General features: G+C 35.8%; 46 protein-coding genes, 4 long non-coding RNA genes and 3 other non-coding genes across 84 annotated transcripts; 27 read left to right on the top strand and 26 right to left on the bottom strand.

The window, feature by feature from the left end:
• The first annotated feature begins 2,781 nt into the window (after positions 1–2,781).
• On the top strand, positions 2,782–4,366 carry LOC109188112 (acid phosphatase 1-like). The gene is made up of 4 exons (XM_019338636.1): positions 2,782–2,837; positions 3,277–3,665; positions 3,788–3,997; positions 4,085–4,366. The coding sequence occupies exons 1-4, from the start codon at positions 2,793–2,795 to the stop codon at positions 4,260–4,262; spliced, it is 822 nt and encodes a 273-aa protein (XP_019194181.1). The 5' UTR covers positions 2,782–2,792; the 3' UTR covers positions 4,263–4,366.
• Positions 4,367–5,236: 870 nt separating this feature from the next.
• On the top strand, positions 5,237–6,304 carry LOC109188113 (profilin-3-like). Its single transcript, XM_019338637.1, has 3 exons — positions 5,237–5,418; positions 5,597–5,734; positions 5,877–6,304. Exons 1-3 carry the CDS (start codon positions 5,287–5,289, stop codon positions 6,009–6,011), a joined length of 405 nt encoding a protein of 134 aa, XP_019194182.1. The 5' UTR covers positions 5,237–5,286; the 3' UTR covers positions 6,012–6,304.
• A 5,471-nt stretch (positions 6,305–11,775) lies between these two features.
• LOC109188110 lies at positions 11,776–15,192 on the bottom strand. Of its 7 annotated transcripts, XM_019338633.1 has the most exons (7): positions 14,968–15,192; positions 14,640–14,658; positions 14,479–14,534; positions 13,918–14,001; positions 13,275–13,705; positions 12,606–12,797; positions 11,776–12,523 (listed from the first exon to the last, which is right to left on the bottom strand). In XM_019338633.1, the coding sequence occupies exons 5-7, from the start codon at positions 13,680–13,682 to the stop codon at positions 11,939–11,941; spliced, it is 1,185 nt and encodes a 394-aa protein (XP_019194178.1). In that variant the 5' UTR covers positions 13,683–13,705; positions 13,918–14,001; positions 14,479–14,534; positions 14,640–14,658; positions 14,968–15,192; the 3' UTR covers positions 11,776–11,938. The 7 variants fall into 7 exon arrangements, with proteins under 7 accessions (XP_019194178.1, XP_019194177.1, XP_019194173.1 ...); XM_019338632.1 differs by lacking the exon at positions 14,640–14,658; XM_019338628.1 differs by lacking the exon at positions 13,918–14,001.
• A 5,343-nt stretch (positions 15,193–20,535) lies between these two features.
• LOC109187204 (hexokinase-2-like) lies at positions 20,536–23,683 on the top strand. Its single transcript, XM_019337332.1, has 9 exons — positions 20,536–21,037; positions 21,387–21,537; positions 21,616–21,798; positions 21,952–22,026; positions 22,112–22,267; positions 22,368–22,466; positions 22,733–22,863; positions 22,955–23,036; positions 23,115–23,683. The coding sequence occupies exons 1-9, from the start codon at positions 20,766–20,768 to the stop codon at positions 23,460–23,462; spliced, it is 1,497 nt and encodes a 498-aa protein (XP_019192877.1). The 5' UTR covers positions 20,536–20,765; the 3' UTR covers positions 23,463–23,683.
• On the bottom strand, positions 23,523–25,229 carry LOC109187462 (auxin-responsive protein IAA26-like). Its single transcript, XM_019337649.1, has 5 exons — positions 24,886–25,229; positions 24,556–24,791; positions 24,266–24,401; positions 23,994–24,065; positions 23,523–23,897 (listed from the first exon to the last, which is right to left on the bottom strand). Exons 1-5 carry the CDS (start codon positions 25,227–25,229, stop codon positions 23,894–23,896), a joined length of 792 nt encoding a protein of 263 aa, XP_019193194.1. The 3' UTR covers positions 23,523–23,893.
• Positions 25,230–26,744: 1,515 nt separating this feature from the next.
• On the top strand, positions 26,745–29,079 carry LOC109188281. The gene is made up of 4 exons (XM_019338889.1): positions 26,745–27,049; positions 27,418–27,516; positions 27,609–28,581; positions 28,673–29,079. The coding sequence occupies exons 1-4, from the start codon at positions 26,822–26,824 to the stop codon at positions 28,900–28,902; spliced, it is 1,530 nt and encodes a 509-aa protein (XP_019194434.1). The 5' UTR covers positions 26,745–26,821; the 3' UTR covers positions 28,903–29,079.
• Positions 29,080–29,194: 115 nt separating this feature from the next.
• Positions 29,195–34,146, bottom strand: LOC109188280 (protein PAF1 homolog). Its single transcript, XM_019338888.1, has 12 exons — positions 32,778–34,146; positions 32,220–32,288; positions 31,797–31,904; positions 31,528–31,711; positions 31,365–31,441; positions 31,146–31,265; positions 30,588–30,693; positions 30,166–30,252; positions 29,997–30,065; positions 29,849–29,920; positions 29,630–29,773; positions 29,195–29,530 (listed from the first exon to the last, which is right to left on the bottom strand). Exons 1-12 carry the CDS (start codon positions 33,671–33,673, stop codon positions 29,390–29,392), a joined length of 2,073 nt encoding a protein of 690 aa, XP_019194433.1. The 5' UTR covers positions 33,674–34,146; the 3' UTR covers positions 29,195–29,389.
• Positions 34,147–35,434: 1,288 nt separating this feature from the next.
• On the top strand, positions 35,435–38,010 carry LOC109188284 (transcription factor MYB1R1). 2 transcript variants are annotated; one of them, XM_019338895.1, is made up of 4 exons: positions 35,435–36,204; positions 36,918–37,126; positions 37,284–37,871; positions 37,905–38,010. In XM_019338895.1, exons 1-3 carry the CDS (start codon positions 35,871–35,873, stop codon positions 37,854–37,856), a joined length of 1,116 nt encoding a protein of 371 aa, XP_019194440.1. In that variant the 5' UTR covers positions 35,435–35,870; the 3' UTR covers positions 37,857–37,871; positions 37,905–38,010. The 2 variants fall into 2 exon arrangements, with proteins under 2 accessions (XP_019194440.1, XP_019194439.1); XM_019338894.1 differs by having other exon boundaries at positions 37,284–38,010.
• A 108-nt stretch (positions 38,011–38,118) lies between these two features.
• Positions 38,119–42,742, bottom strand: LOC109188283 (NADP-dependent malic enzyme). 2 transcript variants are annotated; one of them, XM_019338893.1, is made up of 21 exons: positions 42,515–42,742; positions 42,313–42,384; positions 42,107–42,282; positions 41,618–41,738; positions 41,468–41,542; positions 41,114–41,265; positions 40,901–41,006; positions 40,714–40,779; positions 40,459–40,554; positions 40,279–40,350; positions 40,115–40,198; positions 39,922–40,020; positions 39,800–39,847; positions 39,651–39,704; positions 39,465–39,563; positions 39,296–39,385; positions 39,132–39,209; positions 38,983–39,057; positions 38,810–38,900; positions 38,610–38,738; positions 38,119–38,506 (listed from the first exon to the last, which is right to left on the bottom strand). In XM_019338893.1, exons 1-21 carry the CDS (start codon positions 42,542–42,544, stop codon positions 38,418–38,420), a joined length of 1,902 nt encoding a protein of 633 aa, XP_019194438.1. In that variant the 5' UTR covers positions 42,545–42,742; the 3' UTR covers positions 38,119–38,417. The 2 variants fall into 2 exon arrangements, with proteins under 2 accessions (XP_019194438.1, XP_019194437.1); XM_019338892.1 differs by having other exon boundaries at positions 42,107–42,384.
• A 447-nt stretch (positions 42,743–43,189) lies between these two features.
• Positions 43,190–51,416, bottom strand: LOC109188327 (ABC transporter G family member 35). The gene is made up of 22 exons (XM_019338954.1): positions 50,908–51,416; positions 50,126–50,335; positions 49,951–50,035; positions 49,672–49,831; positions 49,491–49,567; positions 49,328–49,381; positions 48,768–48,858; positions 47,895–48,196; positions 47,075–47,673; positions 46,827–46,987; positions 46,625–46,734; positions 46,387–46,540; positions 46,131–46,286; positions 45,878–46,053; positions 45,454–45,786; positions 45,075–45,365; positions 44,902–44,985; positions 44,688–44,821; positions 44,387–44,614; positions 44,123–44,294; positions 43,702–43,956; positions 43,190–43,622 (listed from the first exon to the last, which is right to left on the bottom strand). The coding sequence occupies exons 1-22, from the start codon at positions 51,264–51,266 to the stop codon at positions 43,341–43,343; spliced, it is 4,473 nt and encodes a 1,490-aa protein (XP_019194499.1). The 5' UTR covers positions 51,267–51,416; the 3' UTR covers positions 43,190–43,340.
• TRNAS-GCU lies at positions 51,374–51,455 on the top strand. Its single transcript has one exon. It is a non-coding gene; the product is annotated as a tRNA-Ser (tRNA).
• A 7,666-nt stretch (positions 51,456–59,121) lies between these two features.
• On the top strand, positions 59,122–61,656 carry LOC109187233 (flavonol synthase/flavanone 3-hydroxylase). Its single transcript, XM_019337384.1, has 3 exons — positions 59,122–59,882; positions 60,019–60,385; positions 61,308–61,656. The coding sequence occupies exons 1-3, from the start codon at positions 59,338–59,340 to the stop codon at positions 61,521–61,523; spliced, it is 1,128 nt and encodes a 375-aa protein (XP_019192929.1). The 5' UTR covers positions 59,122–59,337; the 3' UTR covers positions 61,524–61,656.
• A 1,349-nt stretch (positions 61,657–63,005) lies between these two features.
• Positions 63,006–65,934, top strand: LOC109187234 (protein SAWADEE HOMEODOMAIN HOMOLOG 1). The gene is made up of 10 exons (XM_019337385.1): positions 63,006–63,209; positions 63,829–63,914; positions 64,016–64,061; positions 64,157–64,346; positions 64,599–64,662; positions 64,811–64,862; positions 64,997–65,140; positions 65,481–65,600; positions 65,707–65,767; positions 65,815–65,934. The coding sequence occupies exons 1-9, from the start codon at positions 63,144–63,146 to the stop codon at positions 65,755–65,757; spliced, it is 819 nt and encodes a 272-aa protein (XP_019192930.1). The 5' UTR covers positions 63,006–63,143; the 3' UTR covers positions 65,758–65,767; positions 65,815–65,934.
• A 452-nt stretch (positions 65,935–66,386) lies between these two features.
• On the bottom strand, positions 66,387–71,130 carry LOC109188414 (casein kinase 1-like protein HD16). 2 transcript variants are annotated; one of them, XM_019339080.1, is made up of 16 exons: positions 70,319–71,130; positions 69,584–69,715; positions 69,419–69,492; positions 69,262–69,331; positions 69,101–69,156; positions 68,946–69,017; positions 68,750–68,844; positions 68,587–68,653; positions 68,347–68,476; positions 68,037–68,255; positions 67,799–67,941; positions 67,492–67,666; positions 67,297–67,387; positions 67,060–67,217; positions 66,806–66,988; positions 66,387–66,715 (listed from the first exon to the last, which is right to left on the bottom strand). In XM_019339080.1, the coding sequence occupies exons 1-16, from the start codon at positions 70,721–70,723 to the stop codon at positions 66,656–66,658; spliced, it is 2,130 nt and encodes a 709-aa protein (XP_019194625.1). In that variant the 5' UTR covers positions 70,724–71,130; the 3' UTR covers positions 66,387–66,655. The 2 variants fall into 2 exon arrangements, with proteins under 2 accessions (XP_019194625.1, XP_019194624.1); XM_019339079.1 differs by having other exon boundaries at positions 66,800–66,988; positions 70,319–71,128.
• Positions 71,131–76,174: 5,044 nt separating this feature from the next.
• On the bottom strand, positions 76,175–76,744 carry LOC109187463. The gene has a single exon (XM_019337651.1). It carries the CDS (start codon positions 76,742–76,744, stop codon positions 76,175–76,177), a length of 570 nt encoding a protein of 189 aa, XP_019193196.1.
• A 3,727-nt stretch (positions 76,745–80,471) lies between these two features.
• LOC109188268 (homeobox-leucine zipper protein ATHB-15-like) lies at positions 80,472–86,391 on the bottom strand. Its single transcript, XM_019338867.1, has 17 exons — positions 85,271–86,391; positions 84,808–84,967; positions 84,572–84,672; positions 84,349–84,439; positions 83,859–83,954; positions 83,657–83,770; positions 83,475–83,558; positions 83,231–83,386; positions 83,065–83,139; positions 82,876–82,982; positions 82,422–82,800; positions 82,233–82,313; positions 81,959–82,093; positions 81,419–81,744; positions 81,224–81,329; positions 80,949–81,098; positions 80,472–80,870 (listed from the first exon to the last, which is right to left on the bottom strand). Exons 1-17 carry the CDS (start codon positions 85,471–85,473, stop codon positions 80,724–80,726), a joined length of 2,511 nt encoding a protein of 836 aa, XP_019194412.1. The 5' UTR covers positions 85,474–86,391; the 3' UTR covers positions 80,472–80,723.
• Positions 86,392–93,005: 6,614 nt separating this feature from the next.
• Positions 93,006–94,538, top strand: LOC109187309 (GATA transcription factor 9-like). Its single transcript, XM_019337489.1, has 2 exons — positions 93,006–93,483; positions 93,567–94,538. Exons 1-2 carry the CDS (start codon positions 93,157–93,159, stop codon positions 94,263–94,265), a joined length of 1,026 nt encoding a protein of 341 aa, XP_019193034.1. The 5' UTR covers positions 93,006–93,156; the 3' UTR covers positions 94,266–94,538.
• A 5,541-nt stretch (positions 94,539–100,079) lies between these two features.
• LOC109188432 (nuclear pore complex protein NUP35) lies at positions 100,080–103,161 on the top strand. Its single transcript, XM_019339112.1, has 4 exons — positions 100,080–100,239; positions 100,525–101,135; positions 101,757–101,868; positions 102,604–103,161. Exons 2-4 carry the CDS (start codon positions 100,540–100,542, stop codon positions 102,910–102,912), a joined length of 1,017 nt encoding a protein of 338 aa, XP_019194657.1. The 5' UTR covers positions 100,080–100,239; positions 100,525–100,539; the 3' UTR covers positions 102,913–103,161.
• A 366-nt stretch (positions 103,162–103,527) lies between these two features.
• On the top strand, positions 103,528–109,504 carry LOC109187840 (probable inactive ATP-dependent zinc metalloprotease FTSHI 2, chloroplastic). Its single transcript, XM_019338195.1, has 11 exons — positions 103,528–105,073; positions 105,730–105,902; positions 106,190–106,291; positions 106,377–106,541; positions 106,633–106,773; positions 107,618–107,776; positions 107,878–107,963; positions 108,076–108,154; positions 108,255–108,377; positions 108,750–108,806; positions 108,898–109,504. Exons 1-11 carry the CDS (start codon positions 103,762–103,764, stop codon positions 109,087–109,089), a joined length of 2,589 nt encoding a protein of 862 aa, XP_019193740.1. The 5' UTR covers positions 103,528–103,761; the 3' UTR covers positions 109,090–109,504.
• A 3,485-nt stretch (positions 109,505–112,989) lies between these two features.
• On the top strand, positions 112,990–122,279 carry LOC109187848. The gene is made up of 2 exons (XR_002055315.1): positions 112,990–113,024; positions 122,151–122,279. It is a non-coding gene; the product is annotated as an uncharacterized LOC109187848 (long non-coding RNA).
• Positions 114,170–115,319, bottom strand: LOC109187847 (ethylene-responsive transcription factor ERF039-like). The gene has a single exon (XM_019338207.1). The coding sequence runs from the start codon at positions 115,109–115,111 to the stop codon at positions 114,431–114,433; it is 681 nt and encodes a 226-aa protein (XP_019193752.1). The 5' UTR covers positions 115,112–115,319; the 3' UTR covers positions 114,170–114,430.
• On the top strand, positions 119,722–121,118 carry LOC109187845 (aquaporin TIP2-1-like). Of its 2 annotated transcripts, XM_019338205.1 has the most exons (4): positions 119,722–119,929; positions 120,092–120,342; positions 120,461–120,833; positions 120,871–121,118. In XM_019338205.1, exons 1-3 carry the CDS (start codon positions 119,803–119,805, stop codon positions 120,827–120,829), a joined length of 747 nt encoding a protein of 248 aa, XP_019193750.1. In that variant the 5' UTR covers positions 119,722–119,802; the 3' UTR covers positions 120,830–120,833; positions 120,871–121,118. The 2 variants fall into 2 exon arrangements, with proteins under 2 accessions (XP_019193750.1, XP_019193749.1); XM_019338204.1 differs by having other exon boundaries at positions 119,723–119,929; positions 120,461–121,118.
• LOC109187841 lies at positions 122,043–126,079 on the bottom strand. 3 transcript variants are annotated; one of them, XM_019338196.1, is made up of 14 exons: positions 125,809–126,079; positions 125,039–125,450; positions 124,766–124,854; positions 124,511–124,669; positions 124,091–124,427; positions 123,899–124,017; positions 123,733–123,805; positions 123,411–123,631; positions 123,280–123,336; positions 123,043–123,202; positions 122,789–122,920; positions 122,538–122,708; positions 122,376–122,435; positions 122,043–122,278 (listed from the first exon to the last, which is right to left on the bottom strand). In XM_019338196.1, the coding sequence occupies exons 1-14, from the start codon at positions 125,850–125,852 to the stop codon at positions 122,159–122,161; spliced, it is 2,154 nt and encodes a 717-aa protein (XP_019193741.1). In that variant the 5' UTR covers positions 125,853–126,079; the 3' UTR covers positions 122,043–122,158. The 3 variants fall into 3 exon arrangements, with proteins under 3 accessions (XP_019193741.1, XP_019193742.1, XP_019193743.1); XM_019338197.1 differs by lacking the exon at positions 125,809–126,079 and having other exon boundaries at positions 122,044–122,278; positions 124,766–124,867; positions 125,039–125,162; XM_019338198.1 differs by lacking the exons at positions 124,766–124,854; positions 125,809–126,079 and having other exon boundaries at positions 122,044–122,278; positions 125,039–125,162.
• A 96-nt stretch (positions 126,080–126,175) lies between these two features.
• LOC109187844 (auxin-responsive protein IAA27-like) lies at positions 126,176–128,352 on the bottom strand. 2 transcript variants are annotated; one of them, XM_019338203.1, is made up of 5 exons: positions 127,596–128,346; positions 126,881–127,107; positions 126,709–126,850; positions 126,561–126,622; positions 126,176–126,467 (listed from the first exon to the last, which is right to left on the bottom strand). In XM_019338203.1, exons 1-5 carry the CDS (start codon positions 128,132–128,134, stop codon positions 126,430–126,432), a joined length of 1,008 nt encoding a protein of 335 aa, XP_019193748.1. In that variant the 5' UTR covers positions 128,135–128,346; the 3' UTR covers positions 126,176–126,429. The 2 variants fall into 2 exon arrangements, with proteins under 2 accessions (XP_019193748.1, XP_019193747.1); XM_019338202.1 differs by having other exon boundaries at positions 126,709–127,107; positions 127,596–128,352.
• Positions 128,353–132,039: 3,687 nt separating this feature from the next.
• On the bottom strand, positions 132,040–132,121 carry TRNAS-CGA. The gene has a single exon. It is a non-coding gene; the product is annotated as a tRNA-Ser (tRNA).
• A 124-nt stretch (positions 132,122–132,245) lies between these two features.
• Positions 132,246–132,327, top strand: TRNAS-CGA. Its single transcript has one exon. It is a non-coding gene; the product is annotated as a tRNA-Ser (tRNA).
• Positions 132,328–132,409: 82 nt separating this feature from the next.
• On the top strand, positions 132,410–135,615 carry LOC109187846. Its single transcript, XM_019338206.1, has 2 exons — positions 132,410–133,405; positions 133,489–135,615. The coding sequence occupies exon 1, from the start codon at positions 132,457–132,459 to the stop codon at positions 133,165–133,167; it is 711 nt and encodes a 236-aa protein (XP_019193751.1). The 5' UTR covers positions 132,410–132,456; the 3' UTR covers positions 133,168–133,405; positions 133,489–135,615.
• Positions 135,616–136,437: 822 nt separating this feature from the next.
• Positions 136,438–141,603, top strand: LOC109187843 (transcription factor bHLH68-like). 2 transcript variants are annotated; one of them, XM_019338200.1, is made up of 7 exons: positions 136,438–136,969; positions 137,390–137,888; positions 137,983–138,063; positions 138,368–138,433; positions 139,566–139,631; positions 139,807–139,876; positions 141,150–141,603. In XM_019338200.1, exons 1-7 carry the CDS (start codon positions 136,761–136,763, stop codon positions 141,287–141,289), a joined length of 1,131 nt encoding a protein of 376 aa, XP_019193745.1. In that variant the 5' UTR covers positions 136,438–136,760; the 3' UTR covers positions 141,290–141,603. The 2 variants fall into 2 exon arrangements, with proteins under 2 accessions (XP_019193745.1, XP_019193744.1); XM_019338199.1 differs by having other exon boundaries at positions 139,807–139,872; positions 141,140–141,603.
• A 6,380-nt stretch (positions 141,604–147,983) lies between these two features.
• Positions 147,984–152,771, bottom strand: LOC109188086 (malonate--CoA ligase-like). Of its 4 annotated transcripts, none has more exons than XM_019338591.1 (17): positions 152,376–152,761; positions 151,369–151,538; positions 150,922–151,095; positions 150,648–150,813; positions 150,457–150,545; positions 150,259–150,328; positions 150,105–150,157; positions 149,917–150,024; positions 149,718–149,816; positions 149,544–149,636; positions 149,390–149,467; positions 149,218–149,322; positions 149,031–149,121; positions 148,847–148,920; positions 148,548–148,730; positions 148,408–148,461; positions 147,984–148,307 (listed from the first exon to the last, which is right to left on the bottom strand). In XM_019338591.1, exons 1-17 carry the CDS (start codon positions 152,503–152,505, stop codon positions 148,248–148,250), a joined length of 1,797 nt encoding a protein of 598 aa, XP_019194136.1. In that variant the 5' UTR covers positions 152,506–152,761; the 3' UTR covers positions 147,984–148,247. The 4 variants fall into 4 exon arrangements, with proteins under 4 accessions (XP_019194136.1, XP_019194137.1, XP_019194138.1 ...); XM_019338592.1 differs by having other exon boundaries at positions 152,296–152,757; XM_019338593.1 differs by having other exon boundaries at positions 151,369–151,575; positions 152,296–152,757.
• A 415-nt stretch (positions 152,772–153,186) lies between these two features.
• LOC109188089 (protein PLANT CADMIUM RESISTANCE 8) lies at positions 153,187–154,609 on the bottom strand. Its single transcript, XM_019338599.1, has 4 exons — positions 154,357–154,609; positions 153,860–153,931; positions 153,557–153,769; positions 153,187–153,457 (listed from the first exon to the last, which is right to left on the bottom strand). The coding sequence occupies exons 1-4, from the start codon at positions 154,532–154,534 to the stop codon at positions 153,366–153,368; spliced, it is 555 nt and encodes a 184-aa protein (XP_019194144.1). The 5' UTR covers positions 154,535–154,609; the 3' UTR covers positions 153,187–153,365.
• Positions 154,610–155,171: 562 nt separating this feature from the next.
• Positions 155,172–158,376, bottom strand: LOC109188090 (cytochrome c-type biogenesis CcmH-like mitochondrial protein). Of its 2 annotated transcripts, none has more exons than XM_019338600.1 (4): positions 158,199–158,376; positions 156,672–156,890; positions 155,626–155,757; positions 155,172–155,534 (listed from the first exon to the last, which is right to left on the bottom strand). In XM_019338600.1, exons 2-4 carry the CDS (start codon positions 156,813–156,815, stop codon positions 155,334–155,336), a joined length of 477 nt encoding a protein of 158 aa, XP_019194145.1. In that variant the 5' UTR covers positions 156,816–156,890; positions 158,199–158,376; the 3' UTR covers positions 155,172–155,333. The 2 variants fall into 2 exon arrangements, with proteins under 2 accessions (XP_019194145.1, XP_019194146.1); XM_019338601.1 differs by having other exon boundaries at positions 156,672–156,871; positions 158,199–158,370.
• Positions 158,377–159,130: 754 nt separating this feature from the next.
• On the bottom strand, positions 159,131–163,776 carry LOC109188087 (probable plastidic glucose transporter 2). 4 transcript variants are annotated; one of them, XM_019338598.1, is made up of 15 exons: positions 163,299–163,501; positions 163,012–163,113; positions 162,531–162,645; positions 162,372–162,439; positions 162,132–162,264; positions 161,718–161,817; positions 161,509–161,621; positions 161,176–161,269; positions 160,694–160,847; positions 160,470–160,613; positions 160,292–160,365; positions 160,094–160,182; positions 159,852–159,966; positions 159,509–159,696; positions 159,131–159,406 (listed from the first exon to the last, which is right to left on the bottom strand). In XM_019338598.1, the coding sequence occupies exons 2-14, from the start codon at positions 163,103–163,105 to the stop codon at positions 159,514–159,516; spliced, it is 1,476 nt and encodes a 491-aa protein (XP_019194143.1). In that variant the 5' UTR covers positions 163,106–163,113; positions 163,299–163,501; the 3' UTR covers positions 159,131–159,406; positions 159,509–159,513. The 4 variants fall into 4 exon arrangements, with proteins under 4 accessions (XP_019194143.1, XP_019194142.1, XP_019194141.1 ...); XM_019338597.1 differs by having other exon boundaries at positions 159,495–159,696; XM_019338596.1 differs by lacking the exon at positions 163,299–163,501 and adding an exon at positions 163,524–163,776 and having other exon boundaries at positions 159,131–159,696.
• Positions 163,777–164,378: 602 nt separating this feature from the next.
• On the bottom strand, positions 164,379–172,594 carry LOC109188206 (golgin candidate 5). The gene is made up of 20 exons (XM_019338778.1): positions 172,399–172,594; positions 172,039–172,232; positions 170,483–171,597; positions 169,826–169,897; positions 169,317–169,391; positions 168,765–168,879; positions 168,302–168,363; positions 168,168–168,215; positions 167,563–167,847; positions 167,430–167,489; positions 167,262–167,345; positions 167,110–167,175; positions 166,933–167,031; positions 166,636–166,854; positions 166,163–166,277; positions 165,624–165,844; positions 165,398–165,457; positions 165,176–165,289; positions 164,810–164,884; positions 164,379–164,723 (listed from the first exon to the last, which is right to left on the bottom strand). Exons 2-20 carry the CDS (start codon positions 172,184–172,186, stop codon positions 164,688–164,690), a joined length of 3,069 nt encoding a protein of 1,022 aa, XP_019194323.1. The 5' UTR covers positions 172,187–172,232; positions 172,399–172,594; the 3' UTR covers positions 164,379–164,687.
• Positions 172,595–174,093: 1,499 nt separating this feature from the next.
• Positions 174,094–176,153, top strand: LOC109188277 (hydroxyphenylpyruvate reductase-like). Its single transcript, XM_019338885.1, has 2 exons — positions 174,094–174,653; positions 175,422–176,153. The coding sequence occupies exons 1-2, from the start codon at positions 174,231–174,233 to the stop codon at positions 175,938–175,940; spliced, it is 942 nt and encodes a 313-aa protein (XP_019194430.1). The 5' UTR covers positions 174,094–174,230; the 3' UTR covers positions 175,941–176,153.
• Positions 176,154–176,339: 186 nt separating this feature from the next.
• On the bottom strand, positions 176,340–177,113 carry LOC109188278 (dynein light chain LC6, flagellar outer arm). Its single transcript, XM_019338886.1, has 2 exons — positions 176,828–177,113; positions 176,340–176,748 (listed from the first exon to the last, which is right to left on the bottom strand). Exons 1-2 carry the CDS (start codon positions 176,963–176,965, stop codon positions 176,590–176,592), a joined length of 297 nt encoding a protein of 98 aa, XP_019194431.1. The 5' UTR covers positions 176,966–177,113; the 3' UTR covers positions 176,340–176,589.
• A 2,819-nt stretch (positions 177,114–179,932) lies between these two features.
• On the top strand, positions 179,933–181,448 carry LOC109188107. The gene is made up of 3 exons (XM_019338622.1): positions 179,933–180,568; positions 180,684–180,869; positions 181,005–181,448. Exons 1-3 carry the CDS (start codon positions 180,098–180,100, stop codon positions 181,296–181,298), a joined length of 951 nt encoding a protein of 316 aa, XP_019194167.1. The 5' UTR covers positions 179,933–180,097; the 3' UTR covers positions 181,299–181,448.
• Positions 181,449–182,147: 699 nt separating this feature from the next.
• On the top strand, positions 182,148–188,782 carry LOC109188105 (protein disulfide isomerase-like 1-6). Of its 2 annotated transcripts, none has more exons than XM_019338618.1 (12): positions 182,148–182,599; positions 185,968–186,027; positions 186,581–186,746; positions 187,015–187,133; positions 187,321–187,401; positions 187,490–187,579; positions 187,676–187,747; positions 187,831–187,899; positions 188,019–188,099; positions 188,208–188,342; positions 188,474–188,527; positions 188,606–188,782. In XM_019338618.1, exons 1-12 carry the CDS (start codon positions 182,228–182,230, stop codon positions 188,699–188,701), a joined length of 1,395 nt encoding a protein of 464 aa, XP_019194163.1. In that variant the 5' UTR covers positions 182,148–182,227; the 3' UTR covers positions 188,702–188,782. The 2 variants fall into 2 exon arrangements, with proteins under 2 accessions (XP_019194163.1, XP_019194162.1); XM_019338617.1 differs by lacking the exon at positions 182,148–182,599 and adding an exon at positions 184,987–185,623 and having other exon boundaries at positions 185,898–186,027.
• Positions 188,783–189,152: 370 nt separating this feature from the next.
• On the bottom strand, positions 189,153–192,857 carry LOC109188106. 3 transcript variants are annotated; one of them, XM_019338621.1, is made up of 14 exons: positions 192,563–192,575; positions 192,520–192,530; positions 192,165–192,420; positions 191,825–191,984; positions 191,549–191,749; positions 191,259–191,323; positions 191,129–191,156; positions 190,961–191,052; positions 190,576–190,662; positions 190,430–190,480; positions 190,071–190,292; positions 189,899–189,992; positions 189,655–189,795; positions 189,153–189,557 (listed from the first exon to the last, which is right to left on the bottom strand). In XM_019338621.1, the coding sequence occupies exons 3-14, from the start codon at positions 192,399–192,401 to the stop codon at positions 189,472–189,474; spliced, it is 1,464 nt and encodes a 487-aa protein (XP_019194166.1). In that variant the 5' UTR covers positions 192,402–192,420; positions 192,520–192,530; positions 192,563–192,575; the 3' UTR covers positions 189,153–189,471. The 3 variants fall into 3 exon arrangements, with proteins under 3 accessions (XP_019194166.1, XP_019194165.1, XP_019194164.1); XM_019338620.1 differs by having other exon boundaries at positions 192,165–192,444; positions 192,520–192,857; XM_019338619.1 differs by having other exon boundaries at positions 192,520–192,855.
• A 1,621-nt stretch (positions 192,858–194,478) lies between these two features.
• Positions 194,479–195,443, bottom strand: LOC109187231. The gene has a single exon (XM_019337380.1). The coding sequence runs from the start codon at positions 195,219–195,221 to the stop codon at positions 194,700–194,702; it is 522 nt and encodes a 173-aa protein (XP_019192925.1). The 5' UTR covers positions 195,222–195,443; the 3' UTR covers positions 194,479–194,699.
• A 957-nt stretch (positions 195,444–196,400) lies between these two features.
• LOC109187279 (ras-related protein Rab7-like) lies at positions 196,401–199,040 on the bottom strand. The gene is made up of 7 exons (XM_019337454.1): positions 198,808–199,040; positions 198,427–198,453; positions 198,226–198,325; positions 197,190–197,336; positions 197,019–197,099; positions 196,803–196,948; positions 196,401–196,682 (listed from the first exon to the last, which is right to left on the bottom strand). The coding sequence occupies exons 1-7, from the start codon at positions 198,858–198,860 to the stop codon at positions 196,613–196,615; spliced, it is 624 nt and encodes a 207-aa protein (XP_019192999.1). The 5' UTR covers positions 198,861–199,040; the 3' UTR covers positions 196,401–196,612.
• Positions 197,770–198,215, bottom strand: LOC109187280. The gene is made up of 2 exons (XR_002055261.1): positions 197,988–198,215; positions 197,770–197,908 (listed from the first exon to the last, which is right to left on the bottom strand). It is a non-coding gene; the product is annotated as an uncharacterized LOC109187280 (long non-coding RNA).
• Positions 199,041–199,467: 427 nt separating the features above from the next.
• On the bottom strand, positions 199,468–204,191 carry LOC109187192 (proline-rich receptor-like protein kinase PERK15). The gene is made up of 8 exons (XM_019337316.1): positions 203,545–204,191; positions 202,514–203,005; positions 202,202–202,288; positions 202,046–202,116; positions 200,703–200,779; positions 200,374–200,521; positions 200,082–200,243; positions 199,468–199,998 (listed from the first exon to the last, which is right to left on the bottom strand). The coding sequence occupies exons 1-8, from the start codon at positions 203,888–203,890 to the stop codon at positions 199,672–199,674; spliced, it is 1,710 nt and encodes a 569-aa protein (XP_019192861.1). The 5' UTR covers positions 203,891–204,191; the 3' UTR covers positions 199,468–199,671.
• A 12,769-nt stretch (positions 204,192–216,960) lies between these two features.
• LOC109188019 lies at positions 216,961–223,602 on the top strand. 5 transcript variants are annotated; one of them, XM_019338480.1, is made up of 16 exons: positions 216,972–217,446; positions 217,836–218,232; positions 218,329–218,506; positions 218,623–218,762; positions 218,852–220,040; positions 220,148–220,248; positions 220,346–220,490; positions 220,677–220,745; positions 220,865–220,910; positions 220,987–221,363; positions 221,599–221,678; positions 221,844–221,979; positions 222,472–222,676; positions 222,761–222,843; positions 223,046–223,228; positions 223,280–223,602. In XM_019338480.1, exons 1-15 carry the CDS (start codon positions 217,338–217,340, stop codon positions 223,178–223,180), a joined length of 3,390 nt encoding a protein of 1,129 aa, XP_019194025.1. In that variant the 5' UTR covers positions 216,972–217,337; the 3' UTR covers positions 223,181–223,228; positions 223,280–223,602. The 5 variants fall into 5 exon arrangements, with proteins under 5 accessions (XP_019194029.1, XP_019194025.1, XP_019194026.1 ...); XM_019338481.1 differs by having other exon boundaries at positions 223,046–223,226; positions 223,283–223,602; XM_019338482.1 differs by lacking the exon at positions 223,280–223,602 and having other exon boundaries at positions 218,852–219,425; positions 219,507–220,040; positions 223,046–223,218.
• Positions 223,603–227,039: 3,437 nt separating this feature from the next.
• On the top strand, positions 227,040–228,021 carry LOC109188021 (60S ribosomal protein L37-3). Its single transcript, XM_019338487.1, has 4 exons — positions 227,040–227,144; positions 227,291–227,426; positions 227,543–227,644; positions 227,770–228,021. Exons 1-4 carry the CDS (start codon positions 227,142–227,144, stop codon positions 227,814–227,816), a joined length of 288 nt encoding a protein of 95 aa, XP_019194032.1. The 5' UTR covers positions 227,040–227,141; the 3' UTR covers positions 227,817–228,021.
• Positions 228,022–228,734: 713 nt separating this feature from the next.
• LOC109188020 (kinesin-like protein KIN-13B) lies at positions 228,735–233,662 on the bottom strand. Its single transcript, XM_019338486.1, has 12 exons — positions 233,314–233,662; positions 232,987–233,205; positions 232,646–232,837; positions 232,303–232,404; positions 231,807–231,884; positions 231,624–231,705; positions 230,952–231,111; positions 230,563–230,865; positions 230,116–230,334; positions 229,670–230,018; positions 229,522–229,587; positions 228,735–229,236 (listed from the first exon to the last, which is right to left on the bottom strand). Exons 1-12 carry the CDS (start codon positions 233,470–233,472, stop codon positions 229,060–229,062), a joined length of 2,106 nt encoding a protein of 701 aa, XP_019194031.1. The 5' UTR covers positions 233,473–233,662; the 3' UTR covers positions 228,735–229,059.
• A 3,089-nt stretch (positions 233,663–236,751) lies between these two features.
• Positions 236,752–237,999, top strand: LOC109188292 (pyridoxal 5'-phosphate synthase-like subunit PDX1.2). Its single transcript, XM_019338911.1, has one exon. It carries the CDS (start codon positions 236,986–236,988, stop codon positions 237,880–237,882), a length of 897 nt encoding a protein of 298 aa, XP_019194456.1. The 5' UTR covers positions 236,752–236,985; the 3' UTR covers positions 237,883–237,999.
• A 147-nt stretch (positions 238,000–238,146) lies between these two features.
• LOC109188291 (mitochondrial arginine transporter BAC2) lies at positions 238,147–239,800 on the bottom strand. Its single transcript, XM_019338910.1, has 2 exons — positions 239,474–239,800; positions 238,147–239,058 (listed from the first exon to the last, which is right to left on the bottom strand). The coding sequence occupies exons 1-2, from the start codon at positions 239,708–239,710 to the stop codon at positions 238,357–238,359; spliced, it is 939 nt and encodes a 312-aa protein (XP_019194455.1). The 5' UTR covers positions 239,711–239,800; the 3' UTR covers positions 238,147–238,356.
• On the top strand, positions 239,010–239,841 carry LOC109188293. The gene is made up of 2 exons (XR_002055376.1): positions 239,010–239,091; positions 239,416–239,841. It is a non-coding gene; the product is annotated as an uncharacterized LOC109188293 (long non-coding RNA).
• A 5,558-nt stretch (positions 239,842–245,399) lies between these two features.
• On the top strand, positions 245,400–246,021 carry LOC109188209. The gene is made up of 2 exons (XR_002055368.1): positions 245,400–245,491; positions 245,619–246,021. It is a non-coding gene; the product is annotated as an uncharacterized LOC109188209 (long non-coding RNA).
• A 4,078-nt stretch (positions 246,022–250,099) lies between these two features.
• Positions 250,100–252,647, top strand: LOC109188208. 4 transcript variants are annotated; one of them, XM_019338781.1, is made up of 7 exons: positions 250,100–250,336; positions 250,448–250,516; positions 250,625–250,757; positions 251,036–251,139; positions 251,367–251,511; positions 251,604–251,744; positions 251,838–252,647. In XM_019338781.1, exons 2-7 carry the CDS (start codon positions 250,476–250,478, stop codon positions 252,504–252,506), a joined length of 1,233 nt encoding a protein of 410 aa, XP_019194326.1. In that variant the 5' UTR covers positions 250,100–250,336; positions 250,448–250,475; the 3' UTR covers positions 252,507–252,647. The 4 variants fall into 4 exon arrangements, with proteins under 4 accessions (XP_019194326.1, XP_019194325.1, XP_019194327.1 ...); XM_019338780.1 differs by having other exon boundaries at positions 250,100–250,315; XM_019338782.1 differs by having other exon boundaries at positions 250,100–250,247.
• A 647-nt stretch (positions 252,648–253,294) lies between these two features.
• On the top strand, positions 253,295–257,144 carry LOC109188207. The gene is made up of 4 exons (XM_019338779.1): positions 253,295–254,534; positions 254,804–254,979; positions 255,371–255,594; positions 256,156–257,144. Exons 1-4 carry the CDS (start codon positions 253,511–253,513, stop codon positions 256,943–256,945), a joined length of 2,214 nt encoding a protein of 737 aa, XP_019194324.1. The 5' UTR covers positions 253,295–253,510; the 3' UTR covers positions 256,946–257,144.
• Positions 257,145–257,695: 551 nt separating this feature from the next.
• Positions 257,696–260,162, top strand: LOC109187258. Its single transcript, XM_019337424.1, has 3 exons — positions 257,696–258,386; positions 259,496–259,567; positions 259,860–260,162. The coding sequence occupies exons 1-3, from the start codon at positions 257,793–257,795 to the stop codon at positions 259,860–259,862; spliced, it is 669 nt and encodes a 222-aa protein (XP_019192969.1). The 5' UTR covers positions 257,696–257,792; the 3' UTR covers positions 259,863–260,162.
• A 3,027-nt stretch (positions 260,163–263,189) lies between these two features.
• On the bottom strand, positions 263,190–270,830 carry LOC109187250 (regulator of telomere elongation helicase 1). Its single transcript, XM_019337412.1, has 24 exons — positions 270,629–270,830; positions 269,741–270,003; positions 269,320–269,468; positions 268,945–269,026; positions 268,717–268,864; positions 268,259–268,415; positions 267,972–268,148; positions 267,580–267,707; positions 267,418–267,463; positions 266,772–266,913; positions 266,525–266,679; positions 266,235–266,326; positions 266,046–266,153; positions 265,888–265,956; positions 265,592–265,678; positions 265,387–265,446; positions 265,168–265,283; positions 265,016–265,073; positions 264,815–264,920; positions 264,666–264,727; positions 264,034–264,570; positions 263,750–263,895; positions 263,520–263,667; positions 263,190–263,418 (listed from the first exon to the last, which is right to left on the bottom strand). Exons 1-23 carry the CDS (start codon positions 270,728–270,730, stop codon positions 263,604–263,606), a joined length of 3,054 nt encoding a protein of 1,017 aa, XP_019192957.1. The 5' UTR covers positions 270,731–270,830; the 3' UTR covers positions 263,190–263,418; positions 263,520–263,603.
• Between the last annotated feature and the right edge of the window lie 49 nt (positions 270,831–270,879).

Consider the following 270,879-nt stretch of genomic DNA (forward strand, 5'->3'; position numbering starts at 1 on the left):
TTAATTATTGGAATAAGCTTTCAAAAAAAAAAAATTATTGGAATAAGGTTCAAATTGGCCACTGAACGTAACCTGAAAATGCAATTAGGCCACTGAACGAAAAAAAAAAGTGCAATTAGGCCATTGAACACTCAAAAAATGTGCAATTAGGCCACTGAACTCTCCAAACGTATGCAATTTTACCGGATAGCAGGTTACCATCAATTTTAGTAGGTTACCTGCTTACGTGGCAGCTTAGTTGGCATTTTTAATAATTTTTAAATAATTTTTAATAATTAATTTTAATAATAAATTTTATAAAAAATAAAATAAAGTCGTTTTTATTTTTTAAAAATTTTTTTTTAATAAAAAGTTATTATTAAAATTTATTAAAAATTAATTAAAATTTATTAAAAATGCCAACTCAGCTGCCACGTAAGCAGATAACCTGCTAAAATTGAAGGTAACCTGCTATCGGGTGAAATTGCACATTTTTTGAGTGTTCAGTGGCCTAATTGCACTTTTTTTTCGTTCAGTGGCCTAATTGCATTTTCAGGTTACGTTCAGTGGCCAATTTGAACCTTATTCCTTAATTATTTGATTCGATTGCTTAAAGTAAGTATTTGGTAACCATTTTTTTTTCAACACTAAAATTGTTAAAGATTTAGGTATAGTAACAAGGGTGAATTGAGTGATGGGAGCCTAGTTGTTGTACTTTAATTTGGTAAGTTTAATGTGTCTGATAGGGATCATGCATTAAGTTTACGAGACTGTTATTAGAATGAATAAAATAGTTACAAATAAAAATGATCATTGTCTCAATTCAAATTAGGATAGTCATCTTAAACTAGCTTGGGATTAACTATATATTATAAGGCCATCGAGATAGATTTTCTTTGAGTGGCCAGTTGATTTATGGAGAAATTCACTGTCGTTACTCGAAAGTGCTCTTTAAATGGTTCATAGTAGGATCACTAGGGAGCTAAGTCTCAAAGATTGGTGAGGAAGCATTGGAAAGTAACAACACAAAGCGATAGACAAGTAAAGGAATAAGGTTCAAATTGGCCACTGAACGTAACCTGAAAATGCAATTAGGCCACTGAACGAAAAAAGTGCAATTAGGCCATTGAACACTCCAAAAATGTGCAATTAGGCCACTGAACTCTCCAAACGTATGCAATTTCACCCGATAGCAAGTTACCATCAAATTTAGCAGGTTACCTGCTTACGTGGCAGCTTAGTTGGTATTTTTAATAATTTTTAAATAATTTTTAATAATTAATTTTATAAAAATTGGAAAAAATTAAATAAAAAATAAAATAAAGTCGTTTTTTTTTTAAAAAAAAAAAATTAATAAAAAGTTATTATTAAAATTTATTGAAAATTAATTAAAATTTATTAAAAATGCCAACTCAGCTGCCACGTAAGCAGATAACCTGCTAAAATTGAGGGTAACCTGCTATCAGGTGAAATTGCACATTTTTGGAGTATTCAGTGGTCTAATTACACTTTTTTTTTTCGTTCAGTGGCCTAACTGCATTTCCAGATTACGTTCAGTGGCCAATTTGAACCTTATTCCACAAGTAAATGCAAGCAATTGTAAACTACCAACACAAAACAATTGGTAATTAAGAAGTAAGAATGGAACTTGGACTAGATCGTCCTTACTTGGATACAAAATAGACATAAAATACCTTCCAAATACTCTTTAAAATATAGCATCTTTAGCACTTTTTACACTTTAATAATATAGGTCAAATATAGATACGTATATAGGTAACATACTAACATATGCATAATTGATTACTAAATTAAATTAAACAAAATAAATACATGGAATTGAAGAATAGCTATGGCTGAACAACTGTTACGTACTGAAATTTAGTACGCAACTAAAGAAACCTTTCGAGCAGACTTCTGGCTCCTAACCGTATTCGAGTCACGGTAAACTTCAATTTCACACTTCGAGCGTGTGTGGGCTTCAAGAAGAATATCTAAAAGACTATATAATATCAATATATTTTCTCTGAGTGGTTCCCCGTATTCATATACAATGGACATATTTATACTAAATTAATAACACATAATAATTAAGTTACTACAATTATTCTAACTATACAAGGTAATAATATATTCTAATATACATAATTTCCTTATACTAATATTTAGTCAATTATCCTCTAATTACATATATTCATTCCTTGTAGACCATCCCCTAATTAAACCACCAATTATTTCTTTCCTTTGTTGCGTATCAACGACACATTTATATACACCACGATCAATATAATTAATCATCATAATCTTAAAACTCTGGCATCCTAAATCATAAACAATTAATTATTTAAACAATTTCGAAAGAGGTAACTGATTCAGTGAACATAATTCTTGAACCAAAAATTTATTTTAGTATATTGAGTGCGTTATTTCATAAGAATCTTAGGTGTGCAATTTGATTTAATTTGTTGAAAAGTTAAGAAATTTGGTTTGGTAAACAAGTTTTAAAGTTAGTATTTAGTTAATTAGTTCACTTAAAGTAAGTGTTCCGTAAAACACTATTATTTCTTCTTAAAACACTAAAATTGTTAGAGATTTGGGTAGAGTAACTTGGGTGAATTGATTGATTTAATATGGTGAATTTCTTAAGGAAGAAATTCATATGTCATTTGTCTACTTATATGATATGATAGATTAGAGTTGAGATTCAAAATTTGACCCAACTCATAATTTTTTCATATTTGAATTGGGTTCGGCTCTGATTTATGATAAAATTTGCAATTGATACTTGGGAGGAGGGTTGTCGTCCACCGAGAATGAAGGTCATCTGTTCTCACAAGAAGTTAAACTTGAAATTTAAGGTTAGTAAGTTAATTATTTAAGTAACTCATCAGTTTAAGTTGTTCTAACTTAGATAAGACTTACTTAATATCATATGAGATTAATATATACATCATTGACACTCCAATATAGGTCAAATATAGATACAAATATAGGTAACATGCATAATTCATTAGTGAAATTAAACAAAAGAAATACATGGAATTAAATGTGATCAAGATTAACTAACTTACACACATGACGACACAACTATATACAAGTTAGGGTCAGAAGCCATTGAAGAACGGCTGCACATTTCTATATTATCACTCAAGAGTTGTGCAAAAAGAAGGTTAGTTTGTCGAATCTTTATATAAGCATTAAGCAACCTAAGAAATATGAAACGCCTCGCTCCGATCCCCCCATTCAACAACGTACGACGACATGCCGACCACGCTCGCGCTTCTCTTATTACTGCAGGTTTCAGTCGCGATCGCCGCCGATGCATATTATCCCTTAGCTTACAACGACCACCTCCTCCGCCACCGCACCAGGGCCGCCGGCGGGCACCGCACCAGGGGGGGCAGCCGCCACATCCCCTACCTGAACTGCCTGAGCTGGCGGCTGGGAGTGGAGGCCAACAACATACGCGACTGGGCCAGGGTGCCCCGCTTATGCGAAGGCTACATCGGCCACTATATGCTGGGGCGGCAGTACCGCGACGACTGCACCGCCGTGGCCGCCTCCGCCATACGGTACGCGACCGCCGTGGAACTTGTGCACGACGGCAAGGACGTTTGGGTGTTTGATATCGACGAGACCGCTCTCTCCAATCTCCCTTACTACGCCCGAGTAGAAGTTGGATTCGGGTACTACGTAATATATACATACAATCATAGAAACAACTTAAATTAATTAACAGAATTGAACAATTAATCTTCAATTCCATCCTTAATTAATTAACCAATTATATATTGTTGTGACTTGTCAGAATACGACGATGCAACGCGACGAAATTTGAAGAGTGGATCAGAGACGGAAAAGCGCCGGCGATGCAGGAAACTCTCCGGCTGTATAACAGTGTACTCGCTCTGGGGATGAAGCCTGTGTTCATTTCAGAAACCAAAGAACAATTCCGATCAGCCAGGATTTCCAATCTGCGTAAAGCTGGTTTTAGAGCCTGGGAGATGCTCATCCTAAGGTACATACCTAGGTTACTTATAATTGATAGTAATAAGGTAGAGATTTATGAACCGTGTGAAGCTTAGGTTGTAATGATTTTTTGTAGGGGAGCAAACGACACGGAGCGGCCGATGATGGATTACAAGTCGGAGAAGAGGACGGAGTTGGTGGCGCGAGGGTACAGAATCGTCGGAAACGTTGGAGATCAATGGAGTGATTTGCTTGGGGAAAACGTTGGATTGCGTACTTTCAAGATGCCGGATCCCATGTACTACGTTAGTTGAATCATATGAGGCTATGAGGGTTAACCTTTTTTAGAAAATGAATTTAGAGTTAGTGACCATCCAAAATTGTCTATTCAACTGAAATTATTAATTTCCTTCTCGAATATCATTCAATTCATTTCTAATTTAATACTCAATTATAATTTTTTTTTTTTTGTCAATTTCATCCTTCCTTAGATAAAGTATTAATTCTAATCTCCATTTAAATCGAGAACAATACTGTAATTTCACAAGGTCTTTGTTTATAGTGGACATCTCCACCGCTTCATCTTTCTCTTTCTCAACCATCTCTTCATTCATGTGCAAGAATAATTAAAAAAGGCAAAGATTTAAACAATAAGTCTATATAATATGTAATAGAGCTAGTAGCATTCAAAAAAAAGTCTATATAATATGTGTCAAGTGTGTATTTTTTTTTTTTAACTTTTAATAAGACGAATAATAACGTCTTGTGAATAAATATAGGTGGACATTACTATATGTATTATACTATCATAATACATCTTCATCATTTGTAGTATTGTAATTATACTAAACTTTGTACATTTATTTCTGAGATGTAAATGATATACTAATCACAGCGATGATTCATCTAGTTTTGCAACAAATTAAGTACATATTTTTTTTAAAAAATCACTATTATTAAAATTTATGAGAATAATAAAAAAAAATATTATGTAAAAATGTAAATTTTATTTTCAATTGCTAAATATAATCCTATGATATATGATGGGATCAATTTTAAAATTTGAATATATAAAAAGCAAAATATTGGTGTGAATTGAGGCATAAGATTGATTGAATTGGTGCATGGTAGCATTTGGCGCCACATTATGAGGTGATTGAATGGCAGGGATTCGATGGTTTTGAATCCATAGGCCATGGGCGAAGACATTTTCCAGACAAAGTGATTGTGGAACCTATATATACCGGATCTCATCTTTCTTGCATTTGAAAAGTAACCAAACCGGAGAGATATCTAACAGCGCAGCTGCAACCATCACCGGAGAGATCGATCGATCAAATGAGCAAAATGTCAGTGCAGGCGTACGTGGACGAACAATTGATGGCCAACATTGAGGGAAACCACCTCACCGCCGCCGCCATCATCGGCCATGACGGCACCATTTGGGCTCAGAGCCCTACCTTTCCCACTGTTTGTTCTCTCTCCACCATTTCCAATCTCTTCTCTTCTATTCCTTTCTCCTTCCATTATAACCGATCGGATCGGATCGGATATTCAATTTATCTCTAATTTGTTACGTTGCATTTAATCGACGTAACTGATTTTCCGATGAATTGAAACTTAAACTTGTTCTTCAATTCAATTCCAGGTGAAGACGGAGGAGGTCACTGATATAATGAAAGACTTTGATGAGCCTGGACATCTCGCCCCTACCGGACTCCACCTTGCCGGCCAAAAATACATGGTGATCCAAGGAGAACCAGGCGCTGTGATCCGTGGCAAAAAAGTACGTACTCTTTCTATACCTATATATATATGTCTTTGCTTGGCAATTCGTCGAGCACATAATATGCAAAACTTAAACACCTAGTTTCAGTATGATTATAACATTTTAGTTTTAATTGATCATATCTGATCTCGTTCTATAGGGGCCTGGTGGGCTTACCATCAAGAAAACTGGGCAGGCATTGATAGTTGGTGTGTATGATGAGCCAGTGACTCCAAGTCAGTGCAACATAGTGGTGGAGAAGATTGGTGACCACCTTATTGATCAAGGCATGTAGTCAAACAAACATCATAGTTTTATTTTTGTGTTCATTGAATCCTGTCCTGGGTGACTATTTCAGAAAAATAACTACCCAGATAGAGGGAGTTCGATAGTTTGTGTTTATGTTTGTCTTTCGATTTCTTATGGAGCTATTTGGGCCCGCTATGGAGCCCAACACCTTCTACCATTTTTTCCTGCCTTGTATGTTTGGGAGCCCGACTGAGGCCCAATTAAACGCTTTTGGTTCATTTCAAAATTTTATCATCTTTTGGTTCTCGGAAATGTAAAATTAGTGAGAATTGTTTTGTAGCCTTTTCTTTTATTGCGTTTCTCTACATTTTTATGTAATGTGAGCTTTCATTTAATGCGATACAAGAAATACAAAGGAATGAGCTGAGTTTCCCGGTGCTGAGGCAACCAACTAAGTTACTCAGACAATTAGTTTGGTAATTACAATCTTTTCCTCGTAAAGATTGTTTTCACTAGACAGTTTAAACTGATTTACCTTTTTATAGTGCAGTTCTTTTTTGAATTAGGATCACAATTTAAGTTTTTTAAAAGTATAGATTTGAGTAGCAATTATGGATTTTACTGTAAATCAAAGGAATGGGTTCATCGGCCCATACCACAAAATGCATCTTAGAGAAACCAGGTGCTTCATCTGGGATGGTTGCTACTTTATTTGAGTTGAAGTAAAAACTTGGGATACTGAGATTATGAATCTAATAGATACAAAGAGTACATTCATCAGTCGCTTTCAGTGCATTAACTAGAGATATACTAACAACAAAAAGCTCGACATTCAGTAGTGATTTGCACCAGATTCATCGTCAGCGATAAAAACTGAACGTAATATATCAATCAGTTATAACAACCTAGACTGATTTACGGTTTATATTAGTCGCACTTTTAGGTGCATGTAAATCAAATAACACAAAAAGTTCAAAATCAACAATACATTTTGAATTAAATTTACTTGCTATCTCAAATATAATGGTCATCATTCAAATTTTATTGAACTATCTAATTTAAGTAATAAGTCCAATTCATTTCAGAAGTTCAAACCTATTTATTGGACACCTTTAGTCACCCTGGAAAGATATTTATTAAAGTTCCATGTTTTCCCAGTTGGTCAAACTTTTCATACGTAGTAGTAATAATAATTGTATAAATTATCAAACGTGGTACTTGGGATGATTCAAAGTTTAAACCATTAATTGTAGTATACTTCTATTACAATGGAGGATGTGTGTAAATTGGATAAATCTCGCTTTTATGAAGATGAAAGTCCTAAAGCTTTCGCTGTTACGAGTCAAGTCGATCCAGAATCATTGTTTTCAAACTTCACCCATGTGACCAACTGAACTGCTCATGTGAATAGGACAAAATTTAAAAAATAATAATAATAATAATCTTAACCATGGTTGGCAACACTTACTCATACTCCTTAAATGACCAAACCCCAAAGCCTCTTGAACCTTTATTACCACCTTTCCAATAATATCCATCTTCTCAAGACGCAAAGCCACATTCCAAGAAGGTCAATGTTGGGCTTTTAGGCTTGAGATTCATTCCAAACCTCACCAACATTCATTGATTAATGCTAGATTTGACTAAAAACCAGCCGTTACGTTCAAATTTTTACCCTCCAGTCCTCCACCGCCCCTTACAATCACATGCACGCTTTTCAAAATTCAAACTTTCAAATTACATTGGAAAATAAAATAAACATTAATCTCCTCGATTTCCTTAATCCTACTTTGTGTTTTGTGCTAATTAATGCTTAACAAACTTCGGCAGATCTTTTAGATAAGATTTATATATTTTTATTTTTATTTTTAAATGTGTAATGCAGAGTGTGACGATAGCAAAGCGCAATCCACCAATCACATTACAAGATTTCATATTCTCTCGTAAGAAGAGACTTTATGACAAAACAGTAAAAATGTTTTTAAAATTGAAAAAAATAATATTTTAAGTTTATATAAATTATAGCCCATGATATAAACCTAATCCTTAAATAATTTATGGGACCAGGGAGTATGATTGTTATTGATAAAAAATCACATTTTGTGTCACTCACGTAAAGATTTGTTATTAATTGCAAATAAAAATAGCAAAAATATTGAATTTTATATAGGTGCATCATGTTAAAGAATTATGGCTTAAATGTTTTTGGGATAATAGTTTAGATGAGATTTTCATTTAAAAAGGTCGAGGATTTCTGGATAGGTCGAATAGCACTACGAAAAATCTTTATGACTCAAAATCTCTTTTTATATAAGAAAAGTTTACTTTTATAATGATAGGTTAGAAGATATTTGCGCAAAGCTTACATGACTGGGGTACGTGGCACCTACCTAGAGGCTAGTCAGGTAAGTTACGCCACGTGTTAGCACTGAAGATACATGAATAAATATAATTATTAAGATGATAGGTTACATGTTGTTTGTTTCACTCGGGTGGGGTCTACTTTCCGAACCTAAAGACAAGATACATGCCACCCAGTTAGATATGATCATAAACGTACTATGTATACTCCCATTATTTATACAAATATAACAAAATGCAAGAAATATGACGATGAAGTTTGTAACAAAGTATTGTATGTTCTATATAAAATAAATAAAAAGTTCAAAATATTTTTTTACTTTTGAAGCAGCTAGTGCAGTATGCATGCCCATTAAGAAATTTTCAATTAAAATATTAATAGTGTTTAGTGTTTGAATCAAGAGAGACATGCCAACTAATAAGGGTTAATGTTTGTTTAATCTTTGGTTTCAAGTAACTTTAGTTCATCTTTCAACGGTCCAACGTAGGTTTTGCCCCATGAGAAGAAATAAACTAAGTAAATGTGACAAAATTACATTTTTAATTGCTAATAATTACAAAAGAATAACCCATGACGTCTCACTAGCCCATCCACTGCACCCTTACATTTATTTTTAAATTAAAAAAAAATACAAGTATATTAGTTGTATTTGAGCACTTATTTCATAGTTGTTTTTTTTTTAAAAATATAATTATTATTACTCCGTATTATGGAAGAAAATGGATGGGGGCATTTTGGAGAATACAGTATTGTTGAAGGCAGAGCGAAGATGGCACGCTATATCAGTCTCCCACATAAAAGTCCGCACGAAACGTCCATGATGACGCATGCTTAGGGGTGTGATGATGCAGTCAAATAGGGTGCAATTTACAAATAAACCCTCATAATGATGTCCTTTTCCAAAAATGTGAACTTTGATGTTGCAAAGCTACAATTTTCAAGAGATACACATCAATCGGTCAAATCAAAGACTAATCATTGTTACAAGTAAATTTTGAGATAAAAAAAAATTGAGTATTTCCCGATTAGGGGTGAGAAAGTTATGGTAAAGTTAATTTTTTTTTTCTATTATTATTTCATTTTTGTTATCAATTATGTTAATTTTGGTGGTTGAGAATTTAGTAAGCATTTAAACATAGCGTGTAAAATGATACGTTATCAATTATGAAGTTTTAAAATGTCATTATTTAAATTTGTGATTAATTACAAATATCTTTTTTATAAAATTGATTATCAAACATAAACCCCTAACTCTATATGCCCCATATTGTTTGTCAGCTTCATAATGTATCATCATCGTAATTAATAAAAAAAATTGTTTCGCTCTTATATATACGTACATTGCCGAAACACTTAAATTTTGTGTTTTTTTTTTTTTTTTTTTGGATATTGATTTCTTGATCTTGTTTTTTTTTAACCGTAAAAGATTAGGAAAACAAAAAGGAAAAGAACAATGTGGGATCAGGATTTTATATATATACATAAAGTGACAGAGGGGAGCTGAGGAGTCTAGTATTTGAAATTTGAAGTGGCAGAGGATGAAGTAATTTGTACAGTGGTTGAAATAATAATAATGCAGTCGAATATTCTGAACACCCAGCAGCATCATCAACATTTTCGAACTATAAACCCCTCTTCCTCTGCACTATACTCATTATCATGACTATTTTATTATTATTTTTTGTTTGCATTTGAGAAAATAGCACCAAATAGATTTCTTGAAATGACATCAATGGTCTGTTGGGTATCAGTTAATTTTGATTTATTTAACTTGGTTAAACAATTAATATGAGTATTTGATTAATTAATTTTTTGTAACAACTTATTGCTTCAAAAGGCTAAAATTCAAAAAAGTTGTTTAATATAGTTTTTTGATTAACTTTTTGAAAAATAAAGTCATTTTGTATGTAATCAACTAACAACAAACATCTAATTTATCAAACACTTTTCTACAATCAGCTAAGCTATCAACTAGTCAAACCCACTAACCCAAACAGTTAATAGTCATTTACCAAACACCTCATTGTTTTTAATTTATTAGTCTATAAATTATTTTGAAGTTTATGAGCAATTAGTCATTTTATAATTCTTAGAAACTGTCAACTACTATGTAGTGTCATAACATTTCAGTTACCCTTCCAATGAGGTGGTCATAGATTGCTGAAAATGTTTAAGAAAGTATAGAATAGATACTACATTGTAAAGAATCATTAGTATTTTAAAATAATAATAGTAATTCTGGGAAACTTCTCACAAAGTCACAACTTGTTACAATTGTGGTATTTTATATAGTTAGATGACACATGCGGCCTACTATATTTGTATCATTGTATGTACATAAGCATGTTTATGCATTATGCTGGCATCTTATAATGTGAATGAATAATATAATTTATTCTCATCACCCGTGTTTTAACTACTTGCCTTGATCAATCATGCTCTGTCTAGACGTTTAGAATTATACTTGTATTAACGATTTAAGCTCAAACAGACATACTCGTCAAGTCACCATATCTCAATTGCAAAAAAACGCAACCACCCCAAAGTGCCTCAAAATGTCACACTCTACTCCTCGATCACGCCAAGTTTTGTGCGATTGCTCACACCTTGCCCATCCAACTTGGTCCCTTTTAATCTTTGTGAGTCATAATCAATTTTTTTTTTTTTTTTTGCCACATTCAATTATTCACCAAAATCTTAACCAACAAATTTATCCTATCAAAAAACAAAGTGGACCTTCTAATACTTGATTCAACTAGCCACATCATGAAGTATTAAAGATTGAACAAAAATTGTGAAGATCTCTATTATTATTCATTTTAGAATATTGGTCAAAGTACTTGGGGGTAGTGGGAAACAATGAAAAATGAAAGTACCATGAAGTTGAGAGGGAACAATAGGGAGCACTTCAATGCAAAATTTGTCAAAAAGTTTGTACAATTTCCTAAGTAGGAACCTAAACTATCTTTCCCAAAAACATAGATAATGTTACTCCACTTTATAAAAAGTGAACACTTCTTACAAAAAAGATAATGTTACTAAAACGAACACAAACCCTTTTTGGCCATTAAATTATTGTCAATCTTATTTATTAGAGTATAAAATCCAATTTATCCAAAAGTATATTAACATTTCAAGATAATATCTATTTGTGACATATTTCTTATAAATTATCCATCCATTTATAATATACTATTTTTTATAACGTATTATTGAATACTCATTATCTTTTTCTTGACTTGCACATCCTTAAAAATCTTTTTTTTTTACCTAGAATTTCCACAGTCAGACACGGGTATCGTTAAGAATCTCTAAAACAGTAAAATCTGTTACTTTTTGTTAACACGTATATTCCATCACGTACGATTGATTAATTAGGATTCACATGGCTATGGGTATCCTACCATCTTTGGCATTTGCTCCAATGGGGAAAGAAAAAGCATAGAACTGAGAGAACAAGAAGGCCTGTTTTCATAGATGAATCTTCTCTATACACAAAATGGCCATTTCTATGCAACAATCAGATTGTTAAGTCTTGACCACAATGCTAAGGTAGCAGCAACAAGAAAGAGAGCAGAGAGAAAGCTAAAAAACAATGAAAAATTTAGTTATCAGAAGCCATATTCTTCTTGAACTTGAGAACAACAAGGGGGGGTTTGCATTCTAACACCAGTAAAGCTACTTCTTGATGCCATTATGTCATTCAGTGACAGCCTCTTCTTCGGCCCAGCCTCGGGCCTTTGTTTCGGGGCACTGTGAGACCTCAGCTTCGCGCGAAACGACTGTGTGTTGGCCATGTAGCTCGGGAAGTTGGAGTAGGGGCGGAAGAAGGCGTCCCCGCACACGCTCTTGGCTGGGGTGGGTGGGGCGTTCGTCCTGCCAGAGCCCCCGAAGCGGGGGGTGTTTTGAGCAGTGGCGTACTTGCAGTCGTCGCCAAGGAAACTCCAGTCGAAATCATGGAAGTGGCGGCTGTCGGGGATGGATAGTCTCCCGGGAGCTGGAAACGGGAGAGGCGAGGAGACCGCCTGGTAGTAATGCTGGTCATCCCCGCCACAATCAGACATGCAGGCGTTTCGCGACTTCGATTTCAGCTTGTATGTGTCGATCTCAACGATCTTCGGGCTCTCGTCCAATCCATCATACGATGTCGAGAGCCTCTTACTATGAAACGCGCTTCTGCACTCATCAAACCTCTCCTGCAAGCACAAAAACCATCAGAGCAGAATTCTTGATTTCCTTACGATTTATGAACCTCAAACACGAATCCCACGTTCTTACAATGGACTTCCTAGCTCGCGTTTCAGCCTGGTTCATTGAACGACGGGCTCTTTGAGACCGGACAGCAGCCTGAGCTCTAATCAGAGCCTGCATACTATGAAGCGTGGCAGCTGCTCGTTTTCTAACCAGATATCCCCTAACCAGAGCCTGTATTTTCACCAGTCCTTTTAGAGCTTTCAGAGCTTTCCTCGCCTGCAAATGGACCAAAAATCAGAGAAAAAGCGAGTTTCAAGAACTTTGCTTGGAACACTAGCAAACACATAAATAATATGTAACAGTAACAGGGAACATCCAGGAAAGTAAACGGGGGACATGGTTAGACAATGAAGCGTAAAAAACACTCCAATTGAGCATGTTGGAAGTTCAAAATATCGAATAGCAATTAATGGAGGGATGTTTGAAGGGGTAATGAGGATTATCATTGGCCATTTAAAAACATTGGTAATGTTTGATTAAGAATGTCTGGGAAGTAAACAGTAAAAAGCAGATTCAAACTAGGATGAATCATTGTTCAACATGTTTTTTAAATACCAAGGCCCCACACATTTCAAAACATAGTTAATTCATCATAATTCACAAACAACAATACAACATCACCAGTACTACAATGTACACAATTAAATGTATTTTTGCACAGAGAAATTAATAATAGTAAAGCAAATGACTTACCAAAAAAGCCCTGAAAAAAGATTGAATTTTGACAGCAGCCCACTTCTCCCTTCCTACATTGAACACAGCACCACCACCTCTCCCTTGGCTGGTAAGCCTCACCACTGCAACAGCAGCCTGTGCAGCCGCCACCGCTGCATCAGCGGCGGCTGCAGTGGCGGCAGCCACCGCAATTGCATGCCTGTTGCGGTCCTTCTCTGACTCGGCCATGTAAGCTCCCAACCAAGATCTCTCAGCGGCGAAACTGGCCGGAATCTGGGACCCCACATCCCCTAAATCTTTACTTGGCCTGCCAAAGCTCCATCTCTTCTTCTCCTTCTTGTCTGCATAATTCGAAAAGTTATCCACATTTTCCTTGTCTTTCTTCATGCCCAGCAAGCCCTTCAACCACCTTGTAGCCTTCCCCATCTTCTCTCCCTCTCTTTCCAAACCTTAGGAATGAAAGAAAATTATGGAGAGAGAAAGAGAGAAATAAACAATGCAGAGAAAAGAGAGAGAGAGAGAGAGAGAGATAAGTGTAAAGATCTTTCTAACAGAGTACAGTAAGAAACTGGACACTTAGAATCTTTACATGTTGCAAGCAGAGAAGTGATGAGAACAGAACAGTGTGTGAAGGGAAAAGGCTTATAAAAGACATCAGAACCTTAAAATAATGCTCAGTTGAGATAAAAGATTGGCTTTTTCTTTTTGAAATTTCTTTTGTGCACTGACACAACCTCGTGAAGAACTGTATTACAAGACAAAAAGGCATCACAGAAGGGAACAGGTTCCAGATAATTTAATTGCAAAATATATGAATTAAAGATTGAAACTTTTGAAGAATTCCAGCTAAAGGTACAAAAAATTTGCAGAGAAAATGCCACTACGTATCACTCAAAAGTTTGAAACAAAAAGAGGGTAATAATCACAAATGGGAAAGAATGGAATTCAAATATAGCAATTCAAACCTTCCTATGTTTCACCAATAAGAAACTGAACTACCTCACAAAACCCATAATCACCCCCCCCCCTCCCTTCCCACCCCCACCCCAACCCCAACCCCAACCCACCACTCCACACCTTTTCTGCAGAATCTCACTCCCTTTTTCCATTCAAAAGAACAAGGATTAAAGACAAAAACCCATTGACTAAAATACACTTTGAAAAGTTGTAATAATCCCAGAAACAAGAATGCTAAAGACTCAAACTTTAGCAAAAAACAAACCTTCTTGAATTCAAAAAAAGCACTCAATCAATCTCAGCTTCTTCCAATGCATATACCTGCAAACACACAAAGAAAGGAAGAGTTACAACCCTTTTTCCCCCTCACTTTACCTCAAAGCCACCAACTTTCTCTCACTACAAACACCCCCTTTCTCTGTCTACCTTTCTGGAGCAGCGTGTACTGAAACATTAGAGATATATTAGTATCCATACACAATATAGATTACAGTGCACCACCCCACCCATACCCACAGCCCCACCAGGGCACTACCTCAGCTCGGTTTTTCAGAGCCTTTTTCTTGTTTTAATAATACAGCCTCTGGGCTCAGACCACAGAAGAATCATTATGAGTCCTTTTTCCATACAATGCTATAACAGTGGCGGTGCCATGCTTTTCCAACTCTTATACAATACCTCCAAAATGGGATTTCTGAGAACCCAAAAAATAAAAATAAAAGATTTCAACTAGGACCGCCATTAAAGCACTTACCAGATTAGTGAGCTTGATTTTTGTTGGCTTCTCTTTGTACTTCCCCAAACGCGACGATTATAGAAAGATTTTCCGATTCGGGTTTCCGTATTCTCATTGACTCCCGCGGATTTTCTGCTCAGAAATCTTTGCCATTTTCTCCGCTGCAAAATCTCTCTGACGGTGAGATGTGTGTGTGTGCGCGTTGGGAAAATTTCAAACTTTGCGTGGTGTATAAGTGCGGATCTTGGCTGTGATGTATTATGTATAGTTTGGAGAGGGAAGGACGATAGTGCAATTATGAAAGTCCTGGAGGGGTTGTTCTTGAATTTTCTGAAATTCCGGGGTGTGTAAATTAACTTTCGTCGTAGTGGCAGAAGTATTCGGTGTAGTAAAAAATGGAAATGGTATAAAGTCGTGTTTGGTTGGTAGCTCAAGAAGGAAGAGAATTTGCAAAAATTTAAATTTTAAAATCTCTATCTCTTTAATTGGCATCATTAACTAACATTTTAAATTTGGGGACAACGAATAAGTGTGTAATTTATTACTTTTTGAATGTTACTGGCCCTATTACATTGTAGTATCTGTTCATATACTTTCTCAACCTACTGAAACACAAAGAGACTTGAAGTCATAACCTTCCAAATGGAAGTCCAACCCGAGTACCATTAGACCACATAGTCCTGGTAAGTGTGTAATTTATTACTATTCGTTATCAATTTTAATAAGTCAATAATAAAATAACATATTACGAGTATGAAATTAGTAATACATGACTTATATTGGGAAACTAACGGTCTTTGTACAACTCATAATAATTACACACGACGAAACTCTTTTTTCATAATTTACCATCTGAATATCATTTGAGTTGCTCGTGCACTTAAACCCTCGATTAAGCCTCATGTGTACATGGATGCATATGATTTAAAGGGAAATGTTTTTTTCTCTTCCTAAAATTTCGTCTCCTAATGTAACGTATATTCATTGGGAATTTATGAATGGGCTCATTAACTGCTACACCTCCTTGTAATTAAAACTATAACTTATAATCAAATAGTGATGCTGTAGCATTGATCATATTGAAATAGTTACACTTCAAAATGATGGTATTAGATACTCTGGCATCCACATTTGTGGTCTTTGTTGGGTTTGAAAAAATTGATTGCATAAGAAGAAAACTGATGGAACAATGGTTTTTCGTGATCTTTTTCTCCTACAAAAAATGTTTTTTGCGGGAGAAGAAGAGAGAGAGAGAAAGAGAGAAAGACAAACGCGCGTTTGGAGTGCGTTGCGCGCCATGTTCCCCACGCGTCTGCTGTGGCGCGTTATAGTGGCCCCCAGTTGGCGGTCACTCTAACATTTGACCGGTGATTTCCTTTTTTTTTTTTTTTAATAAGTGCCCATTTGCTTTTTTTTTTTTATTTTCTTTTTCTTCCATTTTTCTCTCTCATTAGTTGAATTTCTAAAATATTGTGCAAAAACCAATTTGATGTAGATGCTAATATTGAGTTGGTTTTAAAAAATATTAAAAAAAAAAAGAAAAAAAAAAGAGAGAGAAGAAGATCTCGGGTTAGGCCGCAAATTATGCCGTGGAATCGTGTTCACCGAGAATGGTGAACACAAGTCAAAACGACGTCGTTTTTAGGCAAAAAAAAAAAAAAAAAAATCGCGGATGTGGAATTAACGGCGCGTTACTGATCAAATTATGAATTTTCTGTTATGAGATTATGAATTTTATGAAAATTCATAATCTCATAACAGAAAATTCATAATCGCATAACAGAAAATTCATAATCTCACAACTGAAAATTCATAATCTCATAACAGAAAATTCATAATCTTATAACAGAAAATTCATAATCTCATGGTTCCAAAGTGAATGTGTAGGCATGGTTCCAAAGTGAATGTGCAGGCATGGATTCATAATTTATGAATGTCCGTGATTTCGGACGGGAATATGTAGGCATGGTTCCAAAGTGAATGTGCATGCATGAATTCATAATTTATGAATGTCCGAAACTCCGAAATTATGAATGTAATGAAAATTCATAATCTCATAACAGAAAATTCATAATCGCATAACAGAAAATTCATAATCTCATAACTGAAAATTCATAATCTCATAACAGAAAATTCATAATCTCATAACAGAAAATTCATAATCTCATGGTTCTAAAGTGAATGTGTAGGCAGTCACGTAATTAATTAAAAGAAAAAAAAAAGATAACGGTGCACTAACACCGTTGGAACCGTGTTCACCATGAATGGTGAACACGGTTCCATGGCATAACGTCTGGGGTTAGGCGGAGTGGGTTAGTGATTTGGGCCATGGCAGGAGATTCAGTTAGTTGAGAACGCTAGTGAGATGAGCGCAAATTTTGGTGCAGAATATTAATAAAAGGTATATTTTAAATATATTAAAGATACATTATTTATGTACTGAATATCTATTATTTGAAATAATATATTTTTAATAGTTAAATAATCTATCTTCAAATAATGTATTTTCAGTACATAAATAATGTACATTTAATATATTAAAAATGTATATTTTATTCATAATCCACATAATTGTGTGGATAATGGTCCATGGAAAAATGATTGTGAAATGAATGAGTTGCCCCAGTCGTTATATTATAGACCGCGGTGCATGTGCACCGCGGTCAAAAACGACGCCGTTTCTTTAAGTAAAGAAACGGTCCGCCGTTAGTGTTAACGGAGTCCGTTTGTTTGGTGTATTAAACATCAACTGACACTACAGTATATCCAATCCGACACTGCAGTTATATCAAAATGATACTATAGTTATAGTGAAATGAAACTGCAGTGTATATAAACTGAAACTGAATAACATTTCACATATTTGAGTGTATATTGTACAATGAAGCTGTAATTATATCAAAATAATCATGTAGTTGTGTTTTAATGAAACTATAGTGTATATAAAATAAAATTAAATAACATTTTCACATATTTGAGTCTATAAATATCGAATGAAACTATAGTTATATCGAACTGAAACTGTAGTTGTGTTCAACTGAAACTGCAGTGTATACAAAATGACACTGAATAATAGAGTTACTTTTTGCAAAAGGGTGCGAAACGACGAAAATAAACACTGTTAATTTTCATTTAAGAAAAAGACGCGCAGTGCATAATCGATTATGCACCGCGGTGCATAATATAATTTGCCGAGTTGCCCAAGTCCAGTTGTGTACTCCTGTCAAATGAAGGCTTGGAAAGAGCTGTAATTGGATTGTATTGGAATTAAGAGTTTATTGAGCTTCAAAATTAAACGATTTACCTATTGGGCCTACGCATGCAAATTTGTGCATAGTAATTAAACAACAGCCCAATTTTAAGTTCATTATTTTACTATTGGGCCGTATATGGTAAACTTTGTTTCAACAAAATGGAATATGTCGTAATAACATTCATAGAAATAGATTTATTTCATTCTTTATTTTAACCACTTTTTTTGTGAATAGTATTTATAGACTGAGCTATTCTCTTTGGAGTCCGGGTTATTATAATGGGCTTATTTTGACTTGTATGCTTTCAACCTTTAACTTTTGAGTCCAGGTTATTATAATGGGCTTAATTTAGCAATATTACTAAGGTGTGTTTGGTTTATAGGTTTATACACATCATGAATGGAAATTAAAATTAAAGTTATTGCTCGGATGACAACTTTTTTAAACATAGCTATGAGATTTGATTACCCCTTCAATTAAAAACATAATTTCCTACTTAAAAGCGGGTATCACTCCATCTCATCCCTCTTCATTTGTCACCTCTCGATTTGTCGCCTCATCACTACATTCCTCGGATCTTTATTCATATTGGTGTTTTGGATGTCATTATATTGATATCAATTGCCTTAAATTTTTATTTTTGTATTTTTAAAAATCTTTAATCTCATTATAGAGGTATACATAACCAAACATCAATATTAGTAATTCACCAAGCATGCAAAATACTTTCACTAAAACTCATTATTATTATTAAATATTTAATTTACATTTCAGTTCTGATTTGTATGTGCGAACCAAACACACCCTAAACTTGACGTATTAAATTATGCCTATAATCCAATATATTTTATCGCATTTTAATATTTTGCTTTTTGATTTTGCATTAAGTGGGCGCATGTTGGAAATGTTGATGGGTTCCACGTGTGGGATTCATTAGTTCAAAGGTTGGGGTCAATACCAACCCTTTATAATGCTTTAAGTCAGCCTTGTATTTTGGTGTGTATGTGGTCAAATAATGGTGTCTAAACCTACCACTTTATTTTGCTTTACAATGAGTTTGTAGTTGTAACATTATATTTGCAATATTATCTCATTAAAATACATATCAACATTTAAGTTACTTTTCATGCAAACATCATAGTATTTAACCGGTCAATAAATTTAATCCAAAGTTTAATACAATCATAAATTTGAATCCATAATACAACATACCCAACAATTATTTAATAATTGTCATATCCTTCTTCTCCCACACCGACAGACAGTGCGCACAAGGAATCTGCCCACTTTGGATATAATTCTTACACTGTAGCAGCCAAGGTTTAAACCTTGGTCTATTCTCTCTAATACTGCCCATTGAACCATTGAACTAGACCCGTACGGGCATAATTGCCATATCTTAATGAGTAATACTATATGTACTCTCACTTTTTACTCATTTTGTACTCCCTGCTGGAGTGTCATGATTTGATTGATTTAAATAATAAAGTGGACTACTATTTTCTTCACTCACTTAAATTTATTGGTACATGTGACGGGAGTTTATACTCCATGGGAGTACATATATCATTTTCCTATTCGAGTTGAGCTCAATTGAAGTTTCGTGTGGATTAGTAGCCATATTCTAATTTCTAAATAAATTAGATTTTAAATATACTAAATTAAAACGTTATTGAATTAGTAATTGTATACTAAATAGGTTAAATTAAAACTCTGTTGGATTAGTCCTATCCCATCCACAAATCCTATCCTAAATAGATCGAATTGAAACATAATTAGATTAGTTTTATTTGTACGTTTAGTTAGTCTTATACTATCAAACTTTTTGTCTACAAAGAAATACAATTTAAAAGATTTATATCCAACCCCTTATTCTTACTCGCACAAAATAAAGATTCGGACCATCCTATTTCGAAAGGATTCTAATTCATAGGATCCACTCACAATCCCACAAACATTAGTATAATTGTTATTGAAAAAATATATGAGTTGAACAATAAATCAAGATTATTATAGTTTGATTTCGTAGATAATCTTGATCTCTATCACATGACAAATTGGATTGGTACTTGTAAATGGTATCGGATTGGGAGTATTTGATAATCTCCATTTGGGATTTGGGATTTGGGTATTTGATTGCATGGATATCGATAATCCCAGTTAAGTGTGGATGTTGGAATATTACAGTTGGAAAAGCAAATAAAAAGCAGTGTCATTCATCGTACGTAGCAGTACTAGCCACTTAACAACCTTTGAACTAACGACTGAAAACGTCAACTAAAATCCACCGATTCTCTTTCGACCATTTCTTTGTTGTTATATACATAATATATACAATAAATATATATAAAGTCAAAGTTGATGAACGTTTTGTTAGCTGCCCCTTCAATTTCTCCATATTTTTCTTCTTCAGTGTACTTCTGATCGGATCTCAGTTTAACAGTTTTGTTCTAAGCTACAAGATTCGATCTTTTTGTTATTTTTGTTGAGAGGGTACGGTTGCGAGATTGTGTGGAGTGGGGAGTTTTTATTTTTGGCTGATTCGCGAAGAGAAAGGAGAGAATGAGGAAGGCGGTAGTCGGAGCGGCGGTGGTGGGGGCGGCGGCGGCCTGCGCCGTGGCGGCTCTGGTGGTGCGCCACCGCATGAAGAAATCTAACAAGTGGGCACGGGCCATGGCCATTCTCCGCGAATTCGGGGAGAAGTGCGCCACCCCCAACGCGAAGCTCAGGCAGCTGGCCGACGCCATGACGGTGGAGATGCACGCCGGACTCGCCTCCGAGGGCGGCAGCAAGCTCAAGATGCTCATTAGCTACGTCGACAATCTCCCCACTGGGTAACTTTTTCTACCTTTTTCCCGTTTGATCTTTTTGTTTTTGCTGCTGTTCTTCAATTTGTATATTATCATGACTCAAATCTGGGAAATTTCGGATTCAGAATTCTTGAAAATCCGTGAAAAAAAAAATCCCAATTTGCTGGAAAAAAAAAAAAATTCTTTCTGTCAATGATGATAGCAGATTAGATATGGAATGATTTCCTTGTTAGGATCACTGTTTATCTGTATTTTGTTATTGGTTAATGATTCTTGATCCATGAAAACTGTTTGCAAAATTGTTGTTGGATGTATATGTGAAAAGAAGCATCCTTAAATTGTCTGTCTTTTGTTGTTATTCTTGATAATAAAGTGATGAGGAAGGAGTGTTCTATGCCTTGGATCTTGGTGGGACGAATTTCCGCGTGTTGCGAGTGCAGTTGGGAGGGAAAAATGGTGGCATTACTAGTCAAGAATTCGCTGAAGCATCTATACCCCCTAATCTTATGGTTGGCAGTGGAGAGGTGTGTGCTTATTCGTACAAGATTATTGTTTTTGTCATATGTTGTTTCGTTATACGCCTGAAATTGATGTGATTCTAGGCCCTCTTTGACTTCATTGCGGAAAAGCTTACAAAGTTTATAGCTGAAGAAGAACAGAAGTTCCACCAACCTTCCGGAAAGCAGAGGGAGCTAGGTTTTACTTTCTCGTTCCCTGTAATGCAGACTTCAATTAATAGTGGGGATCTTATTAGGTGGACGAAAGGGTTCTCTATTGATGATACGGTATGTGCTCGTCTTATTCCTCGTGGTTCTTCTCATACTTCTGACGAGAGTATGTATGCTGAATTGGTCTAGAACTGAAACATGTTTAAGAAATCATATTCTGTTAACACCAAACCTAGGATCGAACATTATTTCTTATTTGCTCGGGTATAGGTTGGCAAAGATGTGGTTGCGGAACTAACAAAAGCCATTAAGAGAAAAGGTGTTTTTCTGCGGGTGGCAGCTCTGGTAAGTCGGATTATTTGCTAATGCCATTCGTTTTTTTTTTCGTTTTTCGATAGCAACATCACTGACTTCAATCTCGTGGTGGAAGGTTAACGATACTATTGGGACATTAGCCGGGGGTAGATATTCGAACAAGGATGTATCTGTTGCGGTGATCTTGGGTACTGGAACTAATGCTGCATACGTAGAGCGGGCCCAGGCAATCCCGAAGTGGCATGGTCCTCTTCCTAAATCGGGAGAGATGGTTAGGATGTTTATAATGGGTTTTGGATTTTCGTATAAAGATTATCTTTTAGTATATGCCCTGTTACTAGTTGGTTAATATGTTGCACGTTACACCACAGGTTATCAACATGGAGTGGGGTAATTTTAGGGCATCACATCTGCCTTTTACCGAGTACGATCAAGCACTGGATTCTGAAAGTTTAAATCCCGGGGAACAGGTGAGTACTTTTGTATGTGTTATTGAATATATATTTGATATATAGAATCTCTATATATTAGGCAGTTTAGGGTTAGTCTTCTATCTCCTATTTATAGGGCTTTGTATTCTCTATTCTATATGACAGTTTGAGGCAATATATGACAGCACATTTGAAACCCTCTCTCTCTTTACTATCGTAACAGTATGCATCATATGTTTCGGCCTTTCGGGCAGCTTGTTTTTGCATTTGAAGTAACATGTATGTATTGTTGTTTTTTCTTGTAGATATTCGAAAAGATGACATCTGGCATGTATTTGGGTGATATTCTAAGGAGAGTTCTGCTTAAAATGGCTGAAGAAGCTGCCTTCTTCGGTGATGAGGTCCCTTCAAAATTAAAGACTCCATTCGTATTGAGGTACCGTATTTGATTCTTTTATCGATGGAAATACATAACTTGACTGTTACGGTTTCTATAAACGAGATGTTTATAAAATATATAAATGCAGGACACCTGAAATGTCAGCTATGCATCACGACACATCGCCTGATCTGAAGGTGGTTGGTGAGAAACTGAAAGATATTTTAGAGGTATAGTTTCTTGGTTGCGTTTGTTGTATCGTCCTGTTTCACCTACATACATTTTTACGCCATAAATTTTCACTTCAGATACCGAATACCTCCTTTAAAATAAGGAGAGTAGTGGTTGAGCTGTGCAACATCATTGCGATACGCGGGGCACGGCTTGCAGCTTCGGGGATTCTGGGCATCCTGAAAAAGATGGGACGAGATGCGCCGAGAGAAGGCGGGCCCGTGAAGACCGTGATCGCGATGGATGGCGGGCTATACGAGCACTACACCGAATACAGCAGGTGTTTGGAGAACTCTTTGTATGATTTGGTGGGAGAGGAAATGGCACCACACATTGTGTTTGAGCTCTCAAATGATGGTTCTGGGATTGGTGCTGCTCTCCTCGCGGCCTCCCATTCCTACTATGCTGATGAGCAGATTGCCTAAAATAAAAGAAGTTTGATGCACAACTGTTTTCGCCATTGCCAATTTTCGATTCTTTTAAACTTTTCTTGTCTGTTAGTTTAGGAAAAATGTTGGAAACCCAACATATGTATTCAAGAACTTTAGGTTTCATTGTAGATTACTGCCATTTTTATGAGCTCCATAACTCTCTTTCTGCTGAAAAACCTTTCATCAGGATATAATAAAGTGGAAAGTTTTGAATCTTTGGTAAATTGATGTACAGAAATCCATAATGTACATGGTACCTAGAATGAATTTGTTTTGTTTCTGATAAAATTGTCCCAAAAACAGTCACTTATTGCAGAAACAATGCCACTGATGATCTCTGCAAAAAGAAAAAAAAAAAAAAAAAAAGATTCTTCATTGTACTATGCCTGTTTCATCACAGCAAAGCTCACAGCTTCATCTGCTTTCTACCTGGAAAAATAAACACCCGGGAAAATTCTAAGGTGCCGATTATAGTTGGTACTGATGTTGATCGGTACTATGAAACGAGGATGAAATCTAACTCACGGTTTGGACTTTGGAGTAGATAGTTCTGAGGTTTTCGACACGCGCAACCTCTTCACAGTGGATACAAATACACTGCAAACAACATGTGAAGATCCTTGAGAATTCAGAACAAACAAACATCCTTATTCTTGGATTGTTAAGAACAGACTAACATGCAATTTATGGTTATAAAAAACAAAAACAGGATTATTGGTGAAGAGGATAGAAATATTCTGTCTAGGCATCAGAATAATGCAGAGAATAAAGTAAATAAAAGAGCATCAGATCAATACTGCCATTGGACATCCTTAACAAGCTTCCTGTCTCCTTCATTATCCTCAAAAACTAGGGCATATTCTCCTCTTCCATCTAACAAGCTAGCAAACACCTTCCCTCCTTCCTTGTACCCATTTTCAGTTCCATTTTGAGCTGAATAAAAAGTACATTAGATATACCATTACTAGAGTCGAACTCTACTGGCTCGACCCGAGCTGAATCTGGATTAGTCTTACTGTGGTGGAAAAACACCCGACTATTATAATAACAATGGAAGTATTGCATAATGAAATATAAAAAAAAAAACCTGCGAGAAGTCCTGTAAAAAGTTGATCAACAGCAGAAGAAAGTTTTTTGTAGGTGTCACAGGCTTTAAGGTCCACTTTCCTTCCAATGGGCACCCCATCCATGTTGATCTTGACAAACAGTCCTTTCTGGCTACTTTCAACCAGATTTTGTGGTTTTAGGAAGCTGCTGCTGCTAGCGCGATTCTTTCTTAACGAACGAATTGGCGGCCACCCCACAACTGAACAAGGAGCAGATCTGTTCCATTGTTCCAAACAATATATGCATTTTTACACAAACAGAATTAACAGATTATCCAGGACAAACATATATAAAACAAAAGATGAAGCACCTTTTCTGAATGCAACCAGGCTGCACTGATTGAAACAACGAGAATTCCTTCGCCCGGCCTCCATTAATACACTCCAAGAACCTTCTCTCTGCTGCAACACTGGATGAGCCAAAAGAGACAACTGAGATGTCTCCACCTGGAGGACCAAGTCTGAGCTCAAGCTCTTCCTCTTCTGAAACACCATAGCCTTTTCCTTCCCTCTTCTCTACACAATCTGTCTTGCTTCGAATCAAATCTAACAGCTGAAGACATTTCTCATCCTTTCCCAGATATCCCTCCATCCCCCTTTTACTCAACAAGATCTGCACACCAAAACTAAGCAAAAACAGAAGTAAAGGCATCATCTTTAGGAAGAGAATCCCAAGAACCAGAAAGGAGCAATCTTTAGATAAGCTGGAAAATCCCAAACCTTCAAAAACCTGCAAGAATGAACAAAAACATCTACCCAGAAGTAGAAGACTTAAGACAACAGAGAATCCCAAGAACCAGAGACAAAAACAGTGGCTTTAATGATGGACTGTGATCCAAGCTTTAAACTTTCCTCTCAAAACCCCACTGTTTTTTTGTCTTTTTGTTGGCAGATTTAGAGGCTAGGACTTTAGCCGCAGATGTAAACTGCAAGGGAGCAAAAAGACATTGAATGGGAGATGGATTATTCATGTGATGACTTTATACGCAAAACATAATGTCTGCCATAAACCACAATGTACTGATTGCAAGCGAAGCAACACGAGGGTTGAAGATTTGCACTTTTTACCATAAATTCTGCACTGCTGGATTGACTATTGTGATAAGTGATGGAAGAGTGGCGCCAAATACATTCAAGGCTGCCATAACTGTGCTTCAAAGTCCAATTAGTAGGTTTTGTTGTTTCCTTAAAGTCAAGGACGAACCTTAAAGAACCTTGATTTGATAGTGCATGTGTTCCAAGTTGTCAACGACACAGATTTATAACCTAATGAATTTAATTATATTGGGAACTCAACGTGGTGGACCTTTGAATTTCAACGTTAAGCTTTGCCTAATTTATGAATGGATTGGGAAGACTATGGTTGCCTGCTCACGTGTGGGATGTCATGCATCATGTCTATGTATATTTGAAAGCATTTTTCTATTAAAAAAATGTTGTTCTTTTGTTTTTTTTTTTGTTGAAACACTCATAATTCTTTATGATGTAGTATATGTTCTATACTTTCTTAATCTTCTCCAGCCTAAAAAATCAATACCCCAATCACCAAGATTCGATCGTGTGACCACCTATTTGAAATGGTAATAGAGATGTCATCACACTCTTGTATCTGTCTCTAGAATCATAGCACTCAATTGGTAGCAAGACTTGGGGCCTATTTGGTAAATCGTTGTTAGCTGATTGGGTTAATTAGAGGGTATAACTAATTGATAACATTAGCCAATTGTAGAAATGTGTTTGGTAAATTAGCTGTTAACTGATAGTTGTTTAGTATAATTTCTTTTTTAAAAAAGCCAATTGAAAAAGTTGCTTTGAATAGTTTTTTGAGTTTTAACATTTTGAAGTACAAAAAGTTAACTAACCAAATACTTATATTAATTTTTAAGTTAATAGTAGTCAAATAAATTAAAATTGTTTTATAGACTAACTATTTTACCAAGTTGTTATTCTTGATAGGGTATCTAATGACGCTGCGCTAGAGGTTAAAAAGGTCATTCTTGAAATATTGATGTGTTGCATCGTATAATATTTTTGAAACAATAAATTTTGATAGTAAACAATATTTAAAATATATTATTCAATTAATGTATTAATTATGGTGTTTTAATTTTTTTAGGAAAAAAAATAATATTTATTATGCTGGGATGGAGTATTTAAGAAAAGGATAATTCCAGAAGTTTAAGTCACGCCAGAATTCAAATCGAGTAACGGTCACCGGTGAGGGAAAGATAGATAGAGAGATAGACGATGCTGAAGAACGTCGACGACAGCAAATCGACGGCGAGGCCGAGATCAAATAGAATGCCGTTACGAAGCATTCCGAACTCCAACAATGGCGTTAGACATTTGTCCAGGTCGACCAAAACCAAGAAGAAGCTGCCGGGAAAGAAAGAACAAGAAAAAGCCGTCCCCGGCGATAGCTCGCTTGACCGTCTCCTTCTTGTTCACTCCGACCTCTCCTCTCTCGTTCACCAGGTATATGAGTATATCTCACTCTCATCATAGTCGGTCAGTGGGACTGAACTTAGATTTTGAGTTCGATTCGCTTGAGATGCACAGCAAGGGTTCCTGATTTTGGTGTTGAGGTTTTAAATTTAGGCGCTTTGATTCTGCTTCATATAATCTATCATAATGTTCTAGGTTTCATTTCATTTTTAATCAAAATCCCTAATTTTCAATCATGACGGTTTAACTTTAGTCATTTGCTATGTTCTGGTGAATTTGTCTAGAAGGAATCACTTTATTTACTTTGCAATTGTGATTATATGTTTAGACATGGAAAATTAGAAACACAAGATTATGTTTCCTGTGAGTCAGTGACAGGCATTTCTTAATTAATCCAGATTGATGAACTTGTTGTGCAAGCACTAACTAGCAAGAAGGAAATTAAGGAAATCAAATCTTTTGCAGATTTCCTGTCTGAAATGCAAGTGTCTTTGAAGGTTGGTTCTTAAATTTATTCATCTAAATTTTAATGCATCATAGTTACTTGTTTTGGCATGGGCTCTTTATATAGTGTATTCAAAATTTGCAGCCATGGGTTTCTACATTTCAGAAAGCTCTTTCTGATACATCCACAAGGCCTGAAAATACAGTGGAACAGCCACTGGAAAGTAAGGTAGTCCTAGTCCCTGCTGTTAAAGAGGATATGAGAAATGTTGTTGACAGCCCTGAACAGTGTAAATGGGATTCTCTGGTTTGTTCATCACCCCTGGTGTCTTGGCCTGCAGACTGCACTTCTGGATGTGACAGGCAACTTTTTCTCCTCACTCCTTTGCCCCAATCTAAGGGTCTTTTATCCAAGTTCAGGGAGTCTTCTAAATCAATAGTTGAGAAGATTAAACCTGACCAAATTCCTCAGCTGCCATCGGTTTTTGATGTAATGGGTGACAATCTGCTTGATAGTGCAAAACCAGAGACTACATCTAAAAGAACTGGTCAGCCTTTATATCACCTTGATGTTACAGGAAATGTGAATGACCAGAAGCTTGGGAGTATTGCAGTAACAGCCATTCCAAAGGAAGTTTCTGATATTGCCATGAAGAAGCCGGAGGGCACTCTAGATAGCAAGCTTGTTTCCCCTGAGAAAGTTTTGTGTAGACAGAACTCCATACTCATGACCCCGTGCTTGAAAGTTTCACCACCCAAGTCATGTGTAGTGCTTGAACCTGTGTCAGAATATCATTATAAGGGCAATCTTAAGGTTCATAAGTTAACTCCATATCCTAGTGTACTGCAGTTTTCAAGTGAATCTCAGGATTCAGAATCATCCACCAGTCAATCTTCAGAACAGCTTAATGTGAAGTATCCGGAACTCTTTGGGATTAAACTAGGCAATCAGTTTGATAACAGATGGAAGGTGGCAGACGAATCACCAAAATGGTCACCCCCCAAAACATGCGTTCTATTGGAGCCGCCTGAAGATGCAGCCGGACAGTGCTTGATTCCTGAAACTGCTCCAAATCCTAATCAGAAAAACTTCTTACCAAAGAGAAGTAGTACTCAAGGTATGTTACATACCTGAAGAAAACTTGCAAGCAATATGCACCTTTTAACTTTATTTATAAACATTTTAAATTCTTCCTCTCTGAATGACAGAACTTGGTAGCAAATATGAACTCGTCGAAAGCACTCCCATGATGAAAGAACCTGAGAGCTGTATCAAAATCGGAAAACATCCAGGTGAGAACACCTTGAAGAGAGAACTATGGACCAAGTTTGAAGCAGCATCCACACATGCAATGTGCTTCAATCCACCCACTACACAGAAGATGGCTCTGCAGAAAGGGTTTCTTGACAGATTGGATGAGGTTTCTTCTGATGAATGAAGTTCTGCAATAGTGTGGAAGAGATGATCAAATGCTTTCTGTGCTGCCATGACTCAAACCAGAATATGGTGCTAATTTTGCATTCTATGCTACTCATGAAATCCATTTTTTGAAAATTTGCAAGAACAAGTTTCTTCTTACAATAATGAAATATGTGAAGCCTACTTTTTAAGCTTATATGGCCATTTTTTTTCCTGTGTAAAACAACATTTAAGCTTTTCTGCTTGTATAGAGAATGGTTGCAGACCACACACTACACAACTGCTAAGGAAGGCAATGGGGCTAAAAGAAGTTAAACTGTTAAAGCAAATGACAACACACAAGGCTGGCAACAAATGAGAATCATCTAATAAAATGTTGAAACTTTCAAAAAACAAAATTTTTACTAGTTACAAAGAAAAACTCTTGTCAGTAATCTCTTGTACTTGAGAATCTACTCTACTTTCAACTTTCTTATTACCCTATTGTACTTGAAAATTTTTTGCAATCAATCAGATAACTCGTATTCACCGCCGCTAGATTGGTCTTCATCCGTGTCATGCATACCCTTCTCTGAATGTAAACCATCTTCTAAGCTCATTCTTGATCTCTTAGAATCTGAACCACTCCCCTTGAAACTTGAATAACCCTGCAATAGCCAGGAAAGCGAGATGAGATCAAATTATAATTACCCTTATCGGGGAGGGGGGCAAAGGATGAGGCCAAATGAATTTTACAAGCATAATACCCCTTCATCTTTCAATTCAATGACATCTACTGTTTGTCTATTCCTTACTGTCACTCTTGCAGGTATGGGAAACTGTTCTACTTCTTCGTTTGATTTTCCTTCTCTGGCCCTCTTTTTTCTCAATGAGAGTTTTGTTGGAACAGGCTGTATTGCACAACAAAATTAGTACTGGATTTGATAGCGGAAGAGCCTATAGATCCTATAAATAAAAGAATTTACCATGTAGCGTGCATCTGATTTGCCACTGGCCACAAGGAATGTGGTTAGATCATCTGTGTCATCACCACGTACCTGTTGATACATTGAAAAAACATATTTCAGAGAAGTTAGAAATTAACTTGAAGTTAACACTCTGAGCACTACATACATCCCAGTGATACTCGCGAACCCATGCATACGAGATATCCTCATTTTCATCAAACATATCCTTCTCCAGCTGTCAAATAAAAGTAAGTTTGTTAGTCAAATATAAGTTTATGAGTGAATAACAGAAAATATAAGGTAAGCAAACATAGCAAATATACAGTGCAGTCTACCTCATTGGGTGAAGGGACCATATATGCCAGAAATTTATCAGATTTAGCAGCATCTGAATTTCTAACGACATAGCTTTTCATAATTGCCTGCAGAGAATGAAGAGATATGGACTCTATAAGGTACAAGAAAGAGGACAGCACCCCCATTAACTAATGGGGCTATATGTTACATACATTCTACACATACAAGCATATGAAGAATAGCCAAATGCTGAAGCAAAACAAGTGGTTCTTCCAGTAAGGAAGCCAAATGTGTCTAGCCTCAAAGCATACAAGATACTCTAAATGTGCCCAATATGGAAGCCGTCATATCCAAATTTTGGTAAAGCGGCAACTTCTTTTTTTGCAAAAGGAAAAAAGATTTTTTTTTCCTTGCTTTGCTGAAATAAGGACAAACGCATACAGCACCAGTAGCATATTACCCGAGATTCATGTTTATCTCGAATAGCCTTGTCTAACTTGCTATAGTTTTCTGCATCAGCAGTAGGAGCACTATCAAATGTAGCAACCACGAACTGGTCTTTGTACCTGGACAAGGGGAAATTAATTTTTATTACAATAAAATCAATGACAAAAAATTTAAAAAGTATGGTGGTTCTCAATACACAAATGAATGAGATGTGGGTCAATCTTCTACACCCATGAAAGCTCCAAAGAAACTATACTAACAAGCGAAACTTTTCAGATACAAGTTACAGTCAAAACAAAATCAGAACTCTACAATCTTGATATAAGAGTTCTATGTTTTCCTTAGTGTGTATGTGGGGGGGAGGGGGGGGTGTGGGGGTAATGCATTTCTAAGTTCTAATGTTCAATGCAAACTGTTTTAACGCAGCTGATAATTAATTGCTCCTTATGTTTTAACTTGTCAATCTATCTATCTCTCAGTAAACCTAACATGATTGCATAATAGAATGAGACTTACTAAAGGGCAGTAGAGGCAAGCAAATACAAATTTTAATAGAACAAAGGAAACTTACCGATCAAAGTCTGGGAAAAGGGGTAAAACTTTAAGAGGCTGCAATCTTGGATTGGTTGCATGAACAGGTCGTGACTTGCATGCCTCAAAAGAAGCCTTAATTTCTTGTATTTGTCTATCCCTGAAAACATATAGTGGGTATTTGGTTAAAAAAAAAATGTTAAGGTCTGTTTATCTCTTTTGCCATATTGACACAGAAAACAAAATTATTGGAAGCAACCTGTTATTAAGGTTCTCTAAAATGTTGTGGCCTCCTTTATTTTCTCGTAATTCCTTCGCTTGCTTTTCAGTCAGAGACTACATATAGCATTGAAAACCAAATAAGTAAAAGTTTTGGCACTATTTATGGAGAACTGCCCAATAACAGCAGAATTTGCAGAAACCTGTTTTGTTGAATCCAAGCTTAGAGAAGATATATATTGTGTTTTGACTAGCCAAGAAACACCCTTGTCAGTTGGCCTCTCTTTCCTTTTAATGCCATCTTTCTTGATAGGGGTTACAGGATCATCATCACGCAACAAGGCCTCATCCTCGAGATCCAGGGGAGTCCTTTCACCCTTGGGGGGGCTACCAAAATAGCAATTAGTGGAAATTAGATTTATTTTACTTCAAAAACAAGCTGTTTGAGAAGTATGAAGGAGAAGAAACATACTTATATACACTGAGATCAAGCAGGTCAAGAGGGATTCCGAGATCTGGTTCAACATATAGTTGAGGCTTGTGCATTTTCTCTAATGAAGTGATCGTGTATTTGGTAAATCTGCAAACATAAATTTCTTACCTAAAAGAGCAGATGAAAAGAATGCAACTACAGCCTGTAGTTATGAAAAGCTAAAGCATTCAGGGAGAAGACAACTAAAGATCACATCACTAAGATCCACACTAGGATGAAAATGCAGAGTATAAGCATAGTAGTATTTTCAGATACCTCACAGCACTATAGATACGAGTCAAGACAAAAATATGGACAGATAGATGAAAATATTGTAGCATACAATGTCCAATAGAGGCAATATCCCATATCTAAAGAACACAAGCAAACCTGCAGTATGAAGAGACACCAAAAATTGCTTACCTATCTTTGTCTCTTCTTAAAGACATAAGCTTTGGCTGTGCTGTTGGATCTGGCAATTCATTTCGGAACCTGCAGACAAAAATACAGATTGTGTTAGGCACCATCAACAACAAATAATGAGAGCAGTTAATAGTATTCAGATGCCTATTCAAAAACAAGTTTCAAACCGTTTAGCACACATGTCAAACATGCTACTCTATCATTCTTTCTTTTTTTCTGATTTACCTCAATTCCAGATCAGTCACCAGTGCTACCACAGAAAGTATTTAACACTAATTGAAGTATGAACATAAGATTGGAATGAAAGATACAATAGTTCCTTCAACAGAACATGAATTAGTAACTGAGCATCAGAGGAAAGATAAAATTGATTGTCCGAACCCAAGCCTAATTATTTGCTAGAGAACAGTTATATTCATATGCTTAAAGTATATTAATATGGCAACAGAACAATCTCCAGGAGACAAATTATGATGATGTGCTAAGACTGGCTTGCATTTAAAACACCAAGCAACATTGAAATGAAATATCTGAAATTTAACATATCAACATACTCACTTCAGCTTGCAAAGAAATGTTGTTGGCTTCTTCAACCGATTTTCAGTTCTCTCCCCACTTAACAAAGGAGCAGTTCTCCTGTCGGCCATGTGTGATGCACTAATGGAACCATGACCCTTCACTCCAGAAGTTAACATTTGGGTCTTCTGCAGCACCTTGTTCTGGGATTCTTTTAAATGATGCCTATGTTTCTCTTCATGCCTTTGTTTCTCATACTCTCTCTTCTTCCGCAACCTCCTCTCTTCCTCTGTCTCAACTCTTCCAGAAGGAGCATTCGGTTTCTTCACTGGCATGGGAGGAACAGGAGGTTTCTGCTTAGAGGGTATCCCGTGATTCCCATGCCCTGATTCTCGCCACCCAGAATCCCTTCCATCCTTGGGAGCTGCTTTCTCAGCGGCAGGCCTGCTTTCATTACTTGGATGCGCTGGGGGGGCTGATGAAGGGGGTGGTGGGGGTGAAGAAGGTGGCGGAGGAGGAGGAATTGCTGAATTTGGGGGAGGAGAAGAAGGTGGAGGAGGTGGGGGTGGCGGTTGTAAATGCTGGTGTTGGTTGTATTGCGAGTATTGAGAAGAAGGATAATACACTGGAGCTGGGGGAGCAGCTTGCGGTGGCGGTGGTGGAGGAGGGTACGAAGAATCCGGCGGAGGCGGGGGTGGCGGATACTGATGAGACTGGGGTGGCGGCAGCGGAACATGATTCCTCGGCGGAAGAGGGCCGCTAAAATGCGGCGGTGCATGTTGATAATTACCGTATCCCCAATTCTGAGATGGCTGATTCCCTCGCGGCTGCCCTGCGGTGGATGCTGGCGGGGGAGGTTGCAGAGGATTCTGATTCGGCGGTGGGGGAGGAGCAAACGCGGGTTGCGACGGGGGCTGGAATGGCCTATAAGAATCCATCACCACCGCCAGCCCTAGCTATACACTAATCCACCAAAGTTTCCCACAAAGCACACACTAATACCCTAGGAGAGAGAAAACCATCAAATTTACCTTCTATTCAACTTGCAATCCCAATCTTTCACCTCACCACTTCCCTTCCCTACACGAACATCTGCACTGCATCAACGAGCAAACCCTCGACAAATCTGGAAGCGAAATCGGAGCTTTAGCTAGATCAACACCGCGAAAGCAATCGAAAATTTCAAATACTTTGAGATTCAGAGCAGAAAACACAAATGAAACCTCAAGTCGGAAAAGACGAAATTCACGAGATATACATATATCGTCTGTATACGTATATATATGCAGGTGTAGTATTAAATATGAGACTGAGACGACTTTTTACAGTTTACGGCTGGGAAAAGCGAGCAGATAGTTTAAGCAGCGGATAACGACGACGATGAAGAGATGCCCTCATAAGTAAAGCAGCAGCCATAGATTTCCCTTTTTTCTTCCCTTAAATTATAAATTTATATATATTTTTTAATGACCAGGGAAATCTTTGAGTAATTATAGATAAATTCTCATTTTTGTATAATAACTCAAAACTAAATTAAGGTATTGACATTATAAATTTATATTTATTTTAAGTCTCATTATATAAACCCCACGATAAATTAAATATAGTCGGAATAATCAAGTGATTTGTAGTCCACTGGTATTGGGTTGTTCCCTTAAGTGGGAGGTGTAAGGTTCAAAGCTTATTTATTATTGTCACACTAAGATAATTTTAAAAATAGATATAACAAGACTCAGTTTGTTAGGTTTTGGACCTACGATGAGAGTAGTATTATTTAATAATACTTCGTACTCCGTGTTATTATTATTAAAGTGTAACATTATATTAGTTTAGTTAGACTTTGATTTAGTCAGTAACTGCTAGGTAATGTATAGGGATAGTTATGCTAGTCATCTAAGTCTATTGTATCTCTGTGTAACAATCAATTCATTCAATCAATGCAAACTATTCTCTAATCTGGTATCAAAGATATTTAAGCTTGAGAATCTAAGGGTCCGAAGAGTAAATGAAAAATAAAATATGTACTCAATAATGATGCTTAAAGCCTAAGCATATTCTAGTATAGTTAGTATTTTGAGATAGTTTTATTATATTTGATAATGATTACATGTATGGAGAATGTGCAAATCTCACTATTTATACACCGTTAACGTTGAGCTGACACTGCATGATTATAATGTTGTAAGTTTATCCCTACACACAATATTCGTGTATTATACATTTTTTCCTTAGATGATGCAAAGCGTGTCCGGTCATTGTTTATCTTTATCTTTGATGAATTAAACGAATAAGTTCTTGACCCTTCTTAAGATATTAGACAAATGATTTATAATATTGGATTATCAATCATACTCAAATACTATAGTCTCCATACAATTAATAATTATCTATTGTTATATTTATACACTATGAACCAATACACACAAACAAATAAAAATACATTTTTTAGCCCCCAAAAAAAGAGCCAAGAAAATGGAACAAAATTATCATGTTAAAAAATCACAAATTTAATTTTTACTATTACCAAAACACCATCTCAAGCATTTAAACTCATCACATAAAACCTTGTTAATATAATTTACCTTTTTACTTGAGTTATGGGCTTATGGCTACAAGTATTTTCCGTCATAAAAACAAAATTGATAATATATATATAGGGAATGGGAAATAGTGTGAAAGTGAAGAAAGAGACAGCGGCAAATTACAAAAGGCCGACAAACAAAAAAGCAGGAGCTATCTGATTAGGGCGAGAACAGTGAATTGAGGTGGATGGGCGAATCCAACAAACAAGACAACCTTGTTCTCCGAATTCTCGTAATTATGCTAAAAATAAAAATGCAGACCTCAATCTGGAAATCTATATCCAAATTCACTGTTCTCCTACTGCACACTGCACATATCTTTACATTTATCCGAATTCAATATGCACCTTGCTTGCAATTTCTCAATAGTCTTTAGTCTTTTCCCCTCCACAAACTCCGCAGTCCACCCCCACTTCCCCGGCAAAGCGACCTACGCAAACAAATTTGTCCACACATATACTATCCGATAATACCACCCGTCGTAGGTTGTAACTTGTAACTACGAAAGTAGGAATCTTTTCTTGAAAATCGGCTGATTTGGATATCTGGGTCGATGCCTCGACGCTGCTCTCATTGCAGCAACAACGGTCACAACTCAAGGACGTGCCCGGCGAGGGGTGGCGCCGCCGCTGGCGGCGGCGGCGGCGTAGGAGTGAAGCTCTTCGGGGTGAGACTTACGGATGGGGGGTCGATCATGAAGAAGAGTGCTAGCATGGGGAACCTCTCCGCCCTCTACCATTCGTCCTCGTCCGCCGCCGCGTCTCCCAACCCGGGCTCGCCGTCCTCGGATGCTTTCCGTGAACCGGTGCACTTGTCCGACGGGTATGCCTCCGATGATCCAACCCACGCTTCTTGTTCCACCAATCGTCGAGCTGAAAGAAAGAAAGGTTTTTTAGTCTTTACTTCTCTAGTGATTTTCCCTATCCTATCGGGTAGTTTCTTCGTATCATATCATTGCAGACTTCCCATTAAATCTGATTTCTGCAAACAATTGGATGTTCTATTTTCATCTCTATAATTTAAGGTGGTCTTGGCGTTTCTTAGCTTCAGTTCTTGCTGCTTCTATGTTGGCTACTGTCATTTACTTGACTGTGTATGTATTCTTGATTTTGCAATTGATCATAGATGGGTTCATTCTGTTACTGTATTAGGTAAGTACAGGCTGTTCATTTCTTCTTCTTCTCATTCCTACACACAACACATTTAGGTCAAAATATGGTAAATGAATAGCACGGGTGGCTCGGTTGGTTTATAGTGTCAAATTATGGACAAAAATGAAGGATCGAGCCCTCACAGTTGCCGTGTGGGAGTTTCACCTTCTTTTGGGGTGGCTTTTTCTGGGCACCAGACACTGGTTCTTCCACATAATGGGCCGCCTCCACAATCCTGTCGGCCTGAGTGTTTAGTGCAAGTGGAGAGTAGTTTAAGGAGCTTGTAGTTGATCTCGAGGGTTCTGTTTTTAGCCATTGACAACCTTGGCTTGTTATAAACAGTGTATAGTAAAAGCATCAAACACAAAAGATTCAATGAACATGTTACCTTAAACCACTGGTTGGAGAGCTCGGGGTAATTACTTGTGGATGTATGGTTTTATTTGCAGGTGTTCCGTGGACAGAGGAAGAGCACCGGCTTTTCCTACTTGGTCTGCAGAAGCTGGGCAAAGGGGATTGGCGGGGTATATCAAGGAACTATGTAACTTCAAGAACGCCCACTCAGGTAGCAAGCCATGCCCAAAAGTATTTTATCCGCCAGAGTAACGTTACCAGGAGAAAGAGAAGGTCTAGCCTCTTTGACATGGTTGCGGATATGGTTAGTCTTCTCAAAATAAGGTCTTTGTAGTTGTCATATATGTCAAAGATTGGAGTCTGCCTCTCCTTAACACCAAATATGTTGTCCCGTTTTCTGTTGTGTAAGGAATCAGTTTTGTTTGATGATTTTGTCCTGGTTTTTAATGATGTCTGTACAGGCTACAGAATCCCGACCATTTCCAGAAGAACAGTTTATGCTCCCCCCTCGAGCGTTAGAAACTGACGAGGCAGAGGCAGAGGCAGAGACAGAGGCGGTGGAAACTGATCGTGCACATTCGTTACCTTCTTTACAGCTCTCTCTCAAGCCAGGATTTGAATCGATGGAAACCACCCCAAGTGAGCCTGTCGAAAACACAGAAGAAAACGTGACACCCTCATTGGAAGCTCCTCGGGTGTTCCCCACATTCATCCCGACTTACATCCCCATTTCATTTCCATTATGGTCATCAAACGCTGTTCCTCTGGATGAAGATACAGGAGGAGATACCTCCCACCATCAGATCCTGAAACCTATACCAGTAGTCCCTAAAGAACTGGTCAACGTAGATGAACTAGTGGGAATGTCCCAGCTGAGCCTAGGCGAAAGCATTTCTTGCCAAATAGAACCCTCCCCGCTTTCTCTTAAGCTGACCGGAGAACCATCAAGACAGTCGGCATTTCATGCCAGCACCCCAGTTCATAGCAGCTCAGAAATTGTCAAGGGTGAAGCTTCTCCACTCAAAGCAGTTTAAGTGTACCTGGTAGGTCTCATATTCACTTTTCCCTGTTATCCTTTCTTGTTCTGGTGTAATTACCTCTGCTCTAATGTAGCTTAGGGTCTGTGAAAAGGGCAATATTGTATATAGTGTTCTCCATCTTGATGAACAGCTAGGGTCTTTACATGAATTTGTAATGATAATTCTCAAAAAAGAAAACTATGATTCCAAATCATCATACAGAACTCAAGAAAGGAATCAAGAATTCCAAAATGTACCAAACCTGCTAAAAAGAATGTTTTTCAAGAAAGATGAAATTTCATTCCAATGGCAGATAAGAACACAAAGGTTATTTGATTGACATGACATTTCGGAGAATATTTACAACAAATGAGGTTTACAAAACCTATGTTCTTGAGAAACTTTAGTTGAATTTGATAGTGTCAAATCATTGAACATTTTGCAGTCTTACTGATCCTCCTCCTTGTGGTTTGTGTTGCCAATAAGGATTGAACATTCAAAAAAATTTCCTCAAACAAAAAAGACACCATTTTGACTAAATAGACGCCAAAAAGGCTTGACAAATCTTCCTTCAAATCAGCGATAGCTATGATAAGAGGGGCTGTACATGCAGCTCTCAGCAAACGCTTCCAGGTTTTCTGGCTGTGGTCGATGAGTAGCCAAGCCTTCGATAAAAACAAATAAACCACATTCAATTACACACATATTGGCATGAATCTAGCAAGGGGAGTCGGGGAGATATCATTTTAAAAAGATAAAGGGTAGTACCAAGTTCGTATGCTTTGGCTGCTACTTTGGCAGCAATTCGGGCAGAAATCTTTCTTATGTTGGAAAACGGTGGGTACATGAGCCCTTTCTCAAAGTCCTCCCACGTAACCTCTGCAGCTAGAGCTTCAGCTGTTTAAAGCGACAAAAGAGGCGTTAGTAGATTAAGACAAGTTCGTTCCTAGTAAACATCAGAAACTTACAAGCAGCAAGAAGCATATCATCATGGACACGAATTGCACCAGAAATTATCAGGCCCAAACCAAATCCAGGGAAAATATACGCATTATTTGACTACATGATGATAAAGCAACGAAATTTAGTCCAAGATCTGTGTAATCATTAATAATGGAAAGAATATCGTTTCATTTGTTACCTGTCCAGACACAAAGACCGTTCCCTTGTATTCAAATGGCGGGAATGGGCTACCACTGGCAAAAATTGCTCGACCCTGAAAGAAAAACATACTCCGTAATAACACTATGTAACAAAAATCGAAAAAGAAGATCCTAATAAAAATGCAACCTCACTCCAGGTATAAGCCTCTTCTGCAGTACACTCTGACTGTGATGTTGGGTTTGAGAGGGCGAAAATAACGGGTTGCTGCAAAGCAGACCAATTGTAAAATTGGAAATTTAGTAATTTACTCAACCGGGAATTATTTTTTAAAAATGAATACAAGAATAAACCTCGTTGATCGATGCCATTGCTCCAACAACTTCTTTTGTAAATGTTCTTCCAACTCCAGAAGATCCAATCAAGACCGTTGGCTTGATAACCTAGAGAAGTAAACCTAATTAGAATAATGATACCATGTGTCGAGAAAGAGGTTATAGGGGAAAGGACTCTCGAACTAACATTAACCGCATTTACTAGGTCCTTTACAGGTTCATGTTCATGGGCCCAAGGCCTTTTAAACTGCTGAAGTATCTCCATCCGAGACCTAACAATCAATCCCTAGAACATCGATGAATAGGATTCAGCTTCATGGAAGACAATTAATTTGAATAGAAACCCAAAAATTTATACCAAGAAATGAACTACCTTGGAGTCCACCAACCAAATTTTCTTCCTCGTTTCATCTAGTGGAGCTCCAGTCTACAAGTAACAAGCCAAACATAAAGACATTATATTTATTCATAATTTCAAGGTTGTTTTTTTTTAAAAAATCCAAAACGTACTTAGGTTTCTACCTGTTTTGACATTTCAAGAGCTATAAGTTCTGCTATGCCAGTGCCAGCCTGGATTATTAACACGACAAAAACAGTATTAAATCAAAGAAGAAGAGAACATGTAAAAGAGGCGATAGAAAAACCTCTCCGGCACCAAGGAACAAGAATGTTTGTTCGGCTAAGGTTCCCCCGAGTTTCTTAAGTGCAGCCAATAGCCCTGCAAGGACGACAGATGCAGTTCCCTGAAACAGAATCAAGAATGACGGGTTATAACACATCGATACTAGTAAGTCAAAACTATACCTAACCTCTCACTAAAAGAACACCTCGGGTTACCTGTATATCATCATTGAAAACAAGGTGACTAGGGCTGTACTTATCGAGTAGATCAAATGCATTATGGTTTGCAAAATCTTCGAACTACGTAAAGGAAGCAAAAGTTAGTACAAATAATATGGAATATATTCACATTTATTACAACAATTAGTAAACCAAAATACCTGAACGAGCACTTTCTCCCCATAAATTTGTTTGACAGCAGTCATGAATTCATCAAGAAGTTCAGCATATTCCTGCATTCACAAAAGATAAACATCTAGTCCAAGTATGTGGAAGAAAGACAAACTTTTCGAAACTTTGAGTAAAACGAGAATAAGGACATAAAAGTTCAGACTGTTAACCTGTCCAGTTGCTCTCCTTTGCCTGAGCCCAATATAAAATTCATCTTTCAACAACTTCTCATTGTTGGTTCCGACATCAATGGTTACAGGCAAACACTAAAAAATGCAGGCAAATAAATGAATGAATCTACAGGTTTACTGCTTTTATCTCAACAAGAAAAAGTACATATTAACAATCTAGAAAAGAAAGTAACTTTAAGTGTTTGTAAGAGAAGGAAAGAATATGACATAAATGTTTGTCTTAGAGAAACTTACAGCTGAAGGATGAACACCACCAAGAGCAGTATACAATGAGAGTTTCCCGACAGGTATCCCCATTCCCTAGGGTAAATGGATGTAACTATAAGAATCTTATCATTTGAGTCTTTAAAATAACACATAGTAGAAGATAGTTGGAGTAATTATTAGATTCAAGAAACAAATAAGCTCATATACAACATACCTGGCAACCGAGGTCACCAAGGCCCAAAATTCTTTCCCCATCGGTCACAACAATAACCTGAACCTTCTTCTCAGGCCAGTTCTTCAGTACCTCAAGAACCCTTCCCCTGCAAAATACTCCCACCATTAGCAGTCAGGTTCGACATAATTATTAAAAAAAAAAAAAAAAAAAAAAAACTATGTACTGCTAATTTGCAAGATACGTAGTACGTACTTGTCTTTCAAGCTAATGAAAAGACCCTGAGGGTGCCTAAAGATGCTTCCATACTTTTGGCATGCTTCACCCACAGTTGGAGTATAGATGATAGGAAGCAGCTCCTCAACATTGTCGATAACAACCTTGTAAAATAGATTTTCATTCCTCTCCTGAAAACAATTAATACCAATAAATATTTATACACTCGAGAGTAGCAAATGGGAAGTAGGGACTTGTAATAATGGAACTGTTATAAGAATCATTTGCAAAATGTAAAAGTATATTCCTCATACTTAAAAACCACAAATTATTACCACATATTAAATATTATAAAGTGATATATTTGGAGATAAAACTTAACATTGCCACCACCTGGAGATCAGTAATGGCCATGTACTTCTGCAATGGTACTTCATACTGCCGGAGATTGTGCATAACATTTTTTACCTGGAGAGATAGAAAAAGTTCTAAAGAACATAGGCAAGGGTACGATCTAAGAGAGAAGTGACAAGTTCAAATAACCTGAAGCTCCTGATCAACAACCACGGGAGGAAGAAGACCGCATAAATAGTGTGCATCCCTTTCTTTCTCATTGAAAGCAAGACCTTTATTGTAGCGTGGATCACGCAACAATGAATATCCACTGCAGCAGAAAAAGAAAAAGAAACAATCATTACTGTTTAGTGTTGAGGCAGAAAACATTTATTTGTTTAATGTTGGATAACTTGCAGAAAATCTAACCACTTTGACCAGAACCTTTGAAATTGAGGACAGAGAAAGTCATTAGTTTTCCAAGGTACTAGATCAAATTTAGTTGCAAGGTTCAAAGGTCATCCATTTATAAACAACATAGTACTTTGATAAAAGTGGTACTAATAACAAATCAGTCATAACGCAAATGAAGAACAGTTGTTTACTAACAAAAATTGGACATAACAACAAAACATTTGTGATCAAAGACTAATCATCGAAGCATTAAAAAAAAAAAAAAAAAAGACTACATACTCTTACCTAGCAACAGAGAAGGCCGAGGGGGTGATGGTATGCTCCTCATTGACATTTTCCTCGCAGTAGAGATCCCCAACTCCACCAATGACGGTGGATTTGGGCTCCTTTACAGCCGGAGCAATCTCCACCGTCTCTTTCAGAGCAGTCCCGGCAATAAAGCTGGCATTTCGGTCACTGGGTTTGGCGTTTGATCTGGCGGCAGCCACCACCACTGGAGCAAAAACTATTCTCTGTGGTTTTGACTGAGCCAAGCATCTCGACACCCCAGAAAAGGAATTGTTCTGCAGGGAAGAAACAAAGAAAACTTCAAAATAATCAAACTTTCTTCCCAAAGAACAGTTCTTTTTTAAAAGGCCAGGAAATGGATGTTATGCAAGCTTGAGCATACAAAAGGGGTTGGTTCAAGATTACCGTAAAATTGGTTCCACACAACGCAAACATTGCGGCAGAGATTGTAGAAAGACGGAATCTTTTGGTGTTGAAACTTGAAAGAAAGGATAAAGAGAGGAGCTTTTACTTAGAACTGTTTTCCGTGTGTATGTCTCTCCAACTCCCTCTCTCTCTCTCTTTCTTTCTCTCCCTCTTGATCCTCGATCTGCCTTTTATCAGTTTCAATGCTGCCATGGAAGTAGGAAGCTTCACTTGCTCCAAACATTAGTAATTTTTAGTCGGTACAAACTATTTTGTAACGCTTCGTTTTCCCATATCAGTTTCTTAACTCTTTCGCCATATTTCTTAAATTATACGTTTAAACAAAAATTAAACACCTTTCGTCAAATTTTAAACTTTGATATCTTCTCTCAAATACTGTCTACAACTAAATTTATAGGTCAAATTAACCTTTTTTTTTTAAAAAAAAAAACATTATATTTACAGATCCGATCGCGGCAATTATCTACTGTCTAAGTTCAATGATGCTATGATGTCAGTAGCACATTATGCTAATATTGTTTTTATCACTTTACAGAATATCATCACCAAAAGAATATATGGAATCATTTTTTAAATTTTATTTTATTTCTAATTTATTATGTGAGTTTTATATGTTTGGCAAATAGCCATTAGAGCTTTGGAGCCACAAGAAGAATCAAAACAATATTAAATTCCAATACTTTACAAAATACATTTATAGATGTGATTACTTTGCAAAATTTCTTATAAAACTATATATAAGATGGTGTCCTCATCATGATGCTATTAAGTATAAGCCATTTGAGCTAAAGCTACAATCTATTATCTATCTAAGCTGGAAGTTCAATGTTTTGATGCAGTAGGCATACATGAATGCAAAGAACACTGCAAAACCAACAAGAACTGCAGCAACAGGTCCCATGAAATCTGGATCATACCCAAAATGATCTTTGATGTAATCTTTGATCTTAGGATTGATGTTGCCAGTAGAATTCCCTGGATCTCGAATCGTGGTTTCTACATCACCGTATTGAGACACAATGCAGCCATATACGGTCCATGCCACGGGGCAAATCCAGTAGTACCATATCCACCATTTAGGAATCCTCTGAAAAAATAAAGCAGGGAAAATGTCAGAAAGCTAGGTGGGTTAATGTTTGTGAGGAGATTAAGGTTAAGTAACTTACTGGTCTGGGGATAAAGAAGCCGGAGAAGAGATTGAAGAGGGCGTAGAATGCTGCAGCGAAAATGGCTGCAACTTGGTGGTTTGGAGTGATGGAAACAGTCATCATTCCATAGTATGTGAAGTAGAGGAAGGAGAAGAAGGTGACGAAGAAGAACCAGAAGAACTTGGCTGCTGTCCATTCGAAGCCTATCATGGCATACACTAAGAGTGTGTAGTATGTAGTTTGGAAAAATACATATGGGATTTCACAGATAACCTGAAAAAAATAAAACCAGACAGACAGGCTTCAGGTTTGGTTTCTGAGTTAAGGTTAATTGAAGATTTGAAGCATGTGCTCCATCTCAACTAAAAGCTTAAGCTGATAGTTGGATTGCACATTAATGGCTATATGCTCAACAAGGTTTAAGGTTTGTTTTGGTTACCTGTGCCATTGCATATGGCAATGCTGAGTACATTCCAGCAGCTTTTTCGCGATAAAAAACTGTTCTTTCGGTGGCCACAACAGGCTGCACAGTTGAGCAGTTGCAGATGCCGACAAACAGGACAGCTGCATACATAGATCCTATGATTGTCATGAGATCTCCACTGCTGTTTCTGAAATATAATGCACAAACAGAACTGTGAGTTCGTTCGTTCGTTCATTCCTGAAGCTAGTGATCGTTGTTGTGTCGAGATTAAAGACAAACCTTTTGCTTCCAACGTCCCAGAAGATGGTGCCAATCATGAGTGCTGCAGCTAAAGTAAAGAAGTATCTTACAAGATTGTAATCTGGACTCCTCCAATATGTCCACCATTGCTTCCATAAGCATGACTTGAATTGGCCCCAACTCGACTGAGAATGTTGAGTATCAAAATATAAGTCGTTTGCCCCGGGAGGAGGCGTGCTCAGTTCCTTAACCAACGCCTTATTTCGCCTGCAAATGCAAATCGTTACATTTCCCACATCAAATGCCTAACTATTTCTAGTTTTATATATATACTACTCACTGGTATAAAGCTGTTGTTTTGTAGTGTTCCGCGAAATCCAATCCAAGTCTGATCTCTGTGGAAACTGAGCTCACTTCTAACATCCAAGTTGCTGGATTGTATTTCTCTTTAATTTTTGGGACTCCTTGAATGGCCTGCATTATATCTCAAAATATGATTAGAAAGTGCTCGAGAAGCTGGTAAGCGGGCTGCTAATGCAACTACAACTAAGTACCTCAAAGTACTCGACAATTTTATGAGAATGGCGCCCTAATGGTCCTGCATAGATCACTTGACCTCCTCTCTTCATTAGAAGCAGCTGGTGCACAAAACAAAACACATATGAAGAAGGGTTGAAGTTATGGGAATGGTATTTTGATTGATTGGGGAAATGAAATGTTTGTTTACCTCATCGAATGCTTCAAAGATGTCGATGCTAGGCTGGTGAATTGTGCAGACAACAGTTCTTCCTGTGTCAACTGTGTTTCTGACAGTTCTCATGACAATAGCTGCAGCTCTTGCATCCAGCCCAGAAGTTGGCTCATCCATGAATATGATTGAAGGATTGGCAACAAGCTCAACTGCTATTGTCAGTCGTTTTCGTTGCTCTGTTGACAAACCCGAGACTCCTGGCATCCCCACAATCGCGTCTTTAAGGTTGTCTAGCTCAACCAGATCCATCACTTCCTCTACAAAAACCTGCAACAGACATCATTAATTGTCTGATAAATATGTCCTACATTGTCCTAGTTTGTTTGATGCATGAGTACTAGATTCGTTCTCGTACCATCTTGTCGTCTTTGTTGACTTCCTTAGGCAGGCGGAGGAAAGCTGAGTATATCAAAGATTCACGAACAGTGACCTGAGGCGAGTGGATATCGTTCTGTTCACAGTAACCAGACACTCTAGCAAAAGTTTCTTGCTTCTTTGGGAATCCTGATATTCTGATGTCCCCTTCAATGTAGCCCCCGGTTTTTCGCCCAGCTAGAACATCCATTAAGGTTGTCTTTCCTGCTCCACTCACTCCCATCAGTGCTGTCAGCACACCAGGCCTAAATGCACCTGTTACTCCGCGCAGTAATTGCAGCCTATCTTCTGTCACACCTTGCTCTCTCATTTCCTGATGTTAAAATTGGTAAATTTCACAAAATCTAAACTCTGAAAAACAGCAATGAATTGAAACTAAGTAAGGGTATTGAATTGATTCTTACTGGAGGCATGTCGACGAAATATTTCACTTCATCAAAGGACATGGCCAGGGGTGTGAATGGAAGAATCATCCCTCTTTTTGGAGCAACACCATTTGTGGAATCCAGGATGGCGTCGTCATTTCTATTGAGGCCATTTTTATTGCTCCGACTGCTCATCCTCCGAAACTCCAATTCTCCTAAAAACCATTGTATAATGGTAAGAAACCAAACCATAATACTCTGAGCAGACTGGAGATAAATTCAAGAATGTTACTTGTGTTGTTTCCATCATGTGCAGACAGTGATCGCGGGAGTGCATCTCGCTTAGACCTTGTTGTTTTAAGCCTTGGAGATTGAGAAGATTCTTCCTGCTCAGATTCCATATCCTTAGCCTGATCTTTGGATATTATAGCTTGCTTCTGTCCAGGAGCTGTTGTCAGAAAACACAAGTTCAGTTCAATCAATTAATGTGATGAAAACATGTCTGCACATGTTATGTTCAACCTAGCTAGCTCAGACTTAGTACTCACGGCTGAGATACATGAGGGCCAAGGTGAAGAGAATGTTAAAGAGAAAAATGAACCCCAAAAGCGCAGCGGCTCCTATCCAGAACCATCTCTTTTCAACAAAGACATCAAAATTCTGCATCACTTTGATTCCCAGTTTTGTTTGTCCGTCTGAAGCCTGTTAACAGGTAGCATTTTTATTGGTCGGTCAACAATTTTCCTGGTTTCATTATGTTAAAGAGTAAACAGAAAGCATTTATACCGTTTGGTTCATCCACCTGGGAGCGAACATCTCATTCACAGTGAAAGCATTGAAGCCATAGGACAGTGGAGAAACCCAGTAGCCCCAACCCCACCAATCTGGTATTGAGCCTGCAAGTCATCCAAAACTTAGTGATGAATCTGACAAAGAAACAGAAACTACATATTACGATGATGTTCTTTAATTTTGTTGTTGGACTGACTTTTAGGACGGATGAAACCTCCCAGAAGGAACACAAGCAGCAGACTTAAAGCTCCACCAGTGTTTGCTATGATCATTGTCCTGCACACTGCAGCAGTGAGCCTAAAGATTCCGGCAGCCATTTGTTGGATCAGAAACACCAACAACGTTTGCTTAAAGAACCTGCACAAATAATAGCAAAGATCGTCACTTTAATTCATAAAACAACACACTGTAAGGTAAAAATGCATGGCAGTAAATTAAAAGAACCTGCTAGCTTCTGGGGCAAATCCAATTGTGTAATATGTTATGACCATCCAAACAATGGTTTCAAACACAGAAATTGGGATCTTCAAGAGAAAAGTTGGGAGAGTGAAAGCCCAAGGTGGGTGGAAGAGGAGATCCCTCTGCTTGTAAAACACAGGCAGCCTCTGAATAATCATAGACAGTTCAGAAAAGCCATTGAACATGTTAATGATCATGCCGAACAACAGCGCTCCAATGTACACACTCCCGTCGTCTTCGGTCTTGGTATGCATCTTGGTCCTCAAGAACACGGTCGAGGCGATGACGGCGACGATGATGATCTGAACAGTCTTGAATATGTACACAAAAGAGTTCCGCTTGATCAACAGCCACTCCTTGTCGAAATTTGCTCTCATCAGCTCCATCAATGGGACTGTGTATTTCTTGAACACCAGTGCTGCTCTGTGACATCTTGATCTGTCGTATGGAACAGACAGCTCGTTTTCTAGGCGCAAACCCACGTGGAAACGTTTGAATCTTCTCGCGAATTCCGAGACTGATATGTATCTGTATGCCTTGCTCCTGTCTGCCCAGTATTGTTCTTGATCCTTTCTTGATGTAACCTGCAGTTAATTACACCATGCAAGCATGCATGCAGATTAGGACAATCTAACCAAGTTGATCAGACCTATTAAGTCGGGTCACAAGACGATTTAATTTTACTGGCACAATTGTTTTACGTTATTATGTTCATTTGTCAATTAAGGTCGATCAGGAATGGAGTTTATTCAATGCACACTCTCGGTAGTAGCTATTATACACTTTTTGTTTTTGTTTGTGTTACCTCTTGTAGAAAGTCAGCAGTGCCCTTTCGGTCTGGGCATTTGAAGCCACAGGTCTCAAAGAATTCAATGACATGTGCTCTTGGGCCTTGGTAGACGATCTGGCCTTCAGACAAGAGGATGATGTCATCGAAGAGATCGAACGTCTCAGGGGCGGGCTGGAGGAGGGACATCAAGATCGTACCCTCCGTTAGATGCACAATTTGTTGGAGGCATTTTACGATTTGGAAGGTGGTGGAGCTGTCCAGGCCCGTAGAAATCTCGTCCATGAATAGAGTTTTGGTCGGCCCAACAATCATCTCTCCTGCACCATGCCCAAATACTTTTAGCCCACTTCACAAATCAAGTATAATTATAATTAATTTGAAAATTACAAGGTTTCAAGTCTCACCGTTTATATGAGTTATCTATTGATCTTTTCGATTTTAACTAGTCAATTTTAAACAATTAAGATTGTCAATTTTAAACAATTAAGATTGAGACAATTAGTTTGGAGATGAATCATTTCTACTCAACTACACATCCAAGTTATGATTTATAACATAATGCTTTCACTTTTTGCAAACTTGTCACCTTCCAATGAAGGTGGGGTTTGGTATTAACATTTGATTGGGTCAACAGAAACATTACTTATTTTCAAATTCTTTATTAAGATTATTTGTGTATTATATATATATATAGTGAGTGACGAGAGAAATTCAAAATTAATATTTAAAAGTATACACTAAATCTTACATATATAATCACTCACAAATTAAATCTTAAAAGAAATATAAATCATAATATACGTAAAAGAAATTTTATGTGACAATGTGATTATTATTTATAATATACTTGAATTTTGATGTTTTTAATAAAATAAAAATCAAGAAAACCTGTTGTAACACGCTTCTTTTGACCGCCGGAAATCCCACGTATCATTTCGTCCCCAACAATTGTGTCTCTACACACATCAAGTCCCAAAATCTGCATACAATTTACATTTTCTTTTTCATTATATAAATCATAATAATTCATATATATTTCATAAAATTAAAGGTTGTACACCAACACCAGAATAATTATAATTATAATCATAATTAATAGTGTATAAGTTTTTTGAAAACAATAGTTATAAGTTAATTGCAAATTAGAGGTTGTTCGGCAAGACACCAACGTCCAAAAAGGCACATACCAATTACCTACCCGGCGGCAACCCCTCAGGCCCTCACCACTATAAACATTTTTATATTTATCATGTTATAAAAAAATAAAGAAATTAAAAAATATATAAATGGGAAAGTGATTGCTGTTGACATGTTACCCCTTACAGCTACACAATACAGGATGAAGTCAAACTTTTTTAATTTAAGGGCCACAATTATTTTTAATATTTTATTTTATGAAATAATTTTTTAAAAATTAAAAAATCAAAGAAAATATGGATATTAATTACCCTTAGTGTGTAATCAGTGATAAGACTGCTCTTGACCCCTTCAACTGCAGTTGCCTAATGGGAACACAAGCCAAACATTAAAAAAAAAAAATCAGAATATTTTAAGGATAATTAAGGTAATTATTATTTATTAATTTAATATAATTTGATTTGAATTTTTTACCTTCATATAAAGGTCAATTTCGGCATCAGGAAAAATTCCAGCATCTCTTTCCCTCCTAGCAAGCTCAGTTAGAAGTTCTACATACAAGATTATTTTTTTAGTTTATTTATTATTTTATCCAAATTAATGAACAATTTTCTCTATACCAAAAAAAAAAAGGGAAAATAAAATAATTGTGTACCATATCGTGTGCCAACCCCTTGGCATCTAGCAGAGAAATCTAGAGTTTCTTTGACTGTCATTTCTCCAACATGAACATCGTTTTGGCTAATGTAAGCTGAAGTCTTTTGTGGCACAAACTCGCTAAGTTGGTGACCATTGTAAGTGATTTCTCCTTTCACCTGTCCCACATACACATTCCCAACACTTTCAGTTGGTACATGAAAGTATACAAAGTGCTATGACTTTGAATTGAAGTAGAAGATATAAGATTGAGTATTAGAGTGTGATAAAAACTTACTCTAAGAGTGGGGTCTAATTTTCCAGCTAGGGCTAACAAAAGGGTGGTTTTTCCTGACGAAGGTGGCCCTAACAAAAGCGTCATCCTACATGTGCAATATAATTAAGTTCATCATAACACTACTTACGTTTTTTTTTTTTAATGTGCCGATTGACATCAATATCATATATCATACCTAGAGGGTTTTATGATCCCCGAAGCATCTTTAAGGATAGTGAGCTTCGTCTTCTCGGCCAATCTAATACCTACAATGCCCAAAATTGATTCGAAAAGATTCCTCATCGCATTAGGCAACGTGGGGAGAGCTCTATCGCCGATGTAACAATCGGCCTCCACAGTTAAATGCTCGTATCGAACTTCAACCGTCGGAAGATTAATCCCAACCCTACAACAATAATTAAACCTAATTAACAAACATGTAATCAACCTGCTAGACATATATAATTAATTCACTCTAGTCTCAGTTGTCTAAGTCATAGTTAATTATTTCTTAACCTCCAAATTAACCAGCCAATAATATATCTTTCATAAAAACAATCTTCATTATTTTTTTAATGAGTCAACTAAGTATATATATATATTGCCGTATCTGCTGATGAAATTAAATGTATTAGTCGATCAACTACTCATGCATGACTACCAACCCACACTTGAATAAGTCATGGAAGAATGATGATCTGTATACATCTTTCAGTTGGTGAGAAGTTGATAGCTATTCCCAAGTCAAACTTACAACCCAACCATTCCCTTTATAATTAAGGGAATCAATTTAAAAACAAAAAACAAACCATCATATCATAGCTATAATAATAATAATAAATTTTTCTTAAAGTGATGATTAATTAGTGGGTGAAATATAATTTTTGTACGTAACAAAAAGTGAAACTGTACATAACACATGATCTGAGTTTATCTTTTGTTTGTGATTTCTGAGAATGTATGTATGGATTGACTTACTTATCTATACGGTTTCGGAGTTTTCTCAAGAAGCGTTCATTGTCTTCCTCGGCGACTTTGAAGAGGCGATCAATGAACTCTTGTCGGACGTTGACGTCGAGGTTCCGTACATCCACCTCCTGGTGGACAACCTTACTGTCCCGATCATTATTTTCCACGAAAGATTTCAGCACGGTTTTCCTCAGACGGTCGTACGTCGGAAGCTTCTCCAGCGCCGCCCATCGCAGCGCCTCCTCGTCTTCCTCGCCCCGCACGCTCCGCCGCGCCTGCACCGGAGTAAACACGTCCTCCATGTTCCACGCCGCCCTGCTCCCACTTCGGCTCATGCTCCGGCTCGCCTGCCGCCTCGGACCCTCCATCTTTTCCGATCCCCTTCCCTTCCAATAATCTCTGGGATTTCTAACTCCTTCTTCTGAAACGCAGGACCCTGGAAATTATGAACTAGCAGAGGTTAAAGAATTGTTAAGACGCTTTGGCCGAGTGGTTAAGGCGTGTGCCTGCTAAGTACATGGGGTTTCCCCGCGAGAGTTCGAATCTCTCAGGCGTCGAAATAATTTTTTGTTTGCAGGCAGGCCTATATATATATATATGTATTATGTAATGTCGGAAGGGAATTGAAGGCAGTGTTTGGTGAGTTAACAACGTTAGTTGCTGAATGTTTCTTTCGGATTAGCCGCGTTGATGGATTCTTAGTTAACCACTTCTGATGAAATGGTCATTGTTGTCTTCTTCGACATCTTACATTGAGAAGAGAGAGAGAGAGAAGAGAAGAAGTGGTTTAATAATTATTGAAGAGTTTATAATTTGCAAGAAAGCTTATTGGCCATATATATAAGAAGAGAGGATAATATGTTTTCGATGAGTTAGTTGGCCCAGGAACTTGGATACTATTAATTTAATGCAGGTAAAAATATATACTTTCATTTAATGTCATATAATCGTTTATCGGGATAAGGTTCAAATAAGTCATTCAACTTTGTATCAGTAATCAAACTCTAAAAAGTTTCAAATTAAATAAGCCATTGAACTTGAAAGAATGATGTAATTAAGTCTTTTTTTTTTTTAACCTTCTATAGCATGTTAACAACATATTATAAGATTATTATAACTGACTTAGGGTAACCATGGTTCTGGTTCCTAACTGACGATTCCCGATTGTGAAAAATGAGGAATCGACAATTCAAGTTTGAACTACTGGTTCAAACTGTTATAATTTTTAAATTTTTTTTTTTTGGGTAAATTCTATTTTCTATTCTTAAAATACTCCAAATTCAATAATTAAATTTTTAAAGAATTTTTTCATTCTGATTTTTTTAAATAGTTATATAAGATATTTAAATTTAAAAATAAAAATAATTTTGGACTTGCATTTAATTTAATTATCAAATTACCATGATTAAGTTGTCTACGTATCTTGATAAAGTTAAGTTCTTTAACATTAATTTGTTGACAATCATGATCATAACCTATCTTCCTACTAGAAGAAGATAGAAATCATAATCCATAAAATGTGATAGATGACATACAACCATATTATTAATGGCTAAAAAATAATACATGAGACGATCTATAAGTGATGACGTTTATTTAATGTAGTAATTACGTGTTTTTTCATTATCAGAAAAACATAACATCTTAAATTAATATCCAAAAAAGGGAAATTCAGACATGATAATATATATAGTATATAGGCTGCAGATCAGAATCCACTTGCAAGTTGCAAATGATTTGTGGAAGAAATTAATAAAAATATGGGTTGGTGAGGATGGGGTTCCACCAAGGTCAATATAGTTCATTTGTGTGTCTATCTCATTTGAAAAAATGGTATCACCTATTGTAACATATTTATTGGTGGTTGTATGATATGATATGGATGGCTAGCTATTTGAATGGGAAGCTTGAGAATTTGCAACTGCAACGTTTATAACAACTTTTGTCTGGTTTTCAAAAAAAAAAAAAAAAACAACTTTTGTCTGTTGTTTTCTGTGATTTGTCAATTAATGGAAAGGAAAATCTTATATATGGTTGAAATATTATTTCAATGTCGAAACATCATTGCAATTGTTTTGATAAGTAAAAGTAGAATGGATTACATTTTTTTTTTGAATGACGAAAAATATACGTAATTACTATTTAAAGGTGTATGTTAACAAACATTGTTCATGTGTAATAATCGGCCCACAAACAACGCAAATAAAGTAAATTGCACTTAAAAAAGACCATGTATAACAAACTTGATCAAAAATATATATATTAACATACAATAGTCGAACTTATGACTTTCTAAAATGAGAATTATGTTATAAGAAAAGGGTCGCCTGGACCGGTGCATTACTCTTCTTAAATCATATGACAGTAACAAATATATATATATATATATATATATATATATATATATATATATATATGATCCCTTTCAAAGAGTAAGTCTTCGTTAGGGTAGGTGAGTAATGCATTTACTCATTCCCACGATAATTACCAATGCTCGAACCTATATTATAGGTCGGTAAATGATTGTTAGTTGATAGCGATTAGCTAATTGTAGAAAGGTGTTTAGTAAATTAGCTGTTAGCTGATAGTTGTTCGGTATAATTTCTTTTCTCAAAAAGCTAATTGAAAAGATTGATTTGAACAGCTTTTTAAATTTTAACATTTCGAAGTTACAAAAAGTTAATTTATCAAACACTTATATTTTGGTGCAGACATTTTGAAACACATACTCCTACACAAATTTATTTTACTTATTAGTATTTGATATATATATATAGTAATACGACGACGGACCATCTGGGTCATATTGGTTTGAAACAATGGCCAAATCTGTATTGTTAAATTGGTCCACCGGTCCACCCCTCTTTTTTTACTATTATTTTAATCTAAATTTCCTATGGATTTCAAAGCAAAAACATTAGGATTAGACAAATTAGTTTAATCTTGGTTCACCAACTTTTCACCTCTTGTTGCACGCCAAATACTAATGATCGAGTAGGTAAATGCTTTACAAAATTTCATATACACAAGCTTATGCAGACCAATACGATTTTACAATTTTCATTTGTTTTCAGTCACAAAAAAAAAAAAAAAAAAAAAATATATATATATATATATATATATATATATATATATATATATATATATATCACTATGACAATTACAACAAATTAACTAATCGCAAAAGAAATTATAAGATCAATTAGAGTTTCAAAATTGAAGTAAGAATGGATCTAGGTTTAAAACTCTTATCTAAGTAAGGTAATCCAATCACTTTAAATTAATCTAATTGTTCTTTTATTATCCTAGCTCATCATCTTCATTATTATATTCTAAATCAAGGATAATATAAATCCCATCATTGTAGGGACGTTATGCCATGGAACCGTGTTCACCATTCATGGTGAACACGGATCCAACGGTGTTAGTACACCGTTATCTTTTCTTTTTTTTTTTCTTAATTAATTGCGTGACTTTTCTTCTTTATTTTCACATTTTGCGGTTTCACTTTAATTTGAGGTGAACAAAGATTTCGGACATTCATAAATTATGAATTCATGCCTGCACATTCACTTTAGAACCATGCCTACATATTCCCGTCCGAAATCACGGACATTCATAAATTATGAATCCATGCCTGCACATTCACTTTGGAACCATGCCTACACATTCACTTTGGAACCATGAGATTATGAATTTTCTGTTATAAGATTATGAATTTTCTGTTATGAGATTATGAATTTTCAGTTGTCAAGATTATAAATTTTCTGTTATGCGATTATGAATTTTCTGTTATGAGATTATGAATTTTCATAAAATTCATAATCTCATAACAGAAAATTCATAATTTGGTCAAACGCGCGCCGTTAACTCCACATCCACGATTTTTTTTTTTTTTTTGCCTAAAAATGACGTCGTTTTGCCTTGTGTTCACCATTCTCGGTGAACACGATTCCATGGCATAATTTGCGATCATTGTACGTTCCATATATAACACTTGGCTCATCACTTCAATCTATAAATTTATTACACGCGCAATTAATAAAAATCTAAAATGACAATATTTTTCATGGGTGAGGATTGCTTTGGCCCAAATTCGTAAGGCTTTTTGTTGCTTTTGAGGCTCGGATTTGAAGGGGTTGAGTTTCAGTCAACAGTAGCCACAAGTTAGAAGTCAAACAAGAAGGAAATTTAGACATGGTTTGTTGAGATCCTTTGACTTTTAGACCACATCGAATCACTATAAGGACGGAAAAGTGGGCCTCAGTCGACGCTCGACTCACCCCCAAGAAAACGACATCGCTTATGTCCAATCATTATTTCATGGACCATGATCTACATATTTGTGTAAATCACAAATAAAAAGTATATTATTAATATAATAAAAATACATAATTTGAAAGTATATGATTTTTTTTATATTATCAAATAATATACATTCAGTACATAAATAATATATTTTTAGTATATTAAAAATATATATTGCATTCATGGTCTACACTGCTAGATGGATCATAGTCCACACAATACGATGATTATTAGTTGGTTGTGTTGGGTGACCTGTATAGTTTTTAGTGTGCATGTCATTTTATTGTATAGAAAAAAAAAATTAAATGTTACGGAGTATATATTGATATTTTCATTTATTGATAATAGCGTTATGTATTGTACGTGTCACCTTGGTGTTGAATCAATCTTGAGATGATTTGATGTTTTGGGCACACTAATACGAATATAATAACCTTCTCGTGTTGGTGTCTTAAATTGTACTAACAAAATTAATATTACTATGTAATTATGACTCTCATTATATATAGATGGTAAATTATTATTATTATTTTTTTAAAGGAGATGGTAAATAATTTATAATTATCTTCAACTTGCTTATAAATTATTAGAAAGTGTTACCTAATGCATAATTTATAATTAAATTAATTTTTACCAAACACCCCATCGCAATCAAGCATTGTAGAGTTGCTTAGCTTAATTGGATACCATCTTAACCGGTTCCTAATATAGGAAAATGACAACATTATTAACCAATTAATGTTAATTCTGTTTCTTTTTTCTTTTTATTTTAACTGGTTAAATGGTTTGCATGGATATAATGAAGATATTATTATGATAGTATTTGAGTCAAATTGGGCAGTTATGTTGCTTTGTGATTATTGGTCATTAAGTTGAAAATTAAAAATAATAGTATAGAGGTAACTCGAAAGAGATCAAAATGCCCTTTCAGGCTCGCCAATTTGGGGTAGGTTAGAGAACAAAGTGTCATTTTTAACATTTTCTATCGGAGCAAATATCAATTTTGATCTCATGAGTATTAGCAAAATAACGCTTTTGGTCCACATGTTTAATTCATACCAATTTTTATCCACGACTGTTGTTTTAGTACCAATTTTCATCTATGACTATTATTTTAGTACCAAAAATCATTACGCCAGTTACCCCTCCATTTAAGACATGTCGAAATCTAAAAAAATTGTAAGGGCATTTTCGTCTTTTTCAACATAAAATTCTAATTTGAGCAAGAATAAAGGGATTTAAGCCATAGAATCGATCCCAATTCGCAGTTCTTTTCATCATCCTACCTTAATTTGTGGAGGAAAACTACGAATTTGATAGATCTTATGACTTAAATCCCTTTATTCATGCTCAAATTGAGATCTTAATTTGAAAAGGAAGAAAATACCCTCAATAATTTCATTTTTCGGCATGCCTTAACCGAACGGGTGACCAACGTGATGAATTTTTGCACTAAAACAATAATCGTGGATGAAAATTGGTACTAAAATAATAGTCGTTGATGGAAATTGGTAGAAATTAAACATGTAGACTAAAACTGTCATTTTGCTAATACTTGTGGGAGTAAATTGGTATTTGATGTTTTCTATGGCCTTCATTTATTTTAATTCTGGTTATGTATAGACTTTACGTAGATGGTATTAAAATTATAGCAAATACCAATTTTGGTCCCACGAGTATTAGTAAAATAACAATTTTGGTCCACATGTTTAATTCATACCAATTTTTATCCATGACTATTATTTTAGTACCAGTTTTCATCCACAACTATTGTTTTAGTGTCAAAATTTATCACGCCGGTCACCATTTCGTTTAAATCTTGCCGAAATATGAAGGTATTAAGGATAGTTTCATGCTTTTCAAATTAGGATCCCTATTTGAGCATGAATAAATGGATTTAAGCCATAAGATCTATCCCAATTAGCAGTTTTCCTCCTCAAATTAATGTAGGATGATGAGGAGAACTGCGAATTAGGATGGACCTTAGGGCTTAAATTTATTTATTTATGCTCAAATTGGAATCTTAAGTTGAAAAGGATGAAAATGCCCTTAAAATTTTTAGATCTCGGGATGTCTTAAATAGATGAGTGACCGACGTGATGAATTTTAGTACAAAATTAATAGTTGTGGATTAAAATTGGTACTAAAACAATAATCGTAGATGAAAATTGATAGGAATTAAATATGTGGATCAAAACCATCACAGGGCGTTTGGTTGGAATGGGGGAATTATGTGAGAAAGGAATTGTAATTCCATGGGAGTTAAATTACTGGGAATAAAGTGGGAATTTAAATTCCAGTGTTTGGTTGACAGGAATAGAATTACTGGGAATTTCAATTCCAATGTTTGGTATACATGGGAATTGAAAGGGAATAAGTAGTATAAAGTCAAAAATGTCCAATATTGTTGTTAGACATTAATTTTAGGTTAAAAAAGGAAGGGGTAATATTGACTCATCACTATTTTTTTTCCCATGAATTAAAATCCCATGAGGGGACATGGGATTTTAATTCCATGAAAATGGAGAAATTGCAATTCCATAGAATTGCAATTTCCTCCAACCAAACTACGGAATTTAATGATCTTTGAAATTAGGTGGGAATTAAGTGGAAAGAGAATTTAAAATCCCTCCAACCAAACGCCCTGTCATTTTACTAATACTCATAGGACCAAAATTGGTATTTGCTCATTAAAATTATTTGGTCCAAAATTACGGAGTAATATGTTATCCTAATTTTTCACTATTCCTTGTTTGGTTGATTGGCCCAATCCATTGGACTACAAAATTAACCCATTTACATATTTTTCTAAAAATAGCTTGACTTTCCCTTCATGTACAAGGCCCAATTAACGTTTTCAAATAACCCATTATATAGTCCACGTAAGTTAATTTAAATAAATTTAGTCCCTTAATTATTTAAAATGTTACACTTTTTGTTCATTGTGTTATATAATTGTCAAATTCTATTAACATATGTGATTATTTTTATTATTTAGAATTAATATTTACTATTACAAATAATGTTTCCTTCGAGAGAATGAAACTTTAACCATTAATATTGATTTTAAATGATAAAATTAACCTCATAAAAAAGAATTTACTAAAGAAATTTGATAATTATATAACAACAAGGACTAAAAGTACAACATAATGAACAATTAAGGGACTACATCTATTCAAATCAATTAACATAGACAACATTTTTAAAAGTAAAATAATTCAAGGATCAAAAGTGGTGTTTTCTCTTTTTATTTTTTATAACCTAAGTTTCATAGTTTTGTCAAACTATATATTTACGAAAATCATTGTTTTGGTCCCTTAATTATTTTGCAACTATCAATTTACTTTCTAATTTTAAATTTGATCGAACTGATCCTCTAATTTTTTTTAAATTTCATTAATTAAGTATTATAGTCACTATTTTGTTAGTCAGCTGTTAGTTATCCAAACCGTAGCTATATGATTTAATTGATGAAATTTAAAATAATCAAAGGGTCAATAATTTTTTTTTAAAAAAAAATTAAAGACTAAATTAAAGTTACAAAATAATTAAGAGACAAAAATAGTAATTTTTTCCATCATCCTCTTTGACGATATAATTATATTATTATATTAAAAAAGGCATAAGCATGTCAGGCTGGCCACTGTTTTAAAACACAATCAAGTACGTACCAGAGAGAATTCAACATGAAGAAGAAAAGTATAGTGAGAAAACATATCACATCTGTAAAGCAAAGACATGAAAATATAAATAGTTTCTTAGGTTAAAACCCAATTTATTTTATTGTGATATTTTGTGGGTTATAATTGCAATACAGACTTTACTGAAATACGGAGTATATATATATAGTATTTGGTGTTAAAAAAAACAGTGTTATATGATTTTTCAAAAGAATAAAACATGCAAAAATAAATTAAAGTTAACGTAGGACATGGTTGCTAGCTTCACTCTCCTAACATTGCCATCATTGCTGTTTCCCCTCACCCCCACCATGCTTTTCTTTCACTTTAATTTGTAGTTTTCCCATTTAATTTCTTACTACTCCGATCCACTCCTTAATGATTCATATATACGCACAGAGACAACTCATCGGAGAATCAAGATTCAGGCTAGCTAAGCTAGGTAGACATGGCCGCCGCCGTCACGCCCGAATCATTCCCCACGGATCCCCGCGTCCTAGATTTCCGGGCCCCGCCGCCTTCTCCGATTGCGTCCGGACGGCGTTCCTGCGTCGCCAACGACGAGGTTCTCACCCACTTCCTAGAAAGCTCCCTCAAAGTCCCCGACCTCGTTCTCCCCGACCGCGTTTTCCCTCGCCAGAAACTGGCCCAGAGCCCGCCCAAGCTCGACTTCCGGTCGTTGGAATCAATGGACACAGATTCCGCACTCCAGATTCTCGACTCGGTTGCCAGCATCGGCTGCTTCCAGGTCATCAACCACGGAATTCCCAGTGATCTGATCCAGTCCGTTCTTTCCGCCGGCGGCGCGGTTTTCAGGATCCCGCGGGAGATGAAAGCGACGGCGACCAGGTCGCCGGAGAAGCTCTGGGGTTTCGAGGAGGTTCACGCGGAGGACGACCGGGAAGCGAGCGAGGAGTTTGTATGGTGCAAAGACGATCAAATCTTCAACAAACAAATGGAGGGAATCTGGCCTCTCGGATATTCAAATTTCAGGTAATTCAATAACTGCCGGCCTGCCACCCGACAAGCCGACAACCTCAATTCGATCTATCTCTGATCTTTTCAGTTTTCACTAATCCTATCCTACGTCCTATATACATATATCTCTCCGATCCAAAAACTCATCCAGAGAAAAGATGGAAAAGCTGTCGAGTGAAGTGGGATACATTTCTGGGAAAATCCTCGAGTTCTTGGAGAAGAAGATGAGCAACAGATCAAGACTACCATTACTATTCCAAGAACATAAACATGAAGAAGAAGAAGGTGCAGGAAGCTCCAGCGTCTGCTATCTGCACAAACAATGGCGGAATGGAGATGGAAACAGCTTGAAATATGATGTCATTAGAGTACTGATCAGAGGCTGTGAATTTCCTCATGCTCTCTGCGTCCATTTCACCAATGGATCCTCCGCCTTCAATCTCTACTCCAGGAAAGATTGGGTCTCCTTTCAGCCCCATGCCGATGCCCTCATCTTCACCATTGGTGATAGATTACAGGTAATTAACTTTTTCTTTTTCCCTTTTTTTTTTTCACCATGTGAGTACAACATAATTCTGATATATTATTGTCAGTCTTATTAGTGCAATTTACCTGAAATTTATAAACTATTACACAAAAATATAATCATAAATTTTACAGTTACATACCTTTAATAATAACTGTGATTTCTCTGGTCACCAATAGTCCTATTACTATTTTCAAAAAAATTATGATATTGTATGTGTCATATAATAGTGTAAAACTTCTTTAAATTTTAAAATAATTAAATACAATGTGCTTCTATCACATTGTACATTGTCATGCTATAAAGATATATTTTAATATTATATTTTGAATTAATTATAAAAAGAATATTATTATACCTCACCGCCTAGCTATGATGACATGCAATTGCAAAAAGCATATCTTTAAATTAAAAAAAAAAATGAAAAAATCCTATAAGCTTTTACTTTTGGAATTTATTCCACTTTTAACTATATATATTGGCATTTTTAATTTTTTATTCATAACTCTTTTTTTTTTAATACTTTCAGTCGTACATTTTTAAAAGCATTGCGTGCACTTTTAATACTAAGTATCTGAAATGTTTTCGGTTTGCATGTGAAAATTCCATCAAACCTTGTTTTATTGTATTTAATAATATAACATTTCAAATACTTTGAATACTAAAAAATGAAACATTTTTAATAATCAAACCAAAAAAAAAAAAAAAAAGAAAAAAAAATCAAGAGTCAAAACTAAAAAATCATTAGAAAGTGGTGACCAGATGAATGAAAACGTGATTTTCATACATGAAGGTCACGTATTTGATTCTTGTCAATATTCTCTTGGTCAAGACTGTTATATAGGATTTTCTTGATTTGTGAACTATTATATGAGAGGAGAGTGTAATCATGATTACTGAATTTTCTTGTGCAGGCATGCAGTGGTGGAAGGTATAAGCATGTGATAGGGAGGGAAATGTTCGAAGAAGGAGAAGAAAAAGAGGACTGCATTTCAATGGCTATTTTGTATTCTCCACCGGAAATAAAAATTAAAAAAGAAAAGACAATTTCCTTTGCCCAACAAATCATTATTGCAGTATTATTTATTATTGTTTACCAATTTTTGTCCTTCATTTTTAAAAAAATATAAAATATGATCGAAGCACTGCAGGCACACACATACACGACCTTTTTTTTGTTTTGTTTTGTTTTGTTTTTTGTTGGACTTTCCATTTATAATTTCTTCGTCTTTATTTCTGGGTTGCGCACCCCCCCACCCCCCTTTTTTTTTTTTTTTGTTTTGTTTGTTTGTTTTTGTTTTAAAATTTTGGTTGGAAATATATTGTACATTTTCTGAGATTTGTTTTGCCAACATGTAATGCTTATTTTGCCAATATGATTGGATATTTGTATCCACAAATGCATTATATATCATGTCTTTCTAAATGTATTATTACAATTGCAGAAATATTATTGTATTTTTTTTTTTATTTTTAACCATTGATCATCTTAGATATATTGGTGAGACTATACCATACATTCTCATGAGGCTACTCGCACTTATATGATCTTGACTTTATATATAATGGTGAGTATTTTTTTTTTTTAAAGTTACTTATTGAGTTAATTGATAAACAGGTTGTTAATGTAAATGAAGGATTGGATGTTACACTTCGATATGCATGTCTTAAACGAGCATTGAACTAGATCTTTTATCGATAATACTTAACTTTAACAACACGAATCAAATCTGAATTAGTAATACTACTCCATATTAATAAGGGAATGTATTTATAACTCATAATAAATGCCATTTCAATGATTATTAACAAATTAATTGATATATTAATAGTGAGTATTTTTTTTTGGTTGCCCAATGGTATCTCTCTAGCCGATAGCCAGAAAACTAATCCCCCGTCTCTACAGTCAGCACACTAAGTGGGTCCTGCTTAAGCGACGAGGTGCTGAACCACCACGCTAACCATGTTGGTTCGATTAATAGTGAGTATTATCATTGAAAGAAAAATTATTAAGTATTTGAAAGATATATATGATAAAATTAAAATAAATATTAACAAAAGTAAATAATAATAAAAAGAAAATAGTTTTTAAAAAAGCAGAAATTTTATACATTTTTTTAGGACTAGTGAAAGCACATTTATTATCAAAGGACGTGCATAAATAAATTTTATTTTTGTGTAATAGCCGATAAATAATATAAGAGAAATACATTGCAATAGAAAGGTTCAACTGAAAATGTATCCGTAAAAATTGAACTCGTGACTTTTTGACAAAATTATCTTTCCACCTACTTACTATTTTTACTATTATAAAACTAGTTTATATCCGAGATAGAAACCTATAGTTTACAAAGTTTAATTCCAATACCAATTTTTTTTTAGTACTATTGATTCTATTAAAATTCAATACTTTTGTATTTTTTTCAAAAAAAAAAAGAAAAAAGAAAAAGGATTGCAAGTATTTTGAGTTGATTCTGCTAGCACTCATTCCGAAACAATAGCGTTAACATCAAGGGGTTTGACTGTGGCATTAAACACAGTATAATTTTTTTTTTTTTTTTTCTCATTTCAAGAGAAGAAAATTACTCCACTGTCAAATTTGATGCTACCCAGTTACCACTTACCTGTTTTTCATCGAATTCATATCCCCGTTTCACCCTAGGCTGAATAGCATTAACAAAGACGAGAAAAGTTTATTCTGCCACTTTCCAAAGCACAAACTCTGCGCGGTTTCTTTGTGGGAGGGAGAAATGGAGTACTTGATGGAAATGGATACACAGGAAGAAGATGATTTCCCAGAGTTCACATTAGCTGAGGTAAACTCAGATTCTATTCACTTTTCATACTGCCCTGTAGTTATGATCTTTCTTTATTGATTATGAGAATCAGATTTTCTTATATTTCGATTTTTTTTTTTTTGAATTTTATCTCCTATTTTCCATTTTCCCAGTTGTTTTTTATTTAATATTTATTATGGGGTTTGCTCAATTTTGAAGCTTTATGGCACAGATTGCAGTTCTTGAATCAAAATGCTTGAGTAATTCAGCTTATAAGCAATCTGTTTGTGCGTCTAACTTATTTTGCTTTCTATTTTTCTGGGAAAAAGGGTTGTGTTAATTGTTCATGATTGCAGATTGTAAACAATCTGTATATACAACTCCAAGTTATTACTGATTATCTGCTTACATGAGCTAAAAAGTGTTGTACAGTCTTGGCAAACATGAAAAGGGTAGCTTAATTGATCTATGATGTAAATGATCATATACAATAGGTTTGGCAAACATCCACTGAATAACAGAATAATGTTTATGCAGTAGTTTCTCAAACCATGGATTAAAGTCATATCTATATCCAAGTGCAGCCTTAGGTGCTTAGTTTGCAATGGTTAATATTTGAGCATATACATGACTTAGCCCTTTCATTTCTCTCAAACAGATTATGGAAATGGAAATCACGTTCAAGGAAAAGGGAGAAAAGACTCTTGATCAGGAGTTTTGTGAAGAGCTTGCAGCAAAATTCAGGTAACTTCAACCCAGGCATGCTTCATCCATCTGCATAGTCACTGTAGTTTAGTACTAATAGTGCGATTTTCCTCTCTTTTTTTATATTCCAAATTTTGCAGTTCTTCACCTTATCGTTCTGGGAAAACTGTCATAGCTTGGGAACAGGTTCGTTTTGTGAATTGTCACTTAAAAATTTTCTGGAGCAATGTTGTAGCTGTATTCTTTGACTAACACTAGGTCCTTACCTTACCCTCCTCTAGGTGAAAACTTGGTTCCACAATAAGCAGAATGGACTGGCAGCTAAAGATACTCTGTTATCTCTACTTAACGGAACAGATGTGACTCCTCGGCCTGTAGGAAGACCAAAGAAAATTATCCCTAAAGAGTTAAACCCTTCCATTCGTAAGATAGCCTCACAATATGCGTCTGAAAAGTATCAGAAGCCCATAGGTATTCTTCAACGTTCATAATTCTGCATTTTGTGGCTTAATTGCAGTGGATTTGCCGTCTATTTGTATTGTGAGGTGTTTTGTTAAATCCTTGGATGTATAATGAATCATAAGGGAATTCAAGTAGGTGGAAAGGATTGGTTCACAGATGAGCCTTATTATACCCTATGAGACTATAAAAGCTACCTACTTGAATTCCACCACCTATTTATTTCTGTTTTGGAACATTAAAAACTCATACCTTTCCTTACAGGTGAAAGGGCAGCACAGCTGTCAGAGTTGGCTTTTGAAGCTCTGTCATCAAAGGATTTTGCTTGGTTAGAATTTAAGGCATTCCTATATTCCTCTTAATTCTCACTCGAAACTACTCTTTTAGTGTTTGAGAAAACGGTGTTTTTTTTATATAATAATCTTCAATCGTGTCATGAAGTTGTGACAAATTGGCTTCACTCTCTTACTTTACAGGTATGATGTTGCTACTTTCCTCAACTATCGAGTCACATATTCGGGTGACCTTGTGAGATTTGTGTTCTTTGTTTCCTTTCCTTCTGGTTTATTCTCCCGACATGGCATGCTTATGAGTGGGGGTTAATGATGGTTATAATACTTGTCATTTTTGAAAAAAATTAAAATCGTCAAATTAAACGCCAGGAGGTTCGTGTGAGATTTGCTGGATTCAGGAATGATCAAGATGAGTGGGTGAGTGTTCGAAGGGGACTTCGTGAGCGTTCAATTCCACTAGATCATTCAGAATGTGATAAAGTCGAGGTTGGGGATCTTGTTCTCTGCTTCAGGGTAAACTTCCATATCTCTTGTATATTGTATCTCACACATATAGTATCTGTTGAGCATATATAATATATAAACATAAATGTGCAGTCGAACTATCATCTTAGACTTTTAGTTGAGATGGAACACATGCTTTAATTTGATATCAGAGCTAACCTCATGCCAATATATAAACATAAATGTGCAGTCCAACTATCAGCTTTTGTTTTTAGTTGAGATGGAGCACATGCTTTAATTGTATCAAGCTAATGCGGCTAACAACTTCATGTTGATCGAACAATTTCTTTTTTTTTTTTTGAGAAACCAAAACACCTTGACCCTCTTGACACGAATGTTATGTTTCCAGGAAAACGACGATCATGCTTTGTACTGCGATGCACACATTGCTGAAATCGAAAGAAGAGAACATGATATTGCAGGCTGCAGGTGCATCTTCGTTGTCCGGTATGACTACGATAACACTGAGGTAAATCCATAAACTCTCCATATATCTTCAAAATTCTTTCCGCTTGAGCATTCATCATGCTGTTTTCTGTGTTTATCACTTGTCATTCTAATCGTTGCACTGCCAGGACAAAGTCGAGATTAACAAGATCTGTCGCAGGCCAACCAGGCAGGATTAAGGCTCCATCATGGAGTAAAAGTGAGGGAGTAGAATTTGGGAGTACATGTAGTAGAACTCTTTGAACCTTTAAGAAACTGACAATTGTTTCTGTTCTAATGTATGGGTCCTGTTTGACTGTTGTAACAGTGAAGAAAACAGATTTGGCTGTACTGAGGATGACACATTCTTTTCATTACATCAAGAAATGGCCACTGAACCTCACTTTGAACTAAATTCTCATATATTATATATGTAAAACAATGTTGTCAGTTCATGTTATGTGTACAATAATCTGCAAGAATGTGAATCTTTAGGAATGAATTTGTAATTCATTTTTTTTTCTTTTTGCGAGTAATGTTAAAATTTAAGAGATTGGGATATCGTAAAATGTGATTACTTAAACTAAACACACCGTAAATGCATTATTTTTTTTAGAAAAGTTCCGGTGCCAATTGACACTGGTACTTATTATACAGGGTACAATTCTGATTCCGATTAACAATGATACCTATTATACCGAGTATAACTCTAGTGCCAATCAATGCTGATACTTTTAAAAACGCGTATATCAATTTGCACCTTAGAATTTACTTAATTCTTTAGTTTATGAATAATGAAGGGGGAAAAGCATGAAGCAAATGATGCATATTTTCAGAAGAATATATATATTTAGTAAAATCAGTTACTTCACCTGTCATCTTCACATGCTATATACGATAACAGGCTTTAAAAAAACAGACTATTCACACTGCAGAGAGACAAAAATCTCTGCTGAAAAGAGTCTCAGATAAGCAACTAAAAGCCTAAAGTTTGTACCAACCAACACTTGTTCAGTTCAGCCCGGGCATCAATCTTGTGAAATAGCCAGGCTTTCTGCTATCAATAGAACGTGTGTTCTTCGTGATGTTTGTGTGGATCTATGAAACCGTACGACCATAGCAAATGGATGCGATGTATAGGTTTTTAGCCCATTTCTCCTGCAAGGTTCAACACGAGCAATCAGCATGGAATGATAGATATATAGTTGAGAATGATATGGTGTGGAAGAATGGTCGGTGGACCTTAACATGAGCACTTGGGAAGGCAGATGTACGAAGCGTTTCTTGTGTTTCATCAGTCGGCTTTCTTCTTGGAATGCTTAGAGCAAAAGCGGCCTGGTCCCACGTTGCTGCAGTGGCTGTTATCCGGTATCCAGAATCCCACCTCCGGTGGATTCCTTCGCTGGGATAAAGAAAATCTAATTCCACGACCTAAAACGAAAGCAAAGTCAGTCAAGAACACGACAATTGCCCAGAAAAGACAAAAGACGATGAACAGAAACCTGGTGGGAAAATCCTGCACCGCGAGACATGACAATTGCCCATTGACTGCCTGCGGTGGCCATGGAGGTAATGTAAAACCCTTCTTTCCACTTCTTGTTTATCCACTTGAAAGGAAATTGATCGCTTACTTTATAAGACTGCTGGAAATACTGTGTGCCTAGCGATGAAAACGAACAAAGTCAAGCAAAGTAGAAATAAAACAGAATAACGAATCCAGAGTATAGGCCGAAAAGAACCTTTTGACATCACCACCAATGAATTCCCGTTAGTAGATCCAGCAAGTGCAGTGATGTAATAATTCTTTTCCCATTGTTCCATGATCCATTCCTATATCCCAATAAAAGATTTGTTAAGAATAGCAAGAGGAATTGCTCAAACAGCATCGATCCTCTATGAACAAACCGCTTGAAAGATATATGAGAAGAACGAACCTTGTGAAGAAAGGAAGGAGAAAGTTCGTGCACTTGATGAGTAAAGCCAGTAGCAGCATCCAAGATTAACGCCCACAAATTAGTGGCAGATGATACGCTGCTTATAAACAGGCCATCTTCGTATCCTTTATCTATGTGTTGGGGAAGTCTAGCGTCAGACACATTGTAGTGATACCTTCATGAACAAAGGCACTATCCAATCATATCTTTCGATCACAGAGAATACGAGGCAAACTAAGCAAGACTATGAAGTACCAGAGTAACATGGTACGAAATCACTAAGCCCGTTGTGAAGAATAAGGTTTACCTTTGTTTTTTAGGCCTGTGAGAATTGTAAACACTGATCCACTGTGTAGCAGGTACCCCCATGCGTACCTTCTTCTTTGGTTGCTCATCATCTTCATCTTCAAGAGTCAACCGGCCTCTCTTCTGACCAACCTGGTATATAAGCTTTGTATGGAAAAGGATGAAAATTAGTAAGCGGGAAATGGATCTTTAGTCTGTTCAAAAAAAAAAAAACTCTAACTTGATGATGTATAAGCAACCTTTTGTGCGCCATCTGTGTTTATTGGCCTGATTAGTGGATTTTGCCCAACAATTCCATCGAAAAGGGAGATATATTTTGCATAGTTGGGTTCCTCGTCAAATTTTAAATTCACGACATGTTCCACAAACAATTTGAAAGGTTGTGGGCATAAGCAGCATAAAACTTCTGGAGATGTAGCCATCTTCTTTTTGCAAACAAGAAACCCCTTGTTATCACCCTAAGAAAAACAAAATCATGTTGCTCAAACCTGAACAAGAATAACTAAAAAATAATAATCACTCTTTGTTACTGCATTAAAAAAGTCGAACCTGAAAACCTTGCCAAGGAAGACGGCCACGGAGGAGGAAAATCAGTGTGTATGCTAGAGATTCTAAATCGTCTCTCCTGCTACTCGTTCGGCCTAAATGAGCATGAACGCTAGCATATCGAACAGTTCCCCTTACAGATTAGGATAACAAAAACCCACAAAATAAGACTTTACATCAGTATATGAAGACCAAGAAATTAGATAAAATTCTCTCCATTAAATATAGCCAGAATCAGCTAACCTAAAAACATCAGGTCTCTGATCATAGTCAACATGTTGACCACTTGTGGCATCTCGCCATCTAGTTGCTGTAAAACCACAAGATAAATACTTAATAACGCACCAAAAATGCAAATAAGAGCAGAATAGGGGGTGGAAAATAGAAATTCATGATGAGGAGTTACCTAAACCAAGATCAACTAAAAACAATTTCTTCTCAGCAGGAGTCCCTGGTGGTCCTAGCAAAAAGTTCTCAGGTTTAACATCCCCATGAACATACCTATCAACATTCTTGCATATTAGATTTTCTTTAAAGATTATGACTATAGAGAAACAACTTTTGCAAATTTTGAAGTTGAAGTGATCAATAATAAATCTCACCCCCTAGAGTGCATCTTCTCCAGTATTGATATAGCTTCTATAGCAATGCAAGCTACCATTTCAATGGACATCCTGCACAACAGAAAACTCAATATTGCAACTTCTATGGCACAAGGAAGATGGAAATATTCATCCGTTAGTATAAATATACTTACGTGTGAGAGTTATTGTTCCATACATCCCACAAGCTAGGCCCAAGAATGTCCATTACCTGCAGAAATTAAAGCTCTTCCATTTATATAGACAATTCAAAAACATGAAAGTGTGTATCTTGATCACACATCATCCACATGGCTATACATCATCCACGACATACCATGATATAATAGTCAGCTTGTCGGCCTTTATAGTGCACTCGTGGTACACCATGACTGCCCCCAAGAGTGCTGTATAAATGAGAGACGAGTAAAGAGACTAGGATCATCATAAACACAACCAACTCATCACAACACATAAGTGCACATTAAACTTACTTGTAAACCTGCCATTCATGAGGCGGTCCATAGCTACATCCTTTACTGTTTACATGCTCAAATTTCAAGGCCACCTGCACAGCAACACATAAAAACACTAGCTTGTAACTCTGGAAAACAAAACCTTAAAGTCAAAGTGATCAATAAGGGAAACATGGTGGGTACTTCTGTCGCTCCAGGGCCCGATCTTTCACCTAGAACACCCCCTGAAATACGGTGACCAACATAGACCTGTCCAAAGCCTCCCTTACCAAGCTTTCTTTCTAGCCGATACAATGGAGAATCCCCAACCTGCACCTGTACCAACAAAAACATATATTTGTTTTAAGCTGTCCCAAATTTCTGAAATGCTTTGATTATATTCAAAGGTGTCATAAGTGCATCCACTGGTATGCCTCCCCAACCTGAACAATGGTTTTACTATGTATATATATATACCTGGGATGAATGAACATGAATAGTTTGCCAAATAATATACAGATTCAGTGGATGATATATCTGTGTGAACCACACCTACTCTAAAAGATAAAAAAGGAAAATATGTGTACCCTGAAATACTTTAGAATGGCAAAATGACTATAAATATGAAGTGATTCAGATTTTGCAGAAAATAGAAGTATGAAATCTGTTTATTAGAGGAAAGAGTTGTATGTAGAGATATAAAACATCAACATAAATTGCAGGTGATCGACAACAACATCGGATAGAACAAGAATACTCATGCGGAAGACCAAAAAGAAGAAGTAACGCTAGTAAATAGAATATACAAAAAATAATGTTAATCAAAGCGCAATGGAAAGTTGCCACCTGTAGTTTTTGAAATTCTTCAGGCGTTTTGTTTTAAATTAAATTAAGCAGCTATCATGGGAACAGTGATGGGAGTTGGAAGGAAAGACTTACCTTTTCTGGGAGGGGAGCGGCGTTTGCGTCATCATCGGCGGCTTGACCTTTATCGGCGCTCTTCCCGGCACCGCCACCGCCACCGCCACCTTGATCATTCATAACCATGAGCTTATCGCCAACCTCCTCTCTGTTGTTCACGGCGGGAATTGCTTCCACCTTTCCCGCGACAACTAGCTCCTCCGCCGCCGCGGCTGCCGGTGGGAGACCGCCTACGTTATCATTAATCGGCACCAACGCTGCCGCCGCCGCCGCTGCTGCCGCAGCTCTCCTCCTCCGCGTCCTGGTGGCAATCCCCGCCTCTTCAATCGGATGCTGATTATTATTATTATTATTGTTGTCGTTCACCTGCGGCTGCTGATTCACTCTCCGGCCTCTCCGCACTCCGCCGCGCTGCACTGGCATCGTTCATCGCCCGATTTCCATCCCCAACAAATTCACCGAAACTCTCTCCCTCCTCAACACTCTTCAACCGCCCGCAGACGCCACCAAAGACAGAATTTTTAACGAAAACAAATGCAAACACAAACACCCACACACACAATACGCAATGCGATATTACTATCAACAAAATTCAGAACGACAAAACGATGAAAACAGAAAAACTCTGAAATTTGGGAGTGATCTTCCCAGTAGTGACGATCAAGAATCGAGAAATATGTATATGAAACGCAATGTGTATCTGCCAGAAAATTTAGGGTTTCGTCAGTAAAGAAGATTAGAGATCGCTCAGGATTTCAAACGGAGAAGGAGAAGGAGAAGGAGAGGAGTTCACTACTTTCAGGGAACGATATATACAGGAAGGAATGCCTACGTACGGTGTATTTATGTTTTTTTTTATTATTATTTTTTATAAATTGCATTCTAGGAATATAATGATAGGAGGAAATCAGTAAAATAGTAAATTGAAACGTACAGGAAATTAAAAATGAGATTCTAAATAATTTAAAAAATAATTAAAAAAGGAATTCCAGAATGTCTGTTACTGTGAGACATCTAACGGAACGGAGATTTGATTGGTATGTTTGGGCTAAAATGGGTGGGCTTGGAAGTAAAAAAATAGTTGGGCCCACAACTTATTGGGCTTTAATTAACAGAGAAATTTAATGGGCCAGAACTATATTTTCCACGTGTTAATTGGGCTTATAGTTCATAGTAGGTTATCTACAACAAAACTTAATTGTGCCAACAAAAACATTTGACCTTTTTTTAATGAATTGGTCCACAATGTAGCAATATTTTATGTTGTCCTTATAATGATGTAAAAATAAATAAATGTGGTGGAACATTGGGTATCCAGCTAGCCCAAAAGCTCATTCTAACAAATTTATAAGTCAAGCCCAAAAACCAGTAAATATGATGGAATATTGGGTACTACTCGAATACATTTTTTTTTTGAGTACTATTAACTCTATTACAATGTAGTATCTGACCTTTCATTTAAAAAAGTCAATAACCACAATAAGTGTATATAAAATCGATTTAGGCTATTATCTATGTGTCTATAGGTTGAGGAGATTTTTATCCTTAAACGGACATTAATCGGTCAACTAGCGGCTTTAAGCGTCCAACTCGAGTCGGCCAAACTCACCTCCTTAATCAGCCAACTCGGCGGGCGCCTTATTCGGTCAACTCTGCTGAGTATTTTTTATGTGTGTGTAATGTGTATACAGCAGTGTTTTTCTTATTATTATTACTCACCCGCCTAGCGCCTAATGTCTTCTACCGCATTGAGCACAATACAGAAGTACGTATGATTCGCACGCCCTGAATCCATATATATGTTGTGAATCTCTACCTAGATCCAGCAGTTCTATCTAATTTAACAAAAGGGCTCAAGCTTTTGGTTCAATCACTTTAATACCTATCTATAGATCGATTTAATTAAATTCTCCACTTGTTCAGTGGCCATAAAAGCATGCATGCATGATGGGGCCGGACAGGGTATGCCCGCAGTCTATAAAGTTTCTTTAATAAAAGGTGGAAAATGATGTTAGAATTGTAGACTTATTGGCATTCTTATTTTCAAAAAATTCTAGAAATATATATATAATCTCAATGAGAAAAAAAAAAAAAAAAAAAAAAAAAGTCTCAAAAAATTGGTAGAGTTGGTGAAGCATGACTCCCCTATTTAAAAGTTACGAGTTTAAATCAATCAACACCCTCTTAAAATTTTCAAACTTGTCACACATGATCTTCTTAATATAATTTATTATTTTATGTGCTGTGCAGATTAACACACCGATGTAGTGTTGGTTTCCCTAGTGATTGAAAAAAAAAAAAAAAAAAAAAAAAAAAAAAAGGAAATGATTGGCCCAATGCAAGAGTTCAATAATTGAGCACCACAAAACCCTACTTTGCTCCTTTCTTTCTTTTTCTCTTCTGCTCTGTTGCTTTCTTGGCCTTTCTTTATTTTGTCTTTTTGGTTCAAATCCATCTATTTCCATATTTCCTTGATTTCTAATTAATTAATTGAAACCTAATTCCCAATTAAATTAAATAGATTTTTTTAGGGACGGTAGGTGTTCGAGGGTCCTCATATGACTATCTAACGAATTCCCATATTAGTGGATCTCGAGTATCCCTCAATCGAAGATCGAGTTAGTTGTTGTTTATAATATTTAGATATTGTATTTTGCTAGGTATTCTCATTCTCTAATTCAAAAATATATTTATTTTTACCAGCATATAATATATAAATATATACGTACCGGCCTGTTTAAAGTAAAGATTTTGTTCTCTATTTTAATTTTCTTATGTTTTTCAATAAAATAAGTGTTATTTAAATAAAAACAGAAATCAGAAAATAAATAAGCATATTTTTTCCATGCTTATTGATCAGCAATATCTCAAATACAAACTTCATAGTAATGGCTAATGGCTGCGCTCCTTGTTTAGGTGCAAAGAGAGCAAAAGTAATCATGTGCGGCAAAAGGAACTTATCAAAGAATAATATGCATGAGAATATATTTGCCTTTCTAAATTCATTGCTAAATATGGAGTAATTAATAATATAATTCACAAATAATAAAAAAAAAAAAAAACAAAAAAAAAAAAAACTTATGATATTCGATTTCTCTATCAGTACTATAGGGTTAATTTGGGTCGTCGCAGCCCACAAGAATTGAAGCTTAGACTTTTCAGTTGCATTAATCGTTGCTTACTAATAAATTGTTGGGGTCATTATTATAAATTAAAGTCACTAATATGTTTGTGTATTCTTTTTTTTTTTTTGAATGTTACTGGCTTTATTACATTGTAGGACGCCTCCACTGAGGCTCGAACTCACAACCTTCCAAATAGAAATCCAACCCGAGTACCATTGTTAGACCACATAGTCCTGGTAATATGTTTGTATATTCATTATTTAACAATTTGCATATATGTTTGGTGGCTCGTAAAAGTGACCAAATGGATGGCTACGATTCTCGTACTAAAAAGTTATGAGTTTGATTATTACCAAAACTATTTAGAAATCTTTGAGTTTGCTGCACATGGTCTTCCTAGTGCGACATCGTCACCTAAAAAATTTAAACTTATAATGTTAACTTAAACTTTAATGACTAATTAAACAAAAGATCATTGGCATAATTTAATCAAGATTTTTAAGCATATATTAAACTAAAACCATGCATTCTTGTTATTATGTTTTTATTCACATAATCTCAAATGAATTGAACAATCTAGAATTACCAATAGGGCCAATTACGATATATGGAGGTCCACCATCTTTAACTATATTGACTTTTTTAAACTCCTAAAGTTAAAGTATGTTGAAAATTTGACAAATGTCCAAAATCTTTTTATTTCAGTCATTTTCAATCTTTAACCACCAACTCACCAAGCATTATATGCCACTAAAAACATTTGTTAAAAAAAAACTTTTTTTAACTATAATTATGGATTTTATGGAGTTCTTTGACTATTCAGTTGTCATATCTTACATAAAATTAATTGATTATAAGTAGGTAAACACTAATCATTTAATCATATTCTTTCATGGTAAGTCACAACGTCCCGTCTCAAATCGTACAGGGTTTGAACTCGGCCGACTGCCAACAATAATCTAGGTAGCACAGGTAATCGGGATGCAAGACAGAGAAATATAAAATACGAAATGCAAGATAAAATATCAAAAAAAAAAAAAAAAACATGATTTAGTTTGTAGAAATGACCTAGAAATGTTTTCAGAGTTTCTATATAGATTTTGAGATCGCCATATCAAAGAATTGTATTAGAAAGGTGAAAATGCTCTAAAAAGTTTTCGTGAGTTAGATATATTTAGGGTATAAATGAGTCAAATCGTTCATGAGATACTTACAAGCTGTTTTGTCAAAACTTGATTTGAGTGCATTCAAATTTAAATTCAAACCAAATTAAACTAGTTTAACACTTTTTGAAGCGTGACTAATTGAGTCGTTACTAGTAAACCCTACACAGATATATAATTTCACTAAAGCTCAACTTGAATCAATTCAACCAAACTTATAACTCAAACTATTATAACTATTTCTAGTTTGAATTCGAACCTACCTACCTATTGGCTATTGTCAAACTCGACTTGCAGGCTCATTCTATTTAGAAATGTTTCCCTAGAAGAACAAATATTGGTATAGACAGACAAAGATATTGCGTGGCTCTTAAGGAATAATAATATTGTCAATCAATCTTAACCGCATGCATGCATTTATTTTACAAAACTAAACCCTAATGGATAATAATAATAATATTTTAGTTAAACACAATCATTCCTACTGATTTCTACCACGCTGTATTGTTGGGGTGTGTTTGGCAGATGAGATGAGACCAGGGCTCTACAGTCCAGACAGATAATCAATCCAACCTAAAAAGAAACAACCACCAATGCCCCGAAAAATGTGACTGATGAGTAGATACATATATATAATTTTTGTATTAAAAAGTCACGAGTTCGATTATTACTAATATTTTTTGAGTCAAATTCGTCATATAAATTTTTTTAATGTTATTTACTTTTTATAAATGATTTTCAGATTAGTACACAGGAACATGAGATAATAGTTGCCAATTTCACTCCTCAATAATTATTTTTGTATTAAAAAAAAAAAAAAAAAAAAAAAACAAAAACAGAGCAAGAACCACCAAAGTCGTGTTTGGTTATTTTCGTTGATTAAAAAGTCAAGAACAATTAAAGACAAAGTAAAGTTGTTGATTAAAATAGTAAAATGTTTACACTTTGTAGACAATGGAGGTCCTCCCCACTCAAGATTTTCTTGCTTTTGGGTATTAGTGGAATCACATCCCTCCATTCTTTAACTACTACATTAAAGTTCCATGTTATCATGTTCAACTAGCTACCTTGGGTTAGTTTGATTTCGTTTGAGACCTAACTTATTTGATTTCCGCCTAATATAAAATTTCGATTCAAATTCTAAAAACACATCTACTTTGGAACTTATAAAGAAAATATTTTATCGCTCTTGAGATGCACTAACAATATTAATCCCAAAATGAAAAAACGAATTTACTTCATTAATTATTATGAGCGTGTAATTGTTCTTAGTTCTTTTTTTTTTTTTTAACTGTGGACTTTAACATTTGAGCAGTAATATATATTTATTTATTTATTAACTTTGTGTTATCGGCTAGAAAAAATCAGATACATTGGACAATAATAGGCTACATACAAATATTATTGCATACAAAACTTGAAATGCCCAAAGCTTCCAATCTGCAATGTAACACGTTGTATGTTCGGGCGCAGAGACCCGACCCGACCGGTATATTGCATGCAAGTTCATGTGCATGAAAACACGTACGTACTGCTGCGACCACAAAACCAAAATCACGACCGACATGATATACGTATGATGAATTCTAGTCGGCGCTCTGCCGCCGCAAAGTTTTGTAGAATTTTGAAATGAAGGCCTCCGCCGCCTCGTCGACGTGATCGTTTTCGTCAACTTCTCTAATGGGGAACGGCGAGTCGGTGATCCTGAGCTGCCGCACCACCGGGGTCCGGCCGAATCCGGGCAGCGCCGGGGAGGCGGTTTCGCTGTGGAGGATCTCCAGGGCCTTGACGACGGCGTTGGCCGCCAGAATGTCCTCGTAGGTGGGCGGCGCGTGGTGGTGCTTGCTCTTCTTGTGGAGGGAGAAAGGGAGCTGGTAGGCGGGGCTGTCGTTGCAGCTGAACTCGTACTCGTTGGGGTGGGTGGCGGTGTATGAAGATCGGCGGAGGGCGGCGGCGGTGGAGGAGGAGGAGGAGAGGTGGAATAGCATGAGGTTGTGGATGGCGGTTTTTCCGGCGATCTTGCCGCGTTTCAGTACGAGGTTGATATCGAGCATCAGCTTCGTCTTGGAGATTATGCCCTTTCGTAACATTAACAAAGCAGTCCTCACAACGCTCCAAAATTTCTTTGCCACCACCGGAAAATTGCTTGGCTCCATCCTTCTACTTTCAAATAATTCGATTTCGATCCTTCAATTTTTGTTTTTTGGGTTTAATTTGAGAGAGATGAAGAGAGAGAGAGAGAGAGAGAGATTTATTTATTTAGTTTTTGAATAGACTGATGAGTTGTGAGGAATGGGGAAGCTTGCGAGTAGTATATATAAGGGTGTGGGTAGCTTTAGGGTTACCTATGGGTGCACCATGCATTGGTATTTTCATATATAATAATAATTATGATGAGCACAATTATTGATAAAATTCTAACTTTAAAACTTGATATCACTCCCATCCTAAAGACCGGTAGGGGAGATAGATTACGGGATGATTCGAACCCTACATCTTGTCGTAGTTACTAGAGGTATAAGCAAGTCTAGCCGAGTTTAATAAACAATAGGTAGACTCGAAGTTGACCTAACTCGAGCCAAACTTTGACCGAGTAGTTCACGAGCTGCTCAGCTCATTTACACCTCTAGTCGTCAATAAAGTAAAATTTATAAATTTATGTTGAGTTGGTTGATCAATTGGATCATGCTTGAAACATCATGAGCACAATTATTAATATGGTATGTCGTGTTGGTCATTATATTTAATTTACACCTTTGGAGCTTAAAAGCAAGGTAGGATGATGCTATATTAAAATTTCACATAACACTTACCAGATGTAAAGTCATGTAATATAAGATATTCTTCCATGTAGTATGGTTTTAACATAATTCTATAATCAATTTTATGTGTCATGCAAATCATGATATATCGGAGTACAATTATAGAAAGAAAAAAAAAAAGTATTTTTAATCAACATCGCATCCTTTAAAAATTAAGTATGTTATTTTTTGTAACATATATATAAATTAAAAGTGTCATTTTCTCGATCTATTAATTAATATTACCATATACTTTAGTATATATATTGGATGATGTGATTTGTGTGCAAAAAGTGATTTTTTTAAATAGCAACACAACTCCCTATTGGTACACGTTACATTGATACTAATTTGGCACTAAATGTCTAATTATATTAATCATTTTGAGTGCTATTATTAGTATTATTTAAAAAAAAAATAGATGAATTTGTACGTACTAAGTAAATCTCGTTTATGTACTATATATTTTAAATCATATAAGTAAATCTTAATAAAAACTCTATAGGCAAAAGACTCAACTAAATTAGTATTGACAAACATCAAACTCGTGATATTTTAGTAAAAGAATCATGTATTAAGTACTCATGTATGTAGTCATCACCCCTTTCAGAGTTATTATTATTATTATTATTATTATTATTATTATTATTATTATATAGCATGGTGGCTTAATTTGGAGCTTAATTAATAGAAAGATATGAATGGGTCATTTTCATTGTTCATTTACGTTAGTGATTCACTTGTCTACTAGCTTCCACATGATTCAGGTTTGCATGTAAAATTGCAATTTGCACTAAATTAATTGAACACTGCAAGCTAGTTAATTAATAATTTTATTATTTTCCTGTTTAATTGCATATATATGCCACGTTACGTTACAACGTTGTAGGACCAAACTCACAATTATATTACATTGTGTGTGTGTGTGTTTTTTTTTTTTTTTTTTTTTTTTTTTTTTTTTTTGTGACGAAAGAATCTCGTATTCACTATTCGATAGTGTGTATTATGCATTGGGTAAATCCAAAAAATTATATAGTAGTTGTAAATCACACTATGGAGATCAATGCGATAGGCTCAACTGAGAAAGTATTGACAAAAATCAAAGAATTAAATTCGAAAATCATATTCCACTCACTTGACCACCTCTACCGAACTATATTAACAGGTAAAGAAGTTACTTAGCAAGGGAGGTTTCATGGGAAGAAATATAAGTCAAAATTAAGAAAGGTCCAAGCTACGTTCCAAACAGCCAAACCAAGTAAACAAAACACTAACCACCGAAACCGACATCGTTTTTGTGAAAAATCACGTTGTGGGCATGCCCTACAATTTAAAGTATACATAGAGACAAAGGCTGGTTAATGTTCCGTACGTCCTTGCAAACCTAAGTTACTCACGGGCTCAATAAAGAAGATATTAGTGAGAGTTAAATTTAATTTTTTGATATAAAAATCATGTTTTATTAATTCGATCATTTCTCAGAGAGTTGTCTCACTTTTAATATTATTTCATATGGATTTATTATTTGAAAATCTCTAGTGGTGTTGGACATGCATTAAATTGCCGTGAAGTATAAATTAGCCAAATTATTCTGTGGACCTGGGTCCTCGAATTCAAAATCACACCGTTTTCATACTAAATGTTCATAATTTATTTTTTATTTTCACAATTTGTGATGACTTTATATTGTATTCATACATTTTCAAAACTTAAAAACACAATTTATATTTTAGATTGTCGCAATTCCAATACTAAAATTACACAATTTAGGACCCTGGTCCACGGTATAACAACTATATAAATTAGGGGAAGGTCTTTCTCTGTATTCTAAAGGTGGCACTACTACATTCTGGTTTTGAATACATGCATGCATTATTGATATTTTGCTACATTCTGGTTTGAATACATGCATGCATTATTGATATTTTTTGTGTTCATCGATCATCAACTTTGTTTATAATATGATTAATAGTATCCCTCAAAATTCATTTCGTGAACTGAATCGAACGTGCTGTTAATCTGACCGAGGCTCGGGTATAACTTAATTTTTCTACCAATTAACTTATTTTACTTTGTTTAGTATCATTTGAATGGTTCAATGTTGTATAGAACTACTTCAACTTTTGGCAATGTTCCACCAAGTTTCCTCTCCCCCTTTACACAGCTGTTTGCTACTAACTTTCCCTACAGAAAAAGGCTGTCAAAGTACAGTGAATACTTAATTAGAAACCAGAGGTGCAGGGTTAGAAAGCTAAGCATGTGGTTTAATAGTTTACTAATCTTGGGATATTTTGGCTGCCTCTTTTGAAGCTTGGAATGACTTTTTCTTTGATTGGGCAAAGAAACAGAAAAAGGTGTACTGCAAGCACATTGCTCAATTCAAAAACCTAATTCAAATCTTTGCATTTGGACTGGTATGGGATTGTTGGCTATCTATAAAGAAAAGCCAGCCAGCCCACTAATGCCATTTTTAGTTGTAAATTTCACGTGTTCTTATAAAACTGTGATAGCTATACACCTTGTTTGTTAACCTAGATAGCTTATCAGCGAATTTTGACTTATTTGATCACTATTAATTGTTTGACTTGGTTAAACAATCAATATGAATATTTGACTAATTCGTTTTTTGTAAAACTTATTGCTCAAAAAGCTATTCAAATCAGTTTTTTGAGAAAGTCATTTTGCATGTAATTCGCAGCTAACAATTAAATTATCAAACACTTTTATATAAACAACTAATGTTATCAACTGCTCAAACCCACCAACCCAATCAACTAACAGCTATTTACCAAGCACTACCATAATTTGTCGAGAAAATCCTAATGTGCACCTGATGGCCAGTGTAAGTAATCTCAAATATAAATTGGTAGAGCATTTGGCTTGATAACCATAAGGATTCAAGTTCGACATCTCATATGAGCTATCTATTGACCTCTTAATTTGAACCGACCAACTATAAATAACCAAAGTTGCTTTACCTCTTACACAGTAGTGGTGAAGATACCAAAAGCATAATCTTAAGACCCAAAATCGAATTCGTTTAACCCTAGTGATGTAGATACCAAATGCAGAACTTGAACAATTACTAGCAAAAGAAGATGTAACAAAGGTTCTCAAACAGATAGTTCATACTAACATTCATGCATGCATGCATGCACCAGAGAGCAAACAAAAGGTGGTTCAAGAGGTTCTTGTCCTGTTGTATCCTGATGATTCCTGGGTTACAAACTTACACAAAAGACGAGGATCGGATGGCGAAGCCATTAGAGGTTCTTAAGTCAGGGTAATATTCGTACAGATAATAGATCCCCGGGTAACAACACTAACAAACTTATTAGACGAAAGACCAGTTTATGAACATAAAGCAGATGCAATGCGCGCTTTCTTCTTCATTCAGAACCTTCCACGCCACTGCTCTCTCGTACGAAACTGGCCTGCCCATGCTCGACATGCAGATCCCGCCTTGGAGACAGGCAAATCCCTGTCAACATTCAAACCGGTTAAAGAAATGAAGATTGAAACAGTATATATTGTGCATTTCCGGGAGAGAATTTCTAACCTGTTGCATTATCTGTGGGAACTCGGAGCAGAGACTTTTTCTCCCGTGATCATCAAATATCTTCTCCAAAGTAATATCTTGAAGTGCAACCAACGTTGTTTCGAGCATGTCGAGACCAGCCTGGTTTGCAAACGTGAAAACTGGCAGTGCCTGCACCCAATCCATTACAAAGTTGAAATAGGTAAAAAATCAGTTAAAAAAGAGTTTCTTTCGAGATTTCTATAAAAGGAAAGTTAAAGAATCCAATGTGCATTTAGGACTGAAGAAAAGCAAACCTTTGCAGAGCAGCAAACAATAGCATCCGAGTGGTTCCATAGAGTTTTCAGAATCGATTCGTTTCCTTCACCGGTGGATTTAAGTAGCTCGACGCCCAAATAACACCTGTAAGAAAGAGGGACGATGAGCATATGCTATCCATTTCTCAAACAATTCGGTTAAATTAAAACTCAAGCACTTAGTATATCGCAAACCTGTAACTTTGGCAAATCCAGCGAGCAATAATATGCGCTTCAGGAGTCCCCAGGGGAAGTCGCAGTCCACCATGGGAACCCAAGTGAGAAGGAGAAAGCGCTAACGCTACCCTCTGAACAGACGAGATAATGCTTCGCACATATTGACGAGCCATCGCAGCAACGCTCTCCTGCATGTGACTTTCAAAGGCAAACTGAAAAGCAATGGTCATCACAGATCTCGCAGCACCGTTATTGGTGTTGAGGTCATTTAGCACTTTATTCTCGGCTGTCCCAGTCTCGAGAGCAGAAGTGAGATCAAGGGTGCGATTCGGGCTGGAAGACTCCTGCATATAGCATTTCAGACATTAAAATAAGAAATAGACAAAACTAGGGCAATAGAGTAAAGACAATGTTAAGAGTCCCACATTTATAAAATAAGAGAGAACTATGGGTTTATAAGGCCAGACTAGCTAATTAGTTGGATTCAATCTTTTAGTGTGATTTGACCCATATTCGTTATAGCCCAATCTTAGTTTATAACATGGGAAGCAAGCAAACCTTTCCAAAGTCGAGGGGAATGATGCGAAAACCGGAAGGAAGGAGAGGTGCATCATCGGCAAAAGATGCATCAATAGGAGCAAATATTAGCTCGGCGCAGGTGCCAACAGCATTCTCATCCATTCCACTACATAGCTGTTAGAAACAAATAAAAGGATGTCATTCTAAGTCATATTTACATTAAACAAAACTAGATTTCATTCATAAAGGACATGTTTTACGACAGGAACATTCTTATTTCCCGCAACCAAAATATTTAATAACCGTCACTTACTTGTAACAGAAACATGTCCCTTGGCATCATTGCCTCTTCAGGAGAATGGCCAATTCCTTCGAATTTAATAACCTCCAGCAACTGCTATGCAGAAAAAAAGTAACACGGTCGAATTAAAAACAGGGAGAAAAAATCAAATCATAAGGGCTCTGAAAGCACATCGGGAAAGAGACCGATCGAGTTACTTGCCTCTTCATGCTCGATGGTGTGAGCCAGCGGGAGTGTGACTTGACCCCCGAAGTTACAGATACGAGCCCCCGGTAAGCTGCAGGGACCCACTTTAACAGCGGCAGCTGAATAAGCTTCGATGTTATTGTCTGCCCATTCTGATCTATGCTCCCGAAGAAATCTGAGAAGTACTGCCGGAGGCACATTCTGCAGAAGCATTGAAGCTTTTGCACACAAGACTGCGTTGCTTATAGGCGTAAATCCATTTGTGTAGCTGAGGTTTAAGCCCATTAGTTTGTCGGGAGAAGAGTTAACGAGGATAGTGACATCATCCATGCCATCATTACCGAGCAACGACCACCCCTCATCAGTAAACCCGTTCAGAGCCTCGTTAAAACCCCTGTATATATATAACGAATGCAACTGAATATTATAATAAGCCCCAACAAAAATATCGGAGATATAAGATAAATACCTGCTCAATCTATGACTCAGTGCTCGTAAAGCTGCAGGTCGCCTTCCCCAGTTGGTAACATTAGTCTGGGAAACCTCTTGAGCTATTTGTCTCAGTTGGCGTAGAGCCTGAAATGAAATCAAAATAATTTAGAATGTGTGATTTTATTCCGGTAATCACAGTAAGAAATTCGAAGAAGAAAACCCTTACAGCCATTGTTGTCTTCTGAGCGAGCACCGCTGAGGATTCATATAGTGGGCGCAACACTTCTGGCACACTCCACGCCTAGCAATAATGAAAGAGTGTAATAATAACTAATAAGCACCAAAATGGCATACATTTTCCGAATGTAGAATCGATTGAAAGATAAGTTTACCTCTACGTTCATATGATCTACAATATGGATAATTGAACCCCCACCGTCACACGGTCTTATCAAGTACCCACTAGGCAGCATTTCTGCTCGAACAAAATTCTGCACCGGTGGCATGCTTGGACCATTTTGGACATTGCCGAGTGATCTTTCACATACCTATATGTTTTATCAAAATAACAATTAAGGGTTTATGGCGAGAGCAAGAAATATGGATAATGTCAGATAGACTAGATGAATCTCGTACCACAAGACTTCCATCTTCCATGACAGAAGTAAAGCGCAACAACCAGAAGTCACGAGCAGGTGCCAAAGTAGTTGGAGCATAAAGCTAACACATAAACAGATTTCATAAGCTCATCCGGCAATATTTATCATTCTTGATACTGAAGGGACACTAAAAAGTAAAAAGCTTCGATTTTTATCTACCTGCATGTATAGAAGTTCAATGGTTCCACCATTGGCAGTTGGCAGCACATTCACAACATCAACAGCTCGGCAGTCTCGGAACCAAGAAGGTCGATCCTTGAGGATTTCTGCAACCTGGAAAAAGCATTGGCAATCAAATATTCAAAAACCCATCATCAAGATACTAGCCCTAGAACTAGAAAAAAGTCGGGAATCATCTTACCCTCGAAGGCTCAAGACCAACTAAGCCACAAGCTCTTGCTGCCACGCCAGTGCAACCATGAGAAATAGCAATGATTCCAATGGAATCCGGACCAGGCTACTCATAAATAACAAAAAGAAATTAAATTCGCAACATGTCTTTTACATATCAACAACGATGTGAGTAAAAGACAAGAAACAAAGGGAGCTAAAGGTCCTACTCAAACAGTATGCAATAGTTAATGCACTTAAAAAATGGTCCTTTTACTCTCCCTCTCTCTTATGGTACCTTTTAATTTATCAACTCTATATACGAAAAATTATTATCACATTGTTGTACCCAACAGGTAACGGACTGTAAGATGCATAACAGTTGTCAATTGGTCTCGTAATCATGTCTAATGAGACCAAGGTAACACACAGGTCCATACACATGTTCAACCCACAACAAGAGAGACACTAATATTTTAATTTACACTGAAAAAGTTGATTATTTTAAGAGTATGATATACCTTCATTCCAGGCATTTGGACCCACTCAACAGCGGTTCCAGTGGCCTTTGAAAGAAACTCTGTTAAAGTCTCTTCTGCAATGGACAAAAGCCTGGAAAATACAAAAGCATTCATAAATCTGTAAACCACCCACAAGCCACAAACACATAAAACAAGTATAGTGGTCCAATGCACAATGTTCAAGAAAATGGCCGAATAGGCGAATAACCATAACACCACTCACCCTGCAGGACTAGCATCCCTTGGCGGATGCTGAGGTGTCAACTGGTGTTGACCACTAGTCACCACTGATTCACAACTGGTGTCCTTCGTAGCAAGTCCCGTCTGCAATGGAGGAAAAAAAAAAAAAATCACACCTACTGCTTAAAACTCCACATACCATTACCCAGGCACTATTGAGCTACCAAATTGACTAACAATTAACAATCCCCTGAGTAAACATCTGAAGAAAAGTCTTACGCTTTGTGATTGCCTACGGAAATAGCTGTTTTCATAGACCAGTTGAGAAACTTGCTTCTGCAATCTATCATTCTCCTCCATTAACAGTTTGTTCATAGCTGTCAGCTTCCTATTCACAGCTTGAAGCCTTGAGGCTTCTTTCCTCTGTTTCTCCCTGCATCTGTATTCCAGGAATGCAAAAAGTTCAACCATTTGAGACAAAGACTAAATGACCCACTCCATATCTTAACTAAAGAGGCTAAAAGGGGGTAAGGGATGGGCAACAGAAAAGATTTAAGACAAAATTCATGGAAATTTAAGGAAAATACATACAGAACCCAAAACACTGTAAATAAGGGCTGAGAAAATTGAAAGAGGAATGAAGTTGACAACAAATGCATAACTAGCAACAGGAACAAACAAGTAAAAATTCGATCTTTGCATATATAGTGAGTAAAAAATCAATCTTTGGTGTTTGGTTTACCTTCGATTTTGAAACCAAACTTTGATTTGCTTAGGCTCAATATTGCAGAGAATAGGGCATTCACGAATCAGCTGCTGACGACGCATAGAACTGGGTTTGGGGCACTCATGATAAACCCTCTCAAGGGCTTCAACCTGCTCAGGTGTGTAGCGGACATATTTGCCGTCCACGGCTGACTTACCATCCTTGCAGGAAATTGACATCTTGTTTCCTCAAAACCTCAAAAGCCCCGTTCTTTACAGAGAAATCAAAACTTCCAGTAAAGTTCACTTATTCAGAAAGAAATCAAACTCCAAATTTCCGGCTGTTTAAAAGAGACCAAGGAGAACTGAAATTGATGAAAATGTCCCTGAATCTTTTTGAGCTCAGTTTCTTGAAATAAATAACACTACAGAGATAAGGTACCACTGTATTTAATAGACATTGAAGGTGAACAAAATGCGGACAGGCAATTACTGAACCGGGACGGCGCTATCCCCAGCACCAAGCACAAGGCAACTATACTGAACCTCACGATTTCAGAGCCCCCAAACAACCATCAGATATGTACTTTTCCCAGCTTCCAAAACCACAGACAGCCCTTAATATTATATTTCAACTCCCACATAACCAACGATCATTTTCCCTAATATAATTCCACTTTCTCAACACCTACAGCGACACAGGAATCAACACCAAACCTTCGGATCTCGAAACGAAGACTGCGACATGAAACTCTGGTAAAGATCGGAGCTTTGAGCCGAATGAGAAAGGCCCAGAAATGGTTCTTCATCGTTTGATGCTATCCTCCATCATCTCTTCTCTCTCACACTTGCTTTCATGCACAGTCCATCCCGCACACATACATACATGCACAGACCTGAAAGACAGATAGGAGGGAGTGTGGTGATGGTGATGGTGATGTTGAGGAGGAGTGGATCTTGGGTTGATGCAATGAATGGGTTTTGAGTAAAATGGAGAAAGGTAATAAATTTAAGTCACCAAGAGATAAACCATGGATTCTGTGGAGAGAGAGAGAGAGAGCGAGGTAGGGGGGAAAAGAAGAGTAAAGTGAGAGGTGAATTTGGTTACTTTTGAGGTTGGGTTGTGTGAGGTGAAGTGCAGAGTAGCGCCGGATTTTGAGTGGTCAATGAGCTTTGTTTGGCTTCATAGGCTATGGAGTATTGGATACTATCTCTACTGTCAGACTGTGCTGAGCAGAAGCCAGATTTGGGTACATCTTTCATTTTTATTCTGCCCGGACCAAAATGCCCCTTTCCAATGAATGACTATAAATTATACACTCAAATATTATATCGTATAGCATAGCTCTGGCCCGTTAAATAAAAAGTTTCAAGTTCAAATCTCATATTAAAAAAAGTATGTATGAACAATAAATTGAAAGAAGATAATATATGAACATTTAGTGTTTCTTATAGTAACATGTGGGAGGTTCTAAGCCCACAAAAAACGTGACTAGTTATTTGAAATTTACCTTATTCATGAATTTCAAGATGGGTTCATGAAATTCTTGATATAGTTTTGGTAAATCAGAAAATTTTGAGTTATTGAAAAAAAAAACTAATACATTGCAATGTAATTATGCGGAAAAAGGGAGGGTAGAAATGGGAAGGGAATGAGAGAATCGGAAGCCTGCAAAAAGAAAAGCATGGGATGTTTGGCGTGGGGCAGAGAGACACCATGATTATGGTTTTTGCATGCGCCTCGATTCTACCCTTTATATTTTCATTTGCCTTTTAAATAATTTTAAACAAATACACCTCACGATGTGTATACTTTCGTCACGTCTATTTCGTTAATAAAATGAAGAAAAATAAAATGTTAACCCTTAACCATTGTCGTAATAATAGTCATTTCCCCCCGTATTAAGTTGAATTACCATAATTTATATTTTATAAAAATTTTATCGAATCAGGACGAGAGGACCACTAAAATTAGAGATTTAAGTTTTTAGGAAATAATAATCTGTACTCATGTCAAAAAGTATAATTTTAACTTAAAGACATATAAACATAAAATTAGCAATTAGCAATATGTATAATGGGGCATTTGGGTAGGAATGTTTAAGAATCGGACTTTGATTAATAATTGAAATGATTTGAAAATTTGTATTAAAATAGTCATACTGAACCATAATCATTCAAAATTTTAAATAATTGACATTTCTAAAATTTGATACCTAATAATTGATTGTTCTATCCTATAAATTTACGTGTTTATTAAATTTCCACTTATCAAAATAGTTGTAATATATCTATAATCTATGAAAAATAATTGAAAATTTACAACTTCACAACCAATAATTATAATATCTAACTAATTTAATTATCACTCCCTAATTACATCGTTGATTGTCTTTCTTTTGCATGTAGGGTTCGAATTACATGAGAAATGTACAGTTAAGTAGCCAATGAGAAAGGAGTATATTATAGAGTGAAATCTAATAAAATTGAGCGTGTATTGTCCGGATATTACGTGATATGATGTACAACGGACGATAATGATGGTGGGTAAGAAGAGTTCATACCATATCAATAATAATTCACCTTTCAATTAAGATACAACATGTGTGTTGTGTGTAAAATAGAGTTATTAGGTGTCTAATTCATGCAAGTGGACGAATCCTACAATCTTTGGCAATTGTTACTACTAACTTTAATAAATACTTATTTATTGTGTCTTGTGCCTTAAATTAGACGCAAAAGTTCTTAGAAATATTGATTTAAATATTTAGATTTTTTTTATTTCACTTTAAAAAAAATGATATTAACAATTGTGCAAAATATAAACTTTCTTAGAGCTTGAGCCCCAAACAATCCTCAAATATAACACTTTGGACTCATCTATAACGTATAATATATGAACTTTTTAAATGATTTTTTTTTTTTGCCCATAATAACATCAACAATTCTATTATACGTCTTAGATATTAATTTTTTGATTATTTTAAATATTGTTTTGTTAATACTCACAATGTGCAACTATAGACCATGAATTTAGCCTTATGTGAGCACTACTATACAAACATTTTTCTTCCACAAATCTTCAAGGCAATAACAATGAGTGATTTTTAAGTTTGTAGTTAGAAATTATATTATAATTATGGTATAATAAAAATAAAAAATCAAGGAGAATGGGATGAAAGGTGTTGGGTAGGATTGGGGCAGAGAGGGAATGATTGGGCCTTTGTCGGCCTAACGACAAGGGCCCGTCAACTACAAAGACATGGCCCACAATCTATCATCGGCTCTTTCTAGTTTCTACCCACCACCATCATCAATCATCATCAACGTCATATCCATCTGAGTATGTTTTGCCGCAGCTTCAAAATCCACACCAATCCAATCATCCATCTACCCTAAGCACGCAAAATACGTATGTATTCCCCTTTCTCTTCAACATAAGCTCCAACACTTTGAGTGCAACAGGAAACATGAAATTCCGGTAACGATCGGAGACTGAAAACATGAAATTCCGGTAAAGATCGGAGCTTCGCGCCGAATCAGAATGGCCCAGAAATCGGTCTTCATCACTTCTCTCCCTGGATTCTATGGGTAGAGAGAGAGAGATGAGTAAAGTGAGAGGTGAATTTGTTTAGTTTTCAGCTTGGGGTGAAATGCAGAGTAGTGCTGGATTTCGAGGGATGTTTAGTGGCTTAATTAATTATTTTTTTCTAATTACATTTTCAGATTACTTCTTAATTTGGATCTTATTTCTTTTTAAGTTATTGAGTTAATTGGGTTTTTTATAATCCATCAAAAATGGATATTGTAATTATGGGGAAACATGGAGGGCAGGAATGGAATCGGAAGCCTACAAAAAGAAAAAGCATGGGATGTTTGGCGTGGGGCAGAGAGACACCATGATTATGGTTTTTGCATGCGTCTCGATTCTACCCTTATTATTTATTCTCTAATATTTTCATTTGCCTTTTAAATAATTTGAAACAAATACATATGATTAGTTACAAAGTATATACTTCCATCGCCCCTCTTTCCTGTGCTCTGTTTAAACTTGTTATTGTTTTAACCCACAAATAATCAATGCTCAAGGGTGAATATAACTCTTGTGTAATAATCTATAAACAATACATGAGAGATAATTTTATTAGAAAGATTATATATGTTAAATTTGATTGAAAGAACTTTGACAATAATCAAATTTTTGATTTATTGGTACAAAATTTCTTAATACTATGAATACACATAAGAAACAAACCTTTGACCATGTAGTGCCAAAGCCCATGTTATAGAAGATGGAGCGTTATGCTATGCAACTGTGGTGCACACGGTTGCAAAAACGACGTAGTTTTAACGTCTGACTTATAAAAAAAAACAGTTTCGATTGTCGTTAACGGCGTAATGTTGTGCATAATTTGAACTATATAGTTCATTCATTCTGGATATATAATTTATTAATTCTGGATATATAATTCATTAATTCTAGATATATAGTTCAAATTATGCACAATATAACGCCGTTAACGGCAATTGAAACTGATTTTTTTAAAGTCGAACGCGTCGCTTTTAATTAAAACAACGCTGTTTTTTTCAACCGTATGCATCATGGTGCACACGGTTGCACGGCATAATTTGCGATAGAAGATGCTATAGATGTTTCAAAATAAATAAATAAATGTTGTAGCTTCTATCACTTTGACTGCCATGGGCTCCTCATACAAATGTAGGAACAAAACTATATAAATATATGTATATATATATACATACAATGTTCTTTAAGGATTAATGCAAGCCGTTGAGACCAATAGAAAGGCCCATATGAATCCTTCAATTGAGGCCCACAACATGAATTGGACCACCACCAGTGGGCTGGCATTTTTGTTACCATATTATATCAGGCAATTTACATCATGGACCAGGATTCACAGTGCACTGTGGACCATACTCCAATATGTAAAATTTGACTTCATAAAGTAAATAATTCATGTTCATAATGTACATAATTATATAGTTGATGACACATAAACACTTAACATAATACATATAACATGAACACTTAACATAATACACAGAATTTAAGTTCATAATGCATAGAATTCATGTTCATTATATTGTGTTTATGCGTATGTGTATTACGAACATGAATTTTGTACCTTATAAAGTCAAATTCTGTGTATTGGACAAGGTTTGTGGACCCTGGTCCCCCTACCTCAAGGAGTATCTCCGCCCCTGATGTGTTCTATGTCAACTAAAAGTCTAAACTGATAATTTTTTTGGTTTGAAAGAGTCTAACTGACAGTTAAATTACACATTTATGTTTACGTATAAATGTATAACATATGCTCAACATCTGATATTTGTAGTCTACTAGAATTTTCTTTCTGTCTTTCTATATAATTATTGTATAAACTTGTATTACATTGATTACTAAAATTCCAATCCTCATCAGAGTTACCTAGCAATCAAGGGTGACCTTAAATAGAAGTGGAGTCCTCATTTTCAGTCATACGGCACACCCCTACAGATAAGATTATGGGCAGTAAAAATACTTCTCCAACAATAGCTCAAATTATTATCTAGAGACATCAATAAAAGAGGAGTGATGGTAGTACCTTGCAAAATAATTCCTTTTAAATTATTTTCTTAAAAAAACAATGTAGAAGTCGGTAGAAGTGAACATGGATGATTAAAAGAGTCTCACATGATATCTGACAATACCCATTCAACTTTGTCACGTGCTAAACATCTCCCCAGCATACCCCCACTTTTACTTTATCTCATGTTAACAAAAGTTTGAATTAGTAGCGACGAAAACGGTGATAATTAATGTGGGAGTAGTATGATGGTTGTATTTGAATATTACGAGTTTAATTTTTTTAACCGTTTACATGCGGTTAGTTTTTAATAAATTATTATATATATAATACAATTTTCTCGGTCCTTCGTCTCTAACTCCGATTTGCAGTTCACCTCTCGTTGGAGACGAAGTGCGTTTGCTGTTCATCTCCGACTGGAGACAAATTTTGCACTTTGTCGTTGGTCGGGGACGAATTTTGTAATGTAGGGAGTCAATTGCAATATTTTTTAGTTAATGGCTAATTGTATTTTTGTTTTTAGTTGATGGTTATTTTAAATAATGTTCTTTCATTTCAAACTTATTTTGTGAATTAAGCATTAGGCTAATAGAGTGTAATCAAAGGTTAAAAGGTAAAACTTTTTAAGCAACACGTGGCTATCATCAGGGCCGTTAGTCTGAGATTGTCGAGCTGTAATCGTTGTTCTTAAACGTGGGTTAAGGAATATAATAACATGTGATTAGAGGGGGTAGAAAAGCACTAATAATGGAGGTTTAAACTTTAAAATGAAGGCAAAAGGAAAAATGAAAAAAGAAAGTTGGAAAAATGAACAAAGTGGCACTGAGGAAGAGTACTACTTCACGTATTCTTTCAAGTTTTCTAGCTTCCAGAGTTGCCTGCAAGAGGTGTGGGTCTCACTTTATGCTCGGAAACAAAATTAAACGTTAATTGGTTAATTATAATTTATAAAATATATATATATATATATATATATATATATATATAAGTCACTATTTTTCGAGATTTAATTTAATGGTTCAATATTTATTCATAAAGTCCTACTCCAACGATAATATAAAGGTAATACATGTAATTTTTTTTTTAATATCTGTGAGTTTATATATTATTTTCCGCAACGGAAAATGAGGAGGCATGGAATCCGGCTGGAAACTTGGTCACAAATACAACAGGCATGGCGACACTGTCTGCTAAATATCACCTGCCATGTCAGATTCATAAACAAATTTAAACATCTGTCAAAATTACAAGAAGTTTTTTTTTTTTTTTTTTTTTTTAAAGAAAACCATTCATTAACTCAAGGTCGAAGATAAAACGTTACAAATAAAAGATGAAGGGCTAGCGTGCCACTCAAAGCAATCAGGCCTAGAAACAGCGTGCCTAGTTATGGACTATGGTATATACAACATCGTTAATTGGTCGTTTTACAAACTTAAAAAGATTTACAAAAATTCGCACAAAATGTTTTAAATATCTCTAAGAATCAGATGAAAAGAAGATTCTCCATTGATCAAGGTGAGGCTTTAGACGACCTCAAGAGAATCCGTTTCCACCTGGATATTGTCAAGATCCAACTGTTTAATCCATCTCAAAGCTTCTCTAATGACAGCAGCTTCAGCTTCCTTCGGTGAAAACACGCCGTTTCATTGGATAGCTCTAACTGCAATAAAGCTCCCATTTTCGTCCCTTAGAACACTGCCAAATCCCATCTCTTACAGTAGTGAAAGTATGAAAGTATGAAATGCTTTGTCGGATCGGGGTATAGGGGCCCTTAGGATTGGGGTTCAACCTTTTGAAAGAATGAAATGCTATACAAAAAGAGTTATACTATATGGACTCCCAAATTCAACTCTCCCATTTGTACTCCCTGAGATGACAAACCAGGATGGGTTATTTTCAACATGTGGGTCCACAGAAAAGTACCTACATCAAGAACATGTGAAATTGAAAGTATAAAATGGGAGTACATCAATTATTTTTCATACAAAAAATGTTAATATATTAGAAAGTGCTAAATTGCTGATTAGCACCAATGCTTATGCTACTAATTATAACTCGATATCAATATTGTAACAATTCATAATATAATTAAAAAATAACACATAAAATTGTATTTTATATTGGACTCATAAAAATTTGAAAATTATTATTATCACTAAAATACAAAATTGGAACAACATTCATCAATCAAAGCATTAAAACCCCCCTCGCTTTCAGCTCCATGGCCATGACTCCATAAAGGTTCAGTCTCTATATCTCTCTCTCCGTCACTTACTAAAAGCAGCGGTTACTTTTTCAAATTTTGAGGCGAAATACATTCACATTTTCTGTAATGGAAGCACGAGAATTCGTCATTGGCGGCGGCTTTTTGGGGGCTGCCGCCGGGGAGTCACAATATGGTTGCGAAAACCGTTACCTAGTGGAACATAAGTCCGCGGAGCACAGCCTCAATGCTAACAATTTCACCGTCGATGAGCTTCTCGACTTCTCAAAACACGACGAGGTCACCGCCGACGATTTCTTCGACGACAGTGCTGCAGGCCGCTCCTCCACCGTCGCTGCTGTCGACAGCTGTAAATCCGGCGGCCAATTCAGCGGTAATTTTAGCTGCGGTAGCTTCACCGACACCCCTTTCAGCACTTCCGAGCTTTGCATTCCGGTAATTACTCTCATTTTTAGTTTTTATGTGAGATTTTGAATTTTGGAATAAATTGAAATCAAATTCATATATTTTTTTCACAGTATGATGATTTGGCGGAGCTGGAATGGTTGTCGAACTTCGTGGAGGACTCATTCTCGAGCGACGAGGTTCAAAATCTTCAGCTAATTTTGGCCACAAAAACTTCCGCCACCGCCGCTGATTCTTCCTCCTCCGCCTCCGCCAGCGCCAATTGCAAGGAAATCGGCAACAATTATTCACTTCCGGCATTCCCTAATTCCGACGTCTCAGTTCCCGGCAAAGCGCGCAGCAAACGTTCCCGCGCCGCGCCCTGGGACTGGTCGTCCCGCATCCTGCTCCTTTCCCCAGAGAAGTCACAGTCGGAGAGCAAGAACAACGCATCGGCTCCGAAAGCGTCGGCGGCGTCTAAAAGAAGAGAAAGCTGCAACGAGACTCAAGGGCGGAAGTGCCTGCACTGTGCGTCTGAAAAGACGCCCCAGTGGCGGACCGGGCCAATGGGGCCTAAGACGCTTTGCAACGCGTGTGGGGTCCGATACAAATCGGGGCGTCTGGTGCCCGAATACCGACCCGCGGCCAGCCCCACATTCGTCTCCACCAAACACTCCAACTCCCACCGCAAGGTCCTGGAGCTCCGCCGCCAAAACGACCTCCACCTCCACCACCAGCAACAGTTGCTCAGTCAAGCCTCCATCTTCGGCGGCGATGCCTACTTGCTTCACCGTCAACAATCATGCGGCCCTGACTATACGCACATGATCTAGCCCCCAATCAGCTTCCAGTACGTACATTTATGCTCCAAGTAACATTATTGAAAAAGCAACTCCATCAATTTTCCTAATTTACGATATTACTCCTATCCTATCTCGAGGAAGGTGCAGTGAAGAACCAAATACAACTGAATTCAGAATTCTGTAATTCTTTCGCTAATTAATAATTACGTTAAGTTTTTCTTCATGTACAACAGCGTTACTTGGATTATTTCTTGTACTGTAGCTTGCTAACATATGAATAAAACTTTTGATTATTTTAAAAAATCATCGCCCGATCAAAATTGAGGAATTGAAGGTCGAACCCATAGATATTTTAGTGCTTTCTTGTATAGTGGTGCATGTTATCCGTAGGCTATGGAGGCGGGCATGTCTTGAAAGACGGGAAATTGCACATGGTGGGCTCAGAGGCTCAGACCTGCTTTCTCTCCTCTCCTAGCTAGGCTGCAAGCGCTGTACGTGATGGAATGAAAAAATGTGTTTGCTGCCAGGGTGCAAGTACAAAATCAATGTACCAATAAATAAATATCATGACTTACCTCTTTTATTAATCAATCCACATATTATAAAGAGAACAAAATAAGATTATATTTAACTTTTTGAATGCTAGTGACTCTATTACATTATAGTATCAGTTCAAATATATTTTTTTAATTTAATGAAGCACATTAAGGTTCGATCTCATGATCTCTCATATGAAAAAGGTCACAAAATGCCATCCGAGTATAAGGTGTTTGACAAGATTATATGTAATTAATTTAATTGGAAAATGAATGGGGAGTAGCTACTAGCTAGCTATACCTAGTACTGAAGAAGCTGGTTATGGGTTTCAGCAGGTAGACATGTGATACAATTTATTGAATATCGAGGAAATTAAATATCAGCCTGCGTACAGTGTACGATGAAACGTTACGTTGCTGCCATGGACGGCGACCGGCCACTATGTCTGTAAAGGTTGTACGATGGAACGAAGAGGTATCAATAAATTGAAATATTAGGTTTGTTTATACGTATTATAAGTCTGATTAATGACATTTATTTTTTCCAAAAATTAAAATTTCAATTTTAAGGGTTCCATACATGGACTTGACACTTTGACCGTCCAAGAGTATGTTGAATGAGATAAATTAAAGTGGATAAAACACGAATGATACAATGTAACTAGTGTAATTTATCTCTTTGGTATGATTTGTTAACTATTACATATGAACAAAATTATTTAATAATGCACATATTTAAATAGTAGTTACAGTTTCTCCCATTATTACAAAAGAACTCACAAATCACTTATTAATTATTGCTATAAAATTAAAAGAAATATAAACAGTACTTGAAAGTACAATGTATGTACATACGCACATATATATAATCGGGGATGCATGGGGCAGATCGAGCTAGACGGCGGCGACGTGTGCATGTGTTTTTTGGTATGGAGTGTGGAGGAGCGGCGACGAGGGGCGGTGGACTATATCAACGTTGTTTTGATCAGCTTGGAATTGGAAGAGACTTTTATAATAAATTATTTGTTATATATAAGTATATAATGAGTAGTATACAGTGTGCATATATAATAATATTGTAATAACAAGGAACGTATATAGAAAAGCATGCATGCATGTGAAGGAGGGGAAGCAGCACATGACATGAATAATATTCACACTGCATTTTCTGCACTGCACTGCACCTTGTTTTTGGATATATAATATATTTTTGGTAACAAGATGAATGCCATTATTGGTGTTATGGTGTACTGTACTGTGCACAGCCTCCCCTAGCTTTAATTTTATGTATGTATGGCTCCTTTTACATGCAACTCTCAAGCCATTCCTCACAAATCTGGCTTGGTTTCCTTGTCTCTTCTTTCTATATGTTTCCTTTCTAATTTATTTATTTTTTAAATTAGATTCAGCAATAGAAAAACTTTTCTTTTTTTTTTTTTAATCAAAAGGAGAAGTACCCTACACGGTGTCCTTAAAATTTTCATGTCATCGATAAATCTGGATAGTACGTGGTTAGAATACACATATTTATATTAAATATAACAAGATTTTTTATAATATGGCAAGACTATGTAATTGCTTCATTGAATTCAAAGGGGGTCGGTGAAGGTTAGAGTAGAAATTTTAAAAAGTGTAGTAAGAAGTCACTTTCATCTTATGGAATCCACTCTGTCACGTTTTCATGTCACATGGCCGGTGGATTTTAAAGAAAACAAAAACAATATAATAAGGATAGTTTGGTTCACGAAATGTTATATTATCTTAGGGAATGTTAGATTGCTGAGAATCTTAAATTTTTGTGTTTGGTTTAAGATTGATGTATTATATGTAATATCAATATGTTTGGTTGAAATTTAAAAAAAATACAAATAAATAAATATTATGACGATTATTTTACTTGAATACCATTAACCTATTTTATGAATAAATTTCAAAATTAAAATAAATAAGACAATGGTAAAATATAGAAATAAATGATTTAGAATTAATTAACTAAGGGCTTGAACAATAATTAACTAAGGCATTGGATTAAAAGGACAAAATTAACAACAAGACAAGGGAATGCGATAATATATACCTAACTAAGAACGGAGAGGGTGTCTCATACACCCTTGCAATAGCTACAAATTTTATGTTGAGGTTATGTTACCATCTCGAAAAAATTTGCATAACTTGAACCAAACATTATAATCTTATATTATCAAGCAAATATAACATTGGTTATCTAATATAACTTGAATCTAATGCCCCCCTAAGTGTACTCCTAATATTAAAAATTTATGTATAATATAACCTCCAAATTATATAAGTGGTCGAGATAAAACACACAATATATGTAATATTACTATTAAATTAAAAGGTTGTGTATTAAAAAAATCGCAATAATTTAAGAATACCCATTGCAATAATAAACTCGACCAAAATAAATTAATAATAATTAAATTTATAATCTTCTAACACGATAAATATGCTTTACCCACTCAGTTACTCTTAACAAAACTTGCTTTTTAAAGCAAAGTGACAAGTAGGTATATTTAGCCAACTAGTAATGAGGATGTAGTAACCAATAAGATGATGTGAATAGGCATGCATTATTCCAAAGTTGACTGTAATTAACATGGTAGCAGCTAAAGGTTGACTTCTTTGTGACAAATGAGTAGGTTTATAGCTTTTTACTTTGTTGAAATGGATTGATGATTAAAATATTTAGTAGCTGTAACATTTTTTTTTTTTTTATATACATCATTTTGTTTAAACAATACAAATCTACTATACCTTTATTAACAAACAAAACATACAAAGAAAGATGGTGATTGATATAACCAAATACTCAAAAGATTTGATAAACGAAAATCAAACCTATCGGTACAAAAAATACAAAATGATAAGAAAATAAGACTTTACGGTCTCGAGATGTCTTTCAGCCACAAGAATATAATCCACATACCTCAAGCTCGACTATGGTGTTGTCTCATTAGTTATTTTTTTATTAGATCATGAGGTGTTCTGAGTAAGTCCTAATTGTAGGAGGCACTTTAAGTCTGTACTATACTCAGACTAATTTTTATTCGCATGAAACAGACCTAATTAAGGAACAAAATGCTGATTAGATTGATTTTTCCATCCGTTGTTGTTTCCGGGCTTCCTCCTTTCAAATGTTTTCAAACAAATACATTCAACAAAAAAAAAAAAAAAAAACTTAAAATAATGGTCCACAAATTGGTGTGTGATCAATCATAGTTGTATTTAGGTGAGTGGACCAAACATTGAGCAAGTAGGCCTGCTTTTATTGCATGCCCTGCATTTAGTCTCTTCACTCTTTAGCTAAAAAATTCTGAAAAAAAAAATAAAATAAAGGCCCACACTCCATATTTGCCCCATATTGGTCCAGTTACCACCACCGATTCAATTCATTTGTTTCATCATCTCTTATAGGGCTGAGAGCTTGTTGAATGGTGGTGTCGTTCATGACTTGCAAGCATAATGGTTTAGGGGTTAAAAGTATAGGATTGAGATTGATGCAAGTCCAACTTAGGGATGGCAATTTCAATCCGACCCGTGGATATCCACTCGAATCCATCCCGCATGGATCGGGTTTTTTTGGGTGATGGGTCGAGGGTGGGTCTTAAAAAAGAAAACCTACGGTGGGTCGGGTTGAATTCGGGTTCTATGTACAAGACCCGCCTAGAACCCCACCCGACCCACCATGTGTGTGTGTGTATATATAATAGTAAAATAAGTACTAATATGTAGTTATTTATAATAGTTTATATAACTTCGTGTATCTTTTTACTATTTTTTATATCAAAACTACTAAGTTTATTTTTAAAAATTAACAATTTAGTTATTATATTTAAATATTTCCATTATTTATGTTTTAGTATCACTAATGGATTTTATTTTTTTTATTATGTCTAAATAATTTAAATATTATTTTTTGAAAAACATAATAAGATGATAAGTGGTGGGTACCCGTAGTGGGCATCCGCACCCGGTGGGGGTGGGGTGGGTTCTGAAAAAGTCCACCCGATGCGGGTTGGAGGTGGGGGTGGGTGGAGAAAATATAAGGTGGGTCGGGTGATGGATGTAGCCCTCCCCGACCCACACCCGACCCATTGCCATCCCTAGTCCAACTACTAGTGAAGCTTTGAGTTATTTATTATGGGCTTTCAATGCGTTAGGAGAAATAGTGAAGAAAGTACGAAATTAAAGGTGGTTTATAGTTGATCATTTTTTAAGATTTGAGAAGAGGAAGACAACGACGGCTTATATTCTTAACTTGTGGGAGCAATTCCACGACTATTAAGTCGAGCTTGAGCATGTTTTTTTTTTTTTTTTTTTTTTTTTTTTAACTCAAGAAAAAACTTTCCATTACTGATTAACCAAGTGCGCAATACAAACCGGTGGAACACCAGTCCAAACCCCCGAGACAGACATAGAAACGGTTGTCTGAGCAAGCGCTTGAGCATGCATTTTGATTCATTAGGAAAGTCAATCATTTTGCAAATTGGAAGTTATATTGTTTTTAAGTAAAATATTTGAGATTTTAATATTTTGAAAATGTCAGGGTGACGTTAAAAAGAAAAAACTTTTTATCCCTCATAATTTTTTCCCTCCTAAATTCTTAAATTATAATACAAAACAATGAGAATGAAAAAGACAACATATCAATGGTAATCTACTAATCTATCAACCATTGACACCAAAATCACATTCAACTCGGACAATGTCATATTGGATGGATGACTGGACCTCAGACGGTGAAAATCAACCACCAAAGAACATGGATTTTGTATCTTATATTTAAGGGGTGCCCATGAATTAGCTGACATCACAAATATTTAATGAAAAAAAAGTATTCAATCAAATAGTGTAATGTCAGGAGAATAAATTTTAGTGGGGCGAATATCATTACTCTTTAGGCAATTATTAGTTGTAATAAAAGAGAAAAAGAAAAAGACGACTAAAGTTTGAAGCTCGGCAACGACAATGTGGGGATTGTGCATCTCTTGTACGCACTAATATTTGATAATGTCTGCTAAGCTACTAAATTATCGTAATTTACATCATCTCATATATGTCATCGTAACATTTTAGGAGAATAAGAAAAATAAAAAGAATAAGAAAAATAAAAAAGAAGAAAAATAAAAAGAAAATTGATTAGGATTCCAAAATCCAAATTAATGCATTTTGGCAAAGATTTGAAATTTTGAGTTGTCGGGGTACAAAGACGCAAACACCCCGCATATAAAGTACTGTATAGCGCAATGACATTATGACAAGGTTATCAGGAGTCATTTTATCAGAGCTTCAAAGTGGGAGCGCTTTCGAAATCCCAGATCAAAATCCTAGGGTTTTTCCATCGTCGCGTCAGTCGCGTGTCAGCAACTTAGACGAGGCAAACGCATATAATTGCCTACTGAACTCCCCGCTTTCAAGCTTTCCTTCAACTCCTTCGCCATATTCAGGTACGTTATCTCTCTCCGTCCCTTTATCAACCATCAATTTAATTGTTGATTCGAAATTGGAATATGAATTCTCAGGTAAATTCTGTGTTACTTATTTACTAGTATATGATATGATATGAGTGGCCTGAGCTATGATAGTTTGAATTGTTTTTGCATTGTTGGCTGATTTTCATTGATTTTTTGTTTTGTTTTCTGCTTTGCTTTCGTAGTAAGCACTATTGTTTGCGTTTTTGCTTCCTGTTTGTGTGGCTTTAAGCGTGTATGAGTGATCAATTTTACTTGTAGGTAGTGTATAGGGAAATGAATTCAACGGTGCAGAGAACGCCGAAATCTACAAGGCAGTCATTGTTCTTCCAGGATTTAGCGACGCCTGTTTCTTCTCGAAAATCGTCTGGTAAATTTACGACTCCAGGTCAAGCAGCAGCTGTTTCGGCTCTATGGCGAGAGAATTTTTCGAATTCTGATCTCCCGCCACCCCCTATGTTCACACTTGAAGACCGGTCTGACTTTTCTCCGGAATCTGGGATTCCAGATTATCCTATGTCCTCGGAGGGGAAATCTGATCCTAGGACACCAGTTCAAGGTGCTAGTAGGGATTTTTGGACTCCTAAGAGTAACAAGTCTGAGGCAAGCACGGCATATGCTGTAATGGGAAATAGGGACCAGCATCAGAGTCAACATAATCCTGTTGCGAGCTCAAGTTGGTGGTCACCTGCCAAGAGTGGGGGTAGTGCCGAGCCTGATGATAAGGGGAAGGGCTCACCGGTGGAAGGGGTGGTTCAGCCTGGTGCTTTAATAATGCTACCTCCACCAAGGGAAGTTGCAAGGCCAGAGATAAAGAAGAATTCAATACCCGTGGGTAACCTGGATGAGGAGGAGTGGGTCACTGTATATGGGTATGCCTTTATATCCCTTATTTGTTTAATTGTAATTCTGCTTTTGTCTGTATTGCTTTTAGAGAGACTTGATATTGTTTGACATGAGAATGCTACTATTAGTGTATTGGAAGAACTTCGTGGTGGTAAAGTTGGTATTGCCTGCAAACTTGTTTGTATGGGTTTAATTGTTTGTTGGTCACACTTCCAATTGCTATTGAATTCTACCATGCCACTTTTATTTCCTTGGTGGATGCATAAAATGACTTTACTCTTAGGGTGCTAGTTGTAAAATCTGATGCTTCTCTTCTTACTTAGAAACTGTCCATTACTCCATTATTAAATGACTAAACAAGAAAATGAATTTCAACTTGTGAAGTGTGAGCTGGTTAGCTTTGTAGGTAGATGCCATTTGCAATTTTGCAGTAAGAAAGTTGGAGTATCTAGTATCAGAAAATTTTGAAGGGAAGTGCATCAACATATTTATATTGTGATTTGGGGCCCTTTAACTTCTACTAATTTTTAGATCTGTGTATTTGTTCATAACACCGTACACTAATTTCTAGACAACAGGCTTTCTTTTCTATATTTTCTTTCTTTGGATTATTTATTGTAGTGATTTTTTTGAATCATCATTTGCAGGTTTTCTCCAGCTGAGACCAATTTAGTTTTGCGAGAATTTGAAAAGTGTGGTGTTATTCTGAAACACATTCCTGGTCCCCGGAATGCTAATTGGATGCACATTTTGTATCAGGTTTTTCTCTGTTCCACTTGCCACTGTATGTTTATTAGCTGTTAAGGTACAAATCCATGATTGTTAAGGGGAAAGATTAGCGTCCTAGCTAATGATCTTAGTAATGTTAGCTTTGCATTTGCTAAACGGTCCGCGAATAAAGCAGCCCACCTCCTAGCGAGGGATGCTTTACTCTTGGCTGACCGTAAGGATTGGGGGTCATTGCCTCCATCCTTCCTCCTTGATGTACTTCTTACTGATTTGTCTTAATATATTCCCGCGTTCTTCTAAAAAAAAAAAATAGTTTGATCCAAGCCAAAAGTACTTGAAATTATCATTGTTTGAGAAGTTATTTTGGCTTGTTAGGAGTTTGATTCGTGGATGCTATTTCTAGCTGACATACAGAATTGTCATATTTAAAATATCCATACCTTTGATCACTGAAATATTTTTAGAGAAGGGAACCACATTCTTACATGTGCACATGTTGCAAATCTGTCTCTGCATGTTTGATTTCAGCTGTGTCCTGAAAAAATGTATCCCATTTTCAACAGATATTCTATTTAGTGATGTTAGCTTTAAGTTGTTGCATAACCTTATGAATTATTTTGCTTTTACTTTGGCTTGTGCAATAGAGATACTAAATAACAAGGAATAATGTTTTAGGACTATGCTTCCTGATGGATATCCCTGTTCATCCTTAATGTTATTCTATATTTATAGCATTATTTCTCATTATATCTTTTTCTGGTACAGAATCGTGCTGATGCACATAAAGCTCTTAGCAAAAATGGGATGCAAATAAACGGAGTTCTTATTATTGGAGTGAAACCAGTGGATCCAATGCAACGTCAAGGCCTGACCGAAAGGCTTAACAATCATGGATTTGTACCTTTACCCCTTGCACCCTCGAGCAAAACCCCAGATTCTATCCCCTTCAGAACGTCTTCACAGCCACACTACCTTCAGAATGGCAGTAGCAGTGGCAGACAGTCTGCTGGAACGGTCGCAGCACCAGCCAAATCTGTAGTGTCCAAAGTCATGGACTTAATGTTTGGCGTCTAGTTGCATTCTCAGCACTATATCATGCCATGCTTCCTACATCCTATTGATCTTTTATATACATTGCTTTTCCAAGATGAATCACAATTGTAATCACATCGTGCCCTGTTGAGATTTGAATCTGTATTTTGCGGAGTCTTTTTCACTTAGGTCGGGTTACTTGAACAAAAGATGGTATGCTATATTTATATGTTGAAATTCTGTCAAAGTGACAGGTTGAAATCAACTTGTTATTTCTTGTTTCTCTGTTAATCTGAACCTTCTGCTCATCACAGTATGTTACTGAAAATTTTGGGGAAAGAGAAAAGCAACACGACAACTCTGTTCTGTCACCGGGAGCAGATTTGTTCATATGAATATAGGTGTTGGTTTACAATATTTTCAGTGTCGATGAGCATTTAACAAATATTATGAGGAATTCTACTATATAGACTTTTAATCTGTACTTCCTCGCTAGAGATGATAAATTATATTCATTATGTGAGTGACGGATTAGAACTTGGAAGTCTAAGTAGTATTATCAAATATTTAGAATGTTTAATTATATTATTATAAATTATAAATAAATAAACTTAGAAGTAATGCAAAGTGTGTTGGGCCCATAGATATATATTCTTTAAGCCCAGAATTACCTGTCTTTCTCCGCCTTCCCTCTGGCGGCCATATCCGTTTCATCCGCCAGCTGAGCTGAGCTTCTCTGGAGGTTCAAACTTCAAACCGGGCCGAGTCGATAGAATGCAGAAGAGATTATTGAGCTGCGAAGCCGAGTCGATGGAGATCGTTCTGGTTTAGACTATACGTGTACGTAATTACTCAGAACCTTCTGCTTTCAAATTTTCACTCACATTCACGATGAGCAGTCGGAGCACACTCACTTCTTCTTTCCTGCCCGCACTTCCTTCCCCCAGCAAGCCGGTGTATGGCAATATCGTAATTCCGTTAAGAATTTCCTGCAATTTTAGAAACTCGGAAGCCGACGAAGAATCTAACCTCAGTCAAAATCGATTGCATTTACTCAACCTATCAGTAACATTAACTGTTATCTCAGCTTCCCTGGCAAAACCCTCGTTAGCAGCTAGAGTCTCCGAAAGGAGGCGTTCGGGTAAAAAGTCGGAAGCTTTGACACCCCAGGAATTGGAGAAATGGTCACGAGGTCTCCCTACGGTGAGCCGTAGGCTCCCGTATACGGAAATTTTGGATTTGAGGAGGGAGGGCAAGCTTAGGCATATAATTAAGCCTCCTAGTGTAGGGCTAAAACAGCGGCCTGAGGTTGTTTTGGCTGTTTTGGAGGATTCTAGGGTTGTTAGGATCGTGTTGCCTTCAGCAGAGACTGATCCCAAGTTTTGGGCGCAATGGGACGAGTTGAAAATAGATGGACTTTGTATGAATGCCTACTCCCCACCAGTGAAGAATACGGACGTTACCTACCCTTATTTGGGGTTTTTGGGAAGAATTCCAGGTTGGATGTTTTCATTTGTGAAACCCAAACCGCAATCAAAGAAGGCATTAGAGTTGAAGAGAGTAAGGGAAGAGATTAGGAAGAGTGGAAAAGAGGAGATTGAGAGGACGAGGAAAGAAAGAGAGAGGATGGAAAATGCAATTAAGATGCAGAAGAAGATGGAAGAGAAGAAGAACAAGAGGAAACTTCAGGAGGCTAAGTATAAGGCTTCCTTGCGTCAGGCAGCAGAAAATTCTGAAAAGATGTCAATGATATGGTATGAGTTAGCTACCGACTCGAATGTTACAACAGCTCTTGGACTTGTGTTCTTCTACATATTTTATCGAATTGTTGTCTTAAATTATAGAAAGCAGAAGAGGGATTATGAGGACAGATTAAAAATACAGCAAGCAGAGGCTGATGAGAAAAAGAAGATTAGAGAACTGGAAAGAGAAATGGAAGGGATTGAGGGTGATGTTGGTGATGATGAGGAAGGACAAAAAAGTGAGGAAAATGAATACATGAAGATGGCAATGCAATTCATGAAGTCTGGTGCTCGTGTTCGAAGGGCTCGCAGTAAGAGACTTCCCCAGTATTTGGAAACAGGCGTGGATGTGAAGTTCTCTGATGTTGCTGGGCTTGGAAAAATCCGGCTGGAGCTTGAGGAGATTGTAAAGTTTTTCACCCATGGGGACATGTATCGCAGGCGGGGAATAAGAATACCAGGTTAGAGTTCTTTCAAAATATTCTTTTTTAAAAATCTTTTAGTTACTCAGATGCATTTCATTTTATTGCCTCCTTGCTTTAATCACTCATAAATGTAAAACTAGTTACCTTAATAATTGCTCTATACTCCATTATTTATTTGCTGTTTGTAAATTTTCAGTTTAGCTTCAATAATATAAACTCAAATGGTCAATTCCAATATAAGTGATTGCATTTTGGTATGTAAAGACTCACTAAAATTCTATTTTATGCAATGCATTTTCCCCCTAAATTCCTTTTTCTGAAACAATTTGAAAGGGTCAAATGCTGATTGCTGCCTAAATGCCTTCATTCTTATTGAGAATTTGCAGATTGTGTATTGAACTTTACAAAAGAGTAGGCAGTCACTAGGAGCTTAAAGAGTCCATAATTTCATCTATGCCATATTGCTATTTATAGGTTTTTCATTGTCCCAAAATCAAATTCTACTGGACTCTACTGAAGGCATTAATTTTTTAATAAGTTTGCATTCTTTATTCATAGCATACATGATGTTTGCATTCTTTATACATAGTCTATCCGTTTTTACTGTATGCACCCCCCCCCTGCATTGTTTGCCACATTAGTCTGGCATTGTTTGTACTGTCCTAATAAGCAATTACCTGATAATGCTTTAGGAGGAATACTGCTTTGTGGTCCACCTGGGGTGGGGAAGACATTGCTAGCAAAAGCAGTTGCTGGGGAGGCAGGAGTGAACTTCTTCTCAATTTCTGCATCTCAGTTTGTTGAAATATATGTTGGTGTTGGTGCCTCTCGTGTCCGAGCACTCTACCAAGAGGCTAAGGAAAATGTAGGCCTATTTTTATCTCCTTTCACTGCCTCATTTCTGTCTTCTTATGCATTTCTTTCTCATGGGATTGTTTTGTTGCTACTGCAATATTTATATCCACCTGAGTTGTTGATAATTTGTATCACGCCCCTGCTCTTTTCCTTTTCTGGTGTGGGGTTTTGAGAGGAAGGGTAACTGCGTGAGGGTGTTGTATTTCTGCTCTAATTGCATCCCTTTCTTAAATGTTACAAAACTTGGTTACCTTATTGAATCTCGATATAACATGATCCTGGTTATGCGGATCTTAGGCACCATCTGTTGTTTTCATTGATGAGCTGGATGCTGTAGGAAGAGAGCGTGGTCTGATTAAAGGTTCTGGAGGGCAAGAACGTGATGCCACTTTGAATCAGGTCTTGGACACTTGAACTTATTCCTTTCTGCTGATTAGAATATGGGCTGCCTATGTGAATTACCAATTTTTGTATTCTGCTACAGCTTCTTGTGTGCTTGGATGGGTTTGAAGGCAGAGGGGAAGTTATTACTATTGCTTCTACAAATAGACCTGACATTCTGGACCCTGCACTTGTTCGACCAGGACGGTTTGACCGGAAAATTTATATTCCTAAACCTGGTCTTATAGGTCGTGTTGAAATTCTGAAGGTGTGACACTTTTAATGTATAATTGGTATTTATACTACTATATTTACTCTTAAGCTTCTCTTCATGTATTTTTTTTAAATACTTGTAAAAGGTACATGCTCGTAAGAAACCAATGGATCCAGATGTGGACTATATGGCTGTTGCAAGTATGACAGATGGAATGGTTGGTGCGGAGTTGGCCAACATTATTGAGGTTGCTGCTATCAGCATGATGAGGGATGGACGAAAAGAGGTATTGGCTTTTGAATCCATTATCCATGAGTTGAAGATTATTATTATGAGAGCTGGCTGCGCAGCTTTGTTATTGTTTTTATGAATATAGTGCTTGTTATTACATATTTACTTGATGCCACCTTGTCATTAGTCAATTCTTAGTATCTGTGGATTTTATAGGATCTAATTTAGGAAGAGAATATTTTCTATCTATATTTATACCGCCTTTTTATTCCTCGACTTCTTTTAGCCATCTTAGGCTCTGAATATATAGAAAGGGCTAAGATAACTGCTTGTCTACTTCAACTTTCCTGGGCTATAGTGCATAGTCTTTTAGAAGCATTAGTACTTGGTTACTTACCTCAGGTGTCTTGTTCATGAGCAACTTCTGATAATGGATATTACACTGATTAGTTTTAATTGATTTACTTATTGCCTTGTAAATTATGTTGAAGATTTGATGACTAGAATGTGTCAATGTGATATAAATTAGGATAAGGTTCTAAAATGTCTTACATGTTACTTCCTATATTATAGGGGCGCACATATTGCCTCCAAGAAATTACATACACCTGAATTGAGAGTGGGGTTTAACCAAAGTTTTTCAAGTATAAAATGAATGTGTTGACATGGACTAAACAGGCTATAAATAGATTTTAATGTTGTGTCTATACTTTAATATAAGTACTGATTATTCTCACACCTAAAATTGAAGGGAAGACTGTTAGATTTTACTGATTATTCTCATACCTAAAATTGAAGGGAAGACTGTTAGATTTTTTCATGGCCTCTTGGTGGTTTGATGCTCTGCTACTTTGGGAACTTTACTTTAACCCAGGGGTTTGTCATTTATTTATTTATAGATTACTACGGATGATTTGTTACAAGCTGCACAAATAGAAGAACGGGGTATGCTGGAAAGAAAGGAGAGGAGCCCAGAAATGTGGAAGCAAGTAGCTGTGAATCAAGCAGCTACTGCTGTTGTTGCTGCAAATTTCCCTGATCTCAAGAATGTTGAGTTTGTAATGTTCTTACTTCAACTATTTCCCTTTTTATAGTTCCTGGTTATTTTTTGTTGTGTAATTACTGATACTGATGAAATATTAATACTTGCCCTGAGAAGATCACCATTGCTCCACGAGCTGGCACGGAGCTAGGCTATGTGCGAATGAAAATGGATCATGTGAAGTTTCAGGAAGGATTGCTGAGGTATATTTTTTGAGAGCCTTGTATTTTCGTTATTGACTTGCCTGTAAGATTTAGTGCTGCTTGATCTTCAACATGTATTTGGTAAATCATTCAGTATTTAAATTTTATGCAGCCGCCAATCCCTCTTGGATCACATAACTGTTGAATTAGCACCACGTGCCGCTGATGAGCTTTGGTATGGAGAAGGCAATGTAAGAAGATCTATCCTATATTCTGTATTATTAAAAGGTTCTAAATGCTTTTCTTACATGCTTTAGATGATTTTATATCTCACATGTTGGAATCTTCCAGCTGAGTACAATATGGGCAGAGAGTGCAGACGTTGCCCGGTCCGCTGCAAGGACTTTTGTTCTTGGTGGTCTATCGGATAAAAATTATGGTTTGTCCAACTTCTGGACTTCAGATCAAATAAATGTAAGGAATTTCCCTCTCTAAAAAATATTAACTAGAAGAAATGGAGACTTTTTTTTTTTTTTTTCTCTTTGGACTCCCTTGTTAAGAAAAAAGTAAAATGCTACTTTCCTCGAATATTTGTCACCGAAAATTTTCCCAAATGACGGGACATGCGATAGGTGCCAAAACCTTTCATATTTGTTGGCTACCCCCATAGGTTAGCCAACTCCATTAAGAGACGCCATTTGGGGAGTGTAGTAGCATCCCTTGAAGAAAAAAGAAGCTAAATATCTGTGGACTTAGTTCCTTGACAACAAGAGTACTAGTTTCTCTGTAGATATAGAGTAATGCTTTTGCCTGGGACCGAATTCGTTAACAAATCTTGGTTTTCAGGGCATTGATCTCGAGGCATTACAAATCTTAAACATGTGCTATGACCGAGCAAAGGAGGTATTAGCTCCATAAATCATAGTATCATCTGAATCCCAATTCCAGGAATGTTTCACTAAAATGTGTTAAACATAACCTCGTTGTCTTACAGATACTTCAGCAGAACCAAAAACTCATGGATGCTGTTGTCGATGAACTCGTTCTGAAGAAAAGTCTAAGCAAGAAAGAGTTCCTCAACTTGGTGGAAATTCATGGATCCCTCGTTCCAATGCCTCCCAGCATAGTCGATTTAAGGTTAACAAAACGGTTGGAGCTGCAGCATATATTAACAGAACAAAAGTAAGCCATCCTCGTAAAGTGGATGACTATGAGCAGAATTTAAATGGCTTCCAAGCAGACACAGTGCGGCTGAGAGATGAGCTGCAAGATGAATCGAGTTTTTTCCTTTTTCAAGATGAATTTTGCTGCGAGTATCAATCCCTGATGATGAACTGGAGATCCTAGAAGCAGGTAATGTGTGCATAGAATGAAAGATCTTGTTCCTTAATTCAATTTTTGTAGAAATCATGTTTTTGCTCTGCAGAAATTCATTCTCTTCAATTAGGTAGTAGTTTGACAACAGGAAGGGCCTCTTTTTTTTCTTTTTTTTTTTTTTGGAAATCAAGAAATGAATGTTTATGTACTGGAGAGACAATTGTTCCTCTATTCCCATATCTCATCAATCAATACATATCAGTTTCAGTGATGAGGAATAACAATTTTTTAGTGTTCAACTCAAAGTAGTCTAATCACAAATTAATCAATGGTTTTAGACAAATATTATATTTTATTATGTAATGACTTGCAGCTCATATTATGTGGGTCATTATCTCTAAACGTGTTTATTATATGAAGTATCTCTTTGAAAAGTACATGTTGGATTAGTATAATACAAGGCTTTGTGATGCCAACTCCAACCGACTTAGTAACTAAACCGTTTCAAGTTTAACTCCTTGTGAGAACTATCTAATGAGTTGAGTCGATCAATTATTATTATTATAGGTAACTTAAATTGAGTTACTTAGCTGTTGTAGAAATACGTAAGTATTTATTCCAGGTAAATCGAGGAACTTTAGGGCTATATATGTAGCAATGACAAGTGGCAACATACATACATATATGTATATATACTAACTTGGATCACGGGCGCCAAACTTCAATAATGAAGCAAAGCTAAAAACCAACCTAACTTTATGTACTTTTTGCCAACAGAGAAGGTGGCTCTTCATTGATTAACCATTAAAACCCATGTCCGATCGATCTACCAATACAACGCAATGCTGACCCTCATACCTTAAAACCCATGCATGCTATGCCTTTTTCCTAACATTAAACATGTGGTGTTTTACGTGCCTTGGGTAACGTAACTCCCCTCTTTTCTAACCAACCAACCACCTTCATTTTCCATAACTATATGCTTCTTTCCTTTCTCGATATGCATACTCACTCACTCTTCAATTCCCATCTCCATACTTAACTTTGTCCAGCACGTATACAGCTCAATTGGTCAGTTAACTAATTCAAAGTAAGGTTAACAGTTTGCTTCACTGGTAACGCAATTATAGATCTGAACCCGACTAATCGATGACACTTTGAAAAATCTGAAGCTAGATGCATCATATCTAGTGATTTACTATGAAATCTGAGATCGATCATACAGATAACGCATCCCAATGAGCAACCTACTTCGTTGGCAACTTTGGGTTTGAATCCTATATATTAAGGACACTTATAAATTGTATGATAATCAAGAGCAGGTGGGGCCTTGGGTTTTGGATGTAAACTTTAATTTTTATTTCCACACTTTGTGGACCTAAATATATATCTTATCACCAACTAGGTTAGTACTCAGCTGATATGACTAAAATTTATTATAAAATGATTTTATTTATTTGAAATTATGGTGCTAAACACTATAGAGCATTAGAGTGGCAATGGCGAGATGACATTTGTGGCGTTATAAGCATTGATCCATTGAACTCAAAGTGATTGAGACTTGGACAGCTAAGCTCCCACTAATTAATAATACTGACAATATTGTGGTACGACAAACCTCCGTAATACCTCGCCTTGTACATATTCCATTAACGTTTCATTAACCACAATTTGTACATACTAATTTTTGTTTAGCTAACACCCAACTCATTGTTCAACTGAAAAGCGCGTGTAATATTTTTATTTTTTTAATAAGAAAGGACGGAGATACCCAAACACAAACCCAGGCCTCGGGTAGAAACTATCATTGGCTATTTCACACCGATTCAATCATCTATCAAGATTCGCTAGATCCTAATTCGAATAGGAATATTACGAGAGTAATTATTAGAGTAGGAGATTACCCTAAAATGTAGAGATTAATAATGCTGTCATTATCAACCACTCCCAATAATATAAAATCTTGATTGCCCCTAAAAAGTTTAATGAATCTTTTGGTTGCAGACTGGGTTTTCCATGGAGAATGATTAGATAAGCAAGAGAAGAAGATGTCTTTACTTATTTGTCACTTAATTAGCTAGCCTGTCAAATTCTTGTCCTTCTGCCTAGGTGTAACATATATAATTAAGAGTGTTAAAGTTACTCCATATTAATATGCAAATTATTCTGTGAATCCGGGTTTAAATGTTCACAATTTACCTTTTAAAAATTTACAATTTGTATTCTATGAACACACAATGTTAAAATATATGTAATTGATTACTTTGTTTTGTATTTATAAGTTCGTTTCCATTACTGCAGTCACACAATATTAATAGATTAGAATTTGATGACCATATATTGTATTCACAAATTTCCTTCTACAGTTGTTATGTGTTTTGACTTAAAAACACAATTTTATATTCTAGAAATTCACAATTCCAATACTAAAAATACACAATTTATACGTTGTTTAGAACCAAATTCGGTATAACAACTCATATTAATATATATGGGCCGGGATTAAGTGTCCTAGGTGGTCTGTTTTCTATTCCAAGATTGTTTGTTTGCATGTGAGTTAGTTAGAAACTTCAAGCAGCTAAAATTATGGATTTATTATAGATTAAGGTTGGGGGAAATTAGTAATGACAACATTTGCATTGCTTGGTTGTACTACTTAATTAGTAATTACCAACTTAATTAACAAAGAGAGGCAGTTGGTGATTCCTTACTAATTATCCAGGGAAGTTTTGGAAGGTATGTGTTTATAGGCAATTTCACTTGTGCAATTCGGGGAATATTTTTAGTAACTTAGCTTATGGGGAACATTAAGTTAGGAGCCAAATCTTAACAATCACGCAATTATGTAATCAATTAGATATCACACGATTGTTACCTCGAAAGGTGGTGCACGATTTTTGTATTAGAATGTGACAAGTTTAATTTTGTCGAACTTATGATATAAGGCATTATTAGTGTGCCGTTTACTTTTCCTAAGTGTGGGTTATAGTGTGTTGTGACTCTAATCAGCAAAGGACCACAAGTAAGTAAATCAACCTAGATTGTGCGGCTCAATCCAATAATGTCAATAGATAGCTCCCACATGAAATTAAACTTAAAAAATAGTGTGTTTAGAGTTTTTTGCACTTTTGGTCGCACGACTATAATGACAATAACATGATTGATTCGCGACTTTCAAACCTTGCAATTTCAATCCACGATTATTTTTGTTGTTGCAATAATGATCCTTCCGACCGATGTTTACATTGACCTTGCAATCTTGGACCGATGTTGACCTCTTATTCTGACCAAAATGCGAAAAAATCAAACCCCCCAAAAAAAAAAAAATTTGCCAGAAACGAACTCTAATATGCTCTCATCTCATCAACCCATCTGCGAACAAGAGGAAAACATCGATTGCCATCTTCAACACGCCATCCATTGCTGATCTTCATCTTCTTTATTTTGAAGGAAAACATAATGGCTACATCGTTGATGAGATGAGAGCAGATTAGGGTTCGTCTTTGACAATTGAGTTTTTTTTTTTTTTTTTTTTTTGGTTTTATTTTTTCGCACTTTGGTCAAAATAAGAGGTCAACAGGAGTCCAAAATTGCAAGATCAACGTAAATGTTTATTTTATCCCTGCTTGAAATGTGGATTTTTTTTCTCGGTGAGATTTTGACGGAAAATTGGCTGGAAGGACCATTTTTGTAACAAAAAACAATAGTCGTGGACTAAAATTGTAAGGTTTGAAAGTCGCGAATCAATCCTGATAATATCACTATAATCGTGGAACCAAAAATGTAAAAAAAAAAAAACTCATTGTGTTTATTAAATCAATTGTCTAACCAACTCAATTGCAATAGAAATGTCTAGGAGGCGAGCAATTAGTAGAGGGGCAGTAGGGAGATTAATTAGAACGGTCCTACCATTTCAATTGCACTGTTTCATCGGACCATGAGCCGATGTTACCTGTTTGGCTGGCATCCAAACTCGTTAGAACTAGTAATTAAAACTTGAAGTGTCTATGTCACCAAAGGGTACAATAAAAACAAAGGCGCCAAAGGTTCCACAATAATTGCCTCATCACTTAGAACATTAATTATATGATGGTGGGAATTTAGTACAAACTCAACCAATTAACAAATTTTACTTGTTTGACATAAACTGCCCCTGTCATCACCTAATTATGCATACATTAACAGAAAACATAACATTTTACTCCCAAGTCGTCCAAGTGTTTTGTTTTTTCCCTTTGTTTAATTATGGATAATTGTGACTTGTATTTTGAAAAGAAATTTTGCAGAAAGTGACATTCCAACCTATGGTTTTGGTATCCAATGACACGTTTCTTAAGGGCATTTTTGGGTTTTTTAATATTATAGGTCCATGAACAAATATTATTGAAATGATGTGTTTTAATTGATTAATTAATATGTATATTAGGAGACAAATAATGTTGATTTTTCCTCATAATGTTCACCTTCTTACATGCTGGATGAGATGATGTGGATCTCTTTTAGTTTAACTAAGTATCTTTTGACTTTTTGAGGTCTTATCTAATATATGAACATGATTAGTCTCGGTGTGTAAAGTCTTACCATATCTTGACCGAGAAAATCAAAACTCTTTTTTACTCTGTATTTATTAGCCGATTCTATTTCACAATCATATATTGTTACGTAAAGTAGTGATGAATGTTACACGAGAGGATTGTAGTCTCATCTTGACCATTCTATTTACATCAAGATTGGCATTATTATATTTATATCATAAATATTCGTGATAAATTCATTTGTTAATTGAAGGATACACGTCATAATTAAATATATTATGAGTTAAATGTGTATGAAACTCTCTCAAAAGGGAAAAGTTCTCTACATTTTACTAATGTTGTAGGTGTTGCCCGCAAGTCTACTCGTCTAGTGTAAATATATGTCACTTTCTTATATTCAGAAAAAACAAAATATCATATTAATAATATTTTATTTCAGCTAAAGTATTTCAAACAATTTGTTTAGAAGATAACAAAACACTCCGAATTATAATATATGAATACAAATATTTATTTGTATTTATCATGCTGATAAATATTTATTAGACAGAAAGGCAGGGATATTTAATTTAACAAAAAAAAAAAAAAAGATAAACAAGATGGACCGTGGAGACTAAAACATTAAATTAATATATTTTTAAAAAGCAAATAATTAAAAGAGATTGATTGACGCGATTAGTGAGCAGTCCAGTTGAGTGTCTCAAAGCTGGGCGGATTCACAGTCTCGCCACCCGCCGGTTCATCAAGAAAGTGGGCGCAGAGATCATCGTCCGGCAACCACCACGGCGGATACACCCACCGGTCAAAGGCCGCCAACTCGGGCTTGGGCTCGGACGAGTCGAAGCTCCCCTCGTCGTCGAGATTCGGAAGCTCGATGATCTCGCCCAGGTCATCGGACGGTGCCGAAGTTGTTGTAGGCGATGCGGCGGCGGAGGAGGAGGAGCAGAGAGGGTTGAGCTCCTCCATGGCGGCGGCCTTGGCGGCCGCGGCCTGGACGTCGGCGGGCGAGGCGGAAGCCGGGCGCGGCAACGAACCTACGAGATGGGGGAAGTTGAGGAGCGTGGAGTCCCCCTTGATGGCCACCACCGCGACGTCGTGAGCCCGCGCCGCCATTTCCGGCGTCGGGTACGTCCCGAGCCAAATCCGCGACTTCTTCCGCGGCTGCCGTATCTCCGACACCCATTTTCCCCAGCTCCGCATACGCACCCCTCTGTAAACCGGATGCCTATTCCCACTCTCCTTATTCTTCTTCGTCTTCTTCTTCCTCTTCTTCTTCTCCTGCATGGACTGAAACGAAGAACCCAAAGAAGAAGACGAGTTGGTACAGCTTTCAGCCGCTAATAATTCTTCCGCCATTAACAAATGTGTGCATATATGTACATATCATACCCCCATTAACGCTCGCTCGCCATATATAGCTATCAAGAATTGAAGATATATAATTGTGAGGTGAGGTGAGAGAGAGAGAGGGGGGTAAATATAAGTGATAATTGCAGGCCAGAAATGGCAAGAAACAGACAAAGTGGAAAATACCCGTTGAAGCTAGAGAATGACAGGCTACGTGGTTTTACATATAGAGCTTTTAATTGTATAGTATAGTACGTACCAATATATAATTGTAATAAGTCATCTTCTTCGCTAAAATCCACGTATCTGTCGTTGTAAACTGGCCGTTGTGGACGGGTCGGAATTTATCTCTCTTTATTTATTTATTTATTTATTTATTTATTATTATTATTTTTTGTTTTTATTTTTTTTAGATATAATAATATTGGCGTCTGATATAAATTTAGGTAACATTGGAAACTCTTACCTTGTACATTTCCTCCATTGTCCTTTGTTGACTCATCATCTTCTCTACCAATTAACTTGAATTTGTCATATACCACCCAAAAAGATTTAAAGAGAATACCATACCGTATTAAATAATAATTTAATTACACAAAACGCCAATGTGCAATCTGTTGGATGGGTAGGGTCGAGGAGACCGCATATAATATAATTCTTATACAATTCATAATCAAAAGTTTTTTTTTTTTTTTTTAGTGCTATTAACTCACAGAGCAACATTTATTTATAACTATATTTTTAACCTACTAAAGTACAAAGAGTCAATACCGTCTCAGTACCCACAATCTCATATATAGAAGTGTAACTTGGTACCACTAGACCACAATGTCTTGACATAATCAAAAGTTATTAATCAACAAATTGAATACCACTCGAAGGGTTTGGAAACTCATGAACATTAAGCTATACCCCTAGCTCCAAATCATCAACAAAAGAGACTATCTAGATAGTTATTGATGACTTCCTTCTTAGTAATTTAAATCAAATAATATTGCAATTCTTGATTCAATAGCTCTCTTATTGCTACAATGATTGAAACACAAGAGTTTTGTGTTATTTTATCTTGTAATATAGTCTTCAATTTGCTCCAATTAATCACCAATGAATCACTACTTTCCACCATAATAGACTGAAAGTCCTCTGTCTAACTCGATAGTAGTTCATAATAAATCGTCCAAATATGATCTTATGCATTTTTAATATATATGAAACATTTAATTTTATATATGCCTTTGTTTTTTTGTGAAAAGAAAAATATGAAAACTCCACGTCTCAATTCAACCTAATATTAAGAGGAAAATACTATGTGAACTTCTATTTTCTATTCTCACACACAAAATCTTGATATAGTCATTTATATTGAGACTCACATAAAAATATTAGTTTATCCATGCCCGCCACATCATATCAGTAAGTAAAATTTATTATGAAATAAAATTTAAGAGTCAATGTAATATAACTCTATTAAGAGTGGAATAAATTCTAATTCACCAATACCATGCATTCTCGTACGGGAAGTAGGTCCATCAACTAATAATGAAACCTTGTGCCACTTGTCGAGAGAGCTGCATTTATGCGACTATCAAAGCTGTAAACTTGCTGGCACCCATGCACTTTTATCTACCTTCACTCTTCATTGTTGCTCCTCCAGTATTGCAACCGTACTTTGGTTTGTTTATACACATTTTTAGTCTTACCGTTATTATAAAACTTAAGTTTTTGTTCTTCTCTATAAGGGAGATTTGAGGCTTGTGGCGCTAGAGAAAGAGGTTGAACCTTTGACTTTGTGATTAACAGCCACACGCTCTAACTAACTGAGCTACTTCAGCGGTATATTCTTAATTTTTAATTTAATGATTTTATTGACATTACTACACATGTTACAATTTAAACATTTGGTGACATTAACCTCTTATCTCTATTGAAAAACGTTGATAAACAACATATTATGAAAAAAAGATTATTTTTCATAAAAAATCCAATTATTATATATTTATGCATAATTTTTTAGGAGTAAATTGTAAAATTATTATTAAGCCCTTGCACATATATAAATTGTTGCTTACATTTTGATGTTGTTAAGTCCACAGTTCTTGGGCCTTGGTCTAGTACAATTGGATCAGAAGAGTGGACCAATCGGCATTCCAGCCATCTTAAAATGTTGGGCTCTTCCTAGGTTTCTCGAGTAGAGATAGAATAAAGTAATGTCTTCATGTCTCTGCTCAAGTTCATAATAGGCCCATTGGGCATAGAATGAAGCTGACTATCTACCTATGTTGTTTTCTTCTTCTTCTTCTTATTATTATTATTTTGAAAACAAACAAAAACATAGGATTTCATTACCTACTATTTTATACACATTCAAATAATGACCATTACATGTAAAAATAATGTACTTTATATGCATAAAAATTATTAGATTATTATTTATTTTTTCTTAAAACATGATTACAACAAATTATAAGAATAAAATATATTATCTTTGCCTGGACAATAACTAATATATTCGCTCTACAAAGAAAAACAACTATCTTAGAAATAATGTCTACATGCAACATAACCTATCTTCGAAATAATGTCTACATGCAACATAACCTTATAGTGTGAGGTTCGGATGACATAAATTTATAACTGTACTAAGGGACAGTCTCATGCATGTCTACTTAGGCTCTTTAACTCTCATGCATGTCTTTATGTTTTTGAGGTTTTCTTTTCACTTGAAGAATAAAAATAAAGACAAAAATGGTTTGTTTTGGGTTTGGATCAACTTGAAGGGGCAAAAGAATCAAATTTGGATATCCAAACCCCTTATAGACAGACAAAATGGGGAGATCATTTGAAATAAAATAAAGTTAGATGTATATGCATATAAATATATGAGCAAAAAACCAAAACCTAACAAACATACATCTAATGAAAAACTTTTGTTTAATTAAGCACACCTAAAGATTCCTTATCCAACCCCACTCCCAAGCATTATTAATTTTTTTTTAATCCAAATTTATGAGTTCACTTACTATATTTTGAATTCTATGAACCCGCCTTATAGAGCTCATGAGCAGGTAAATTTAGTCAATTTAATTACACTTAATATCAAACTGTACACCTTTATGTACAAGAAGCCTAATCCATCCCAAATGTTCCCTAATTTTTATTTTTTTTTTAATTTTTAAATATTACTGACTCTATTATAATATAGTATATGTTCATAACTACACTCACATCCACTGAGGCTCGAACCCACAATTTGTCCAACCTTGGTGTCATTAAACCACAAGGTCTTCGCGATAAACCCTAATTAATGGTCGGTGCATTTTGGGGACTACACCCTCAGCTCCCTCCGTCTTGCATGCTTCCCTCGCCTCGCCGCTCATCCAAAATGGATTGCCATTTATGCACCTAATTTAACCCTAATTTTTTTTTACCAGATTTGGTTGTCACGGTTGACATAACACCCCCTTAATAATGATGTTTTATCAACTTTGACCGTTGAAAATGGACCCCACTGGGTCCCGGGTTCACATGCAAAGAGCTATCGTCCACAGGAAAGGCATGTTCTTGCCAGCTACGATTTGCGAGACGCAGTTTTGAATTGATTGGCTGTTCATGGATATATATATATATATATATATATATATATATATATATATATATATATATGTATATATATATATATATATATGTATATATATAGAGAGAGAGAGAGATTGATTTTTAAGTTTCAGTACGGGTGAATGCTTTTCGTGCAGTTGTATGGGTGATTAATGTGCGTGAGCCTTGTGCTTAATGTACGTGAGGTTTGTGCTTAATGTCTGTGAGTGTGTAGTGCTTAATGTGCGTGAGTTTTATACTTAAGGTGCGTGAGTCTTGTGCTTAAAGTGCGTGAGTTGTGTATTTAATGTGCGTCAATGTGTACTTAATGTGAGTTGTTGAAACTTTAAAGTGAATGAGTTTTGTGTTTAATGTGCATGAGTTTTGTGCTCAAGGTGCGTGAGTCTTGTGCTTAATGTGTATGAGTGTGTACTTAATGTGAGTTGTTAAAATTTAAGGTGCGTGTGTTTTTGTGCTTAATGTGCGTGAGTTTTGTGCTTAAGGTGCGTGAGGATTGTGCTTAAGATGCGTGAGTTTTGTGCTTAAGGCGCGTGAGTTTGTGTTCTGAATGTATTTTGTTTGTGTGTTTAATATGCATCTGTTGTGTACTTAAAGTGCGCTAGTGTAACGCTTAACGTGAGTCTAACCGCACTACTCGCACCTGATCCCTTCTATATATATATATATATATATATATATATATATATATATATTGATGAGAGATATTGGAGGCCATTATATGAGTGTGTACACTTGATAAACTCTATCATGTAATCTTGTTACCTTAGTCCCTACATAAAGAATCACGAAAAACTAAACTAACTTAAATTATGGGATCAAATTAAGAAGACTAAATATCCCTCTTCTTAAGAGTCAAACTTGTAATTTTATGATTTATTAAATTAACTGACCAACCAAGAATTTTTATAGTTCAGTGGTACTAAGTTATTCTCCTAGAGGTTGTGGGTTCGTGGCTGGAGATGGACTCTCTTCCACCTCACTTGCCCCTATATATAGGGGAGAAAAGTAATGCCCTCTTCGTGCAGTGGCTTCTTTTTCTTTCACCATCGTCAGCTCCCGTGGGTTAAGCTAGACCTCCTATCAAAATGCCGGCTATAGCTTTTGGACGGTTTGATGATTCTTTCAGCGCCAGCTCTCTGAAGGCCTACCTCGCCGAGTTCATCTCCACCTTGCTCTTCGTCTTCGCCGGCGTTGGCTCCGCCATTGCTTACAGTTAACATACATATGCTCTGCCACCTCTTTAACGTTAATCGTTGTTCTGTTGTCTTTGATAGTTTTTCATGCATGTGATATAGAAGTTTTCTTGATAAAGAACAAATGTCCGGCCATGCATGCATGTTACGGAGTATTTATTTAGTTTTGTTTTGGTTGCAGACAAGTTGACGGCGGATGCTGCACTTGATCCGGCTGGGCTTGTGGCGGTTGCGGTTTGCCATGGACTGGCTCTGTTTGTGGCGGTTGCTATCGCCGCCAACATCTCCGGCGGCCACGTCAACCCCGCTGTTACTTTCGGGTTGGCAGTCGGCGGCCAAATCACCGTCATCACCGGCCTCTTTTACTGGGTTGCTCAACTCTTGGGCTCCATTGTTGCTTGCTACCTCCTCAAAATCGTCACCGGCGGCCTGGTAAGTAAACAATGGATATAAAATGCTTATAATATAATCAGTCACACCGCAACATTTCAGACATCTGTCTACCATTATATTTTCTATAAACATAATTTTGTTGTATATAATGTTGCAGGCGGTGCCAACCCACGGTGTGGCGGCCGGCGTGGGAGCCATTGAAGGAGTTGTGATGGAAATCATTATCACTTTTGCTTTGGTGTACACGGTGTACGCCACCGCGGTTGACCCCAAGAAGGGATCTTTGGGAACAATTGCCCCCATCGCCATCGGGCTCATCGTCGGGGCCAACATTTTGGCCGCCGGCCCATTCTCCGGCGGGTCAATGAACCCAGCCCGCTCCTTCGGGCCGGCAGTGGTCAGCCTCGACTTTGCCTGCAACTGGATCTACTGGGTCGGGCCTCTCGTCGGCGGTGGCCTTGCCGGCCTCATCTACGCTAACGTCTTCATGTGCCATGAACACGCCCCGCTATCCTCCGATTTCTAAGTTTTCTGAATATGTTTGGAATTTCGCATTTGAATGCTTGATCTGAGAAGTTCACTTTCCATTTCCGTTTTGTAATAAAGCTAGGGAAGAAGATTGAAATGCAGCATTTTTGGCTCTTCTTCCCTTTTTTGCTTTCTTCTTCTATCTTCTGGTTTGGACTCTGGAGCTGTACATTATGCCTCTCATCTTCTGGTGAAAACTTGCTTTATTATGTTAAAGATGCATTCATTCCCCCATTGTATGCTTTCAATGGAAAATAAATCCTTCAAATGACATTTCCCTTTGATAATAACTCAACTTGTTATGGACTATTTTTTCCACTTATGCTCAGCTCTCACCACTGTGGGATCATTTTCACAATTCCACATTTAGTTTTTAATTATTATTATTTATTTATTTTGTATTTGGTTCTGATCTCCCAACAAAGTTTAAGAAAAATGTAATAAAAATGATAATTAAATCCTAGACCATCTTTAACGGTTTGAGTCAAACTCGCTAAAAAAGATGCTCTTTAACACTCTTTAACGGTTTGAGTCAAATCCGCTAAAGAAGATGTTTTTTAACACTTAACACTTTGAGCTAAGAAGATGTTCTTTAATGGTTTGAGTCAAACCGCTAAAGAAACTCTTTAACACTCTTTAACGGTTTGAGTCAAATCCGCTAAAGAAGATGTTCTTTAACACTTAACACTTTGAGCTAATCCGCTAAAGAAGATGTTCTTTAACACTTAACACTTTGAGCTAAGAAGATGTTCTTTAATGGTTTGAGTCAAACCGCTAAAGAAATGTTTGGTCACTGATACATCAAATAGTTTGGAGTTTTGGGGAAAACGCTAATTAACAACAATATTTTTAAAAAAAAAATTGCTTATTGAATAAATGGAGCTTTGAGGCTTCCTTTTTAATACCCATCCGATGGGTATTGAATTTATCTTCTTTTTTTTGTTATTGTTTTTTAGGAAAAATGGGTATTGAAATTTTAATAAGAGGTACTTAAAATAAATAATAATAAAACCCTCTTGGGTTTGTCTTCGATGTGGGATAAAGTCACAAAGGGGAGCGTGGGCAGCTCTCCTTTGTCTTCTTCTTCTTCTTTTTTTTTTTTCTTTTTTTTTTTTCATTATTATTATTATTATATTTATTTATTTATTTATTTATTTATTATTATTATTATACAATATCCTTATATGTCATTCCGCTAACATTCAATATCTAATTTTACCAAACATTTTTCTGCAAACCGCTAATACAATTCGTTGGTCAACCCACTAATACAATTCGTTGTCCACTAACCGTTAACCAGTATCCGCTGATTGTCAAAGGCCATAATCTAATTGACTGCATTAGAAGAAGATTCTTCAATACTGTTCCTCAGTTTGATGTCCATCTTCTTGGTTCTCTTCAGTTGTTTCACGACACCAATTCGCTTGGAGGAATAAGGAGAAGGAATCTATAGGAAAAAAGATGATTAACCAGGAAGCAGAAATTAGCAGAAAACTAAAGAACAGGAATCAAACATGGTGAGATATATCAGAAATTATGTTTACCAAACAAGGTGTGTATCTCTTCATTGCAGCAAACATGGCTGCATGACCCACAGCAGATACCTGGTAGATGAATGGAAAGTTAAAAAAAAAAAAAACAAAGTTCATCTAATAAGTTGTTGCAAGATTCACTGGAAAATGGAGATCTAGACAATTGATCCTTACAGGAAGCAGCATCAGAATGGTGACAGGAACAAGCGTGGCGATATCAGTTACTGTTTGTTTCATCTTCTTCCTCTCCCTTTTGGTCAGCAGGTGGCCTTTCAGTTGCTTAACAAGAAGCCCAAAAGCATCCGAGATGTCGATGAAGAGCAGCTGAGTACCCATCCACACATTCTATGATACATATGGTGCCACACATAAGTAGTATATATAGCCTGAAGTAAGAACTTTGAGTCTTGCAAGTATAGACTTACTTGACTTGCAGTTATAAGTTTGGCCATGGATTTTCCGATTAACTTCTGGTGCAGAGGCTCTGAGGTCGACGAGGATGACGAGCAACTCAACTCTGCTACCATATCAGCATCCACCACAGCTTCCCTTGACACCTGCAATTTCATTCTTGATAACATCTTTATCTCTGTAAATGAACTAAATTTTGCGGGTAATCATAAAAAAAGATTGCAAATTTACTGTTCTGAGTATGAATTCTTGCATCTGGTCTTTATACCTGCTGCAATCTAGGTTCAAATTGATGTTTTTCCCTCTTTACCAAATCAATTGAAGCTTGCTTCCCCTCCAAACTAAAGGGTGAACTTATCCCACTTCTTTTCAGTAAAGCTGCTGCTGGATCAGCAGATGAACCTTTTTCTGCAATTGTTTGCAGTTCCCTGCATGAGAAAATCAACACTCATCTATCTAATACAATCTTTAAATCACACCAAGAAATACCAATTAACTAGCATACCCTCTTCTGTCATAAGCAGCCCAGAAGTCTTCCAAACAGGTTGACAGCAAACTCTGACTAAAAGATTTCACACAGAATTAGTTCAGAATGAACGAAATGGCGTGTTTTGCAGAGATGTTTATGTTTATCACCTGTGAAGCAAGAAGTCTAACAAATTTGGCTCTAAGGCTTGCTGGAGGGAATTGTTGTAGTGAGCAAATCCAGATATAACATCATAGCATACTGTCAGAACAGTATACAGAATGATTTCGGTTTCTGCTTGACTTGCATGCTGTTTGGATCTTCTTTTATCACAAAACTTGCTAGCATATGCAGCATAAAAGTCGAGCCATCCAATTTCGTCGGTTATCACCTGCAACAATGAATCTTAAATCTTAATACACTGTCGTGGTGTCATCTATCTTCCTTGAATCTTTCTCTGTATGTTAAGAATATAGATAGCTAAGGACTAACCTCCATGAAGAGCTGGTACTGGGCAAGAGTTGAAAATTCTGGATATGTTTGAAGGCTACCACATTCTAAATAGCTGTTTGGAGAGCATATGAACTCCATTTATCGTCATATTTAGGTTAAACCGAGTACACTGATACAAATCCAAAGGGCAAAGGCAGTTAACTACCTGAGAAAATCCATGGTTTGTTCATCGAGATCCTTGATAGCCATTTCTGACAGGAACAACCTTGTCGCTCTTCCCAAATATGCAAAAAGTCCTAAAGTGGCCAAACTATTCTCTTGGACCTGTCAAAAAAAAAAAAAAACTCAAAATTACATTACCAATAACACATGATCTCAAGTTATGGGGTTAAATGACCTTGTCGCGAAAAGCATGCTTGTCTGCAATTGCATTTTCTCTGTGGAATGCATTGATTAGTTTCTTCTGAACTAATCCTATCCAGAATTCCACATCTTCAATGCTTCTACTTGGTAGGATCTTTCTTCCAAAATGAGACAGGAACTCCTCTTCAAACCCTGCCTCGGTTGCTAAATGATGAAATTTATCAATGGAAACCAGACTGTCTGACAAGTTCATGAGCTCTAGTACTGTATCCTCGATTTTAAGCAAAAAGAGAGGACAAGAAATTCTTCCCGAACATAACTTTTGCAGTGCAGCACAACAAGTTATAGCCACTATTATTCCTGCAATTCCACTGAACATACTTGTATGAAGCAATCCATCATAGAGAATGGAAACACGTTTTAATGTAAGTAGCAAAGGGTTTCAAGAACAGACCTCCCCGCGTATTCCATAGACCATTTCTTGAACAAGGGGATGAAAAAACCGGCTATGCGTGGCAGCTCAACCACTCTGAACCACTGAACCAGCTTAGGGTTCCTCATATTTAGCTGACTTTCTATTTGCTCTCCAAGAAAGTTTATGATTGGGGATAGGCTGATGCATAGTGTAAGAAAGAAATTAGTTTCAGTAACTACTACATTCCACAATGAACATCGGTTATGAACAAAGATTCGATTAACTAGAACTTACCTCTCATTAACAGAAGGGTTGTTGCAGCGTTTATGTGATAGAAATACTTCCACTTCTATTGCTGCTTTCAGCAGAGCATAAAATGCTACCTGTGCAGCCATTCTGATAAAATTATTATTATCTTTTTTCTGTTTATCCTGTAGGTCTAAATTTCCAAATTGTTTAACTTGAAGACAGGGAAAATAAGCATACAACATTATTAGTTGCACTTGTATTGACACCATCAGATTATAAAAGCCTTATCTGAGTTCCTTTGTTCTCATGATCTTATACCTGATATGCAATGTTCTTATGCCAAGCATGGACATCTACACCATTCCATGCCATAGCCAGCTCTGCTTCACTTTTACCCAGTTTAAGTGTCTGTGCTGCAGCAGAAAAGCTTCTTGCAGATTCGTGCAATACCCACACGAGACAGTTAACTCGATTGAACTCCATTTCTCGACTGCGACCCTTGCCTAATAAGGGCTCTTCCTGAGGAATGATTTGGTCTGAGTCTTCCATGGATACCATTGATGAGAGTGTTCCTAGAGGAATCTGTTTCAGTCTGGTTTTCTGAGAAAAAGGCCTATAAAGATCATATCTTTGTGGCAAAATGCCATACTTTTGCTCTTTGATGTTTACATTTGATGAGAAGATCTTGTCAGAACAAGATCGGGCTTTGTCCCCTGGATGGACATTTTTCCTGCAACATGAAGGTGCAACCAGTCATATCTCACACACACACATATATATGCAATCTCCTTCTTTACAAAGATTCAACCTTTATCAGATAAAGGATGAATCTTTGATGATTATATCCACAAATTGACCTAGGACACGAGGTTAATCCCATATCAGTTTAATACCCACTACCCAGACCTCCTAATCTCAACCTTAAAACGAGTCCAGAACCAAACTACAATAATCTAGAACATCATAGTACATACAAGAATCACTACATAAACTAAGAACTGGTACATAAACTTTCTTTTGGCACAAACCCAGAAAAAAAAAAAAAAAAAAAAAAAACAGGTAAGAGTATTTGGGGTGGGGGGACTTACAGGTTGCAGAAGTAGGGAGTTGGCAGAGATAAGGGAGAAGCCATTAGAGAAGAAGAGAGAAACCCAGAAAAGGAGTACAGGAGTAGGTGGACAAGGGGAAATATATTAAAAGAATTTGGAGAAGGCAACGAGGTCAAGAGATCAAGTTGGAGAGTTTAATATATAAAAATGGTGTCTTGCAAGGATCCAAGGCGGCGTGACTTAAGGTTGTTTTACAATGTCGGAATCTAGGAATTTGCTCCCTCCAGCAAACTGTTACCAAGTTTCTTATCTCTTCCAGTCTTAAGTGTACAAACAAACGCATCATGAATACAACTATGAAATATATGAAGAAAATGCTCAATTTTGACAGTAATGGATGGATGAAGATTGGAGTTAAGAATCAAACTTCATACAATCTTGGCAGTCTAGTACAAAGCAACTATTTAATTAAGTTTGCATTAACAACTTGAGTTGAAAGTTACATCTTCAGAGTACACAACTATGTTACTGCTATATCTTCTTGATCACAGTAGTTGTTCCATTCTTTGGATGTTACACCTAATCAAACCACAAAACTAGAAGGAATATCCTATACTGTGCACAGTATCTCTGGATTCTCCTTGCAGGAGATTCCCTGCATCACTTCTCGATCTTGAATTTCTGTGCAGCCCTCGGTGCTGCAAAAGGGAGACTCGATTCATTCAGATTTCACCATATTATAACAGCAACAATGCATAAGATTGTAACAAGAAAGGCAAGATTTCGAGTACCTAGACCAATGGCATCTGCACTTTTCATGATTCGTAATTTCTTGCATGACTCGGTGAACATCCTGTGAGAATGACGAAAAGATCAGAGTTGTGAGTTTTAGTGGGAGAGGCGAAATGGTTAAGTACAATTAGGTGAGAGCGGGCTTACTCCCATGGGACATCACCAACAAGCATCCAGTCACCATCCTTGTCTTCGTAAGTTAGCACATACTCTGACCCACTTGTGAGATCAATTAAGTTGGTTTCATCGAGCTTCTTTCGTCCAGGGAATCCATCAGAACTGCATTGTCCTGTTTTGTAAACGAGGGGGAGAGTCATACCAACTGTGAAACACCCGAACATCTTCTGGAGAGCTGATGAGAGCTCCGAATAATTAGCGTAGCTTTTAAGATCAACCTTTCTTAGATATGGAGCTCCTTCCAAGCTAACTTTGACAAAAATGCAACCAGGTCCCGGTTTCGCCTCAACGTCGTTGTTTTTCTTTACGTTGGAGGCAAGGGTGTTCTTGCGAAATGATCTAACAGGTGGCCATCCAACTACTTGCGCCCTGTTACAAACATAATGAATCAAATCTTACCATGAAGCATTATTGTTGAGCATATAGCCATTAATGTGCAATCCAACTATCAGCTTAGCTTTTAGTTGAAATGGAGCACATGCTTCAATTATTATAACCTCCTCCTGTAACTTGAAACAAATTGCAGAAAGTACAAGCCCAGTTCATCAATCAAATTAGGGATTCAACAAGATGGCATAATATGATTGGAAAAGAACAAGCTAGCCTACATCTCTTCTAGAGACACTAAGATGCTGTGCTATTTTCTTGATTACTAAAAGGAAAGAATAATTAGTGGGACAGTGAATTAAAAGCAAAGCTCCATTCTTTATCTTATTTTTCAGCCACAAAACTATTCAGAAGTCATAGCAAATAGTAAGAATAGTTGGAAACAGATAAACAGTAAATAGTAAAACAGAAGAACTTCATATTTAGGAAAAGAAAGACATTGCAAAAGAAGAAGAAGAAGAAAAGCTTACTTTGGGGCAGGAGCACCAACATTCTCATTTATAGGAGAGGGTTTGTTTTCCTCAGCAGGCTTTGGAGGTGGAGGAGCAACCTCTTTCATGGGAGGTCCAGCTGGCAAGCATGTTTTGGTGTCCTTTGGGCCAGGATTCCCTCCTTTGAGAGAGAAGAGAACATCTGTGTTACCCCAATCAGATTCAGATCCACCATTCATGGACAAATTCCACTTCCCAGAACCATCAATAGCATCAGAGAAACCTCTCTTAGCTCCTGACACAAAGTTCTTGAGAGGGCTAAACCCCACACTTCTATCCTCCAAATCCTTCCCAAAAAGACAAACCCCAGCCCCTGCAGCTCCAGCCTTCCTCTCAGGGGACTCTGAACCAGGCAACCCTAGCCTCAGCTCAGTCTCCTTGAGGTTAAGATCATTGCTTTCTTCAACCTCTGTACAGACAGTAGAGGAAGAACCAGAAGATGAGATCTTCTCAGAGCTTCTTTCCATGGAAGAAGCCTCTGATAGACCTATGTAATCATGTTCCAGTGGCACAGACATCAAATTGCTTCAAGAGAACAACGGGTAACAATACTCAACCCAGCTTGCAGAGAGCCAAGCAGGATGTATTTAGATGAACAACACGAGAGAGAATAAGGTAGAAAGAAAGCAGCTTTGCTTACAACTTTGAAAGAAGAGTTAGAGAGAGAGAGAGAGATAGAAAGAGCCTGATTTCTTGGTCTTATGTTCTGAGTTCTCCCAACAAAAATAGCTGGTTTTCTTGATACAAAAAAAGAATCTTCTTTGGCCTTTCTGTAGCCTTTTCTTTTGTTCAATTATTGTATTATGCAATTTGCAACAAAGGGAAGCAAATTTTTGGGAGATTAAAGAATACAAACAGGAACAAAATTATTCCTCTAACTTATCGAAAACAGTAAACAAAATATGCAAAACTTAACCACCTTAGGGGACAGACAACACGGGTAAACTCAAAATCACTGTTTGGCCTGCGGGAAATTTTCTTTTTCCTTAAAGCACAAAACTTTTCATATTCCGTATTTATTTCAATCCAAAATTTATTAAAAATACAGAAATTCGTGTCATCTCATCTATTGTGATTCAATCGAGAATTTTGTCAACTTCTATAAGTTAGTAAGTTGTGACCAACCCGGCATTATCTACCGACAAATCACTGTCGTATACTCCGGCAAAGCTTTCATTGCTGTTTTATTTGTAGAAAAATATTTTCTTTTCAGATTCTTTTTCTTTACTCGTTGTTTTGGTAGTAAAACGAGAGCTAACATGCGCCGGACCGGTCTAACGGGCACCTCAAATGGAATAAAAAATTCGCCGCACGGACTCGTAGATTGTAAGAAAATGACCGATCATGCAGCCTCAAAAATAGTTAAATGCTTCTCTCTTAAAACTAATATTAATTTGGTTTGTTTGATGAAATATCTTACGGTCTCAGATGTAAAAGTAGAATAGTTTATTGTTATAATAAATTAGATCGTAATAAGGATTTAAAATAAAATATAAGTTAAAAATTTCTTGTCAAAATATTCGGACCACAAAACATATTATTATAACTTTGTGAAATGAGACATCAAATTAAATGTTGCCACGAAAATTGATACATAACTCCATTCTAGCCACTATGCAGATTGAAATTTATGCAGGTTGCCCGACTTGTACGTGCTTCAACCAGTACATACTAGCAACCTAGCTCAATGTCTTCATCACATATTATCGCATTTGATGTATGATTAATTCAAATTCAATCTATATATGTTATACGCACAAAGTTAAAACTTTTATTTCAATAAAAATTTGATCGTAACTAAATGCTTAAAATGAGTAGCTATCTGGTTTACCGACCACGGGCGCGGGGCGGGGCAATCTGTCCGGATTCCTCTTGGATCAACGGTAGGCCCATGCATCCACCCCATTACGGCGAGTGCCTTCATCTTCATCTTCTCCAATCCTTCCTCCCAATCCAGGCATTCCACGTGGCACCAATGGATCCCACCTGCTGCCCACCATTGCTACAGTGCATATACATACCCAAGTTGCTAAGATACCCCCCACTGCCACTCATATACTACCACATGACTCATTCCTGTTTTTGGACATCCCATTCACAAATTCTTCGTGTCGTGGAATTGGGCGACATTTTATCTTCATTTTTCTTAACTTTGTTGGTCCATCTAAAGTTTATGCTTATCCACGCCTATTCAATTCAATTCGCCGCTCCAATCATTACTTCATTAGTTTAATTTGCACAAATTTTGGGATATACATACATATATGCCACCCTTTCATGCCATCTCCATTCTCCCCAAAATTTAATCCTACATAGATGCAACATATATTAGTAAGAGTTAATTCCACCAGAAGTCCATTGTCTTTGATGACAATTTCAAATTTAGTCACAGACTATTATTTTTGTCATTTAACATCTCAGATTATTTTTTTTTGACACGTTTAGTCATTTTCATGACTTTTTCTATTTTCAGTAAGGGCATTTTTGTCTCTTCATATTTTTCTTTGTTATTTTCCGATTTTAACTGGTTTAATTGATTTAGGACTTTACTAAAAATCAGTTGAAAAATATGATTACTAAAAATCAAAGGTTACCTAAAGTTCCAAATCAATTAAACCGGTTGAAATAAAAAAAAAATAACAAACGAAAAATATGAAGAGACAAAAATATCATTACTAAAAATAGGAAAAGTCATGAAAATGACTAAAAGTGTCCAAAAACAATAGTCTGGGATGTTAAAATACTTAAATGACAAACACGATAATATAGGACTAGATTTGAAATTACCACCAAAGAAAAAGAACCTTTGGTGAAATTAACTCTATTAGTAATACAGCTTAAATACCCCATCAAATTATACACAAGATTATAATTTGGTCATACAATTTTTAAAAATTATAATTGATTTATTAAACAATTTAAAAATGTGTAATTAAACTGAAATGGCATATACTTGTGGTTGACTGGCTGTACACTATCGTGACAGTTAACTTAAAAAAAAATAAAAATAAAATTTATTTTAATAATTTTAAATAAATTACAATTAAAAATTCAGCCCCGTTCGTCTTTTTCAAGAAGAAGATGGGGGAGTTTCTATTTTATTGTAATTTATTTAAAATTATTAAAACAGATTTTTTAAAACTTAACTACCATGTTAACATACAATTGAAAATACGTGTCAATTATTAAAATATATTTTTTAAAACTTAACTACCATATTAACATACAATTGAAAATACGTGTCAATTTCAGTTAAATTGCATGATTTGAATTGTTTAATGATCCAATTATATTTTCACGTGTTGTTCAGTGATCTACTTGACCCTTATTCACAACATATAAAAACTTAATCCAAATAGTTAAAGTAGTTAGTAAATGAAGTGGTAATGCAACTAGAAAGTTGGATAATCAACTCTGGTAAATATGCACTGTGTTAAAGAACAAGGTTTAATGTTTGGTATAAATTTTTGCTTAGAAATAATTATACAAAGTACTCTAAAAAAAAAAAATTGAGCTAACAATTCATATCATTCTTTTCGGTTTGAGTATATTTGGGAGTTAGTTTTTGGTATTTGAGTTGGCTTCCTATTTCATTTTGCATTGGATTTTTGTTGTTTTATTGGGCCAACTTGGCATAAAACGTTAAGCCTAATTTATAAGATGCATGCATTTGAGCAATTTGGTTCGAAATCCTAATCAAGTCATGAATAATATTGTCAGTGGCATTACAAACACAAGGTAGCAAGGTGCCGTGCAACAACCACTGCACACACTTTTGATTTCTTTGATAGCTACTAGTTGAAGGTGGATTATGGATGTTGTCCATATTAATTATAGTTACTCAAGGTTAAACATAATTGATCGGATCAAACCTAGAAGGTTAATAGTCGGTTCTCACTTCTCATATAAAGTTAAACTTATGACTTTATTTATCAAAGGCCAAATGTAATTTATGTATATTAATTAGTTAGGTGATCAAAAGCGAAACTTTTCTCTATTTTCTTAGTTAACATACACCTACAATATTATTATTACTTTTTTGTCAGAACACGAGCTGTCCTGAGTAGACCCTAACTGTAGGAGACAGACACCTTTAAGTCCGTACATACTCAGACTAATTTCCATTCGCACCCAAACATCTCTTAAAAGACAATTGGTTTTTCCATACGAGATGAGGTTTGTACATACTCAGACTAATTCTCATTCGCACCCAGACATCTCTTAAAAGACAACAGTGCTAATTCCCAAGATATTACGGGATAGGGTTCGAACTTCTGACATCTCTTAAAGGACAACAGTGCTAATTCCAATTCGCACCAAATTAAAAGACTAATTCTCATTTGCACCTAGACATCTCTTAAAAGATGAATGCACGACCACTCACGCCACCGAAATGACGACCTAAGAAATTGCAAAATCTCATCGTCGACAGCAGGATTTGAACCTATGCAGGCAAAGCCCAACAGATTTCGAGTCTGTCTCCTTAACCACTCGGACATATCGACTTTACCTGCAATATTATTAAACATAAATTGTCATAGTTGTTTGATACATTATTGCTTGGCCTGGTTAGTAATCAGGGAGTATTGTCTCAATCATTATAAATTTTCTTGGCTCTTTTGTCAACAAGTCGATATGTCCGAGTGGTTAAGGAGACAGATTCGAAATCTGTTGGGCTTTGCCTGCGCAGGTTCGAATCCTGCTGTCGACGATGAGTTTTTGCAATTTCTCATTTTCCCTGTTTTTCTCTTCTCCACACTAAAAAGGGCGTTTCAGTAAATTCAGAATATAAATACACTTTATCAGTTTATCCTCTTCTAGCGTCGATATTGCAGTGGTCATGGCAGCCTCGCTGGGCTCAAGTCTCAACTTCATCTCGTATCCACCGTCAACAACTGCCCACCCGGTGACCTCCGCCGCTTCTAGAAGCTACATTCCGGTGCGATGTGGCGCCGGATCACGGAGCAACCGAGGGCCGCTCTACAAAGGCCGAATTCTGAGCACAGAGGCGATCCAAGCCATCCAAGCTCTGAAGCGGGCGCAGAGAACCAACCCCTCGGAAATCGACTCTAGTATTTCTTCTACAATTTCCCGCCTCCTTAAGCCGGACCTACTGGCCGCCTACAAAGAGCTTCTCCGTCAAGAGCACTGCGATTTGGCTCTCAGAGTCTTCTCCGCCCTTAGACTGGAATACGACTCGCCGGACTTGAATCTGTACGCCGACATGGCTGCCACTTTGGCTAGGAACGGATTCACAGAAGAAATCGACCGTTTGATTTGCGATTTGGAAAGTGAAGGTGCGATCCAGCTTGACGGTTCCAATTCCAAGGGGCTGGTTAAGTTAGTGAAGGCGTTGATTGCAGCTGGGAGGGCGGAATCTACGGCCAGGGTTTACCGGCTGATGAAGAGGAGCGGCGCTGAAGTTGATGATTATCTGGCTATCGTGTTGAGTAAGGGATTGCGGCGGTTTGGGATGAAGGAGGAAGCTGATGAGGTTGATATGGAATTACACAGGTTGTCTCGGGGCATTCTGGACAAACAACAAGTTTAGACATTACTGCAGTTTGCTTATACCCAGGAAGAAAACCAGAAATTAGTCTAATTGTGTAAACGCTTTTATATATATCAATTAAAGAAGAACCAATTACTCTTGACTCTGAGAGTATTTTTTTCTAAGTCTTACGTTGGTGCACAATGTTCCAATTATTATTCTATAAGTGAAAGATGCTTGGGTTACTCCATACCCAGCATTACTCCATCTCTGGCAATCTCTCACTCCACCTCACCAGGTACTATTCCTCCTCTTCCATTTCTTCTGTTAATCTTTTTGTTCTCAGGTTTATTTATCATGTTTTTTTTTGTCCGTATTAAGGTAAGATTGACTATAAAGAATCGGGATGTGCTTTTGAAGGACTAAAACAAAAACTAGGCATCAAGGAATTCAATTGTAGTTGTATCTTTTTCATTATGTTTGGACTGTGTGCAGAGTTCAATAATATTTTGGATTGGATGAAGCAGCAAAATGTAAAAGAGCCAATTACTAGACTTTGTTATAGTACAAAGGTTGTCTGATAGCAAAATGTGCCGAACTTAATGCAATCTTCTTGACCAGGAACCTCATAAGTCATAATCAAATGATATTGAAAGGAAATAAATCATCTTTGCGGTAGCAGGGCAGTCTGAGTTATGCTCTTTGTGAACTTTGAAGTGCTATATCATCATGCTTGAACTAACTGCAAATTATGTGCACTTGACCACTACACCATGTCAACCTTCATTTTTTCTCCCTTCCAAAGTGTTTAAATTTGTTTATTATCAACTTCTACGAAGTTCTGTTGTTTCATTCCCAACTGCAGTTATGATTTTCTTTATGATGAATTCTTTCCCCTTAGTAGTCATCAATCCCAATTGCAATATCCAGAATTAATCAGGTTGACATAGTTGGGCTTGACATTGAAATGTCAGTCATGTTAAATAGTTGGTTATGGTCGTGTCTCTAATGAAGGTACTTATGACGCTCTTTGTTTTTTGATTGGATAAAGTATTGTCTCATGCAGTAGTGGAACTTAAGAAGTCTTCACTATGCTTTTAATTTGTTCTCTTTTTTCCTTCGTTGGCATTAGCCAGGAATGTTATTTCAATATGAGGCAGAATTTGATGTTTTCCTTGAGTTTCTCATGTGGTTCTTCACTTGTTCTCCATCTGGGTTGATAAGCCTACTTCTGGAAATGGTTTAATGAATTTGCATAGAGATGAGTGAAAAAGGTAAGAACTTCACAGAGTTCTCTGCTTGACGCTGTTTATGGTAATACAAACTTAGTATCTTTAATTATTTATGTGAGATACCTCTGGTAATATATGTTTTAATTGCAGTAATTAATAAGTCCTGTTATACTGATTCAGACACAGCATATATGTTTCTGGTGACAATTATATATAATTCAGGCATTCTCTCCTCTAAAGACTATTTTGACATTCAGGAAATGTCACTCTTGCTTCTTTCCCTGCTAAACTCATCCTACACAAAGACTTTCTTGATCCATTCTCTCAAAGGAGAAATCTTCAAATTCTGCAGTTGATGAGGCTGTATGCCATCTGTCTGGCAGTCCAAGAATTCCATTTGTAGCTATGCTTTGTCAGTATAGATACACAACATATTTATTTATCATGTCAGCTATGCATCTTTTTTTTTTTTTTTTTTTTGGTAAATGTCCATATAGCATTGCATAGAAGAATTTCATTTAAATTTTTTTAAAAAAATCTAGGCCATAATAGGTTCCAATGGTAAATTACTTCTGGAGACTCGTTGATAAATGTGAAACTGAATGGGAAGGAAAATTAAATAGAAGATTTTGATAAAGACTTCCATTATGAGCTTCTTCTCTTTTTTGGAGCTGTGATAAAGATAGGTCTTAAGGACTGAGAATTTATTTCTCTTTTGCTTTGTCTAAAGGAAAGTGGACTCCTAATCCTCTGTATTCATTTTACTTAATCAGATATGCATGTAATTTAGGTTGTTTCACTTAGTTGTTATTGTCACAGGCACTGTACTTGGCAGTTCCTTAGTATTCTTCTGTCTATTAACTTACATGCTGGTTTGGGACCTGAGTTGAAACCTATTTGACATGCTTAATAATGTTGTTGAAAACTAATTTTTCTGAGAGAATTGTGTCTGAACCGTTAACGGGATTCAACCATTGACAGGTACCATCACTGCTTGCAGGGACTTCATCAAACAGTGAATGAAAGGCGAGTTGAGGGTGAAGATACCATATTGAAGTTGCCCAAAAGAAAGAAAAAAAAAAACACCGCATTTCTCTCACAAATCGCAATCAAGAATTCAAGATTCTTTTTATAAAGCATCTCTTCCTCTTTACTAAACATTCATCTTTTGCAAACTTTACATGCACTGTTGGATGTAGCTTTATCTTTAGATGTCATTCATAATCTATTTCGACTTTTCTCAGATATTATAGAAGTCAATTGATATTTGATACCACTATTCTGGTCCAATATAATTCATAGCTCCGAGTGGTCCTCCTTGGTTTTTTGTTTGATTGTATAGCTAAGGATCCTTGAGGAATATGATGAAGAGATGTGCGTGTTATACTCTCTTTCCTAGCTGCACTTTTTTATTTTCACAAAAATCACCACTCTTTTTTGCTGCTTTAATTTTCTTCAACTACAATTTTGTGATATCAAATGCTACTGCCATCTTTACCACCACTACATACAACTATTTCTACTGCTATCAATGTTTATCAACATAAGAAATTATTAAGCGTTTGTTACGTATCAACATCAGAAATGAAGGGTTTGTTACTATTATCGATGTTGATCAACATAAGAAAATCAACAACAGTAGAGTGGACGGAAAGGTCACCACCACCACGGTGACGAAGTTCTATCCATCTATAGATGGACGGAAAGTTTGTCAGGTTGGTCAGATATGTTGAGCAGAGAGACGATAAATGTCTTCTCGAAATCTCATTTTTTTTTCCCAGCAGATACAGCACAACACCACATACAATAGTGCAAGTGCAGAGTAGAGTGATGGGATACATAATAAACAATAAGAATGATATAATGAATAATATAGTGAAGGTGCAGAAGGCATTGGTGTTTCGGACGCTCCGGAGGCAGAAGTCCCCACCAACCTATTGTGCCCCACTTTAGATAAAGCTAAATTAAAGCAGGGAAAAAATGAATAAAAATAATAATTTAAAAAAAAAAAAAAAAGAGAAAAAGAAGAAGGAAAGAAGGGAAAGTGATGGAGGAAAAAACAGAAGAAAAAGATAATAAAAGCTTATAAAAATGAAGCCCGCAAGTAAGAAAGACTACTACTACTGCATAGTTGAGAGGGACATAAATTGTACTATTGTTTCTGAGAAAAGCAAACACTCGGATCCTATGAAAGCTTGGGGAAAGCCTCGTTTGGGTGCTCTTTCAGGGAAAGAAGTAAACTGATTTAATTTGTAGCTGAAAGAGCAAAAAGCTTAAAAGAGGAGGAGAAAAGGGTTTTGTTTCTTGTGTATATTTGATGCCATATTTTGGATTCTGGAAAGAGGTTCATTCTAGAGATTGATATGATGATGATGATGATGATGATGGAGTTTGAGTTCTTTCCGGCCTGGGTGATATGATATGATGGCCGGAAACCCTACTAACTGGTGGAGCATGATGGCGAATGCCGGCACTGTGCACCCACCGCACCACCACTCCTCCTCCTCCTCCTCTCCTTCTTATCAGCTCTCGCCGCCGTCCTCGTCGTCCCACCATTTCTATGCACCTTCCGATTCCATGCCGGAAAACCCAGCCCAGGATTTTCCACGCTCATGGAGCCAACTCCTCCTGTAACTCTCTCTCTCTCTCTCTGTCTGCCTCTTTTTCAGAAAGCCCTAGTTGTCTGTGTAGCTTTACTTTGAAGTTCACACACACACAGTTACTATTGGAAACCGACAACCTCAACAGTTCATCTCAAAAGAAACGCTAGCTCATCAAATTAAAGATTAAGGTTGTTTAGTTTAATTAATACAATTTTATGCTGAGATTGCCATTAAAATTAAAACTTTTGTAATTCCCTTTATCCAGGTTTCACCTGCCTGCCTGCCTGCATACATTACAGTTTAATTTGGTGTATATATGTGTGAAACATGAATACTACGTACTGTATATATAGGCCGGTAGCTACATAGTATGAATATTGAATGTGTATTATTAATGGAAATTGATGTTTTTTGGTTTAATGTTTGTGTTTTTGTGCATCCATGAAGGGGCGGTGCTGAAAACGAAAAGTTTGGTATGAGTCCTTTTCAGTACAAGAGAATGGTGCAGGAGACTTGGGAAGATCAAATCATCAATGGGAATAATAATAATAATAATAATAACCCATCATCATCATCATCTTCCACAGCTCCTGTTGTTGATGTAATTAAGCATGAAGATCATTTCCCTCAAATCGGACACCTGTACGGACACAACCACCATCCTCCTCCTCCTCTTCTTCCTCTCGTGCTAGAAAACGATCATCATCATCAGTATTTCCAGCAAACTGCCGCCGCTGCGGCGGCGGCGCCGCCCAGGCCGCTTCCTCACCATCATCACCACCAAGAATTTGCTTCTTCTTCTTCTTCGCCGCGCTCTTGCGTCACGACGGCGTTCAGGGACAGCGCCGGCAACAACAACAACAACAACAACGTTCTCATCTTCTCCGGTCACCGCAGTTGCCCTAAGCCCCCGGAGGCCATCGTCAACACTCACCATTCCTCCCAGGTAATCTAAAATTAAGAAAAAATTCAAAATGGATTATATAATTTGTTTGAAAATGATGGAATTGAAGTAGGAATTGAATGTTTTGCTTTGACAGTGTAACAGCACAAGCACTAGTAGTGGAGGGGCACCCAAGAAGGCTAGGGTTCATCAATCTTCAACCCAATCATCTCTAAAGGTTTCACCATCTCCGATCCATCTCTAAATTTAATTTTTGTGTCCATTTAATTCGTCTCATTTTACGTCTTCAATTTGCATTTGCTCTAATCTAGCTCTACATATGTTGATCTGCATGTTCACATTAAAGGGACACTGAAAATGTTGGGTATCAATTTATGAAGGAATTTTTACAGTGATGATGACGTAAAGTTGTACATATATATATTTTTATTAGTAACGGAGGAATGAATTGAAGGAATAAATTTTATGAATTACAAAATTATATGAAATTTAGCTAATTATATTGAATTGATTTGAAGCAGGTGAGGAAAGAGAAGCTTGGGGATAGAATAACAGCTCTTCACCAACTTGTTTCCCCATTTGGAAAGGTGAATTTACCTTCCTATTTTCTTCTTTTAGTGCCTTGCAGCAGTTTGGGTATATTCATTGCTCACCCCATAATTTCTACATATATACTCCATCTCATCAACTAATTAAGAGAAAAAGAAAGTCGATCTAGAAAGATGTAGTTGAGTGGGTAGAACATGCATGACTCTTGTACTAAAAGGTTATTAAGAGTTTAATTTTTGCTAATATTCTCTTGATTGAGTATGTCGTATCAGGTCATCATCATGCATGGTACGATTTATCTCGTTCCCTCGTTATCCTAAAAAAACGATTAAAAAAAAGAGGAAATACATGATCAATGTATTGAAATCAGACTAACTTAATCATTGAAATGTCATAGGAGAGTTTATCTTAGTTGGGATGAGGTTTAGAAAAATGGGTAAGTTAATACTTTCTTTGTTGACTCTAAGTGTCACCTTTTTTATTACTACGTAGTTACATTAGCAGTTCATTTACAAGTTACTCTAAATTATTAGGTTAGTAAGTTAATATTTCAAACAAAACAAAACACACACACATACATGAGAATTTGTCTATACAAGTTAGCTTAGTGTCATAACTTCTTGGGATAAAGACCTATTGAGATGAGTCTTCCTTGAAAGACAATTTTTTTAAGAGCGTTATTGCATAAGTGTTTATAATGAGACTGGACGGTATGAGAATATCAAGATAGATGATAGAGTTAGAGATGAAAAGGCATATATAAAAAGATTTATAATATTATAAAGATCTCATCTATATCCTTAACCAAAGGTCAAAGGTTCTATCATTAGCTTTGAGTATGGAACAACTTTAAATCTTCAGGTCAGCTGTTCCATTCAAAAGAAGTGTTTACAATTCAGCGAGGGATTAGTCTTCTTCGGTACACAAAAAAATAATATTATAAAGAAGAAACCGATAAAAATTCCTTTTGCTTTAACTTTAGTAATCCGCACAAAGTCAGAAACGTAACCCATCAAGGGCAAGGGCTGTCTGCTTGCTTGCTGCTTCAAAGTTGAAACATCAAAGAAATGAAATGAAAAAAATGAAGAAATTTAAAGAAAGAATAGACTTTAGGTGGTGAACATTCATGACTTTGAGGGCAATGGCATGTTTGATGTTTCTCTTTTGCAGACTGACACGGCCTCCGTCTTGTCAGAAGCTATTGGCTACATCAGATTCCTCCACACTCAAATTCAGGTCTCATCTCCATTCCTTTTTTACTTTATTAATTAATTCCCATTTTATTTCTCATAATAAAAACCTTATTCCCTGACCATTTCAGAAAATAATAATAATAATTTTTTAAAAAAATTAAAAAGAAATTTTTTTCTTCTTTATTTATAACAGCAGAGCTGTGACTACTGTTATGCAGGCATTAAGCTCCCCATACTTGGGCAATGCATCAGCAGGAAGCATGGCGCACACTCACCAACAATCTGTAAGTTTTTTATTTTTATTTTTATTCTATTTAATAATAATAATAATTTCTGCACTTTTCACACTTTCCGATGCAGCACCAAAGATTCATTTTCACTAAGCTAGTTTTGAGGAATAATGGGTGGCTATGATAATTCACTCATAATAATCATATCTGCTTTCTTATATATATGTGGTGGGAATATAAAAGCGTATATTCTTAAAGCTAGCCACTTACTTTTTAATGATGTTGGGGATACCCACATTTGAATTTAGCAACCTTTTCCTTTAAGGTTGACCCTTAAATTTTTTTTTTTTTAAATATTAAATGTTACTTGTTTTAAAAATTATGATTCAAGATATTAAAGAAGAGTTAATTTTAGAAATAGTCTTCTGACTTTAGTTCTAATTTTGTTCTTCGACTATATAATTGATCAATTTTAATCACACCTAGTATTGATTTTTGTTTGATTTTAGTTTGTCACATGATTTTCCTTCTTAGAGGCTAGAGTTGAGACGTTAAAAATGAGGGTAAAGTGATAAAATCATATGTGGTGTGTATGGCTATGTTAACTGTGTATGGTTTGCTTATTATCAAAACCGTTGATTTTACTACTTTATCTTTATTTTTGACATTTTTAGAATGAAAAATCAAACACTGAATTAAAATCGAGCAAAAATTAATTCTTAAGAATTTAAATTAGTCGATATGATTTTATGCTTCGAAAGAAGTGGTTAAATGAGTCGAGCTAGTATAATTCTCGCACATTCAATACTCTCTTAGTCAAGTTTGTCACACATGGTTATTTTGTTCGTCTATTGTATAGTTGCGAATTTTTCTCGTAAAATGTGAAGTGTGTGGATTGATACACGTGCGCATGAGTAATAATAGCATTAGAGTAATTGGTTAATAATTATATGGTGAGTAGAAGAAAAAGCATAGTTTAATTTTGGAATAGTCATCCAACCCAATGCAACTTGCTTTATTGGATCCCTCAATCCCCTAAAGTAAAACTATGATATATTAATATGAGTATGATGATGATGCCACCTTTACTTTGCTTTGCACGCATTTTGTACAGCGCACACACATGCTATATTCACCAAACTTGGTTCTTTGGACTAATAATTTATATTATACCATCTTCTTTGGTGGGTTGCACTGTTATTCTTCTAATATCATATTAAAATATGTCCCAACATTTTTCTACAATCAGCTATCAACTAGTCGTTAATTTACTAAACATTTTTTTACAATCACCTAATGAGTGAAAACTGTGAAATGGCAGGAAGCTGCAGCGGAAAAAGGAGGAGGGGATTTGAGGAGTAGAGGGTTGTGCTTGGTTCCATTGTCATGCACCGATCAACATGTGGGTGTGGGAAGCGACATTAATGGAGGAGCTGAGTACTGGGCTCCCGCTCTCGGCGGAGGCTTTTAACATCATCATCACTCTAATTATATTCGAGCATGCATAATGCATGCATGCATGCATGAACTGCAGCGAATTGAAGCTACCAGCTCGTCCCCATCATCGGATCAGATCATCATACATATATGTATATCATCATTTGATGAATATATATATAATGATGATCACTATATCATACATTATTAATTAATCTTGCTTAGCTTATCAATTCTCTGCTTAATCAGTTGGTTCATTTTAACAGTATTTTTGGAAAAGTTTACATATTGGAAAAGAAGTAATAATTGGAGACACAGTACTACAGCTGTGGGCAGTGGTCTCATCAATCTCCTTTGTCTTTCATCATTCTTAAGAATTATACCATGAAAATGAAAATGGTCAAACCCACTTTTTGGGTGCTGTTTTCGCAATCCTTACGCGATGTGCACATCATACTACATATATATATATATATAGGATCATTAACTCATCGGGGAAAGTATTGAGCGTGGGATTCGAAATAGGAAAATTCCCAAACTGGGATACCAATCAGGGAAAGTGCCTTTCCCTTAGGCGAAATTGATGTTTTGTAATTTCGCCTAAGTGTTTGGCAACATAAACATTAACGTATTTATAAAGCTATATACCGTATTAATTTAGTAATTGTGTATAATAATGCCGTGTTAACTGTATTAATTTAGTAATTTTGTATAATAATGCCGTATTAATTTTGTTCTCTTGTATAATAATGTTGTGTTGTTAATTAAATATTTAAATATAAAATTGTCGTGATATTTAGTAAAAAATTTATGAGTAGACAATAATACAAGTAAAAATAATAATTAAAAGTGAAACATAGGTACAATATAATAAAATCATCGAAACGTGTAACAGGATTATTATTATACGTCTAAAGTGTAAAGTTCACCATAGACATGGTCATTAATGAAATATTTAACCGACCATGGATAAATATTTTCAACATGACATGCACCAATGACCAACAGTAGAACACTGTTGTCCTCCAAACTGAATAAAACGACATCGTCTTCGGTTGTATTAATATTAAAATGTGTTGTTATTTCTTCCCACTGTTCTGTGAAAAAAGTTAACGATGTGTCAAAATATAGGTCTAGCTTTCATGTTGAGATCTTGATAATTAATTTCTCTACTGCAATATTTTTTTGTTTAACAACATCAATCACAATAGCTAAATTATTTGAGGAGTTTGCATCAATTATTTATTCGTCCTTCTACTAATTAACATCAAATCAACAAAATAATCGAACACCTTAATTTATTTAACGTTTATTCTGCCTTTTTTTTTTTTCTAAAAAAATTGTAATACGATCGTTCAAACGTAAATACGTTAATTTAAACCTATAAATACATTGTTTTATAAGTAAATACGTTGATTTTTAAGTAAATACGACGTTAATACGTAAATACTGCACAAATGCGGTGGTTCAATGTATATCAAAAATAGACATGGAAATTGTCTTTCCCTTAGGCGACATACCAAAAGTACAATTTCGCATAAGGGAAAAACAATTTCCCTCTTTTGTATCCCATGTTAGACATTTCTTTTTCAGGGAAACCATGTTCAAATTCTTCCTCACCGGCAAAATGACCCTATATATATATATATATATATATATATATATATATATATATATATATATATATATGACTATATGAGAGTATTTAACTACCAATATCACCCAAAAATAAAAAAAAAAGTACGTCAGTTCGATAATCAATACCCATAACTGATAGTTATATGTAGGGGTGTCATATATATAATATCTTAATTCTTAGGCAATGTGTAGATCTAACTATCTAAGAATACGTAGAAGGGGAGAAATCCAATAATTCAATAATCCTTCGCCAATTCTTAGGGGGGTGTATTCAATCATGACTTTTGTAGAGTTTTAAAGACTTTTAAAATGATAGATTTTAATAAACTTTGATTGACTTTCATAGAGTCGTTCAAAACTTTTTAAAACTTTATAAGACTCTATAAAAGTCTATATAAAAAACATTCATAGACTTTTATCAACTTTTTATTTTAAAAAGTCTACAAAAGTCATTGAAATTCTAAATTGAATACATCCTTACAAACTTTCAATGATTTTGATTCTTATCATTTACAATTTTCTTACAAAACATTTATAATATATCATAAAATTCTTCTTATTATATAGTTCTTCCCTCACATGAACATTCTCAACATTATTATTTTTATCCATAGTATACTGAGACTTATATGCTAATTATTTATATATATTATTAATAAACATAAAAAAAACTATTTCATTAGAAATTCATAACAATATTGAACAATAAAATTTATAATAAAAGACTTGATCAAATAAAATATTTAAAAATATAATTACAAATTGCATAAAATAAAAAAATAAAATATAATATTAATAATATATATATATATATATATATATATATATATATATATATATATATACTTGATATATTGCTAGGCATCACGCAAAGAGCTATTATTTGTAATAGCAATTTGAGATTGCAAACAACAACAAGGTGCTACTGTTTGCAATCCTAAATTGTTGTTGCGAACAGTAATTCGCTATTCGTAGTAACCTGTTGTTAATATATATATATATATATATATATATATATATATATATATATATATATATATATATTACGAATATAAACATAAAAAGAATAAAAATCAAAATATATAAGTATTTATATGAATACTATGAAACATATACTAAAATTTGACGATTAAAAATTTACTTTGTTCATGTATTTAGGGAGAATTAGAGAAAGTTAGGGATAAAAAATTCATAGAAAAAAATAAAAATTGATATAAACAAGCAATAATGAAGTAAAAAAATATTATTTCAAATTTTTAGATGAAGATTCTAAAGTGTAGGAGAGAGATAAAAATTGGTAGAGTTTAGGTATGAGGAAAATATAGGATAATGAAGAAAAAAATAATTTCATTGAATTTAGATAGGTTTATATAGTTTAAATAGGGAGAAAAAATAGAGTTTAAATAGAGAGAGAAAACATTCAAAGTTGTTAGAGAGAAAATTTGAAATCTTGGGGTTGATGGTCGGATTTCAACTATTTATATTTGAGAAGGAAAAGTCTACAAAAGTCTTAAAATTAAAAAGTCTACAAAAGTTCATAACTTTTTGAATACCACATAACTTTTAAAGACTCTTTAAAAGTCTTAATCGAATACCACACGACTTTTAAAGACTCTTTAAAAATCTTGATTGAATACCGCCTGACTTTTAAAGACTCTCTAAAAGTTTGAATTGAATACCTCCAAACTTTTAAAGTTCATAAAAGTCTTTAAAACTCTATGAAAGTCATGATTGAATACACCCCCCTTAATTTAATAATTCCTACAGTACGTAGTTCTTCGGTTCTCCCGTCACCATCCGCCTCCAACTCTATCAAATAATTACTAAAACTAAATCATCAATTCATACATATTTATGAATTACTAAATCGCCTCCAAGTCTAGCAAACATACATATTTATATATGTGTTATACACAGACGGGAATTGTAGAGGGAAAATCTGAAGCCGAGAGAGAAATCGAGTGTGCTGTTGAACCCGTGATTTGATCACCCGTCTACAGTTCTGTTGAACGCGCGGTATCGATCCGGGTGATTTGGGCGAGATTTATGGATTTTATGGAGGTTTCCGGTGCCATATTTCAAGCGGTTTTAACATGTTTATATACTATTTAATATTTTTTTTTTAATTTAAGTAATGGCCCGCGGGCCAACCCGCGAGACCCGCAAACCCGCAGGCTTCGCGGGCCGGCCCGCCAAAGTCCGCCAAATAAAAAGCCCGCAGTGGGGCGGGCCGGCCCGTATTGACACCCCTAGTTATATGCTCAACATGTCCCTCATGTGTGTGAGCCACTTATCTTTGATGTGCTCCAAACAACACATGTAATGACTCTATTACTAAATTAATTAAAGTATATGTTACATTTCAACTAAAAATCTAAGCTGATAGTTGGATTGCACATTTATGTTTATATATTATAGGCTCAACAAATAGTATTGGGTATAACTAAACAAAAATATTAGATGTACTTTCAAAACCATACTCCCAATTTGTACTCCCACTAGTGTTCAAATTTGATGAGAGGAAGAAAGAAAAAGAATGGATAAACATCATGGCCCCCTACTAAATTAAGCAATCAAAGCATGTCATGTCATAATGGAGTGCAAAATAGGAGTATAATTTGAGAGTACATGTAGAATTACTCATAAGGCCATCCCCAATAGGCCGGGAGATTTTGCACAAGTAAGAAAAAAAATGGGCATGTGGCCGGAGAAGAGAGGAGAGACAGGGGTTGGTGGTCCTGCTAATTTGAGGATTTTGCAGGTAAGTGGGGCCACCAATGGAGAATGATGTGAGGCACAACTCTCGCGCCCGCTCGGACGCGTAATTCTTCTTTTTTATTTTTTTTTAATTTTTTTTTAGATTTTAATTTTGATTTTTTCCCCTCTCATTTTCTCTTTGCTAATCATACCTGTAAAATTCCCTCAAAATCTTCACACTATTGAGGATGCCCTAACTAAATGTATTATATCAAGTTACATTGTAGTGTAGATTAATTATTAACATTGATATTAAAATAGTACAACATGATATAATTAGATATGATATATATTTATACCAAATGAACACCATAAAAGATACCTATATAGGTATTAAAATAGTACAACATGATATAATTAGATATGATATATATTATACCAAATGAACACCATAAAAGATACCTATATAGGTACATAGGTTTAAGTTTCAACGTGGGTGAATGTTTTTCGTGCGGTTGTGCGGGTGATTAATGTGTACGAGTTTTGTACTTAATGTACGTGAGTATTGTGTTTAAGGTGCGTGAGGTTTGTGCTTAATGTGCATGAGTGTGTAATACTTAATGTGCATGAGTTTTGTACTTAAAGTGCGTGACTCTTGTGCCTAATGTATGTGAGTTTTGTGCTTAATGTGCGTGAGTGTGTACTTAATGTGAGTTGTTGTGTAAGTTGTTGTTGAAACTTTAAAGTGCATGAGTTTTGTGCTTAAGGTGCGTGAGGGTTGTGCTTAAGATGCGCAACTTTTGCGCTTAAGGTGCGTGAGTTTGTGTTCTGAATGTATTTTGTTTGTGTGTTTAATGTGCGTGTGTTGTATACTCAAAGTGTGCCAGTGTGATGCTTAATGTGTGTCTATCTGCACAATTGCACGGGAAGCACCACCCTCACTTGATTTCTTCCCTAGGTACATATATAGCGCTTTGTTAATACAAATATACAATGATTAAAAAGGGTGGTCATTCCACTTTGGAGTTCCACTAAGAAAAGATGATATGCTATGATTAAAAAGGGCAGGGTTCATTCAAGATGCTATACAATATATAAGTTTGAATTACTGGAAAGTCTATAGCCGCTACTATATATATATATATATATATATATATATATATATATACATATATATATATCCTTATTTATGAAAAAAAATTATAATTCGTAATTGTTGATTGTTATAAAAAATGTATTTTGAGAGAAATTCGTCTTATTACTCTAACTGATAAAGAATCAAATTAGGTTGCACATAGCTGATCGACTTAAATCAAAAAGACCAATAGACAATTCTCACATTGAATTAAATTTGAAATTTTATAGTTATTAAGTTAATCATGACTACCAGGACTATGTGGTCTAATGGTATTCGGGTTGGACTTTCATTTGGAAGATTATGAGTTTGAGCCTCAGTGGAGGCGTTATTGGTTCTTTGTGTTTCAGTAGGTTGAGAAAGTATATGAACAGATACTACAATGTAATAGAACCAGTAACTTTCAAAAAAAAAAAAAAAAAAACCAGTAACTTTCAAAAAAAAAAAAAAAAAAAAAAAAGTTAATCATGACTAATTCAACTGAGGTTTTTCATATATTCATATATCCTATATATAGTTTAATATGTGGTCAATATACAAAATAATGATGAGATGATGATGCTTAAATAAGAAAAAGATGAATTTATTGTCCTTTTGTGCTTTAATTCACTAATGAAAAGAGATCTCTAGAAGCTACTCTATTTCATTTTTGGAAATCAAAGCATGATGGTGACACCTTTATTAGAGTGCCCAAACGCACGCCCATTATATATTACCATAATCTTCATCCAATATATGCATTCATCATTATTCTATAAAAAACTTCTATATATGATCTTCTTCATTCATTTTGTCCACTCAATAATTGATACCTTTTCTTCTGACTGATTAATTTAATCTTAAAATTCATCAATTTATAAATAATTAATGAACACATAAAACTGATATGAGATATGTGATTCGATCAACTGCATAGTGCAAATTTATATATTTCTTTTCACATTTTTGTCCACTACATAATTAAAGAAAATAACACGAACGCAATTTAAATGAAAATGCATCATGATCAATCATATTTTATTTGAATTTCATTTTTTTAAGTCAGAATGAGAGTAACTGCAATATATATATTGAACTTATATGTATTTTGAAACCTAAATTCATGTAGTATTTTCATGACATGTCATGTCAATGTTTAGACCAATTCAAGAAAGAAAGAAAAAAAAAAGTTGGAGACACAAATATATGATTATTATCTAAATATACAATAATAACAGACTAGGCCCCTACCTTTGAAGTTTGAAATGCTTACATCGTCTAATCCAAACCTTGTACTCCTCAAAACATCATATTCCAATTAAGTTCCCATTACATGAAATGCTTCCACAATAAATAACAGTGAAATATCTTTTAGCAAAAATGTAATATTTATTAACACATAAAAAATTATTACATTTTTTCACTAAAAAATATTACATATTTAAAATCATAGGAATTTTTGTGTTTTACTTTAATTTCAATCGAGTGAGAGTGCATAAGGCTTCATTCAAGAGCTCCATTACATTTGTACTTAATCCATCATTCAGTTGTTCTTCATCCCATCATCATCAACCAAAATTTTCTTCAGCTCTTTCTTGTTCACCTAATATATATCAATGGAAAAACAATTATATTCAACAAACTAGCTAAATTCTTGTGTTGATCATATGGAATTACTGTGAAAACATAATTAATTTGATCACCTTTCCCATGGCATTACGAGGCAGTGAATCCCACAGATAAAGAGCAGTTGGTATCTGCAAATTAAACAACAACGTAACAACAATATTTTTGAAGAAAAATATAATGTCCCGAGCTGAGGGCAAGTGGCGAAAAACCATACCTTGTATGGGGCGAGTTTTTCCTTAGCCCAAGCAGAGAGTTGTTGCAAGGTGAGGACAGACTCGCTTGATTCTAGCTCGAGCTTCTGTTTGAGCTCTGCCTCGGCCACAACTATTGCACACACAGCCTCCCCGTAGTCTTTATCTGGTAGGCCGAGCACACAGCACTCTGAGATGGCTGGATGCTGTTAAATTTATGGAAAATGAAACATTATTGTACCTTTGATTATATACATCTTTGTCTAAGAGCAGTTTGCAGTATATATAGATTGTTCGAGAAGGAGTAAGAAAAATGGCAAACCTCGAGAAGAACTGCTTCAATCTCGAGTGCAGAGAGCTTATACCCGCCAACCTTCATTATATCTGCATTTGTACCTGAAAAACGTGATGGGAGAGTGTTAGTTAATGTTAAGATCTATATATGAATATATGATAAGCAAACAAAATTTGGCAATGTTCTGTATGTGTAAGGAATTCGATCATACGCCCCAAAATGACAAAGTATCCATCTTCATCCACTCTTACAGCATCTCCCGTCTTGAAAAATCCATCATTTGTAAATGAATCTTTGGTTACCTAATAATAATTCACAATAACCATGAAATTCAAACACAAAAGATCAATCCCAAAAACCGAATGCAATAGTTGCAGTATATATAGAGCATAGCATACCTCGGGAAGCTTCCAATAACCTTTAAACAAAGAAGGGCTTTTTATACAGAGCTCCCCCACCCCGGTTGCATCATCAACACTCCCGTCTTCTGAAAGGATCTTGGCCTACCAGAAACCCAGAAATGAGTATTGATTGTTACGACTTATTGTTGCAGAAAGGGTATGGTCTTACCTGCACGCCTGGAAATGGCTTGCCAACAGTACCTCCTTTGCGTTTACCTCGTAGGGGATTGGAAATTGCCATGACAAACTACAAAACGTGAGAGTGGAAATAAGTAGTAAGCGATCAATTCACAAAGTAGTGTTAAAAAAACAAGTGCATCTACCTCAGTCATGCCATATCTTTCTAATAAGGTGTGCCCGGTGATTGTTTCCCACCGTTGCATGATGGGAAGTGGAAGTGCAGATGAGCCACACATCTGGAAATAAGGCATTCAATAGGTAAAACCGTAAAAGTGAAGATAATGGAGAGGCTGAAGAAGAAGAAGAAAGGTTATTACCATAAGGCGCAAGTTCTTTGCTGCTGAACTAGAAGTAGACTGTAATTCCGGGTCCATAGCTTCATAGCCTTGTATCAGTCGTGTATACATCGTAGGAACCTATATATATGTTGGCAATATAAGTTGCACCATGGAAGATATTCCAGAGTTACAGGCAAAGAAAGAACGGGGCAAAAATGTTCATTAGCTGGAGACTTACACCAGTGAATACAGTTATGGCATCATCGGCTTTAGCCCCATCTTTTGGATACGATTCACGCCATCTCTGCCAAATTCCCCTCACGCTGAATTTTGGAATAAATTCCACCTGCAAAACAAATGTCGTAGGTGAAACCTACAAATTATCGAAGTTTCAAGTACATTAACATGATCTATAGAAGTTGTTACCTTGGAGCCTGCATAGAGAGGGGCAAATAAAGCATTGAAAAGCCCATGGACATGTAAAGTCGAAGTTAAGGAATAGCGTAAAAGCAACTAACAGAGGTGACAAGAACATAAAGCAAATGAGTGAAAGATAAAGAATAATGGCATTTGTGGATATGATGTAGGGGTAGACAATGCAGGAAGTGATCTTCGGATGAGTATTCCCACGCATCTCTTAGCATTTGGACCTGAATATATAGAGAACAAGTAGAATGTGTAACTCCACAGGAAAATCAAGAAAGCTTCGTTCTGTGCAAGCTATTATTGATTGCCCCTACGGGAAACACAGAAACATAAGGTCATGAGAAAGAAATACCTGTGCTAGGATGCTCTTGTGTGTGTGGACGACTCCTTTTGGCCGCCCCGTTGTTCCACTGGTGTACAATATCAGTGCTGGATCCTCACCTGCATCATAATATGAAGTTATGATGAAGATGCATTATTTCTGTTCCCTGCAAATTAAAAAAGTAAACCACACAGACAAGAAAGATATCTTATCTTATCAACCTTTTACATTGTGAGAGAATTCAATTTGCAATGAATTTCCATCGTCAGATGGTAGTGGATGCACACTGGGAATGGTAGGAAGGAGAGATAACTGAGCGCCAGTTTTAGCAGCGACATTTTCCATAAGTTCTTGGTGATCTTCGGTGCTCAAAATCATAGATATATCCTAGCAGTCAAATAGAGATGAGGATTCATAGTGAGAAGAAAGGTAGATTTGCTTCTTTGAAGCATGTGAGCTAGCTTGGAAAGTATATTTAGGAAGCAGAGGGCAAACCGAATCGTTCATAACGTGCAGGATCTCAGCTTCTGGGTAGCTCAGAGCTAGAGGGACTGCAACACCTCCATTAAGCCAAATCCCGAGAATTGCAGCAACAAACTCCGGACAGGGTTTGGCTACAATTCCAACCCTTGCCCCACCAAGATCATTATTCCGCCTTATGTTATCCTCCTGCAAGAAAGGGATGATTTTTTTGATTCTAACCATACAGAAAAACCGAAAAGGTTGCATCAATGGACTTGAGGTAGCTGAATTAACAGCATTTTAACCAAAAAAAAGAAAAACATGTTTCTCTTGCAGGCAACCGTTATCAATGAGTATGCAAACGAAAATCTAAATAGAGAAGCAACAATTTGAGTAACATACAACTGCAGTTGAAGATTATAATGGTATTCACACTATTATATGTATCAGGAGAGAAGAGGTTAGTTAATTCGAACTCACAGTTTTTAGATCAAGATTGCTTAACAGACTGCATATCCCCTTAGCACACGAGATCAGTTGAAGGTAACTGAAGCACTTTTGATCTGCCTTTATGGCAATACTCCCAAAGGAATCAGGCCCTTTGCTGGCTACTTCTTTAACCAGATCCATATATATGCTACTCTTTTGAGCTATAAAAGGAATAAAATTAAAAGATGCTTCAAGATCCAGTAAAAATGTCAAAATTGCTTTACTACTAACAGTTTAAGGAACCCAATATTCATGCGTTTATCTAATATAACTCAATGTTCTTGTTTGTGAGATTTTGATGATTTAATAGACTAAAACTACCATCCAAGAAAATTTATCCTGATGAAAGTCTTTCTGTTTCAAACGAACGTTTGCCTCGGCCAAATTTAAAGAGAATGAAAATACATGATCACTGCCACAATGTGACTTGTGAATGCTAAACAAATGTGAACTAAAAGATCAAGAAGGAAATAACTTTAAAGATCAACAATTCATTTGCAATATGTCTTCACTGATTTTTTGTTCAACTGCTAAACATCATTAAATCAATAGAAAGAAACATCTAGGAAAGTTTGAAGCACAAAAAGCACACCATCAAGAACCTCCCTCCTAACAAAAGATTACAGATTTAGGACTAAATATAAAAGAATCGTCCTCCACCGACTATCCTGTCGGGCCAGGGTGTGGGGCCCTCAAAGCAAGCCAGGGATTTCGCCTTTTTGTGGGAAGGCAAATATAACAGAATCGCATTCCCCAGCTCCAAACAGTGATATTCCTCCATCACCATTAAAATACCACCATTTCTGGAAAACTTTGATCCTAAAAGTAACCCACACCAGAATTCCCTCTCCTCCAAACATCACGAAATTAAACTCCGAATCACCAATCACAAACTGCTTAAAAATTTACATCACTTACCTTAACTCCAAGAACACTTACAGATACAGAGAGAGAGAGAGAGAGAGTTGAAGGGCAACTGGGTGATCAAGAACACTTACCAGAAGAGTAGAGGCGACGCTGGGAGTAGATAAAGGCGGGACCTTTGCTAGAAATGAATCGGAGAAAACAAGAATTGGGACAGCTGAGAGCTCTAGCTGTGAGATAGAAGCCTGCCTTAAATGAGCTCATAAGACGAGCAGTTGCGAGGTGGGTAGGTCCTCCTTTAGTCCTTTTGGCTTCAATTCAGAAACCGCGGTGAAAAATTTATTGCAACCCGAAATTTCTGTTGGCATTTACTGCAAGCTGAGAAGATGGATAACTTTGAAATTTCTGGGTCTTCCATTATCTTCTGCACTTACGTAAACGGAATTCATTGCTCCGGATTTCGTCTGTTACTGTTTGCAACTTCTCATTGACTCATTAATAGAATAAGTAGAAAATGAAATGGGCGAGCTTTCGTGTTTCACTGTCATATTTTATAGTACGTACAACGTTTACTGGTAGCTTGTTTCTGACTATGTATTGTTTGATGCTTTGTCATGATTGATTGGAACAGCTTTTGAGGAAGAACATCCAAAGTACGGATCAGAGTATCAGCAAACCATCAATAATGTTTGTAAAATATATACAAAAGCATATAAGTTCACACCTAATATTAATTAGTTACAATAAACGGATTTGCATAAATTGATTGATAAATAATAAAGATTACAACTTTATTCAATCTTTAGTTTAAATAATAATGAAATGTACAGAAATGAGAGCTTAATCCTGTAAATTTCTTGCAAAACTACACACAGAAGAACAGCTTCAAACGCGAGCATATATAAATGGTAACGAATACAAGAGGGGGGAAATGGGGAAAATTGATTGATAAATAATAAAGATTACAACTTTATTCAATCTTTAGTTTAAATAATAATGAAATGTACAGAAATGAGAGCTTAATCCTGTAAATTTCTTGCAAAACTACACACAGAAGAACAGCTTCAAACGCGAGCATATATAAATGGTGAGGAATACAAGAGGGGGGAAATGGGAATCTATCTCTACTTGGACATGGATTGAGGAGGGGGAGGATTGTTGATTTGCTGGTTTTGATATTGTGCAGCCTGCTGATCAGCAAGGATGCCATTCCATCCTGCAAATAGTGCAAGTTCATGCCATAATTATTAACACTTGTGCAAACTCAGTAATGTATGTATAAACAGGAGCATCTTAGCTTGCAGTTTTATGGTACCTTTAGCTGGATCGAGGCCTTTGATTCGGAGCTCTCTGAACTCCTGGCAGAGAGAGCAGCAAGGACAGAAGATGTGGGAAACAATGTCTGAATATGGAGCTTCAACCAGATTATACCTCTGCCTAAGCTTGGTTCTATACTTGGATCCCATGATCCACTGGGAGCACAAAGCTGGCATCATCAACAGGTAGATGAAAGACCCCAAAGGGCATGCTGCAATATAATCATCGTACCAACAAATCATTAGTAGTGTCGACACAGTACAGATTCTGTGGCTTAAAACTTGAGAATGAAGTTTCTTACTCATCTCTCCAGTATCCAGGATCTCAGATATCTGACCAAATGTGACGCAGGGCAGAATTGCTGTCATAAAAGCTGCCATAACAGATCAACAATAATCAGATCAGTTTCCTTAGCTTGCATGGTTTATGGTCTTTTGTTACTACACAAACAAACTCGCCTTGTGACCATAACTAGCTGACAAAGGACTATAAGAAGTAAAAGGCGGCTCATACCAAGAAGGCCGGCTTGGGTTACCAAGTCAACAGCACGGCCTAAACAACTTGGCTGGGTTCCCAGGATCAGCAGGTGAGAAAGATGAAAAGAAAAGGTTGCACAAAGTATAGGACAGACCATTTAATTTGCAGCAGAATTGCAGAATAACCACAACTTGAAATACACAAAAAGTAATAAACATCTATCTATCTATCTTGATTAATATATGTGATCTGGGGGAAAACGATATGATCGATGTTGAAGAAAGCAAGTAATATAATGGTAGGTGTTACATATATACATACCGTTTGTTTGATCTTCATGGCAGTCAAACAATCCAGTGCTCCAAGGGACGCCTACAGATGCTGGCTGCTGAGGTGGGAGGTATTTGGGAGCATAGGAAGCAACTGCTGGTTCTGCTTCACCCATCTGGAACTGCCTCTGGGGGGTGTCTGCTTCATTATTGGCCTCAACTCTCCCCATATTATCACAACTACCTTCAATTCACTTTCAGCTTTCAAGCTCGATCTGCTATATATCAATTCAACAACAAACTTATTGTTTCTTTATAATAGTAGCTAGTCTAGTCTTCATACTTATCACGTTCACTTAGAAGAAGATTGACTTTTCAAATCTTTCGTTAAAAGTATTACAAGTATATGGACAACTGGACAAGATTGAGGTGGGACAATCATTGGAAAGTTCAATTCGTATAAAGCAACCAAAAAATTGACTTAACGTACATTTTATATTTCTTTACGTACCACATGCACACATCCAGCTGCCCAAATATTGCTGCCGTGTCATGTCTGACAACCTTCTGTCCCATGTATCATTCATTCAAATCTACATATTACATTTTACAAAGCAAGTTATCAACCTTAATTACATATTACAAAGCAAGCTATCCACCTTAATTTAAATAGATTCATGTACTATACATATCAATAATTATAAAGGTCTCTAGTATGATTGATTCATATTACGGCCGTCAATAAAACAAGCTATTCAACCTTAATTTAGATTGGTTATTATGGATAGTTAGGTGGGCGTGGGAAAGTAATGAGGTGGTGGTGAAAGTGTTCATATTGAGGAAGATGTTTAACAACTTGGAATAAATATAATAAGTGAATGTGTATTAGATCCAAAGAAGTCAATGCATTGCCAAGCTGTAATTCTTGTATGATTACAAAGCACGATCACTTATTAGGGAATAATTATACAGGTTGCATTTACTATTCAAAAAAAAACTGAGATTTGGACATTTCTCTTCTCTAATGTTTCACTGACGAAGCAATCTTTGCAACCAATATGAAGGAGAATATTGAGAAGGAGGTGGAGTAAGGAGATTTAGCATGGTCTCTCTCTCCTTTGGGGTTAATGGGACTCCCCTGATGAGATTCAAAGTCAGAACGTGGACGTTAGACCTTCGCCTGTGCTTTTGGTAAGCCCAAATAGCTGCAGCGCCACCAGCAACCATAAGCTGCAACAACATTTAATTGTTTAATGTTAAAGAAGCTAACATGATGGAAAGCAATGGTGGAAGGATATACTCAAGCCACTCTTCAACTCACCGGAGATAGCCACAAAGCAGCTGTCTGCAGATCAAATTTTGGTCTGTAAAGCACTGTCTCACCATAATCATCCTCCAGTTTCTTGTAGATCTCTTTGTCACTTTTTCCCTCTCGAATCTCATCTCGGATCAACTGATATTATTATTCCCAAGAAAATTCTATACATAAGATTTGCTTGTGTAGGCATGCATTGCAGATAATTAAGACAAGTATATGAATACCAATCAAAGAAACATCTTTTAGAAAAATTAAAAACACAATCCTGCAGAGCAGCTGCAAAAAAATGCATTACATCATCTTTGCTGGAAATATGAAGTAAAAACCATCAACAATTTGGAGCACTGTCTACACAGGTGAAAAAAGAAAGTACAAATCATCAACAGCTTGTAACGCTGTCTTTGCAGGTTTCCTCAAGAAACTCCACTATACAGGTTTGACTGCTGGAAAGAAATAACCTCCCAGTAAAAGCTTTTCTTGAAAAAAAAAACTTAAATATCTTCCTTCGCTTATTTCTTTTAGATGTAATGCCATGGGAACCTCAAAATTCAGAAATGACACTTAAATACACCTTGAAAAGGGTCATATGACACTTGCCTAAGCAAATACAGTTAAGATCCTTGCAAGATAGTATAATACAAAGAAGGGGGAAGGGGGAAGGGGGAAGGTGGGATCTTTATGAAGACAGATTGCCTAGTATTTTTGCTATTTTACTCTACTAGTTGACAAGTTCATTACAAAAATATGCTTAATGATACCTTCATTATTTAGGTGAGCTCAATCTCTATGCTCCAGCCACAACTGCAGGGCTAACCAAGTATCCAAACCCACAATATCACATACTTGAATGATATAAGGGCATAACAACTTGAATATGATATAACAGGTGATCTTTTTGGTATTTTAAGGGTGAAAAAGGAGAAACAGAAACCTTAATGTAATGTTCTCAGAGTTATTAGCTTCGAACCTGACCGAACACATAAAAATTTATTCTTTACTAGAGTTTGAACCATAAGATAGGGTCATGCTGAAGATGAAGAAAGAAATACCTTCCTTAGGAGAATGGCAATGTCAGCTTGAGATTCTTCAATGGACTGACTGCCACACTCTGTGCACCTGACGTTATGACTGATGTTTCTTGCTCTCGCCTCCACCACCCGCTCCTCCCTCACTGCATCCTCTTTGTCCTCCATCGTGCTTGCAAAATTTCAATCACTTACCACCGCACAAACTAACAGAGACGCAGAGGCTGGAACACATGGAACGTCCTGAACTCCATAAGTCAATAACTCACAAGTCCATAAATTAAACCAACACGTCAAATTGCAACAAGAAAACTAAGATGTAAGAATCTAATATGAAGAGAGAAGAAGCACTGAATAGCGACTACCGAAGGCGCTCATTTGCAAAATCGAGCGAAGGCTTGGAGTAAAGAAAAATTACCTGAATCTATAATGATTAAGACTTGATTTGATCAAACAATTTGCAGCTAGGCCTGCAAACGAGCCGAGCTGAGCTCGAGCTCGAGCTTGAGCTCAATCGAGCCTTAAAACTGAAGCTCGAGCTCAGCTCGCCAATTTTTTATATAGCTCAACCTCAGCTCGATTGGCTTCAATGTTCGAGCTCAAGCTCGAGCCGGAGATCGACTCGAATTCTCGAGTTCGAGTAAGATTGCTCAAACTTTCAAGCTCGAGTTTGACTTATTTAACGTCATGCTTCAATTAATAATATAAATTATTGTATCCATACATAAATAATAAAAACTTGATAAAATTTAAAGTCCACAGTCAAATATAAAACTTATGTTCAAACCATAAAAACTTTTTTTAAAAATTCAAAGTCCAAACTTCAAATATTCAAAGTTCAAAGCACTCAAAACAAGTTCACATCAACTACACAATAGTGGTCCTTGTACATTTCAAGATTCTTCTTCCAAGATAGGCGGTTCAAAACTACTGCAATCACAATATTAGCTACAGCAATATTGCAATATTAGCTAATAGCTACAACAAATAATGAAAACAGTAAGCACAATATTAGCTACAACAATCCTATATTAACAATCCAATTCTTAAAGTTACAGGTCAGGGTCAGGGTCAGGGTAAGGGTATTGTATGTTACACAATCTGCCACTACTGATTGAGAGCAGAGTTATCTCTGATGCAGCAGATGATTAATAGCATTCTGGGGTAGGTCTATATTTTCCCCATATAGAACATTACAGTTTGCTGCATGTTCTTCTCAACCATAATGATCCAAAATCAACCTTATAATAAAATAAGATATCTACTGCTGTATGATCCCATCATTACCACAAACTGACACAACCATTAGCTGTAATACGAGAAAAATATAATTTACAGTAGCATACACATTACAAAATCTGTAAACCATGACAACTCAACTCTCTCCTTTTCAGAAGCTAGGAAAATCTGTTTTATTTGCATTATAACAGAGAAACTAGTCATATTTAATTTTTCATTAGCAAAGATTTCCGGTCTTCGACGACACGGCCGTGTCAAGGCATCGTCAGTCACTCAGTCCGTACTACATAGATTTCAATGAAGATGACATACCTAGATTCGCAGGGGAGGGAGGGAGGCAGCGACCGCAGCGTCGTCGGCCTAACCTTCTTCGTCTTCTGCTTGCTTCGTCGCAGATTCGCAGGGTAGGGCGGGAGGCGGCGGCGTCCGCTGATACTAGCTCCGTCGTCGGCCTTGGCTATGTTAGGATTTAGGAAATTCGGAATAGGGATTTTCGATATTAGGATTTGGGAATTAGAGATTTGAGGGTTGAATTTTACAGTAATTTTTCATTTTTAATTGTTAAAGTGTCAGTTTTAATTATGGAGTATTATTACTCCGTATATATACAGTATATATATATAATCATTTAAAAACATCTCTTAAAATAACAATTGTGTGGACTTATTTAGACAGTAGGATGTGTGTTTTTAATGGCGGTAATGAGTTTTGCATATTATCTTTCATGTGATTGATTTACATACTTGATTAAAGTGTCTTTACATCCTGACCTGATAAGATTGTTGAGGGATAAAATTTTTGCTCATTTCGCTCATTTTTTATTTACATATTATTACATATGAGACACCATCTATAAGGACGACAAATTTCACCAATAAAACATTGTGTCAAATTATTAATTAATTCCCACTTTAGCCTTCGTTATTAATAATTTAGTCTTTTGTTGTCAATTTGTCACGTGGAGTAATTCTTATTCGTATGCATATTGACATGTGTTAAGTTAACCCCAAGAATAAGTCAATGCGGGATAGTTCAAGTGGCAAATAAGCTTTATATTGAGGAAAAGAATTTTGAGATAATTCGAATTCAAACAGATCGAAAAATAAAAAAATCAAAACACCTCATAGTTTAAACCAAAAAAAAAAAAAAAAAAAAAAAAAAAAAAAAAAAAAACCAAGAGTATTCTGAGAAACTATAATGTTACAAGTGGTGTAGGCAAGTCATCGTTGGCTATTAAACAACACTTTTTCATGCAAGTTCTCTCTTCTATTTGCTAAAGTTTGATGCTTTTGACCTGGCCATGAAGCCTCATATTTTTAGCTTCAAGAAAAGTGAGTAATGGTTGCCCATACATGTGATCATACAATAATACATCATCTGTGTAACTCGACTGATAAATGAAACCGTGTAATATAGTAAAATCTCATATCGTTCATAATCTAATAACAATACTTATGGACCACCCCCAATGCACTCGTGGATTGATCATAATCGTTTGTTTATCCACTCTCCCAATACTCCTGCATATATCATCACATGTTTGAACACACATCAAATGTCTGTCTAAATCTCACACTACTGAAGAATTGGTTGTCTGCACGTACATACCCAATAAAGACAACCTGAACTAACGAGATGGAAGAAGGGAAAACTCGATTTCTTGCAGTGTTTTTCCTTTTGTCTCAACCACATTCCTCTCCACAAAGATCACTGCTATCAAGCTAAATGTGCCAAATGCTGTGTACAAAATTCTCGGTCCGAGTTGTTCCAACAATTGCAGGAACAAAAGTCCGACAAAAAAATTTACCATCTGTCAAATACCAAGTTCATCAACTGCTATACTGTCAATATTTCACAAGATTTTCGGTCATTATGCCTTAAAATTCCTAAATCAAGAGATATCAGTAGCAAACAACTAAAATGGGAGATGAAAGAATTAAAGAGAATATATAGAACGGGGGTTACCCAATGCACAGCCATGCAGAGAGCCATTGCCTTTGCTCTAATCCAACCAGGGAATATCTCAGACAGGAGGAGACTGGGCACCGGTCCAGCCCCCAAAGAGAACGACAGGACATCCCTATTAAATTGTCATTTTTGCTAATATGAATTAAGTATCTCATAAGGTTTTCAACATCATGTATTTATATATGTACGTAATAAAATAGGCACTTCCCCAACGCTTAATTTTCCAGTGGATTACTCACAATAGAATGCCTCCGACAGATAGGTATACTTTTATAGAGCCTGTTGTGAAAGAACACGCTGCTAACACTTGAGAAGCCATTGCAACAACCTGAACCAGACAAAACTATTTCATAAGTTCTAACACAAGCACTTCTAATGACATATCTCTATCAAATATCAATGCAGCGCTAGTGATTGGTCAAGAATACTTCAATTACCATGCCCCAAAAACTCCAGATAAGAAGCATCTTCCTTCCTAGTCTATCCATTAAAATCATTGCAATAATGGACCCTGCAGAATTTGCAGACAATAGAGACGTTAATGGGTGTTAGTAAACAAACAAAACAACCAGCAAAAATTTGCAGGAAGAGTGAGTTGGTTAGAGATTGCCAGACCTGTCAAGGTTACAACCCCTACAGATATGTTTGCAATGTCTGAAGGTACTCCAGCACTTTTAAACACCGTAGAAGAGAAATAGAACACGGCATTTATCCCAGATAGTTGTTGAAGAGCAAATAGGACAGACCCAATAAAAACCACTGCCCAAATTATTGGAAGTAATTACTTTGTGAGAGAGCAAAATGGGATCGAGTGAAATTACATCTGCAACCCTCTATACCTCTAAAATGAGGAGGATAAAGTAACCCCGAGAATTTTACGGTGTCCATCCCATCCCCTTTGTCTGACTTTGAAAGTTCTGCCATTGCAGATTTCACATGTGGCAATCCGATAAGCTTCTCAAGCGTTTCTTCAGCTGCTGCAATTCTTCCTCTCTAAGTCAAGTCCATAAAAACACAAGTGAACGGCCACTAAAAAGAACAAATAGATCAGATGCTGTTGAGTTTGAGAGCATAAGGTTCATATCATGGCTCTTTGCCTGTATAAGATGCGTAATTCTTTTTTTCTTTTTTTTTTTTGGATAAAATAAGATGCCTAATTCTATGATCACATTTTGTAAATGTCCCGTCAAACAGATTGTTTCATTTCAAACCACCTAAAAATCAACAAACTATGCCATATAAATGATTTCAACACACTACTTTTAAGTCAAAACTCAAGGCCAAGTACTGGAAAGCATAATAGCTGATGAGAGGTTCTCACCTTGACAAGCCAATGAGGACTTTCCACACATAACTCCATCAGAACAGCGAGTAATATGGCAGGAACAACAGACACCCAAAAGCAAATCCGCCACCTGCAGATCATTTGAAAGACAAAGTAAGGTCAAGAGCTTTAGTTAAAATACAATTTGTGAAGAGGTAATGGGATGCCTATTTTATCTGGTGAGGGTAGAATCTTTGGGTAAAAGAAGGCTAGGTTTGCTCTCAAATTGAGGACAATTCATTTATGTAAACAAACAGCAAAAACTATTAGCATGAATCAGAATTAGATATAAATGATGCAAGGAAAAAAGACCGTTGACATGCATCTTACCAACCACGAATATCCTTGGATGGAATCCCAATGACGAGAGAACCCATAAGACCAAGGCATGTCGCAATCTGAGGGAAGCTCCCATACATGCCTCTTACAGAAGCTGGCGAAACCTGCTCAGAAAGGTAAAACAAAGCTTGAGGTAAATGCAATACTAGAACAAGAATAAGCAATATTCTTGGGTGGAGCTAGAAACAACAAAGTTATACTTCTGCTACATAGAGAGCAGCAACAGGAGGACCAAGACCCATCCCTATACCAATAAGCAACCTCCCGATAAGCATTCGTCCAAGAGTATTTGTTGTTGCACTGCACTTAAGAGGTTGAAGGGCCTTCAGTAAATTTCATATTTAGTTGAGATTTACACGAAAGCAATAATGTAATAAATGTCAGTCCTATGGATATTAGGGAACTTGCTCATCAATTTCTTTTAGTAGTTGTTCTTTAACAATCTGTAACATTAGATTCAATCCAGCAACTTCACCATTACTCCATAACAGAATTTATAGCAAGTGGCAGAGTATATACATATATAACCGATGCCTAACTCCTTTCAATAGTTGGTAATTACCTGACACTTGAGTATATAGTAAATTTACATAACAGAATACAGCATGTATTACCTCATAGAAATACCAATGATCATTGGTAGCGCACTCAATTGAAAAGACCTACGACGACCAACTCCATCTGCTATCCAACCACAAATTATAGAGCCAACAAATGCACCTGCTAAACATGTACTCACTACCAGGCCTACAGTTGAAAAATGGTAAGCTCATAGGGAGATTCAATAAACTAAAATAAGGGGAGTTGAAATGGTACTCAAAAAATGAAGAACATGAAGTTCTGTTGCAGAATACCTTCAGCCAAGGTACTACCACCAAAACCAAGATCCAAAGAAATGCTTTCCAGTGTCTCATTAACCACCCTGAGTACACCAAAGTCCAGAGAAATTGAAGGACATTTAATCCACAAGATCAACACGCTAACCAACAAAATTTCAAGATTTCAAGTCATACCCTAGGTGGTAGCCATATAAAAAAGACGAGAGAGTAGCCACCAAAATGTGAGGTAAGGAGTGCTTCCATGAGGGGCTCCCAACATTATCTTTATAAACCCCACTATGTATGCGACCTAGGAATTCATACCAAACTTTGAAGATTAGACATTAAATTTGATATCTCTTTTGCATAGCACCATTCATGTTATTGAAGCTTTTCTTTTTTTGAACTTTGAGATTACTATCTTGTCATATGTTATTAGATGACGGAAGGCAAATGCTGTTATGTTTTATTGAAGTTAAAAAGCAACATAGAGGTAGCAACTTGGCTTTGTTGAGCTTTCAAAAATTACAAGGCACTTATAGAATGATCTGAAGTCATCACATTCATCTAAAGATGAAAATTAGGGCAATGGATGGATTGCTTAAACCTTAGATCCTGAAGTGAATAAAACACAGAAAACAAAGAACAAAAAGCATCCATCATATGAGAAATGTACCTATGTTTTCTTCTCTATCATAGAAAGGGAGGTCATGTTCCCTGAAGGATGCACGTTTGTACATGGAGTATATGTCTCTCTGGGGGCCCATCATTTCAAAAACTAAAATTGAGAATTACCAGAAAATTAGTGTAAGAATCCAAATCAACTCTGCCACCCAAGACAGAATGCGGCATTGAACCATCATCACATAGTATTATATATAGTTACTTCTGGTAATCCATGTAAATAACCAAAATGCATGTATCATCTGCAACAAAATCAGCAAATTGTGGAAAAACAATTACCCCAGATCTGATGTTGAATATCGTGAATGTCTAATAAATACTTGAAAGCGAGTTTTTGGCCAAATGAAGACGGAGAGCGAGGGAGGGAGATTTGCTAAGTAATTATACCTCCGTACCAACTCACAATCACACATTCACGAACAAATACGCATGCAATGTATATGTACACACGGAGAAACGTATAAGGGAGGGAGGGAGGGAGAGAGAGAGAGAGAATATCATTACATCGCAGCAATTTTGAATTCCGAAAATATAGTGGAGCCAAGTGCAACTAAACGCTGGAGAAAATTTTCAATGTCAGGATGGCGACCGGTAAAATGCGAAAGGCTTAGGCACCGGACTACCGGAGTCTCGCTATCACTATCAGGCGAGTGATAAAAGGGAGACGTCGAACGTGGCGCGATGACGCAGCGTCACAACGTGTAAGCCGTTTTATGTATGGATGTTAAAATGCGTTGTCGGTTATGGTTTCCGGGGCCGGCAGGCCCTATTCTATTTATTAGTTTATGAGTATAATTCATTTAAATATCCATGCCAATTCTCCCACCCAAAAGAGGTGTCTACAATTTCGCGAAGGGATTAGTCACTGTGTTACGGTGTAAATTATGGATATATCCAAAAAAACAATTCGCTAATTTGCAGGTTATATAAGCTTAATCTAAAACTATGTGAAAGTTTAATCTTTTTTTTAGTACTCTTCATTCTGTTACAATGTATTGTTCATAACTATTTTCTTCACAACTCACACTGGAGCTCAAATCCATGTCCCCTTGCAATATAAGTGTGTTTTTTTCCTTTTCTTTTCAAATGTTTGTAATAAGTGGGTTGCAACTATAATTAATTAATTACGGAGATCAGGAATAATATATCAATTTGACTGCGCGTTGCATATATGCTTGCATTGGATGGCTTCAAACAGTAATATTAACACGTAAATTTTTCCATGTTGCCTTACTTCTAATCCAATGGATGGATTTCTTAGTGAAATTTTGCCATTTGGTTATAAGCACTACTTATTAAGGCGAATAAATGGTTGGACTTCTAGAGTTCTAGATTAGCAGAGAATGCTAAAAAAAATTGAAGAAAGAAAAGGGGAATGTCATTATTTCTATTAACACTTAATGTAACTAATCAAACCAGAAAGACTAGTGAAAATTTGGAAAAACAAAGAAAGTTGACAAGAAGTCACAATAAAAGAAGCTATACAAATACATATCACACTCTTACGGCGGAAGTTTTTCAGTAGAAATGATTTAACTCCGTACTTGGATAAAATCTGTAATGGAAATGGGGAAGGGGGGGGGGGGGGGGGGGGGGGATGTAGAGTTGTCACAATTTAATCGATGGATATACTACAGACAAAAAGAAGCTGTATCTGACAGCAAAGCTTCAAGTAGAACCCAGAGACGAGCTAAGCACCTGGATCTGCAAACATAATGTGAACAGATAACTTATGCAGAAAAAAATTGTGGCACTAGAGTTGCAGAACAACAAAATTAAGGCTATCATACCTTGTTTACAAGCAAATTCACTTGTTCTCGGTACATCTCTTTCAGGTCTACTATATCTGCACGAAGTTCTTCCAGCTGCACAAATATTAACATGCCATTCAAAAATCATTCTCTGGGGCATGAATGCTGAAACCTCTCATGAACTTTGGGATTTTTTTTTCATAAACCTTAAAAACTTAATCCATATCAAGGTATATGAATTTTTTTTTCTATTCTCTCAACATTTTAGCCCCTTTTTCCAAACATGTATGGTTGTCTGAAGTTCTGGACTACTGCTACTATCCAAATTAATAAAAGCAAATACATAATCTTATCTTTTAATGACAATTCAAGAGGACCAGAGCAAATGAATAAGAAAGAGCTTACCTCTTCATCCCGCTCACCCATTAACTCTAGTGCTGCAGAATGTCTCCGCCTAAGTGCTTCTAGCTCTGCCCGTATTCCAGGCAGTGTTGCAGCTTCTGCTCTAAGCTTCTCACACTATCAATAATAATAATGATTAGGTCAAGCAATATAAGCAGAGAAGGCAATAGAGCTTAGTGACCCACCAAATAAAAATAAATATTAACTGTTTAGCCAATAACTCACCTCTGCAGTCATTCTCACCAACTCTTCGGCAAGAGAGTCGCGGATGGCTTCCATAGATGCCTGGAATTGTTGATACAAATTTTTTTAAAAAAAATAGCTTCATAGGAGTGAAACAAAGAAAAAAAATGTTTCAGAGGTATAGCAGCTATCCTTCATTAATGTAATTATAGCATAACCCTGAATGGGTAAAAATTAAACCCATAAGAAACTTCAGAAGAAACCATACTAATCGTGACATGTATGATGCAAGCTCGCCTTCCTTCTGCCGAAGTGAAGCTTCATAAACATTTGGCGTCATGCTTTTTACATAATATGGATTCATAGTAACCTCTCCAGTATGTCTACGCTCGGATGAAGTCTCTGAAAAGTCTAAAGATGCCTGGAGAAAATAACTTTCCTCCATACTGCTCAAACTGCTAGCACTCGAAATTTTACGTGCCAAATTACCTGCAATAGGTGATTGATAGACATAGAAAAACACAGTAAGAGGCATGATTGTTTAATGTTTAGAACTGTTTTTTTTTTGGGTCAGACCATGAGGTATCCTGAGCACACCCTAACTGTGGGGGGCACCTTTAAGCCTGTACCATACTCAAACTAATCCCCGTTCGCACCAGGCCGGCCCAATTAAGGGGCAAAGTGCTGGCCAGATTGGTTTTTCCATACGAGAGGGGGTTCGAACTCCCGACCTCTCTTAAGGGACAAGAGTGCACGGCCACTCACGCCAACCAAGTTGGTTAATGTTTAAAACTGTTATTGACTCACCATTTTCAAATCCAGACTTTTGCCTTGCTAATGGACTTTGATCAGGCCCAACCGATGGTTGAACACGAGCCGCCCTTTCTTGATCCAAACGAGCAGCTTTCTCCCGCTCTAACTCCTGTTCATAATTGAGATTGGGTTAATTTTTATACGAGTATGCCCTTCCTTTTTATGCTTTCTTTTTTCATTTTTTCTTTCTTGGAGGAATGACAGCATAAAGGGTGCACTACTACTGCAAAATAGGCAACCATTGGATACATGAGATGTGCTAAATAAGCCACTTATGAAGTTTAGGCCTAACAAGTTATTGGATATCGTAGGAGGTTTGGCTAAGCTAAACCGTTATTGGAATATCTTATTTAATCATCAACTTGACTAGTGTGACTTTACTATATACTACTCAAAAGTTCTTTTTATTCAATCCATAATCATAATCTAAAATCATAGGCTTTGCCAAATGTTCAAGCAGTAATGACCTGCTGCAGGAGTTCCTGGTGTGTCAATGCTTCTTGCAGTTCCTGCTTGTGTTTCCGTCTGAGTTCCCTAATTTCATCTTCAAGCTGCTTTGCACGACCTTCATTAGTGTCAGCTTCCTCCTTTAGAGCAAGATATTCCTGCCTGTGTTCTGCAGCTCTCTGTCTCTCCTTCTCTAGGGACCTTGTTAATTGGGTTTGCTCAGCTCTAAGACAAGATATCTGCAGCATCTCATTTGTATAAACTAAGGACTAAATTAACACTTTAGTACTATAGCACCAAAGAAACAAGTAGAAAACCTGAGCTTCAAGCACATTAATCCGAGATAAAGTTTGTGATAGGCGCTCATTAATAGATCGCTCCTTCTCCTCAGCACCTGCAGCTTTGGCCTCTGCCTCCTGCAGAGTCAATTTAAGAATGCGTTAAAATGTCCACAATAAAATAAAATAGACAAAGCGTTTGTTTTTACAGAAAACCTGAAGCCGTAAATTCAATGATTTCTCAACAGCAGCCCAAGCTTCAGCCTTTCTGGCATTTGTCTCCTGCAACCATTACCGAAACCATCATACAGAGATATGACACATCTAACCTTTATAAGGAAACAACAATATGTGAAGCACTCCAGAACCTGCATGGCTTCAATCTGCCGGAGAAGAGGTCTGGTAGATTCAGGAACTTGGGTTATCAACTCCTCACATCTTCGCTCACTCGACTGGGAAGACAATAATATCAGCTAACTTGAGTATAGTTAAGAACACAATCAGGATAATTTCCACCAAATTGAAGTAAATATTACTTGATATCTTTTCTGAATATCCTCGATGTCTTTGTGCAGCATATCTTCCCTAAAAGCAGCCTGCAAAAAGGAAAAAGATGTTACACAGTAGATAAAAATATCCCCCTGTAGGACAATGTTCCAGAAATGAAACCTGCTGCTCCTTTCTGCTCAGCGTTTGCCTTAATTCTTCAAGAGCCTGAACTAGCATGGATTCACGCTCCTCAGCCTCTCTTAGACGGCCCTCTAGTTCTGTTCTAGCTTCATTATTTGCCCGTGCTTCAGCTAATGCTTCAGCTTCCTTTGCTGCACTCAAAGCATGTGTGTAGTATTCCTTCTGAGTTGTAAGTTCTGCTTGGTGTTTCTCAATTGATTCTTGAAGCAACTTCTCAGTTGCAGCCTTATCCCTTCGTATACTCTCCACTTTATTCTCTTCTACCTGCAACAAATAAAACAAAAGTCCAATTATGAAACTAGACCCCTTCATAATAGCAATTTACTTGAAATCCAAATTCTTCTGAACATGCAAGCATATATTAGACTCCATAGCAAGATCACATAATGAAGTCATTCACTATCTAATAAGCAGAAGATGGAAGTAACAAACATAAAATGATTGAATGAAGTATTTTGTGACACAAAAGATCAAATAGACCTCTTTTGCTGGGATCATTCGCACTATACTATATGTTTATACTGTACAACATAAAGTAAATCATCCGTGTCAAAGTTTCACAAACTAAAACTGAAGAAACAAACCTCTAGCTTGGTCTGTAATCCTTTCTTCTCTTCTTCAAGCTCTCTAATCTAGCTTTCAGAACAGAGGGAAAGTTGATTAAAACTAAGAGAAGTGTAGAAGCAATAAACAAGCTTTATTATGCATGAAAGCAAACCTGTGCCCTTAGTTTTCTAATCTGAGCTTCCTGAGCAGCTTGCTTTTTTGAAAGCTGTTCACCTGGTATGAAAATTTCACACATAGAAAGAGCACAAGAGCAACTATCAATAACTTTTATATAATAAATTGATATCATTTTCTTAATAAAGAGACAAATATCTATACCTCTTGGATGCACTAAAATTACCAGCCTAATAAATGAAAGATGAGTTTTGCATGTAATCATATTATATGCTTAGATGTGATAGAATCAAAGCCAGTAAGAAGTTTCCTATCACCTTTACAAGAACCATTTTAAAAAATAAGCACCAAACAAGTTATCAGGATATTTTTTTTGGTACATTGGAAAAGAACAAATTATCAGGATATATCCAAGTAAATATGGAAGGTTTTTTATGCAAATCAATAGCAAGAAAATGAATTAAGTGCACTTCTTAAGCCAGCATTTCATATTTTCAGACCTTCAGCCATAACTTGAGTAATGATTTCATCTTTCTCCTTCAGAAGAGCAGCTGCATCACTTTTCTTATTTTGCTCTCTACGCAGCGTATCCCTTTCTTTGGTAAGAGAGTAGACCTGAAATTTGAATGCCATAAACATAGCTACACATAAAACATTACTATTAAAGCCTATGAGATTTTGAGAGCTTTACATTCCAACAAAAGTAGTGATTGACAACAAAAACTGAACTATAATACATGGCAAGGACTCAATCATTATATATGAATCATAATCTAGAAGTTTTCAGAAGTCAGAGTTCCAAGATATAAATTATGAAGATCAGAAGACACAGAGAACAACACAACCCTATCTTCAATAAAATGTATGTTATCCCTTATGGCCTTATAGATATAGAATCTAAATTTCTCAAAATCCATACCTCTACAAACAATTTTGTCTCCCTCCCACAAAAATTCTTTCAGACTAGTAGTCACAAACAATAATAATAAAGCATGGATGTAAAACTGAAGCATTAGAAGAGAGATTGCAATGCAAACAGGATAATCATGCACCTTTCTTTCAAGAGCTGCTACTCTTTGATGATACTCTTCTCGCAGGGATTCAATATCTACCTCACTGGTTTTTCTCTGAAAATTAGATTAGAGAAACTTCATCAGATCTTAGATAAAAACAGTAGAAAAACTGCAATAGCTCCTTCACTCTACCATACACAGAAACTTCAATTAATTACTGGGATCTCAACACCATTAATCAAATGGAAGCAGTCTTAAAAGACTTTTGGCATTAAAAAAATGCTAAGGTGAGACAGACACAAATCTGCCTAGAAGTCACCAATTCACCATTATTTGGGACAATAGATATAAAATAAAAATGTCAATGCTCAACAGAGAAATACATTTTTTTTATTTAAAAAAAAAAAAAAAAAAAAAAAAAAAAAAAAAAAAACTACATTTAACAAGCAGGTGTGTATATCACTTCACTGTAGCAATAAACATTAAATAGAAGTTGTAGCCATGTTCACCGAAAAGTCTACCAAAAAAGAGATGAAAAATATACTCACTCTTAGATCCTCAATTACAACCTTTAGCTGCTCATTCTCATTCATCAGGTTTGCAATTTCATCAGCCTTTGCCTATAAAGGATGAGTAATAGTTAGCATAACAATTAGCATGATTGACTTTTTAACATGTATACATTGTTATAGCAAATAAGCATGATGTACTGCAACTTGACTTCAGTGATAAACCAACATAGCATTTATCACTAAAGGAAATTTTAATAAACTTTGGTAGGTGAATTCAGAATTATGGGCTTTTGTTCACCATAGTACCTGCAGGTGATATATTCATGCACGGATGCACCTATGAAATTAAAATCCAATTGCAGGTGATAGACTTGTATCTAAATGCCCTATAAATTATCAAGGTCCAGAGACTTGGTAACCTATCTGACCAATTCTTGGCAACGGGGAAATTTAGGCAAACATATTATAGGTGAAAAAAAATATGAAAATAACAGGATTACAGAAAACACTTTTATATATCCAATTACAAAGGGGAAAATTACCTTAAGACTTTTTATAAAGTTCCAGTTACCAGTGTCAGTCCCAGATTTATTCAATGTGTCTTTAACATTTAACAATGGCAATGAATGAAAACCCACAGCTCAGTACATTGGGTGCACAAAATCACTCCATGGAATGCATACACAAAATTACCTGTGCTTGTCTAGCAGCTCCTTGTAGTGCCGTTTCCATCATTTTCATCTCCTTTTTCACTTTTTCCAGTTCAGTCACCATACTGGAAACATCTGAAGAGTTGATCCCTGAACTCAACTGTTCTGTAATATCACCCACATTATCAATTGCTCGCTGATTGACCTTAACAGCTTGATCAATTGCATTAGTTGCATGTGAACTTGACTCAGATACCATCTTTGAAGTCTCTTCATCGTGTTGTACAACGGGCAAGTTGGTTTCAGAATGTTCCTCAGCAGATCCAGTTTCATTAGATGTAGCAGAGTCTGAAACAGAATGTCTTCCACTTTCAAAATGACTAGTTGGTTCATCTTGAACTTCAACTGGAGAAATTTCCTCTTTGTTCTCTTCCTTCTGTAACTCAGCTTCATCTGTGTTCTCCTGAGAATTAAAATGGGATTGATGAAGCATAGGGGTGCTAACTTCAGCTTGAGAGGCAGGACTAGTTGATTTAGTTTCCAATTCCTCCACATTTCCAAAAGACTCTTCTGTGAAAGTCTCTTTTTTCAGTGATTTAGAAGAATCTGTTTCCTCATCATGTTCAGGTTTGGTTTCAGACACTTCAGTTGGCAAATTGGGTTCAGTCTCTTTTTCATCTACAGCACTAATACTCTTTTGCTCTTCACTTTCAGATTTTGATTCCTCAGCAGAATCTTGTTTTGTTATGTCTTTATTAGCTTCTTCAGCAGATATAGCTGGTTCTAGCTTCGCATTTTCATTTCTTGCTTCTTCAGCAGATGTAACAGGCTCTGGTTTCAAATAAGTATCTCTTGCTTCTTCAGCAGAATTCTCTAGGTTCACATCAGCATTTCTTGCCACTTCATTATCTTCTTTGGCAGATGTAGTTATTTCATCAGTTTTTTGTGCTTCTTCATTGTTTTCTTTAGGGGCTTCAGATTTCTCTATTTCTGAATTAGCAGAATCATCCACAACCTTTTCCACAGTAGCAGGGAGAACCATTGAGGACTCGGTGCTTTCTATCGATTCAGTATCCTCCCCACCTTTATGTCCCATAAAAGCCATAACAGGGTCAAACAGTGCCTTCCTATCTGTGGCTGATGACCATACCCCTGATGCTGATAATTGGTAACCATGTGAAAAGATGACAGCAATAAATCCATCAAAAATAAACAAATTGAACTTCCCTCACTATAAAGTGTTCTCTTTTTTTTTTTTTTCATTAGTTTGATGGTGAATATAGCTAGATAGCAGAGAAAGCAATTTGCATTAGTAGAACTGATGATCTTCCAATGTATCAAGTTTTAATTTTCACAAACATCCTTAAGTATTCATTCTGGCATAGTACTTAACTAGATGCATATGCTGCAGGATGCTTTCATGCCTCGAAGATGAATGAATCGCATATATAAACATAAAAACATATACTCCGTAATTAACATGATCTCAGCTAGTAATCTGTAGCTACAGTGTAGTGACCGCACTCATTTCTAACTCTTAAGCAGATTCTATATTCAATAGACCAAAACATTAGCGATGCTTAGGGGACTATGAGGTACCTTCGCTACTACTGGCATCGGATTTCTCTTCGAGGCCGAGAGCGCTATCGAAGTTTTTCTCGATGTTCTTAACGCTCTCACTAAGTTTGTTCACGGCGCCAGCGAGATCCAAGTTGCCGAGAGAGACTCTCCCACTAAACCACGCCATCTCCTTCTCGATCAAACACTCGAATCACATCGCCAGCTCCGTCAGCCTGTCGGATTAAATGCAAATCAATACAAATCAATGAATTTGACGAGACAATAATCAATGCCAGTAGCTGAATTGATAGTTTTCGTTTTGAAACAATGGCTTCCGTAAGGATCCTGTAATTGCAATTATAGATCTTGCGGAAATATTTCGTGTTTTGAGAATGTAACCTTTGTATGAAGGATCTGGTTGTTGGCTGCGAAATCAAGGAAAAGCGGTTTTCGGTAGAAGCGTGAGGATGCCAATCTATCTTTCCCGGAACCGCGATGTCATAACACTCCGACGGTCATTGTGATTTTCTTTTTCTTTTCTTTTCTTTTCTTTTTCCCTTTTCGCGGAGTATAATTTGGAATAAAATGGACAATTGCAGATACCTCCCTGAAGGCTATACCAACTGCATACGAATCCTCTAAATTGAAGTTGCTTTTGTAATTCTTCATTCTTCACGTAATAATAATAATAATGCCTAAAATGGGTGGTATAGTGAGTAAAGTATGATTATTGTACTTCAATATTACGAGTTTGATATGATAAGAATAAGGTTCAAATTGATCACTGAACGAAATTTGAAAATGTAATTAAACTACATAACGAAAAAAAATACAATTAGACTATTGAATAACCTAAATGTATTCAATTTCACTTGATAACAGTTTATCATCCATTTTCATCATGATTCATGTTTACGTAGATTGTGAATTGACATTTTTCATAATTTTTAATAATAAATTTTTAAAATAAAAATTAAAAGGTAACAAAATAAATAAATAAAGTTGGAGTGGTCGGTGGCCACTTCTTTCTTCTCAGCCCCCCTCCTCCTTCATCTTCGGTTGGAACACTCTTCGTCTTCGTCTCTGGTTGGAGACGAAGAAAGGGGGAAAGGGGAGTGGCATGAGACAGGTCCTTCGTTTCACGCCACCCCCTTCCTCCTCCTTCGTCTCCACCAGATACAAAGGATGAGGGCGATGGGTGGTCGGTGGTCACTCTGGTGTTTTTATTTAAAAACAAATTGTCTCATCAATTCGGTTTGAGATTTTCTCAAAATGCATTTATTAAACAATTACAATTGATGGTGTTGAAATACTTGAATTGGGCATAGGCATGACATTAGGCAAAAGGAGCCATCCATGAATTATATTTATATTAAATTAACACACATAATTATGAAAAAAGATGCAAGCATATTAATTAATTTGATGATAATACAATTAGATTGAATACATATTTAATAGAAATCTTAATAGATACCTATTTGTGGGGGAAAAAAAAGTGAAAGTCAATGTATGTGTGTTTGGTCAAATTGAAAAATCAATAGACTAAAATGAGTAGTAGTTCAATAGTCAGATGATCATTTGTAGTATTAACTCATTATTATTATTTCAAAAAATTCACTCGACAATAAGTGGAATTGTTCATCTCAAGTGCCCTCTTATCTCGACCTAACAAAATTGTGAAGTGATAAATCATGATGACTTAACTAACCAACAAATGTTAAAATTTTGCTTACTAAGATGTTTAAGTGATCACAACTTCGCCAGATTAATTTTAAATTCAAAGGTGATGTGAAGGTAAATCGTGAGTTGCACAATCAGTCTATTGATTAAATCGTAATTTTGATGTACACACAATGGATGGAAAATTTATATCATCTTTAAACATTTTTCTCCTACATGTTTTCAGAGATTTAAATTTTTATATTATCATCAATTTAATCAATTTAATGATCTTTAAATCAGGCCACAAATCAACTACGCCCAGTGCACTGTTTATCAATTTCTGGTTTTATGGTTCCGTGGCCCGTGCTACGGAATACTAAAAGAGCATTAATCATCCCATCCAAAGAAGTTGCCAAATCCAAACACGAGCGTTATGCACGTGAGAGGCGAGACTAATGAAGGCCGGCAACGATTTAATAACATAATTCATATATTCTGAACAGTGGCAGTAACCACAAGCACCGCAAAATCACAATTGAAGTCCTCTCCGGATCTGGGACGAAGAAATGGAGAGTATTGGAGTGCTGATGGCGATTCCGATGAACCCTTACTTGGAACAGGAACTCGACAAGCGGTTCAAGCTCTTCCGCTTCTGGAACTTCCCGCAGAAGAAGGAATTCCTGAGGGAGAACGCCAACGCGATCCGCGCCGTCGTCGGAAACGCCTCCGCCGGGGCTGACGCCGAGCTGATTGATGCGCTCCCCAAGCTGGAGATAGTCTCTAGTTTCAGCGTCGGCTTGGATAAGATCGACTTGGCCAAGTGCAGGGAGAAGGGAATTCGGGTTACCAATACCCCCGACGTCTTGACGGAGGACGTCGCCGACTTGGCAATCGGGTTGATGCTGGCTGTGCTCAGAAGGATTTGCGAGTGTGATCGATTTGTGAGGACAGGGTTGTGGAAGATGGGTAACTTCAAGTTGACTACCAAGGTTCAATCGCTTCTTTTTATATTATTTTCTATAGACAAAGTACAAATATTGGATTTTTAGCTACAGAGAACAAAGCTGTGCTGGTTAAAATAATTTAATTTTGGTCCTCTCTGCTTTGTTTTCCCCTATATGCCTTCTAAGTGCTTGGTGAAATAATCTACATTCAGGACTAGAATTTTACAGAAAGAATGTTAGAGGCAATTATGTTCCCCATATGCCTTCTTAGTACTTGGTGAAATACTCTGAAATGACATTCATTCAAGACTATAAATCTACTGAAAGAATGCTAGAGGCAATTATGCTCTCAGCTTGAATATTGTTGTTTGAATTGTTGAAATGAAAGGGATTTGGCAGTCTTATTGAGTACTCATCAAAAACTAAATACAAATGGCATCGTTATTGAGTGAGTGGCAATTCTGTTGGCTGTTGATAAGTGTTTCTTGGTCTGTGGAACATCAATACATCATGGATGAGAATAGGTTGTCTGGTTGGTCAACTGAAACCTGTTTCCCTTTATTTGTAACTATAACTATTCTCTCTAACTTTGGTGGCATAAATGTTTGCATTAGTTCAATGTGGCTTTACACTGCTATCTGTGAACTGAATTTCAGCATTTTTCTTATCCCCCCCCCCCCCCCCCCCCCCCCCAAACAAAAAAAAATCTTCAAAGTAGCTAGAAGTTTGTTTAAAAGTATAGAGCTTGTCTTCCTTAAGGATGGATAGTTGGATACTCATTCTAACCTTATTTGTTGCCACCCTACTTTGCAGTTTAGTGGCAAAACTGTTGGAATTATAGGGCTTGGAAGAATTGGTTTAGCAATTGCCAAGAGAGCAGAGGCTTTTGATTGTCCAATCTGCTACCACACCAGATCAGAGAAACCAAACACCAAGTATAAGTACTACCCCAGTGTAGTAGAGTTGGCTTCCAATTGTCAGATTTTGGTTGTTGCGTGCGCATTAACTCCCGAGACTCGCCACATTGTCAACCGCGAAGTCATCGACGCACTAGGTCCACAAGGAGTTCTCATCAACATTGGTAGGGGTCCCCACGTTGATGAGCGCGAGATGGTATCTGCTCTTGTTGAAGGCCGCTTGGGTGGTGCTGGGCTCGACGTATTTGAAAATGAACCTGAAGTGCCTGAGGAGCTCTTTGGACTTGATAACGTTGTGCTGCTGCCCCATGTTGGAAGTGGAACAATGGAAACGCGCAAGGCCATGGCTGACCTTGTGATTGGAAACTTAGAAGCTCACTTTCTTAACAAACCACTATTAACCCCAGTGGTCTGAATTTGTTATGAACACACCCATGATTGTTTGGGGGCCTGCCTTTACTATCACCAGAGCACATTGCCTCTGAACTTGACAAACATGTAAAATGAATAAGTTCTCTCATTGAGAGCTGGTAGCTTCACTGATTTGAAATTGTTATGGACATCATATTCATGACTTTTGGTGCATCACTTTTCTATAGCCACTTTAGTCCACTTCACATTATTATTATTTTTTTTTAGTGAGGAGGAAAACTGTAGTCACTATCTAAACTGCTCATAACTGATTGATTCAAACCAATTGAACTTGTAAACTTGTGGCTACCAAGTTAACAATCTGATTCTGACCAGTTTAGCTGGAGTTGCCTCATCCACTTCACATTATTTGACTTGATTATTAGAGGGTTGTTTTTGCAGGTTGAACAAAGTGAGATAAAATTGCACAGGGAGTGTTATGGCTTGCAGGGCTGTAGTCCATTCAAAGTTCAAACACACCCTGGAAGCATCTTCAGCTATGGATTAGAGAGAACAAAAAACTAGCAGTAATTACACATCATCTATTACATGAATCTAGTCTGGGCGAGGCCAACCAGATCGGACTCTCATGGAGTCTAAATTACAATGAGCTGCCAACCAGTCTGCACTTGGGAGTTTGTAATGGCAGCAGATCAAGGAGAGGTTGGGGGAGAAGAAGACCCTTTGAAGATGAGGAAGTTGAGAGTCTCCAAGGTGAAGTAGATGAAAGTTCCTTTGGTATGAGTGAAGAAACAACTGAAGTGTGAGCCCACTACACATTGCCACCCGCCTCCATATTCCTTGTCAAACTCCTGCACATACATCATAATCAGGGTAAAAGATGAAGAAGCAGGAAGAAAGGGTTAAGGGCTACAAGGTTACAGCTTTTACCTTCTTGATGTGAGCAGCAATGGATTTGCAGTCCAGAACATCATAAAGATCCAGAGCTTGAGAAGCACAAGCCATGGCTTGAATCTGCATCTTCCCTGGCATGTCTGTATCTTCAACCAAAGCTTTTCCTTCCAACATCTTCTCTCTTCTGGTTCTTGCTTGTTACCCAGAAAGGAAGGTATCTCTCTTTTTCTTTTCTAGAAGTCAGAAAATGAGAATGATGGGTGTGGGATTGAGATTTTTAATAAGAAGCCCTCCTGACTTGACTCTTCCAAATGTGGTGGAGGGATTTGCTAATATCCTCAACTCCAAGGGTCTCTCATATCCCAATTCAATAGAACATATAAGACGTGATAAATTATAATAATTCAGTAATCTAGCAGATACAAAGAATCTGTCTACTTTTGAACATAATCTCTATACTATTGCTATTAAATTTTAAATTTTAATATTTTTTTTCAAATAATGTCGTCTATTGAATCATTGAATTAAGACTAGTGACAGAATTTGCTAATCTTGCCTACGTTGGCTGTTGCCACATAATTATCACTCCAAGTCTGTCTTTTGGACTAATTATATTACCCACCAGATAACTCTTCTCCCCACCTCAATGATACATCGGATAATGGATAAGGATGTCGGCCACCCAAGATGTATAATCTAGAGGCATAACAGGCTAAAATATTCACAACCCAACCTTCTTTTTTATCTTTTAATTATTTCTTTTCACAGAGAAATAAGTATATACATAATACAGTTCTTGACAGAAAAGAGTATTAAATATTTGTCCACTTATATTAGGCGTTTGGGTATCGGCACTTAGCCACTTACAGGATTGATTGCAGCTCTAAAAAACGTCATCCAATTTTCTATTTTTGGTCATCCCTATCGTCTTCATGAGTTGATAGAATACTGCAATCTTATCCTTTCCCAGTAATTTTAGTTTTTGAAATACACGCACCCTCATTTCTTTATTTTTTATTTTTAAATTACTAATTATAGTTTCGAGAATTAATAATATATATTTCCACCCAACGGAGTTAATTAAACAATTTACTTGATATTGTGATGTTTATAAAACACTTTTCACCTAAAGCACTGATTTACTTCCTTCTCAGGTATATAATGTATCAATCTATAAATGTTGAAATAAAAGATAAAGCAAAAAGTGCAAAAAGAGAAAAAGCAAATAAAATATTTATTTATTTTTATTATTCTAAATAAAATGAAAGGGAGTGTCCATGAAAACACGGGAAGGCTATGACGTGGTGACGTGACTGCTAGACGACAACACAAAATCCAAAAAGTAAGAAAATATCTCGCACAACGACGAAATAGGAAATTGGGCCGTTACATCATTGATTTCTCCCTGAGGCCCAAATGTACCACGGAATGAGCTAGCCCATTAGACAAGCATAGGCCTAGATAAACTTCAGCCTATCAGTTTGGTTTATGTTCTGTTATGGGCCAAGAGGAATCAGCCCAAAAATAACGTTCTCAAGCCCATTTATATTAGATAGTTATGACTATTATCTTCAATATATTGTATGAGAGTAGATTGATTAGTTTAATGATTGCAAAACCAATTAAGCTGATTGATATATTTTTCTAGCCAATTGAACTTTAGTTGGTCATTAAACCTAAGAGATTGGGTTATACTGGTCTATAAGAACAACCTTATTTGTAGAGGTTTTTACGTAATTTTGTCAGACCATATGTGAAAGGGGAGGAGATATATGAGAGAGAGAAAGAAAATAAACTTGACGGTGAGCTATGCCGCAACGGTGCTTCATTTGACTTTTTATTGAGATCCACAAAGAACTCATCCTTGTATGAGAGAAAAAAAAAAAAAAAAACTCCTTTTTTTATTTGTTTAAAAATTCTCATCTAATTTTTTGACGGACAAAAATCCAAATAAACTAGTGATTACTCTAATAAGATTATAACCCCACCAAAAAGTCTACATCATTGATCCATTTTACTTGATTCGATTTTGACATTCTAAAAATTATTTACAAATTAATTTCATATAGTGACGTATTAAATTCAAATAAAATAATAGGAATTTAACATGTGTCATATCTGTATAGTTGGATATGGGGCCATTTGTTGGCGGACATATCACTAAGTTCAATAATCCATTATGAGCCATGCCCCACGCTCGTTCTAGTCGTTCCACTACTTTGCTTTTCTTGTCCTTTTGCCTTTTTATTTTCATTTTCATTTTTAACTTTAGTTTCTTCCATTTAAAAAAAGAGTAAATACCCAAAATGGTCCCTCGACTATAGCTAAATTTACAAATTGGTCCTCAACTTTCAATTTCAACCAATTAAGTCCTTAACTTTGCAATTTTGACACGATTTGGTCCTCCATCTATTTGACCATTTGTTGACCGTGATCGACGATCTCCAGAAGAACCTTCAACTCTCGTCGGAGTACGTGGAGGCCTCCAGGATGACGTTGCACCGGTTCAGAAACACGTCGTCTTCTTCGCTCTGGTACAAACTCAACTACATTGAATCCAAAGGGAGGATGAAGAAAGGCGACCGGATTTGGTAGATTGCTTTCGACAGTGGATTCAAATGTAATAGTGCGGTCTGAAAATGCAACTGGAACCTTAAAAACCCGACGATGGACCATGAAATTACATATATATCCTCAAAAATCACAATCAACAAACGGTCAAATAGACAGAGGACCAAATTGTGTTAAAATTGAAAAAGTTAAGGACTTAATTGGTTGAAATTGAAAGTCGATGACCAATTTGTGAATTTAGTTATAATCGAGATACCATTTTGGATATTTACTCTAAAAAATATATATATAATTTCTTATTTTATCTAATTATATGATGAACTTATGAAGCCGTCTTAAATCCACGAAGATATCGATAACCCTTCAAACCTTTCACCAAAACAACAATAACAATAAAATAAAATAAAAAAGTAAACACATACATTCAAAACATGAAATGTTGAATAATGGAATTTAAATGAATTGTCGAAAAACACATAGAAATGACAAACATTAGTAGCTGTAAAAAATTGGAAGTTGGCAGGCATGCAATATAATAATAGGTTAAAGGTCCACCCATATGAGAGTGACACCCGGCTGCCGACACTCCCGAGCCCTCCTCCGATCTGTCACCGCATTTTACTTAATTCTCCAAACACTCCCTTAATTCCCTATAATGGCTTTTGTTCCTTCACTATCTCATAAACAAAAAAATTAATTTTTCTTCAACTCCAAATCTCCAATTCAACAACTGCAATGTTGCATACGAAATCGGAGTCAGATGTAACAAGCTTAGCAGCGTCGTCACCTTCCGGCCATGTTTACTATGTACAGAGCCCTTCCCGGGACTCTCATGACGACGGAGACGGCGAGAAGTCGACGTCGATGCAGCCAACTCCCACCTTCACCAGCCCCGTGGAGTCCCCCTCCCACCCTTCCCTCGGCCGCCATTCCCGGACTTCCTCCGGGACCCGCTTCTCCGGGATATTCAGGTCGTCGTCCGGGAGGAAAGGGAGAGGGAAGAGGATGATGAGTAACGACAAGGGGTGGCCGGAATGCAATGTGATTATGGAAGAAGGGAAGTACGATGAGTTGGAGGATAGTTGGCTGCTTTCTCGGAGGTTTCATGCGTTGTTGGCTCTCTGTGGATTTCTTCTTCTGTTCACCGTTTTTTGCCTCATCATTTGGGGTGCCGCCCGGCCTTACAAAGCTCAGGTTACTCTCAAGGTTAGTTTCATTATATTTGCCGTTAATTTTCAATTCTAGCTATCTTCATTATATTTTCCGACAACTAATTAACCACCGTACCTGCGACTAACTTAACGTACTTAATTGGCCGCAGAGCTTATCAGTGAGTAACATATATATTGGTGAGGGCTCTGACTTCACGGGTGTACCCACAAGGTTGTTGTCGGTGAATGGGTCACTGAGGATAAGCGTGTACAACCCTGCAACATTCTACGGCATCCATGTCAGCTCTACGCCCATCAATCTCGTCTTCTCCGACATCACTGTTGCCACTGGCCAGGTAACTGCTAACACATTCACCAATATACAAAATAATAATAAATACAGTTTTCTTAATAATTTCCTTGACACCCAAAAATAATAAATATATTAAGAGTGAAAGTGGAGAAGTTGATATGGTTTTAAGAATTGTTAGTTGAAGAAGTATTATCAGTCAAGGAAGAGTCGGCGAACGGTGTTGGTGAACATACAAGGAACTAAAGTCCCCTTGTACGGGGCAGGATCAAGTTTGCCAGCGACAAAAAACAAGGACGGCACAGGAGGTGTTCAAGTTCCGTTGGCGCTGGATTTTGAAGTGAAGTCTCAGGGAGACGTGGTGGGAAAATTAGTGAGGACGGATTACCGGAGGAAGATCTGGTGTGAGTTGATCATTGACTCCGCCGGCAATAAGCCAATCAAGTTCAAGAAAGATTCATGTGCTTACAGCTAGTTGTTCTCCATTAATTGATGATGCTTTTTTTTTTTTTTTTCCACTGGAAATGATATGATGTTTTAATTTGTGGGACATTTTGATATTCAGATTTTCATAGAAGTTGTTTGTTATAGAGGATGTTTAATTTTTGAGGTATCATTTCTTTTACGACAAATGAAAATTGTCATCACTATTTGAAAATGGGGTGTACACTTTGAGTATGATATAATAACCCAATCAATAATCAAACTTGTAATTATATGATACTAGAATTGTGTTTTACCTATTTAATCACTTGTTTGGAGGCATGCATTTCCCCAGTGATATAATAACACAATCAATAATTAGACTTACACTATGATCATTTGGTATAACGAGAGTTGTGCTTTATCCACTTACTGTGACATGTTTAACATTGTTAATCAAAGTGGTAAAGTGATATGATGAAGACACCAATGCTTACTTCTTTTCTTTAACAGGTCAAACTAAATAAAATTTTAAAAGAATAACAAAAATTAAAGTAATATATCTCGAAATTTTGAGTTCTACCACATGTAGTCTATATTTATACTTCATCACTTTCACTTTATACTGTGATAAAGAATAATAAATTATTTTCATCATGTGGATTGATCATTAAAAAAAATGTCAATATTACAAATTTGTGAAAAGAATAAAAATTGATAGTATAATTTGGAGTGAAACTAACATTTTTACTAACTACAAAGAAAATGTATCATATTTCTCCAAATTTTGTAGAGCAAAATGGACAAGTTTTCAAAGTTAGAAAAAAACGTTAAGATTGGTCTTTAAAAAAAAAAAAAAAAAAAGACTGGTCTATTATAAACTCTTATTTTCTCTTCTTTGCTAGCTACCATTGCAGGTTGCGACATTTCCTTCACTCTTTGAGCAAACTGCAAACAGATCTCACTTCATTCCAATTCACCATGTTTACTGCAAAACCCACTTCAAGATCTGTCTTTTTCTCCCTACTCCTCCTTCTCCTACTCGCCATTTTTACCGCCACTTCACTATCTTCCGAGCCCACGGCACCCGATGAGGATAGTGGCGACCTGGGGGATCTTCAAGAACTGATAGCACTAGACGAAGAAGCTGATTTGAGTTCAGAAGGGGGTCGTCATGAGAGCAAAGATAAGCCATCTGGGGCTGAGCTATTGAGCAGAGCTCATAGAATTGTGCTTGAGCTTAACAGTGATAACACCAAGAGTGCCATTGATGAGGCAAAGAATCAAGAAATTGTGATTTGGAGAAAGAAGAAGACGGGTGCACCTGTTCTTAGGATTAATTCAATTAATGAGGCAACTGGAAATTTTCAGATTACTCTCAAGGTTAGTTTAATTTGCCGTTAATTTTCAATTCTATCTTCATTCATTTTCCGACAACCACTGCACGTACCTGCGACTAACTTTGTGTTGTTTGCCCGCAGAGCTTCTCAGAGATTAACATATCTATTGGTGAGGGCTCTGACTTCACGGGTGTACCCACAAAGTTTCTGTCGGTGAACGGGTCATTGAGGATAGGCGTGTACAACCCTGCAACATTCTACGGCATCCATGTTAGCTCTACACCCATCAATCTTGTCTTCTCCAACATCACTGTCGCCACTGGCCAGGTAACTAACACCCATATACAAAATAATATAATAAATACATTATTTGACTTGATAACCACAATATAAATGTTATAATTTCACTCTTAGTATGATTGTGTATAGTTTGAACTGATCAACTTTGATATTAGGAATTAGGATTAAGCTTTTAGTACTATGTAAAAAGTTAATGTGGAAGGTACTGAACTTTCTTCTACCTTTGCCTAACACTAGGTTGGTTTTTCCTATTTGTGGCCTCTTTTCTATTTAGAGTCATAAGATATGATAATTAATTATCTCCTTTTGATCTTTTGTTAGTTAGAATAAAATCACAAAACGTGATTTATCAAGTGCGTTGTACTCCTTGGATATTGATTTCAATTTTCTTAATTTCCTTGATACCCAAAAATAATGAATATATTAAGAGCGAAAGTGGAGAAGTTGACATGGTTTTAAAAATTTTCAGTTGAAGAAGTATTATCAACCTAAGAAAAGTCGTCGAACAGTGATGGTGAACATACAAGGAACTAAAGTCCCCTTGTACGGGGCAGGATCGAGTCTGACGACAACCAAAAACAAGGACGGCACAGTAGGTTATCAAGTTCCATTGGTGCTGAATTTTGAGGTGAAGTCTCAGGGAGACATGGTGGGGAAATTATTTAGGACGGAGCACCGGAGAAAGATATGGTGTGAGTTCATCATTGACTCCTTTAGCAATAAGCCGATCAAGTTCAAGAAACATTCATGTGCTTACACTTAGTCGTCCTCCATCAATTAATGAAGTTTTTTTTTTCCTAGAAATGATATGATGTTTTAATTTGTGGGACATTTTTATTCAAATTTCTATAGAAGTTGTTTTTGTTACAAAGGATGTTTAATCTTTGAGGTATCATTTATTTTATGACGATAGAAATGGTCATCACTATTTGAAGATGGATATACACTTCGAGTATGATATAATAACCAATCAAGAATCAAACTTGTAATTATATGATACTAAAATTGCATTTTACCCCTTTAGTCATCTTCTTTTTTAGACATACATGTCCCATATGATATAATAACACAATCAATAATTAAACTTACATTGTGAAAATGATAAAGTGATATGATGAAGACATGAATGCTTACTTCTTTTCTCTAATAGGTTAAACTAAATAAAATATTAAAGGAATAAAAAAATTAAAGTAATACAGAGTATATCTCAAAATTTTGGGTTATATTATATGTACTATATATTTATACTTCCTCACTTTTACTTCATAATGTGACAAAGAATGATAAATTATCTTCATCATATAGATCAGTCTCTAGAAAAATGTCAACATTACAGTTTTATGAGAAGAGTAAAATTAAAATTGATAGTATAAATTAACTAAAAAGAAAATGTCATATTTCTCCAAATTTTGAAGAGCAAAATGGATAAGTTTTCAAAGTTAGCAACATTGTTAGTTTTAGGACTCTTAGGAAGCCCACGGAGGTCTAACACAATCGAAAGATTAGTAGATTTACCAGAAAATATAAAGAAAAATGAATAAGTTGAGTTGCTAGAGAGTAGAATATAAGAAATAGAGAGATATAGGAACATGACACTATGATCTTTATGTGAAAATTCAAAGGAAAATCACGGGTCTTCTTTGTGCTCCTCCCCTTTTCATTGTGCTCCTCCCTTCTTTTATACTAGTAAGATTAAAGTGTCCGTTGGGTGAGTCAATGTCGCAATAAATAGAATTTAATAGAAAAATAATGGGTGATAAAGGGATAGATGTTGGGTGGCTAATGGGTTATGAATAACAAGTTATAATGGGGTAATTAATGAGTGGTAGTGGGTTGTAAGGGGTTTTATTGTGAGTAATTAGTAGGGTAAATGGGTAATTATATTGAGGGGTATGAAGAGATTTAGATATTTAATCGGGTTTAAGTAGTCTAACTGATTCTCATATTGGGTATCCATCATATATATTATGTAACTAAAAAAATGCAGAAAATTAGTGTAGCATTATTATCTTATTTTGTAATTGTATTGTATGCCAAAAATTGAGCTTTAGTTAAGATTAAACGGCGGCGTGACTGTCGTTCCTAATTATCAGCGGTCAAACCGTCCACGGTTCATTCATCTTAAGCTGGAAGACCATTGCAGGTTGCCACATTTCCTTCACTCTTTGATCAAACTGCAAACAGATCTCACTCCACTCCAATTCACCATGTTTACTGCAAAACCCACTTCAAGATCTGTCTTTTTCTCCCTACTCCTCCTTCTCCTACTCGCCATTTTTACCGCCATTTCACTCTCTTCCGAGCCCACGGCACCCGATGAGGATATTGACGACCTGGGGGATCTTCAAGAACTGATAGCACTAGACGAAGAAGCTGATTTGAGTTCAGAAGGGGGTCGTCATGAGAGCAAAGATAAGCCATCTGGGGCTGAGCTATTGAGCAGAGCTCAGAGAATTGTGCTTGAGCTTAATAGTGATAACGCCAAGCGTGCCATTGATGGGAACGAGTATGTTTTGGTTCTGGGTTATGCCCCATGGTCCGAGACTAGTGCTGAGCTGATGCCAAGATTTGCCGAGGCTGCAACTGCCCTCAAGGAATCGGGAAGTCCCGTCTTGATGGCTAAGGTTGATGCTGAGCGGCATCCTAAGATTGCTTCCAATCTTGGGATCAAAGGGTTCCCAACTATGCTTCTCTTCGTCAATGGCTCCTCTCAACCTTACACTGGTGGATTTTCAGCGTACGCAATTCCCTTTTGCTACTTATTTGGATAATTGAGACTGTTCTAATGGGGATAGTAAAAAAGATTGTGCTTTTCTTAAGTAATTGTTAGATAATAATGATTCAATTGATGTGTATACTGACTTGCATATGATATATTCCTGTAAAGACTTGTTCTTTGGTCTATGTTACAGTTTGGGGAAGTGGATAGTATGCAATTGTACAGGCATTGGTGTTTGTTACATGTGCATACATTGTGTTGATCTTTATATGTGGTGTCACCTGTTTATTAGGCAAGAAATTGTGATTTGGACAAAGAAGAAGACGGGTGCACCTGTTCTTAGGATTAATTCAATTAATGAGGCAACTGGAATTTTGCAGAAGCATTCTATGTTTGTAGTTGGGCTGTTTGAGGGATTTGAGGTATGTTAGCTTTTGTTGTTTTGAAATCCTAGCTAAATTTTATTCGGTTAATTCAATACAGATTTAGGAAAATGCATCCGATTATTGAAGAACAAGCATGAATAGATAGATCCCTTAGCAATTATGGGAAACCATCACTGTATGGTGATGGCCTTTGGAAAATCGAATCTTGAAATTAATTTCTTGTTCTACTGGCTGATCAATATTACTGCCAGTTATTAAGATAAACTTTAAAGCTTCTCCTGCAAGAAATTTTTCCTCTTTTTTATTTTTTGGGGGTATTTTATGGTCCTTTTTCTTTTTCTTCATTTGGTAAGAAAAGTATTCTAATGGCTAAACATGTACTAAAAAACACTCCTTTCTCCTTTTGCAATCATTCTATGGACTCTCTCTCTCTCCCCCTGTCTCTGTGTCTCTAAGCCTAGTGTGTTTGGTTGACTTTTGAGGTCTGCTCCACTCCAAGAGAAGCATACAAACAATGCAAAACAAATGCACAATTTTCTTGGGTTGGTTTCTTATGGTGTTATGAATTGTTACAAACGTAATTTTTCAGGGACCTGATTATGAAGAGTACAAAAAAGCAGCACAAATTGACAATGAGATACAGTTTATTGAAACTAGCAGTGCAGAGATTCTCAAGGTTCTATTCCCTGATGCCAAGCCTGCTAAACTTTTCCTTGGTCTAGTGAAAAGCGAACCAGAAAAGTACACTTCATTTGGTAGGTTCATTTTTTTTTTTTTGTTTTTTAATTACACCTAAAAGTTCTTCCCATTCTTCACTCTCCAAAGATATTAATTTGTCGACCGTTGTAGTCTTTTTATTTTAATGCAGCTTGTTATAATGTTATGTATATATTTTGACCCTGCTCACTCTTTTAGCCTGTAGAAGTCCTTTTATTGCTGCACAAATAAATTATTTAATATACTACCTACTTCTTCATGTATCTATTATGGTTTGAGGTATGACTCTATTCATGTGGATTTCAGAAGGAACCTTCAATGCCAATGAAATCCTGCAGTTCTTAGAAGATAACAAGTTTCCCTTAGTTAGTGTGCTGACTGAACTTAATTCTGCGAAAGTCTTCTCCAGTGCCAGCAAACTCCAGGTTACAATTATGAGCCAAATCAATGCCTCTACTTTTATTTCCCTCATCGTCATTTGTATTTATTCATATACTGAAGCCCAGAATTTTTCTTGGGATGCATTGTTCTCATTATTTGATTTGGTTGGATAATAAACCGTATTACTGAAACTGTGGCCTAGACTAACCTATGTGTTTTGCTGTAATCTAGGTATTTGTCTTTGCTGAACCTGATGCATTCAAGGAGCTCCTTGAACCTTTGCAAGGTGTTGCAAAGGAGTACAAATCAAAGGTTCCGAACTGACCTTGCCCTACTGAAGAATATTTTGCGTTCCAAGTAAGAACGGTTCTAAGTTCTAACATAATATATGTTAATGCAGATAATGCTGATATATGCAGACATCAGAGATGACAATCTTGTGAAGCCGTTCTTGACTTTGTTTGGACTAGAAGAACCCAAGGACATTGTTGTTAGTTTCCTTTAGTAGAATGTTTTGGTTTTAAATCTCGTACGACAAGCTGTCTCATTTAACTGAAGATATTGTTTTTCTTTTGTGATTTTTTAGGTAATTGCTTTTAATTACACTATTGGCTCCAAGTACTTGCTGGAGTCCACTGCCACACCAAGAAGCATTAAAGTAAAATAATTTAGTCCGACTTATTTCTTCTTTCGGATTCTTGCTACTGCTGTTTCATTTACATTAAAGTTGTGCGCCTTTAGGGCTTCTGCTTAGGGGTTCTGGATGGGACTGTGCCACCGTACTACAAATCACAGCCAGCACCTGACAATGTGAGTTTCTCATATATTTCAAACGTCCGATTAATACTCTTTTCTTGATATTGTGTTGGAAATACTTATTCTTCTTTAATCACCCCGGTAATAATGATTCTGGCATGTTAAATTTGCAGAAAGATGCAAGCATTCTGGCTGTGGTGGGAAAGACGTTTGATGACTTGATCTTGAACAGTCAAAAAAACATTCTTCTAGAGGTTTGTGGATTTATCGAGCTGAAATGCACCTTTCGTTTTGTCTAGAGGTTTGTGAATGTTGATCCATTTTTCTAGATTATGATTCTTTTTCTGTTTTTCGTATTCAAGGTACACACACCATGGTGCATCACCTGTGATACTACAAGCAAACAAATGGAGAAATTGGCCAAGCATTTCAAGGGTTTAGAAAATTTGGTCTTCGCAAGAATAGATGCTTCCGAGAATGAACACCCAAAACTACAGGTCAGTTTCTTTGTTTTCGCTGCAAATAACGTGTAATAAAAAGATGCATTTTTCTTAATGTTTCTAGTCTTTCAAGTGTTGGAACGAGTTACATTCGTATGAAACAAGCTTTATGGTTTAATCGTATGCAGGTTGATGACTATCCGGCATTGCTATTCTACTCGGCAAGAGACAAATCCAACCCGGTAACTATTTAGTTAAAGACGACTTTTTCAATAAATTAAGTCACCTTGTCTGGTTCTCATTTTCATAGTTTTCTGTAGATAAAATTTCCCACAAAATCGAGCTTAAAAGACCTAGCAACACTCATCAACAAGAGATTGAAAGAGCAGGATGCCGAAATCAAAGATGAGCTGTAGGAAACCGGGTGGCGTGCCCAAAGAACACAAAAACATGCAAAGATTATAGTGCCATAATGTTGCAGATAAGCATATGGATTTGTGACAATATGAATACCATAATGTTGCAGATAAGCATATGGATTTGTGACAATATGAATATGTGCTTCATTAAAAAAAAAAAAAAAAAACATGATTTTATAGATAATTACAAAGGATATTCATCCAGCAGAGAAGAGTCTGTTGTACTAACCTGAAGACTGAAGAGTAGTAATTCAGTTCTTGAATTCTTCAAAAAATTTTGTAAAGGAATATTTCCTCTTTATGTGGCTTTTATATAGAGTGTATCTGTATGACTATATCCAAATTCCATTATATTGGCCATATTCTGTGAATCTGTGATCTGTCTTTTAGTTGAAATCGAACAGTGTAGTCCAACTATCAGTTTAGCTTAGGTGAGACAGAACACGTCTTTCAATTAATAGAATAATATATTACAACATAGGAATAGAAACTGATCCAACAAGCATTATAGGGACAAAGTTAGTCCCAATAGTTTACAAGAACATGAACCATGATCAAAGGTCATGTTCCAGAAAGATTTTTTTTATAAAAAAAAATCTTGGAATCTCTCAGAGTACTGTATGTCTGGCAAACTTTACAACAATGGTTTATGGACAGAGCCTTCATGTCAGATTACAGGAGTGACAAGCATAAAGAAGAAACTCTCTCCAGTGGAATTAACAGTAACTTGAACAAAAAGAGGAAAAGAACAATCTGTAGAAGCAGTGTTAGTAAGTAGTTTCACAGATGTTAACAAATCCCATATATTCTCCTGCCTCTATCTTCCTAATAGTGTCGAAGATGCCAACGCCACCTGTCATCAGAAAACGAGAGAAAAACGAAGCGATTAAAATGGAAGTTACTGCAAGAAAATATTAGACCTTTGAAACTGATATGAATAGAAAACTTGCCTAATGATATTGCGCTCAGAAAGATCGTGAAGGCCAAAACAAAGACGATCACGGATGCCCTCCCTACTATACTAATTATTTTTCGCACCACATGTTGGCCCACCAACGCAGCAATAGTAGCCACCGCAACGAAATAGAGAGCTGCAAGATTGATACAAAGAACGTATGTATCTGGTTAGCGAAATTGAAACTGAAGGTATCAATCTTAGGAGGTTGATGGATTATGATTTATGAGGCGACTAACCATAAGGTACGGGGAAACGGTGAAGAAGGTAGTATTGTATGACCGACATTGATGACGAAAACAGCATTATGAAGGTGGCAGTGGCACTTGATACCTGGATATGAAGTTTCTAAATCAGTGCAAGTCGGGACTTAATTCTCAAGTATTTGTTGTAACAAGATAATGAAGGCACCTGGGGAGGAATTCCAAGCTCTAGAAATAATGGACCCAAAATGAATCCCCCTCCAAGACCTAGCAACCCACCAACTACACCAGCCAAAATCCCGAAGAAACAGTAAAGAACGAGCTGAAGCACTTTCCAGTTTGTTGCGACTTCACCATTTGACATGACTACCCTCCAGCCCTTGTATAAGCAGACTGCCTGATAAGCCGAAGCTCCTACAGCAACAGGGATCTGAGAATCAACAGAAATTTGCCAGGTTTAATAGAGAAGCTGAATGCATACATTTTCGTCAGAAAAGCCTACTCACCGGTTAGGCATCCAAACTTAGGGGAATGTCATATTTTTTCTAATATGACAAATAGAAGTACCTGTGAGGCATTGAATATCCAGTACGTCATGGAACAAGGTGTAGCATAGTTCTGAAACGAAATAGCCAAATTCCCATCAGTTAGTAAACGATGTTGTAGGAGAGTAGTGAAAGCAATAATGTATCCAAGCATGTGATAGAAAGAACCTTGCCGATGTGCAGCACTAAGATTACAACCCAGACAGCAATCAGTACACCCAAGTCCTTCAGGTGCATATTCTCAATGCATGAGACCTGGAAAGATACAAGGAATTAGCATTGAAGGGTTATCCTTCTGCCTTTACAAGTTTTTTTTTTTTGGTGACAAGACTACTTGAGGGTGTGCACTGGGTAAACCTTGCTCGTGACCCTAATTGGCAAAGGACCACAAGGAGGTAACCAGGTTAGGTTGTCCATAGTTGACCGAATCAAACCAAGAAGGCCAATAGACCAGTCCGTTGGGAGTTGAACTTGTAACCTTGTGGTTACCAAGTCAATAGTCTGACCAACTCGGCTGTGGTGGTTGGAGTTGTTGTTTTTAGAAAGGAGTTACCTCTGGTGCTTTTTGTCCATCCTGTTTCATTCCAGAAGCATTATTTGTGCCTCCAGGTAGGAGGCTGTATCCACCTTCTCTGCTGTCGGCACCTGGCCCAAGGTTAACTAGTTTGTTAAATGGTCTCAGAATTATAGTGAAAGCTGACGACACGAGAAGGAAACTTACCTTGAGATGCCAAGCGCCTAGCAGCCTCCTATATCAGATGCAAGCGGGGTACCAAAAAAAATGTGTCAAAAAATTTTCAAAGTCTAGTATACAACTTGACAAATGAGAAACGGGTGAAGACTAAAGCAACCTTTTTTATTATAGTTTCTTTCTTCCATGTTTCAACACCTTTGAAGAATGCCTTAGTTGATGCAGCTGCAATGCACAGAACCAGTAGTAGTTATTATCCAGAAAGTAGGACCACTCATTTGTTCCACATGTGCAAAAGAGGGAAAATTAGGGTTTAGTCAAGTTGATTTCAATTCCAAGTACTTGATAGGACCTTTTATCTTAAATTCTTAAAATAGGAAATAAAACGAAGTAAAAACATGATATCAAATGTGGCCAAAACTGCAGTTGGAAGTTGGAACTAGTAGTTACCTAAGAAAAGAATGATGAGCAAAACCGTAACCATCCACTCAGAAAAGAGGACATTGAGAATAACCCCGATACTGATCCCAAGCAACAGCATTGGCTGTAGAAGAAGAGCTAGATCATAATCAATGATGGGCAGGTCAAGCGTTGGATGGCGTAGCTTGAGATTGTAATAAACGGTGGCACCTGCAGCGCCAGTGATCATACCTGAGAAGACACAGAAACCTCAAACACAGTACAATGCAATGCATAATGAATCATCCCCAAAAGGTTCTATCTTACATTTCGAGATTGCAGTCGAGGACTTTGCATCAAATCCAATGATGAGAGTGAGCATTGGAACAAAAATCCCACCTCCTCCCACGCCTCCAACGCTCCCAAAAGCTGCACCAAAGAACCCAATCACACTACCAAGAACTACCCTCCAGCCAAATTCCAAGTCCTGCAATTCATTCCTCAGATTTCTTGAACATGTCACATAAACCTCACAAACTACATCTCTCAAACCTCAATATTTACATTCTCAACAAAGACTTGCAGTTAATAGGGACAAAATTGAAGCCAGTTTAAAGGAAAACAAGTGTAAAGAAACAAACTTGATGGAGGAAATGATGGAACTTACAGGCCAAACATGTTGGTAAACTGCTTTACCAGCCTCCAAGAGGGAGTTGAGAAGCTCAAAAACGTAACCTGATCTAAAGTCTTCTTCTTCTTCTTCAGTTGTTCCATCGTTTCTCAAAATGTTTTTGTGGTGCCTTAGCTCTGCAGATGCCTCAGCAAAAGCAATACTTAGAAAAGCAAACGCAAGCACTGCAATCACAGTCACAAAAGCCTTGAATCTTGAACCAGTTTCAGCCATCAATTGCAGAACCCCACTCCTTTCATAAGCAAGGATTACAACACTAATTAAGTCATAAAAACCACCCAAAAATTCAAACTTGAAGCAATATTCAAGATCATACCATAACTATACTCACCTTGTTCAAAGCTTCTATTGCCCAATCTGTAAAAGATCAACACCTTTATGAATATAATACCTAATTATTCTCTTTGACTCTCAAGTCTGAACACACTATTCTGCTGTTTCTCTCTCTCTTTCTCTCTCTATATGTAGTGTTGGTATATTTTTAGCATTTCAAGTACTGAGGTGGTAACTTTCCTGGTTAGAGAGCCGAGAGGTACTGAACGCAGAGCTCTTTCTCTCTGATGTGTACTGTGAGTATGCTTGTATTGTACGGAGTATTTGAAATCCTTGAATGGTATATGTATACAGACTTGTATAGTTGTATACCTAATTAATGTCAATTTATTGCATGAAGATGCATCTGATGTTGAAGTTTTTGTTTTTTTGAAGCTCTTCATATATATATATATACCGTGCACACATTCGTGGACGACAGCCCACACATCCAATGTAGTATGTAGGTGTGAATCTACCGTATTTGAGTCAGTGTGCACACGTCCATGAACGACAGTGCACACAGGCAGACAGCACACAAAATCATAAAAACTAATTACAACCTTAGATTTCAAAATCCAACGATCTAGAAATGTCCACACGTTTGTATTTTAAACATTGTTTTTGCATAAATGTAATTATATATATTCTCTCTTTATGCCATTTAGAATATTCAATAATTCAATAAATATACAAATGAATTGAGAATTGATTATTGATGAAGTAATTTTGAAGTTTGTCTAATATATTTTTAATATTGTGTACAAAAATTTAGAACGATAATATGTTTTATATAACCACTTTGTGCCACTCGACTTTATATAACTACTTTGTGACGCTCGACCAAAAAGTCATTAGCGATAACAATTTCTTTTTCTTTTTTTTTTTTTCTAATAAAAAAGTACGGAGTATGTTATTTTGTTGGGTTTAATGGCAATGAGTGGTGCATCTTAACTTGCAGAATGGATAATCAAACTAATAAAGTAAAACCTTTCCCCTTAAAATTGATTTAGTCCCACCCTCCACACATGCTAAATTACTTCAAGATCACAAGTTAATTTTAAATGAAAACAAATTAAAAATAAGGTCACTTATATCTGATCTTCAATAAGTGATTAACCAGATACATGGTGAAAGGTTGCTTTCAAAAAAAAAAAAAAAAAAAAAAAAAAAAAAGATACATGGTGAAAGGTTTGATGACTAAATTTAAATAAATTAATTGTGGAGTCACATATTTTTAATAAATAAGAGTATCATAGCGTTTGATAATTAAATTTAAACTAAAGATAGGATCCTTAATTTTAATAAGAAAAAATATTTATTTCACCAATCAACCAAGTGCATGTTGTAGTGTTCGATGATTGAATTTAAATAAATTAAAGTATTTGTAGTATAAATTTAGTTTATGTGTTATATTTGGTAAGCAATTGTAGTCATTTGAAAAATATTTTTATTACCAATTTATCACTTAATAAAATTACACTCTTTACTTATATGGGTAATTCAACCGATCATAGAGGTTAAGTTTGAAGAAAATAACAAGACTTGAGTCTCACCAGCCACAGTATGAGAGCAACCTCTCAAAGTGAGGGGCTCTTTGTGGGCAGTATGCTCTGTCAGTTCTTAGGACTTCTCACTTCATGCACATGTCAAACAAATAGCTCCCTACTAAATCTATACCACGGATTATAACTGGAAATTCCCTTTTTTTCTTTTATAATATAAGTAAATTACATGAAAGAAACGCATAGAATACATGAAAGAAACGCATAGAATGTGTACTCAACGAATTACATTACGTACTCGCACGGGTTTACCTCAATGGTTTAGTGACTAGTATTTGGGGTAAGGAATTACATTACGTGTTAAGGTTAAAGACATGGTATTATATATTGTGGAGGTTAAGGTCGTGCTCATTGCAACCACCACTAGATAGTAGATACAGATCCATCATCCATCCATCAACTCAACGCAGCACATAGAATTATAGAAATGGATATGGAAGAAAGTCAACATCATTAATGGATTAGCTCAACTTACAAGACAAGTTGTACAACTACTATCTTAATATGAGATTCCAAGGGTGGGCTGGTAGGGCATGAAGATTGAAAGGAGGAAGAATGGAGGTCACATCTACATTTAAGCATTTAATAAACTCTAGACTATAGTGCAAATTTAATGGTGAAATGACACGGTTTACTATGCATAACCACCTTCAACTATGATTGGTTTTTCAGTCTTTTCATCATCATCTTCATCCGCATTTGCCGGTTTTTTGCTTGAATTTTTCGCCTTCTCTCCGATCTTCAATCCTTCTAATCCGTCAACGCAAGCTCCGCCGCCGCGGGGCAGACCCGGTGCCACCAGCGCATCCGTTTTGTCTTCGTTTCCGCCTGCACCGGCTACAACCACCTCGTCGCCGCCCACTTCAGGAACTCCACCGCCTGGCTTCTCGGTGACGCAGCTGCCTGGGCCGCCGTCGACTCCCTCCGTGATTCCGACGAGCGAATCGGATGAATCTCCGGTGCTCGGCCACGGATCGTCCACGCAACTGTCTTCGGCTTCGTCGTCCGATGTGGAAATGATAGACCGCACGGCGCTCGCGGCCTTGAGGAATGCCTCTTTGATGGACTCCGGCGGCAGCGCACAATCTTCGAGGCCGGCGTCTTCTAGCCTCGGTGGCCGGATTTTATCTAGCAATCCTTCCTCGGTTGCATCCATATTCGAATTCTAGATCTCTCTCTCTCGTGCCCTAGTATCGGTTATCGTCCCCGTAGAAAAAGAGCAGACTGTAGGCTGGGCGTCATAGTCACAGTGAAATTTTTTTGTTTCCAGTACTGCCCTTCCTTAGATATGATTGCAATTGACGCGTGGCACTCATTCCAGAGGGCGCGTTGTCGATGACTAATCCGTCTCCCGTCCCCACCGACACTGCCGGCTCGTTGTCGTTATTCTTTAATTTGAAGTGTTCGGTGGCCTAATTGCACTTGTTTTTTGTTCAATAACTTAATTGCTAGAAATGACAATATGCTCCATCTTCCGACGGAGATCCTCGATCCCCGCTCCGAAAGAGACGAAAATGAAAAAGATTTTCAAAAAACAGGGACAAGGACGAAGACGAGAAACATTTGTGATTCTCCGTTGAGGACGGGGACAGAGACACCCCTCTCCACCCGCCCCATCCCCGAATATATATATATATATATATATATATATATATATATATATATATATATATATATATATAATTTTAATTTTTAAAATTAGGACTTATATTTTAAAATTTTTATTATTAAATTTAAAATTATTTAACATTTTAACTAGAAGTTGACAGGAAATGGAGAATTCCTGTTCCTGCCTAATTTCTCGCAGGGACGGAAATGGAGAGTATTTCTAATTCCCTGCCAGGGACGGGGATGGAGATAGGGTAGCGGTATACTCCCCGCCCCCGCCCTGTTGTCATCCCTATTAATTGTATTTTCAGGTTTTGTTCAGTGATCAATTTGAATTGTATTTTCAGGTTATGTTCAGTGGTCAATTTGAACCTTATTCTTTAATTTTATTTGTCTAGTGCACACCTACGTGGCTCTTTTTAGGGAAGGTCACAGGATTGAACCCTGTGATATGGTATTAACTCTCTTTGGACTGTAATAGATAAAGAAAATATAAAACAATAGTACCTTGTAATAATGTCAATAGTGCTTTAAAAAAAATGGAAAAAAATGGAAAAAATTGTTATAAGTTAATTTTGAGTATTTTTCTTTTTGTAAAGATAAGCATAAGAAATTAAGAAGACAAAAAACAAACTGTTCAAAGTTGAATCCCTTTCAATGGTACGACTGTACTGGCCTATCTGGACCACAGCAATGAACCGTGTGGGTCATCATCTGTGAACATCAACACATCGCAAAATGAACAATCGTATATAGAGCCATCATTGTTTGGACAGGATCCACTTAAGCTAATAATTTTACGGTGTGAAAAGAAGACAGAAAAAGAAAACAAGCTATCATCACCCTCATGTGTTACAGTAAGGTTCAGAATTAATGCAGAAACAAATACAATGATGCACAGAAAAGCCATTTGTTGGTTGCAACAATTAAGACCATATTTCAACACTCGCATCCTGCCGTTGATCTTTGTTGATGTCCCCTCGCGACATCTATGGTGTCCGGGATATATCTATGTCACACAATAAACAATGGACCACTCACAACTCTGTTGAACAATGCTGCTAAAAATGCATATATATGGTAACAAGAGAATTCTGTAATGGTTTTGATAAGATGTTTGAATACTCACATTTCTTCTTCGGGTTCGTTCTTGAGGGAATCTTTGGCTATACATTGGAAAGCCGCTTCCACGTTAAATCCTTCCTTTGCAGATGTCTCAAAGTAAGGTATATTGCCATTAGAGACACACCATGCCTTGGCCTTTTTCTCGGATACCTGCAAAAAGACATTCAGATGAGATAACCAATTGAGCATATTCGTTTAGAAGAGACGTTAAGGAACTTACCACCCGGCTATTGCCACCATCAACATCCATCTTATTACCCAAAACGACAAATGGGAAGGTTTCTCGACCCAAGGGACTGGCCTGGACAGTAAAGACAAACCGTGCTATATCAGCAATTTATTGCAGGCATAAGAAGATGCTTTAGAAATTGATATATATGTGGACTGCAACCTGAATTAGAAACTCTTCCCGCCAGTTGTTAAGATTCTCGAAAGATTTCGAGACATTGACATCATAAACTAGAACACAGCAATCAGCTCCTCTGTAAAAAGCCACTCCAAGGCTTTGAAACCTTTCCTGCCCAGCTGTATCCCATATCTGACCCGACAAATGATTGCCACGTCCATTAATTAGAGGAGAACATGAATAGTCATCCACGAAGATTGGCCATTTTTACGATAAGGCATTCATTCTTTTTGTTAACAGCACAGTTCGATAAAACACGATACAATAGTTAGACCAACTGTGTTAATCATTTGAGCCTTCGCCTATCAGATTTTTTTTTTTCCTCGAGGAATATAATTGTTAATCATTCATCACTGTTTATAGATGGCTTATTGATTATTGGCCCATTGCTAGAAATCAAAATAGAAAATGCATTAAATTTCACATCAAGGGTAGTTAGACCAACTGTGAGAGACTGATTGAACATGCTAATCTTTGTGTTAGCGTGTTGCTAACCAACCAAGTTTAAGTAGTAATTCACTAATTCATCACTGTTTTTAGATGGCTTATTGAAGTAATTGAACCATTCCAAGAAGGCAAAATATAATAGAAAATGCATTAAATTTTACATCAATTCAAGAGTAGTTAGACCAACTGTGAAACACTAATTGACATTTCTAATATTCGTGTTAGCGTGCTGCCAATCAAGTTTAAGTAAGCATGGCCTTAGCCTATCAGACGTTTTTGAGAAAATGGATTTTTGTTTGTGTACCCTACCTTTGAACAATTAATCATACTTTACACCTTATGACCCGAGCCTACAGAGATCATGAAAGAACAATATCTCAAGAACCTTCTAGATGATGACCCCGGTATCTACAACCGGAAAGATGGAATCTAGCAAATAACTGGTGTGGACTATGCATGAAAAGCCAAAGAGAATGTTCCAACGCTAAGAGGTGCATAAACTAATGAAAGGGAAATATAAGAAAGGAAACGAATAGAGACGTTTAAAGTCGTGAAGTAGTGAATTAAGTCTAACCTGCAACGTGTACAATCTATCTTCAAACTGAACCTCTTTTGTCAAGAAATCAGCTCCAATGGTGGCTTTATATTGATTGCTAAACTTACCATTCACATACCTAAAACCAATCACATAAGAGACAATGTATTACAAGACACAGAAATCAGAACCATCTTGAAACAAGGAACTTAAGTGTTGGGTGCATTTGAGCTAGCTTACTGGTTCATCAGAGAAGTCTTCCCCACCCTACAGACAAACCAAACAGTACAGTTTCTAGTTAATTATAAAGCCAACAACAAAAAAAACTATGACGTTTCAACATCCATGCACCATTTGTTTAGTTTAGCCAATTCCAGAAATTTTTTCTCTTTCCAAATTAAGATTTACAAGACAAAAAGCGAAAGCTTCCATATTTGTATTACTAGAAAGCTAAAACAGAACAGAAAAGTGTCAAAGTTTGAATTTTTATATTTCTTCCTTTTGTTTTTATATCTATAGACAATTAATGAAACAACATAGGAAAGCTCATAAAGCAATCTAATTTTGTCAGGAAACAATCTGGGAAACTTTGAAACGAAAACGTTAAAGAAAAATAAGTACCCGCTGTCACCGAGGATTATGACCTTGAGAAGCGTACGCCGTCGAGATGCCATTCTCTCCGGCAACTTCAATTCCAAAATCTTCTAGCAATCAACTGAGAGGACGCTGGGGGAGAGCCTGTTGACTTTATGAATGTATTTTTCTCCTTTTTTAAAATTATAAATAATTAATTAATTATAGACCAAAAAAACACTAGTCAAGGAATCAGGGGTGGCTGCAGTTGGAAAATTTGCAGCGAAAGACAGCTTGGAGGGGATTCAGTTTCTTGTTTTAAGATTCATCTGTAGTTGGCTTGTCGTGGGTCCCAATAACTCGTCATATAAAATTTTCTGAGTGTGAATAATATTATTTTTTTGTGTAATTTATAAATTAATACACAAAGACATAATTTATTCCGTGTTATTTGTCAATTTCCCTGATAACTTCTACTTGTCCTTCTTCGTTAGGTAGTGGTGTAGTACAGAAGTACCATCAACCGAAATGCACGTGGTACGTCTATTTATTAAAAATATATATATACTCCATTAAACAACATATGACCAGTGTACAAATTTTTTTTACTCAAACTAATAATCCAAACATTTTTTTAAAAATTTTTAATGCATTTTAACACAATAACTGAATAAATATTACGTAGTATGATCTAACATAATAATAATATGTAGAGAGCAGGAGTGAAAATTTCTTGATGTCAGACTGTCAGACATATTTGTTACACTTACACTGGATCCAATTTTAAGGTTCAAATAATCATTGAACAACAAACAAGAACAACTATGAACAGAATGGCATTGCAATGCCAAACATCAAGAAATCCTATGTAAGGTTAGTCAGTTTCTCATGTTTCATTCATAGTTCCAAATCTCAACTTCCTTGGATTTCTATTTCTCTCACTTCTGGAGTGGTTCCTCGTTGGATTTCAGTACCGGATTGCGTGTCTTGGGTTGTTCTTAAGCCTTCGCTACTCGAGCCAGAAGGATGAGGACCAAACTCGCTGGTTGGGCCGCTGCATTCGCTGGAATTTTGCGTCTGGGTTTCTAATGCCATCTTCCTGAACTTCAACAAGTCCTCTTTGTACTGTGCCGAGTCATAATCTGAGCTTCCGAAGGGTTCTTGAATCCCACTGTGTCCAGGTCTAACTCCCCCGATTAAATCACCCACCGGTAAGTTTCCTTCTAAAGCTCGAACTATCTGCCTCAGAAAAGTTGCAGTACAAGGGGGATTAAACGTGTTCTTATGAAAATGCAGGAACTCTAAATGGCTCTTCACGATACCTGACTCATCCGAGGCCGGCGCCGTGACAAATGGCGCACGCAGACAGCAGCACAAGTAACCATTCGGGTCATCTCCGTGGAATCATAATTTTTCATTAACTTTGGATCAGCAAGAGCCTCGAAGTTGCCATCATCCATTGCTTGTGACAGTAAAGGTCTTGCCTAAATTCATGAAAATGTGTCACCTTCCCAAATACGTTTCCAGATTTTGCAATTAACAATTAACAATTGCAAACGCCATCAATTCAAAAGTTTTAAACTTTGGAATAATAAACCTGTAAAGAAGACTTACCCAATCGACAATGTTATCATCAAGGTAGTATTGAGCTTTATCAATCGGTCGCCGCCCAGTAATCAGCTCCAAAAGCATGACTCCAAAGGAGAATACATCTGACTTTTCAGTCAGTTTCCCTGTAAGAGCATACTCAGGAGCTAAATATCTGCAAGAGGTAGATGTTCATGAATGATAAGTACGCAAGAATGAAGATGAAAGTAACAATACAGGAGATTCAGACAGAACAAAACATTAAAACTCAAGCAATTTGAAGTAACTGCAGCCAAAACAGATTAATCAGCAGAAGAAGAAGAAAGCAGCTCTAATGAAGAAGAAATGCATCTTACCCAAAAGTCCCCATTACTCGTGTAGAGACATGAGTATCAGCATCAGGATTCAATCTAGCAAGACCAAAATCTGCCACCTGGATAAAGAATTAATACCAATGTTCGTGATCAAGGAAAATCTTAACATGATCATGCCAAAAAAAAAAAAAAAAAGCATATAGTCCAGTAATATCTAGTAAAAGTAATCAAATTTTCACCCATATCAGACAATTGCATGTTCACAAAAATATTTTATCATGCTGGGTGGGAATGACTTATAATGCAATAATCAAGATAAAAACTAAACTTTTGATTTCTCATAATGCAGAAACTTCCTGCTTTCATAAATAACTAAGAGATTTGCATTTTGTATTTCTTTCTTTTTTGGAAGGATATGTTAGGAATATAGCGGACTAATGCGGAAGCGAAGAATCGAAAATTGAGAATTATAGAAGTTAAATTATAGGGAAAATATATATAAACGAAGAAATTATATAGAATGACAAATGAATATAATATAAAATGAGAAAATATAAAATATATGTATCAAATTGAATTCATTCTTCCTTCTTTATCTTTATTCTTCACATAGCATATATATATTATATTCAATTTAATATATATATTTTATATAATAGGGAAAATATAGTAAATGACAAATAAATAATTAACAAAGGGAAAATATAAATATAAATATATATATATATATATATATATATATATATACATATATATATATATTAATCTCTAAAACAGAATTACAAAAGGAAATATATATATGTTATACGTAAGAGAAAGAAGGATGAATTGATATTGATGCGATACATTGAAAGCAACAAACTAAGCACCTATTTATACAATGATTTCGAACAAATGTTGCGGCAATGTATCGCATCAATATCAATTCATCCTTCTTTCTCTTACGTATAACATATATATATTTCCTTTTGTAATTCTGTTTTAGAGATTAATATATATATATATATATATATATATATATATATATATATATATATTTATATTTTCCCTTTGTTAATTATTTATTTGTCATTTACTATATTTTCCCTATTATTTAACTTCTATAATTCTCAATTTTCGATCATTCGCTTCCGCATTATTCCGCTATATTCCTAACAGGATAGTTACTAGCGCTTACATTAGTTCATTCTAATCAGCCCACACACATATTACGAAAACTAAACTTCCGATCTCTTCTAATGCACTTGAGGGGATTAGTGTCACTATTCAGTAAAAGCCAGTGTGAATAAAGCAATCAAAGAAAAACATGTTATAGATGGCCAAAAACTTCATCAGTATATATGCATATAAAAATTTTGAGTGCAGATGCATGTTTATGACTCCACCTTAGGCTCAAAATTGTTGTCTAGAAGAATATTAGCAGCCTTGATGTCTCTATGTATGATCTTGGGACGGCCTGCAAAATCAACAAAATTCAATACTACAGTAAACAAAAGAATATACACAATTATTGCTAAGAAACGTAGGATTTTGAAACTCACAGTCTTCATGCAAATAAGCCAATCCTTTGGCAGAACCCAAAGCAATTCTCATCCTTATTTCCCAACTCATTGGAGGCAGCCCCTTCCCTGAAAAATGTTTTCACCCAGAGTTTTATGAAGAGTCACATGAAAAATGTAGAGATATCATACCAAAAGAATCTACTATATCAATGGCTCTGAATCATTAGAAGGAAAAAGCATTGAAACTCAAACGTTTATGTGAGGGTACTGCAGTAGAAGCTAGAAATTAATGAATTATTATTCAAAATCTAGAAATCCAAACTCTTCCCTTCTTCAAGATAGTGTACTAACCATGTAAGTGGAACTCCAAAGTATTGTTTGGAACAAACTCATATACTAGCAACCTCTGAGCCCCAGAAATGCAATGGCCCACAAGTGAAACAAGGTGAAAATGATGAACATTGCTAATAATTTCCACCTCTGCTTGAAATTCGCGCTCCCCTTGTCCACTACCAACTTTTAGTTTCTTAATTGCAACCTCTCTTCCATCACCAAGCACTCCTTTGTGAACATATCCAAAACCACCCTGACCAAGAAGGTTGGTATTGGAGAAGTTATCTGTTGCAATTGCTAATTCCTCATAGGTGAAAGTAGATTTTGAGCAACTAGCGCCCACATTAGGGGTTTGTTTTGAAGACGGAAGATCAATTGGAGAGAATTGAGATTGGAAAGTTGATACAATGCCAGGTTCAGTAGAAAGCTTTTGTGGCATTCCAACTGTGTTGTTCGATGATGGAGGTACATTTGATGGCCAATTATGTGACTGGCTTCCAAAAGGGTAATCTAAGAACGAAACAAGCATTAGTAAATATCATCGTTAGAGTAACAAGAGCTCAACCTCAAAGAATGCAAAAATACAACATATGACATTATGATATTATGTGTGTCTATCTTGTTCATGCTTTGAAGAGGTCTACTCTGATTGCAGTGTTTATGGAAGTTATGATTCTCCAAACTGAAATAGATCTTAGACATCAAATTGACCCAATGACAATAATCCAAAATAGCACACATTGGAACATGTGATTAATATGTATAAAATAAACATAATTATACAAATCTGGTACAAATTCAAGCCATTTGGCTACTTTGACATCTGTTATTATTATAATTAAGTACTAATACTAGTGGTTAAGGAGAGAAAGACAAACACACCATGTCCTACTCCAATTAAATTAAAAATGTTAGTGGAAACTCCGGCAATTTAACAACAAATTAATGGCAGCAGACATTCTAGTAGAGCAGATAGTAAAGTGGAGCATAAGAACATTTGCTAAACCTAAAAATCCAATCTTTTACTCAAATAATGATAAAGATCTCACCTTTGGGGCCTTGCTCAGAAGCATTAGCAAAACCATATAAACCATGAGCCCTCTTTCTCCTCTTGTACCAGAACACGAAAATGCCCACGCACACAAGCATAATAAGTCCACCTATGCCTATTCCGATTAGGAGCGCCACCCTTACCTGGTTGTTACTCGATATCGATGGGGGAGGAACGGCCTTGAAGCTCCCGTTTGCCCCAGGCGGCGGAGACAGCAGAGTTCCTGGAGCAGGCGGGCTGTCAGTAAGCGGCGGAGCGGCGGTGGCGTTCCCCGGACTAGTTGGGTTATCCGGCAGCAGCATTGGAGGCGGAGCCAGCACGCCCGCCGGATCATCCGAAGACATCGGAAAAACTTAGCTGTATAGATTTCCGGCGAGAGAAGCGGCGGAGATTCTGAAATGCAATCGGTTTTACCTTTCCGTTTTCTGTATTTCCTTTATATTTCTCCGTACTTCAATTACACTTTGTTGGGGTTGGCTGGACTGTATAGAAAGTGACGAAAAAAAGAATTTCGAACGCAGAACGCAGCTTTTCAACACATGGCGAGCAACGTGAACAGTAGCAGCGAAGACGATGATATATTGATATGGAAAATGACCGTACGCAAAACGACACCGTTCTCTCGGCCGTAGTGCCACGGACAAAAATCAGCGCGTCGATTCCCATTTATGAATCAACATTCCTTTTATACACTACTGGATTTTTCCTCCTACGATGAATCAAAGCCTATCGCTTCGGATTCGACCTAGATTATACATTATACGTCTGCATAGCCACACACTTTATTTATTTTGACATGTTTAGTAATATAGTTAGCTTATCAAATAATTTTAATTTTGATCATTATTAATTATTTAACTTTATTAAATAATTAATTAATATAAGTATTTGATTAATTAATTTGTTATAATAATTTATTATTTTTTGATCAATTTTTTAAAAAGTCATTTTTACATATAATAAGTTATCAGCTAAAAAACTAATTTATCTAACATTTTTCTACAATCAACTAATCAAACTCATTAATTCGATCAATCAGTTAACAACTATTTACCAAACATCTATTTATCATTTCCTTTTCCAAAAAAAAAAATAATAATTAAAAATGCATATGAAAATCACCAACATTTTTTTTAAAGCCCAACAACATTAATCTTTATTGTTTTCAACAGATATGATACTATACATACAAATAATTTTAAAAATAATAATAATAGAAATAAAACGACAGACAAAGATTGGAGGCACGTGAGAGTATGGTTGCTTGTACAAGGTTCCTCCCGAGTTGGTGAACGACCACTGAAACTTGTCAACTTGTCCAGCTATTTTCCATCACTGAAATTATTTATGGTTTTGATTCCTACCACAAATCCACAACTATTGAGCTAGTGTTTGGGTTTTAAATTGAACTCGTGTATGTAAAAGTCTACAATATAATTTTATGTTGATTATTGAGTTTGAAATGTAAATTGGGTCAATTTATTTCCTCAAGCTCATAGACCCCAACATGTTCATATAATTTAGGATATAATTAAAGAATGCCAATAAATTTGAATTATTAAAAAAGAAAAAAAAAACTACATAATTATCTGGTAAAGTTTATAATTAAGAGAAACTTGTGTGTACTATGTTTGCATGCAAGATGATGCACGGACATTGCATGTATTTTTGGTGTGTAATGGAAATGTCTATTGTTTCTATTTGATCATGTGAATAATTTATTCTTTTTTTTTTTTTTTTGGTTTGGTTTGTATAATTTTGGTTAAATTAGTTAATCGGATATAATTAATTGAAAATTTTTTGATCGATTAATTTGGCAGTAGGTATTATTTAGGTTCGGTGATATATTGGTTTTGCTAAAATTGAAATTTATTATAATCCAATTTTGATTCATTAGTTGGAATTTTGGTTAATTTTACGTAATTAAATAACTAAGCAATTATTACCGAAAATATGTTGGTAACTTGTAATAAAGGTAAAATGTACATTTTTACTTATTTAATTTAATAGTATAGTTGCACCTGATTTTAGCTAAATTACTTAATTTTACACATTCAACAAGTTTAGTGATATATATATATATATATATATATATATATATATATATATATATATATTTCAATCTACTATACACGTAATAACAAATATTTTTACAAATCATTTGGCTAAATAATTAATACTTTATTCATCTATACTAGTATTTGCGTCCGTGCGTTGCACGGAATGAATTTATTATAATATTTTAAAAATATTTAGATCGATATACAATTGTATAAATTATAACATCGAATATTATATAATATAATTGAAGAATTGAGTTGCACCGATTGTGTTTTCTGATGTTATCAATACTTGAATTCGAGTAAATAATTGCCCAATTAATAGTTAACGTACAGATATACGCATTCGGTGCTGCAACTTTAGAGATTTTATATATCAGTGTTTAGAATTTGTATTAATTGGACTAATTAGCTCGTTGTCTAGCAACTCAGTTATAGAAATTATTTATACGGAAGATATATTTTCTATGTAGATATATAGCAATTTTGTCATCTTTGTATATAAAAAACCATAATATCAATAACTTGAATTATACATTATTGAAAATCTCTTTGTAGACAGCATTGGTAGTAGTAACGGAATTTTATCCATCCTCGTCTAGAGTTAAAACCATCAGACCATCAGGATGGATGACTCGGGAAAAATTCACATACAATTAACCGTTATTAAAGACGGGTTTTTTTTAGTAATAACTCAACGTGAGTTAGTGTTTGACCCTGACTTTTGTTGATAGTCATGGCATATGCGAGCATCAACGTGAATTGTTTTCGTTAGAACTTGAATGGCAATCTCGTATCAGAAGGGCGAAAGATATTTTAATTGAAGATTTTACTTTTATTAATAGTATAAATATAGATTGGTGTAAATAATAATTAATAAATTATTATTTCCTTATAAAATTACATAGAATTTCAAATGGATTTTCTCATTTATTACGCATAATTTGTTTCCATTATTCTCACAATTATAATGGGTTTAATAATTCTCAGTATTTGATAACCATCATCCATTTTTAAGTACACATTGACTTCAATGTGTGATAAAAATTCATTAGATATTAGTTAATTTTCATATAAAATATTGTTACCAATTAAGCTTTATTAATTTTTTTTACCAATTAATTAATATTCATATTCATTTGGACGGGAATGTTGAAGATGAGAATTTTACTTTTATTAATAGTATAAATTGGTGTAAATAATAATTAATAAATTATTATTTGTTTATAAAATTACGCAGAATTTCAAACGAATTTTCCCATTTGTTAGGCAGAATTTGTATCCATTATTTTTATAATTATAATAATTTAATTATTCTCATAATTTGGTAACCATTTTTCATTTTTATATACATGTTGACTTTAATCTGTGGTAACAATTCATTAGATATTAGTTAATTTTCATATAAAATTTTGTTACCAATTAAGCTTTATTATTTTTTACTAATTAATTAATATTCATATTAATTTGGGTTGGGATGTTGTAAATGAGGATTTTACTTTTTATTAAAGTCATTTCACTAAGAACTTGGAGGGTGTGGTTGAGTGGAAGGGACGCATCCATCCTTATTAACCAAAGGCAAGGATTTGATCATTGCCTTTGGAAATGGAGCAACTATAAATCTCCAATCTAGCCCTTTCACCCAAAAGAGGGGCATTAGTCACTTTATCTAATCATGTTATATTAATTTCATTTTGAAATCATTGGTTCACATATTTGATTTATTTATTTTTTCTTTAATTATTCTCGTTGTAAACATAAATGATATTGCAATAATTAATTTATAATATTTATCAAATTCTATTTTTTTTAAATATAAAATTTTCTCATGTTTAGGGATTAAAAATATTTTGAAATTATTTTTTATTAGTAAGTATTTTTATTTCTAAAATATTTTCCAGCAACCCAAACACTCCCTTAGTCTCTAATAAAAAAACTGAAAAATAAAAATTATTTCATTAAGAAAATTAAAACTAATTAAAGTAAATCTAATCATGCTATATTTATTTGTAACTGTATATTAATTTCATTTTGAAATCATTGGTTCACATCTTTGAATTATTTATTTTTTTCTTTAACTATTATAAACAAAAATTATAATATTTATCAAATTGTATATATATATATATATATATATATATATATATATATATATATATAACATTTACACATGTTATGAGGGATTACAAAATATTTTAAATTATTTTTTATTAGTATGTATTTTTATTTTAAAATATTTTCCAGCAATCCAAACACTCCCTTAGGCTCCCATAAAAAAAACTAATAAAGAAAAGTCATTTTATTAAGAAAATTAAAACTAATTAAAATAAATCTAATCATGCTATATTTATTTGCAATTGTATATTAATTTCATTTTGAGATCATTGGTTCACATTTTTGAATTATTTATTTTTTTCTTTAACTATTATAAACAAAATTTTGATATTTACCAAAATGTATTTTTAAAAATATATAACATTTACACATGTTATGAGGGGTTAAAAAATATTTTAAATTATTTTTTATTTGTATGTATTTTTTTAAAAAATATTTTTCAGCAATCCAAACACTCCCTTAGCCTCAAAAAAAAAAAAAAAAAAAAAAAACTAACAAAGAAAAGTCATTTCATTAAGGAAATTAAAACTAATTAAAGTAAATCTAATCATGCTATATTTATTTGTAACTGTATATTAATTTCATTTTGAAATCATTGGTTTACATATTTGAATTTGTTTTTAATTATTATAATTTATAAACAGAAATGATATTGTACTAATTAATTTATGATATTTATCAAATTGTATTGTTTAAAAAATATAAGATTTACAAATGGTATGAGGGGTTAAAAAATATTTTAAAATTATTTTTTATTAGTAAATATTTAAAAAAAAAAAATTCCACCAACTCAAACACTCCATTAGCCTCCCATAAACAACTGATAAAGAAAAGTCATATAATTAAGAAAATTAAAACTAATTAAAGTAAATGTAATCATGCTATATTTATTTGTAACTATATATTAATTTCATTTTGAAATTATTGGTTCACATATTTGAATTATTTATTTTTTTTCTTTAATTATTATAAACATAAATGATATTGTATTAATTAATTTATGATATTTATCAAATTGTATTTTTTAAAATATAGTATTTTACTCGAGATTTTTTTTTTTTTGTTATTATGAATTTAAAATTAATTTAGAAAAATAAAAAGATATTAAAATATACAATATAATAATATAGTTGGACTTTTATATATTTGGTCAAGTATCTATTTTCATAACATACAAAATTAAAATAAAAATATTGTATGGTTAGTATAATCTCTAATCATGTACATATTTAGATAAGTTTATAGAAAAAATTTATAAAATTAAATTGATTTATTCCAAATTGTATTTCATATATATTATAATTTCAAAAATATGAATAATAATAACTAAGAAAATTGTAATTAGAAATCAATAAAAATGTAAATTCTAAATTTTGTATGAATAAATATAAACTCTAATCGGACGCATATCCTTATATGATTGAATAATACATTGTATATACACATAATATTTATTAATATGTATATATAAAAATTCTATAATATAATTTCATTGATTATAATTTGTATTAATAGATTTATATTTAAAAATTTAAAAAGCTGTGTTATATTTTCAGTAAAATATAAACATATTCATTCGTTTTTCTTAATATTTCATTTCCTTTTGAATATATTCATTTTTTTTCCTTCATAAAAAGTATTAATATTGATTTCTATTCATTTTTCCTAATAATTGTCGATTAATTGGCCTGATTTCCATGTCGATTAGGATATTAATAACGGATTTTTGTGTGAAATATTCATTTCTTTTCTGATTAAAAAATAATATAATTATAAAAATATAATTACTGATTATATTTCCAATAAAATATTAATATATTTATTTCATTTTTCCTTCCTAAATAATTAATATAAGTACAATAATTATAATCATATAATTACTGATTATATTTTAAGTGAAATATGTGTATATTCATTTCCTTTTTCACTCATAGAAAGAGTTAATATTCATTTCCATTTCTTTTTCCTTCATAATTTTTTCCTAATATTTCATGTGGTGGTTACTAATTTTTTCGTAGGGAAAGCGGTGTTATATTTTCAATAAATTTTTAATATTAAATCTTTTTTTCATTTGGCCGGATTCCTGTGTCTATTAGTAACAAAATATTAATAATAGATTCTTGTGTGTAAAATTCATTTTTTTCTGTTCATATTCATTTCCTTTTTTCTTCATAAATAATTAATATAATTATAATAATATAATTACTGATTATATTTTAAGTGAAATATGGATATATTCATTTCCTTTTCCATTCATAGAAAGATTTAATATTTGTTTCCATTTCTTTTTCCTTCATTATTTTTTCCTAATATTTCATTTGGTGGTTACTAATTTTTTCGTAGGGAAAAATTGTGTTATATTCCCAATAAATTTTTAATATTAAATCCTTTTTTCATTTGGCAGGATTCCCATGCCTATTAGTAACATAATATTAATAATAGATTTTCGTGTGTAAAATTCATTCCTATTTCTGGTCATAAAATCAATCTGGTACGTTTGTAATATTCATTTTCAATCACAAAAAGAATTTGATACGTGTTTAATAATCATTTCCTTTTTTTCTTTACCCTAATTTTCTGTGTAGCAAATTAGTTATTTACTTATTAAGCACATTTTTTTTTAATTCGAGTCCATTTTTAATATTAATTTCCTTTTTCTTTTGGCCTGATTTATGAGCCAAAAGCTGTGTTATATTTTCAGTGAAATATAAACATATTCATTCGTTTTTCTTCATATTTCATTTTCTTTTGAATATAGTTATTTCTTTTTTTTCCTTCATAAAAAGAATTAATATTGATTTTTATTTATTTTCCTAATAATTGTCGATTAATTGGCCTGATTTCCATGTCGATTAGTAACATGATATTAATAACAGATTTCTTTGTGAAATATTCATTTCCTTTCTCGTTCATAAAAAGAATTAATATTCATTTCCACATAATTAAAAAGTAATATAATTATAAAAATATAATTACTGATTATATTTCCAGTAAACTATTAATATATTCATTTCATTTTTCCTTCATAAATAATTAATATAATTATAATAATTATAATAATCATATAATTACTGATTATATTTTAAGTGAAATATGAATATATTCATTTCCTTTTTCACTCATAGAAAGAGTTAATATTCATTTCTATTTCTTTTTCCCTCATAATTTTTTATAATATTTCATGTGGTGGTTACTAATTTTTTCGTAGGGAAAGCGGTGTTATATTTTCAATAAATTTTTAATATTAAATATTTTGTTTTCATTTGGCCTAATTCCCGTGTCTATTAGTAACAGAATATTAATAATAGATTTTCGTGTCTAAATTTTATTTTTTTTTCCTTTCATATTCATTTCCTTTTTTCTTCATAAATAATTAATATAATCTATATATTTGTTTCCATTTCTTTTTTCTTCATAATTTTTTTCTAATATTTCATTTGGTGGTTACTAATTTTTTCGTAGGAAAAATTGTGTTATATTTCCAATAAATTTTTAATATTAAATCCTTTTTTTCATTTGGCATGATTCCCATGCCTATTAGTATAAAAAAATATTAATAATAGATTCTCGTGTGTAAAATTCATTCTTATTTCTGGTCATAAAAACAATCTGGTACGTTTGTAATATTCATTTTCAATCATAAAAACAATCTGGTACAATGTTTAATAATCATTTTCTTTTTCCTTTACCCTAATTTCCTGTCTAGCAAATTAGTTATTTACTTATTAATCACATTTTTTTAATTCGAGTCCATTTTTAATATTAATTTTGTTTTTCTTTTGGTCTGATTTCTGTGTCAATTAGTAACAGAATATTAATAACAAATTTCATTATTACAATTAATTCTTTAGTTTTTTTTTTGAATTAGAATAATCATAATTGTAATTATATTAATTAATTAATTGTATGGATATTTTTTTGCAATGAGATACAGATCCACTAATATGCAATGTACCCAGATGTGTTCTCCTACCTCAAAGCCTAATGAATCATAAACATGTTGCATTTTAAATGCACGTAGATATAGACATTCAATTTATTTTATTTATTTATTTTTTTTTTTTTGAGAATGCTAATCGATTCACTGATAGTTGAAGGTAGATAACAATACTTATAATATGAAATTAAACCTTTTGAAAGAATAATATGAAATTAAACTCAAATCCAAGTTACTTTACATCTATTAACCCCTAATTGAGATTATATAAAAAGGAAACATAGATTTAAATGATTTCATCTAAGAGTTTGTAAATATGGTGACTGCTTTAGTGTTTTTAGAGATACAACGTGTTTTACCAATTCGCCAGGAAGAACCAATCTCATGCCAGTCTGGATCTCGCGGGAAATGATTATCGGCTTCTTGTTGTAGTGGGCCAAGCGAGTCACCTCTTGGGCGAGCTTCAAGAAGATATCGTTGATGAAGCTATTCATGATGTCCAAACTGCAAAACATATTGAAGTTCGTGAGAATATAGTTAGAAAAATGTAAAAAATTCATACAAAAAGAAAGCAGAGAGATGAGTCTGAGATTCGTTGATTGAAGAAGCTCTTGTATTTATAGGTAGAAAATACTAATTCAAAAGGAAAATATAATAATTTATTTATTTAAGGGAAAGTATACTAATTTATTTATTTAAGGGAAAGTATAATAATTTATTTATTTAAGGTAATAACATTATTTTATTATTATTATTATTTATTTATTTAATTTTCATTTGACATTTACTTACCAAATAAGTTTTACTACAAAAATTTTGGGGGGAAAATTTGTTAAGAGGATTTTACTTATATATATATATATATATAGATATATAGATATAGATATAGACTAGTGACTATTTATGCCTGTTCACATCAATAAATAACAATAATATCTAAGTGACATAAAGATGTCCACGATGCATTCATGATTTATAATTTCTCTCATATATCCAATTCCATGTGTTATGGGGTCTAGTTTTTCCAAGTATAGAAGAAAGTACTAATGGGGTTTTGAAATGAGTACTCCAGGTGTATCTTTCCCATGGCCAACCAAGCAAATCATGTGGTGCCCTACTTGCATTTCCATATAATAATTTCATATATTTCACTCCCATCACAATCACAATAAAATACTATTAAAATATTTTTAAATTTGTATGTGTTACTTTTATAATGTTAATCTAAACAAAAATTGAGTGTTAGTAAACAAGTTTTCTGAAAAAGAAACATATACTAAAAAAATAAAGAATAAAATTCTTTTTAAAAAAAACATATAATTGTTCACCTAAAGTAAACGAGCCCCAAATGTTTTGAAAAATAAATATATTTAGATCAATAAACCAATCAATATCTAAAAAATTAAACAAAAACAAAATATGAAAAGTACTTATTTACTTTTTTAAAAAATAATAAGACACTTCATCTAAAAACATAATAAGCTTCAATTCAGGTTATACCCCTGGTTTATGTCCATGTATTCTGTTATTTTTTTTTTTTTTTGGTACCTTGTGCTATAAAAGCTGTACTACATAATTTTTTTGACAAAAATATCCCTGCCGTTATAACTTCTGTTATCTTTCCACATTATTATTACTATGTACATGGATACACAATATTTTTTCTTACATCCTTCAATGGTAAGTTTGAATTCATTTAGATTTTAATTAAAATGTTACCATAGGTATATTTAGTAAATTATCATTTCTATAATTCTTACCTCAATAATATTAATATGAATTATACAATTATATATATATATATATATATATATATATATATATATACACACACACACACACTATTATTTTTTTAAAAAATAATATAACTAAGATTTTAATATTTAATTTTAATATTGGGCTTATATTTTTTGCGCATCGCGCATATAAAATACTAGTTAATGATATAAATCATAGCATCATGAATAAATTATGGTGGAATGATATGTAACTCTATGCAATTAGCTAAAGAAGGGTTATTTAGAAATTAAATGGGCGACATGATTTACATACCCTTTAAATGAGAGTGAATTGATGAGTACCATAAAATTCTATCAACTTATCCCTTCAAATGTTGCACTCTCCAGGCGCTTCTTCGTGGATTTCATTCACAACTTGCAAACAATCCATCTCCACGTGAAGTCGTGAACCCAATCCACCCCTAACCTTAAGTCAACTTATGACTTCGATCTCGAACATTGGCTATTTGGCTTCACCCTCCCAATCTATTGAAAATCCACCGCAATCGCGCCATAAAACATTCCCCATTCATCATGTAATGCATACCTTGTTGTATTTGTATATGATAGTATAGGTTAGTCGTGTATCATTGATGGAGAATAAAACTCTTATAAAATTAAGATAATGAGTTGAGTAGGCAATTTTTTCTAGTTGCTTGAGTATGGATGCAGAGGCAAAGATATGTCACCATCTTATACTTATGCACACGCACACATTGTATTCACTATAATCATGATGATTGATATTAATATCAGTTATATTCAGTATATTAAGCATATCTCAAATCAAGAAGATTCAAATAAAATGATTACAATTACATATAGAAAAATGAACATTATTATAAAACCTTATTCATACATTAACTATGTCACTGGTATCTTGAAAGTCATACTCACTACATAGAATATGAGTTTGCAGTCCATGCCCCAGCGGCCCAACCGACAACTTGGAAAATGTGTAGGCAAGCCCGGGCCACCACGAAAATGGTCAATGCATGTCATGGTAGCTGGTCCATATTCCACAGCTAATAGTAATACTTTATTCTTTATTTTATCACTAGTTTTTTTTACGCGCTTTGCGCGAATGAGATAATGCCCAATAATTATTTTTAAATAAGTATTTCAAAGTACATCAATGCAATATTATATAGGAGATGTTCATAGGTAAATAAATTTTGTCAATAGAGGATGTTAATAAATAATTCAAAATATATGGTTACAATAGATATTAATATAATGATATAGTAAAAATTAACTTACAAATTTCTTTAGAAGTTTTCATGCATTGATAAAATTTTGATGTGTAAACTTGTTCAATTGGAGCTAGTAGGATGTTAACATTGTCAATTATTTGGAAAATGATCTTACCGTTTTAGAGTCCATGTGTAATTGTATTTAGAGAAAATTTCAATTTTGGTCACATGACTATATGGACATTGTTAATTTCAACACTTGACTTTTAAAAGTGTCAATTTAATACCTTGACTATGTAATTTTTGTCAATTTTGATCACTCTGGCCAAATTAACGGTCAAATTTTAGGGAGGCAAAATGGTCTTTTGATCTTTTCTCCTAATTGTAAAAATGTGGTCAGAATTAAGCATAATTTTTTCCAGCGAAATAGTCAATCGTCAAATTGCCGATTTGCCCATTTTCAATCCTTCATGGTTCGACGAACACATAAACAGACGAACCGGGTCAATAGCACTTGGGTTTAATTCGGACCATATTTTCAAAATTAGGAGAAATGATCAAAAGACGATTTTGCCCCTTAAATTATAGACTAAATGTTGGATTAAAATTTTTCGGTCAAATTTGACCGTTAATTTGGCCGGAGAGATCAAAATTGACAAAAATTACATAGTCAAGGTACTAAATTGACAATTTTGAAAGTCATGTGCTGAAATTAACAATGCCCCTATAATCATGTGACCAAAATTGAAATTTTTTCTTGTATTTATGATCAACAACTTGCCGCGCAGGTCTGCCAATGATGTAAGAACAATTTTGTCCGATAAAAAAAATAATAGTATAATATTTGTAAAGTAATGTACAATTGTACCATTATAAAAAAAATACAAAAAATATTAATACCATAATGGCCTAAATCATTTCAATAATGCAAAAGCATAATTGAAATATTAAGTTTTGTTCTAAATAATCAGAAGAAGATTAATTAAACAAAAAAAAAAAAACTTAACCTAAATTTGATTTTTGTTTTAAATAAAAATTCATGAAAATCAAATAATTTTAAAGTAGTTCCTGATTTATAATATTTGATGCTCAACTTTGAATGCTATGTATTTAGTCGAGCTAATTATTTTATCAAAGTTTATTTTAAATTTCATATTATATTTTTAATACATTTTAACATATTCATAATATATGTTTAACAATTATGCCAACTATACTTGGGATGAGGTTCGAACCTAAAACCTTATATAAATTAAGAGTATGTTAATAATAATAAATAGTTAACGGAATATTCTGTTACTAAAGTTTAAACTAAAGAAATTTAAGGTTATTTAAGGGAAGAAAATAATATAATAGAGGGTAATTAAGGAAAATCATTAAAAAATACTAAAATCAAAATAATATGAACCATTCATTTTAAGAAATAATTAGTACCGACATTTTTTGTTGTTCTAGTTAAGGGCCTAACATTATTCGCTCTGATTAGATTTGTATTTGTATATGTATAGATTGTAGATGTAGATTTTTGAATCTTATGTCATTGTATTTCTAACTTAGTCTTATTGTTTTGTTAAAGCAACCTTAATCAAGGGAGTTTTGTTAGTTTTTTCTTAGTTTGTGTTAGTCTAATGAGGAGAGAGGAGATAGAGAAAAAAAAAAAAAGAATAAAAAAAAATGATTTACAACTTATGCGGGAAACATACATCAACTCGATTTTTATTTTTATTTTTAAAAATAAAGTCCACAAAAAGTTTAACTTTTTACAAATTCATTTTATTTTATTTATTTTGCACTATCTCATCCATCTCACAATACCTTTATTTCATGTCATAGAAACAACTAAAAAAAATAAAAATTCTTGAGAATAAACTTTAACTTTTACCATGAGTACATAACCTGAACACAATTTTTGTGCTAAAAGAATTTATAAATTCATTAAATTAAGTACAATTATTCACAAATTGATAACCAATGATCCACAAAATCGCCTAAACACAATTAACTAAATAAATATGGAAATTAGCTGAAAAACATATAAACAACAAACAAATTTACAAACAAATTCCACCTGACACGATTGCAACTTTGCTTCATTAATAAAATCATTTATTAGTTGGTTTTCAAAAAACAAACAAATTCACAAAAAGGGGATAAAGTAGATAAATATTAATCAATGATTCAATGGTAACATTGGTAAGAGCAAGTATACGATGGTATTGGGGCAAGTATAGGAGGGTATTTATTCGCATGCCGTGGCTCGTTCTCCACAAGGCCCGAACGACGGCATACAGGCGTCTCCCGTTACTCCATAGTCAGATATTCGTCAACCTAAAAAACCGATTAAAAACCCAAAAAAGGAGCCAGCTGTTATTCTCAAAAAAATTACACATTCACGCCTCAGTTGAACAATTCGCCCGGAAAATTTAGAGAGAGAGAGAGAGAGCTTTAGCGGATACACGCACTCTCAAACACAGGAAAACCTACCCGCCTCTGGCTCAGAGGATCAAAGTGAATCATCGAAGTTTCGATTCTGATTTTAGCATTAGTAATCTGCGTTTCGGAGGAATTTGGAAATGATCGCGATTTATGCAGGATTTTTGCTGTTTAATCGATGAGAATTCCGAAGTTTTTGGAGGGAGTGAGCGGTTGAATTGAATTGATGAGAGTTTAGAGAAGTTGAAGCATTGATTGATTAGTCGAGGTCCGAAATGAGCAGCGAAAGGCATGCGGTGACGGTTCGGGACCTCGCCGATGAAGCAAAAAAGAGGATTGTGTTTCTCATTGTTTGCGTCGTTGGACTCTCCTATCTTATGTCTTGTGAGTCTATTGCTCTTCTTCTTTAGTTATCGTTTGCTATTTGCTTGATTTAGTCTGACTGAGAATGATTATTTATATGCTTACTAGCAGAATAATGTTAGTAGCTAAGATCAGCGCACTTATCATTAGGTACATGTACAACTGGGATTATACAAGAAAGACCTTCAGTTTTGTGCCTCTTTCCTACAAAACATGACGTTAAGGTCATTGTATTTGAGATAAATCTAGCTTCAATGAGCAATCTGGTTGCTATATTTCCAGTTTATTAATCATGATTGCTAATTTTTTTTAAATGTTTATTTACTGTATAAAAATTTCCACTTCTTATTTGAATATAAAACTAAGCTGCTTTCTTTTGGAATCTGTGTAATCTCTCTATTAATATACAGTGACAAGCTCTTCAGTTTTAGTCAACCTGCCTGCTGCTGTTCTCTTGATTATCTTACTTCGCTATCTATCTCTGGATTTTGAGGCACGGAGGAAAGCTGCAAATTACAAAGGAAAATCGTTCACTGCAAATAGTGATTTTCAGAGTAGACAAGTTGAGGGCCCAAAAAACCTTACCCAGAAGTCTGAATGGAGGAAGAAAGTGAGTTCTCCTGTTGTGGAGGAAGCAATAGATCAGTTCACAAGACATATAGTCTCTGAGTGGGTAACAGACCTCTGGTACTCTCGTATAACTCCTGATAGGCAAGGTCCAGAAGAGCTTGTGCAGATTATGAATTCTGTTCTGGGGGAAATTTCATGCCGAATGAGAAATGTGAATCTTATAGATCTTTTATTAAGGTATACACTTTTGGTTCTGAAGATGCTATTGACAGTTACCCTTTCATTATTGCGTATTTGCTATCTAGTCATTTGCTTGCTTGCTTGCTTGTGCAGGGACAGCATCAATTGTGTATGCAGCCATTTGGAGCTTTTTCGTGTTTGTAAGGTGAAGATTGAAAAGCAACATTCAAGATCTTTAACCATAGAAGAGCGAGACATGGAGCTTAAGTCAGTGCTGGCTGCAGAGAACAAATTGCATCCTGCTTTATTTTCTCCTGAAGCTGAGCACAAGGTACTCTGTACATTATGTTATCCAAGTTGCTCTTTCCATAGTTCTACCTGTTCTGTGGATATTTATACTCTTGGGATGTGTTACTTAGGTATATATTTCGGTTCGAGTACCTGCAGGTTCTCCAGCATCTTATGGATGGCCTTATTTCTTTGACATTTAAGCCAGAGGATCTACAATGTTCTTTATTCCGCTACATTGTCAGGGAGCTTCTTGCTTGTGTAGTAATGCGGCCTGTATTAAATTTAGCTAACCCAAGGTAAATATATTTTGTATTTTGGTGATTTGGTCTCCATGTTTGAATTTTCTTGGCTTTTGTTCTTTATATCTCTGGAAACTTGATCACAGATTTATTAATGAGAGGATTGAAATTCTAGTGGCTTCTTCAAAGAAGACCGTAAAAGTAACTGCTGCAGCACAAGTTAAATCCCAGTCCAAGACCAGTGGATTTTCAAAAGTATCGTCAGACGATTTTTCTCCTTTTATAGATCCTTCTGTTAAAGGTGTTGAACTTGTACAGTTGAAAAAGGATCAGTCTGATAATAGTGTGGTGAACAATGCAATGCACGATATGAATGGAACTGAATTTTCAAAGGATCCATTGCTTTCGATTGACACACGATCAACAAGGTCTTGGAGTAACTTGCCAACACAACCTCATTCTGATGATGGAAGACTTGTTCAGCGCCATCACTCTGGAGGTGAGTGGGGTGACATGCTAGATGTGTTTTCTCACAGAAAGGCTGAAGCACTGGCCCCGGAACATTTTGATAATATGTGGGCGAAAGGGAGAAACTATAAAAGGAAAGAAGACAACAAACATGTGGATGATCCAACACAACAAAGTTCTATAGGCACATCAAAAGCAGTGAGCAACTCACAAGCAATTACAGGGCAGAATGGAAGGGTTGGAGAAAACAGGGTATATGATCAATCAGTTACATGTAATGGTTTTCGTCATGGTGATTCGAATAAACTGAGTAGTTCTATTTCATCCTATCAGGAGGATGATGAACATGATGACACGCTATCTGATGAGGATGTACCAGGGAGCAGTTCGTATTCAACTGAAGGAGAAGAAACTAGTGTCGGTCTTGGCTCTCCTGTTGTTAAAGTTTGGGATGGTAAAAATAAAAGAAATGTTACTCGCATTCATCATCCACTTGAAAGTAGGGAAAGCCAAAAGTCAAGAAGGAAAGGAAATAAAGGACAAAATTATTCTAAACGATTGAGTAAGACATCATCTGGATGGAAGAGGTCTAGATTGAGTAGCCAGAAAGATCATGTCTGGCAAGAGATTGAAAGAACAAGCTTCTTATCAGGAGATGGACACGACATACTGAATTCTTCTAAAGATAATCTGAAACATGAACAGTTAAGTGATGATTCTGGGGCAGAAATGTCTGGTAGAATTGCTAGTGGAACAACTGCAACATCATCTGTCTCTACAAGCAATTTTTCCAAAAATCATAATTTGGACACTAATACTGCAAAAACATCCATAATTGCAGATGCTTTTTTGAAATTAAGATGTGAGGTAAATAGCTTGCTTACTCATCTCTTGTTTACTTGACATTCTCATTTATCAGCTGTGGTACTAGATGTCTGAAGGAGTGAAGGCTGTGATTCCATTTCCTGTTGCAGGTATTGAGTGCCAGTATTGTAAAGAGTGGCACAACAACCTTTGCTGTTTATTCCATATCTGTTACAGATGCATACAATAATAATTGGTCAATAAAAAGAAGGTACTTAAGATCTGAAAGTTCCTTCCTCCCATCTTGATTTAACCTTTTCATTTCAATATGCTTTATGATGTAACTGATTTACTTCTTCCACTGACAGGTTTAGACATTTTGAGGAGCTACATAGACGTCTCAAGGAGTTTTCCGAATACAATCTTCATTTGCCACCCAAGCATTTCTTCTCGACTGGCCTTGATGTCCCAGTCATCCGGGAGCGGTGTAAATTGCTTGACATGTATCTGAAGGTCATCTTTTAACTTCCGTGTCTTGATATTTCTTTTCACACGACAGAATTTAAATGGAGCTATTGATGCTTGCTAATTGGGGCTATTTTGTTCACTTCTAGTTTGAAAACTTAAGTGTTGTTTATAGTTTGTTACATGTGGTCATAAACCTCTAATTGATCTTCACCTTATGCTCTGGTCCCTCAGAAACTTTTGCAGCACCCAACTATTTCCAACTCCATTGAAGTATGGGACTTCCTTAGTGTTGATTCTCAGGTTGGAATATTCTAGTGTTGTTGTTGTTGTTATTATTATTATTATTATATTTATTTTGAGGTTGATTCTCTATTGAACAAAAAAAGTTTTTTCTAATTTTCAAATCCGTCATTGCACAGACATACAGTTTCTCAAACTCTCTGTCAATCATTGAAACACTGTCAGGTAAATGATGTGCTTCCATGATGTGTCCTCTGCTTTTTGGTGCCAATTCATTTTAACCAGTTTATATCTTTTTCAGTTTTAGTTGATCTGGATGAATCAGTACATGAAAGGAATAAAGAACATATGCAAAATATAAGCCCCAGAGTTGATCCCCTATCCTCCAACAGAGGGTGCATTAAGCCTGGAAACAAGGATCTTACAGTGAGGGTGAAGCCTAATCATGTGGTAGATGCCTCTAGATTAAACTATAAATATGTACCTCCAATAAAAAAGGCAGTCAAAGAAAATGGAAAGGCATTTGAGGACTCGAGCAGTGATTCTGACAATATGGCGCAGAAGAATAAAGTTTCTTCCTCTAAAATTGAGAAAGCAGTAAAAGTGTGTGATGCTACTGCACATGTATCACCTGAGTTACTTGTTAATACTGCAGATGATCCAACTCTTCCAAGTGAGGTAGTCTCTGACAATAGGACATTCTGTTTATAGACATCTTTTTATTGTATAAACCTTTGCTGTGCTTAGTTTCATTATATTTGATATTGAACTCTTTGCATGTTTTCTGGTTTTTGCTGACTCAAGCTTTCACTCATTTAAATTAATGGTTTATTTTATTTATTTATTTATTTTGCATTTTAGCATGTTTGTGATCAATAAATAATAACTTTGATAGTTTACTTGTTGAATGCAGTGGGTACCGCCAAATTTGAGTGTGCCTATATTAGACATGGTGGATGTTGTTTTGCAGCTTCACGATGGTGGATGGATCAGGTAAATATAATACATGTTCAAATCTGAAAATCCTTGCATCTTGGGATTAGCTTTTGAATTTCAATGTGTCTAGGTTGCTTTTTTTCAAATTTAATTTTTATGATTATAGTTGTCACTTTCCAAATAACTTCTCTAGGCATGAATTTACTTTCTGAACAATTGCAGGAGGCAGGCATTCTGGATTGCAAAACAAGTGTTACAATTGGGAATGGGTGATGCATTTGATGACTGGCTAATTGAAAAAATCCAGCTTCTACGCCAGGGGTCAGTAGTTGCTACAGGAATCAAGCGCATCGAACAGGTATCCTTTCATGCCATTATATATATATATATATATATATATATATATATATATATATATATATATATATATATATATATATATATATATATATATATATATAAAAGGAACTTCCTAAATATATAGATTCACCACGTTGCGATTTTTCTTTTTTCAGCACAGTACACATTTGACCTTTTCTTGAGCATCATTTTATTTGCCTTAGTTTATGAACTTCACCTAGTAGTGATTATATGAATGCATTACACTGAATTATAATTCAGCAAGCTAGTTCAGCTTTAGATGTTGCCTATTAAGAACTTTAAATATTTCTTTCGTTGAGCCTGTGAGGACTTATGGTGATTTCACCTATGTCTATCCATATGAATGAAAAAATGTGTTAGTTCCTTGAAGTCTTTGAGCTGTAGTGTCATAGCTTCTGAAAACCAAGGTTATGTACTTGACGTATATGTTCTGAATTTGCTGACTTCCTGAGTTGTCCCCTCTGCACAGATTCTCTGGCCTGATGGTATATTCATAACAAAGCATCCAAAAAGACAACGACCTGTCCCCACTGCAAGTCCATCCAATAATTCATCTCCTGGCCAACCTTCTACTCCACTATCTTCACCCAAGATGGAGGAAATCCAGAAGCTAGATGAGATGCAACAGGAGGAAGCTGTGAGACGAGCAAAACTAGTTTATGAGCTAATGATTGGTATGCCATTTCGCCTAATCCTCTAGATTGTTTCGGCATTCTGTCCTTGTAAAATGTTTTGAGCTCAGTGAGGGTATCTTCCAGATAAAGCACCAGCTGCTATTGTGGGTCTTGTTGGTCGAAAGGAATATGAACAGTGTGCAAAGGATCTGTATTTCTTCATTCAGGTGATTATCATTTTCAATTCCTGCCAATTCAAATCCACATCTTGATGCTCACATGTTGAATTACATTCAGCATCCTCATTTGAATTTTTTTTTCTGTAACTTTCTTAATTAGTATGCCGATAGATTTGTGGCTTGTTCTAATATATTCCATTCCTTCCTCTTATAGTCAACCTTTAACATATGGTGCCTTTTTCGTCTGCAGTCATCTGTTTGTCTGAAGCAATTAGCCTATGATCTTGTTGAGCTGCTGTTGTCATCTGCATTTCCTGAGCTGGATTATGTGTTTAGGGAGTTTCGTGAAGAGAAGGGGAATTTTGGAGTACTTAGAGTGGATTAGCACACCATCATTTGATTAAAACATTTTGGATTTTCATAGTTTGGAAGGGTTTTTGTTTTTTTTTGTTTTGTTTTGTTTTGTTTTTTGTTTTTTTTTGTTTTTTTTTTTTTTTGTTTACTTTCACCTCGGTGTATAGTTTCATGGTTGTGTTTACACTTTACAGCAACCTACAAATGTTTCGAGTGCAGCTTCATTAGGCTAAGTAGGGGTATAGATTTTGGTTTCCTTCACAATTCCAAAGCGCCATGTTCTCGAGATTGATGCAAACACATGATAATATGAAGAGTTGCAATTGCTGCTGAAATTGTTCTTATCTTGGAGAAATTTTCCTTATTTTATTGATTGTATGTATTACTGAAAATTAGATGTAGCAATTTGAGCTTTTCATATTTTAAAAGCATCCTGTCCATCCATCTTATAAACTGTTGGGCATGTAACTATTGTATTATAGGTAAATTTCAACAGGTTTAACCCTGAAAAAGCTATTAATGTGTGTTAAAAATGGGTTGTAAGTATGTGAAACTTAACCCAGTTCATATTTAACTTCTTTATTAATGTTTTAAAATAAATTGCTAAATTTTATAGCAGGTTAAAATGGAAACCCCTCGATTGTCACCTGTACTGAAAATCCAACCCCCTCGAGCCGAGAGAATAGCAAAGAATTTCAAAAACGAAAACGAAATATTTGTTAAAGGGCTTAAAGCAGCTTAGAATTGCTCTTTTACTCTTACATTACTGAAATGTTTATTGTGCATTAGCTATCCAAATACACACCATAAACAGTTGACGGAAATGAACAACCTAACGTTCAATTCCACAGCATATTATATTATTGTAGTTGGCAATGTATGTTCACATACACAGCTGGAAATTTGCAGCAATAAATGTACAAGTTCTAGCTAGAGCTTAATCGGACCAAGACTTCTCCTTGAACTGTTGACACGGCTTATGGCAGGCGGTGGGAGGGAGAACTCAGTGTACATGTCCATGAAAAATGTGTCCACAATGTCCAGGTAAAGCGGGCAGTTGAGTCTCGAATAGTTGTCCAGAACTTCTTCAATGTCCATCACTTGATCATCGTCTTCCATATCCATCATCTCCAGCTCCACCATCTTCTTTGCCAAACTCCGACTGCTCTCTTTATTCCCACACTGCGAAAACGCCTCTCTTCTTTTCACTTCATCACACCTCCTCTCACTCTCTTCTTCACCAACTTTCGTCCATTTAACATTCTTTTGGATCCCAATAACACATTCTCCATCCCCTACACTTCGCTCTTTCCCAGAATATTCTGTCTTCTCACACTCCCACTGTTGAGACCAGCTTCTGTACAAATCATCCAGCTCTTTAATGGCGCTGTCTGAAATCATGTTCACGCCCCCGGGGAAGAAGGGCTTCGATTGGGGGAGTTGGTGGGCATTCTTGTAGCCCCGAAACAGGAATGATTTCAGGTTTTCGAGTGTTTTCAGTAGGAACTTCTTTGTCTTGTCGATGGTTTTCTTGAAAAGCACTTGCGCCGGCTTAACTGTACTCGTCGTTTTGTATGGCTCGCTCATCTTAGGCGTACGTGTCAGAAACACAGCTGAGAAAGAATGGCGACACACGACAGACCGTGGAGGTTTTGCTGTTTTTAATTTGGGTATTATTACAACTTACAAGACAAAAAAGGGAAAAACAGAAAGGGAGTTTAGAGGTACATTTTGTTTCTCTGCTCCCCCTTTTTGTTCTCCTTCTTGCTTATATACTAGTGTTTCTGCTCCTATAACCATCACCAGTCTGGCCCTAGGCCCCTACACCACCCTGCAATCGAGTTGGAGATCGTCACCCCAGAATTAATGGCCGTTTGATTTGGCAGTCAAATGATCAAGGGTGCAGATGGAATACCTACGTCTCTTCACAAAGTGGCTAACAACAGGATTAAGTTGACTGTCTGTTTGCTCAAGTGCATGCTGTGCCATTCATTAATGTTATTATGTAAACAAATCAAGATTAGGTAATGTGGGGTTGGTGGATTCTTACTATCTTTAATATGCTTTTTAGGGAGGATCATTCCTCTAAGTAAAAAGTTAAAGTAGTCCGAAGTCACGATATATACAGAGAGTATAACTGTATTGTAGATTATCTCGAAAATAATTGTTAAAATATGATCACGGACAATGGATGATGGGGTATGTACATGAGGATCTTCGCTAGCTTTTTGAAAGTGTATGTATACAATGGGTGCAGTTACAACTTCCATAACATCAGGTGCTTGCTAAGTCCTGCTTTGCTTTTTCTGGGGTCTAACCCCTCCAACCCATTAAAAAAAGAAAAAGAAAAACATATACTTCATACCTTACTCGAGTGTACTACATGCTTTGTATTGTACTTGCTCGCTAGTGCGTCACAAACTGTATCAATTTTATTATTTTTTCTATTAGTTTTTGTTTTGCTATGAAGATCATAACATGTGTATCGATTCAAGAATTGAACTAACAATTCTCAAAATACATAACTATCAATATCATGAATTACCTAAACGTCTAAAAGAAAAACAAAAACCACAAACACAATAATATATACATTCTTTATATTCCATATAATTTAATAGTTTGTTCATGCTTCTTGTTATGCTCTTACTTCTGATCTTTTAGTTGTTAGGGAAAAACAGTTGATCGGAGGCCCCAAGCTTTAAAGAAAGTGGTACCAACGTTGGTTGGATAGGTGAAGGAATGTCACTCTCCTACAGCCTAAGCTTTTGTTTCTTTGCCTTTGTAACTATCTCTACAGTTAGGCTGCATCGTGCCCATAATTAAATGCCGACTGCTACTGCACTCTCTTCTTCCATTTGTTCAATATTTACTAGCCTATTTGCTCTAGCTTCTAATGGAATATCCAAACTTTTATTTGGTGCTCGCTAAATTGTAGGCACCTTTTTTAGATGGTAACAATTGGCATGAAGATTTAAGACTGCTCCATACTCAAAGCTAAGGATCGAACCATTGATTTTTGATTAAAAATAGATGAGTCCCTTCCACCCCATGTTAGAGATCAACTGAATGTGTCTTGCCCTTGAACATTTATAATGTAAATTATGAACATTTAGTATATAAATTATATACTTTTAGATTCGAGTTCATAGAATAATTTTCGTTTATTTACTTATAGTCCTTTATAATTTCACCTAAAATACACTTTCAAGTAGGATAAGTTTTCTCGTAAATTCAAGAGTTTAATACTCCGTATTTCATAACAATCGTTATACCGTGCACCAGGGCGCACATAGCACTGTGCGCCCCGCGCCTCCCAAAATGACGTCGTTTTGTTAAGTTGTTAAAAAAAATCATCTGTTTCGAATGCACATAAACTCATAACAGAATAAACATAATCTGCATAATACATAATATACATAAACTTTTAACTGAATACACATGATGTGGTTTGGTTAACATAATACACATAAACTCTTACTGAATACACATAAACTCATTACACAATACACATAAACTTTTGACTGAATACACATAATGGAGTTTGGTTAACATAATACACATAAACTCATAACTGAATACACATAAACTCATAACACAATACACATAAATTTTTAACTGAATATACATAATGGAGTTTGGTCTGTTTGGATGGACAGAGTGACGTTAGTATAACATCAGCATGAAACGCGCGTGTTTTGTGACTGCCGCATATTCCGTGGTGCACGATATAAATTGCCACTTCATAAATGGACTTGAAACTTTGAAAGCACACAATATTTCGAAGTTATGCTAAAGCCCATGCAAGTAAGGATAAATCGTGGGCCTGGTTAAGAGCCTAATATAATTGGGCTAATCTGTTCGGCCCAAATTTACGAGACCCAACCGCTATAAACGAAAGCCTCATTAGTACTTATATCGCCTAAACCCTAGGAATATAAACAGAGTTGGAGTGTTTGACAGGGAGCTAAGGTGCCTGCAACTGCATAGCAATGGTAAAAACTCTTTTCTCTCTCTCTCTCTCTCTCTCTCTCTCTCTCTCTCTCTCTCTCTCTCTCTATCTATATCTGTAGACGTGTATGTATACCTACAGTACCAGATCTGTGATTGAGTGGATATGTCGTTGTAATGATAAATACAGGGGAAGGGAACAGGGAGCTTCGGAAAGAGGAGGAACAAGACCCACACTCTCTGTGTGAGGTGTGGCCGCCGGAGCTTCCATCTCCAGAAGAGCCGTTGCTCCGCATGTGCTTACCCCGCTGCACGCAAGAGGACGTGTAAGCCTACTTCTTTTGCTTTAGCTTAGCTGCTTCGATAAAGTTCATTGTTTTACTGCGTTTATCTGTAGTGGAAATGCTTAATTTCGAGCGATTCCCTGAATTTTATGTTATAGACAACTGGAGTGTGAAGGCGATCCGTAGAAAGACCACCGGAACCGGCCGCATGAGGTATCTCCGCAACGTGCCCCGCCGTTTTAAGACCAACTTCAGAGAAGGTACTTGTACTCTTACCATTTTAGTGTTTATTATGGTTCTATTCTTTTCCATCATATCATTCATTTCAAAGTTTTTGATTGATTAATTTTGCTGATCCAAGAAAATTTTGGTTTGATTATTATAGGTACTGAAGCAGCTCCAAGGAAGAAGGCAGCAGCAGCATCTGCTTGAAGGCCTTAGAACAAATGAGATTTTGTGAAGGCTGCTTAAATTGTAACTTTTCATTTTGGTACTTGCAGTATTAGAACAAATGAGATTTGGTACACTTTATTCCAATGATTTTGTTCCCATTACTATATCTTTCAAAAGTTGAATTCAGATTTTGATTACTGATATGGATGGATAAGAAAGTTCTATTGATTTTAGTTTACTGTTACATTTAGCTGCTAATCTTGTGTTATGTTTTAATGAATTCTGTGATTGCCTAGCCAATTCCCGAGCTAGTATGATGTTCCAAGTTTTCTTTTGGTTGATTGATCAAAGCATCAAGTAGTATTGTGTGGATTTGGCCATGGATGGATAGTTACAGAAGTTCATCTCCTGTTTTCATTTGGATAGTTGCATGAGCTGTTGATGATTGTAGTATTTCTTTATACAATGCAATTGATAGATTGCATTGTGTATAACACCACCTGCGATCTTTTTAGAGTATGTGTTGTGTTTGGGCCATATTCCCATATGTAAATGTGTTTACTTGAGCCATGCTGGTATGTCAACTGAGCTATGTGCATCCTTGTATAGTTGTATTTGCCTCTAATGGATTGCTGGAAAAGGTTCCATTAGGATAGGAGAAAAGTAACATGTTTGCATAGATGTTTAGTGAATGGATTAATCTCCTTTTCTTTCTTTTCTTTTGGTTTTTTTTTGTGTGTGAGGGATCTACCATGAATTAAAGCTAGTTGAATTCTGATTTCAATGAATGTAGTATACTTCTGTATGAAACATAGGAGTGTAAAATCTTCAAAGAAAATGCATTTTCTTGTAAAAGACAAGTCTTTTTATTTAAGGATAGTTCATTTGTCATTGTTTGGTTGTAGCACAACAGAAAGCTTTGAGCATGAATTAGTTAATAGATTACAAAGAAAAGCATTGTGAAACAAAGGATTAGTACTTCATGTTGGCATTGCCTTGTTCATAAGAATGGCATAAGGTATGCAATAGAATCTGCTGCATTTTCTTCATTGTAAATAAACAATGACCATTAACAGAGGATATAGAAAGATTGGTTCATAGTTTCAGACCACTTCTGGGCATTTTGCAAGGAGAGATAAAACCCATTGGACCGCTAGTTCATAGCCAAAGTTGAGTCACAGTTGTAATGACTGACCTGATCAGTAACCACCTCCCCAACACCCTCAATGCTGGATTATCAATGAATGTATCCTACATTCTTCAAGTTGTCATCTCACTATTCTTAGTGGCCTGAGGATGCTAAAACATTGTGCTCCCTCAGGCATCTTTGAAACTGAGCTAAGCGCCCCTGCAATTGCACGATGGCAGCAGCCTTCTGGGAAAGTATTGAGTTCAATCGAGATATGTAGGAATCTAACTGATTTCCTGGTTGATCTGCCTCGACTAAAAGATTCATCTCCTGAATTACACACCACTAAAGCCTCTTAGCACGGCAGCATTATATTTAAAAGAAAAAAAAAATCACTTTCTAGCATTTTTGTATGAGAAATGAAAAAAAAAAAAAATCACATAATTGCAATCCTATAAAACAGAGGATGACAGGCTCACAAGTTAATGTACACACAAACTTACATTCATAAATATACAAAAATTGTTAAAGACTACCCTTTAAGGCAGCCTCTATATTTAAAAATTCCTGATCAAAACATATGTATATGATAAGCAAGTTCATATTGTTACTGACCTCTCTAACAATGTCCATAGTTTCTTCTACTTGTCTCCTATGTGCATTGACGAGATCCTCCTCTTCCTGAAAGGATGCAACACAGAGTTATACAGAACGCAGCTATAGAAACCTATAAATTTTCAAGCTCACAAAACCCAAACTTTACCTTTAGGAGTGAACTTAGATCATCATTGTCATTAATCTTAGGTTCTGTTCTAGGTGGCTCCTTCCACTTAGTTTGGTCATTACCCCGCCTCATTTTCTCTTCTGGATTGGAGATACTGAATGCCTCAACTTTTACATTCCTTTTTGATATTGGCTTCTCTTGTTCATAGAAGTCCTCCTCATAGTCATCTTTCTCTGTTTGTTCAGGCCACGAATCACCTGTATCATCTTCATATGTTGATGCAGAAGGTGCTACCACGGACATTGGTAACACTGTTGATTCCCTCAGATTCAAAGTTGAAGATGATATGTCTTTCTTGGAGTTGTTTCCTTTTGAAAGACTCTTCACTCTGTAGATCATAGATATATTGTCAAACTTCAGTCACGACTCGAGAAAACTAGCCCACAAGAAATTGTTACAGTGGAACCGTATTAATGATAGAGTACCGGTCAGCATATCTCAATGTGTTTAGTGTATGTTCACATGATCCGGAATTTGGTGAAATGCAGGATATCATTACAGTTCGACTGTTTCCAACAAATGAGTCCCTCAGCACTTCTGTTAGCTTACTGCCTCTAAATGGTATATGGCCTTGATCATTGTCAAGAGCTCGAATGCATTCCTTCAATGCAAGCAAGCTTTTATTGATCTCGGCTCCTTCAATCCTGCATAATTAGGAAATGAAACAAGAAATGAAAAATATGTCAGAACAAATGCTGATTTGAGGAAGAATATAATTTTGTGAGACGAAATAAAGGTTCGAGCAAATGGATGAACTTGTAAAGTAGTTTTGAGTATTTGGCTGCTTGTCCTAGATCACTATCAAGCATTTAGTTTTCAACTATTTGTCACACTCATCCAGAAATCATCCTAGCAAATAAGTAGACACAGACCTGGTCTGTTTATCATTGTCAGTAGTGTCTGCACCACGTTCACTTCCAGCAAGGTCTATAAAAGAGAGCTTTCCAATGACTCGGGCAGGTTTAGATTCACTGCCATCTGCTGACCTCTTGATAGAAAGCTGAAGTATAGCATGTGACCTGGAAGATTCCTCATTCGCACCAGTGGTGCCTGTACTTCTAGTTGCATTTCCTCTGTCAATAAGCTCCTTAATCATCTCCACATCAGAGACTCTGTACTCTTGTAAGCCCACAATACATACTTGCTGTTTACCATCCTCTCTCATGCAAAGTTTTCTGCCAAAGGAAGGTTTCATTACCATGAATGCAAATGCAGCAATATCTAACTGACTTTCATAATGGAATATGCTAAGAACACTTACTTCCGATCATTAAGAAGATCATAGAGTTTTCCTCCATATATCTCAAAGAAGCTGACAAACAATTGAAAGCCCTGATTCCGGTAGGTATAGTGCATGAGCCTCAAAATATCCCTTGATGCCTTCAAAGGCAGTGGTTTCATTGTAAATGTCTTGCCACTTCCTGAAGAAGATTCAAAGTAAGACAAAGAAAATCAGGGACAAGCCAAAACTCAGTGGAAATATATATTGTAAAAGGTAGGAGGGTATAAATTTGCAAAAACAACTTGGACGGTCTATGAAAAATAACACATCCTATCAAGAACAATGGAAGCACATAGCTGTTGTGCCATTTTCTTTAAAATTTATGACACTGTTTACAAAATGGGAACAAAGAAAAGGGCAAACTAGCAAATTTATACTTGATATCAAGAGAGGATAGATAGGCTCTAAATAAAGAGTATACATGTGTAAAAAAAAATCATTTTGGGAAATATTAGATATTATCAGAAACTGATGTGGGGCCATGTGGCAGAGAATAGCTATTCATAAATCACCCAAAAGATACTAATAAATACTTTAGTATTGGGTAACCATCAACAATAATTGCATATCAAATGTTAGAAACAAGTAGGAATTGTACATAAATGAAATGGTGCCCTATTCAATATTCTTCGAGAAGTTCTGGAACTTTACCTGTTTGCCCATATGCAAAGCAAGTGGCCTTTGTGCGTTGAAAGATTATTGGAACGATTGGCTCAACAGTTTCACGATATACCTAAATGAATAATATACCAAAGAAACAAGGATGCAAAACAGTTAAGGAAGTCTAGTATTTTGTGATACAGTGATATACGGAGTATCTGTTTCTATATTCACCTCATCATTTGAAACCTCCTCGTTCAGCACTGCATCAAACACAAACTCATGCTTCTCAATGTATTGTGTCAAGTCAACCTGTTTAATATATACAGCTTAGAAATGAAGAGGGAACGAAGCATCTTATAAGTAAAATTAAGAAATCAACAAAATATTACTTTCATTATGGCAAATAATGTGAAAGTCTTGGATTTGCAATTATCTCATTTCTCATTGTACACCAGAAGTTAAGCATTGGAATAAACAAAAGGAAACTAATCCCCTGAATCATCATACATAATTATTGAAGAGACTTGAGAACACAAAATCAAACTACATGTGAATGTTGAAGCCATGCTCAATAACAAGGCAGCAAAGCATAACATAACACACAAAATTAGGAGAAAAAAAAAAAAAAAAAAAAAAGAGGAGGCGGCTAATAAAGAAATTTACTTGTCTAATAATGGATCCAAGTCAATTCAAGCAATGCTTTTTCTGAAATTTGAAGGGCTCAAACCTTAAGTTTTGTTTCATGAACTGTTAACGAATTGCTACATGTTTCAATGATGTCTCCATCATTCTTTGCCAATTCCTTTTTGTTAAGTGGTCTCTTACGCACCTGTAATTATCATTAAAAAATTAGCAACTACATCAAGAAAGGGCATTAACTAGTTTTTCTGTAGGCAAAACAAAAAGTGCTTCAGAAAGTAAAAAGCTTCTCAAGCAGATAATAAGTGCAATGTTGGCCTAATCACAATGTTTATCACCACAACAATCCGAATAGCAAGCTTGACAAAGTAACAGGAGAAAATAAGCACCATGCTAAACTGCAAACCAGAAAAAGACTAGACAAAACATACCACTACTTTGATCTTCGCAACATTGCTAGCTTTTTCTTTATCAGCAGCAAAGTTCTTCGTTGCATTACTATCTACCATGCCTCGGACTCTACCAGTTTGTTTATTATTTGCAAAATATGACTCCAAGTCATCAAGGCTTTTCCCTTGAGCAAAATGATGCACAGGAGCACCATACTGGCCAGCAACTGGCATCTATAAACAGCAGCAATTCCACAATAAGAATCCATAGACAAATGCCACTGAGCTCTAGTTATGTAATCCGTTTATAACTAAGTCATTAGGTGACGACTTGAGCACACTAAAACAGGTAAAAAGATTGCAACAAATCGTAGGAATTATACCTCGGGGAGAAGCTCGGTATCCAATGAGTACAGATCTAATAGTCCCGGACTGAACTCAGTAGGTGATACTTGCTCATCTCCATTCTTTCTCTGGCTGGACGGGCGAGGATTAGCCGGCGGCGTCAAAGGCTCGGCAAAAACATCACTCCCTCCACTGTAAGTCCTCTGAGGACCCCTATACATTCTCGAACTCTGAGCTCCGCCGTAATACCCGAAATCCTATTCCCATAACATTGCCACAAATGAACAGTAAAAATCACTCCAGATCCAAAACTCAAGCAAAATCATTGATCTCGATAAGAATAGAAATGTAGTAAGGATTCGGACCTGTAGAGGAGGATTGGAGTTGTTTGAAGTCTGCAGATGCTGAAGACCAGCTGATTGAAGCCACCGGCCGTTGGACGAACTCTCCAGAAAGTTGTCGGAGTACTGCCGCTGATGATGCGCCGTCGACGCACCGGATCTCTGCCTACCTACGGCATTCATCTTTTTCTTTGTTATAATTAAATAAATTTAATAAATCTCCGATCAAATCCAATTGCTTTATACTTCCTTGAAGTTATGAATTATCATCATATTCCGTAAAAAAAAAAAAAAAAGGAATAAACTCCAAGTCTCCAAACTACTCTCTCTCTCCCTCTACAATCCATCAACAGATCCGATTCAAATTACAAGTGTTGTGTCGAAGTTCAACGGTTCAGATTCATTTCATTTTTTACCGGTAAAACCGGTGCAGGCGGCTGCCAGATTACCGCTGCATTTCACCTTCAACTTTTACCTCATACGGAGTAATATTTACTTTATAAAATTATTTATTTAATTCATAATAGAGTCAGCTGGTAAGTTGTAACAATATATATATTCCGAGAAATGTAGTTACATTTAGCATATAGTTTACGAAATAAAAAATTACAAATTTTAAAATATAAACATGTAAGTGAATAATCGAACAATTTAAGATAATTATTAAACAGATCGTTAATACAAATATAAGGTGGAAGGTGGTATGTCGGATACTGAATGGCGTATTCAAAGCACATATTGAAGGAAGAATGTTGTTAATAGACAATTGGGTGGTTGAGTTTGAATGGTGCTTTGGTGCTTTACCCACGGCAGGGCAGGTCACATGGTGGGGCTACGTCGTTTTATGTGTTTGTCACAATAAATGTTTGTGGTGTAAGATATATGTATATTCTTATTTCAAAAGGTTGAATTCACGCTCTAAGAGTTCCACACATTTCGGTTCAATAGAACATTTAAAATGATGTAAATTATGATAACTAAATGACTCAGCAGACATAGTCAAATGTTGGTACACACAAGTGATATCTACTTTAGACATACTCTCACACTGTTAGTGTTGATATTCGAACATTTGTCTATTCTTCTCCCAAACACTACATATATATTTTTAAAAAATAATGGATGTTGTGTATTGTACGAGTCCGCATTACTTGAATTGTGTAATAATTTTTAAAAATAAATTGTAATATATTTTTATAAATCCATACAAATTATTACACATCTTATATTAGACAATTTTATATAATACTTATTTTTTTAATAGACTTAAATAGTAACAGGGAGCTTATCCATCTTATTCAATGAAGGAGGCTATTATACTACTTCTTCACGAGGCCCATTTGTTTTTGTCTTCCCCATAAGCCCATAAAAGTGTCTTTACTTTTTGTGAGTACTATACTACTATTGACTGTGTTAATATCGTCTCCACTGAATAAATAAATAAGATATATAACACGATCCACGGTATTTGTGTGGATACTATCTAAAACGACGTCGTTTAATATTAAAATTTGACAACTAATGCCCTAAGTCCAATTACTTACTAATCGTCTATAGTTTATTAAATCGATAAGCAATAAACATAAATAGTTAGGTTTACACTTCATATAAGTTTGTCTTTTGAACTAGTTAAATGATTGTTGCAGTGAGTAATTCACCAAATTAATAATGAACACGTTAAGAAGACAACAATGAATGCACTAAATTTGATAACCCAGCTCGGAGAATTAAACTCCTACGTTTGGGGGGATCACATGAAATGAATGTCCGTTTATTCATTGATCCTAAATTACAATGATGAACACGAAAGACTTCAAGAATGTACCGCTACAACTTAGCTAATCAATACGGGCTCCTTCTTAGAAGAACCGGCATGAAATCTCCCGATCACCCAAACTGAGGCTCCCCCTCAATTGCAGCAGACTCGCGTCAACTCCATGTGATAATCAGCTCGTAAACAGTAATGGATTAGATGTTTAAGTTGATTTCAAATCTTTATCCAATGAAGAACGATTATCAAGTCATTCGAATTAACTCTCTGGATATCCTCAAGGCGTATCATATCTTTTATGTAAACGTCTTCATCATATGATAAAGTGAGAGATAATCCCTTATATTGTTGTCCTACAAAGATCTTAACTGAATAACTGTGTTGAACATCTGCTCGAACAATTTTCGCAACTGGTTCAATTTTCACCGCGATAAGTCTAACAACTGATCAACTTGAACTATTCTAAATACTAGTCTAAACTCTATCTACCTTTTTTTTTTTTTTTTTTGACAACCAATACTCTATCTACCTTAGTACATCAATTGAACTATATATTGAACAACTTTGTTCCACAAAACTTAACAAGACAAAGGGGTAAAAACATAATCCTTTTATAGCACCTTTTTCACAAGTTATATACTTATAGCACTTTTTCCCCCTCAATTATTTATGTAAGCACATTAGCCCCCTCAATTATTTTAAAAGTGGTGGTTTCCCCCCCAATATATTAAATTGAAATTTTTACCCTTAAAGTAAACATTTTATTTATTTTACTTCTCCAACAAATTATTGCGTATATGTAGCGATTACCACGGTTCGGTTCGAACTGAACCAGACACTATAGCAATCGAATTAAAAGTTTTCAGTTATGATTCAGATCTAGAACCCAATATTTAGATTTCAATTTATTAAATTTAAGAATAAAAAAAATTGGATCATGAACCGGCGGTTCCGGATCCCGTACGCGATTTTGAACTATCTATATTTTAAAATTTTATTTTTTATTTTAAAATAGTTTAAATTCAACAATAAATGTATTTTATTTTTTCAGTTCGAAACATGAACCGGCCATTCCAGTTCGCGATTTTAATAAACTCTAAATATCGCGTTTTGATAATAAATTGTAATTGGAATATTTTGGTTTGGTTACTATAGTATCTGGTTTGAACCAAATTATAGTAATAATTTATTGGAGAATAAAAATAAATGAAATATTTATTTTAAGGGTAAATATGTCCATTTAACATTTCAGGGGGAAAAAGAACCACTTAAATAATTGAGGGGGAAAAAGTGCTATAAGTATATAACATAGGGGAAAAAAGTGACATTTTCCCTAATTATTTTATTAACAAATATTATGAATTAGAATAATATACTTTATGAGTTAGAATAATGTATATTATGTGTTAAAATAATATACTTTATGTGTTAGAGTAATGAAATTTCTAACGATTAAATAATGTATTTATGAGTTAGAATAATGTATATTATGCTTTAGAAAAATGTACATTATAAGTTATAAAAATGCATATTGCAGTGAATCGTGTGAAAAAAGTAAAATAAAATAAAATTGTGTGAAACGACGTCAATTTTGGACAGTGGACCACTGTTCAAACAATAACTATGGGATGTATAGACTTTGGGGCGTTTGGGCTATGGGCTTATGAGCGGTTTATGTATCGAACTTTCTACATTTTCCAGCATCGCCGAGCCGAATCAAGCAGTGGCCTCCTGGAAGTTTCTGGAAATCGCTAAACGCCACATTCGCACCCATCTTCCGAATCTTCCTTTCTTCGTTTTAATAATTTGATCGCCCAGCCCACTCCTTCCGACACAAGTAGCGCAATTAAATCAAATCATCTCCGCACGAAGCACGTTACTGATCGGTTGTTTCTCTCGCGCATTGTACCGAACACTTTGCGGAAATGGCAGAAGACGGTGCCGTCACGGTCTACAGCGGCAGCGCTATCACCGATGCGAAGAAGAATCCTTTCTCTATCAAAGTGGGAATTGCTCAAATGCTCCGCGGCGGAGCCATTGTTGAGGTCACCACTGTCGACCAAGCCAAGATCGCCGAATCAGCCGGAGCTTGCTGCGTGATCGTCTCCGAACCCGACTCTCGCGGAATTTCCCGGATGCCCGATCCGGCTCTCATCAAGGAAATCAAACGGGCCGTCTCTATTCCAGTAATGGCTAAATCTCGGGTCGGGCATTTTGTGGAGGCCCAGATCCTCGAAACTGTCGGAGTAGACTACATCGATGAAAGTGAGCTTTTAGCTATTGCCGACGAAGATCACTTCATTAACAAGCATAATTTCCGAGTTCCGTTCGTTTGTGGTGCTCGAGATCTCGGCGAGGCTTTGAGGAGAGTGAGAGAAGGGGCAGCCATGATTCGGACTCAAGGGGATTTAACAGGTTCAGGAAACATTGTGGATACAGTCCGCAGCGTGAGGAAAGTGATGGGGGACATTAGAGTCCTCAACAACATGGATGAAGATGAGGTTTTCGCCTTCTCTAAGAAGATCGCCGCGCCTTATGACATTGTTGTTCAGACAAAGCAAATGGCTAGGCTTCCAGTGGTCCATTTTGCTTCCGGAGGGATCGTTACGCCTGCTGATGCTGCAATTATGATGCAGCTGGGTTGTGATGGCATCTTCTTGGGTCCGGAGGTGTTCAATTGCTCGGATCCTTACAAGAAAGTTTGGGCAATTGTGCAGGCTGTAAGAAACTATAATGATCCACACGTTTTGGCCAAGGCCAGCAGTGGTTTAGAGGATGCTATGGCAGGCTTAAACTTAGTGAGAGCAGGGTCTGGCAATTAAGTACTGGCAGTGCTTATGAAAAGTTTGGAAATTGATGTTATTAGCTTTCTGAGTAGAGTTTGTCTTCGTGCAATCTTGCTTTGCTTTTGCAATGGAATAATATGAGTTTATACCATATGTTTTTGTGTCTGTGTATACATGTTTGAGTCATAAGCTGTGTTCGTTTCTATACCTAGTTGCATTGATATGAATAACATTTGGTTATAACATTTGTGCCCAGAGCTCAACCATTTTGTAATTACCTGTCAATGTTTGTACAATCACAAAAAAAAAAAAAAAAATCTTCTTTGTATTGCTGCCAATTCCCATTCTGGCCTATGGGCTGACTATATAGTAGTTTTTTATATGCTGTAATGTCTAGTACTGAAGAATCTGCTAAGAAATACCACTAGGCATCTATTTATAATACTGTTTTCTATATGCTTGGTGCTCACTGATCTATTAATGGACAACAAACAGGGGTTTAATCCTATATTATGGTGTGTTGTCTGTATAGATTGTTTCATGATTGTTGTTGTTAGAGATGCACCTCAGAGCACTTTCATATGCTGTAAATACAGCACCATTCACTATGAATGCTCTTGCAACTGCGGTTCCCAGGCCTCGCCAGAGCACCTTGTGTCCCTCTTCTTTCAAAATTCTCCTGAAGCAATCAACAATGCCGTTGTATCTTAATGGTGTAGACTCTGATTGAGCCTGGAGTCTGGTTTTGATCACATCAAGGGGATAGCAGCTTATCCAGCTAACAACCCCTGCAAAGCCACCTGCTATAAGCATTGTGTTGAAGTTTTCTTGGCCATTCTTTCGGCAGCCAGGATGGAGTTGCTCTCTCATGTACTCGTACGTCCAAAAGTACCAGCCGTGAGCTGGTGCATCTCTGAGAATGGTGATGGTAAGTCCACGGTATATTCCTTTCCAACCTTCTTGCCTAAATATTTGTCTGGCAACATCTACTGGACCTTTGTGACCAACTGATTGAACATTTGTCTCATGGATATTCTTCTGCAACTGGAGGCGGATTTTCACTAGTTCAACAGGACTGAGGATTAGGCTCTGAATGGCTCCTGTTCCAACTCCACCTAATGCAACTCCTTTGTATGAGGGCGGATCACTAGCTGGAATGTTCTTGTCAAATGCCCTTGAGAGTAGTGCATAGATCTGGAAAACCATGGCATTCTGTGGTACCAAAGAAAGCAAACTTGTCACATTGTAAGTCCTGGGAAATTTTTATTATTCGTAAACTGCTACAGAATTTCTGAATGCAAAGAGTCCTTGGACCAGATTCAATTTGACATGTAGTTTTACTTGTTAAATATGCCAACCTTAACTTTCAACAGCATTATTTCAAAATTCAATCATAGTCAAAATGTGTCTTTTAGGATATATTAATGTGGTGGTCTTTCTTGCGTGTAAGCTTAAAACTCTCTAACTTTGTCATGCTGTTGCCTAACAACTTTGTTAGGCACATGAGATGAGATTATCTATCTTTGGTTTGGTCAATTCTGAAGGCTAAATTACTGCATGCTGTCAAAGACCAGGGGGATTGAATTGGTGAAAGAGAATGTGAAGGGGGAAAAGTAAAGAAGTTTACCTGAAAGGTGACAGAGGCAAGGGGAGCAGCCATGCCCCTGTAGAGTGCCCGGGGACCTTCAGAGCCAACAACCCCACGTAGGATGCTGTAAGCCGAACCTCCTGCTCCTGATTGCTGCTGCCGGATTCTGATTGTGTCGAGGGGATAACCAGCTATGATACCGGCTGTTCCCCCAAATCCTCCGGCCACAAACTCTTTCCCCCAACTGCTTGCAAGAAACTCCGGCCAGAAATCCATCACTCCTTCCTCCTTACCATTCCCCAACCAAAACAAGCAAAGCTCAACAGAACTAGGTAAGCACTAAGATCTCACTTGTTAGGCTTTATGGGTATCTGCTGCCACTCTCCGTATCCAATCTTCCAATGTATAAAAATAAATAAATTACTGTGTTGGGTAAAAATAGATTTTATCGCTTATCTAGAGTGTATGTGAACTGGTTGGTTGTTAGGTAGGCTAGAGGAGATGAATTTTGGTGCAGAGGAAGGGAGAGCGATTGGTTCTTGAAAACTGATTATTGCGGTTTGCTAAAAAAGGGATTGCCATTTGCCAGAGCCCAGAAGCAGAGGCCACCGCTGCTGCTATTTTGTTGGGAGCGGGAAGTATGAGGAAACGCCCAACTTCCTCTTTCATTGCGGACCCCACTGGACCACCCATTTCTTTTTATTGTGACAATTTCTATATATATAAAATAACCATTGTATTCTAATAATAAAGTCAAGATTTTATAAATTACCTAAACAATATTTCATGCAACATTTAATTTTATACACCAAATCGTAATTTTATTTCCTTATTTTGGAAACTTTTTTAAGGATATGCCATGTGCGTTTTATCACACAAAAATGTATAACCAATTAATACTGATGCAAAAAAAAAAAAATAATAATAATAATACTGATGCAATCATGCAATATCATGAAATTTAGAAAAAAATTTACAATATTAAATAGTAATGGTGGTGACACTAGGAAAGGATAAAACCTTGACACCATTTTAGATAGAGTTTTACTACATGTACTCTCAAATAAGGATTAGTTATTTTTATTATGTGGGTCTCAGAAAATATGTCTACATCAAAAATTTATGAGAATGAGTACAAATTGAGAGTAAAAAATAGAAGTACATGTAGTATTTTTCTTTTGCATATTCATTATTATTGTATATATATTTGTATGGGGAGATGATCGTTTTAAATTTTTACACGTTTTATGTAGTACGGCTATGATTGCGATTTAGTACACTTTTTGTCGTGCAATCCACCTAGACCCCATCCCACTATCTTTCTTCATTCCAATAATCCATTCCGTGACTGCCCTCATTTTTTTATTTTTTATTTTTGAGAAAATGTCATATATTAAAATAAGTTTGAAGACAGAACATTACAAAGAATAAATGAGGTTTAATGAGCCACTCCCTATAATCAGTTAAAGAAACCGATAACATAGTTATCTCATGGACTGCCCAATTCGCTAATCGTTTGGTGAAAGTAAAAAATACTTGAGTAAAGTCACATAACAACTCATTTTGCAGCTATAAAGGCACCTTTGTCATCTCTTAACTAGGGATGTCAATTCAAACCGATCCCGATGGAGAAACCTGGTCCCCGCCACGGGGTGTGGACAAAGAATTTTTTTAGGAAACGGTGGCCAGGACGAGAGTTGTTTCCCTCCTCCCGACCCAACCCCGAATCCACGAAATAAATAAATAAATAAATGTAAAATACGATTGCAATACAGTTGTATTACTACTCGGACGTATAAAGGTATTACAAGGGTCGGCTGACCGAATTGATTGCCTTTCCTACACTCTTACAGTCTTACGCCTAAGAAATGTAACCCGGTAAACGTGACAGTGTGACAGAGGTTCGCGAGCTCTACGACTGTCATCTTCGCAAACATCGCAAAAAAAGTTACTCCTGCCTACATTAAATGCGGTATTTATAAGGGCCTAAGGGACAATTTCTGGTCCCTGACATGTCGGCCATGTGGCGACCATGCATCGGGTCTGCAACTGGTCTTATCACAGGACATCACATGACGGTAGATTCCTGAGTGATGTGAAATCAATCAATCTTCCTAATCGGACAGATAACGACCTAAATAGGCCGGGAGAAGGCGACGCTCTGCTAAGAACGGCACGCCAACACGACAGGAGCTCGGTCTTGCGAGACCGGGAGATCCTATTACCAATTCGGGGTTGACCGGTCTAAGCTGAGCAAAACCTGTATTCAACAGGCCGATCAGTATGTTGACCGTAAGCTAGGGGAATAACCCCTATCATTGAAATTTGAACAATTTGAATCTTTAAATATTGTTTAATAGTTTAAGTATTTTATACAAGTTGTATTTTGAGTTGATTGGATGTTAGGCTAATGGTATATTTAAATATATAAATTAATTATATAATTTAAATAAAATATTATTTTATAGTGTACTAAAAAATAGGAAATGTATAAAGTTAAAAAAAAATCTGGATAGGGAATCTCTACGGGGACGGTGATGGGGTAATTTTCCATCTTCGTCGGGGAAGAGGCGGGATCGGGGAGCGGGAGACGAATTTGAGAGCGAGGATGGGGACCCATTTTCTGTCCCGCTCCGCCTGGTTGTCATTCTTACTCTCAACATATCCCAAACTACCTCTTTCTTTGTTAATCGTAGCATCTATATTTAATTTGAGATAACTTGCCTGAGGTTTATATATTGAATGTTTACAATTTACATATCAAATGTTCACAATTTATATATTAAATATTCACCATTACCTACTAAATGTTCAAAATTTAAATTGTGAATATTTAGTATATAAATTGTGTATTTTGACTCGGCTGCTTCTGTCGTAGGAATTGATAGAGCAACTAAATCACATGATGTTTGCTATTTTGTTAGTTAATTCTTATGTTACCAATCCTTTCCGTAATCGTATTTGACTCCCATCGACGACAGCGGTTTTGGGCCTTGCCAATTGTTGTCGGCCCAACAAGTTCAGCCCATGGCAAGACAAAATCAATTGTTATGCCGTGGACACGGTTCTATGTTCATAATTACTGAAGTCTATGTTTATAATTTTAAAATTCAATGTTCATAATTTTTGAATTTCATATTCACAATTACAGAACTCTATGTTCATAATTATAAAACTCTATATTCATAATTTTTTAACTTTATATTCACAATTATTAAACTCTATGTTCATAATTACCTAACTCTATCTGTCTCTATGTTCATAATTATAGAACTTTATGTTCATAATTTTTGAACTCTATATTCACAATTATGACAGTTTTGGAACCGTGTTCACGGTTCCACAGCATATAGCAAGAGATGCAAGCTCAGCTAAGGGGTTCACCTTCCCCACCGTATAAGTTGACCAATGAAGAATGCATGCAAGACACAGAATGAAGTACCATATACAGGCTGCCCTGCATGTATCTTAATTTGCTGTGTTTTTCATCACTTACTGTGTGCTCCTCCTTATACTTGCCAATGCCATGCAAACACCAATAAAACTACTGCACACACATCTTCCCATGTATGCTAACTTATATGAATATCCTTTTCATGAGATCAGAGTCAATAACTTCTAAATTATATATGTTAACATGGTGCAGATGATCGAAGTTTGATTATATATTATCGAGATAAAGCATAGAATTAATTAGAAACTTGTAAGTTATTAAGATACCTTTTCAGATTTATTTTTTATTTAATTATTTTAGGACTCTTGAGATTGGAGTGAGATTGTTATGAAAAATATTATATTATTTTTTTGAGGAAATTTAGAATAAGCTCAGCTGAGAAAGAGGTTATATACTATGTAAGTTAACTGTTAACCATAAATGTCCGTTGGTAACATGAACCCCAATTCAATATAACATATGAGAATGAAACGCCCGCCCACAGTAACATAATAAAGTCAACATGATTTCAAATCAGTTCTTAGATATCGGAATTGAAGTGGCCAAGTGGGCATATATTTGCTCAAAATCCCCTCTTCCCAACCTCATGTGAAGGAGCCACGTGGACGTTCAACCCTGCAAATATATATAATAATGGGCCCCACATCTTCTTTCCCCGATTTCTTTCCTTCTGATTTAATTTTCACCTAATAATAATCCTACCAACTCACAAATTAAATATTCCATATATAATTAGTCTTCATCAACCTCCAATCTCTTACAAATCTTTAATGATGTTACTATGTTAAAAGGCCAAAATTGCAGGGCAGATACAATTAACAGTGAATGTTGTAAATTTTGCTAACATTATCTGATCTCGTGGGGTGTCATATAATTTTTTCAAAGTAATTAAGTGTGTAATTTATAAATTATTACATAAGAGTGAAGTTATGTTTATCCAATATATATATACTAGTAGGTGCACCCGCGCGAGGCGCGGGTATATATATATATTATGATATATATACAATATAATATAATTAGATGAAAAAATATATAGTTTGAATTCGTAATAGTATGATATATATACAGTATAGAATATAGTTATTAGACCTTTAAAAATGTGAAATGAAAAGTAGTGATTTTATTCGACATTGATGAAAATAGTAGTTTTATTATACATTAAGAGACTCTACCTATATAGTACATAAAATATGACGTATAATATAATAAGAATAAGAAACCTAATAAGAAACGTATTATTGAAACAAATTGTTAATTGTTATTATACATTATTGAAAACTTCTTTGTACACAACATTTTTAGTCGTACTAAGACATGGTACACTTTCCCCGCAAATCAAAATTTTCAAACCCCTGGGGTTACTAACTCTTGAAACAGCTACGTATAGTTGTCCATGGTTAAAGACCGGTTTTTTCAACAACAACCCAACTTTAGCAAGCGTTTGTCCTTGACTTTTGTTGATTGTCATGGCATAGGATAGCATCAAGGGAAATTGCTTTCGTTGAAATTTGAAAGGCAATCTAGGATCTGACGGTGTAAGAGACATCCTAGGAATCAATACTCTGGTTCCTGCATTTGTACCGCACATGATTTGGCCTTCCAACACATGGTCAGCCAACCTTGTAACAATCAACCTTGTACCGTTGCATAATCCTAATGTGTGATCAATATTTCGCAACAGCATAACAGGTGATCCAACTTTCAATGTCAACGCATGATTTGGGACTCCAGAACATCTCAATGCATTCAAGAATTTCGGAGTGTGCAAATCCGCTAACATGTCCACATTGGCATCTGACTTACACACAGAATCACAACTCAGGTATGTCTTACTCTCAGCGGGATTATGGTCATTCATGTATTGGTTAACGGCATCTACCACATCCAATGTTGGAGCTAAAATTGCACTATGATTAAGATATGACAAATCGGCAAGTCCCAGTCGGAAATTGGGGAAAGTTCTATCAACAATTGTAGCAATAGGGTCATCTTCGCACTTTAACAACAAATCTTCTGAAATAGTAATCTCTGACTCCCCATCCAGTTGACACCCATTCCTATCTTTCTTTCTCTCCTTCACTTTCTTCTTTCTTATTTCTTCTCGTCTCTTTTCTTTCTTTTTCTTTTTCTTTCTTTTTCCCTTCTGCCGGTTCATTTCGCTACATACCCCCCCTTCTTATAATACCAAAATAATTATCTTACTTAATGTGCTAATCAATCAATTATAATCACTGCCAATCATTATAATAATGTTCTAATCAATCATTATATTATTTTGTGACTGCTAATCAAGTATTTTAATACTAATGACTGCTAATTAACTAATCACTCCAATCAACTGCTACTAATCACCACTAATGTCATGGCAATTAGCGTTGGTTTGTCACTTTGTCGAGATGTCCAAATTAAAGCGCCGCCCAATGTTTTAGCATGCCACGCTACAAAACCACGCACTCCATCTCCGGCCAGTATATGTATATAAAACTAACCTAAACTCACTCGCACCGGCCATTATTGTAAGTTAAGCAGCTCAACAACCTAAGCTAGCTAGCAAGGTTAGCTTGCTTGCTTCCATTTTTCTCAGATCGATTCAAATCATGGTATATATATTGTTCTTTTTGTTGTGCGGTTTTGATTATTATATTGTTACGTTGTTATTGTGGCTTTGGGGCGGCCGCTGGCAGGGAAATATATATATATTAGGTTTTGTATGTTGTGTTGTTGCAGTTTCTGGTGGCTTTGATGTTTCTTGAGTCAGTAGCGAGAACAATGGCGGAGCTGGCGAGACAGCCGGCGTCGACGATGACAACATTGTTGTACTACAGCGGTCTTCTTCCTCGGAACCTGGATAGCTTGGAGCGGCTGGTCAGGAACGACCTCGTCGGCGGCGGGAATAATAATAATAATTATTATTTGTTCCATTTTCTCATTCACTTTTTGCGATGCTTTTGGTAGCTATCTAGCTAATTCCCCAGTAGCTAGTATACTTTTCTAACATCACGGAGCCGTCAGTGTCGTCGTCAAGATTGAAGAGAGATAGCTTCATTTCGTATTTCTTCTTTTTGAAGCAATAACAACATCTATCAATAGTTCGTTTATGCAACCAGCAGATTGGATTTGTTCCGTGACTTCCGTCAACTGAGTTACATGAGCAAGTTAATTAATATTTTTTCTCTCAAATACTATCTAATAAACCAGTGAGTTAAGTCTATACAGATCGATAGACGAAGTTAATACTTATAAAGAGACTAATATTTATACGAGTTAAATGACATTTTGAAATGCCTGTCTCAGGGGATTTGGCAGGAGCTCTTAGTGTGGCACTGGGACCTAACGTAACCATTTTATGCAAAGCAGTTTGTAACTGAAGTTGGTTAGAAAATTTTGTTCGATAAGACATAAATGGGCCAGAAGATGAAAGAAATGCCATGAATATGTCGGTTGATTTTTGTACCAGCCCACTATATATACACAACATCTTTGGGCCACGTCTTTTTTGTTACGGTTTTTTTTTTTTTTTTTTTTTTTTTTATAATTATTCCCTTGCTACGCAAATTATGCTATACATGGTGTATACAGTTACAAAAACAACGTCGTTTTAACTAAAAATGCGTGTCCCACTTAAAAAAAAAAATTCAGGTTCAATTCTCGGTAATAATATTTTTGTGTGCATAATTTGAATTATATATCCATAAATTCATAATTATATATCCACAAATTCATAACTATATATTCACAGTGAATGAATAACACAAAATTCAGAATGAATGAACAAAATATTGATAATGAATGAACTAAATATCCACAATGAATGAACTAAATATCCACAATGAATGAACTAAATATTCATAAATTCATAACTATATATCTACAATAGTATTACTGTTGAGGGGAATTGAAATTGAATTTTATTTTAAATGGGACGCGCGTTGGTGCACACGATTGCACAGCATAACTATTACACTTGCTAACTTTCCACTACTATTGTCCAACCACTACTCTATTGCCATTAACTTATTTATTATAAATAAATGAGGAAACATTTATTGGGAATATAGAAAGTATTATATTTGTTTTCAAAAATATTACGGAGTACTATTTTTTTTTTCTTATAAGGGTCTGTTTAGATGTAACAGGAAAATTCAATCAACGGAAAACATTTTTCTACATAAAATTACTCCTGCCAAAATGTTTAATTATACAATTCTACTCATTTTCTAGAAAATAAACCATACACATCAAGTTATTCAAAATGCAACCAAACACGAGAAAAATAAAATGTTGTTCTGAAAAATGACCCATTTTACAGCTTTCCAAACGAATCTTAAATTTTATATTTTATTTATGATTTAATTTAGTATTGCATTTACTAATATAAGTATCACATTTGTATATTAATAACTCAATCCGACTTGATCCGTTTCACACAAGTATGACTTAATTTGTAAATATAATTAAACCTTCTGCATCATAATTCAATACGAGCATTATTATTTCATTACTCACCGAACTCTAGATTATTGACCCTAAATTGTTAAGTAGTTCGGGTTCATAATTCAACTAGTATGAAATGTTAATCGACATTAATTTGATGTAATTAAGAGCCAGAACGTCCCATGTTCGAAGGTGCTAACCCATAAATCTCCCAGCATCGTTGACTTGCGAGTGAAACTTTTTTATTCCCATGTAAGACTCCACAGCCTAAAAGTGATAATAATCATATGACAATGACCAGCTAGCTAACCAATTTTCCGTTGATTAGGTAATTAACTACTAATTACCCCCTGCCTCCCGGGTGCTTTGGTTACAACTCTTCCATTAACAAGATTTACTATGCGATTTGAGTTATGCATACATATAATTAAGCTACGAGCGAGGTTATATTTAGTCATAGGTATTATACCTAATTTATATTCTAATTGCTGGGTGGTAGACAACTGTAATTCTAATTTCTAAACCCGATTGACGCAACAAAGAAAAGCAAGCTGTCCCTAGCTGGCTGCTTTTCATGTTTCTCTATCAAAGATCTTAACATCTTTTTCCACCGGAAATTAAAGACAATAAAATATGAAAAAAAAAGAAGAGTTAATATTCAATTTAGGCTTATAGTATTTTTTTTTTTTTTTTTTGATTTAGTCCTAAATAACTTTTTTGTGCTTAATTAAGTCATAGACTTTGATTGTTTTACCCAATTAAGTATTCAGCTGATATAATTAAGGATTAAATCAATAAAAATCACTATAATTGGAGATTAAATTTGGTAAAAGTATTATAGTCGATAACTAAATAGTGCATTAATTAATATAGGTAGAATTACCAAGCTATCTTATATCTTAACATATGACTCAATTGAGTAAAACCATCGGGACTTAATTAAACACAACAAGTCGTTTAAAACTAAATCGAGAACTAAATTTGGTATTAACTTAGAATAAAAACAGTAACATTTTTGTCAGCAGATAACAAACTCCGAGTCTCATATATGGATGCATTTACATCATTGTCAACAAATTAATATAGTTTACTTATGGGTTGATGCGTCCTAAAAGGCAAAACTAAACTCTATAAATTGAGGATTGACTCTATAAACTCACTCTGATCTATGACTTGGAATAAGTGTGTCACCAGATCCTTATTAATTAATCTATCAATAATTATTTATAAAAAATATCATTATCATTTCTATTTATAGACCAAAGTTAGGCATGCAGGCCGGGCACAAGAAGATGGTGGTGCGTGCTTTATAAGCGTTATATAAGGAAAAAAAAAAAAAAGCAAAAAGATTTGCACGCACAAGCTAAGGGTGGTTCATGGTTGTTATTTAAGCTAAGGAAGCGATAGGGGGCGGCAGATCAGATAGAAAATAATGTTGAATTATCATTAGCAGATTTTAATACTAATTTACACAAAAATCCAAACTTGTTTTGTACTATACAAATCACAAACGCATGTATATAGTGATGACAAAGCTACCTTTCCTATACTTTTCCGAAATATATATACAATGCCATTTAATTTGCCCTTAAAATCGAGTAATATATATAGATATAATAACAATAATTTGCTTTATTTTTTCCTTTTTGTCCTTCAATTCATTCTTTTGTGCTGCTGTTTACCGAGTCAGTAACGCAAGCACGCAACAGATGGAAGGAGGCAATCCAACAAATGCAGGCCGGCCGGTTCAGCCGCTTGCTTCGTCAGCAAGTAAGATATATAGATGATGATGTGGACCATGCAATGAATTATGCGCTGTTTTCCAGCCATGAATCCTGCCTCATCATCATCCATCTTTTTATTTTTCATTTTTTCATTTTTTCTTTTCAATAAAATAAATAAGCCCCAAGAGTTTCTAGTGAATATTAATATAACTACAAGGTCACTGAAATTGATACCACGGGAATTGGTTTGACCATTTTCTTCCACCAAGTTACCACGTAACACGCATGCAAGTAATTAGCACGTTTTGCTTCAAACTAACCAGAGTTTCAATTATTGTAGTTACATGCATGTAGTCAACCTTAATCGTGTTTTGACTCAAATATTTTCTCCTCTAATGTCGCAATAGTAGTTTTAAACTCCAACTAACTCTCCTTTTTAGGCGCCATTGCATGAAAAAAATGAGTTAATTAATTAATTGGTTAAGAAAATGCTATTTTTTCTCAAATTAAAAATGTTTAATTTGTTTCTTTCATATGTTAAGCTTAGCTTACCATAATATTATATTATGTCATATTATACTATATACTAAAAAAAATTAAAAACCTTACAATGTACGTTATATATTGTAAAGTTATATTATGTACCTCAGCTAATTATTATGAGGTATAAAGTAAGAGATTAATACTTTATCAAACGTAAAATAAATATTATGATGTAATTTTTTTAAATAAGTAATACATTATTACTTATGGCCTCGTTAGTTCCCTTCCAGGCTCGGCAACTTCGTAATCGAAAAGCAACCGAGTTAGTTGCCAAACGCTCATCACTCCCATTCTACCCTTGAGCTTGGCGCCGAATTAGAGAAAACCGATCGTAGAGTCCGAGGATATCATGGTCAATTCAGCGACGACAGTTGTGAGAGCGCCATTAACAGAAAGTGGGTGCTGACGTGGCGGAAAACCCTGAGTTCTCTCTCGCTTTTTTCTCCCTCCCTTTCGCTCTCTCTCTTCACAAGATTCTCTGCTGAAATCTCCATCTCTGTTCTCCCTCTCTCTCTCTCTCTTCGATCTCGTCCATAAATGGAGGCGGTTGCTGCGCGCTCATAATTATCAATCATTCACGGTCGAGTTTTCGCAAGTCCTCCCTTCCTCTAGCTTCGTTCGGCTCAAGCTTTATCAATTCAATCTTCTTCATCAAGTAAGTGGAAGCTCCGACGTCAGAACCAAACTCACCGCAATTGTTATTGCTTCCTAGCTCGTTCTAAGGTTCTTTTCTTTTCTTTCATGGCGGGGTCTCCAAGTCGGATTCTTTTCGTTACTTGAATGCGTTGCGTTTTTATAGCAGAATCTCAACTTCTATAAATCTTGGTGATTTATTTCTGTGTTCTTTTGGTTTAGGTAATACCAGAAAACAAAAGAAAAGAAAATGTTTGACTCTTGGTTAAAGGGAAAGTTCTTTTCCAAATGGTAAGATTTGAATGACTTCGTATTGCCAGTATGAGTTTATAATTATTATTTTTTAGTTTTCATTCATTTCTTGGGTTGATATATATGGTGTTGTTTCTATGGTTATAGCAAGGCGGGAATCAAGCTGACCAAGACTCGGGTAGATTTGATACGGAGAAAGAGGAATGCAATGCAGAAGTATTTAAGGAATGATATCGCGGACCTTCTCAAGAATGATTTAGATATGAATGCATATGAAAGGGTAAGAATTTTACTCTTTTTTTTTTTTTTTTTTTTTTTTTTTTTGTTGGGTTAGTTGATTTCTTGAAGTCCCTTGAATTTTTTTTTTTTTCGGTCATATTGTAATTTATAATCTGAAGTTTGATAATTTTCTCATTGCCGTTCTGGTTTGTACGTGGCTGAGTGTGCTTTGGTTTCTTGAAATGATATCTCTGGTCTCTGGCATTTCCGACGAGATTTTCTTGAATTTTTAGGAGACTGCAATTCTCATACTTACAATTTCTGCTTATGATGAAACAGTGTGAAGATTTTCTGGTTGAACTCAACCACTCGAGGTGTTATGATCTAATGGATCAGTACTGTGAACAGATCTCAAACAATCTTCCAATCATGAGTAAACAGAGGTATATAACATGTTTGATTAGATTATTGTACTGTGTGAGTGTGTGGTACCTATTATGGCAGTTGACAATGATGTTTTTATGCTTCTTCTCAAAGCCCATAGTTTGGCCTGTTGTTTACCATTTCAAGTTGTCTGTCATGGCAGAATAAAGACATCAACTTTACAATAACTTTGTTGCCTTTCTTTTCAATGCTCATCTGTATGATCATATATCTAACTTTCCTGCAGGGAATGCCCTGAGGATTGCAAGGAAGCCGTGTCGACTTTGATGTTTGCAGCAGCAAGATTTGGTGACGTTCCAGAATTGCGCCATCTGAGAACCGTATTTGCTGAGAGATATGGCAATGCCCTCGATTGTTTCGTTAACAAAGAGGTAGCTATATACATATATATGGCTTGAAAATGAAATTTGAATGTGTGCTGCAATTCTGATCTCTCCCATTTGTTAATGTTGTTTTTCCCCAGTTTGTTGAAAAGCTCAAGTCTAGGAAACCATCCAAAGATATGAAGCTTCAGTTGATGCAAGTTATAGCATCTGAGTGGGGTATAGACTGGAATTCAAAGGCCTTGGAGCAGAAGTTGTATAAACCACCTACAATTGAACAAGTAAGTTTTTTGGCAAGTTTCATGTCAATTTTATGTCTAGAGATGATAGATGCATTTATTGTCATTTTCCTCTGCAAATTGGGTGATTTGCAGGAGTCGTTCATGAATTGCAATGATCAAGAAGCATACAAGTTAGATGAAAAAGCTGAGAAGAAAGGAGAGAATCATCATCTTTCCAATAGAAATCCTGAAAAAGAATCTGAGGTTCCAGTCTATCATAACCCAATCCCCCCTCCCTACACTAAATCACGAGAAGAAAAAATGAAAGGTGCTTTGGGCAGGGATGTTGATGAACAAAAAGACAGTGATGATAAAGAAGCCAGGCCAAAGCCAAAATCAGTTAGGAGGATACGAACCCACCGGGCACTTAGTGATGAGAAAGTGGGTTCAAGAGATGAACACAGCAATCAGCGAGATGAAGAGATGAAGAAGTTGGACTCACTTTTGGAACATTACAGCAGAAAAAACAGTGCAGGTGGTAAACCAGACACAGAAACAAAGCCATCATATGAACAAAATGAAGCTAGTAGCTCCAGCAGAATCCCAAGCCGAAGATCAGTAGATGTCCCTCCAAGTAGATCAGCCTCCCTCCCAACCGAAACCCAACAATCAAGTCCAACCGAACTTTCAAAAGGGCATTTTAGATCGGCTTCATATCACGTTGAGACGTGTAATCCAAAAGGACATGTCCATCCAAAGCTGCCAGATTATGATGACCTCGTAGCTCTGTTGGCAGTTGCCAGAGCAAGCATGAAAGAATGATATGCAGTTCTTGCTGCAGAATGTTAATGTTCTTAGCCTTACCTAGTTCGATTCTTTAATTTGTTTGCATGATAGGCCTTATCATCAGGAATCATTGTAAGTAAACATGTCATCTGTACAAAAGCTCGATCAGATTCTATATCTTATAGAGTTACAGATAGAAAGTATGAAATGCTTCATTGTTTTAGAAATAAATCTCTGCATCTACTACATATTGATTAAATGAATGACAATTTGGCATCACATAATCCTTGCCATCTAACCAAGGGGGGGAATGAGATGGGCATGAAGACTTCACATGTAATATGATACAATAATATCCGAATGGGCTCCCACTCTTCTACCTAAAGCTACTTTAGTTGACATTAAAAAGCTGCTCATCAAAATGCATTCTTTTTCAATCTGCTTGTAATTGTATGTTTTGTTTCTTTATAAGGGAATAATTTAATGCACAAAGAAAACGACTGCAGAACCTAAACCAGCACACCCCTATAGTATAAGTTATATAGAAGGTGGACACTATTAGGTGATTTGTCAAACATAAAATGTTAGGTGTCGGTCGGGACACATACGATGTAATTAATATTTGTTGTTTAATAAGTATGGTGTAGTAAAATAGCAACTGTGATAAAACAGTAATTGTTATTGAATTAAGCATAGAAAACGGAATCTGATGATATCAATTATAAGTATTATTATGAAGAAGATTGTTAGTTAATTATAATAAAACGACGCCGTTATAGATGGGAAATATCCGGCTAACCGGCTTCCCCTTCACTGTTGTTTTTGGTCTGGTCTCCAGACAAAAGTAAAAGTAGCAGAGTGAGTCTTTCTAATATTCTGATTTCTCTCTCAATCTCTTCTTTTTTCTCCTTCCCCTCCGCCCTGTTCTCGTCAATTCTGGAACAGATTTCAGTTTGATCAAATCTTAGACGTTCTGTTTTCTGTGTCTGTATGTGTAAATATATGTAGTAGAGAGGTTTATGTATTAGGTCGGGGTTCCGATGGGGTGTACGCAATCGAAGATCGAGAACGAAGAGACGGTGGCCAGATGCAAGGAGCGGAAGATGTTCATGAAGGAGGCGGTGGCGGCGCGGAACGCTTTTGCGGCGGCCCACTCCAGCTACGCTGTTTCCTTGAAGAATACTGGCGCTGCCCTCCATGATTACGCAGAAGGTGAAGCTCAATTCACTTCTGCTTCTGCTGCTGCTGCTGCTGCCGCCGCCTCCACTTCCGGATCTTCCTCCGTTCCCGGAAGCTCCGTGGGAATCCCGCCTTCTATGACTTCCAACTATGACCTGCCCCCTCCCCCACCTCTTCCTTTCTTCACGCCGTCTCCTCTGCAGCGCGCCGCCACCATGCCAGAGATCTCCATACCCACGCCCGACTTGAAGCACGAAGACCCGATTATTGAGGAGACGGAGGAGGATATTGAGGATGAAAGTGTTCATGGACTGAAGCATCGGAGTAGTAAAAGTAGTGGCGGTGGTGGAATTGGGGGCAGAGTGGACCTGCCGCCGCCTTCGCCACCGCGGACGCCGCCGCAGAGTATTCCAATGCCGCCACCGTCGCCTCCGCTCCATGATAACTGGGATTTTTTCTCCTGGGGTCACGATGCCGGACCTACACTGGCGGACGTGGATGAGGGCAGAGTTGAAAGAGAGGAACTTCAGCGGAAGCTGTTGGAGGAAGAGGCTAAAAGAAGGGCAAATGATGTAAGCGACGGTGGTAGCAAAGGGGGAGGTAGGAGAAGTGGTAAAGAAGAGGCAACTGAGGTGGCAGACAAAGTTGCAGAGCCTCCAACACAGCCGCCTCCCCCTCAGGCAGCACCCACAAAGGTTGCAAAAAGAGTGAAAGTTCAAGCTCCACCTGAGGGTAAAATGAAATCCGGGCAGCCTGCAAATCTTCTACAGATATTTTCCGAACTCGATGATTATTTCCTCCGGGCATCAGAAAGTGCTCATGAAGTATCCAAGATGCTCGAGGCAAATCGATTGCATTATCACTCAAACTTTGCTGATCCTAAAGGTAGCAATTAAATTTCCCACTTATGTTCTTTGTTCTAAGGAAATTTCTTGCCTAAACTTCTTAATGATGCCAGCTTTCTGAAAGAAACTAAATCTGATTAGATATACACTGTAGAATTTATCTGTTCCTGGAGTTTATGCTATATTGAGTGTATGGAAAAGATTAGTAGATGGCTTGATTATTAGTATAGTTACTTGTGCTTCCAAAGTTTGGATGAGTTTTTCCAATCTTATGCTGCCATATAAGTCACTGCAATTTTTACTTCATAGGGCATGTTGATCATGCTACAAAAGTCATGCGTGTCATTACATGGAATAAGTCCTTCAAAGGCATGCCAAATCAAGATGATGGGAAAGATGACTTTGATTCAGAAGAAAATGAAACACATGCCACTGTACTAGACAAGATGCTAGCATGGGAGAAAAAGCTCTATGATGAGGTTAAGGTATGTGCAATTGGACATTTTGATCATTTTCTTCTTGAATCTCTCAATTTTCTGCCCTTCCAATATAGAAGAAGGTGCAGAAGGAAGGTGACTATTGAGGAGTTCTTTTGTAGAATCAATCTTTAAGCCATCTTGGATAAGTAGAAAACCTCTACTTTGTTCTTTTTAAAAATTCTTGTATTTATTTAAAAAATGATGAATTTTTTCTGAATATTTTAACTAAAATTTGAAGTCATGGTTCTAATTCAGTGCCATGTGCTCCCCAGTTGGCAATTGCATTTCAACAGAGTTCTAATAAGAAACATTCATGTACTTAAAACCTTCTTCCCATGTATTCTTCAATATTTATTTTGCATTCAACTCCTTGTGTTCATTGGTGGTGTTGCATTAGGCGGGTGAGCAAATGAAACTTGAGTATCAAAGAAAGGTCGCTTCACTAAATAAGCTAAAGAAGCGCGGGACAAATACAGAAGCATTAGAGAGAATGAAGGCAACAGTTAGCCACTTGCATACAAGATATATTGTTGACATGCAATCCATGGATTCAACTGTTTCAGAAATAAACCGCTTACGTGATGACCAACTTTATCCAAAATTAAAATCACTTGTTGAGTCGTAAGTTCTCATTCTTCAAAATGTTTGCATGTTAAATGCCCTTCTCCTTTTGTTATATTAGTTTCTTAATTTCCAATGTTTTGAAGATGGTATAGGCAGTTAGGTTTTTTGGTTTCATTTATGCCATAGGTCTATAATTTGGATTATTATTGAATAGAAGTGGTCTCAACCTACTTTATCCTCCTTAGCAGTGGATGGATTGGTTTTAAGTATATCTGCTTCCTAAAGTCCATATAACAAACTGAAAACAATAGAAGAATTTCCTGCTTATTTGTTTTCAAAAAAAAAAAAAACCTTTTTTGGCCATTTGGTGTGGTGTTCTTAACTTTTTAAATGTTCTATTTGTCCTTGCTCAATAACCCTCAGAAATTGAACTACTGAAACACTTCCACTATGGATATTGATCTTCTGTAATTTATCAAAACGAAGCTGAATATTGTTATTAGGTGTTGCAAATTTGACTCTTCTCTTTCCCTTTATCGTATATTTTTGTGGTGTATGTCCTCCTGGTATTTCGTCAGACCATGGTATCGTTGCCTGAATAGTTTGTGCTGACTTCAGGATGGCTAGAATGTGGGAGACCATGAAGGGACATCATGAGAATCAATGTCAGATCGTGCTAGCTCTGAGGTCTCTGGATATGTCGCAGTCCCCCAAAGAAACAAGTGAGCACCACTATGAACGCACTTACCAGTTAGGTGTTGTTGTACAAGAGTGGCATTCACAGTTTGAGAAAATGATAATCCACCAGAAGGAATATATTAGAGGCCTGAACGATTGGTTGAAGCTAAATCTGGTTCCTATTGATACAAATCTGAAGGAAAAGGTTTCATCCCCACAAAGGCCCCAGAACCCTCCAATTCTTGCACTTCTGCATGCCTGGCAAGATCTGATTGGGAAGCTTCCTGATGAGCTTGCTAAAACCGCTATTTATAGCTTTTCTGCTGTTGTAAATACCATCGTGCAACATCAACTAGATGAGATGAAATTGAAGGACAGGTGTAAGGATACAAGAAAGGAGCTTGAAAAGAGGACCAGGCAATTTGAGGACTGGTATCATAAGTATATGCAACGGAGAACTCCAAACGATGACACAGAACAAGATGGACCTCACGAGGATAACAATGTAATCGAGCGACAACTACAACTAGAAGCACTGAAGCAGAGGTTGAAAGAGGAGGAGGAGGCCTACATGAGGCAGTGTATGCAGGTCAGAGTGAAGTCACTGACTAGTTTAAGAACAGGCCTTCCCGAACTTTTTCATGCAATGTCAGAATTTTCTCGTGCTTGTTCGATTATGTACCAGACTTTGGAGTCCATCACACATCCGCTTAACAGAGAGAGCACATAACCGGGTAATGTTTGGCCTCACAAGATTTTGCGTTGTTCATAATTTACTCAGAATACATTACATTACATTGTATTGTGTTCTGTCATTTTGTGTGCTGAGAAACCCAAAAACAATGTGATGTGATATTTTACTATGTAATTTTCAATAGTCAACATGGTACTGAGTTCCTTGAATGAACTTTTCATTTTCTCAAGTTGCTTCTTGCTTGTGTGAATGAAAGCAGAATTACTAGTTTACAGTAGATGATGTTAATTGCTTCTTCTGTAGGGCATGATTGAAATAGCTTGTCCCTTTCTAGTCCTAGGATAATATTCTATTTAGGTTGGAGTCCATATAATTTACCAATGAAAATGAAGGAAAACTATGTCGTACACGCAAAGACAAGTAAACCTTACTCCTATAGTCCATTGACAAATACAAAGGGTAACAACTTTTGGCTTTGGCTCTTGGTGTCTAGAAGTGTACAGTTTGATATTGAGTCTCGACAAAATTATAGTAAAAAAAATATAGTGCAATAAAGGTTTTGAATGACGAAAGAAATTAGTAGTCATTATTTAAATGCACAAAAAGCCTATAAGTTGCTTCTACTGAAAATCAAACTTGGAACTTTGTAGTTAGCAAGCTAACAATAATTTGAGTGTAAATAGTAGCAACATTTAAAGATAAGGGGTGAATACATTATTATCATCTAATTTGGGACGAAAAGTATAATAATTGTTAAAAAATGGAATTATAAATGGTGTGGGAGAATGTTACCTAGGTGGTTGGGCCCACCTCACCACCTTCCTCTCCTACCTATATCTCTCTCAGTCTCTGCTCCATTCGCCTGAAAACCACTGCGGCGAAGATGACTTCATCAAGACATTCCGACCCGCTGCCACCGTCGTGCTCAACTCAAGAACGCTATTTCCATCCACTCCCGGCGGAGCCCCAGACTCCACAATACATCATTGTTCTACCAAATTACTATCGTTCGCATTCCTACATAAGCCGCACGTGCCGCCGCCGCCTGATTTACTCCGCCGGACTTCTCCTCCTTGCCGTGGCCGTCTTCCTCATCTGGCCCTCCGACCCCGGAGTTTCCGTCGCCCGCCTCAAACTACGTGGCTTCAGAGTTCACCCCTTCCCGCCCTCCCTAGACATTTACCTGGACCTTATCGTTAAGGTCCAAAACAGAGATTTCTATTCCGTTGATTACAACGCACTAGTCGTTTCGATCGCCTACCGGAGAAAGCGGCTCGGATACGTCACGTCGGAGGAGGGCCACCTTAAAGCCAGGGCTTCTTCCTACATTAACGCTACGCTGCAGCTGAAAGGGGTTGAAATTATAACCGACGTGCTTCCGTTGATCGAGGACGTCGCTAGGGGTTCGGTTACGTTCGATACCGTTACTGAGATCAGTGGTCAGCTTGGATTATTCTTGCTCGACCTTCCTCTACAGGTCATTCTCCTTTTCTTCTTCCTATCACATTTCATAACAACTAACAAATATTATATTGCTAAATTCAACTTTTGTCAAGATGATTGTTTGTCATTTATATTTAGCTTATAAATATTAATTAATGATGTTTGAGTTTGAATGCGGAGCTTAGGAGTCTTACAAATTGAAACTTTGCTTAGGACATAGGTTTGAGATTCTCACTGAAAGGTCTCAAGATCAATAAGCATGTGTTTAGAGTTTGTTGGTATAAGTTGAGATTCTAACTAAAAGGTCTTGAGATCAATTCGCTTTTGAAAAAAAAATAAAAAGTGACAACTTTTGAGGTAGTTCATTGATATAGGTTTGAGATTCTCACTAAAAGGTCTCGAGATTAATTTTCATGTATGAAAAAAATTGAAATTTTGAGTTAGTTTAGTGATATTGATATAGTCTAGAGATCAATTTGTGTGTTAGCGTGTATGAAAACAAAAAATTGAAACTTTCTAGTTATGCCAACCTTTTTAGTATCTGTGGGTAAAAGTCCATGCAAATATGAAATATGGGAATACTTGAGTTAGGGTAGTGATTTGTGAGCTTGATGGTTAATGGAGTTGGAGTTCAATATACTATTGACAAAACTTCATTCAGTGTGCTGGTTGGATTCAGAGAATGATTAGATATTTTCAGTTCTGTAGAGGATGCTTTTATATATACTCCTTATATGTATATCTTTCATTCTTCTAGCTTTTTGTATTGCAATAAACCATGGATTGCCGATGCTGATAGGAGTAGTGCACTTTGATGGGGAACTTTGTTTCCATAGACTAAGTTAATTTTGGATAAGATTGGTTCTCTTTAGTACATCACTTCATTGCAATCTTCGATGCAGCAGCGACCATCTATCTGTTTGCAAGTTATTCTCTTTGGTTATTTCTACTTACTTTGGTGGTGCCTTATATAAAAAGTAAAACTTGCTTCTGGGAAATGCTCAACATGTTGCTTTTTCGTGCCCTTTCTTTTCTTTTGTTCTGCTGCCTCCTCTACCTATAGTAAATAGTTAATAGCTTCTGATTCAATTCTCAATGCCTGTCAAGACAGTGCATCTTATTTCCACGTCATCTTTGTTGCAGGGGAAAGTATCGTGTGAAATTGTTGTAAATACAAAGAATGAGACTATCTCCCATCAAAATTGTTACCCCGAGGTGAGATGTTTAGTCTACCTTCCTTAGTTTCTCATAATGTCCATCTTGCTCCGAATTTATATGGAGGAATGGTTTATATCGGAAATTAGATGATGGAGTATAATTCAGCAACCTGCATGATGCATAAACATACATACTCATTTATTAGATATAGGAATTCAATCATTGACCTACAAAACCAACAACATTAAAGTCATAGAACCTTATTGGTATACATAACGATTGCTGCTTTTGCCATTACAGCACTGTATTGGTAGTTCCTGATCTACATTTATCTTTTCCTTTTGGACAGTAATATGGCTTTTGGCGCCGAGGTGGAGCTTTGTATGGAAGCCAACTGATGCAACAAGTCATTGCATCTCCTTTGCTCCATGCTGCCGCAGTACAGATGCAGCTTTCGGGATTTAAATGCATGGATACATAATACACATTCCTTCTTGATGTAACTATGAAAGTTGTTTGTCATGTCTGTGAGAAACTTATTGTGAATAACATGCTACTAGCTAGCATGAGAGAGTTTTCATTCTTTCGTCATGGAATCAATGAATACAGTACATATTTGCCAAAGTCGTGTCTTTTTTTTTTGGGTATTAAATTCTTCTTTTCCGCACTACCATAAAGTAACTAACGATCTTTGTAGATATTAAGAGAAGTGAAAAACACAGAGATAGCAGTCTACTGACTGTGTTTGGGTGTGAGTTGACAACCCCATTTATATTCTTTATGATGGAGTCTACATCTGAATGATCCCGGATGGTTTGTTGGAGAGCAGAGACATTGCTTCATCGAGCCACTGCTAACAGCCCGAGCTCCTCCTCCAGGTACGACTCTTGCCCTTGCCTCCTCGGCTCTGTCGCCTTTGCCAGATTCATGGAGTTGAACCCAGTAAGGATGAGGGTAACACATTTGTTGATGGAAGATCGAGAAAGTAATGGTTCAGAAGTTGAGATCATCCCACAATGGAGGGAGGCCAAATATATTACTCGTTTTTATGTTACTTTGGATTGATTCTTTTGTTCTGTGTTGTGTGGAAGACAAGAGAGATTTGAGAATCAGCATATTCTGAACTCTCTTCGTACACATAAAATTTATATTACATTTTCTTCTGTTATACACATCTTGAATTGAATTGTCTCGTATTGTTTACATCATATAACGAGTGATGTTCGATTATACGTGAATCCAGACATAGAAAAACAATATTATATATATTGGTGGCTAACCGAACACTTGGGGTTGTGTGGCCTTCGCCAGACGAAGCTTCCGACCACTTGTTGAGAATAATGAATGTATATATATGTCTGTCGTCCAACGTAGATAAGACGCAAACGCAAAGCCTATTGTAGTATAATATGTGTGTTTTGTCTCGGCCTATCTTAATCAATCAGTTTTCTTGACTAATTAGTAATTACTGAGGTTATGAGATACGAAAACAACCAAAAGATTGCGTTTAACACAAACACAACCCCTACCACATATATATTCCATGTTCTTGTACGTGCACCGTCGTTTTCTTGATGAGTTGTTTTGCTTCACTCATGCAGGTTATAGCATATACAGCAATGTGACATGTAAAAAGTTATTATTAGTGAACTAAAAATCAATATTGTTCTTGTTGGTTGAACTTCTCACTGATTGCTCCAATCTTCATCGCTACTTGACATCTTCTCATACTGAACTTTTCTCTTATGTCGGCTTTACTATTAATGACAGTAAAGTAGAAATGTCATCTTTTATTAGTTGCTTAGTTAGCTTAGTTCTTAGATCTTTTAATATAGTACTTCGTAGCTCATACGTACTCTTGCTTTAATGGCCTACTCTCATGCTAACACTTTGTATTGGGATTTCGTTCCTCCTGATTTTATTTCTACTTTTTATTCAGTAATTCACCGTGATTTTATTGCTTTAAAAAAAATCCAATCATTTTAGTGTAAATCACTTAATTTTAACATAAGATAATCAAGTATATATGAAAGTAATAATAAGAATGGAATAAGGATGTGTTTTGTTAATTAGACTACTATTATTGTTGTTGGCGCATGTAAATTAATCTAGTAATTCTATCATATCTTTGGACTACTATTGAAATCAAATCTAATAATAAGGATGTGTTTTGTTGGACTTTTATTGGAATCAAATCTTTTAATAATTACAAACCTTATTATTCTGGGATGAAATAATTAAGAGCTAGTTTGTTTTGTTAAACTCCTAGAGAACTCTATTAAGAGAGTAATACTATTGGAATCAAATCCTTTAATCTGTTTATATACAACGTGGCAGAATCTACAAGAGAGAAAGGCCACACACAACAAGAAGAAGATAAAAGCTGCAGTCAATGAAGAGAGCACGAATGGTCTGGTAGAGCACCAACCCCATTTCCAGCATTGCAAATGCTTGTCTACAGTTATACTCCCCATCGTCTTCATTGTATTTGTGGGCGCCGGCCGCCGTGTCGGGGTGTTCCTGCTTCCGCAGGATGAACAGGCGAGCCACCACGACGGTGACGTCAGTTAGGATAATTATGTAGAGAGGCCTGGAGGCGATGACACTGTTAGACTTTGTCATGCCGTGAAGGACACTGACGCAAGACATAACTACCAGCAGCGCGATTATTATGGAACATTGTAACCGCGCGTTCTCCGAGGATAAAATGCTGGCGTTAATGTTTTTCAGAGAAAATAGATGAAGACGATTTGGACGTGATAATGACCGTTTCTGGAGAGGCCGCCGCCGATGGTTTTGTGTTGGTTTTGCGGCGGCCGCCGGTGGTTGCTCATCAGGGCTACATCTGTTTCCACTGTCGGAATAACATTTTCGCATTCTTCTGCCGGAAAAATCATCTGTCATCGTCTTCTCCAAATTGTCTTCGAGACCGTCTGCAAATTAAAGAACATACATGAATTATTTCATATTTCTGATGATCTGATCTGATATATTCCCACTCACGTACAGGATACTACGTTGGAGGGTTGGGGTGGCAGTGATAGCTGCCATGGCCCCTTTCTTCCTCCCTCCTCTCCTTTCATCTTCCACCTCTCCCATCTTTTTTTTTTTTTTGGCTTACCGCGTTTTTATCCCAGCCACTACGTGTGAGTATGTATGGACATGTGATAAAAATTTAAACATATGACCTTCTACTATGAGATTACTTGTTTGTATTTTACATGAAAAAATCACTTATAAGACAATTGAATCACCACAAATTAACTTTTTCGCTATTCCTGTAAGGTCAGGGTGTGAAATTACAAGGGCGATCAAAGTGATGTGTCAGGCAGGGAATGTTCATTAGGTCTGGAAGATTTCATTATGGTCTTTGTGTCAGGCAGGGAATGTTCATTAGGTCTGGAAGATTTCATTATGGTTTCAACGTATTCTTCGCTCTCATGCGATGAATTCAAGCGTTCGATGCAGGAAATGATGGAGGCGAGGTTAAATCATCACGGCGAAATTGACAGGGAATTCATGCAATGGAAGAGCTCTTGCTTTGTTACTTGAACTTGAATGACAAGAAGTCGTACAAATTCGTACTGAGTGCCTTGGTGGACGCCAATTATGGCGTAAGTTCCGGCGGTGTTTTGACAACCTCGGGATGTTGGGAGAGAAAAGGTGAAGATCACACGAGGGTGAAAAATGCAAAGAATTTACTATTGCAATCAAAGATTGAGACTACATTTGCAAGTAATACATACAGCAAAAAGTTAACTCCAGTTAGCAGTAGTTTCTATTCAAGATCAGAAAATTTCAGGCACACTAAATCTTGTTGCAGACTAATAGCCCTTGTTTCTTCAGGATCTTTGGCTGCCGGAGATCCAGAATCCGGTGTGTACTAGAGGCGCAACTTCCCTTCAAGTCTGGCAAAAATGAAATTTCTGCTAAAGGATCAACACAAGTAAAAAGGGGGAGGCCAGGTTTTGCAATAAGAACATGTTAACCTACTCACACAAAACATTACCTCAAAAATCTTCTCGAGCAGGTTTAGGGTAGGGGTTGGCATATTTACAACAGGTGATCACATTGTTTAAGACCGGTAGTGGCGTCATCGCTTATTTATATACTGCTCATATAAAGATCGATACTTGGCAGGAATATAATCCTTGAATCTGTCAACAAGTTGAAAAAATTTGTTGCTAAGAAGAGAAGTTTCATTAAAACAAATGATTTAAAACAGAAAATTAAATGCACCTGTGAAGCAGAGGTAGTCTATCAGGAAGAGAAAATAATCTTGCAACAGATTCCAAAACATGCCCAATTTTCATTGCTTTGGACTTCAGAGCCTTTAAGTAACCAACAAATTCTTTGTATTCTACGTCACTAAGCTTCTCGCGAACCTGTAAGTATTATTATTCTGATAACCCTCAAATTCTATTCAGGTAGCTGATAGGAACACAGTTAAATGGAAGCAAGACAGCAATACTAAAATGGTTCTTTGTACCTGAATTCCATGCATTAAAAGAAAAGTAGTTTACCTGGACAAGAAATATGGATCCTTTGTTTTCTGCATCCTCAGAAGATGTAACAGAGCCAGACGGTTTTCCATGGTCATTACACGAAGTGACCTTTGTTTGCAATGTCAGCTCATCTTTTGGTAGCATTTTTATCGTGTCTTGAGATCCAGAAAGCGTTAATTTCTCATCCTTCAACATATTGCAACATTGATTCTCTGATGAATTCTTGCAACATACCTTATCCGGTCCCGTTATAACCAATCTAGGCCTCTTCGAAGAACAAGGTGCAATCACCTCACCAGATTTACTTTCTGTCAAGTCAATCAATTTGTGATTGCTAGCCAGCGTGGTTTTCCTCAAAGAGGGTAAAAATTTGTTTTCAAATTCAAACAAACTACTTGACCGCTTCATATCCAATTTCTGAACTAGCTTGTCAGACTTCAGAGATGACCGATTGGCTGGAACTATTTCATCGAGATTACTGGAGCTTCTGCAATGTTTGGCTTTAAGTGCAGAAGATACTGAGTCAACAGAGCAAGGTTGCTCCACAGGCAAGGTCTAATGACAGGGCCCATTGAAGAAAAGTTATAAGTCAATATTCATCATCATCATGCTGAAGTCATACCATGCAATGTAAATAAATTGAAACTTACCAAAGGGATAGAAATCTTAATATCAAGTGGAGGTTTGCAGTCTTTTACTTGGCTGACATTTTCTGCAAGAATACAAATTTCTAAAATTGAATTACAATGGAAAACATGAGGGCAGGGCCGCAGGGGGAATGAAATTATCTGCAATTTACCCCTTGCATTAGGTCGCATCATCTCTAGCTTTGATGGGCCATGAATCCCTCCATCTCGAAAAAATCGAGTAAGTGAGAAAACTACATCTCCAAATTTGGAGTAACACTGCCAGTTAAAACATAGAAATGTGTTCATTTATTAAGGGGAAATACTTGTTAAAAATAGAGTAGAAATACCTAATAGAAATTGTCAAACCACACCTTAATATGAGGCTTTATCCAAAGTGATACTCGTGCTTGATGATTTGGATTAGTGAACCTGTTCAAGATAAAAAAGTTATATTAACCTAAATAGGAGTGTAAACAACTGTCAGAATAACAAATATACGGACTAGAAATAATTTTTGAACAACCTTTCATCACAAAAAATGATTGCTCCATAGTCATGCTTATGGCGAATGACACGACCAACAGCCTGATTTACAGCCCTTGATGCTTCTTGACTGTACCACTCTTCTCCAGTCAGGCCCTGTGGATCACCATCTAGTATAAGAAGGGAAGGCCAAGAGGACACACATAGAAAGGAACAAAACATCAGAACATCATCTCTTGACCAGGTCTCTAAATAGTACCTTAGAAATAGATTGTTGCAATTGTGTTTGTTGATCCAAATATTCACGCTTCAAACGAACCTGAATAACACACCAATAAGACCCGAGAGGTTTTGTGAATATTGAACATGTCAGAATGCACAAGGTAATAGAGAGAGAAACGTTGAGAGCCATGGCCATTATCAAATTAACTGAAATTTCAGGAACAAAGAGAAGCAAGACAAACCTTAGGATCATTTCTGGTTGCAAATGGTATGCCAGTGATCACCACAGCTCTACCAGCATGGTCAGCAAAATCCAATCCTTCACTCACCTATTGAACCAATCATTCAACATCAAACACTATTATAGAAGGGAATAAAAGGCCCTTATCATTCCTTAAAGTAGCTTGATATCATTTAAGCTCTACAGTTGGTCATTTCCGAGACAAATGTAGCACTCAGGATTAGTTTTGAAACTTTTTGTCAAAAGCAGATTCATCTAGTATAAGAAACTCCTATTCATTTTGCAAGAAATAATTACCTTGCCACGACAAACGGCAAAAAATGCAGCTCCAGAAGCTGATCTGTCCTTTAACTTAGACATATAGTCCTATTTATAAAATAATACAGGAGACAAAGTGAGATTATTATTGTACATAATTACAGAAAAAAACATAGTGAAGGTAGTATTTTAGTTACTTCAATTGCTGAAGGAAAGAGAGATGATTGTCTTGGTTCCACTACAGGTAACTTGTGCTTGCATATTCTTTCCCAGATTGTACTAGAATTTGTTTGGTTTCCATTACCCTACAAAATTCAGGCAATGCTTGAGAAAGGTGCACAAAAACAAATTTCATAATTATTGCACAAAACATGATAGCACTTTACCGCAGATTTCCAGCACCCAATACATTGGTCCAAAAAATAGTATGATGGAAAGAATACAAGAAGTCCATCTGGTACAATTCGAGCCAAGTTGACTGGAGCAGGGAAATTCCAAAAACAATAACTTTGTCATATACAATCCCTAGAAGCTACTCGAGTCTTCAAAAGATCACACTAGGATATCAAGAATCAATATTTCCATACAAATTCTAAAATTGCATTTTGACATGTAGAAATTTGATTTAAGAAAAATGGAAGCAATAAACTATTAAAACTATTGTTACTCAACATACCAATGGCATTGCCAAGATCTAACTTGTATTGAAGAGAATCACGACTTCGATAGGAAGAGTTGAAAGGATAGCCAGATGGGCCAACAGGTACAACCCCTGCCCATACTTGATTTTCTGATATGACATGAGGATTTTCCAAACGAATTGGAAATTCTCTACAAATGTTGGAAATAATACATTGTAAGAAACTCAATTGTGTCAAGACCAAAATGTAAGAAAAATGTTTTATTCTGAACAATTTTCTTACAGCTTTAATTCCTCAGCAAATGAATCCATTGGGGATAGTGTGCCTGACGTCAATATAATAGATGCAACACCCAATTTGGAAAACTCTTCCATGGCAATTCCGGGATTGAAACACCACCAACTTAGTGTTCTAGATGCCTTACCTGCAGCAAAGGAAAATCACTAAAACATATTTACGAAAACTGAACCCTCATTGGAAATTTATAAATTGTGATTTTTTATTGTTAAAAGTAATCATCAATACAAACAGAAATTTCTATAGATATTAGCTCACTTTAGAATATCCTTCACTGTTCATAGTAAAAATGATAACCCGCATCTAAGTAATTAAAAAGAAAAAGGGGAAAACAATCAATCTGAATTTTTTTTTTTTTGCAGGTAGACCATATAATTCAAGTATGTTACAGCCTTTCTATAAGTACATATATAGACTGCATTATAAGAAGGTTACTACAATCAAAACAATGAAATGAAACAGAATAATAATTTTTAAAGGAAAAATGGAAGAGTAACAAGTACATTATGTTAGCGTGTAGTTAAGGGAAGGGAAGAAATGAAAAAGAAAATCTTCTAGAACAAAAATTGTCACTTCCATCTAGCCCAAGAAATGAAATTCATCATTAAGACCAAAGAAAACCTTGCCATACCTTTAAAGGCATCAGGACCACTTCCTTCAACTTCCTGAACATGAACCTAACAAAATTTTGCAAGATTAATGAGGCAATGAGTAAAAAATGATATAGTCGTATCATTCTGCTTGATTATGATAAAAATTCAAGTAAGTGGAACGACAACATCTTAGAACTTACACGATAGTATTTTGCATGAGGATTACCATCATCTCTAAAAATCATTTTAAGAATATCACCCATGCTTTCCAGCCTACAGACGCTTCCTTTTGACTTGTTTAATCCTTCATTATTAGCAACACTTGCATCTGCCCAAAGGAGTAAGAACTACACTGTTCAACAGAAACTAGTTGAAAATAATAGGCAACTTTAATGACCACCAACAAAGTAAAGCTAAATCTGGAACTCTCATTGCAATAAGATAGAATGCTTGAATTGACATACATCAGGTGAAAACAGTGAACCAAGTAACTTTATTTCATTCAACTAAACAAACTTCTGGTTCCATATGCTAGAGCTTAGATCAGCTGATTAGCATCACAAATGTCAAGGCAGTAAGGGGGCTTACCAACCTTCCTCAAGAAGTAATGTTGCTTCTTCAATTATATCAATGAGCATGTTGGCAGTTTTCTGATTGATGTTAAGATCAGCAAGTAGCTCATAAATGTAAGTACCAGGTTTTGTAAAGCCTAATTCTTTTGAATCAATTGGCACTTCACCAATTCTCTTCTCAAGCTTCAAAAGAAGTGCTACATGAAATAAATGAGTTTCTTGTTAACAAACGGCAATAAAAACATACCTAAGGAGCATTGATAAACATGTTGACATACATTCATCAATCTTGTATGCGAGGAATTACCTCTGAGAATGGCAAAGTTATCTGGATTGCATGATTTGTCACTTGACTTCTCCCTCCTGGCAATGGAAAGGTCAACACAATTTTTTGCTTCAGAGACGCAAGCTGTCAGAAGCCCTGATGGTATGTCGAAAGAGGCTGCATCAGCGCACAAGCTTTCCTATAATGTAATTAAGAAATATATTTTGTTACCTGCCTAAATCAGAATTCATCCATGAATGTAAAATATAAAGGACTACATTTATTTATAATACTCCTTAACTTGGAGGACTAATGTTATACATGTCCAACTCACTACAAGTGTATGGCCAACAAACAAGATACTAGATTTAATATATATACAAAATTCACTGTCAAGTCCTTGTCAAAAACATTAGAAAATGAAATATAGACAAGTATCACAACAAAGAAGCAGATAGCCCAAGATTATATACTCCAAAGGTTGAAGAGATGCAACATACCAAGTTGTGAGCTTCATCAAAGATAAGTATACTGTTTGACCACTCAATAGACAATGATTTTCGGTTCTCCCGGTCGATAAGATAGTTGTAAGGTGCAAATAAGATGTCAACAGACTTGTGAAGATCTCGTGAAATATAATAAGGGCACCTAAAATAGTGGTAGAACTATAAGCAAGTATAGATTTATCAGTATACATGCATCAGCAGAAAAAGTTGTGCCAGACGTACGTGCTATTGCTTCTCCCAATGTTGACCAAGTCCTCTATGTCAATAGGTTCATCTCCTAAATTGGGATTACCTTTCACGAACTCTGCAAATGCATGAGAAAATATATTGAACAGTGTAAAATAATAAATTAAGGCAGAGAAAATATAGAGTAGGCTTCACTGTAGAATGATCAAACTTGTAAGTTAGACCATATCATTAGCTATGCTACTCCATATAATACATTAAATAATGCAGAATCCATCCTCAAGAAAAGAATACAAAAAAGAATCATGAAGCAATGAAAGAGTGTTAGGCACACACATAGACAAGTATAAGATGCTTATTTAGTAAGGAGCATACACAATAAGCAGAGTCGAATGCAAAGAACAGTTATACCTGCAACGCGAGAAAAATGGGCACAATAACGCTTTGTCCGTTTTTTGCAAAGCAAGTGGCAGGCATTTGTTTGTGTTCTCCCACGAAGTAAACTAACTTCTTCATGAATGCACAATTGCTCTCGGGATCCTAATACCACCATTCTGGGCCTGCAGTTTTCATAATATCCAAACAATTTTGGTTACAAATATCAGAAATAAAAAATGGAAAAGGTTGATAGTGGCACCCAACGAAAATTAACAAACAAAAGCAAAGATTTTTAATGTACAGCAGTAAGTTACTTATAAAACTATAGACGATGTTATCATACTCAATTGGGTAAGGAGATTATTTCTATTAATCTTATGTGATTATAGGTTAATGTAATCCCACCACACCTGCCACATCAAAAGTCAACCAAACATCACAATCTAGCTCTGACCTGTAATTTGTCCTTTTTAGCTCATCGATCACTTGCTTAATCTGACTGTGAGTTCGTGATGCATACACAATAGCAGGTAATCTTGAGGATTCAGACTGTGATACCGAATAGGGATCTAACTCCTGGCTGGATCCATTTTGACCTCTTCTTTCATACTTGCGTAATGAAAAAGCACCCAAACTCTTCCTCCAAGCCAATGTGGCACACAAGAGACACAGTGTCTTTCCAGTCCCAGTGGGACTCTCTAACAGTGCATTACATCTCTGCAGCATCACAAGCATGTGTTCACAACGTAATTCCACTATAAATGTACTCAGGCAGATAATTGCAAAGAGAAAATAATTATTTAAAAGTTACACATGACAAAGCATTGTAACACAAATGGGTTGTGTACCCCAGATATGGTGGGAACAATTATAAAGTTGGTAATTTTGTGTTAACATAACAGTAAGAAGAAGCACAATAGAACTTTGCTAAAAGGAATACTGTTTAAGCATGCTTTCCCAAAATAAGCTATGATTTCTTTTGGGTGTGGATATTTATTTTTCAGCTTTCTTAGGATTGCCTAGCAAGAAATCCCTTACCTGATTAATGATTATGCCCCTAGTAAGGGACAGTTCCAATATAAAAAAAGTTCAATTCTAATCAAGTTTTATTACTGACTACAGACTTATATGCTCATTCTTCAATTTTTTAGCATAAGAAAAATACTGTATAAAATGTAACTAACTGACACTCTGGTACCATTCCAATCGTTTACTTCAATTGAGGGGTAACTCAGAATAATTTTTCTTAAGATCAAAACTTTACAAGAAGGAACAAATTAAACGACTAAACAAAAGGTTTTTTTTTTTTATTATTATTATTTAAAGAAGAGTAAAGGCTTACATTTTGAAGAGATTGGATGACTTTTTCCATGTAAACAAGCTGGCAATCGTAAGCCTGGAAGGGGAAATCCACATCGATTCCCCTGATTTTGTACGTCGGCATCTCTCTCCGATCAACTGAAACCGCAGTATTTTCTTAGAGTAATCGGTATCTCGCTTGCTCCCCTGCTCAAACCCTAAGCTAGTGCATTATAAGTTACAAGCGCATGATGATTTTCCCGCCAATTTTTGTGCCTCGGGAGATATATATAC

This window comes from Ipomoea nil, unplaced genomic scaffold, assembly GCF_001879475.1.
Source record: "Ipomoea nil cultivar Tokyo-kokei standard unplaced genomic scaffold, Asagao_1.1 scaffold1421, whole genome shotgun sequence".
Classification (NCBI taxonomy): domain Eukaryota; kingdom Viridiplantae; phylum Streptophyta; class Magnoliopsida; order Solanales; family Convolvulaceae; genus Ipomoea; species Ipomoea nil.

Excerpts from the sequence above, each read along its gene's own strand:
- LOC109187279 (XM_019337454.1), bottom strand. The coding sequence starts at position 198,860 with ATGGCATCTCGACGGCGTACGCTTCTCAAGGTCATAATCCTCGGTGAC. Across the intron at positions 198,326-198,426 it reads AAGACTTCTCTGATGAACCA|GTATGTGAATGGTAAGTTTA; the intron begins GTAAGCTAGCTC and ends GATTGGTTTTAG. Across the intron at positions 196,683-196,802 it reads AACGAACCCGAAGAAGAAAT|ATATATCCCGGACACCATAG; the intron begins GTGAGTATTCAA and ends TGTGTGACATAG.
- LOC109188087 (XM_019338596.1), bottom strand. The coding sequence starts at position 163,105 with ATGATGGGCCCCCAGAGAGACATATACTCCATGTACAAACGTGCATCC. Across the intron at positions 162,646-163,011 it reads TGATAGAGAAGAAAACATAG|GTCGCATACATAGTGGGGTT; the intron begins GTACATTTCTCA and ends ATGAATTCCTAG. Across the intron at positions 160,848-161,175 it reads GTCCTCATTGGCTTGTCAAG|AGAGGAAGAATTGCAGCAGC; the intron begins GTGAGAACCTCT and ends GACTTGACTTAG.
- LOC109188020 (XM_019338486.1), bottom strand. The coding sequence starts at position 233,472 with ATGAATGCCGTAGGTAGGCAGAGATCCGGTGCGTCGACGGCGCATCAT. Across the intron at positions 232,838-232,986 it reads ATACCGAGCTTCTCCCCGAG|ATGCCAGTTGCTGGCCAGTA; the intron begins GTATAATTCCTA and ends TGCTGTTTATAG. Across the intron at positions 231,706-231,806 it reads AGGAGGTTTCAAATGATGAG|GTATATCGTGAAACTGTTGA; the intron begins GTGAATATAGAA and ends TTATTCATTTAG.
- LOC109188208 (XM_019338781.1), top strand. The coding sequence starts at position 250,476 with ATGTTTGACTCTTGGTTAAAGGGAAAGTTCTTTTCCAAATG. Across the intron at positions 250,517-250,624 it reads GGAAAGTTCTTTTCCAAATG|CAAGGCGGGAATCAAGCTGA; the intron begins GTAAGATTTGAA and ends CTATGGTTATAG. Across the intron at positions 251,512-251,603 it reads ATTGTTTCGTTAACAAAGAG|TTTGTTGAAAAGCTCAAGTC; the intron begins GTAGCTATATAC and ends GTTTTTCCCCAG.
- LOC109187233 (XM_019337384.1), top strand. The coding sequence starts at position 59,338 with ATGGCCGCCGCCGTCACGCCCGAATCATTCCCCACGGATCCCCGCGTC. Across the intron at positions 59,883-60,018 it reads CTCGGATATTCAAATTTCAG|AGAAAAGATGGAAAAGCTGT; the intron begins GTAATTCAATAA and ends AAACTCATCCAG. Across the intron at positions 60,386-61,307 it reads CCATTGGTGATAGATTACAG|GCATGCAGTGGTGGAAGGTA; the intron begins GTAATTAACTTT and ends TTTCTTGTGCAG.
- LOC109188278 (XM_019338886.1), bottom strand. The coding sequence starts at position 176,965 with ATGTTGGAAGGAAAAGCTTTGGTTGAAGATACAGACATGCCAGGGAAG. Across the intron at positions 176,749-176,827 it reads TTGCTGCTCACATCAAGAAG|GAGTTTGACAAGGAATATGG; the intron begins GTAAAAGCTGTA and ends ATGTATGTGCAG.
- LOC109188089 (XM_019338599.1), bottom strand. The coding sequence starts at position 154,534 with ATGGGGAGAGTTGAGGCCAATAATGAAGCAGACACCCCCCAGAGGCAG. Across the intron at positions 153,932-154,356 it reads CCATGAAGATCAAACAAACG|CTTTTATGACAGCAATTCTG; the intron begins GTATGTATATAT and ends CTGTTATGGCAG. Across the intron at positions 153,770-153,859 it reads CCTGGATACTGGAGAGATGA|CATGCCCTTTGGGGTCTTTC; the intron begins GTAAGAAACTTC and ends ATTATATTGCAG.
- LOC109188112 (XM_019338636.1), top strand. The coding sequence starts at position 2,793 with ATGAAGGTCATCTGTTCTCACAAGAAGTTAAACTTGAAATTTAAG. Across the intron at positions 2,838-3,276 it reads AGTTAAACTTGAAATTTAAG|GTTTCAGTCGCGATCGCCGC; the intron begins GTTAGTAAGTTA and ends TTATTACTGCAG. Across the intron at positions 3,666-3,787 it reads CGAGTAGAAGTTGGATTCGG|AATACGACGATGCAACGCGA; the intron begins GTACTACGTAAT and ends GTGACTTGTCAG.
- LOC109187309 (XM_019337489.1), top strand. The coding sequence starts at position 93,157 with ATGGAAGCACGAGAATTCGTCATTGGCGGCGGCTTTTTGGGGGCTGCC. Across the intron at positions 93,484-93,566 it reads CTTCCGAGCTTTGCATTCCG|TATGATGATTTGGCGGAGCT; the intron begins GTAATTACTCTC and ends TTTTTTTCACAG.
- LOC109187847 (XM_019338207.1), bottom strand. The coding sequence starts at position 115,111 with ATGGCGGAAGAATTATTAGCGGCTGAAAGCTGTACCAACTCGTCTTCT.
- LOC109188207 (XM_019338779.1), top strand. The coding sequence starts at position 253,511 with ATGGGGTGTACGCAATCGAAGATCGAGAACGAAGAGACGGTGGCCAGA. Across the intron at positions 254,535-254,803 it reads AAACTTTGCTGATCCTAAAG|GGCATGTTGATCATGCTACA; the intron begins GTAGCAATTAAA and ends TTTACTTCATAG. Across the intron at positions 254,980-255,370 it reads AGCTCTATGATGAGGTTAAG|GCGGGTGAGCAAATGAAACT; the intron begins GTATGTGCAATT and ends GTGTTGCATTAG.
- LOC109187463 (XM_019337651.1), bottom strand. The coding sequence starts at position 76,744 with ATGGAGCCAAGCAATTTTCCGGTGGTGGCAAAGAAATTTTGGAGCGTT.
- LOC109188106 (XM_019338620.1), bottom strand. The coding sequence starts at position 192,401 with ATGGCTGAAACTGGTTCAAGATTCAAGGCTTTTGTGACTGTGATTGCA. Across the intron at positions 189,993-190,070 it reads AGCTTGGAATTCCTCCCCAG|GTATCAAGTGCCACTGCCAC; the intron begins GTGCCTTCATTA and ends CTTCATATCCAG. Across the intron at positions 189,558-189,654 it reads TCTGAGCGCAATATCATTAG|GTGGCGTTGGCATCTTCGAC; the intron begins GCAAGTTTTCTA and ends TTCTGATGACAG.
- LOC109187841 (XM_019338196.1), bottom strand. The coding sequence starts at position 125,852 with ATGGCTTCTCCCTTATCTCTGCCAACTCCCTACTTCTGCAACCT. Across the intron at positions 123,632-123,732 it reads AGTACCAGCTCTTCATGGAG|GTGATAACCGACGAAATTGG; the intron begins GTTAGTCCTTAG and ends TCATTGTTGCAG. Across the intron at positions 122,921-123,042 it reads TTGAACCTAGATTGCAGCAG|GTGTCAAGGGAAGCTGTGGT; the intron begins GTATAAAGACCA and ends ATGAAATTGCAG.
- LOC109188090 (XM_019338600.1), bottom strand. The coding sequence starts at position 156,815 with ATGGAGGACAAAGAGGATGCAGTGAGGGAGGAGCGGGTGGTGGAGGCG. Across the intron at positions 155,758-156,671 it reads TTGCCATTCTCCTAAGGAAG|TTGATCCGAGATGAGATTCG; the intron begins GTATTTCTTTCT and ends TAATAATATCAG. Across the intron at positions 155,535-155,625 it reads CTGCTTTGTGGCTATCTCCG|CTTATGGTTGCTGGTGGCGC; the intron begins GTGAGTTGAAGA and ends ATGTTGTTGCAG.
- LOC109187231 (XM_019337380.1), bottom strand. The coding sequence starts at position 195,221 with ATGGATGCAACCGAGGAAGGATTGCTAGATAAAATCCGGCCACCGAGG.
- LOC109188432 (XM_019339112.1), top strand. The coding sequence starts at position 100,540 with ATGAATTCAACGGTGCAGAGAACGCCGAAATCTACAAGGCAGTCATTG. Across the intron at positions 101,136-101,756 it reads GAGTGGGTCACTGTATATGG|GTTTTCTCCAGCTGAGACCA; the intron begins GTATGCCTTTAT and ends CATCATTTGCAG. Across the intron at positions 101,869-102,603 it reads GGATGCACATTTTGTATCAG|AATCGTGCTGATGCACATAA; the intron begins GTTTTTCTCTGT and ends TTTCTGGTACAG.
- LOC109188281 (XM_019338889.1), top strand. The coding sequence starts at position 26,822 with ATGCTGAAGAACGTCGACGACAGCAAATCGACGGCGAGGCCGAGATCA. Across the intron at positions 27,517-27,608 it reads AAATGCAAGTGTCTTTGAAG|CCATGGGTTTCTACATTTCA; the intron begins GTTGGTTCTTAA and ends CAAAATTTGCAG. Across the intron at positions 28,582-28,672 it reads AAAGAGAAGTAGTACTCAAG|AACTTGGTAGCAAATATGAA; the intron begins GTATGTTACATA and ends TCTGAATGACAG.
- LOC109188086 (XM_019338591.1), bottom strand. The coding sequence starts at position 152,505 with ATGAGCTCATTTAAGGCAGGCTTCTATCTCACAGCTAGAGCTCTCAGC. Across the intron at positions 151,539-152,375 it reads GCGTCGCCTCTACTCTTCTG|CTCAAAAGAGTAGCATATAT; the intron begins GTAAGTGTTCTT and ends TTCCTTTTATAG. Across the intron at positions 149,122-149,217 it reads GTTATTGGAAGCTTCCCGAG|GTAACCAAAGATTCATTTAC; the intron begins GTATGCTATGCT and ends AATTATTATTAG.
- LOC109187234 (XM_019337385.1), top strand. The coding sequence starts at position 63,144 with ATGGAGTACTTGATGGAAATGGATACACAGGAAGAAGATGATTTCCCA. Across the intron at positions 63,915-64,015 it reads GAGCTTGCAGCAAAATTCAG|TTCTTCACCTTATCGTTCTG; the intron begins GTAACTTCAACC and ends CAAATTTTGCAG. Across the intron at positions 64,863-64,996 it reads TCACATATTCGGGTGACCTT|GAGGTTCGTGTGAGATTTGC; the intron begins GTGAGATTTGTG and ends ATTAAACGCCAG.
- LOC109187843 (XM_019338199.1), top strand. The coding sequence starts at position 136,761 with ATGATGGCCGGAAACCCTACTAACTGGTGGAGCATGATGGCGAATGCC. Across the intron at positions 138,434-139,565 it reads TTGTTTCCCCATTTGGAAAG|ACTGACACGGCCTCCGTCTT; the intron begins GTGAATTTACCT and ends TCTCTTTTGCAG. Across the intron at positions 139,873-141,139 it reads CGCACACTCACCAACAATCT|GAAGCTGCAGCGGAAAAAGG; the intron begins GTAAGTTTTTTA and ends GTGAAATGGCAG.
- LOC109188280 (XM_019338888.1), bottom strand. The coding sequence starts at position 33,673 with ATGGATTCTTATAGGCCATTCCAGCCCCCGTCGCAACCCGCGTTTGCT. Across the intron at positions 30,694-31,145 it reads CTTTTCCCAGACTTTGATCG|GTACAAAGACCAGTTCGTGG; the intron begins GTAAGTTTCCTT and ends CCCCTTGTCCAG. Across the intron at positions 29,921-29,996 it reads TTCGCGAGTATCACTGGGAT|GTACGTGGTGATGACACAGA; the intron begins GTATGTAGTGCT and ends ATGTATCAACAG.
- LOC109187845 (XM_019338205.1), top strand. The coding sequence starts at position 119,803 with ATGCCGGCTATAGCTTTTGGACGGTTTGATGATTCTTTCAGCGCCAGC. Across the intron at positions 119,930-120,091 it reads TGGCTCCGCCATTGCTTACA|ACAAGTTGACGGCGGATGCT; the intron begins GTTAACATACAT and ends TTTTGGTTGCAG. Across the intron at positions 120,343-120,460 it reads AAATCGTCACCGGCGGCCTG|GCGGTGCCAACCCACGGTGT; the intron begins GTAAGTAAACAA and ends ATAATGTTGCAG.
- LOC109188284 (XM_019338894.1), top strand. The coding sequence starts at position 35,871 with ATGCCTCGACGCTGCTCTCATTGCAGCAACAACGGTCACAACTCAAGG. Across the intron at positions 36,205-36,917 it reads TCGAGCTGAAAGAAAGAAAG|GTGTTCCGTGGACAGAGGAA; the intron begins GTTTTTTAGTCT and ends TTTTATTTGCAG. Across the intron at positions 37,127-37,283 it reads TTGACATGGTTGCGGATATG|GCTACAGAATCCCGACCATT; the intron begins GTTAGTCTTCTC and ends ATGTCTGTACAG.
- LOC109187250 (XM_019337412.1), bottom strand. The coding sequence starts at position 270,730 with ATGCCGACGTACAAAATCAGGGGAATCGATGTGGATTTCCCCTTCCAG. Across the intron at positions 266,680-266,771 it reads TTTGCTGAGGAATTAAAGCT|AGAATTTCCAATTCGTTTGG; the intron begins GTAAGAAAATTG and ends CAACATTTGTAG. Across the intron at positions 265,447-265,591 it reads CAACCAGAAATGATCCTAAG|GTTCGTTTGAAGCGTGAATA; the intron begins GTTTGTCTTGCT and ends TGTGTTATTCAG.
- LOC109188291 (XM_019338910.1), bottom strand. The coding sequence starts at position 239,710 with ATGGATTTCTGGCCGGAGTTTCTTGCAAGCAGTTGGGGGAAAGAGTTT. Across the intron at positions 239,059-239,473 it reads TTGCCTCTGTCACCTTTCAG|AATGCCATGGTTTTCCAGAT; the intron begins GTAAACTTCTTT and ends TTGGTACCACAG.
- LOC109188110 (XM_019338627.1), bottom strand. The coding sequence starts at position 13,682 with ATGGGGAAGGCTACAAGGTGGTTGAAGGGCTTGCTGGGCATGAAGAAA. Across the intron at positions 12,798-13,274 it reads CTTTTTTCAGGGCTTTTTTG|GCGAGGAAAGCTCTGAAAGC; the intron begins GTAAGTCATTTG and ends GTCCATTTGCAG. Across the intron at positions 12,524-12,605 it reads CGCGAGCTAGGAAGTCCATT|GAGAGGTTTGATGAGTGCAG; the intron begins GTAAGAACGTGG and ends TTGTGCTTGCAG.
- LOC109188414 (XM_019339079.1), bottom strand. The coding sequence starts at position 70,723 with ATGCCAGTGCAGCGCGGCGGAGTGCGGAGAGGCCGGAGAGTGAATCAG. Across the intron at positions 69,493-69,583 it reads CGGGCCCTGGAGCGACAGAA|GTGGCCTTGAAATTTGAGCA; the intron begins GTACCCACCATG and ends GTTGCTGTGCAG. Across the intron at positions 66,716-66,799 it reads TCCCAAGTGCTCATGTTAAG|GAGAAATGGGCTAAAAACCT; the intron begins GTCCACCGACCA and ends TGAACCTTGCAG.
- LOC109187258 (XM_019337424.1), top strand. The coding sequence starts at position 257,793 with ATGACTTCATCAAGACATTCCGACCCGCTGCCACCGTCGTGCTCAACT. Across the intron at positions 258,387-259,495 it reads TGCTCGACCTTCCTCTACAG|GGGAAAGTATCGTGTGAAAT; the intron begins GTCATTCTCCTT and ends TCTTTGTTGCAG.
- LOC109187840 (XM_019338195.1), top strand. The coding sequence starts at position 103,762 with ATGAGCAGTCGGAGCACACTCACTTCTTCTTTCCTGCCCGCACTTCCT. Across the intron at positions 105,903-106,189 it reads ACCAAGAGGCTAAGGAAAAT|GCACCATCTGTTGTTTTCAT; the intron begins GTAGGCCTATTT and ends TGCGGATCTTAG. Across the intron at positions 107,964-108,075 it reads TTTCAGGAAGGATTGCTGAG|CCGCCAATCCCTCTTGGATC; the intron begins GTATATTTTTTG and ends AATTTTATGCAG.
- LOC109188268 (XM_019338867.1), bottom strand. The coding sequence starts at position 85,473 with ATGTCAATTTCCTGCAAGGATGGTAAGTCAGCCGTGGACGGCAAATAT. Across the intron at positions 82,983-83,064 it reads CTCAGAAGACAACAATGGCT|GCTCTACGCCAACTGAGACA; the intron begins GTAAGGGTTTTC and ends ATTTCATTTCAG. Across the intron at positions 81,745-81,958 it reads TTCCCCTCGACTTTGGAAAG|GAGTCTTCCAGCCCGAATCG; the intron begins GTTTGCTTGCTT and ends TGCTATATGCAG.
- LOC109188113 (XM_019338637.1), top strand. The coding sequence starts at position 5,287 with ATGAGCAAAATGTCAGTGCAGGCGTACGTGGACGAACAATTGATGGCC. Across the intron at positions 5,419-5,596 it reads AGAGCCCTACCTTTCCCACT|GTGAAGACGGAGGAGGTCAC; the intron begins GTTTGTTCTCTC and ends ATTCAATTCCAG. Across the intron at positions 5,735-5,876 it reads CTGTGATCCGTGGCAAAAAA|GGGCCTGGTGGGCTTACCAT; the intron begins GTACGTACTCTT and ends CTCGTTCTATAG.
- LOC109187846 (XM_019338206.1), top strand. The coding sequence starts at position 132,457 with ATGGCAGCCTCGCTGGGCTCAAGTCTCAACTTCATCTCGTATCCACCG.
- LOC109187204 (XM_019337332.1), top strand. The coding sequence starts at position 20,766 with ATGAGGAAGGCGGTAGTCGGAGCGGCGGTGGTGGGGGCGGCGGCGGCC. Across the intron at positions 21,538-21,615 it reads TTATGGTTGGCAGTGGAGAG|GCCCTCTTTGACTTCATTGC; the intron begins GTGTGTGCTTAT and ends ATGTGATTCTAG. Across the intron at positions 22,864-22,954 it reads AAGACTCCATTCGTATTGAG|GACACCTGAAATGTCAGCTA; the intron begins GTACCGTATTTG and ends ATATAAATGCAG.
- LOC109188019 (XM_019338480.1), top strand. The coding sequence starts at position 217,338 with ATGAGCAGCGAAAGGCATGCGGTGACGGTTCGGGACCTCGCCGATGAA. Across the intron at positions 220,249-220,345 it reads AATTGGTCAATAAAAAGAAG|GTTTAGACATTTTGAGGAGC; the intron begins GTACTTAAGATC and ends TTCCACTGACAG. Across the intron at positions 220,491-220,676 it reads TGCTTGACATGTATCTGAAG|AAACTTTTGCAGCACCCAAC; the intron begins GTCATCTTTTAA and ends CTGGTCCCTCAG.
- LOC109188283 (XM_019338892.1), bottom strand. The coding sequence starts at position 42,544 with ATGTTTGCGTTGTGTGGAACCAATTTTACG. Across the intron at positions 39,705-39,799 it reads CTCTTGAAATGTCAAAACAG|ACTGGAGCTCCACTAGATGA; the intron begins GTAGAAACCTAA and ends TGTTACTTGTAG. Across the intron at positions 39,386-39,464 it reads ACCTAGTAAATGCGGTTAAT|GTTATCAAGCCAACGGTCTT; the intron begins GTTAGTTCGAGA and ends TTACTTCTCTAG.
- LOC109188327 (XM_019338954.1), bottom strand. The coding sequence starts at position 51,266 with ATGGAGGGTCCGAGGCGGCAGGCGAGCCGGAGCATGAGCCGAAGTGGG. Across the intron at positions 50,336-50,907 it reads CTCCGAAACCGTATAGATAA|GGTTGGGATTAATCTTCCGA; the intron begins GTAAGTCAATCC and ends TTATTGTTGTAG. Across the intron at positions 48,859-49,327 it reads TCACTGATTACACACTAAGG|ATTTTGGGACTTGATGTGTG; the intron begins GTAATTAATATC and ends AATTGTATGCAG.
- LOC109188277 (XM_019338885.1), top strand. The coding sequence starts at position 174,231 with ATGGAGAGTATTGGAGTGCTGATGGCGATTCCGATGAACCCTTACTTG. Across the intron at positions 174,654-175,421 it reads ACTTCAAGTTGACTACCAAG|TTTAGTGGCAAAACTGTTGG; the intron begins GTTCAATCGCTT and ends CCTACTTTGCAG.
- LOC109187462 (XM_019337649.1), bottom strand. The coding sequence starts at position 25,229 with ATGATGCCTTTACTTCTGTTTTTGCTTAGTTTTGGTGTGCAGATCTTG. Across the intron at positions 24,792-24,885 it reads CCTGGTTGCATTCAGAAAAG|ATCTGCTCCTTGTTCAGTTG; the intron begins GTGCTTCATCTT and ends ACAATGGAACAG. Across the intron at positions 24,066-24,265 it reads GTTAAGGATGTCCAATGGCA|TGTATTTGTATCCACTGTGA; the intron begins GTATTGATCTGA and ends TGTTGTTTGCAG.
- LOC109188206 (XM_019338778.1), bottom strand. The coding sequence starts at position 172,186 with ATGGCGTGGTTTAGTGGGAGAGTCTCTCTCGGCAACTTGGATCTCGCT. Across the intron at positions 169,898-170,482 it reads GAGCTGCTAGACAAGCACAG|GCAAAGGCTGATGAAATTGC; the intron begins GTAATTTTGTGT and ends CATCCTTTATAG. Across the intron at positions 164,724-164,809 it reads TGAATTTGCTTGTAAACAAG|ATCCAGGTGCTTAGCTCGTC; the intron begins GTATGATAGCCT and ends TTATGTTTGCAG.
- LOC109188292 (XM_019338911.1), top strand. The coding sequence starts at position 236,986 with ATGGCAGAAGACGGTGCCGTCACGGTCTACAGCGGCAGCGCTATCACC.
- LOC109187844 (XM_019338202.1), bottom strand. The coding sequence starts at position 128,134 with ATGTCTGTGCCACTGGAACATGATTACATAGGTCTATCAGAGGCTTCT. Across the intron at positions 127,108-127,595 it reads GTTGGTGCTCCTGCCCCAAA|GGCGCAAGTAGTTGGATGGC; the intron begins GTAAGCTTTTCT and ends TGTTTGTAACAG. Across the intron at positions 126,623-126,708 it reads GTTGGTGATGTCCCATGGGA|GATGTTCACCGAGTCATGCA; the intron begins GTAAGCCCGCTC and ends TCATTCTCACAG.
- LOC109188021 (XM_019338487.1), top strand. Across the intron at positions 227,427-227,542 it reads CGCTGCACGCAAGAGGACGT|ACAACTGGAGTGTGAAGGCG; the intron begins GTAAGCCTACTT and ends TTTATGTTATAG. Across the intron at positions 227,645-227,769 it reads TAAGACCAACTTCAGAGAAG|GTACTGAAGCAGCTCCAAGG; the intron begins GTACTTGTACTC and ends TGATTATTATAG.
- LOC109187192 (XM_019337316.1), bottom strand. The coding sequence starts at position 203,890 with ATGTCTTCGGATGATCCGGCGGGCGTGCTGGCTCCGCCTCCAATGCTG. Across the intron at positions 200,780-202,045 it reads ACAACAATTTTGAGCCTAAG|GTGGCAGATTTTGGTCTTGC; the intron begins GTGGAGTCATAA and ends TTCTTTATCCAG. Across the intron at positions 200,244-200,373 it reads ATGATAACATTGTCGATTGG|GCAAGACCTTTACTGTCACA; the intron begins GTAAGTCTTCTT and ends TCATGAATTTAG.
- LOC109188105 (XM_019338617.1), top strand. The coding sequence starts at position 185,094 with ATGTTTACTGCAAAACCCACTTCAAGATCTGTCTTTTTCTCCCTACTC. Across the intron at positions 185,624-185,897 it reads TACACTGGTGGATTTTCAGC|GCAAGAAATTGTGATTTGGA; the intron begins GTACGCAATTCC and ends CCTGTTTATTAG. Across the intron at positions 187,900-188,018 it reads CACAGCCAGCACCTGACAAT|AAAGATGCAAGCATTCTGGC; the intron begins GTGAGTTTCTCA and ends TTAAATTTGCAG.
- LOC109188107 (XM_019338622.1), top strand. The coding sequence starts at position 180,098 with ATGTTGCATACGAAATCGGAGTCAGATGTAACAAGCTTAGCAGCGTCG. Across the intron at positions 180,569-180,683 it reads AAGCTCAGGTTACTCTCAAG|AGCTTATCAGTGAGTAACAT; the intron begins GTTAGTTTCATT and ends AATTGGCCGCAG. Across the intron at positions 180,870-181,004 it reads TCACTGTTGCCACTGGCCAG|TTGAAGAAGTATTATCAGTC; the intron begins GTAACTGCTAAC and ends AAGAATTGTTAG.